At 40.1% G+C, this 288,358-nt stretch overlaps 3 protein-coding genes, 2 non-coding genes and 2 pseudogenes across 6 annotated transcripts; 4 read left to right on the forward strand and 3 right to left on the reverse strand.

The window, feature by feature from the left end:
* Positions 1 to 28,581: 28,581 nt before the first annotated feature.
* Positions 28,582 to 189,933, forward strand: LOC102526173 (substance-P receptor). Its single transcript, XM_072937553.1, has 5 exons — positions 28,582 to 28,970; positions 123,711 to 123,905; positions 179,127 to 179,277; positions 187,632 to 187,828; positions 189,396 to 189,933. Exons 1-5 carry the CDS (start codon positions 28,582 to 28,584, stop codon positions 189,685 to 189,687), a joined length of 1,224 nt encoding a protein of 407 aa, XP_072793654.1. The 3' UTR covers positions 189,688 to 189,933.
* LOC140686002 (U6 spliceosomal RNA) lies at positions 91,325 to 91,427 on the forward strand. Its single transcript, XR_012059435.1, has one exon. It is a non-coding gene; the product is annotated as a U6 spliceosomal RNA (small nuclear RNA).
* LOC140685647 (histone-binding protein RBBP4-like) lies at positions 161,635 to 164,328 on the forward strand (annotated as a pseudogene).
* Positions 165,135 to 165,207, reverse strand: TRNAV-AAC (transfer RNA valine (anticodon AAC)). The gene has a single exon. It is a non-coding gene; the product is annotated as a tRNA-Val (tRNA).
* Positions 189,934 to 210,467: 20,534 nt separating the features above from the next.
* LOC140685846 (importin subunit alpha-1 pseudogene) lies at positions 210,468 to 212,161 on the forward strand (annotated as a pseudogene).
* Positions 212,162 to 247,927: 35,766 nt separating this feature from the next.
* Positions 247,928 to 249,552, reverse strand: LOC140685642 (myc-associated zinc finger protein-like). The gene is given in 2 exon segments (XM_072937528.1): positions 247,928 to 248,121; positions 248,124 to 249,552. Coding segments are annotated over 2 exon segments (1,476 nt in total). The 3' UTR covers positions 247,928 to 248,074.
* An 18,529-nt stretch (positions 249,553 to 268,081) lies between these two features.
* LOC140685648 (DNA polymerase epsilon subunit 4) lies at positions 268,082 to 283,993 on the reverse strand. Of its 2 annotated transcripts, XM_072937554.1 has the most exons (4): positions 283,723 to 283,988; positions 282,976 to 283,060; positions 282,256 to 282,297; positions 268,082 to 271,905 (listed from the first exon to the last, which is right to left on the reverse strand). In XM_072937554.1, exons 1-4 carry the CDS (start codon positions 283,927 to 283,929, stop codon positions 271,892 to 271,894), a joined length of 348 nt encoding a protein of 115 aa, XP_072793655.1. In that variant the 5' UTR covers positions 283,930 to 283,988; the 3' UTR covers positions 268,082 to 271,891. The 2 variants fall into 2 exon arrangements, with proteins under 2 accessions (XP_072793655.1, XP_072793656.1); XM_072937555.1 differs by lacking the exon at positions 282,256 to 282,297 and having other exon boundaries at positions 283,723 to 283,993.
* Positions 283,994 to 288,358: the final 4,365 nt, after the last annotated feature.

The following is a 288,358-nucleotide window of genomic DNA, read 5'->3' on the forward strand; positions in this document are numbered from 1 at the left end:
TCTTCTTGGATTGATCCCTTGATTATTATGTAGTGTCCTTCTTTGTCTCTTGTAACAGTCCTTATTTTAAAGTATACTTTACCTGATTTCAGTATCACTGTCCCTGCTTTCTTTTGGTTTCCATTCATATGGAATATCTTTTTTCCACCTCCTCACTTTCAATCTGTATACATCTTTAGATCTGAAGTGAATCTCTTGTAGGGATATATAAGCATATATATGAGTCTTGATTTTATATTCACTCAGCTAGTCTGTGTCTTTTGACTGGAGCACAGTCCATTTACATTTAAGGTAATTACTGATATGTATGTGCATATTGCCATTTGTTCATTGTTTTCAGTTATTTTGGTAGGTGTTTTTTCCCCTTTTTTTCTTCTTTTGTTCTCTTCTTTTGTGATTTTTATGACTAACCAATATAGGAGCACTTAAATATATAAAACAAATACTGACAGACATAAAGGGAGAAAATGATGGGAATACAACAACAGAAGGAGACTTTAACACCCCACTAACATCATTGAACAAGTCTTCCAGATAGAAAATCAATAAAGCAATGGAAATACTACATGACAAAATAGAACAGTTGGACTTGGTTGATATTTTTAGGTCATTACATCCCCCCAAACAGAATACAGATTCTTTTCAAATGCTTATGGAACATTGTCTAGGATAGACTACATACTCAAGCCCAAAAAAGCCTCAGTAGATTTAAGAGGATAGAAATTATTTCAAGCATCTTCTCTTGACCACAGTGACATGAAACTAGAAATCAACCACAGAAAAAAAAGGAGAAAGAAAACAACACATGGACACTTAACAAACATGTTACTAAAAAACCAATGGCTTGATGATGAAAACAAAGAAGAAATTAAAAATTACCTTAGGACAAACAACAGTGAAAATACAACCACTTAAAATCTATGGCTGCAGCAAAAGCAGTCCTAAGAGGGAACTTCATAGTTCTTCCTCAAAAAATGAGAACAATCTCAAATAAACAACCTGAAATTCCACCTAAAAGAATTAGAAAAAGAAGAAAAAAATAAAACCTAAAGTCAGCAGATGGAAGGCAATAATAAAAATGAGGAAGGAAATATATGGAATGGATCAAAAAAAATTAGAAAAAGTCAATCAAACCAAGAGCGATTTAAAAAAAAAAAAAAGAGTAAACAAAATTGACAAACCTCTGGCCAGGCTCACCAAGAAGAAAAGAGAAAGGACACAAGTAAACAAAATAAGTAATGATAATGGAGAAATTATAACCAACACCACAGAAATACAAAAATTTGTAAGAGAATACTATAAACAATAATATGGCAATAAATTGGACAACTTAGAAGAAATGGACAAGTTTCCAGAAACACACAGTCCACCAAAACTGAATCAAGAAGAAATAGATCACTTGAACAGACATCTCTAGAAGGGAAAAAAAATCAGCAATAAAAAAACCTCCCTGCAAACAAAAGTCCAGGACCAGATGGCTTCACTAGGGAATTCTATCAAACATACAAAGAAGAGCTCATACTGATCCTTCTCAAACTCTTCCAAAAGTCTGATGAGAATGAAATACTCCTAAACAATGAAGCTGCCATCACCGCGATACCAAAGCCGGACAAAGACACTACCAAAAAAGAAAACTATAGGCCAATATTATTGATGAGCATACATGCAAAAATTCTCAACAAAATATTAGCAAACAGAATCCAACAACACATAAAAAAGATTATATACCATGGTCAATTTTGGTTCATCCCAGGGACACAAGGATGGTTCAACATATGCAAATCAATCAATGTGATACACCATATCAACAAAAGAAAGAGAAAAATCACAAGATCATCTCAATAGATTTAGAAAAAGTATTTGATAAAATTTCACATATATTTATGATAAAAATTCTAACCAAAGTGAGTATAGAGGGATTATGACAAATCCACAGCCATCATAATATTCAACAGTGAAAAGTTGAAAGCCTTCTCACTCAAATCTGGAATAAGACAAGGACTTCCATCCTCAACACTTCTATTCAGTATAATATTGGAAGTCCTAGCCATAGCAATCAGACAAGAAAAAGAAATAAAAGGGATCCAAGATGGAAGAGAAAACGTAAAATTGTCACTGTATGCAGATGACATAATACTATATATAGAAAACCCTAAGGGCTCCACACAAAAACTACTAGAGCTGATAAAAGAATTTGGCAAGGTAGCAGAATACAGGATTAACATACAGAAATCAGTTGTATTTCTCTACACTAACAATGAAATATCAGAGAAGGAAAGTAAAGAAACAATCCCTTTCAAAATTGCATCCAGAAAAATAAAATACTTCATAATAAATCTGATGAAGGAAATGAAATACTTATATGTGGAGAACTACAAAACATTGACTAAGGAAATTAAAAATTACTGAAGGAAATGGAAAGATATCCCATGTTCTTGGATTGGAAGAATTAATATTGTTAAAATGAACATACTACCCCAAGCAATATACAAATTTAATGTGATCCCTATCAAATTACCTAGGAAACTTTTTCACAGAACTAGAAAAAATAATCCTAAAATGTATATGGAATCACGAAAGACCCAGAATTGCCAAAGCAATTCTGAAGAAAAAGAATGAAGTTGGAGGAATAACTCTCCCAGACTTCAGACCATATTACAGAGCTACAGTAATCAAACCAGCATGGTATTGGTACAAAAACAGACATATGGACCATTTGAGCAGAATAGAGAGCTCAGAAGTGAACCTAGAAACTTTTGGTCAATTAATCTTTGACAAAGGAGGCAAGAACATACAATGGAATAAAGACAATGTCTTCAGAAAATGATGTTGGAAAAACTGGACAGTTGCATGTAAATCAATGAACTTAGAACACTCCCTCACACCATATACAAAACTAAACTCAGAATGACTTAAAGACTTAAACATAAGACAAGACACAATAACCCTCTTAGAAGAAAAAAATAGGAAAACATTATCTGACATAAATCTCAGCAATATTCTCCTAGGGCAGTCTACCCAGACAATAGAAATGAAAGCAAGAATAAGCAAATGGGACCTAATGAAACTTATAAGCTTTTACACAGCAAAGGAAACCATAAGCAAACAAAAAGACAACCTACAGAATGAGAGAAAACATTTGCAAAAATGAGACTGACAAGGGCTTAATTTCTAGAATATATAAACAGCTCATAGAACTTGATAAGAAAAAAAAAATCCTAAAATGGGCAGAAGACCTAAACAAGCAATTCTCCAATGAAAACATACAAATGGCCAATAGGCACATGAAAAGATGCTCAATATTGCTAATTATCAGAGAAATGCAAAGCAAAGCTACAATGTGGTATCACCTCACACCAGTCAAAATGGCCATCATTAAAATGTCCACAAATGATAAAAGCTGGAGAGGGTGTGGAGAAAAGGGGACCCTCCTACACTGCTGGTAGGAATGTAGTTCAGTGCAGCCATTTTGGAAAATGGTATGGAGATTCCTCAAAAGACTAAAAATAGATTTACCCTATGACCCAGTAATCCCACTCCTGGGCACATATCCAGAGGGAACCTTAATTCAAAAAGATACATGCTCCCAATGTTCAAAGAAGAATTATTCACAATAGCCAAGACTTGGAAACAACATAAGTGTCCATAGAGAGAAGATTGGATAAAGAAGTGGTGGTATATTTACACAATGGAATACTACTCAGCCATAAAAAAGAATAAAATAATGCTATTTGCAGCAACATGGATGGCCCTGGAGAATGTCGTTTCTAAGTGAAGTAAGGCAGAAAGAGAAAGAAAAATAGCATATGATATCACTCATGTAGAATCCAAAAAAAAAAAAAGACTAATGAACTTATTTACAGAATAGAAACAGACTCACAGACATAGAAAACAAACTTATGGTTCCCAGGGAGGGAAGGGGATGGGAAGGAATAAATTGAGAGTTTGAGATTTGCAGACATTAACTAATATATATATAATATATATTATATATAATATAAAATAAACAAGTTTATACTATATAGCACAGGGAGCTATATGTGATTTCTTATAGTAGCTTACAGTGAAAAAGAATATAAAAATGAATATATGTATATTCATGTATGACTGAAGCATTATGCTGTTCAACAGACATTGACACAACATTGTAAACTGACGATATGTCAATAAATATATATATATATATATATACAAAAGAACCCAGCTAATTAGAAACCACTTAGATTTCAATAGGTTAAGGGTTACTGACAAACCAAATGCATGAGCAAATAAAAAACACCTAATAAATGTCTGAAAACAAATTCAATCTCTCTTAATGATCCAATAAACGTAAATTTAAAAACAGCAGGTTAAATTCTTGCCAATCAATTTATAAAAGAATTTAAATAAAATAATAATGTTAAACACTGATTTTTGTGTAGTGAGGCAAACACTCACATAGTGATATTGAATTGGGGGAAGTGTACTATGGTACTACTTTTTTGTGATCTGTTGTATAACTGTGTATCAAGCACCTGAAAAATATTCATATTCTTTGACTCAGTAAAAATCACTTTTGGGGTATTACCTTGGAAATATATTTTAAGGGAAAAATCCCAAATACAGAGAAATCTTTATAGTACAAAAATCATTTCAAATAAAAAGTGATACTTAAGAAGTTCCCCACCAATATTAGAAAATGCCAATGTAATAATAAGATTTAGAAAAAAGAATAAAAGTTTGTGTATATAGCATGCTTTCAACTGTGTGAAAGAAATACTTTAGGTGAAACTTTAAATTGATTTCACCAATATTAACGAGAATGGCTATTATCAAAAAGTGCTGAGGTAATGGGTGATTTGGAGTTTATTCTTCATACTACTAAACTTTATACATCATTTTATTTACCACCTGGAAGAACTTTAAGTGTTATTTGAAGAATATAAGGTGCTTGCAACAGACACAAGGCAGGAATTGTCAAGTTGGGGACGTTGACTTTGATTCTACTTTTGCTCTGATGCATCTGTCCCCTTCCTGTTCCCTTCCTAGCAGTCTGTCTCCAGCCTCTTAAGTTGGACAGTGAGAAATTGCTACTTTGTAGGTCAAAAAAAGACAGCTAGTGGCAATTTCATGTAGTTATAAATGCTATGCAAACAGGAGGCCTCAGATATCATATACTTCCCAGTGGCATTTTTCCAACAGGAAGTTTCTCATAATGGAATTTCAAGCACTGAAATAGTTGCTAGGTGACGTGAAATGATAAGATGCTAGTGAGAAGAGCCTCTTACTCTCCTGGGTTGTTTTGTGAGAGATAAACCACTGAGTTAAGTTGCAGGAAATTATGGTAAGCTTTCTTAGAGCCAGAGATATGGGTTGGATGAATCATTCACAGAGAGTTGGTAATGAAAACCATGAGAGTGGGTGTGCTTGGAAAGGGAGATGCCAAGAAAAAGAAGTACATGTGCCATGTAGTAGGTGGAGAGGGCTGAGCAGAGGAAGGGCAGGAAAAGAGACAGAACAGCACAACCCTTGCAGAATCAAAGGAGGAAAGAGCTTCAAGGATGCAGAATGCAACAGTGTTACAGAATGGATGCAGGTGCTGACAATTAGTGAAGGCTACTGGGTATGTCCATAGACAGCATTAATTAACCAGAGAAGAGCATGTTTCCTAGGGTGATCAGAGCAGAAACCAGACTGCAAAGTGTCAAAGTAGGAGTGAAGCAGGATGCACAGTGATTAACAGCCATGGCCCTGGAGTCAGACAGCCTGATTTATTTCCTGGGTCTACTGCTAACTAGACAGGTGGCATGTTACTTCTCATCTCTGTGTTTCCTGTCCTCATTTACAAAGCTAATAAAGTAACAATAGTCCCTGCAGTGATAGGTGACTGATGAGCTCAATTCTTCACCCCTCCCATAAGCACACCCTTTGTCCTGTAACCTGACAGTACCCACCCTCTCTGATTCCAGGCTCAGCCTTTTGACTTTCTTTGGCCAAAGAATGAAAGCGACAGCGCACCAGTTCTGACCCCAAGAGGACTTGTATGTTTCTCTCCGCTTGCTTTCTGCCCTTCTGCCATCACCTGGCAAATATACTCAGTCCAGTCTTGCTGGAAGAAGAGAGACATTGGAGCAAAGCTGAGTTACTCTTGGAATTCCAGCTGGGGCCAGCCTTGATCAGCTGACCCCTAAACATGTGAGCAAGCCAGTCACCATCAGCAGAGTCATCTAGCCAGCACATGTACCCCCCTCAATCCAACTAACCTCGGATATGCAGGCAATGTATTCTTGTTATTGAATATACTGAATTGGATGCTTACCATTGAATGCACTCAGGCAGCATCACTGTGAAAACAAATAACTGATATACCTGCTCTATAGGGTTGTTGCAGGATTAAATAAAATAATGGGTGTCGACCACTGTCAACAGTACCTAACACACAGCAGCTACTTAAACAAGTGTTAGTGATCATCATTACCAGAGACAGTGATTATTTCCCCTGGGGTCGCACAGGGACAAACTGAGACGATGGTATGATGGGCTGGCTAATAATTTGGTGCCTCTCCAACTTCATATTCTTTCCTATCTTTCTAAATGTAATTTAGTGAGGGAAGAAGAACACAATTTCTTTTAATAATTATTGTACACAAAACTGATTCACTTACTTTGCCATTTCTACTGGCCAAAAGAGAACTGATGTTCTGGGGGTGCAAAGGACGAAATATCTCCCACTTCTCAGTAAATCCACTCCCTGTCTAGAGTTCTTTGTGGTTTTCAAACAAGAAAACTTTTGAAGAAATACATTGAAGTGTATAAAACTCAGAAAATAAAACAAACCTCTCATTTCTAGTAAATGACACCATGCCATGCATTTTGCAGTTTGAGAATTCCAGCCGCACCAGACTTCTGACTCTTAGCTGACTGACTACATGCTGAGTCATAAAAATACTTGACAAAAATAAGATGCACTCAGTAAGTTTTTTTTTTTTTAATTTCCACACGAAATCAAGTCCTGGTTCTGCAGAAGCAATGCATTTTTTTCCCCTATTGCAGTGGAGATTTAATAGCTCTTAAATGGGACAAGCCTGAACACCTTTACAATGAACCCATCTCTTGCTTGCTTTGCGGTCATCTTACTGTGGGGAAACTGGATAATCAAATACCCCTTTGCAACAACATATGGCATACGTGCTGGCTAGGATTCAGGTGGAGCTCACACTAGCATCTCATTTTAAGGTTCTATTAGATTACCTGGCCTGGAATGGGAGGTATAAAAAACAAGCCCCATCAAGCCAAAGGGTAAGAGCTCTGTAAAATCCAGTTGCCACTTCCGCCTTTCCTCTCATTATTAACCGAAATGAAGCACAATGAGACTATTAACCATTCCTCGATCAATGGATGTTAAATGCAAACAGCAAATCACAGTTCAGAAGTTTATACCGCAACAGATTCAAGCTAATTATCCACAAACTTTCCTCACTTTCAAGCATCCTTCAACCAAGGTCTCTAGAAGTTGAAGTCCTTTGTCATTGTTGCAGTTTAGGGAGAAAAGTAGCTCTCTTCAGTAAGTCTCTCACCCTGTTTCAGTGGGTTCAAATCCCAGATCTGCTGCATATTAGCTGTGAAACCTTGGGCAAGTTGCTGACCTCACTATGCTTCTGTTTTCTCATTAACAAAATGAAGATGATAATAACACTTCCTCCATGATGGTTTTGTGAAGATTTAATTCAATAATCTATGTACAATGGTTGATAGTTCATGGGACAGTACTAGCCACATAGTCAGTGCTCAATGTTTTATTCAACAAATATTTATTGAACCTACTATGTACTAGGCAATGTTCTGGGCATTCAATAGGACAGACCAAGAAAGATGAATCTTACATTGTAGAGAGGGAGACAGACAATTAACTATGAGTAGACTAAATGGGTAAACATTTAAGTGTGTTAGACAATGATAAATGATACGTAACAAAAGGAAAAGCAATGCAGGGTGAGGGGATTGGGAGGGCTGAGATGGAAGGAGGGAAAGTTGCATTGTTGAATAAAAATAGATAAGCCTTATCAAGATAACCACATATATATAAATAGATTAAAAAAAATTTCTTCTGTATAGCACAGGGAACTGTATTCAATATCTTGTAATAACCTTTAATGAAAAATAATATGAAAACAAATATATGTGTATATATATGTATATATATGCATGACTGGGACATTATGCTGTATACCAGAAATTGACACATTGTAACTGACTATACTTCAATTAAAAAAAGATATAATTGGAGAAAAGTCTCAATGGAAGGGACGGAGTGAGCTGAATGTGTGCCCTAGAGAAGAATCTACCAAGCTCAAACCAAGGCTCAAAGGCAAGGGGCCAGCGTGATCTGAAGGAGCCAGGGGACAGTGGGAGGAAATGAAGTCAAAGCAACAAGGGGTGTCTGATCCCTTGGGGACTTGAAGGCCACTCTCAGGGCTTCAGTTTTCATTCTCAGTAATGTGCAGAATTGCTACAGGATTTTGAGTGAAGGAGGAGCATGATCTCACTCACATCTTAAAGGAATCACTCAGTTCTCTGTTGAGACTAGACTGCAGGGGAGAAAAGTAAGTCAGGGAGACTTGCTACTGCTGTACCTCAGGTGAGAGATGATGGAGTCTCCAGCTGGGGCTTGGGTTTTAGGGTAAAAATAAGAGAGGGCTAGCCATGGAGGTGGTAAGAAGTGGTTGGATCTGGGGTGTCCTTTAATGACGAAGTTAACCACATTCCCTGAGAAATTAGATATGGAATGTGAAAGAGTCAAGTCACCCAGCCTGAGCAACTGGAAAGATGCAGTTGCCACCTACTAGAATGGAGATGGTTGTGGGCAGAAAGAAGCAACAGTTTAGTCTTGTTACTGAAGGAAACTTAGCTGCTTTTGTTAGTATCACAGGCTGCCTTGTACTGTTGTAAATACATGCACCTGCCTTATCTCTTTCTCCAGATGGAAAACTACCTGAGACTAGAGATCATATCATGTTCTTTTTAAAAAATGACCCAGCTTAGCTGATATAGCTGGGCTCTAAATTTGCAAAATACACCAGCTACATTCCTAGCACTTGCTAAATAATCTAAACAACTCCTGTCTGTCCTTTAAAATCTTATCAGAAAAGAAACAAAAATCATTGGAGGATGGCCTGACTGTACAGATAACATTCTGTCACAGATACTTAAGCACCGTCCCTAGGTTGCCCTAGGGCATCTGGAAGCGAGATCCCTGAGTTGCCTGCACACTTCGGCTGCTAAAATATTTCTATTAATATTATTTTGAAGTGTTGCCTTTGGCCAATATGCAGGAATGCTGTAATGAGCAATTCTCCTTTCTGTCAAGCCCCATCTCATTTAGAGTAAATGCCAAAGTCTGCACAGTGCCCAACAAAGATCTGGGTTATTCTACGCCCCCCCGATCTTATACCTTACTTGTCTTATTCTTCTCACCAGGCTTCTCCCAACTGAGGAAGCTTGTCCATGCTGCTCCCTCTACTGAAAACACTCATCTCCCAGACGGTCACAGGATCCTCTCTCTCACTCGTCAAGACTTTCCTTAAACGTACCTTCTCATTGAGAAGTTACCTTCGCCATCCTATTTAATATTACAGCCCCCTCACTCCCCAGAATCTCTCTTCCTCCTTATCCTGCTGTCTTTTTTCTGTATCTGTGTGCTAATCAATATCTCCCTGGCATGTCAGGTCCACACGGTCAGAGATTCTGTTTTATCCACTGCTGTATTCCCAGCACCTGGAAACATGTCTTTCCATAGAAGGCACATGGTAAACATTTATTGAGTGCATCGTCTTCGGACTAAGACTCACTGTGCTTCTGAAAATGGTTTATTTTTTGCACAATTTGAATTTCATAACTGATCGTGTTTTCCTCTTCACATTTAAGACTAGGAAACTTAGAACCAAGTCTATAGCACTTATATAGGACCTCACCTACATTTTTATGATTTGTGGTTAAAAAAAAAAAAAACCCACCTCAATTCTGGGGCTGAGGGTCCTGGCTTCGAATCCTAGCCTCACCACTTGATGTGTGACTTTGTTGACTTTTTGGTTCTCCCATTTTCTCTTGTAGAACGGGCACCAGAATAGTGACTTACCTCAAATAATTATTGTGAGGATAAAATAAGATAGTGGAGCCAGGCTTCATATATTGAAAGAACTAAATGATGCTTTGCTGGTATTATTAAGATGACCAATCATCTCGGTTGGTCCGGGACCAAGGGATTTCCACGGATGTGAGATTTTTAATGCTGCAACCAGGGTAGTCCCAAGTACACAACTTACTTTTTTACACTGACATTTCCTTTTATCTCTTTTTATTTCTCATTTTTATTTATTTTATTTTGCTGTGTGTTTTTGAGACATGCTTTACATTCTTTATGAAACAAAATGAATATGAATAGATCATACATGCACTCACATATGATTTTGGGCATATTATATGCTCCTAAAATATTAATATGCCATATGCTTTATAAAGAAAAATTATTGACTAAACAAAAGTATAGTTATTTCTTCTCCAACAGGGTTTAAATTTACTCTTCTCAATACTGTGTGCAAAGCAGAGGCAAAGATGAGGCAGAGATGATAAAGCCTGAAAGGCTCTATCATGAGTAAGTTTACTATCATACAGCAAACAGGATTATGTAAATGAAAAGATTAACACTGTTGAGTGTCACACAAATGTTGGGTGATATTATTGTAACAATCTAGTCTTATGACACCCTGAGGCTTCTGGAATAACAGAGAACTGCTGATGTAATGAGAGCACATGTTTTAGAAATATGATATAAAGTGTATGTCTAGAATCCTCCTCAAATTTGTCATGTAATTAGCTTCTCCTATGATTGCCTTTGTGGGCATTTTCCCCCTCCTATAACTTTGTGAATACCTGAAATTTTCAACAAGCATCAATATTTTTCTTAACACAAGGATATTAGGGTTCCTGGATGGCACCATGCAGAGCTCTACAGACACTCTCCTTGGCAAAACAACTATAACTGTTAAAGCTACTTGAAATATATTTTAAGGCTCTGGAAATTGTCCTAAGGGCATATGGCAAATGGAGAATCATCCTGTCAAGAAAACCTAGTATCTTAATAATAAGAATGGGCGACGGTGGCATTTGAGCCATGACTTGCTCCTTCCTCTGTCTCCCAGCTTGGCATGATGGAAGCTGTACTATGGGTAGGCGAAGCCAGGAGCAGGTGACCACCTCTACCCCAGCTCCCATTCTACTGCTCAGTACCAGCCCTGGAGGAGCAAACGCCCAGCATTTCTCATCCCTACTCACAAGCCTGGGCTTTCTGTTGTAGAAGATTTCTTCCAGGCAAAAGCAGCTGAGACATCTGAGGTTCCTTTCTTCCACTTGGTCCCCACTCATAGGAAACTCCACTGTGTGGCAAGAAGAGAATATTGGACTCAGGTACCTCCACCACAGCTAGCTGAGAAGATGAATGTTTCACACCAAAAGAGGCAAGCCAAGAAGACTATAGAGTCTCATGCCCCCAGCCAGTGCCCCATTCATAAAAGCAGGGTGTCACTACGGAAGACGTGGGCCACTGTCCCCACCTCCAGCTCTGGTGAAGTTTGTCCAGGGGAAGATGTAGCCTTTAAGAGCAGAGATCTTCAAAGGTCCCCTCAAGGAGCTAAATGCATTTGGAATAATAAATTCCACAATGTGGAAGTTCAAGCCCATGTGTGCTGTCAAAACACTGAGAGCAACAAGCTCAACGGTAGAGCAGCCATGAATTTCAGAGAAGCATGAGAGAGACAGCTAAGGGGAGGCCCTCTGGAGTTGAAACAAACTTCAGAGATGTCTTTAAGACTACCCTTTCAAAAAGGCTGGAATTTACATCACAGAGTGAAGCAGTTTACAGCCCATGACATTACTGGAAACACAGCAATCAGCTGGTGATTGGTAGAGGGAATGGTAACAACAGAGGCACACAGCCTAACAGAGAGACCTGGGAAATAAACTGTCAAAGAGGATGATGCTAAGATCACTGTTGCACTGGGGTGACTCTGTGCAAGTCCAAGACTATACCCTCTGAAGAGGCGGCACACAGAGAAAGTAAATAGATTGAAATAGTCCAGGTATGTCATTAAACAAATAAACAAGCAAACAACAAAGAAACCATCAAGCCTCTACCTGGGGGGAGGGAAGGGTGAATCAGTGTCCAGAATTGCTATAGTGTATTATCTAAACAACCAGGATGCAACAAAAATTATGAGAAATAAAAAGAAACAAGGAAACTTGACCCATACAAGGAAAAACTAGGCAGTAAAAACCAACCTTTGAGATGCCCCAGATGTTGGACAAAGACTTCAGAGCAAGTATTATATGTTCACAGAAACCATGCTTAAAGGATCAAGATGAAAACATCTTACAAAACAGATATCAAGAAAGAGAGAAATTATAAGATAAAAATAATGGAACTGTTAGAACTGAAAACTACAAAAACCAAAATGAAAAATTCATCAGGGGGCTGAACAGTAGATTTAAGCTGACAGAAGAAAGAATAAGCAAAGGTGAAGACAGATCAGTAGAGCTATGCAGTTAGAACAGAAAGAAAGAATAAAGAAAAAAAAAGTGAATAGAGTCTTAGAGAAATGTGAGGCCCCATTAAGCTCCAATACTCATATGAGAGTACCTGAGAAAAAGGAGCCGAAAGAGTATTTTTAAAAAATGGCTGAAAACATCCCAAACTGAAAATAATATCAACCACAAAAAAATCTACACATGCAGAAAGCTCAACAAACTCCAGTAGGATAAAGACAAGAGATCTAAAATCAGACACATCAGAGTGAAAAAGCCAAAGAGAAAATCTTGAAAACAGCCAAAAAAAAAAAAAAAAGTCCAAAAACACAAACAAAAAAAACTTGTCACACACAAAGGAACTACGCAAAAAGACTAACAGTTGACTACTCATCAGAAACAATGGAGGCCAGTTCGATGATACATTCAGAGTTCCAGAAGACAAAAAAACCCCATCATCAAAGACTCTTACATCCAGCAAAAATATCTGTGCAAAGTGAAGGTGGAACAAAGGCATTCACAGATAAACAACAACTGAGAGAATTCGTTGATGACGGACTCATCTTATTGGGAATATTAGAAAAAGCTCTTCAGGCTGAAAGCATGTGAACACAGACAGTAATTGTACCCTGCAAGAAAAAACACAGAGTGCCAGTAAAGGGCCTTCTATAGGTATTTATAAAAGAAAATATAATCATATGTTTCTTTGCCTAACTGCTTTAAAAGGCAATTATATACAACAAGAAGTATGTGATTGCATTGTTGGCCCATTTACACATAGAAATATAATATATTTGACAATAAGCACAAAGGAGACGGGTGAGAGCAAAGCTATATTGGAGCAAGGAAATGAAACCAAAAGGTAACTTGAATTCACAGGAATAAATGTTGAGAATCAAAAATGGTAAGTAAGAAGTTTAATATAACAATCCCTATGGCTATATATTTATTCTCTTTTTTCTCTCAGCTTCTTAAAAGGACATAAAATTACACAGAGCAATACTTATCACAACGTATGTTGGGGTTTGTAATATAAGTAGATGTAATGCACACAATAATAAAAGCATAAAAGAGGGGAAGAGAGAATAAAAGTATATAGGAATAACATGTCTATGTATCACTCAGATTAAATTAGTATAAATTTGAAGCAGAGTCTGATAAGTTAATGTATATTGCAAGCCCTAGAATATTTACCAAGAATATAACTAAAAATAGTTTAAGTCATTTGAGGAATTAAAGTGTTACAATGAAGTAAATTCATTTAATGCAAAATAAAGCAGTAAAGAAGGAACAGAGACACAAAAACACATAGAAAACATAAAAGAATAATAGCAGATGCAAATCCAACTTTACCAATAGTAATATTAAAGGTGAATGGATGAAACAATCTAATCAAAAGGTGGATATTTAATCAGACTGGATGTTTAAAAGGATTCAATTATATTGTGTATACAGGTTACACACTTGAGATTCAAAGATACAAACAGCCTGAAAGGAGAAGATATAATATCTAAGCAGCAAACATAAGAAAGCTAAAATGACTGTGTTAATATCAAACAAAATAGACTTTAAGACAAAAAAATGGTACAAGCAATTAAGATGGACATTTTATAATGAAGTAAAGAGTCCATCTATCTGGAGAATAAAACAATTATAAATATGTATACTTCTAACAACAGACTTCCAAAACGCATGGAGCAAAAACTTATAGAATTGAAGGGATAAGTAGACAAATCTACAAAAATATCTGGAGATTTCAATATCCTACTTTCAGTAGTGGATAGAACAGCTAGGCAGGAGATTAATAATGAAGTAGTGAGTTAAAAAAATAGTATAAATCAGCTGGACCCAACAGATATCTATATAATACTCTACCCAACAAAAAAGAATGCACAATATTCTCAATTGTATATGGAACACTCTCGAGGTTAGACCATTTTCGAGGTCATAAAAGAAGCCTCAATAAATTAAAAGTTCTGAAATCATGTAAAGTATGTGCACTAACCACAATGGAGTAAAACTGGAAATTAACAATAGAAATATGTGAGATTCAAAAATATGTGGAAATTCAAAAACATACTCCTAAATAACTAATAGGTCAAAGAAAACGACAAAGGGAATTGCTAAAATATGGAATGAAAGAAGGTCCATTAGTACCATTACTGAGAGAGTAACATTATGAACATAAAAAAGATTAAAAGAGTGTACTATGAAGAACTGTATGCCAATAGTTGGATAGTTTAGATAAAAAGTACACATTTCTAGAAAGACACAAACTTAATAAAACTAACTCAAGAGGTAGAACGTCTAAATATAATTACAGCAAGTAAAGAGATTGAATTACTAATTAAAAACATTCCCACAACGAAAATTCCAGGTGACTTCACTTGTGAAGTCCACCAAATTTTTTTTAAAGAATTAATTCAAATTCTTCACAAAATCTTCTCCAAAATAGAAGAGGAAGGCACACTTCCTAACTGATTCTATGAGACTGGGGAGACTGATATCAGAACTAAATAAAGATATCATAAGAAAAGAAAATAATATATAAATATATATTATAAATATATAAATATATATTATATATATATATATATATATACAATACGCCAAATCTATGTACCAAAAACTATAAGAAACTGATGAAAGAAATTAAAGAACACGTTCTATGGAAATGGAAACACAACACTCCAAAATCTGTGGGATGCAGCAAAATCAATTCTAAAAGGGAGGTTTATAGCAATGTAGGCCTTCCCCAAGAGACCAAAACAAAACAAAACAAAAAAACCAAAAAACAAAACAAAAAACACCTCAAGTGAACTACCTAACCCACCACCTGAAAGAATTAGAAGAGAAGCAAAAGAAGCACAAAGGCCACAGGAGGAAGGAAATAATGAAGATCAGGGAAAAAATAAATAAAATAGGGATAAAAAATAGAAAAATCAATGAAACCAGGGCTGGTTTTTTGAAAGGAAAAAGAAAATTGAGAAACCTTTAGCCAGCTCACCAAGAATGAAGAGAGAGGGCACAAATAAACAAAATAAGAAATGCAGTAGGAGAAATAACAGCCAATACCAAAGAGACATGAAAACTCATAACAGAATGCTCTGAACAGTTATAGTCCAACAAACTGGACAACCTAGAAAAAATGGACAAGTTTCTAGACACACACAACCTGCCAAGATTGAATCAAGAAGAAACGGACAATTTGAACAGACTGATCACTAGAAGGAAAATCCAATCTGTAATTTAAAAAACTCCCAGTAAACAAAAGTGCAGCAATGGACAGCATCACAGGGGAATTCTAACAAACACATAAAGAAGAACTAACACCTGTTTTTCTGTAACTATTCAGCACATTGAAGAGGACACTCCCAAATTCATTCAGTGAGGCCCACCATCACCCTGATACCAAAAACAAAGACACTACAAAAAAAGAAAATTACAGGCCAACATCTCTGAGGAATAGAGATGCAAAAATCCTCAACAAAATATTAGCAAACCAAATCCAACAATATGCAAAAGGGACTGTACCCCATGATCAAGTTGGACTTATTCCAGATTCACAAAGATGACTCTACATCTGCAAATCAATCAGTGTAATACACCACATCAGCAAAAGAAAAGACCAAAACCACATGATGGTCTTAACAGATGCAGAAAAAGTATTGGGTAAATTCAACAGCCATTCATGATGTTGAAAAAACCCCTCTCATCAGTGTTGATATAAAGGGAACAGCTCAATGTAATAAAGACCATTTATGACAAACCCACAGCCAATATCATATGAGTAATGAAAAGCTGAAAACTTCCTCTCTAAATTCATGAACAAAACAAGAATTCCCACTCTCGCCACTTCTATTTATTGGAAGCTGTAGCCACAGCAATCAGATTAAAAAAAAAAAAAGAAAGGAATGGCATTCAAATTGGAAGGGAAGCGGTAAAACTGTAACTATTTGTAGATGACATGATACTTTATGTAGACAACCCTAAAGTCTCCACCCAAAAAGTATTACAACAAATAAACACACTCAGTGAGGTTGGAGGATGCAAGATTAATACACAGAACTCTACTGGGTTTCTGCACATTAAAAATTAAACAGCAGAAAGAAATTGAAAAAAAAAACTCATTTAAAATCACTTGAGAAAGCCTAAAATACTTAAGAATTAACTTAACCAAGGAGATGAAAGACCTATACTCTGAAAATTATAAAACATTGATGAAGGAAATTGAAAATAATGCAAAGAAATGGAAAAATGTCCCCTCCTCTTGAATCACAGAATTAACATTGTTGATGTGGCCATACTACGCAAAGCAATCTACAGATTTAATGTAGTTTCTATAAAAATACCCATGGCATTTTTCACAGAATTAGAACAAGTAATCCTAAAATTCATATGGAACCACAGAAGACCCCAAATAGCCAAAGCAATCTTGAGAAAAAAGAATAAAGCTGCAAGTACAACACTCTCCGACTTCACACTATACTGCAAAGCCACAGTAATCAAAATAATGTGCTACTGACACAAAGAAGACGTACAATTCAATGGAACAGGATAGGGAGCCCAGAAATAAGCCCATGTACCTACAGTCAATTAATCTACCATAAAGGATGCGAGAATATATGCTGGGGAAAAGGCAGGCTCTTCAACAATTTGTGCCGGGAAAACTGGAGAGTTACATGTGTAACAATGAGATTAGAACATTCCCTCACACCATATATAAAAATAATCTCAAAGTGGATTAAAGACCTAAATGGGAGACAAGAAACCATAAAACTCCTAGAAGAGACTATAGGCAGAACACTCTTTGACATAAATCATAGCAATGGTTTTCTGGAACTGTTTCCTAAGGCAAAGGAAATAAAAGCAAAAAAAAAGTAATCTAATTAAACACAAATGCTTTTGCGCAGCAAAGGAAACCATCTATAAAATAAGACAACCTACTAAATGGGAGAAAATATTTGCAAATGATATGCCTGACAAGAGGTTAATATCAAAATATATACACAGTTCATGTAACTGAATATAAAAAAACTCAATCAAAAAATGTAAAGATTATCTAATAGACATTTTCCCAATGAAAACATACAGACATACAGATAGCCAACAGGCCCATTATATGATGTTTAACATCGCTAATCATCAGCGAAATGCAAATCAAAATCACCCCACACTTGTCAAGAATGGTTGTCGTCAAAAAGTCTACAAATAACAAATGTTAGAGAACATTTGGAGAAAAGTGATCCTTTGTACACTGTTAATGGGACTGCAAATTGGTGCAACCACTCTGGAAAACAGTATGGAATTTCCTCAAAAACAAACAAACAAACTGAAAATAGAACTATCATATCATTCAGCATTTCCACTTCTAGGAAATATCCAAAAATAAAGAAAACATCAATTCAAAACAATACATGAATCCAATTATTTATAGCAGTATTACCTACAAGAGCCAAGATACGGAAGCAACCCAAGTGTCCATCCACAAATGAATGAATAATGGAGGTTTTATTTTTTCTTCCTGTTTTACTGTTTTTATTCTATGACCCCGGACAAATTTTCGAACCTCTGGTCAAGGTTCATTAACACAAAAGCCGTAAATGCGAAATCCTGGGGAACGAGGGACAGTGGACTCTATACTGGACTTCAAGCCGAGATGCTAAAACGCTGGCAGTGCCCCGACGTCCTGCACCGGGGGGACGGCACCGGGCTGCACGCTGCTGACGGCTGTGAAGGAACAATCCCACCCCCTCAGCTCCGGGTGCAGCCCCCGGGCCTGGGGGCCCGCGCCCGCGGAGGGGGGGACCTGCTGACGCCGCAGAGCAGTGCTGAGACTCGTACTGCGGAGTATGATCGCGGCTGCCGCGGGGACATGTGAGCACGGGGGGGGGGGGGGGGGGCGGGGGCGGGACGGACGCGTGGCTGCGAAGCCACAGGCGGGGCTACGCTGACTCTCATTCATAACTGGACCTGCCTTCGGGACCAGCCTAACCCAGGGCTGGCCCCAGACGCGCAGACTGAGCCCCGGCAGGGACGGCGGTGGGCCTCGGGACGTGCCGGCCTCCCCGGGTGGCAGCAGGCACTGCCATCGGTGGGCAAAGCCTTGGAGGGACGGGCTGCCCTGAGCAGTGGGCCACCGACGCCGCGGCCCGGCTCCCGGGAGAGCTCTGTGAGTGAGGCCGCCTCAGTCCTTACGCGCCGCGGACGAGCCGGGCAAAGGGGGCGAGCCCGGGGGCCGCGGGCCCCAGCGCGCTCCTGGGGGGCCTCAAGCTTGACCGCGGCCCTGAGGGCCCCGCGCCGCCGCGACAGCTGCCGCTGCGTGAAGAACACGGAGCGCGGCGCGCGCAGCTGCCCCGCCTCCTGCGCCGGGAAGCAGGGCTGCCCCTCCGCGAAGCGGCCCACGGCGTCGAAGGACGCGGCCGCCTGCTCCCAGGCCGCCGCCGCCGCCGCCGCCGCCGCCGCCGCCGCCGCCGCCGCCGCCGCCGCCGCCGCCGCCGCCTCCTCCTCCTCCTCCGACCCCAGACCCGCGGTGGCCGCGCCTGGCCCCTCTTCGGCGGCCGTGCTCCCCAGCAGGCCTCGGCTGGGCTGGGAAGGAGCATCTCCCCCGAGCCCGGGGATGTGTGCGAACGTCTGTTCGTGAGGTTTAATCCTGAGACGCTCGGGCTCCTCTTCCGAATATGCAGTGGAATATTACTCAGCCATAAAAATGAAATTCTACCTTTCGCAGCAACATGGATGAACCTAGAGTTTATTATGTTTAGGGAAATAAATCAAACAAAAGATAACTCTATGTCATCATTTATTTATAGAATCCAAAAAAAAAAAGAAATATAACAAAACAGAAAGAGATTCACAGATATAGAAAACAATCTAGTGATTACCAGTGGGGAAAGAAAAGAGGGGTGGGGCAAATTAATGGTGAGGATTAAGCGGTACCAACAACTAGATAGAGAATAAATAAGCTACAAGGATATGTTTTACAGCAGAGGGAATATAGTCAATATCTTATAATAATCTTTAAAATACTGAATTACTATGTTGTATGTCTGAAACTAATATAATACTGCAAATAAACTATGCTTCAATTGAAAAAAAAGACAGTATGTGCCATGGGTGGTGTACATACTAAAAGTTAGATGTGTAGGTAAGCAGTGTTACCTCGCTATTATCATCCTTTATGTAATCAATACAGTGTTAAAGACACACACACGTTATCTCCTTTAGTTCTCGAACTGCCCTTGAGGAATACTAATATCATCCTACGGTTGGACATCTTTATGATTATTACCTTAAACTCTTTATTGGGTAAATTGCTCATTTCTACCTTATTTAGTTCTTTTTCTGAGTTTATGTGCTGTTAATTTATTTGAAGCATATTCCGCTGCTTCCTCATGTTGCCCAGTTCTCTGGGTTTATTTCTATATGTTATTTAGGTTGCTTACATTTTCCACCTTTAGAGAAGTGGCCTTACATGGGAGATGTCCTAAGGAGCCAGCAGCTTCCTCCCCTCTGGTCACCAGAGCTCTATGCTCTAGGGGTGCCCCTGTTCTGCCCATGTGCACCCTTCTACTGTGTATACAGTGGTAGGTGGTGTTGACCCCTGTCCTGGTTGTCTGAGGCTCTGTCTCATGCAGTGGCTGTGGGCACACTGGAGAGTGGAGTTGTCTTCACATGCAGTTGGCCATGTGGTCCAGGGGCTCAGAGTTGATGCTGGCCCACTGGCAGGCAGGTCCCTGATGCTAACACACCAGAGGGAGGATTCCAATGTGGGGCTCACCAGAGCTGGTGGTATTGCACATGAGGAGCCCCCAGGTGGCTGCCACCCAGGTCTCTGTCCCCAGCACGAGTCCTAGCTGCCTCCTTCCTCTCGAGGAGGCTCTCTAAGATCAGGAAGTGGGTCTGGCCCAGGCTGTTCCTACAGTCTGTCCTGCTCTGGCTGAGCAGACGACACTGCCCATTCTCACCATCTTCAGTTCAGCTCAGAGGCAGCTCACAGCTCAGAGCACCAGGAGGAACAAAGGTCTGTGTGGAAAGTAGTACTTTTGAGATAAATGTTTTGTGTGCCTGGAGCAGTAGGAAGGGGGTAACATTCACATACAGTTATAATCATAGTCCTCATGTTATGTTAGAACTGCTGACAGAAGATCAAATAAAGTGATTACCTGTAAAGCACACAGAACAGTGCCTGGCACACAGTGAGCACTGTTTAAATGCCAGTGAGCCTCCCCTTCCTCTCTCTGCTTCCTGTTATTGTCATTGTTTACTACTGTTTTGTGACGGGAAGATGTGCAGTTTAATGACTTCTGATCTGTTGCAGCCTCCCTGCCTCACACCACTTTTCTAAATTTAACCCTTTTGTGCAATTCAATCCAATACAATACATTTTGATCATCCACTCTGGGCAGAACATTGTATGGAAGGGAGTGTTAGCAAATAAATAGCTAAATAACGTTTTCCCTGCCTTCAGAGAACAATCTGATTTGAAAGAGGTGTAACGCACACCAGGCAGTCTGCTTTGTGAAAGGACGGCTGGGGAAGGGAGCCAGTGACTAACAGCAACTCATCAACACTTGAAAGGGGAAAAGGGATGCTTCCACAGCAGTGGCTTCAGGGGACCAGGGTTTATAGGGGCCAGAATGCAGCTGCTCTCCAGCCAGCTCCAGTGTCTTCTTTCATCATCCAAATGGCTTCAAACCTTAAAGACAGCTGGGCTTAAAGCGCATCCTGGGGCTCTGTTGAGGGCTGAGCTAAGAGAACAGTGGAATTGGGCAGAGCTTCTTCTGGCTGACTGGGCTTTGTTGGGAGATCAGCATGGAAACTTGGAGGGAGAATGAAAACAAAGGAACCTGGGTGCTTAGAGCTGAAAATGGGGGCAGATATCTGCCCTGGGTTGGTGGGCCAGGGAGTCTCCCTGATGCTCAAAAGGTCTAGAGGAGACAGAAAGGATGGGGTAGGTCTTCCTGCTCGAGACAGGAAATGGACAGGAAGAATGGGAGGCAGGGAGGCTCCCTGGAGGTATCGCAGTGGAATTTTGACAATTTGGGTGTGGCTAATCCTAACCTTAATCCCACAACTTCTGTCATGACCTGGGTAATCACTAAATGCTCACTGTTTAGAACGCTTCAACCTGGGCCCTGGAAACCCACTCAAGGAAAGAACAATCTATGCAAGGGAGCCTCGCTGCCAGAAACACTGAGGCTGGATAATCAGAAAACACACTCAGGTAAGAAAGCTTCTGAAAGAGCTACTTGAACATCTGAATAAAACATTAGAGTAACAGTAAGTATCCTTAAGGAGATTCAAGAGCTGAAGCTAAACAGACATCTTTTGGCTAAAACATTCAGCATCAGCATTAAAAGACCCAAAGAAATGGCTTAGAAAATCAAGTGCAAGAAATATATTTGAACACAAAGCAGAAATGAAAAAAAAAAGATGTAAAACCATGAGGAAATTTTAAAGAAATTTACAGAATTGCTTTCAAACTTTTTTTTTTACTGCAATCCATGCAGGGCTTTAATGGAAATAAAAACTTCACAAAACAATACTTACCCTTACTCCATGTGCTGTGCACTCTGACATTTTCTATTCTGTTATTCCATTTTTTAAAAAATTCTAGTCACCACTAAAGGGTGAGGTATAGTTTTCAAAACATTCATAGAATGGATATGAGAGACCTAGCATGCCACCAATAAGAGTCCCAGAAGGAGAAAAAGGAACTGATGGAGAAGAGGTAATAACTTCAAAAAATACTAGAAGACAATTGTTTTGAGATGAAGAAAGCACTCCTCTAGTTTCATGCTGGATTTTAAGTAAAAGACCCATTTATTTCCAAACTTGCTTGAAGAGAAGACTGACCCAGAATACTTGATAAAAACACAGATCACTATCAGACCTACCAAATCAGAATTTTCATGGGAAAATAATACATTTATTTAACAAGCAATTCAAGTGATTCTTACCATCTCAGAAATTTGGAAAACACTTACCTATTTTAAGCTCCCCAAACTTTAATGTGCGTGCAAATCACCTACAGTCTTATTAAAAGGCAGATCTTAGTTTGGTAGTTCTGCATCTGAGAAATTACATTCCCAAGTGGCTTCTGGGTGATGCCAATGCTGCTGGTTCAGGGACCAAGACTAATATTTCTGGCCATAGTTAAAGATAAGATGTTTCACAGCTCATTTTTTGATGCATAACACTGATACCAAAATCTGATCAAGACAGGAAAGGAAAAGAGGAAAACATCTATACATCAAGCTTACTTAGGCAAATAGATGCAAGAGTGTTAAACAAAACATCAACAAGTTGGTTCCAGCAATATATCAAAGGCATGATACAGCCTCTGGCCAAACAGAATTCATGCCAGGAATGTTAGGGTGGGTCAGTGTTGGGAAGTCTATTATGCCAATAATTCCACCTAATCCATGTTGCCAATAAATTAGTGAAAAAAATTACACATTCATGTTAGCAAATCCTGAAAAATGCATTAAAAAGAAAGAAATTACAAGACATGTCAATAAAAACTTCAGGGCAAAATAAAGTAGAAGGAAGACATTTAAACATAAAAGACTATTTAGCCAATTTAACAACAAATATTATCCTAAATGGTAAAAAAACAAAGCCATCCTTATTAACTTCAGAAACTATGTAGAAATATTTGCTATCACTACTTTGAATTTGACTTTGTCATGGAAGGTAAAGGAAATTCAATGAGACAAGAAAATGCTAATGATGTGATTGAAAACTAAGGAAACTCAAGTGAAAAACAGTAGAATGAATAAGAAATTTGGTAAAATGTCTAGGATACACACACATATACACACACTTGCACAAACTCATACAAACAAATACATATGCACAGAAGTCAATAGGTTTTCTTTGATCTAGGGTAAAAAAAATATTTCATTTGCAATGGAAACAAAACACATGGAAATACATTTAATCAAAAGACTGTATCTATTTAAACCAAAATTATAAAATATTTTTGAAAGGTATAAAACAAGACTTGAAGAAATGGAAAGGGATACCATGCTCTTGGATGAAACAACTTAGTATCAAAAACATCAATTTTGTCAAAATTAAATAAATTCCAGGCAGTTCCAATTAGAGTATTAATGCAGGTTGTTTTATTTGGAATTCTAAAAATTTGAAATTAAAATATCAAAGTTTAAATATGACACTGCAAAATAGGCAAGAAAAGCATGAAATGAGCACTCATATGAACTTGTCTTATCAGTATCAGAGTATTTCCTGTATTAGTCAGGATGCGCTAGTACATCATGGTGAGTAACAAATTGATCCCAAATCCTAGTGCTTTAGCACAAGAACTCATTTCTTGCTTATGCTACATGTCAGTGATGATCTGCCAGGGGCCTGTGTTATACAGTCGCTCAGGAATTCATGGTGATCAGGACCTGTCCCATTGTTTGGGACTTGGCAGGAGACAACACATGGAGAAGTCTCTTTTCCTTTCTCTCTCTCTCTCTCTCTCTCTCTCACACACACACACATTTCTATGCTTTAGCCTGAAGGTGATGCATATCATTTCCACTAACAGTCTATTGGCTGAATTAGTCACAAGGCTCTGCCTAATTCAAGAAGGCTAGGGAAAGTAGGAGATTATATGAATTATACGTATAGTGTTGCTATAGGAATAGATAAATAGATTAGTGGAAAAGACCAGAAAATATAAATATTAAATCATATATATTTGAAGATTTATTCTATTATAAGGATAATGGTTTAATTCATTAGAAAAATGGAAAGAGCTGTGAAAACATGCAAACTATATGAAAAAAGAATTTTACATAATATAAAATAACAAACCCCAGGTAAATTAAATACTTAAATGTAAGAAAAATGAAACAATAAAAAGCTGCCAAGAAAATCTAGGAGAGTATGTGGCAAAAGCCAGGATTTGCAGAGGTTCTTTTAAACCAAAACTTAAAAACCCAAAAGCTATTAAAGCAAATACAGACTACATAAAAATTATTTATGTTTTTATGGAAAATACACAAAATTCAAGAGATAGATAATAATATTAGAAAAAATATTTGAAATATTCATGACAAGCAAAGTGCTTATACCTATAACATACAAAAAGCACTTGGAAAAAAATGACCAGAAAACCATCCAACAGAAAAAAGGGCAAGGGATGTGAACAGACAATTTAAAGAAGAGAAAGTTCACACAGTAAAGAAGTCTTAAAAGAAATTCAAATTCTCTAGTAGTCTGGAAAATAAACATTATGTATGAGCAATGTTATCATATTTTACACATTTTAGACTGACAAAACTAAAAAGACCCTTAATATCTATTGCTGTAGACGATGTAGGGTAAAGGGTAATTTAATTGTTAGTGAAATGTTAGCATTGCACCTTTTTAGAAGGCAATCTGGCAACATAAAAGAGAAATATACAACATGTATACATATATGCATTTTAATATAAGTATAATCCACTACCTAGCAAGTCCACTTGGAATCTATCCCATTGAAATAAAGCATTGTACTGTGGAGACATAATGTAAAAATATTTATAGTAGCGTTGTCTTTAGTAGTAAAAACTGGAGGCAATGTGAATTTTCATATAAATAGGAAAGAGAGGGTATGAATTATGATGCATTCATACCACAAGAATAATATTTAACCATTGAAAAGAATAAGCTAAATCTGTCTGTTGACTCTGAAGCATCCAAACTATGTTTTGAGTCAGGAAAACAAAATTCAGACAATAGTGAAAATTCTGTATTTGTATATGCATGTGTGTGTGTTTGTGTTTCTGTCTATATAGGATTAAAGGGCCTGGACAAATAAGGAAGAATTTATACTGGGTTGTCAAGAGAATTTACTTTGAGCCCGGTGGGTTTGTGTTGTGTGTCAAGGAGGAAGCTCGGCAGAAAGGGGAGCCAAGACAAAAAGGATAAAGAAAAAAAAATCAACTCTTGGAGGGAAAAAAAGCATATATAGGATCTTAATAGAGTTTGCAAAGTTATTCCCCATGTGGGGAAGGAGCGATGCCAGAGAAGGTAACTGCTTAGAGGTGTGAGTGTGCGTGCATGTGCACGTGCACGTGTGTTTGTGTGAATTAAGGACACCTTTGGCCATGGTAAGGCTGAGGCATTTTTTAAAATGTGAAACTATCATGAATATGCTTTGTTTTTGTGGGGAAAAAATTAACAAGCCATACATGCTTAGGACACAGCTACCTGCCGTGAGGAACCAGGGACAGGAAGGAGCCACCCAGGCCAGCCTCACCTACACTGCAGGGCAGGGGATGCAGACCCTGGAAGGCCAGAGTAAGAAATGTAGGTGTTCTGAGTGAGCTGAACCTTATGGGACTTTAAACGGAGTGTCATGATTTAACATATGAAACACATACATGGAAAGCGCTTCTCCCTTATTAGACAGGAGATCAGATGCCTCCCTCCCCTCCTAGCAGGCCTCGTGCCTTTGCTCACCATACTACTGCCTGTTTTGCGTAGGTAATTGTCTCTTTCCCTGTCAATAGACTGTGCTTGCCTGACTATATCCGCAGCTCAGCAGTATCTGGCTCAAGGTGTCAACTTGCCCTACTAGTGGAAGATAAATAGATCAATCCTTGCTTTTTAGCTTTTATTTAATGTATTTACATTTAGCTTTTGCTATACACTTAGAATTCATTATCTTTCTCCCCTCTCACACCCCCACCACACCCCAAGCATTGAGTAAATTTCCTCTAAAAAAAGTCAGCCTGCCTCCTGGGCAGGGAGAAAGAGGGAAAGATCGCTTTAAGACAGCTTGGGAGGAAAAATTATGGTGGGACACAGACATGCACTCACACTCTGTCAGCTCTGTGAGAGGTGGAGGCAGCAATGAGAGATCCAGAGTGAAAAAGAAGGTGTTCCCTTCCACCTAAAATCTCTCCTTTGCTGCCCTTCTAAAGAAGACACTGTTCTCTTCAAGGCATCACTGGAGTTTTCTTTTCCGGGTTTAAGGGTGCCTGGAGGACCAGGCAGCGCAAGATGCGGTTCATGCAAACGCTGAAGTTCCAGGCGTCAACAAAACCAGAGTGAACTAGCAGATTCCCTGAAAGCATCTGGTTTTAGCCCGGCATAAATCCATACATTTCTTAACTTTAAAGCGGTTCCCGCGGGATATTTTGAGCGCTTACCGCAGAGGCACGCAACCAGGCAGGACTAGGGCGTAAACGCGACTCCCAGGAGAGCTCCGGTTTGCGCAAACCCGAGCTTCCGTGCAGGTCGGTGCTGCCCATCCCAGCCCCCGTCCCACAGCTCCGAGTCCCCGCAGTGAAAGGTGGGGGAACCGGCGGACGGCCCCCAAAAAGACTCGGAAGATTCGAGTGTCCATGGAGCCTCATCTCCCAGGCAGTATGGTTGGAACGCACTCCGAACCTCTCAGTCCATCTCGGTTTCTGCGAAAGGATTGGCATCTACTGGCGAGCCGTTCCCACCCCTTCCAGTGCCCTGCACCAGGCTGGCCGTTTGCAATAGCTTCGGACTGGGAGACGTGGCCTCGAAGCCCGCCAGGGGCGGGTCTCGGGTGGGGAGAGAAGGCGAACAGCCCTGCCCTCCAGTGCTTATGCAAACCTGACAGAGGATGAGGGGGAGAGGGTCCGGCCCCCGACGCCACCCCAAGACCGGCTCTGGCCGCCAAGCCCGGGAGGCGCAGAGGCAGAGGCTGCCAGGTCGCCGGGCGGCGAGCGCGAGGCTGCAGCGGATGCTGGCAGAGCGCCCAGAGCCGCTCGTCTGGGAGACGCACTGCTTAGTGGGGAGCTCCGGCTGGTATCCCGTTGCCTCTGCCGGGGCGGGGATTCTCATCTGGGGAGCTCAGCTGGAGCTCTTCATGGAGCGAGGGCTCAAGCCACCGGGGTGGCTGGAGATGGCCCCAAATCTTAGAACCCATCACTGTTTCCCAGGGGAATCGGCCTGTCAGAGAAAGGAACTAGGCGTGAGTGTTTAGGACTGGAGAAAGGCTGGGAGCGCAGCGCTGGCGCTTTGCCCGGACACTTGCCAAACTCCCGCCACCAGAGGCAGGGGGCTCTGCAGGGCCATGGCAGCATGCCTGCCTTCCCCGGAGGGTCCATCACTTCAAGTCTTTCGCAAATCCTTTCTTTCCCCCTGGGTCGTCTGCGGTTCCAGCTGCGGACCCCATCTGGCGCATTCCTTCTGAGGCGAGCTAGCTAGCGCCCCCTTGAGGAGTGCGTGGGGAGTCGGGCTTGCAGACTTCCACAGCAGGTAGCAGCAAAACAGCTCGGTGGTTGCGACGGTGCAGTGAGACAGTTGTCGACAGATGGTGAAGCCGCCTGTCTGCGCAAGGGGACTGGCGAGTACGCAGCCCAGGTACTACCCATTCCCAGTGACGTCTCTGCAGCGGGTTATAAAAGTCTCACGCGTAGCCCTGCCAAGGTTCTCCTAACTCCGGAGCTGAGCAGGACGCGAGCCAAGAGGCGCCTGCAAAGCTGCAGAAGGTGGCGGCGGCGGCGGCAGCGAAAGCAAAGAAAAAAAAATCTCCAGCTGGACGCGGGGCCCCAGAATCCTGGCCACAGACTCAGAACTTTTACAGGTCGTGCTGTGGCTGATACCCCCACCCCACTTCGCCCCCAAGTCCTCAGCGCAGCACAGGGCTTTATCTTTGCCATTGCAGGCAGGAGGAATAGCAGTTGGCAAGTGGCAGCAGGTGCAGAAAGGCGGGGGTTCTCCTGCTTCCTGGAACTGTGACCCGTGGAATTTCTTTCTCTTTTCCAGCCCAACGCAGGAGAGACGCTGTCTCCAGATTTAAGAACTCAAATGCTTCCTGAAGCTTGAAAGTGGGGGAATTCAAAGCCACCGAGGGCATGCCGCACATTTAGAAGCTTTTATTTCAGTGCCAATTTCTTACTTGCAAGGAAAGAGTTCTGTCCAGAAACAGCCTACAGCCTCCTGTCTTGGTTAAACAGGACTCTGACCCCAGGCGCCGTCTCAGGACCCTGCTGCAAAGGATCTGTGTGTATACAGAGAGGAGGTCTTAACCACTTAGTGAAAAAAATGGATAACGTCCTGCCGGTGGACTCAGACCTCTTCCCAAACATCTCCACCAACATATCGGAGCCCAACCAGTTTGTGCAGCCAGCCTGGCGGATTGTCCTTTGGGCTGCTGCCTACACAGTCATCGTGGTGACTTCCGTGGTGGGCAACGTGGTGGTGATGTGGATCATCTTGGCCCACAAGAGAATGAGGACAGTTACAAACTATTTCCTAGTGAACCTGGCCTTCGCGGAGGCCTCCATGGCCGCCTTCAACACCGTGGTGAACTTCACCTATGCTGTCCACAACGAGTGGTACTACGGCCTGTTCTACTGCAAATTCCACAACTTCTTCCCCATTGCTGCTGTCTTTGCCAGCATTTACTCCATGACGGCTGTGGCCTTGGATAGGTGAGCTCGCCCTTTATGGAAAAGGGAGAAAGTGTCCTTAAAGGAGGATGGCATTACTGTGGAGCTTCAGGGCTGGCTAGTGCCTGGTTCAAGGTGACGGTCGGCCTCCTGTGCCCCCTGGATTTGTACTGACCGCCCGCTGAGTCCATTGTCACTGAGGGACTTTATCCTATCTCTCCATTTCCTTTCCTATTCCCCTTTCCTTTTCTTCTCCTTTTCACCCATTTCCAGTCTCCTTTCCTTTATATATACATCCCCCCTTTTCTTCATTTAACTCTCTTTTTCATCCCCTCTCCCCTCCTCTCCCTGACATTTTCCTTTCAACCCCTTCCTTGCTTCTTTCCATATATACCTTCTCCCCTTTATCCTCAAAGCCTGAAGGGGATACCCAGGGCGTGGCCAGGGGGCCAGCCCCTGGTTTGGGCTTTGTGACCCTTGCAAGCTGTTCTTCAGCTGTGCAGTCTCCTGATGCCTTCCAGTTTTGAGTACACCTAGGCAAAATTTGTCACTTTTAAGGGACTTTCTGCTCCTCCTGCAACTCTCCAATATTATTTGGATGTGAAGAGCGTTTCATGAGAATCATAAAATACTAAGGATTCTAATTCAGCTCTAAGCTGCTAGAGGTTCTCATTCAAGAATGAGAGGCAGCTATGCTCTTCTTAAGGAGCTCCACAGATAGAGATCCTGATTACCTAGTGGTTTTTCTAAATTTCTTTTGCCATATAAGGTCCATGTTTTTAGCGTGTTTGTGTCCACAGAGAACCATGCTTGGCAAAGGCAATTAAAGGCAGTTAAAGAGTTCATTCTTTCCTGAAACCAATAGGACAGGATTTCAGAAGCTGAGTAAAAGTGAAAATGTTGGCATTTTCAAACACTGGGGCTAGCGTTCTGGAATGAATGTGTCCTCAGGTGGCACTGATGGGAAATTGATGAGTGGAGCACAGCTTTATTTGTATGACTGTTTTGTGGGTGTCCTAGGTCACTAATTTGTATATCTATCTGTGCACAAATGTTTAAATGTTTACCTGGGATGTGGAGGGATGTTTAAAGCTCCTGCCACTGTGATTTTGAAATGAGTCCTTTTGGTAGCCTTGCTGAGATAAATGAATATGAGAAGCCCAAAGAAGGAGCTAAGAGAAAAACTTCAAAACAAACATTCCCCAGTTAGTGAACTCTTTTACATAAAGATTAATTATGATTTGTGATTGATTTGAGGTCTTTTGAAACTTCTGTAGTCAATGAACACTTTTAAAATCAGAGAAAACTATGCTTCCTTTGCAATGGTGTCCAAATGCTGTCTTTTCTGTTCCCTCTGTGCAACCCTGATGTACTTAATATGTTGTGTGTAAAACAAGTTGCAGTGAATCAATTTGTATTTTAAATGTAGAAGGGAAATCAATTACTCAAAGGGGTAGTGAAACTTATCTTTTATGTTACTCTGGTTTTTAAATGTTTGGTTTACTGAAAATGAGTTACACCTGTAAGTCTTCCTGTGTTGACTTGCTCCTTTCACTTCACTGCAGCCCCCTGAAACTTAGAAAATGCATAGCGTGATGTGTAACGGAATGTATGAGCCGTGAGACCCGGGGCCGTTTCAGCCGTACATATGCCGTCTTGGAGATCCCTAAATCAAAGGGAAAGCTGGTACTTTTTACTGCACTGGGCACTCGTGTAAGCTCAAGGGAGGCCTGACAGTCAGTGCGAGCCCAGACATAGAGGATGGAGCAGACAGCTCTGTAGCTTTGCCTTCCACAGAAATGACATGTTCCACAGCCCTTCTCTTTCCCTTTGTACTTAGAAGGTTAGGAGGATTAGGGTCAGGATTCAGGGTCAAAGTCTTCACAGTGAATTTGGCAGATTTCAGCTGCCTTGGGGCATCTCGGGCTCCACTGTTTCTAGGCAAACCATAGACAGGACCCTGACCTTTCATGACACCTGCTTTGTGAGGTCAGTAAGAAATGTCACCATGTACCTAGTGTAGTATGCTCAGGGTTAGAGTTCAAGGGGGACTTAGAGATGAGGCCTCAAGGCTGAGTCTCCAAGTCTTAGATGCTCTTTCTGCTCTTTTCCTTGTTCAGCCTCATGAGCACAGTGAATCAACCCCTTCAGGCCCTCTGATGAATCTAGCTCCACTGCATGCATGGTCATCCATTCTCTCTGAAGAATGTTCTAGAAAGGAAGAGGACCTTTAGCCTTCTCTCCGTGAATGATCTCTCCTTTCTCCACTGTGGCTATGCAGACTTTGAGGAAATGTTAAATATCTTTTTGTATTTTCCTTGAATTTTTAACAGATAATTTTTCTAAATTGCTGTGTAGTCAGTTGACAATGTTGAGTCAATTTCTAGTGTACAGTACAGTGCTTCAGTCATACATGAATATACATATATTCATTCTCATATTCTTTTTCACCATAAGCCATTACAAGAAATTGAATATAGTTCCCTGTGCTATATACAGTATACACTTGTTTGTTTATTTTATGTATCTATCGGTCAGTATCTGCAAATCTCAGACTTCCAATTTACTCCTTCCCACCCCCTTCCACAGTGGTAACCATAAGTTTGTTTTCTATGTCTGTGAATCTGTTTCTGTCTTATATATAAGTTCATTTGTCTTTTTTTGTTTGTTTGTTTTAGTTTCTGCATATAAGTGATGTCATATGGTATTTTTCTTTCTCTTTCTGGCTTACTTCACTTAGAATGACATTCTCCAGGGACATCCATGTTGCTGCAAATGGCATTGTTTTATTATTTTTATGGCTGAATAGTATTTTATTGTATAAATATACCATGACTTCTTTATCCAGTTATCTGTCAATGGACATTTAGGTTGTTTCCATGTCTTAGGATATTGTAAATAGTGCTGCTGTGAACATTGGGGTGCAGGTGTCTTTTTGAATTAAGGTTCCCTCTGGATATATGCCTAGGAGTGGGATTGCTGGATCATATGGTAAGTCTATTTTTAGTTTTTTGAGGAATCTCCATACTGTTTTCCATAATGGCTGCACCAAACTGCCTTCCCACCAGCAGTGTAGGAGGGCTCCCTTTTCTCCACAGCCTCTCCAGCATTTATTGTTTGTGGACTTTTGAAAGAGGCCATTCTGACTGGTGTGAAGTGATACCTCATTGTAGTTTGGATTTGCATTTCTCGATAATTAATGATATTGAGCATTTTTTCACTGGCCATTTTTATGTCTTCCTTGGAGAATTGCTTGTTTAGGTCTTCTGCCCATTTTTGGATTGGGTTTTTCTTTTTTTCATATTTGTCATAGGAGTTGTTTATATATTCTGGAAATTAAGCCCTTGAAGTCTCATCTTTTGCAAATATTTTCTCCCATTCTGTAGGTTGCCTTTTTGTTTTACTTATGGTTTCCTTTGCTGTGAAAAGCTTGTGAGTTTAATTAGGTCCCGTTTGTTTATTCTTGCTTTTATTTCTATTGCTTGGGTAGACTGCCCTAGGAGGACATTACTGAGACGTATGTGGGATACTGTTTTGCCTATGTTTTCTTCTAGGAGACTTATTGTGTCTTGTCTTATGTTTAAGTATTTAAACCATTTTGAGTTTATATTGTGTATGGTGTGAGGGAGTCATCTAACTTCATTGATTTCCATGCAGCTGTCCAGTTTTTCCCAACACCATTTGCTGAAGACATTGTCTTTATTCCATTGTATGTTCTTGCCTCCTTTGTCAAAGATTAATTGACCAAAAGTTTGTGGGTTCATTTCTGGGCTCTCTATTCTGTTCCATTGATCCATATGTCTGTTTTTGTATCAATATCATGCTGTTTTGATTACTGTAGCTCTGTAGTATAGTCTGAAATCTGGGAGGGTTATTCTTCCAGTTTCATTCTTTTTCTTCAGTAATGTTTTGGCAATTCTGTGTCTTTTGTGATTCCATATAAGTTTTATTATGATTTGTTCTAGTTCTGTGAAATATGTCCTGGGTAATTTGATAGGGATTGCACTGAATCTGCAGATTGCCTCTGGCAGTGTGGCCATTTTAACAGTATTGATTTTTCCAATCCAAAAGCATGAGATATCTTTCAATTTCTTTAAAGTCTTCTTTAATTCCTTAATCAATGTTTTGTAGTTCTCCATGTAAGTCTTTCCCCTCCTTTGAATAAATCTTTATTCCTAGGTATTTTATTACTTTGAGTGCAATTTTAAAAGGGATTATTTCTTTACTTTCATTTCCTATTGATTCATCATTAGTGTAAAGAAATGCAACTGATTTTTGTATGTTAAGTTTGCATCCTGCTACCTTACCAAATTCTTTTATTGACTCTAGTAGTTTTTGCGTGGAGCTTTTAGGGTTTTAACAGATAATCTTTGAACCATCTCAAAACATAAAAGCAACATGATTTTCCTGATTATAAAATTCAATCTCGTTCATGAAGAAACTAAACACAGAAATAGAAATCAACCATTACTTCACCATGCAAAAATAACACCTGTTAACATTTGAATTTCTCTTTTATGACTATTAAACTACATAACTGAGGTCAGGGTCTATAGAATTCTGTAGCTTACTTTTTTCTATTGATATTATTGGAAAACCTTAATAATAATTGTAATTAATAATTTTATTTAATAATAATTTTATTATTAAAAAGTCTTTAATAATGTAATTGCAGTGGCTTCCTGTTATTCCATTATATGAATGTGCCATTATTACTTTAACCATCCCCCTACTGCTGGGAATTTAGATGCTTTTTTAGATTTTTTTGCCATTATGATTAATGTGCTAATAAACATTTCTGTATAATAATTTTGTTTTCCTTTGTTGATTATTTCCTTAGGGTAGATTCCCAGAAGTAAAATTACTGGGTCAAATGAAATGAAATTTTAAAAGACTTTTCCTCCTAATTTTAAAGTATTATAAACTCTGGGCAGAGCAAGGAACACGTCTGTTCTGCTTTGTTTACTTTATCTCCTCAGAACAAAGCAGAGTGCTGGGCATTTAACTGTCACTGCATGTTTACTGATTAAATGAATGAGTGAATAAATCTTCTTCTTCTAGAAGAACATTTAGAAAATGTTAAAATTGTAAAAAAAAAAAAAAAAGTAAAAGTCTAAAATTCCACTACTGACAGGTAGCCAGTTAAAAGTCTAGAATGCTAGCTTGTATTTTTTCTTTGTTATTTATGCCACATACAGTCATTCACACCTTTTAGGATAAATTTTGGATCATAATAAAAGCAGTTTCATTACCTTTTTTGTTTTGTTCTTAGCATCATATCATGGCCATTTTCCGTATTTCCTTATTTTGAAATAGTTTCAAAAACAGTATTTTTAATGGATGCATTATATTGCATGGTTATAATAATTTATTTAATCATTTCTTTATTTTTAGATGTGCATTATTTCCATTTTTAATGATTACAAGTAACTTTGCAATTAATTTCCTTGACATAAATCTTTGAGAGCATCCCTTCTTCTTTTCTTAGGTTAAAACTCTTAAAGTTGAATCCCTGAATTAAATTGTCTCGCTAAACTTTACCAAATTTCATTGTGGAACCAAAATGTAAGCAGAGAAAACTTCAGCTGCAGATTGGAGAACTAATTTCAATCCTTCCTGTAAACTTTCCATAGAATTAGGAGACAGACAGACAGACAGACAGAGACCCCATTCAGAAGGAATATTTATTTACTGAAGGCACTGATTACCTAGGAAAAAAAAAACTTGATAAGTATACTAAGTATATTAAATAATATCAGATTTTTCTCTAATTAAACTCCAACAAACATCAGGGATTTTACTTTTTCAATCTCTGTAATTTCTCCCACTTAAAGTAAAAATTTAAAATTTCTTCCAACGGTGAAAACTAAAAGATGTGTATGATGGTTCATGAAATTAGCAGCTGGAGGACACTGAGAATTGACACCTTTATTTTTCAGGAGCCAGTAATGATAACTAGTTCTAGTTTTGTGGAGCAGCATCTAAGACAGGAGGCGCAGGGACCAATCCCTTAGCCCCACAGGAAGGGTTATTCAGGGAAAAGGTAGTCTGACTTGGAACCAAGCACACAGCAACAGGGGGCTCAGAAAAAAGACTGATCTGGTAATACTGCTTCTCTGGCTGTGAGGGGCAGTAATAAATTCGATGAGATGAAAGGTGAAAGTTGCTCACCACTCAGATTAGTTTTGCATATGTTATTGCTTTTTTGGTTTGTTTTGAATTTAAAAACATTTTTTAAATTGAAGTATAGTTGATTTACAACTTTGTGCTAGTTTCAAATGTACAGAAAAGTGATGCAATTCTATATATGTATATGTATACATATAATTCCTTTTCAGATTCTTTTCTACAGTCGGTTATTACAAGGTATCGAATAGAGTTTCCTATGCTGTACAGTAGATCCTTGTTATTTATCTGTATGATATATAGTAGTGTGTATATGTTAATCCCAAACCCCTAATTTATCCCCCACTTCCCCTTTGGTAATCGTATATTGTATTCTATGTCTGTAATTCTATTTCTGGCTTGTAAATTAGTTCATTTGTATCACTTAAAAATTTTTCTGTTTTTTTTTATTCCACATGTGAGTGATATCATGATATTTGTCTTTCCTTATCTGACTTACATCACTTAGTATGATAATCTTTAGATCCATCCATGTTCCTGCAAATGGCATTGTTTTTACTTTTTCTTTGTTATAGCTGAGTAATTTCTAATTTACATATATCCAGTCATCTGTCAATGGACATTTAGGTTGCTTCTGTGTCTTGGCTATTGTAAATAGCGCTGCTATGAATATTGGGGTGCATGTATCTTAGAATTTTCTCTGGATATATGCCCAGAAGTGAGATTGCTTGATCATATGGTAGCTCTATTTTTAGTTTTTTAAAGAACCTTCATACTGTTCTCCATAGTGGCTGCATCAATTTACATTCCCACCAACAGTGTAGGAAGGTTCCCTTTTCTCCACAACCTTTCCAGAATTTATTACTGGTAGACTGTATAATGATGGCCATTCTGATTGACATGAGGTGATACCTCACTGTGGTTTTCATTTGCATTTCCCTAATAATTAGTAACGTTGAGCACCTTTTCACATGCTTATTGATCATCTGTATATCTTCTTTAGAGAAATGTCTATATAGATCTTCTGCTCATTTTTTAATTGGGTTGCTGCTTGATATTAAGCTATATGAGTTGTTTGTGTATTTTGGAAATTAATCCCTTGTCGGTCACATGATTTGCAAATATTTTCTTTCATTTCATTTTTAGGTTTTCTTTTCATTTTGTTTATGGTTTTCTTCACTGTGCAAAAGCTTATAAGTTTTATTAAGTCCTATTTGTTTAGTTTTGCTTTTATTTTGATTATTCTAAGAGACAGATGCAGAAAAATATTGCTGTGAGTTATGTCTCTAGGAGTTTTAGAGCATCCAGCCTTACCTTTAGGTCCTTAGTCCCTTTTGAGTTCATTTTTGTATATGGTGTTAGAGAATGTTCTAATTTCATTCTTTTACGTGTATCTGTCCAGTTTTCTCAGCCAAGCTCATTTAAGAGACTGTTTTTTCTCTATTGTATATTCTTGCTCTTTTGCTGTAGATTAATTGACCATAAGTGTGTGGGTTTATTTCTGGTCTTTCAAACCTGTTCCATTGAGCTATGTGTCTGTTTTTGTGCCAGTACCATACTGTTTTGATTACTGTAGCTTTGTAGTATAGTCAAGTCAGGGCATATGATTCCTCCAGTTCTGTTCCTCTTTCTCAAGATTGTTTCAGCTATTCAGGGCCTTCTGTGTTTCCATATAAATTTTACAACTTTTTTTTACAGTTCTGTGAAAAAGGGTCATTGGTAATTTCATAGAGATTGCATTGAATCTGTATATTGCCTTGGGTAGTATGGCCATTTTAACAATGTTAGTTCTTCCAATGCAGGAACACAGTTTATCTTTCCATCTGTTTGTGTCATCTTCAATTTCTCTCATGAGCATCTTATAATTCATGGAGTACAGATCTTTTGCCTCCTTAGATAGATTTATTCCTAGGTATTTTATTATTTTCAGTGCAATGGTAAATAGGACTGTTTTCTTCATTTCTTTTTTTCTGATATTTTGTTGTTAGTGTATAGAAATGCAACTGATTTCTGTATATTAATTTTTTATCCTGCAACTTTACTAAATTCATTGATGAGCTTTAGTAGTTTTCTCGTAGTATCTTTAGGATTTTCTATGTATAGTATCATGTCATCTACAAAAAGTGACTTCTTAACTTCTTTTCCAATTTGGATTCCATTTACTTCTTTTTCTTCTCTGATTGCTGTGGCTAGGACTTCCAAAATTATGTCAAATAAGAGTGGTGAGGGTGGGCATCTTTGTCTTTTTCCTGATCTTAGAGAAAATACTTCTAGCTTTTTAGAACTGAGTATGATGTTAGCTGTGGGTGTGTCATATATAGCCTTTATTATGTTCAGGTATGTTCCCTTTTTGCCCACTTTCTGAAGAGTTTTTATCATAAATGGATCTTGAATTTTATCAAAATCTTTTTCTGTATCAATTGAGATGATCATATGGTTTTTACTTTTCAATTTGTTAATGTGGTGTATATCACATTGATTGATTTGTGGATACTGAAAAATACTTGCATCTCTGGAATAAATTCCACTTGATCATGGTGTATGATCTTTTTAATATATTGTTGGAGTTGATGTGCTAGTATTTTGTTGAGGATTTTTGCATCTGTAGTTATACGTGTTACTGGCCTTTAATTTTCTTTTTGGTGATAGCTTTGTCTGGTTTTGGTATGAGGGTGATGGTGGCCTCATAGAAAGAGTTCAGAAGTATTCCTTCCTCTGCAATTTTTTGAAATATTTTCAGAAAGATAGATTTTCACTCTTCTCTAAATGTTCAGTAGAATTCACCTGTGAAGCCACCTGGTCCTGGACTTTTGTTTGTTGGGAGTTTTAAAATTATTGATTCAATTTCAGTGCTGGTAATGGCCTATTCATATTTTCTATTTCTTCCTGATTCAGTCTTGGCAAATTGTACATTTCTAAGAGATTTTCCATCTCTTCTAGGTTGTCCTTTTTGTTGGCATATAGTTGCTCATAGTAACCTCTTATGATCCCTTGAATTTCTGTGATGCAAGTTATGGTTTCTCCTTTTTCATTTCTGATTTTATTAATTTGGGCTCTCTTCCTTTTTTCCAGTTGAGTCTGACTAAAGGTTTATCAGCTTTGTTTATCTTTGCAAAGAACTAGATTTTGGTTTCATTGATCTTTTCTATTTTTTTTTTTAGTCTCTCATTTATTTCTGCTCAGATCTTTATTATTTCTTTTCTTCTACTAACTTTGGGTTTTGTTTGCTCTTCTTTGTTTATCTGCTTTGGGTGTAAGGTTACGTTGTTTATTTGAGATTTTTCTTGTTTCCTGAGGTAGGCTGGTATCACTGTATGCTTCCCTCTTAGAACTGCCTCTGCTGCATCCCAAAGGTTTTGGATCATTGTGTTTTCATTTTCATTTGTCTCAAAGTATTTTTTGATTTCCTTTTTAATTTCTCAAGTGATCCGTTTGTTGTTTAGTAGCTTATTGTTTAGCCTCCATGTTTGCAGTATTTGCCTTTTCCTTCTTGTAGTTAATTTCTAACCTCATAGCATTGTTGTTGGAAAGATGCTTTGTACAATGTCAATTTTCTTAAATTTATTGAAGCTTGCTTTGTGGATTAGCATGTGAGATTCTGGAGAATCTTCCATGCACCTTTGAGAATAATGTGCCTTCTTTTGCTTTCGGATGGAATGCTCTATAGATATTAATTAAGTCCATCGGGTCTAATGTGTCATTTAGGGCTTGTATTTCTTCACTGATGTTCTGCCTAGATGATCTGTCCATTGATGTAACTGGGGTGTTAAGGTCCCCCAGTATTATTGTGTTATTGTCAATTTCCCCTTTTATGTCTGTTAACAATTGCCTTAAATGTTGAGGTGTTCCTATGTTAGGTGCACATATATTTACAGTTGTTATGTCTTCTTGGGTTGATCCCTTGAGCATTATACAGTGTTTCTTGTAAAGGTCTTTATTTTAAGATCAATTTTGTCTGATACAAGTATTGCTATTCCAGCTTTCTTTTGGTTTCCATTTACATGGAATACTTTTTCCACCCTCTCACTTACAGCCTGCATGTGTTGCTAACTCTGAAGTGGGCCTCTTTTAAACAGCATATATATGGGTCTTGTTTTTGTACTCATTCTATGTTTTTTGGTTGGAGCATTTAATCTATTTGCATTTAAGGTAATTATTGATATGTATGTTCTTACTGTCATTTTGTTCATTGTTTGGGGTTTGTTTTTGTAGGCCTTTCTTCTATTTGTTGTCTTTTCTTGTGGTTTACTGACTAGATTAGTTCCTTTAACATTTATTTTAAGGCTGGTTCGATGGTGCTAAATTCTTTAACTTTTGTTTACCTGTGAAGCTTTCGATTTCTCCATCAAATAGAATGAGAGCCTTTCTGGATAAAGTATTCTTGGTTGTAGGTTTTTCCCTTTCATCACTTCAAATATATCATGCTACTCCCTTCCAGCCTGTAGAGTTTCTGCTGAAACATTAGCTGATAATCTTATGTGGGTTCCCTTGTATGTTATTTGTTGCTTTTCTCTTGCACATCCCAACTGTTAGTGGAGCCTCAGTAGCAGAAGTTCACTACAGACTGTGGGGTAAATAAGATAGACTGAAAATTATTAGAAATTTTCACTGTGAGTTTCCTCTTTATTTCTTACTTAGGAAAACAAGTGGGTGAGTGGCATGATCATAGGTATTATGTTGAATCCACTTTTATTTATTTTTAATAATCTTAATGTTTAATATATGAGGAATAATAAATTATTTAGACAGTTAAGAACCAACAGGTTGAAGAATTTTGCTTTTTATTATTATTATTTTCCCCTTATTGTACTTGCTTAGGTTGTATTTCTATATTTTTATTAAAAAATTATTTCCTAGGTGTTTTAAAAGGAATTTAGGAAAGAAGTATTTCAAAATGACCCCAATCTTTTATCTAACTATAAATTTATATTTGTTTTGTTTTGTTTAATTGAACTATGATTTATAATATTGCTTTCGTATCAGATGTACAACATTGTGATTCTATGTTTTTATAGATTATACTCCATTTAAATTTGTTATAAACTGGCTGTATTCCCTGTGCTGTACTATATATACTTGCAGCTTATTCATTTTATACATAGTAGTTTTACCTCTTAGGTCCCTACTCCTTTTCCCCCTTCCGTCTCCCCATTGGTAACCACTAGCTTGTTCCTTATATCAGTAAGTCTGTTTCTGTTTTGTCGTACTCATTCATTTGTTTCATTTCTTAAATTCCACATATAAGAAATCATGTACGTTATTGATCTTTCTCTGTCTGACTGTAATACCCTCAAGGTCCATCTATGTTGTTGCAAATGGCAAAATATTATTCTTTTTATATTCTGTTCTGTATATATACCACATCTTCTTTATTCATTCACTTGTTGATGGATACTTAGGTTGCTTTCATATTTGGCTATTATTTTAAAAAGCTGCTATGAACATTGGGATGCATGTAGTTTTTCAAATTAGTGTTTTCATTTTCTTTATATATATACCCAGAAGTGAATTAAAGCAGGTTATTTTTTCTCCACAACCTTGTCAATATTTGTTATTTGTGTTCTTTTTGATAATAGCCATTCTGATGGGTGTGAGGTGATATTATGGTATTGATTTGTATTTCTCTGATGGTTAGTGACATTGAGCATCATATCATGGTCCTGTTGGCTACCTGTATGTCTTCTTTGGAAAAAAATGTCTGTTCAGGTCATCTGCCCATTTTTTGATTGGATTGTATGTTGTTTTGATATTGAGTTGTATGAAGTGTTTATATATTTTGGATATTAACTTCTTGTCAGTCATATCATTTGCAAATATTTCTCTCATTCAGTAGGTTGTAGAAGCAGACTTTTTAAAATAGGGAGGCCTGAGAAGGCCTTTCTGAGGAGGTAACATTTGAACAAAGACCAGAATATTGTGATGAAGTCTGCATGTGTTGTTCTTGTGCAGGGACTTTCTAGGTAGAAGGGACAGCTAAAATAAAAGGCCCCGAGGCAGGAATTGTTTGGAAATAAAACTTGGGTGTGGCTGGACTGCAGAGAATCAGAGGGAGAATGAGGTTAGGGAAGAAGGCCATGCATACCACATGTATTAGTCAGGGTAGGGTATGCTATCCTACAGTAACAAGCACATACTCAAATCTCAATGGCTTAATGCACAGAAGTTTATTCATCAGTCACTGTAAGTCTAACTTCTCTTCTGGGGAGCTCCCTGAAAACATTATTCATTGCAGGCTTTTTCCATTTGTGGCTCAGCCATTTCAACCTGAGCTCCTTGGTTGCTATATTAAGGGAAGAAAGAAGTGACAGTCACACAGGAGCTTTAAATTCCCCAGGCAAGAGGCAATACACATCACTTCTCTTCATAGTTCAGTAGCAAGAACTAGTCATATGGTCCTAGGGTCCCTAACCCTAACCCAACTGCCAGGACTCTGGAAAATGTAGGAGAGCAAGTGAATGTTTAGTGACCATTAAGAGTTTTTTGCCACAGCAAGATAAATTTGTTTTTCAGTCCATGTGTGATTATAAACAATTAGAATATAATGAGCAGAGTGGGGACATGATCTTATCTACACTTTTAAGAGATCATCTGTCTGTTATGTGGAGAATAAACACTAGGTGACCTGTGGTGACCCCAGAGAGAGACCATGGTGGTTTAAACAAGGGTATAATGGTAGAGATGGAAAATGTTCAGATTTTGGATATGTTTTCAAAGTAAAGCAAATGATTTGCTGATGGAATAGATATATGATAGAAGATTTAAAAAGCAATTAAGAATCACTCCTATACTTGAGGTTAAGCAACTGGGAGAATGGTAATTTCATTTACTAAGATGTGGCAGAATGGAGAATAAATAGGTTCAGGAGAATAAATCAGGAGTGATTTTGACCCTGATAAGTTTCATATAGGTAGCAGATGGACATGTGGAGGTATTGAATGAACTAACAGTTGATTATTATTACTTTATTTAATTTATTTTTATTGAGGTATAGTTGATATATAACATTATATTCATTTCAAGTGTACAACATAATGATTCAATATTCATAGATATTGTGAAATGATCATGACAATAAGTCTAGTCAACATCTGTCACCATACATAGTCCCCAAAAATTTTTTCTTGAGATGAGGACTTTTAAGAGTTCCTCTCTTAATAACTTTCAAATACACAATACAGTATTATTAACAATAGTCACCATGCTATATATTACATCACATCCCATGACTTATAACTGAAAGTTTGCACCTTTTGATCCCTTTTATCCATTTCACCCACCTACTCCCATGCCCACCTCTGGCAACCACAAAACTGTTCTCTGTATCTATGAGCTTGTTGTTTTGTTTTTCTTTTAAAATCCATATGTAAGTGACATCATATGATATTTATCTTCCTCTGTCTGATTTGTTTCACTTAGCATAATGCCTCCAAGGCCCATCCATGTTGTTGCAAATGGAAAAGACTTCATGCTTTTTTATGGCCAAATAGTATTCCACTATGTATACATGCTACCTCTTTATTCATTCATTCATTGATGGACACAGATTATTTTCATATCTTGGCTATTGTAAATGATGTTGCAGTGAGCACGATGGTGTATATATCTTTTCAAATCAGTGTTTTTGTTTTCTTTGGATAAATACCCGGAAGTGGAATCACTGGATCATATTGCAGTTCTATTCTTAATTTTTTAAGGAGTCTCGATAGTGATTTCAGTCGAGATTGCATCAGTTTACATTCTCACCAACAGTTCACAAGGGTTTCCTTTTCTCTACATCCTTTCCAACACTTGTTATTTCTTGTCTTTTTGTGGTTTTGATTTGCATTTCTCTGATGATTAGTGACATTGAGCATCTTTTCATGTACCTGTTGTCTATCTGTATGTCTTCTTTGGACTGACTTTTAAAAATAACCTGCATTTCAGGAAGGAGTGGTAAAGGCCAGAATACAAATGTGAGAGTCATTAGCATATACCTACAGCCATAAAGCTGTATGTTTCTAATACATAATTATTTCATAGGGGAAAGAGTGAAATAGAGAAGATTGCCACTGACTGAGCACCAAGGAACATCAAACTTAGAAGATCAAGAAGAGGAGTAAGAACTAGCAAATACAATCAAGAAGGAATAGTCAGTAAGTTAAGGTTTTCTGGAAGTTAAGGAAAACCTTTCAGGGAGGAGGAAGTATCTACTGTGTCATAAGTTGCTGAGAGGTTAAGTCAGATGAGAACAAAGTCCTTTGCATTTGACAAGGTGAAATAATTACTACCCTTGATAAAAGTGTCTTTAGTACTTTGGAGAATAATATATGGGGAGTAGTGGAGTTACAAATGGGAGAAGAGGGAAAAGCATAGTAGGCAGAGGGATGTGAGGAGAAGGAAGGATTTTTCTTTAAGTTACAGCTTATTTGTATGGTGATAAGAATGGGGCAACTGAGAGAGAGATTCATGATGCTGATGAGAGGAGAATTTAAGAGCAAAGCGTTTGAATGTGTAAATGGGGATGGGTCCAGGATTGGCTTTCAAAATGAAGTGAGACAATAAATCCAGTCTAGCTGGAGGAACAATGGAAAATGGGTAGAGATGACAGTAGACTGGTAGGTTTGTTGATAAAATTATATAGTTCATTTTTACTGGTTCCATGTTTTTGGTGAAATAAAAGTTAAGGTCACTGACTGAAACTGAGGAAAGATGAGATGTTAGAGGTTGAGAAGAGAGGAAAAGTTGAAAAAGAGTTGTGTTGTGGAGGTGGAGAGTACCATGACTAGATAATACTTTAAGATTGTTAAGCAATATGGAAGGCTCACTTGAAGTTTGTGAACTGACAAGAAAACTTATAAGTCCAACATAATATGTGTTTTTCTACAATGTAAGCTTAGGAAGGCAGAGAACTATGTATTAGCATTGGGGTTTTGTCAGATGAATGAAGTGGAGAGGGAGAGGAAAGTGGAGCTAATGTATCTACAAGGAATGATTACAGGGGTGCATCATGGAATCTAAGCTGGATGAATAGAGGAGCAAGGATGGGTGATAGATAATGAAAAGTGGTAACATTGATGGACTGGAGATCCTGGTGAGTATTAAGAATTGCTGGATCTGGGGAACCAGAGGGTATGAGCTGAAAAGATGAGCTGACAGCCACAGAATAAGAGGCTTGAAGTAGGAATTTGAGAAATGATGTAGTTATTGGTGATGAAAATGTCCAGGTAATGATTCAAGTATGAGTGTGGAAGGCTAGAGGCAAGTGGAAGGAAGCATTGCTGGAAGGGAGGAAGTTAAGGAAATGAGTCATGTATGTGGGTATTACACACACAGGGATTTGCTGGGAAGGAAGACAGTGAGCCAGGGGCTAAAATCTCCTAAGGACAAAAGGAATGAGTAGTAGATGACTCAGGAAATGGCTGCAACAAGTGGTATAACCTTATATCATGTGCTTCAAAGAAGCAGCAGATTGAAAAAGAAAGAATAAGGGTCTGGAAGTGGAGGTGAGGAGCCATAAGTACATGTGCCCCTGGTCCAGGCTTTATGGTTGGTGGGCTGTGGAGGAAAAATAGCTAATCACCTGAGATAATTGCAGTTGTGGAATTAACATCCTGAAACAGTCACGTTTCAGGCAGTAGAAAGGTGAAGGGAGCCTCTGAAGAAAGGGATAAGGATTTTGTTGATGGTAGACTAATTGTTCCATGGAAGAGTCCATCAGATGAGTGAAATGCTTACAGCCATATTGGAGATAAAAGCCAAGGTGGTGGTGTTGACTGGAGATGCTCAGACCTCTGGTGGTGGTCAAATATACAGAGAAATAAGAAGCAATAGGGTTGTTCCTGGTGGTCATTATAAGGAAGGCCCATAAAATGTTCTTAATTAGAGCTTCCCCCTTGACACTGGACACCGAGACATCTCATTGTGTGGTAAGGTAGGAACAGGGTGGAGGTCTTATTCAGGATCCATGGGATTTCCTGAAATCCTGCTCTAGCAAGAACACTTTTCCCAAAGGCTCTTGGATGTCTAGAGGCTTTCTCCAGAGATTTTCCTGGAAAGTTCATGATCATGGGAGTAGAGCATTTATCAGAACTATGTCATGGGGGCATTGCTCAATGTCCTTAAGAAAATAGGTTCAGTAGGGTTTTGAAGGAAATGGAAGGAAATGAAATCCAGGGCACAGATGATAGTGCTGGAGAAAAGAGATTTCACCAGTTGAGTGGGGCAGCAGGAAGCTGAGAGGCATACATCTGACCCGATGCCCTACTTCTTATGTCAAATGTTTTAAACTGTCCCTTTTATTAATTTGAAATACAATTCATAGATATTATAATCTAACTGTACACACATTTTCAAGGAAGAAAACAATATAATATTCTGACTGTATTATACAAAAGAAATATGGAAAAAAAGCAATCCATAATAAAATCCTGTGGGTTTAGTATGGAGATGCTCAGACTAGGCTTTTTCCTTTATTTAGAATAAAGAGAATGTGACAGCAACAGATTCAGGAAGGTGCAATAATGGGGTTTCTTTTTTTTATGGGGGGCTGCTACTCAAATACTATGAGTCATGCTGATTCAGTGACATGATGTGCTGAAATAAGGATCAATTCTTGGTCATGAATAAAACAAACTACAACATTCCCTTATTTATAGAGTAGGTAGTTTCCTTAAAAATGCATGATATTAAAAAAAAGTTCAAAAATACTTTTTCTGTTGTAGGCAGAATAATGGTCTCCCAAAGGTGTCCTCGTCCCTAAACCCCAGAACCTGCAAACATGTTACCTTGCATGGCACAAGGCAGATATGACTCAGTTAAGGATCATGAGATAGAGAGGCTGTCCTGGTGTATCTGGGTGAGCCCAGCGCAATCACAAAGGTCCTCATAAATGAAAGTGGGAGGCAGAAGGGTCAAAGAGAGAAATCTCAAGACGCTATGTTTTCAGCTTTGAAAATGGGGGAAAAGGCCATGAGCCAAGTAATACAGGCCTCTAGAAGCTGGCAAAGGCAAGGGAGTAGATTCTTCCCTAGAGTCTGTGGAAAGAATAGGGCCCTGCTAGCACCTTGATTTTAACATAGAAAAACCCATTTCAGACGTTTGACCTCTAAAGCTCTAAAAATAAACTTGTATTGTTTTGAGTAATAGTAAATTAATTCAGTTAATTTATATAAAAGTGGAAGCTAGATTCTAGATTTGGGGTAGTTATAAGCAGATTTTTCACCTGCACAAGTTTCTGGAGGGACATTCGAAATCATTTGGAGTATGGGGCAGTATTTCTATGGGCATTACTGTGCCACTTACTGAAGAACATCCATCATTCCTGGTCCCCACATCTAAATGCCAGAGTCATTGTGACAACCAAAGCACACCTCTATGAGTAATCAATTTGCAAAAGAAAGTACCCATCATCCAGAAGCTATGAGAGTGAGGACATTTACATCTGAGGACTTCCTTGAACTAGAAACCCAATTTCAAAGATACTTTCGTGAACCTGTATTTAATTGGCACTCAGTAGCCGCAAAGCAGACACTGTTTCAGAGTAAATAAATAGATAAATAAATAAATAAAAACGATCAGAATTTCTTATCAATCAGTGAAGACTCCTGATTGATTCCCTAAAAGCCCGTGTTCAGCACTGTCTCATTCTCTGCCCCTGAACTGAGACTGAGAAGACTGAGAACAGGATCTCCATTTGACAGCAGAAGCCATACAATCGATCACCTTCTAATTTCCCGGGGAGGCATCTTTAATGAAATCCTTAACCCTTGTACAAATTCACAAATGGAGAGAATTAATGCAATTAAAATGGGAAGAAGTCATTCTCCGTTCAGTCTCTATTGCTCTGGATTATGAAAAAAAATCTTTTATATAATAACTTCCTCCTCCCTCAGCTGTCATTTGTTATTATCTGGGGAGATGGTGCATAGTTATCAACTGCTTTCAGAAGAGAAATGTTAGAAAACAATACATGATAGATTTCGGTGTTACAGAGGATGCAATAATATCGATGTCATTTGGGTCCAGTGGAGGATTTTTGGCATAATACCATGGAGAGAAAGGACCACAAAATTCAGAAAGGGTAATATACAGACTGTCAGCCAAGACATGGAAGTCCTCCAGTTGGGAGTACAGCACAGGAGTGGGTGAGGAGTGAAGGCAAAAGAATGACTGCTTCATCCCTGAGTTCCTGAGTGCAGTGCTGTAATTAGCCCTCACCAGGGAGACCAGGGCACCAGCATATTCTTTAACGGATCAGGCTTCTGTCCTCTGGAACATCCACATGGCTCAGAAGAATGGAGACAGCTTATTACAGAACTGTTCTCTGCATAAGAACAGGAAGGTCTAATTTCTGCCTTTCTACTTAAGAATGTAGCTTGATCATTACCAAGTCAGAGGGTGACTTCTTTTGGGTGAGGGAAAGAAGTATGATGAATATTCTTTCTAGTTAAAAGAGTAGATAACTATTGTATAATTAGAACATCAGCTTGCAGTTTGCTCCTGTTCACCCCCTCATGAAGACCAGAAAAGGAATTTTGTTCTTCCTCCTCTGTCTGGTTCATTATGGAGAAGTCAGGTGCTGAGTTCCTCCAGTCATTCCCATCCCACCTTCATTTTTCACACTCCTTCTTTAGTTGAACCAGATTTGCTTGTCAGGTTGATCAGAAGCCAACTTCCTCAGTGGAAAACAACCCCTAATTATTCATGGTTCAAGAGGGCATTAAAACAATTTACAGCAGTAAGATGTGATAAAAGTACAACAGGACACACTCCAGAATCACTCATTTATCAACACATATTTGATGACTAGAATGCCACAGTTAATCTGGCAGTCAGTTAACCCCCAACAAAGCCTTTTCAAGGATTTTTGCCTGCAACACAAAACTCAGCAAAGTAGACAAAATTCTGGAAACCTGCAATAGCATTGGGTACTAATGTTAACAACTGAACGTATGCCAATGTATAGGGGACAGTTTTCACTGAATTGCAATTTTACCAAGAACTAAGATTCTATGGTTTAAGCCATCCCAGTTTGTGATCCTTTGAGATGGCAGCCCCAGCAAATGCATACAAGCACCTTTTGTTGTCAACGTGAGGAAACAGGTGTTGCAACCTCCAGGGCAAGTCATTATTTTCTGAGGTCACCAGAACACCTTCACTGCATCCTCTTTCCCACTTGAGAGCTTCTGGTTCTGAGAGGCTACAACTCCCAGGATGCAGAAAAAAGTTAGGAAGCAGGGGAGATATATATACGCACCTGAGATACATGTGTTTAAGCCCTTAGGGAAAACATGCGAGAGAGAGAGAGAGAGAGAGCCCTGAAAAAAGTGTTCAAGGGAATATTGTTTCTTATATTCTTTCTCAGATCAAAGGATTATGTGCTCATAGAGAAATGGGCATTTGGGACAAGTTCAGCAAAACTACAGAAGGTCAGTACTTGATAGGTTCACAGCTTAGGCAGGGGCTGTTCAACCTGCCTTTTAGATTTAGAATCTAGAAGGAATTTCTGCCAGCTCCCAAATGCTCAATGGACCCTGTTTGTGTCAAATCCATATTTGACTGGATCTCTATTCGAGAAACCAAAATGGAGATTATAAAAAAGATTCTAAATCACAGAGACCGTTCTTCTGAGAAATTAAAGAAAAATGATGTATTAATTTAGCAGAAGAGAAAAATCAGAAAATATCCACATTGGTTTCTTAATATAGAAAAAAAAAGAGCCTCTCAAATGGAGAAGTAAAAATAAGAAGAAAATCAGAAGCATAAAAAGGATCTGGCTGAGAGAAGAGAGAATCACATGGAGACTAAAAATGCAATTTCAGAATTAAAATTATGCTGAAGATAATAAAAAGTTGAACAGACACAGAAGAGCCAAATCAGCCATACAGAAGAAAAACACAAGTTGTTCTAGAACAAAGAAGAAATAGAAGAAAAAATAAAATTTGAGAGAAATCATTAGTTACAAAAAAATAAGAAATACAGGCCAGAAATCCAACTTCACAGACCAAGTATTCTTGCAAAAGAAGCCAGTTTAGTATAAAACTTTCCAAGAAGAATCTACCTCCATAATATACACAGAATGAGCTCACATATTTAAAGTAACGTGAGTGGGGAAAAAAAAATAAAACTATACTCAGTAATATTTCTTCCACTTTTTGGTAAATTTTAAAATTCTAAGTTAAAATTCTAAGTCCCTTTATATATCCCAGCAGGAAAAATAAAAGACACATAAACTGAAACAAAAATTACTCTGACTTCAGTCTTCTGGTAGATGGCAATTAATATCAGACAGCATTTGAGCAAAGTCTATATTAAATTCTTAGGATAAAATATTACAACATAATTATTATACACTTACACTGTTACTCATGTGTGAAGGATATTTTCAGATATACAAGGACTTTGAAAGTAGAATAGTCAGATCCTTTTCCTGAGTAAAAATTAAATCAATGCAAAGACACATTATAATAAATGAAGGAATGGATCAAAATTAAAGTCTCAAAGAGGAAAAACTGGTATAAAAGAAGTGATAATGAGAATTTTTATTGGTCAAATACAATTTCCACCCACATGCTCTATAGTAATGAAACTGGAAGAAAAATTAAAATTCCAAAAGATAAATCTTGGAAGAGATTTATATTTTATTAAAAATAATACAATAATAATTTTCAGAGGCATTAAAGAAGGATTTAGGTAGGACTGGGAAGATATAAGTAGGTGTTTGCCATAAAAAGTAAAGCCATCATAAGTTAGATTATTAAGGTTTATTTAAAAACTGGAGAAATATAAGTTAAAGTGTATTTTACCTAACACTTACTTGTTTTTTTTTCTTCTGATTAAATGAAAGAGGTAATTTGGAAGATAGTAAATAGAAAATAGTAAAAGTTAATTTTAATAGTAAAATTAAATCAAGTAGGGGGGAGGATGTAGCTTACGTGGTAGAGCACATGCTTAGCATGCATGAGGTCCTGGGTTCAATCCCCAGTACCTCCTCCAAAAAATAAATAAATAAACCTAATTACCCCCCAAATAAACAAAAAATAAATAAAAATTAAAAAAAGGAAATCAAGTGAGAAAAAAAGTCTCTTGTCATTACAGCACCCAGAAATAATCATTGCCAATCTATTCGCATTTCATCACTGGAACTAGGCTACTATACTTACAATTTTGTAATCTGCTTTTTACTTTAACTAAATAAATTGTTAACCAATATAAATTTTAATTACTGACAGCAAAATATGTCATTTGTATTGGTTTTCTATTGTAGCTATAACAGATTACCACAAACTTAATTTAGGCTTTAAACAACACAAATTTATTATCTTGTTGTCCTGTAGATTAGAAGTCTGACATGGGCTAAAATCAAGATGTTGGCAGGGCTGTGTTGTTTCCTTGCCTTTTCCTGCTCATTAACCCCCTCCTTCATCTTCAAAGCCAGTAACATCAAATCTCTCTGACCATTCTTCTGTTGTCACACCTCCCATGGAATATGACTAAGAAAGATTCTTCTTTGCATTTAAGGACCTATGTGATTATTCTGCCTGCCACACTATTTACGGCCATAAATCACTTAACCAATTCCTCTTTGTTGGACATCTGTTTCAAAAATTCTAAAGTACTAAATATCAAATATTCTTCTACATAAGTCTCTGCAAACTACTTCCATAGGGCAAATTTCTAAAATTGGAATTCCAAGGCAAAGTTTTTTTGTTTTGTTTTGTTTTTTAATGCCAAAGGTCTTGACATATTGTTGAATTTACCTCCTGAAAGGTCTAAACTTATCTCTTTTCAGTGGTGGAAATGCTTGATTTTTCACCTTGGCAACTGGGGATTATATATCTACTTTTTGATTATTTGACAAATTGATGAGTGGGAAATGGCATGACATTATTATACTAACTGCACTTCTTTGCTTACTAATGAATTGAATATTTTTTTCATCTTTCTCTTTGCCACTTCTATTTCTTTACAAGTGGTTTAACCCCTTTGCCCATTTTTATATTGAAGTTTATTTGATTATTTCTTACATTTCTTTGTAAGAGTGCTATGATAACAGTATGACCTCTTTAATATAAGGTACCAATATATTTTATTTGCTTCTTAAAGTTTTCTAAGATATTTTTTACATTCTGATGTTTTATATAGTTTGTCTATTAAGTATTTTTGCTACTAATTTTAAGTTTAGAAAGTTCTCTGTCACCCCAAGATTAAATATTTACATATATAACCTTTAAGTTTTTGTATGAAGTTTTTTTTCCAGATAGGTTACTAATTATGCCAGAAGGATTTCCTGACAATTTTTCTTTTTCCCATAAATATATAATGTCACATATATTTTATACAAAATTCTTATATATGGTAGAGTCTGTTTCTAGGCACTTTATTATAGTTAGTTTGTCTATCTTCCTATCCTTATGTTGTTACTGTTAGAGCAGGCAGATAGCTAAATATGAGCAGAGAAAGGGAGTCACAGGCCAAATGGCAGGAATTAGGCAAAAAAGGAGGATTACAGGCCAAATGCAGGAAACCACACATTGTGCATACAACAAGGGTCCTTGGGCAGACAAAGAAAAGCAGGAACCTCTGGGCTGACAAGAAATCACACATTTTGAGGTGACCAGCTTCCTGGAGGCCGACAAAGAAACATGAGAAAAGGCAGGAATTTTCAGTGTCTCAATGTAACCATTTACTCATCATGCTCTCATTTCAATAAAATTAGCCTTGTAGGTTAGAAGTACCCATAATGCATTGATGCAGCGATACTTCCATCCAGACTAAATAAGAGCAAAAATCCTTCCTTCCCCTCAGAAAGGTGGAGCTGGGATGAAAATTAGGGACTATGACCCCAAATCCTTCCCTCCACAGTGAATATTCTGCTCATTAATTTTTACACCCTATGTAACCAACTTGCCAAAGAAACTCAGGGCAGCTGCTCACCTGAGTCTGCCCGCTCTCCCCTTGAGAGTGTACTATCTATCCCTTAATAAATCCTCACTTTACTTTCTTAACTTCTGTGTCTCATCTTTAAATTCTTTCTGTGATGAGGCAAGGACCTAATCAATGGCAACAATATGACTTCACTTTACTATCTGATTGGGCAGGAAGATGCCTCCCACTGCCAACCATCCTATGCACATGCCATTTTTCTATCTGTTTCTGTGTTTCTGACTTGCTGGACTCTTTTGCCAGTTTATTCTCCCAGATGACCTTCAGACTCACTGAGTCATGGTCCAAGAAAAATCTCACAAAATTTTTTCTTGGAATTGCATTAAAATGTAAAACAACTGGGAAATAATTATTTCACCATTATAAGGCCACTCTTTTAAAGTTTTTAATTTCACCTCAGATAAGCATTAAATGCATTCATCATACAAATGCCCTACACTTTTTAATTAGGTTGTTCTGTGCTTTATCTTTCTGTTGCTATTGTGGAAAAATATACTTTTATTATGCATATTCTTATTTATTATTACTGAAAGTATATTTTAAAATCTATTATTGCATATTTATTTTATAACTAGTATTGACTGAAAAAAATACACAACCTAAAAGCTGAGAATTTTATTTTATCCAGTGACCTTCCTGAAGACTACAGCCCAGGATACAGCCTCTCAGGTAGCTCTGAGGAACTGTTCCAAAGCAATAAGGGAGGAGCCAGGGTATATAGCCTTTTTGCTGCAAAACAAAAACAAGACCAAAAACCATGTAACCAACATAAAAAAATTACACTAGTCACACAAAAAAAGACAGCTCCAGTTATTGATTTTAGTGCATTTTTCTACGTGTGAGAATATTCCAGAGTCTGGGCTCATTGAAATTATCCCTTTGATATGCATCTTAACTGTCTAGGGCCTGTATTCTGATCTCCTTCATCCTGAATTCTCCTGAGTGCACCATCAGGGCTGCTGCAATGGCTCATGGCTTGATTGTGGGCAACATTCTTTGTTTACTGAAATAGCAGGCAATATATATACATATTTTTTTGGTCCAAAGCACCTCCTCTTGGTCATAAACTTGACCAAAGTTTGAGAGGCATTTCATGACCAATTTGTCCCACAGCCCTAGGAAGTTTCATCCCGAGGTCAGATGAAGATTTCGTTGATACACCACTCAAAGTGCTATGTCTTGGATTAGGCCCTATTGATAATCTAATATTCTCTGGGTCACTTGTTTTGCTAGTCTATTGTGATTGAGGAAATGTTTCCCCCTTTGTTTCTTCCTGTATCTAGAGTTGCACTATTAAAAGTATTCTATATAGAGTTATGTACATGATACATAAATATATATGATATATGCTCAACTACCTCAAGGTGTTTAGCCACCATTAATTTTATTGGAGGACTGGTTACATATTGGGTAATGCAACAGATAAGAATCTTATAAAATAGACAAAATAGACAGAATATAAGTAATACAGTTAATAAAATTAATAAAGTCATAGTGCAGCTGTGAGAGGCATAAGGCATAATTCGAAAATAACAAGAGAGAACAAATTAAAGCAATGATTAGCATAACTAGTTATAATTTGGTTGCAGTAAGCCATCAAATCCACAGGGGAGCCAGTTGGAGAAGCCAAATTATGGAAGGATTAAGGAGAGAGAAAAAGATAAATGTCTCATCTTTAGTTACAAAGATATACTTAATCAACTTGTTGTAGAGTAAGAGGAAAGGTTTTCTGAAAAATGAAGATTAAAAGCCAGTGGATTTCAGGAAAAAAATAATGAAGTTATAGGTCATATTTATCAGTTCATTCAGTCCCATGTAATTAATTCCTGTTGATCTGGATAAAGTCAGACTTTCCATTAGAGTTTTGTAATGTCTTATCCAGTTCAATGGTATGATCTAAACGTCATTAGACATATATTTGTCAAAAAGTCCTTTTTATGAATTTTCTTGGAGATGTTTATTTTATAAAAGCATCAAAGTAAAACAATAATTGTCTATAAATGACAAAAGACTTAAAATGCCATGGTTAAAGATCTGATTACAATGTAATTGACAAGAAAGTTGGTAATTTCTGTGACATTCAACATTTTAATATAATAACTATAATTATGACTAATAACATTACACCAGGACATATCAGATTTTTAGGAATTGTATATAAATTTTGGAATATCAATATTATGACATTTACCCATACATGATAACCTAAGAAGGCTTTATCACCACTTATTTGACAATATTTCCCACGTAATTTAACATACCATAATTAGTTTAATATTGTGAACAAAAAAATACTGCAAACTATATCAGTAAACAAAGAATGCTGATGCCATCAAGTCATCAGCTGATGCTACCATCCTTCAGTGAAGACAAGCATGGAGCCCAGCCTCTGCAGCCACTCACAATGGTGCACTCTGAGGGGACTTGAATAAGAAAGAACAGGATACTAGCCCTGCATAGCTAGATGCTTGTCAAAGGAATGAGTTCATCGAGCCCAAATGCTTACTTCCTCCCTTACATAGAAAAGTGCTAATTTTTTTAACTAAATATGTCTGATTTTCTTCAGTTAACAAGCAATCTTTTGATGTTCCAACTACCTGCTCTTTGTTGTGAAACTCCTATATATCCTGGCTCCTCCCCTACCTCTTCAGAGAAGTCTCTCAGAGCGATCTGAGAGGATGTCAGCCCAGCTTGAGTTTTCCCACCAAATAGAACATAACTCTCAACTTTTAGGCTGTGTCTTTATTTCAGTCAACAATGTCTCTTTTGGGGATGTTTCAGGAACCCATTGAAGCATCCCAAAGTTAACTGGAGATCAGAAGAACCTTAATTAGAATTTGACATTTGGGAAGTTTATCAAAAATAAATCAAAAAGTTTTAAACATCTTGTCAAATAGGATAATAGGTTACTGTGAGACAATACTTATTTACTTAACCAAAGTGACAGTAAGATTTTAAAGGTTCTAATTGACCATTTAAAGGCAAAGAAACTCACACAATCTATTGTCAAAAGCAGCTCAATATTTTAAGAGAATTTTTTTTTCTCTTAAGAAAGAGATAAAACCAAACTCCAGTTCTGCACCAGGCTACTCTCAATAATAAAATTCAGTTCCCCAATTAAAATCATTCCAATCCAAGCTGGACCATGCACAGAACTCTTTTCTCAGGGCTCCCTTTCTATGAGCCTTCCACAACTTTTTTTGCATCAATATTAGCTTACCCCTCATTTTTTCCCATTTAAAAATAACCAGCTTTGGGACAAAACCACTTTCTTTTCCCGTAACAAACTCCATTTCCATTCCTCACAACTTCTTTTGCTGAAAACACACACCTTAATTTCCTTGCATACTGAAATGTTTCTCTTATTTCTAGTAGCTTTAATTTTATATTTTTATTAGAATTCTTAACTCTTAAAACCTTAATTTCTAGTGAAAACCAAAAACAAGTAATTGTGAACTATTTGTCATACCAGCATTTCCTGATTGGAAAACTTAGGAACAATTCATAAACGTATCTTCTCATAGCATAGTTTCCTTCCTCCATGTGGTACAAGACATGTATGTGTCTAAGAAACCCAAACATTTTTAGTTCCCCTCTCATAAAAAGACAAAAGTAGGTGAACTTAGACCTGTTTAGCAGACAATGCTCCAGAGTTTTACCTTATTTGAAATGATCTAGATATTTAATGAATTCCATAATTTATCTTAGCAAAGCTCTAAAGTTTCAAGTTACCAAAAATCTGGAGAAGCCATTTTAGATAGACATACCCAAAACATAATTATTCTAAAGAGTTCACCTGAGAACTCTTATCTTATTTGTGTTTATTTTATAACTTATATATAAGATATCATCATATCAAGTTAATTTTTCTTGCTGACAAACACTGCAATGGAAATAACATGAACTTCTTGACCTTCAGTAAACCAAGGTACAATAAAAGTAAGACATGTCTGTATTGATTAAGCCAACAAGCTTAAGCTAGCTTTAATGCCAGATATTAATTTAACATTGAATATTTCCTAGATAACATGAAGATGAAATTCATTCTGAACAGTTTTCTTTATGCTTAGAAATACCTCATTTGTAATTGCTTGCATTGAAGTCACTTAAATAGAGCTCTTTTATAATTTAATTTTGATAATATTATCCAGAGGTAGAGATAGATCATATGCTTAATGTAGACACAGACATATAAATAGAAAAAACTAGAATTCCCTTAACTTCACCTTAATAGTTAGTTATGAATCAGGTATTACAGTATAGAAGTGCTATATATAAATAACACCTGCAAAGTTAAGTTTATTTGCTCGGATGATTAATGCTTTATCAACTGTGGAAAAGACTTTTAAGATCTATATTTGTCCTTGATAAATCCTTAAGGAAGCTGTGAATTAGATTTTGGCTAAGGGAGCCTTTCCGGAGTTGTGAGTGTTAAAAGGCCTTTCCCCACCTTTTATTTCCTTTGGTTTCCGGTTTTACCAGTCTCAGGACTTTGTGAGCTGTCTTTACATTTCTGATTTGTAGAGATTTGCAAGACAAAGACAATTGCTTTTAATTCCCCAAAGTACTGGTTTGCCACCTTAATGATATTAAAAGATTGATTTACCCAACTATATTTTCTCTACTTTTTTATATTAGTGATTTCCAACTAAACTAAGAATCAAGAGTTCTGTGTTCTAGAATGTTAGGGTTCAGTTTATCATGCTTTCAAAAATTTATGCAAGGCATTCAACAGAGGCTCTTTTCAGTGTGCACAGGTTAATCTCAGAGCAAAAATCTCTATTATTATCTTTATTGTCTCCTGAATATTGGCTCCCAGTTTCAATTTCACATTGTGTGGGCTCAGGTAACACTGTTGGTTTCTTTTAGTATGTTTAATTAATATTGTTCAAGGGGTCAATTTATATGCCTGGTCTTATAATACCAGGTAGGGGAAGAAGCATTTTCCAGGGAGACAAAATACCTATCCCACAATATAATGAGGCAAAAGACATGTAACCACCTTATATAAAGCCTGTGTAAATATACTAATTTATATGAACTTTATCTTAATTCTGTCAACTTTTATATTTTTTGTTTCCACTAGGATCTCATGAACAAGCCTGATTTTACAAGGAATCCCGATATATTTCTTTTTATCTCTCGATCATTTTATCTATTTTTGTATAAAAGGCTCCAGGGTCCCTCGTGAGGGCTTGAGCCAAGGGACATGAGACCCTTTGTCAATATTTTAACCTGATTAATTGGCCTAACTGTTGCTCCAAGCAATTGCTATCAGGTATTTCAGGGTAATTTATTTCCAGCCTTGAATATATATTTTATATATACATATAATATTATTAATATATAATAAATATACTATATATATACATATAACATAAAATATGTATATATGTATATAAATATGTATATGTGTGTGTATGTGTGTGTATATATATATATATTTTTAAACTGGGGTAGACTTGTTTGGGACTCTTTAATGTTGGGGACCAATATGGGGTAGTGTATCAAAATATTTGTTTTAATTTCATTAAAATCCATTTTATTTATAATTATCTAAATTGTTAATAATTCTTAATCATCTAAATATTTTTATCTTTTTTGGACCACTCCTGTTACATTTTTCACCTTTTTAGGAAGAAATCTCTAGAGTTTCCTCCCACCCCACTTTTTTCTTATTTCTCTGTTAATCAATCTAATTAATATAATCAATCTAAGTTGTATGACCATCTGTAGGATCCATTGAAGTGAAGTAAATACCATAAATCAGGCTTCTTAAACCTTTTTTGTTGTTGAAGTATAGTCAGTTTATAATGTTCTGTCAATTTCTAGTGTACAACATACTGTTTCAATCATACATATACATACATATATTCCTTTATGTATTCTTTTTCATTAATGTTATTAAAAGATATTGAATATAGTTCCCTGTGCTATACAGTATAAACTTGCTGTTTATCTGTTTTATATATAGTAGTTAGTATCTGCAAATCTCAAACTCCCAATTTATCCCTTCCAACCCCATTTCCCCATGGTAACCATGTTTGTTTTCTTTGTGAGTCTGTTTCTGTTTTGTAAGTAAATTTGTGTCTTTATGTTTCTATATTCCAGAGATAAGTGATATCGTATGGCATTTTTCATTTTCTTTCTGGTTTACTTCACTTAGAATGACAATCTCCAGGTCTATCCATGTTGCTATAAATGACATTATTTTATTCTTTTTTATGGCTGAATAATATTCCATTGTATAAAGACACCACAATTTCTTTATCCAGTCATCTGTCAATGGACATTTAGGTTGTTTCAATGTCTTGGCAATTGTAAATACTATTGCTATGAACACTGGGGTGAATGGGTCAAGTTTTCAAGTTAGAGTTCCCTCTATACATATGCCCAGGCATGGGTTGCTGGATCATATGGTAAGTCTACTTTTAGTTTTGTAAGGAAGGTATCCATACTGTTTTCCATACTGGCTGTATCAAACTACATTCCTATCAATAGTGTAGAAGCTTTCCCTTTTCTCCACACCCTCTCCAGTATTTTTTATTTGTGGACTTTTCAATGATGGCCATTCTGACTGGTATGAGGTAATACATCATTGTAGTTTTGATTTGCATTTCTCTGATAATTAGCAATATCAAACATTTTTTCATGTACCTATCGGTCATTTGTATGCCTTCATTGGAGAATTGCTTATTTAGGTCCTCTGCCCATTTTTTGGATAGGGTTTTTTTGTTTTTTCATTATTAAGTTGTATTAGCTGTTTATATATTCTGGAAATTAAGCCCTTGTCAGTCTCATCTTTTGCAAATATTTTCTCCCATTCCATAGGATATCTTTTTGTTTCGCTTATGGCTTCCTTTGCTGTGTAAAAGCTAATAAGTTTAATTAGGTCCCATTTGTTTATTTTTGCTTTTATTTCTGTTGCCTGGGCAGACTGCCCTAAGAGAACATTGCTAAGATTTATGTCAGAAAATATTTTGCCTGTGTTTTCTTCTAGGTGGTTTGTAGTCTCTTGTATTTTGCTGAAGTCTAAGCCATTTTGAGTTTATTTTTGTGTATGGTGTGAGGGAGTGTTCTAACTTCACTGATTTACATGTGGCTGTCTAGATTCCACAACACCACTTGCTGAAGAGACTGTCTTTTCTCCATTGTATATTCTTGCCCTGTTTGTTGAAGATTAATTGATGATAAGTGTGTGGGTTTATTTCTGGGCTCTCTATTCTGTTCCATTGATCCATATGTCTGTTTTTGTACCAGTACCATGCTGTTTTGTCTACTGTAGCTCTGTAGTATTATCTAAAGTCTGGGAGGATTATTTCTTCTGCTTAATTCTCTTTCTTCAGTATTGCTTTATCAATTCTGGGTCTTTTGTGATTCCATATAAATTTCAGGATTATTTGTTCTACTTCTGTGAAAAAAAGTCCTGGGTTATTTGATAAGGATTGCATTAAATCTGTAGATTGCTTTGGGTACTATGGCCATTTTAACAGTATTAATTCTTCCAATCCAAGAGCATGGGATATCTTTCCATTTCTTTAAGTCATCCTTAATTTCCTTAATCAGTATTTTGTAGTTCTCTGCATATAAATCTTTCACCTCCTGGGGCAAGTTTATTCCCAAGTATTTTATTTTTTGGATGTAATTTTAAACAGGATTGTTTCTTTACCTTTCTTATATTTCATTGTTAATGTAAAGAAATGCCACTGATTTCTATATGTTACTCTTGTATCCTGCCACTTTGCTGAATTCTTTTATTAGCTTTAATAATTTTTGTGTGGGGAGTTTATGGTTTTCTCTATATAGTATCATGTCATCCACATATAGTGACAGTTTTACCACTTCTTTTCCAATTTTGATTCCTTTTATTTCTTTTTCTTGTCTGACTGCTATGGCTAGGACTTTCAATACTATGTTGAATACATGTGGTGAGAGTGGGCATACTTGTTCCAGATTTTACTGGGAGGCTTTCAACTTTTCACCATTGATTATGTTGGCTGTGGGTTTATCATAAATAGCTTTTATTATGTTGAGATATGTTCCCTCTATACTCACTTTGGTAAGAGTTTTTATCATAAATAAGTTGAATTTTATCAAATGCTTTTTCTGCATCTATTGAGATGATCATGTGGGTTTTGTCCTTTCTCTTGTGGATGTGATTTATCATGTTGATTTATTTGCATATGCTGAACCATCCTTGTGTCCCTAGGGTGAATCCAACTTGATCATAGTGTATGATCTTCTGTATGTGCTGTTGGATTCTGTTTGCTAATATTTTGTTGATAATTTTTGCATCTATGTACATCAATGATATTGGCCTGTAATTATTATTATTATTTTTTGGTAGTGTCTTTTTCTGGTTTTGGCATCAGGGTGATGGTGGCTTTATAGAATGAGTTTGGAAGTGTTACCTCCTCTTTAATCTTTTGGAAGAGTTTGAGAAGGATTGGAATGAGTTCTTTGTATGTTTGATAGGATTCCCCAGTGAAGCCATCTGCTCCTGGACTTTTGTTTTCAGGGAGATGTTTTATTCCTGATTTTCTTTCACTTCTAGTGATTGGTCTGTTCAAATTATTAATTTCTTCTTGATTCAGTTTTGGTGGACTATATGTTTCTAGAAATTGGTCTATTTCTTCTAGGTTGTCCACTTTGTTGCCATATATAGTTGTTCATTGTATTCTTTCTTTCTTTCTTTCTTTCTTTCTTTCTTTCTTTCTTTCTTTCTTTCATTTATTTATTTAGCATTTCTTTCTTTCTTTCTTTCTTTCTTTCTTTCTTTCTTTCTTTCTTTCTTTCTTTCTTTCTTTCTTTCTTTCATTTATTTATTTAGCATTTCTGTGGTATTGGTTGTAATTTCTCCTTGTTCGTTTCTTATTTTGTTTATTCAAGTACTCTCTCACTTCTTCTTGGTGATCTGGCCAGAGGCTTGTCAATTTTGTTTATTCTTTCAGAAAACCAGCTCTTTGTTTGATTGAATTTTTCTATTTTTTAAAATCTCTGTTTTATTTATTTCCTCCCTGATCTTTATTATTTCTTTCTTTCTGCTGAATTTAGGTTTTGTTTGTTCTTTTTTTTTTTCTAATTTTTTAAAGTGATAAAATAGGTTGTTTACTTGAGAATGTTTTTGTTTTTTGAAGAGGCCTGTATCACTATAAGCTTCCCTTTTAGGACTGCTTTTGTTGAATCCCATAGATTTTGGGTGGTTGTGTTTTTATTGTCATTTGTCTCAAAGTATTTTGTAATTTCTTCTTTGATTTCTTCATTGAAATGTTATTTAGCTTAGTCTCCATCAGTCATTTTTTTTCCCATTTTCTTTTCTGTGGTTGATTTCTAGTTTTATGCCATTGTGATCAGAAAAGACGCTTGAAATAATTTTTATCCTTAGATTTGTTGAGGCTTCTTTTATGCCTGAGTATGTGGTTTATCCTAGAGAATGTTTCATGTGCACTTGAAAAGAATGTATACTCTGTTTTGGGGGGATGTAATGTCCTGAAAATATTGACTGAATCTAACTGTTCTATTTTGTCATTTAGTATCTCCGTTGCCTTATTGATTTTCTTTCTGGAAGATCAGTCCAGTATTGTTAGTGGGGTGTTAAACTTTCCTACTATTATTGTGTTGCCACCAATTTCATTCTTTATATCTTTTGGTATTTGTTTTATATATTTATATTGGTTGCATATATGTTAATGAGTGTAATATCCTCATCATTTATTGCTCCTTGTATCATTATATAGTGTTCTTCTTTATCTTTCTTTATGGCCTTTGTTTTAAAATCTGTTTTGTCTGATATGGGTATTGCTGTCTCCAGTTTCCTGTCATTTCCATTTGCATGTAATATCTTTTTTCATTCTCTCACTTTCAATCTATGTGTGTCTTTCACCCTAAAATATGTCTCTTGTAGGCAGCATATTTTAGGCTCTTGTTTAATTATCTAATCTGCCACTCTGTGTCTTTTGATTGGGCAATTATTTCATTGATGTTTATGGTAACTATTGATAGATGTGTGTGTATTTTTTTTTTTTACCATTTTAAACTTCATTTTCCAGCTGATTTTGTATTTCTTCTTTGTTCATTTCTCTTTTTGTTTTTCCCTTTGTAGTTTGATAATTTTCTTTTGTATTAGCTTGATTGTTTTGTTTTTTGTGTTTTGTGACTCTATTGTATGCTTTTAATTTGTGGTTACCCTGTTTTTCAAGAATGTTAACCCATTACTATATTGATACGCTTTAGACTGCCAATCACATAGACTCAAACACGTTCTAAAAAGAATGAAACAAATCTACATTTTCTTGCTCCCTCTCCCATATTTAATGAGTTTGATATCCTCTTTTACATCTTTGTGTTTATTCTCTTGCTATTCATTGTAGCCATCACATCCCCAGTTGTGGTTTTCTCTTTTCTATTGATTCCTGCTTCTTTTATCTTTAGAGATCTTTCAATGTTTCTTTTAGGATAGGTTTAGTATTGCTGTACTCTTTTAGTTTTTGCTTGTCTGTGAAATTTATTATCTCTCCCTCTATTTTAAAGAATAATCTTGCTGGGTGGACTACCCCGGGCTGCAGGTGTTTCTCTCTCAGGACTTTGAAAATATCTTGCCACTCCCTTCTGGCCAGCAATGTTTCTGTGGAGCAATCAGTGATAGACTTATTAGGGGGGCGGTTCCTTTATAACTAATTCTTTGTTTTTCTCTTGCTGCCCTTAGAATCTTTTCTTTATCTTTAACTTTGGACATATTAATTATAATATATCTTGATGTAGGCCTGTGTGGGTTCTTCCTGCTTCTGACCCTCTATATTGCCTGTACTTGGATATCTGTTTCCTTCTTTAAGCTTGGGAAGTTTTCTGTCATGATTTCTTCAAATACATTGTTGATCCCCTTTCCCGTTTCTTCTCCTTCTGGGACCCCTCTTATGTATAGATTGGTGTGCTTTATATTATCCCACAAGTCCCTTATATTGATTTCATTGGTTTTCATTTGCTTTCCTGTCTGCTGCTCTGATTGGGTGACTTCCATTACCTTGTCTTCTAAATCACTTACTCATTCTTCTGCATTACACTGTATTGATTGTCTAGCTTGGCTTTCATCTTAGCAATTGAGTTTTCTGATTTTAATTGGCTCCTCTTTATAGTTTCTTTTCCCTTTTGTACAGTATTCTGCATTTCTAGTATAGTTTCTCTGATCTCTGTCAATGCTTTTGTCACCTCCTTTTTGAACTTATGATCTAGTAGACTGTTGATGTGTGTTTCATTGTTCATTCTTTCAGGAGGCTTCTCTTGTTCTTTTAAGTGGGAGTGGCTCCTCTGCTTCTTCACTTTACTTATATTTCTCTGACTCGATTCATTTAGGAGTAACAGTTACCTACTGCGATCTGAAATGGCTTTTTAAAATTTATTTTTTTAATGTGGAAGTGTCCCTGTGTGGTGTGCACACCTAATATTTTTGTCACGGTGGCTGTTTTTAGTATTGATGGTTGCCCCATGCTTCCTCCATGTATGCTGGCCATTATCCTTTTGACTGTGGGCGTGGTTTGTGTTTTGGTGACTGGAGCCTTCACTGGTTATTGAGTAAGGCCCCTTCTTTGCTCTGTGGTTGTCACAGCCCTGGCAGAGGCCAGGCATGCCCCCGTGTTGTTGGAATTGAGGCTTCCACACTCATTTCTGAGCTGTGGTGTGTGGTAGATGGGACTGGAGTGCTCCTGTTGGAAGAGGAGCTGCTGAGTATTTCTCCACAGGAGATGTCCACCAGAAAATGTCTTTATTGTGCAGGCTTACAAACTACGCTTTGTGGATGCTGCCCTTGCCCCCTCCTCAGCTGCAGGAATGTCAGCAACCTCCCCTGGTGTCCCCCAGAGTCTTCACCCACAGAGCCACCAGCACAGATTCACTGACATCAAGCACCAGGACCCCCCATAGTGCACATACAGCCATGCACTAGGTCCACAGTACACAACAGGGTCAGCCCAGACCCCAGCCCTGCATCTGCATACACAGGCCCACTGTGAATGCCCTTCCTGTCCCCACTGTGCTCGATACCTTCATTCAGTTTTCTCAGAGGTGCAGGTCCACAAAGACACCAGTGGAGCAAATTCTCCATCACCTCTTGGGGCTCAAATCAAGTCTTGGTCCTGCCTGTGAAGGGCTAGTTATTTCTAGATCCCTAGGAACGGATTCAAGTTTCAGCTCCACCTCTGCCTGGGAGCTGTGCACCAGCGATTGTGCCCTTCCTTCAGCTTGAGCAGGCTGAGAAGATTGCTGGATCTGAGCCTCACCCCTCCAGTGATGGTGCTGAGCAATGCCCTCTAGTGGGCTGGTGGAGATGGCTGCCACGTCGGCACTGCATCACATCCCCTACCTGCTATGTGCACCAGCAGTGGTATTTTCTATGGGGGGGACCCAGGCTGTTTTGTTCTGCACACACTCCCAGCCACAGCCCACACCACACACCAGACTGCTGAGGCTGCCTCTGTGCAGTCAGCTCCCATCCCCTCCCCAAATTCATCCATGGAAGCCTGAGCTCCAGCAGCCTGGCCCAGCCTGCCCCTGCTGGCTTGTGTCTCATGCTAGGGATCACAGGGACCCTCTGTGCTGGTTTCTCTCAGTTCTGTCTGACGGGAAGCTGCTGCTTTCTCCTCAGAGTCTCCAAAACTCCTTTTCTGTCCCTGCTGACCACCCCACTGAAAATGGGGCTTCCCAGGGTGAGGGTACTCTCTCTCCTTTGTTGTTCCCTCCCTGCAGGACAGATCTTGCACTAATTTCCTTTTCTTTTCTTTTTTTAAATCCTACCTGGTTTTGTGTGGATTTCCTTGTGTTTCCAATTGTAAGAGATATTCTCCCAAAGTTCAGTATGTATTCTGTGAGAATTGTTCCGTATGTAGATGTAGTTTTTGTTGTATCCATGGGAGAAGGTGAGCTATGTGCCCTACACCATCATCTTGGCAATCTCTCTTCTCTCTATATTTTTTTATCTACTTTCTAATTTGGCTGTTTCATAGGTTCCAGTAAAACAGCTGCTTATAATTATCTGTCTAAAAATTTACCAATCTAGAACTTTCTCCAGTTTAAGGATTCATCGTCTGGCCATTGATGAGACATATCTTAATAATGACTCAAACCAATAAAGCCTAAAAGGAGTCCCCACCAGAGAGTGCAAAGGATACAGCATTCACAATATCTAGAAAGTTTGTTCCCCCAAACAGTCTAAGAAATTAAAGAGCCTTCATTGTGCAAGCAATGACAGTTCAGATGGCAAAGGCCCCTAAGAGTTGTCACAACCAGACTAAAAGACTGCTTGACTGGTTGGAATCCCAGTCTATTTGACTAGCTGCCAAATGTCCACCATATGTGTACCTTCTGGATGGGAGAGTCTAAGCTCTGAAAATACATGGAAAAAAAAAAAAAGCCTAAGAAGATCAGGTAGAATATTTACATCTCAAAGACACATGGAAAGAAATGTAAGTTCCCCCTAAAAGGTCAGAATTCTGAAAGTTTATCAAGCCAGCATTTTTATAGCTGCACATGCAAAAAAAATTAATTTTGGTATGTCAGACTTCAATTTGGCTATTTTTAGGGCAAGATTCTCTTTAATTCCCAATTAAGAAAGTACTTGTAAATATGAATTCTGTGCACACATAATAAAATCTTCCCAGTATCTTTCAACTGAGAATATAAACCAGGTACCTCTTCTTGAAGGAAAGTCTACCCAGAGAGGAGTTTAACATCATTGACTAAAACAGGGTCATCTGCCAGTAACAGAAGATCCAAGGCCCAAGAGAGACTCTCACAAATCTGCCTGGGCTCTCTGATGTAGCAGATGGACAAGAGAGGCCTCTACTGGTACCAAGGCTCTGGTTCCACACAGAGTTCAGACAAAGGAGAGACATTTGCTCTGGTCCCTTTATTGGTTGCCAAAGCTGTTGACTGAAAAAAAAATACACAACCTAAAATTTGAGAAGTATGTTTTACTCACTGACCTTACTGAAGTTTGTAGTCCAGTATACAGCCTCTCGGATGCTCTGGGGACCTATTCCAAAGAGATAAGGGAGAATCCAGGATATATAGGAGTTTTTACCAAAAAAAAAAAAAAAGCATGTAGTCAAACATCAAAAGATTTACTGCTAATCACAATAAATAGACATTTCAAAGTTAACAATATTAGTGCCTTTCTATCTTGGGGAAATGCAAACCTGGGTGCATTGAAATGATTTCTTTGGTATGCATCTTAACTATTTAGAGGCAGTATGCTATTTTTCTCCATCTTGAATTCCCCTCAGGACATCACTGCTGTGGACGAAGGCTTGATAGTGGGCAACATTCACCGCTTACTAAAATGGCAGGCAACATTTCTTTTTTTTTTTTTCTTTTGTCCCCACTAATTATCTTCCTGCATTAGCTCAACTCAAACTACCACAAGCAAAAGGCACATTTTGTATAAGAATGCTAAGGCACCTCATATACACCAAAGGCAGGACCACAGCTGTGTCTTAGAATGAAAGGACAGGGCTTTCCTATTTCTTGACTCTGTTCTACCCTTTATTTTCTCTCTCCACAAATAGCCTACTTCAGATAATTTGAACCAAATCAAAGAGGATGTAACCTTGATAGCATTCCAATTTTATATTTTGCAGCGCCAGCCACCCACAACCTCTGGCCCACTCACCCCATTCACTCTTGCTGTCTTTCTTCCAAAATGCCTTGGGAAGACGCTTGGCAGATTGATTAGTTTCCACCTCTGGAAAAACCACTGATGGCCCAGAAGTCAAAGGCCGATAACAGTGTATGTAGGAGTGAGCGTGGTGATTGCTTGACCAGTAACCAAGTAAGTGTCTGTTATAATCCTCTTGACTTTTCAAGTTAGATAATCTTGTTACTGTATTGAATTTCTTAAAGCATCTATAATATTAAATCATGGTACTAAAAATAGATATCTCTACTGTAACAGCTTGACAGTAGGCTTTCAATTTTGTATTGCCAGTGCCTGACTTAAGCCTCTATTCCCAAGATATCCACTTCAAAGAGGCATCTACTTCAATGGAGGTGATCTAGGATAAGAGCATTGCCAGTCATAAAGCTGGATAAAGAGCCAGGATGTGTCCCTGCCCCCCACCATGAAGCTCCTTTGTTCTAGAGATCCTAGCTAATTTAGATAACTAGCCATTTGGGCTGCTTTTTGTTTGTTTGTTTGTTTTTGTTTTCATTTCTGTTTCTCTCTTCTTGCATTTTAAATCCCCACTCTTATGTTTTAAATTCACCAATAAAGAGTGAGCCCTTGAAACCCTAGTCCCCCACCTTGACTCCAATAAAAGCAGAACCACAGGCACTCCCTCTCTCTCTGTGTTTCTCTCTCGCTCTCTCCGGCCTTGCTATATGCTCTCTGACATACCTTGTACGCTCTAGGGCCTGTGAGTCATCATTTTTTTCTTTCAAGTTTCCTAATGGTTATTGCTGCAGGGCAGCTTTCAATCTAGTAAGAACCACAAGAGTCAGTACAGTCATGATACTGGTTTGGAAAGCAGAGATGTCTATGGGAAGGCCACCAGGGCCCAGGTGAGTGCCCGCAGGCATTTATAGGTGATAGGAATACTATCAATAGGCTGATACCAGCACAAGACAACATCCTAACATAATGGAAATGCTTTTATAATTTCATCATTCTATACATGGTGTGTTGATTTGTGATGCTTTTTATCATTGTAAAGGAAGGATCTGCCTTAGTTTCTAAGCTCATATCAAGAATGGATGTTGAATTTTATTGAATCCATTTCTGGTCTTTATCCAAATGGCTACATGTTTGTTTGTTTTTTCCTATAACCTAATGACATGATATTCTATTATTAATAATTTCCTAGTATTAAATCATTCTTATTTTAATATAACAGTGTGCCTATATGATAAAGTGTTTTGGATTGTCTCAGAGTCTCATTCTTTTCTAGTTTCAGTGATGGAAAAAGTATCCCTTAAGAGAAAGTTTCCTTGTGTGACTTTTTAATGAAGTGATAAGGATGAAAGGGATATGTGTGTACTCCTTAATAGATGGTAATTATTTGAATTGACTCACTACAGTATGGAGTTTTTCTTCCTGTTAAAAAGTCATTCTGAAAGGTATAAGCGTGACAGGAGATTTTACTGTTTAATGGAGGGACAGGGTAGCATGAGCTGGGGAGAAGGCCCTGGCAGAAAGTGGGCTGTCTTTTCTGCCTCCACTGCTGGTCATTTGTGGTATCGGAAGTAGAGGACAGAGACCTGGAGCTGAAGGAGTTTCCATGGTGAGCAGCAGAGTTAGTCTAGCCACTGAGTCATGAGAACTCACTCCCTAGGGGCAGAGACATCAAAAGCTCCTCACGGACAATTCAAGGACCTAATGTTCTGACCTGGAGAATGAAATGAAAGGTGGGACACCAGCTTCAAGAAAGAACCATCCCTTGACTATCCATAAAGCATGTGTAGTGAGCAGATCAATCCTCCTTCCTCTTTCATGATACTCGGAATAGGGCCAGTAGTTGGAGTTGTGACCAATTTATGCTGAGACATTTAATCTCAGTGGTTTTCCTTATGAGAGTCTAGTAAGAACCCTAATCTAGTTTCTGAGAAGTCCCTCTGGGAGGGTGGTAAGACTACCATTGCTGCTCATCCAACACGTCCAATGTCCCTGCTAGTGCAGGGTCCAGTGCATCCTCTCTCCAACTCAACACACCTACCCCAACAGGAAAAGTTATGAAATCCCTCAGTAGAATAGTACTAGGTCAGTGTCAGGTTGTCACGCATCGAACTTCAGGCTTTGGCTTGACCCACAGCATCCTGTGACTAATTAGTTTCACAAAGTGTTGGTGGAGCATGAGCATTATCAAGAGCCTCTGTAAAAGCCAGGGCAAGGCTTGAGCTGGACCAGTAGGAATGGGTATGGTGGGCCAGGAGCCAAACAGAAAGGGCCCCCTTGCATCCTATGAGCAGATTAACTATAATCATGGATAATTCTGCTTAGACTATGAGGTGTTTTTTGTGACTGAACTCATGAATTGTATTGCAAATATTTTACTTTGCTTTTTTTGAGTTGAGAAAAGACTGATGAGGGCAGACTGATGACACATCAAGATTGTGCTTCATAAAATGAATTTGAAGGCTGTAGCTCTTTTTCTTTGTGCTGGATTAGTTTACATATCATAGGAATCATGTGATCTTTTTTTTTTTTTTTTGTAAAGTTTACCTATTCAACTGCCTGGGCCCAAAGCCTTTCAACACACAATTTTTAAACTGTTTTTTCCCCCAAAATCACTGTTCCTTTTAGATTGTGTTTATGCTTCAATTGGTTTTGACAATTTGTATTTTCCTGGAAAATCATCTGTTTCATTTGCTGCATTCAATTTTCATGATTGTTAAATCTTTTCAGATAATGTCTTTAATTCTTACAAAATAATTCATTTTGTCATAATTGCTTTTCCATTATTTTTACTTCATACAATGTATATTTGGTCACTCTTGCTTTTTTAGTTTGTATTTGCCCAGTTTGTCTTTGAACATCCATTTGCTTATTTTTTAGGGCATGAGTGTTTATTTCAAGATGAGGGTGACAGTGTGTACACCACTTCAAGAAACACTCCAAGGAAATAGAAAAACAGTAATTTTGTACAAAATACAAACCAGCTAACCTACATGGAGAAACTTAAATGGATCATTTTAAATTTCATTGCACAGAATATAAAGTCATGGAGAATAATAAGGCAATATTAGAATAAGAATCTCTCTCTGTCTCCCCTCCCTTAATATTGAGTAGACTATCTTCTTCAAAATGTATCACAAAATGCTTCTAATGAAAACAAAATTGAATGTCATATTTTTAACATACCTTTGCACTAACTTCCTGAGTGATCGGGGAGTTGAGTGTTCCAATCTCAACTTTTTTCCCGCCTTTTTTAAAAATCTACTAAAGATTAAAAACAAACAAACAAACGAACAAAAACCCTGGCAATGCTTGTCTTTGCCTTACCAAGCTACCAGTGTAAAATTGCATTTAATAGAACGTATGTATCTGAAACACTCAATGGATTACTAAGCTTATATATTTGCCTTTACTTTAGATTTTGTACACTTCAACTGCTAAGAGCTGATTCACATTTTCATTCAAGGCAAGTATTTATAGTTCCTAAGAACTTGAGCCTAAGGGAAACATAAAAAAGCCTATGTGAGGAACCAGTCGCAGCTCTAACAGATAAACTTTGAATTCTCAGTAATTCAGCACAATGGTTTATTGCTGGCTCGGCCACACTCTGATGTGGGTCAGCTGGGGCTCTCCTCATCTGATGATCCGGGAATCGAATCTCCCTCCATCTTGTGACACTTTCATGTCAACAGTGACTTCCAAGATTGCCATGAGTAAGAGGGAGTGTGGAGCTGGCATGTCAGCTCTGAACTGTCTTAACCCGAAAGTTATACCCATCACTCCCACTCACCGTTTGTTGGTTAGACAGCAGCACCCCCTTGCCCCACACCCTTGCCTAGCTGGAATGGGGCTGGGAATGATCACCTCTCACGGGGCCAGGACAGAGGAAATACCTGGACATTGGAGAGCACCAGTAGTCCCTCCCACAAGTGATAAAGCCATAATGCTTCATACTCAGTATAGCAGATTGTACAAGGAATTCCAGCATGGATTTTAACAACCTTGAAACAACCACCTGTCTCCGAGTCATACATCTGTTGGGGAGGGGAAATTTCCCCCACAGCCCTTCTTGAGATCTATTAGCTGGACTACGAATAAAATTGACATAAGACAGATTAACAGGAGAAAAAGAAACACATCTAATTCCTGCATATAAAGGTCTCACAGAAATGGGACCTAAGAAGGTGAAAGCAGGCAGCTTTTATATATTTTAGATGAAACCATAAATTTGCGAGAAAATGACAGGACCAAAAAAACAAAACAAAGCAAAACAAAAAAACGGTTTTGAGTGCCCAATTAGTGACCCTAAACCTAAACAGAGTTTGGGCTTGGGGTAGTAAATTAAAGAAGTAACAAGGTTTGTTTGTATATGCTTCTCAGCTCAGATTCCAATCTTTGGCAATAAAGGTGATCCACCTCCTGATACAGCAAGTGCACTTTTCACATGAGAGGTTTATTTCCTGCTTTGAGGGAGACAGAACGGAGGGTCAGAGTATCCCTCTTGCACTGGCCATTTCTTAAGTAATTTTAATTCAAAATAATCAATATGCCAACTGAGGCACATTTCGGGACTGTCTACCCTAGACCCCAATAGATCTTTTTAAAAGAAATAATAATAATATAAAATTAATGCACAAAAAGATCTTAAATAAAACGGTCAGTTTCTTGAGTGTCACCCAGACATAAATAGTTCACAAAAAAAATGCTAAACATATAATTTTATTGACCTGAAATTACAGGAAACTGTATCCCCCATCAAGAAAGTCATGAAATATGATCAAATATGTCTTAGGTAAAACAGAACTCAAATAAACCTGTTTCCTTTGATATATTTCTTTACTTCTAGCTGAAGATTCTCAGTTTCCACTGGCATATTTTATTGTTCTGGCCCCAAGATTTTCTTTTCTAAAATAACTTAACTGAATATTGTAGACCTTCTTAGCAGGCACTGGCTTTCACCTGGTGTTATTTGGAGATCCAGAACTGTTGGCCACCAACTTGAATTAAAGTATGTTACACTGTGTGCTTCTACCACATTTTTTTTTTATCTGGCATTTTTCTTAGAGAAATATTTAGGTTGGGTCTTGAAAACATGTAATACTTTGGGATGCCTTGGCCTTCATAAATCTGATTTTGTAAACTTTTTATTGCATGGCTGTCTTCTGAATTTATATGTGGCACAAGGGAGTAACATTTTATTCTAAAAGGCACTTTCAGAACCCTCTTTGGTTTGTAATACAAAAGATTTCTAGTAACTTTCGAGTAATAGAATGGGAAGATTTCCAAAATCTTCCTTTAAAAAAAAATAATCTATACATTTGGGGGTCTTGGTCAGGCTACTCTAATTCAGTCTTGACAAATTCATCCAATAATCACTCTGGATTAGTGATTTCCTGATTCACCCTTGAGCCAATACTGCCCAGGTTTTCCATTGCAGCTGATGAGAAGATATGGCTCAATTCCACAGCTGATTTGTACACAGAATATCCATATTTTTATTTGCAACTTTTCCTAGGAAATAGTTTTTTTAGGAAGTCTAAGTAGCTGTTTATATGTGGCTGATATTTCAGGGTCATTTTCTTTTAGTGTTTTTATCCATTAACATTCTTTTCATAATGAATATGCCTGATCTGCTTCTGCTTCTGCTTTAGGTTACTTATTGGTGTTAGTGTTGTCTCTTTGCTGTTTTCTTTTTAATACCCCTTTCACTATATGGACTACGTTTCCTTTGACTTTGTTTCCTCTAGTGATCTGAAAGTCCTGTACTCTGTTGTTGATTTTCTAGTGGCTACTTCTATGTTTTCAAAAATTTGAAACTATTCTTCTTATCACTGTCAATGCCAAGAATAAAACTGTGTTTGCTGGCTACCTCTATGAAAGATTAACATTTTAGCATGCATTTTTAATTTTGCTTTCCTTTCTCTCACTCTCCCAGTTTTAAAAAGTATATATATTTTTTTCTGAGGTAAAACCATTGTTTGAGAGGCTTGGTAGAGGGATCAAAGAGCTGGGAGGACAGTGAGATCTAAAATCCTCAGCCTGGCTGGGATGTCCCCAAGCCTCACAGTCACAGAAAGCTACGTATGGGGCTTTAACTCATGTTTTCATGCTGTGTCTCTTCTCCTTTAGGAGCTATTTTTAACATTTGTGTTAAAGGTTATAGTAGCAGTGTTAAGCCTTAATTTTTATTCAACATTTATATTGAGCTTTATAATAATATTAAACAATTATTAAGTCTTAATTTTTATTTAAATTATTGCAGTGTTAGCCATCATCTTTTTAGTCAGCAACTGTCCTTTTCTGGGGCTACTCTGAGCTGTTTCTCTCCAGCTGGACAATGTCTTTGGTGTTGCTGATGCTGGGGTTATTTTCAAGGAACTTATGGTTGATATATTTTCTGAGCTCTTATATTCCTGAGATAGTCTTTCTGTTGCCTTAACACATTACTAATAACTTAGGCAGACAATTCCAGACAATAAGGTTTCTCCTTCCATAGTTTTATAAATATGGCTCCTTTATTTTCTGGAATTATAATAGGAAAAGACTTATGAGACTAGCCTAATTGTTTTTCTGTAGGCCAAATGTGTATCTTCTTGTATGGCTGGTAGAATTCTTTCTTAACTCTTGAAATAAGAAAAAATATATATATATATAATAATATCTCTAAGCACATAGTCCTCTCTCACATACATTGATTTTTGCTTATTATAAGCAGCCCTAGATGTTTACTCAATTCAGGAACATTTTTCTTCTATGCCTAAAGTCATACCTTCTGTTCAAATTATTTAATTCTCCTGTTCAAGAACTCTAATTTCCTCATTATTTTTATTTTGTTTGTCCTTTTCCTTTTCATTCCGGAACAAATTCTAAAGCTGGTTCATTCATTTCTAATTTGCTTTTCTGCAATTTATTGACTCTAATGCTGGATTTACTTCTGTTACCACACTTTTAACTCTTCAAAACTGTTTCTCATCTCAATCAACTCAGTCAGCAATAGCATTCATGCCCCCTCCTTTTTTAGGGGGCTAATTTTTTTTTTAATTTCAGCTTGTATTCCTTTGATCTCATCTTTTTTCTGTTTCACAGAGTTGATGTTATACTGAAGAGTTTTTAAACTGTTCCAAAGCAACTGTGCTATAAAATTTATTTCTGGAGACTACAGTAAGTCTTTTTTCTTTCAAAACTATCTTCTGCTGCTCTTTGAGCATTTCCTCCACCTTTTATAATATACAGTCATAATTCATTGGCTCTAAGTTAATATTTTTTTCTATTTACTCATCCTTTAATGTGGAAAGATTTTCTCAGGCTAAGTTTTACTGTAAATGCCATATTTTTAAAACTCGGTTTCCCTCACTGTCCACATAATTGCTGATAAGATTCTCATTTCTTTTATTTATTTATTTATGTTTTTTCTGGGGGGAGTGGGGAGGTAATTCAGTTTACTTATTTTTAGAGGGGGTACTGGGGATTGAACCCAGGACTTTGTACATGCTAAGCATGTGCTCTACCACTTGAGCTATACCTTCCCCTCACTAAGATTCACATTTCTGATCTTCAGATCAAGTCTTATTAGATATTAATTCTTTCTAGCCTTTTTTTTAATTTATTTTTTTTTAGTGTTTTGAAGTCTTTCATTTGGTGTGAATATATTGCCAGGAGGAGACACCTAGTCCTACTGCCTATTTATCTTTTTTTATCACGAAAATGGTTTCTATGTAGTCAGACATTCTTTCTAGTTCTTTGCTTACCTGACCCAGTGAATGATAGGATTGTTTGCTACACAGTAACTTCTCAGTAGACCGTTCCTCCAGTGTTCAACAGAACTCCCAGGATGTCCCACAACTCTATCAGGCTCAACTCCTTCCAGCTGCCAACCTGACCCTCTTAGATGTAGGCACTCCTAGTCACATAGCATTGTGGGTAATAATAGTCCCAGAATTGGTGCAAGAAAACAGGAAAGATGTAGCACAATGGCTCCAGTTATTCTAGAATTTAGATCTATGCTGGCTTCTCTTTCTCCCATAGGAATGCTCCATGTTTTCAAGGGAAGGGTTTGTGCTAGACATAGCTTTATAGAACGTCCTATCACCTTTTTCCTTTTTCCTGTTTCCAAGGGTCTTCAGAACTTCGGCTAATAGAAATTTTTTTTCTTTCCTGGCATGTCACTGAGGGAAGACTTTCTTAGAGTTGAATTTTTAAATAAAAATTTTTAAATAAAAAGATAATGCAACAAACAATTATTTAGATTTAACTGGGTTCAATACTTACCAGTGGATCTTTTATAACACACCTTCCCCATCTGAATTCTTTACTTTGATTTGTGCTTCAGCTGGCCTAAGTATTTAATATTTTAAATGATGTAACTACGGAAGGCATATTGTTTGGGGTCTGCTTTCTGAATCCTTACAGGTCTAGAATTAGTTAGTATCTAAGCTGGACTGGAAATCAGGTCTCCTGTTCCTTGGCTTTTCCAACCAAATTAGCTGCTTGATATAGCCAAAAAATAAAAAATTACTAATAAAAAATTGTTTTATCAGCTGATGGTTATTTTAAGAGCAGAAAGAGATATGTCTGAAGCACTTAGTATAACACCCTTAGAGGTGCAGTTACTATCTCTATTTTACAAATGAAGAAACTGATGCTCTGAGATTGACATAACTTGCCAGAATTGACAAAGCTGGTCAGATGCAGAACCAGGACTGGGACATGGGACCATCTGAATTCAGAGCAGAGGCTCAACTCTCACTAAATTGCCACATATTGAGCATCTCACAGACCACAAGTTCTTCTTTTCAGTTCTGCTATCCTCTGCTACCCTCTGGCATGCTAATTTGAGGAATACTCAGCTTCAGGACTCAGCTGCCAAATTAAATTATGTTGCAGTCAGCTGTCTTCCTGTGTTGCTCAACAGGCATTTCAACAAAAATTAATAGATGAAAATATGTGACACTCACCCAAAGCTGACACAAACAACTTTTACCCCTGCTGTTAAAAACTAAGAGATTCTAAGTTTAGAGCTTTGCTTGATGCCTGGGTTAGAGACTCCCTCTTAGAACTATTTCCTTTTTTTTTTCCTATTGATCTAATTAAGTACTTATTTTATCTTTAAAAATAGCTGTCCTTTTGCTACTTCTTATAGTAATCCCTTTTGTTAAGTCAGACCCTGGGAATACACAGTATGCATACTCTACCCAGGAAAAGGGCAGAGAGTAAAAGAGAGTTAGGAAAACTTGGAAATCTCTCCATGTCTACTTTGTCTAATCAAAATTATACTGATTCAGTAGTTATCTGGAATAATGCTTTCCCCATAAATGCCTAGGCCTTTACCCACCTGAGGATCTCAAAGACATTAACCTAAAGTGAATTAGTAATACTGAAGAAAAAAGAATGAAGCTGGAGGAATAACCCTCCCAGGCTTCAGACAATACTACAGAGCTACAGTAATCAAAACAGCATGGTACTAGCACAAAAACAGACAATGAAACAGAAGAGAGAGCCCAGAAATAAACCCACAGACCTACTGTCAATTAATCTTCAACAAAAGGAGCAAGAATGTAGAATGGAGAAAAGTCTCTTCAGCAAGTGGTGTTGGGAAAACTGGACAGCCGCATGTAAATCAATGAAATTAGAACACTCCTTCACACCATATACAAACTCAAAAAGGCTTGAAGTCTTAAATATAAGACAAGACATGATAAAACTCTTCTCTGACATAAATCTTAGCAATGTTCTCCTAGAGTAGTCTATCCAGGCAATAGAAATAAAAGCAAAAATTAACAAATTGGACCTAATTAAACTTACAAGCTTTTACCTAGCAAAAGAAACTATAAGCAAAAAAGAAAAAAAAATGACAATCTATGGAATGGGAGAAAATATTCGCAAATGATGCGACTGACAAAGGTTTAATTTCCAGGATATATAAACAGCTCATAAAGATTAATAACAAAAAAAAGAAACAACCCAATACAAAAATTGACAGAGGACCTAAACAAGCAATTCTCCAGTGAAGGCATGCAAATGGCCAATAGGCAAATGAAAAAATGCTCAATATCGCTAATTATCAGAGAAATGCAAATCAAAACTATAGTTAGGTATCACCTCACACCAGTCAGAATCGCCATCATTCAAAAGTCCACAAATGACAAATGCTGGAGAGAGTGTGGAGAAAAAGGAACCCTCCTACACTGTTGGTAGGAAAGCAGTTTGGTGCAGCTACTGTGGAAAACAGTATGGAGATTCCTCAAAAAACTGAAAATAGATTTACCATATGACCCAGCAGTCCCACTCCTGGGTATATATCCAGAGAGAACTCTAATTTAAAAAGATACATGCACCCCAATGTTCTTAGCAGCACTATTTACAATAGCCAAGATATGAAACATCTTTAATGTCCAACAATAGATGACTGGATTAAAAAGTTGTGGTATATTTTTACAATGGAAAATTACTCAGCCATTAAAAAAAAGGAATATAATAATGCCATTTGCAGCAACATGGATGGGCCTGGAGATTGTCATTCTAAGTGAAGTAAGACAGAGAAAGTGTATCATGTCACTCATATGTGGAATCAAAAAAAGAAAAAAGAAAAAAGACACTAATGAACTAATCTATAAAACAAAAACAGACTTGCAGACATAATAAACAATCTTATAGTTACCAGGGGGAAAGCGGGTAGGAAGGGATAAATTTGGGAGTACAAGATTTGCAAATATTTACTAAATAGAAAAATAGATAAAATACAAATTTCTTCTGTATAGCACAAGGAACTATATTCAATATCTTATAATAACCGTTAATTAAAAAGAATATGAAAACAAATATATGCATGTTATATGTATGACTGGAACATTATGTTATACACCAGAGGTTGACACACTGTAACTGACTATACTTCAATAGAAAATTTAAAAAGAAGACTCAACAACATGAAAAAAAAAGTGAATTAGATCCCAAAGTAGTGAGAAGTGTTGGAGAACCAACCTGAGTCCTAGTTAGAACCTGCTATTTTCTGTCTTCAACTATCTCTATGATCTTAGATAAATGCTCAACATAGCTAGGTCTCCATTTTAGATTTAGACATAACTCATAAGGTTATAATGAGAATTGTATAAATCGATATGTACTTATGCTCATGGTTGAGAAACCAGCTCTGAACTAAAAGCTCATTTCCATGGGAACTTGGACTCAGAATGCTCTTACTTCCTGTCTCTAGGTAGAAACACCAGAAATTGCTTCCCTGTTGTGAATTCGCTCTCAATAACTCTCTCTCAATAATTCCCACATCTTCCTGATGACAGTCAGTAACCAGAACTGAGAGAACAAAATGAAATATTTAAATTTTTCACCTCTTAAATTATCAACCTTTTCCTGTATAAAATTAATATATTCATAAATTTTTTTTTTTGGAGGGACAGTTTCGCTTCAGTGTGAGGGCAGTGCATCCCTGTGCCTGTGCCCTAGGGTGGGGTGGGGCTTCCCATTGATGCCACTTGGCATGGTCCTGGCCCAGGGCAGTTTGGGAGCTGCCTGGGCTACTTATCTGCCCTTTTAAGGCAGTGCTGGACATGAACAGGTGGGGAACCAGGTGAGTGTAGCCCTCCTTTGCTGGCTCTCGCCAGTTCCTTCTCTGATCCCACTAAAGTCAGACTCTTGTCTTAGTAGGTCCTTTCCTCACCTGAGTCCTTTCAGTTGGGAGAGTGAGGAGGAGAAATGTGGGTACCTAATTAAGTAGCCATGTGACCCTTGCTTCCATGGATGGATGAGGGAAGTACAGTGAGCAGGTGGTACAAAGGGAAAGGAAGGAAAGGTGACTTGTTCAGACTTGGTGGAGTGGGGTCTAGACTTCCTCTGTGTCTCAGTTACCAGTTCCAAGTTAGCATCCTTTCCTCCTTTGCTTTCTTTCCCAATACTTCCCCAACCACCATTCTACCACCACCACAAACTTGAATAACAGCTGAGGTGCCAATCCCTTCCAGCTTCTTTTTCTAGTCGCCATTGATCCAGGGCAGTGGCTGGGATGCACTGGAGAGATGAGTCCCTTGAGAGATGGATGGAGCAACCAGCCCCCCCACCCCCACCCCCACCACGAGAGAGAGAGGTGTCAACTTCACCCTGTGGACTCACAAAGGCTTTCTCATTTTCTTATTCAACTTAATAGAAATGCAATGTATGCTTACAAGTGCATTATCTCTTTACGTCCTCAAACTAAACATGAATGAACATAACAAAATACAATATAAAAATACAAATTAGAACAGAGGTTGGCAAACTTTCTGGAAAAGGTCAATGTATAGGTTTCCTAGTTTTTAACAATTTACCACCAACTGGGTGGCTTAAGACAACAGAATATTATTTTCTCACAGTTCTGGGAATCAGAAGGGCAAAATCAAAACATTAGCAGATCTGTATTTCCTCCAAAGATTCTAGGAGAAAATCCTTACTTGCCTCTTCCAGCTTCTGGCGGTTCCAAGAATTTCTTGGTTTATAACTATGTAATTTTAATTTCTGCTTCCACTGTTACATGGCTTTCTCCTCTGTGTCTGTGTGTGTCATCCCCTCTTCTGTCTCTTACAAGAACACTTGTCATTGGATTTGAGGACAACCCTGATAAATCTAGAATGATCTCATCTCAAGACCCTTAATTATTTTTTTCAAGCTAATTGATTTTTTTTCTAGTATTTTTTTATTGAGGTATAGTCAGTTTACAATGTTTTGTCAATTTCTGGTGTACAGCAGAATGAATACATATATTCATCTTCATATTCTTTTTCACCATAAGCTACTACAAGATATTGGATATAATTCCCTGTGCTATATAGTATAAACTTGTTTATCTATTTTATATATATTAGTCAGTATCTGCAGATCTCGAATTGCCAGTTCATCCCTTCCACCCCTTTCCCCTCTGGTAACCATAAGTTTGTTTTCTATGTCTGTGAGTCTGTTTCTTTTTTGTAAATAAGTTCATTTGTCTTTTTTTTTTTTTTTTAGATTCCATATGTAAGTGATATCATAAGGTATTTGTCTTTCCCTTTCTGGCTTACTTCACTTAGAATGGCATTCTCCAGGACCATCCATGTTGCTGCAAATGGCATTATTTTATCATTTTTATTGCTGAGTAGTATTCCATTGTATAAATATACCACAATTTCTTATCCAGTCATCTGTTGATGGACATTTAGGTTGTTTCCATGTCTTGGCTACTGTTAATTTTATCTGCAAAGACTCCTTTTTCAAATCAGGTAACATTCATAGGGCTGGATATCTTTTTTGGGGGACCACCATTTAACCCATTACAGTCAGATAGTGAGTATTTTAGGCTTTATGGGCCATAAATGTTGCAACTACCTTATGTCTCAACTACTCAACTCTTCCATTGCAGCATGAATACAGTCATACACAATCTATAAATAAGTATGGTTGTATTCCAGGAGAATTTAATTTATGGACACAGATTTGAATGCCATAGAAATTTCACATTACAAAATATTCTCCTTTTTATTTTCTATCAGGCATTTAAAAATGTAAAACCCGTTCTTTGCCCATAGGCCATTTAAAAAGAACAGACAGCATGCCAGATTTAGCTTATAGGCTATAATTTGATGATCTTGAGTTAGAATTATAGAATATATTTTAAATCACCTTGACTTGTTTTTGGAGGTCTCCAGTAATCATATTATCTCTTCTCTGTCTTTATTATTCTAAAGGTTTCTGTGTCTTTTGACACAATTTGTGACTGCTCTTCTTTTCAAAGCTCTTTCTCCAGCCATGTGACTATGATAACATTTAAATGTGGCTTCACACGAGATATGATAAGGGAGGGTAACGTGATTTTCTAAGGCAGGAAGGTGATGGTCTTGACCTTATCTATGTGTATTGGAGCTATGTGACCCAAAAGAACAGGATATGGTGACCTCTAAGAAAGGAGTAGAACCTTCCACAAATGAGCTGGGCTAGATATTTTTTGTTGTTGGGGGGGTTAAAAAGATGTTTATTCAGGCTTGATCCCTTGATACAGCCATACATGTAAATATATATAATTAAAATTCAGAAAAATAATAATCAGGTTGGTGTGACCTCCCTTCTTCCCCTTAAGCACAGCCTTCCCAACTGGCACCATTCCTGGGTGCTACTTTCAAAATCCTGGAGTGGGGAATACAGGGGTCACTTCTTGGCAGCTTTTGCCTGGGCTGCCAAGTCTGTGTTGTGTTGATGGGGATGGGAGATATATGGAGCTAATAACACTAGACAGAGACAGAGAGAGGAGAGAAAAGGGAAAGAAGGGTGTGTAAGCAAAAAGAAGGGGAGATGGGGGGAGGGAAGGGAAAAGAAGGGAAAGACAGAAAGATGAAATGAAGGTAGAAGAGGAAGTTAAAGCCAAATGAGGTTTGTCAGGCCATACCAGGAGAGAGGGCAATGAAAGACATCTTAGCACTGAGGAGAATTAAGATTTGTTAGGAACTGAAATCTGTTTCTTCTGTACAGCACAAGGAACTATATTCAATATCTTGTAATAATTTTATTTTATCTTGTAATTCAATTTTATCTTTGATGAAAAAGAACATGAAAACCAATATACGCATCTATATGCATCACTGGGACATTATGCTGTACAGCAGGAATTCACACATTGTAACTGACTATACTTCAATATTGAAAAAAAAAAAATGGAGAGAGCATCCCTGAGAGCCAAGGGCAGGATGGACAACAGTAGGTCTTAAGGAGAGTTCCTGACGATTTGGTTATGTTTTAAATGGAAGACAAGATGTTTTCCAACATAAACAAGGTAAGTTGTGTTTAGTGGGCCTTTCCTTTGGTATGGAGGCCAGGAGGACCATGCTTGGTATGAATTTCTGGGAGCAAAGGAAGGGGGAAAGCATATGACTTCTGGAGTAGAGGGGAGTTTCCTCAGGCCACTGTGACTGAGCTGGGAAGTGGACTGGATGTGGCCTCTGAAGCCAGCAGCACAGAGTGGGCCAGAAGTGGTGATGGGGTCACCAGAGGAGCCGAGCCGTGCTTTGGAGAGTGGCCAGGGGGACTCCTCTGTCAGTAAGGGATGCAGGGTGGATGGACAGGGAGAAACTGGAGCAAGAAGACCAGAGAACAGAAGACAATTTAGAGTACTCGGGAGGAAGAAACTTTCTGCTACTCTTCAAGGCTGTTCTGTCTGGTCTAAGAACTAAATTGACAGAAGTTTAATAACATATGTATATGGGAGAGACCCAGGAGAATTGAGGAACTTGCAACATGGCCAAAACCCTCACCTTCATACCATCTTCAGCTAGAAACAAAAGAGAACGTTGAGAGAGGGAAGGTGGTCTGGGGCATCAAAGGGGTGGAAGGCCATGGAGATGGAAAAGCAAGTGTTTGATAAACAGATGTTTGCTGGGCCATGCAGAGGTAATGGGACACAGAGAGGAATTTTAACAGGCTTTGCTAGGTTCCTCCCTGTCCATACACTTAGTTCATAGCATAGTGATCTATGGTGAGAGCCCCTTTCCTGGAACAGGTCCTCTGTCTACATGATTTTAGGCAGCTAGGGGGACAGGCAGAGTTTCTTACTTACTCTTTTGGGGCTTGAATATTTTCAGGTCAAAATAATCTGCATGCCAGAGATATTTTGGAGTCGCAAGTTTTGCTTCCCTGCAGTGGCCTCTGGCCACAGTTGATGAAAAGGAAAGAAAAGGTGGGAAACCCTGTTTTGGAGAAGGACCAAGGCTGGGTGGCTAACAGGCTGGACTTTTTTTCACTCAGCTGGTGCTGGCTTTGATCCTGAATTACCCCAGTGTTTTTGGTTAGGCTGATTCTCCCCCTGGGGCCAATCTTTCAGTCTGAAATCTCCCAGAGCAGGCAGCTTCAGCAACACAGTCCTCCCTCATGTCATGCTCAGCCTGGAGGGTCTAACTCCTCCCCAGTGGGCTCTTCGGCAGTGTTGTCGGAGGGTTTCAGGAACAGGATGTTCATACCTCATCAGCAATAGTGTGACACTGATTGTTGGAATCCAAGGGGAAGCCAGGAGCCCAGAAGGAAGGCAAGGCCAGGCTTAGACTTCCTATGGGTCAACCACCATTTTGGGCACTAGGAGGGGCACCCAAGGGAGCTCGTGTTCTGCACAGCCAGTCTCCACCTTCAATTAACTGCTGTCCTTTAGTTAACCAGCAAGCTTAGCCTTTTCTGAAATCCTGCAGCCAGGATAGTCCTTTACCAAGGCTGACAATGTCCTTATGTAGCAGGGACCACCCCAGGCATTTTCTGTGTACAACACCCTGAATAAAACTGTTTACAGTCAGCCAATTCAGTAAAAAGTTGAATGAGTCTGATTAGAGTATTCATATGATGCCCATGACCTATAATTAGCATAAGTAGGAGAGAGAACGTTGAGTGCAAGGAGACAGATTCTTGCCCATAGAAGTTAAAACTGTCTCCTCTGTTTTGCTCCCTGCCCAGATCTTCTGCCCTGATAAATTCAAAGGGTTAACAACCACATGGAAGGGAATGGGGACGGTGTTGTGTGAACTTCAGGATTCTTGCCGTTGCTTCTCCCCCAGTGGCACACACTTACTCTTAAGAATTAAGAGTTTTGTTTTAATAGTTTTTGTTCTGATTCTAAAAATGAATCCTAGGTCTTTAGATCTGGAAGAGACTTCAGAGCGCAGCCAGCCAACCCTGGTATTTGACAGATAGGGTCTGTGACCCTCAGAAGGGAGAAACTTGCCTGGTTGTGTTACCACATTTCAGTGTCAGGACAAGCTTTCCTATCGGCAATCTTTCATAATGCCCCACTGAGGTATGTATGACATCAGAAGATTCCTGTCAACTTCTGTTTCCATGCTATGCCAGGGTGTCTCACTAGATTCAATCAAGGTGATTGCGACAATTGTGTCATTCCCAGTCTTCTCTGCTGCTCAACTTTTGCCTAAAACAACCCTTTCAAGAGGTCTTAGTCGCATCTTTCTTTAGGATTTAATAGCCATTGGTCCATCAGCTGAGTGATGGAGTGTGTAGTCTGCTGTCCCAGGGAGCATGTCACTATCCCCTTAGAAGTGACTTACACCAGTGGGAATAGAATTTGATTGATTAGGAGCGCTACGATCTAAAGTCATGTTTAGTGGTATTCATCAATTGTGTATCAAGCATTAATTGAACACCTAGTGTGTACCAACTGCTAAGCTTGATGTTTTCAGAGTTAAGAGTGAGACTTCTGACATTTCAACCCATGGCCTTTTGGCTGAAATGACAGCCTGGATGCTCATTTTTCAGGGTTCCCATAGCCCTTCGAGCACACATTTATTAAAGTTCTCACTGTATTGTAATTCAATGCTATCATGTTTCTTTCTTTTTTTTTTTTTTTCACTAAACCCCAAGCTCTTAAAAGCAACTCAGTGTCATCCATCTCTGTGAACCTTACCCCTGGCAGTGCCTGATATTTCATAGATGCTTAACAAATATACTTTGTAGGGATAGAAGAAAGAAGGAATGAATGTGGGGCTAAGCCCATTATGTTATTACCACTGGACCCTTGTCACTGAAATGTTCCCACCAAAGATTTAAAGAAATGTCAGTACTGTGACCATTTGAAATCTCAACAATAGAGGCCAAGGACAATTGAAATGTCAGCTGTTTTGGGTCATGTGCCAAGCATCCCACAGTTATGTTTGCTGAGGTGGGGGGGCTTCCAGCTAAGTTCTGGGAAGGAACACAATATTTATTTAAGAGCTAGTGTCTACTTACACACAGGAAAACACTCTGCCACCTCACTTTGCTTGAAACTGGAATTCTGGTCTCCAGTTGATGGCTGAGACAATGCAGGGCATTGCAAAACGTTTCAGATTGGTTGGTTTCCCTGGCAGCTTAGTTTGCTTGCGTCAAAAACACAAACACAGAGCAGATCATGTCTCTGTATTAACAAGCCTGCAGAACCTGCCTGGGGATGAAAAACTGGTACTACAGAGGAAGTGATGGGGAAATATTTTAGGGACATTATCTCAGGGCCATCATTTTAACAAATTGTTTGTTAACATATTGCCTGGAAGTGGGCCAGAACTAAAAACAACACCATCTGTTTATATAGTGGCTTATGGTTTATAAAACATTTCACAGTCATTATCACACTTTTTTGGCAACTGCTACCCTACTTTGTAGATGAGGAAATCACGAGTCACTGGGGTTTGTTGATTTCACATAGTAACTGGTGGGTCGCATGTGTACTGTCTCCTCCATGGTTATTAGCATCACAAGAAATTCGAAGATCCTCACCCCAAACTTGGCACTCTCCAGTTCCACTAAAATTACCCTTGCCATGGTGATCAGCAATCTCCTAGAAGCCAAATATCATGGACTCTTCTATTTTTATCTTGCCAGTGCTTCTGTAACAAATGAGCACGTGGAATACTCCCTACTTCTTAAAGGCAGTCTTCTTTGGTCTCTGTGATGCTGTTCCCTCCTGGTTTTCCTCCTCTATCTTAAAACACACCGTCTCAACCTCATTTACTGGCACCTCTGTCCCCAGACACATTATGAATGTTGGTCCTCTTTGGCCCTTTCCTCTTTGTGCTCCACACTCTCCTAGGGAATCTGCAACCATTAACTTCAAAGTGGTAACTCCCAAATCTCTGCTACCAATCTCTTACATGAATTTAAGTTTCCTTTTTTTTTCTAGTAAAGGAATATTTAGTAGTTTCCTTCATATAGATTTCACATAATTCAATAAGTGTTATTTCTGAATATTACATAGTTTCATGACTACTGTGATATGATTTGGTTTCCATTATGTTTTATAAATGGCTATGCTAGTATGTAAGAAAGCTATTGTCTTTACACATTTGTTTTGAAGCCAGCTTCTGAAATCTCAGATTAGTTTTATCTGTTTTTCAGTTGATTCTTTTTGGTTTTGCAGATAGACTACTATCTGCACATAATGATAGTTTTCTCTTATTTTATGTTCTTTATGCCTCTTACTCCTTTTCTCATCTTAATTGCATTGGCTAGCTCCCCTAAAGCAATATTACCACTGGCAATAGTGGTCATTAGGCTACTTCAGTATTTCATCGTAAAGCTTAGTATCATTTCACCACTAAATTAAATACATGTATATACTTTATTTTATTGGTGGCATATCATTCTATTTCTATTTTACGTTAGTAAATGATGTTAATTTTTATTAAATGTCTTGTAATTATATCTTTATATATAAAATGATAGTTTTCTCCTTTGTTCTAATCATCTGATAGATGATGTTAATAGAGTTTCTAATACTGAATTGCCTTTGCAGTAATTTTTTTTTTGGAAAGAGCCTATTTAAGAACTTAAATTTTTATTTAGCTCAACTTAAATTTTTATTTAGCTCAGGGGACTACATGTTAAATTTATTAATTATTGCTTCTCCCTCTAGAGTTCCTATTAACACTGTATTTTATCTCCTAAACCTATCCCTTCATATCTCTTACTATTTTTTATGTATTATATTTGTTTTGTCTTGCTTCTGGATTTTGGGGAAATTTCTTAAACTGAACTTTTGAGTCATTGATATGATTTTCTACACTATCTGATCTATTATTCATTACTACTACTTGCAAATTTGAAATTTACAACTTGAATTTACAAATTTATGAGATAAATGTATAATTTTAAAAGTTAAATTAATTTAGAAATTGAAATGTTTAAGAGCAATATTTCCTGACATCAGATTGTTGCTTTTAGATGGGTGGGTGCTGAAATCCCAAGTTTTTTTGAGAATATGAATCAATTTTATTTTGTTTCTTTTCATATCTTACTTTTTGGAATAAACTTGCTTCAGAGAATATTTGCTCTGATCTTTCATATGTATTTCCTTCTTTCAAATCACTGAATCATTTCATATATCTGGTGATTTTTCTGTTTGTTCAACTTTCCTGAGAAAGTCCTATTCATGGTTGTGAATTACAGTGGCTTCCATCAGAGACCATGAGGATGTGTATTCTATTCTTAAGTTTAAGAAAAAGAGAAAAGGTGGATCTGCAGCTTTAGTTTGTAGGAGTATCATTGGCTGGGAAGACTGGGAAAAGACTACAGCTAGAAACATCTGCACATGTGCTAAATGATTTCTTCCAGGCCATGGTGAAGTCCACGGTTATCTTGGAACCCCATAAGATGTGCCCACATTTTAATTATCACACCTCTCAAGGCTGGAAGGGTTCCATCCATAAGCTCCCTCTGTATTTCCTGAACCTTTATGAAAACCATGCCTTCTGTCCCAGTGACAGCCCTTGGAGTCCTGGGCCTGCTGCTCAAAGTTAGGAATATTTGTGCCAAGTTAGAATTCCCCTCAACTATGGAATCTAGGAAAGTAATTACAACCAAAGGCAATCTCACCGCAGGGAGTTCCACTGCTGGGCAGATGGGGAGCCACTCCCCCTCTCTTGCCATGATTACTGGCAATAGAGCACTCCCTCTGTGCTCTGCCCATGGCCTCCCTGTTTGAAGACCTTCTGAGCTGGGAAGTCAGAGTGATCTCCTTATATACCCCATCTACTCACTGCTGGGATCAACTCCTTCATTTGCACAGAACTCAGGGCATTGGTCCATCAGTTAGTGAAGACCACCAGCACCACATTTTTTACAACATATTAGGCAGTGTAATGCCATAAGTGCTCAGTGTCTAGAGCCAGACTCCTTGGGTCCAAACATTAGCTCTTCTTCTAGCTGTGGGCCGGATGGACCTCGTAGCCTTCCCTGTGCTGTGGCCTCTTCATCTGTAATAGAGAAATAATAACAACCCATCAGTGTGGATAATGGTAGCACTTCCCTATCAAGAAGTACCATGATGCTGAGCATTTCCTTCCAGACAGTGACTACACACAGTCATGCTCAGTCGTGTGAATGCAAAAAGTGTCAACACTTCCAGTTCAAGGAAGGTGTCCTTTCCCGATGGTTCTATTTTTTTATATTTCTTTGGCTATTTCCATGGAAACTTGAAAAAGAGAAGAGTTAAATGTATAGACTTAAATGTCCATCTTGTCCCAGAAGTTTTAAAGTAATCTTTCTGAAATGAAAGCTGATCACTTTACTCCCTGATTTAAATCTTTAAATGATGGTCCATATCAAAGAGGGTAAAATTCAAACTCTTCGGTGATATCAACAAGGCCACTTGGAATCTTGCTCACCTTCTGGTCTGGACTCTAACCTATTTCTCTCTCACACCCCAGGCTTCAGCCCAACTGACCTCTGCAGGGTCTCTGCTCACGTGGAGCCTTCCACCTGGAAGCCCTCCTCCCACCATCTTCTCAGCACCCTTGCGCCTTATTGGCTCTGCTGCAATTCTGAAGGCTCACTTCCAGGTATCCCCTCCTCTGTGAAGCCCAGAATTGCACCAGCAGGCCCTTCCTTGGTATCCACACTGCATCCAGTGCAGGTCTCTCCATAATATGCCTATGAAGCTTTGTTCTCAACTGCCATGATTGTTGGGACCAACTAGGGAGCTTATTAACAAGTACAAATAATGGCTCCGGAAGATTCCAGTTCATTAGGGTAGAAATGGGGTCCAGGAATCCATATAATTGATAAAACAACTGAGGTGATTCTGAAGACCTGTCAAGTCTGGATTAATGGTACCTGTTCTCTACTTAACATTCTCTGTTTAACAAGGCTCCTTTCTGGGTGGGCCCTCCTTTCTGGTTGACCTGCCCTCCCTTTTGGTTAGTGTAGCCTCCTCTCCGGTTAACTTGCCCTCTTCTCTGGTTCATGTGCTCTGCTGTCTCTAATAAGCCATGGATTCCTTTTAAGCAAGCACCATGTCTTATCTGTCTTATGTCCCCAGCACCTAACACAGTTCCAGGCACTTAGAAACATGCTACATGAACAAATGATTAAGTGATTTGCCTGTCTCTTAAATGTTCCAGCCTCCAGTCTCCCAGGTGTTTCTGTCTTTTCATTCATTCATGTTCATTTCATTTCAGTCACGTTCATTGCTTTTGCCCACTTCCACTTGAATGTCAAAGACTTAATTGAGGAACTTATAAGTGAGGCAGGAACCATTGTTTCTACTTTGGCAACATATGCCAGACTTCCTTGCCAGACTTACCGTGAACCTTCTGTCCTCTTGAGAAAGGAAGCCTGGGGGATCCGAGGGGCTGTTGTATAGCAGCCTTCTCCCGAGACTTAAATGTTTGGCAACTTCAGGCTTGGCACAAGGATTGCCATGAGGAATTGGAAAAAAAAAAAAACAACTGAATACCCAGAAAGCATGAGCCAGCACCTTAAATGGACTTAGTGGTGAGCCAGACAGGAGATAGGAGCAAGGGTGGGGACTCTAGGGCTGAGCCAGTCTCTCGTCCTCTAGCCTCCCCTGACTGTGTTACTTAGGCAAGTCATTACTCTGAACCTCAGTGTTCTCATCCATAAAAGAGGGATGAAAATGGGTTATCATGGGGTTGTTATTAGAATAAAATGAAATAGTTTATGTGAAAGCATCAAGTATAGTGTAAGAAATGTTTCCTCTCTCCTTCCTGTCATATCTTGGACCTTGGCCTGGAAAATACCAGCGGAACAGTAGAGAGCAGCTAGACACTTGGGCTTGGGCTCTCGTAGTGGGATGGGGAGAGAGAGTGGGGTGTGGAGCTGCAGGAAACCGGAGAGTTTGATCTAGCAAGTAGACCACAGTCCCAGATGTATGCAAAACAGACCATTGAGATAGACCAGGCAAGCCACCTTCTCAGGATATCCAAGAATCTTCAAGAATTGAGTCACTTTAACAAGAGATGGTGTTACACATTTCTGGCACAGATCAATGTTCTTTGGGGGAAGGGCCCATACACCATTCATCTGTGGAGTTCTACTGTCTGATTGAGTGCTTGATAGAGGACCAATGAATATCTGTATATTGAAGACAAAGGTATAACATGACACCATCCCTCCCTTGTTCTTTCCTAGCTCCCTTCAGTCCTCCAGATCATGAGTGATGTGAACAAGTTGATGTTTACTGAGGGTCATACAGACCTTTTGATCCATGCCCTTGTCCACACACCTGGATGTGCTTAAGTTGTTTCAGACAGACCTCTGTGTCCCATGCTATCCTTCACAGTACCCTGGATCCACAGCAGCTTCTGCCCATGTGGCAACTTGGAGCTTTCTTCTCTCAGATAAACTTATAAGTGGTGCAAAGACCCTTTATTAAGTAGGGTTTCTTGTTGGAGGGGCATCAAGCCCTGTTTAATGTAGCAGGAGAAAGTTGTCATTTGAAGCTCCAACTGTTTTCTAAGGAGGGTGGGTTCCATCTTGAGTTGGCTTTGTTTTTGCTGAGACCTTGTGGATTTGGATTTGCAAACTGGAAGAACTGCAGTGTCTCACATTCTGAAGGGAGAGGGACATGGGACTTCTGAGGCAATCCAAGAGGAGAAGAGAATCAACAAGATGATGTGTTACTCAGTGAGACTCTCCTGTGATCTCAAAATCCCTAGTTCTTACTAGACTCACCAACTTGTATGGGAATCAGTCAGAAATGAGTTTTGCAGGGGAAATGTATATCTCAGTGGTAGAGCACATACTTAGCATGCACAAGGTCCTGGGTTCAATCCCTAGTACCTCCAATAAAGTAAATAAATAAACCTAATTACCCCCTGAAATAAAAATAAAATAAAGGACAAAACTTTTAATAGACTTTATTTTTTAGAGCAGTTTCAGGTTTACAGCAGAACTGAGCAGAAAATACAGAGTTCTCACATAGCCTTCCCCACCCACACATATACACTCCCCTACCCTCAACACCCCTCATCAGTGTGGCATATTTGGTTCAACTGATGAACAAACATGGACACATTATTATCAACCAAAGTCCATAGTTGACATTAGGGTTCAGACTTGTATATTCTATGGGTTTTGACAAATACATAACGACATGTAGCCACCACTATAGTATCCTGCAGAATAATTTCATTGCCCTAAAAATCCTTTGTGCTCCAACTATTCAACATTTTTAAGTGAGTTTTGCATCCAGGGAAGTGAGGGGGGAAATAGTCTATGCAAGTAGGAAGTAGTCATAATGGGAACCATGAAAAGAAAGACCACGAGAATCCCCGCATATCATGAATAGGGCCTTGGACTTGACCAAGATTACAAAACTAAGAGTTTGAGCCAAATTAACCTGGACCACTGAAGGGCAAGGCAGGGACATCTCAGGTGATACCTGCATCCTCTGAACCTGGCATTATTCTCGACACCACAAGGAATGCGTAATCAGCATGTGTGCTGGTCCTCATCCTTAAGGAGCTTAACAGTCTCTCTGCACATAAAAAGATACAAAGCGATTAGACAACATACTTTCAAGCTGTGTTTTAGTTTCAGTGGAGATGATCAGAGAAAAGTCTTGAGCAGGGTTTCTTGAGGGAACAACCTGAGTTGAATCTTAAAAGGGAGATGACAGGATTGGATTTGGCAGAATATGGGAACAGCTTTTCCAAGAGCTCTCTGTCAGAATCTAAAACACACCAGCCAGGAAGTGCCCAAGAAAGAAAGAAAGAAAGAAAAAAAAAAAGCAGCTCTGTCTGCTGCTCATTTTAAGCACGTGCTTCTGTACACAGACATAATCTGCCACCGTAAACTTTGCAGGCAAATTGGGCTTCCTTCTTCTTATAATGACTTTTTAAAGTCATTTCTCCAGATGGACATTTACCTGACTTGGTTCTTTTTCTGAAATAAAGCAAAACAAAAACAAGCAAGAGTGCTCACTTTGCCAGCACATATACTGAAATTGGAATGATAGAAGATTAGCATGGGCCCTGCACAAGGATGACATGCAAATTGGTGATGCATCCCATAATTTTGGCAAAAATAAAAATAAAAAATATTTTCTATGACTTCTAGCATCCTACCCTCATTTCCATTTGCCCTTGGTCTTTCTGAACTGAGTGGAAGAATGCATGTACATACCACCCACTCAGCTCTCTCCTCCTAGTAAAGTGTGTAGCGTGTCTACACACAATAGAGTGGGCTACTTGGAGAAATTCCAAGTTATAACTTCCAAAGGCTGGTGGGTAAAATTGAGTATTTCCATTTCCACTGTGGCCCAGAAAGGTAGAGTTAATCTTACAGTATCCAAAAAGTGACTGCTCACTATGATGGGACTTCAAGTCCCATTTTAACAGAAACATGTTGATTTAAAAGGAACAAAAGCAGGTTTCTGAATTATATGTCTTCTCTCCCCATTAACAAACTAGACACGTATGGGCTACATTTTTATTTCCGTTCTGCTGAGGGTCATTGACCAGGGCTGTTGTGTTACCTGATGTCTGATCTTTCTAATGCTAGCCTCTCTGCCTCACTCTGCCTCTCTGCCTCTGTTTTCCTCTCCTGAATGAGATGTTAGTGTCTTGGCTTTGTCTCAACTAAACTTATGATTCATGTTTTTAATTCTTCACCAGTGGAGCCCCTCAAATCCTTTATCTTCAGCTCAACAGGAAAGTAACCTTGTTACTAGAATATTGAATGCTGATCATTTATTTGTTTATATGTGGGGGAAAGAAAGATCTGAAATACTCAGTTATGAATGCATTAGTCCCTGGTTCTCTATGTTGGCAGGGTGGGGAGCCCATTGTGGCTGAAATTCATAGAATGATGCTGGTTTACAAAGCTTCACCAAGCAGGGAGGAAAGAACACCTTGGCCCATGGGTCAGACAGAGCTAACCAGAACCATTGTTATATCTTTGTGGCCACAGCATGGAAGCCAGAGCATAGATTTTCCTCTAACACTCTCATCTTAGCAGAAAAATTACACATGCTGATGTCAGACAGCTCAGACTCAGATCTTGCCTGATCCCTAACTCCAGCCTAAAAGACCTGTTCAGACACCTGGCTCTGCCCCAACTCCTCACTAGCAATGGGACCTTAGGCAAATGATGTAATTGCTTTGTACCTCAGTTTCCTGATGGGCAAACTATAAGCAATAATACTTGGGTAACAGAGCACTTTACAGGAAATAATAGCCATGAAGATTCCAAAATGATGCTGGACAGCTCCATTTGTTAAGCATTTCATGTTGAATGCTTAACCATGCTCATTTCATTACCTTTTCCTTTCAAAGGCTGAATTCATACTTTGACTGTTCAATGCAGAGGTAGGCATTCTATGGCCAATGGGCCAAATGCATTCCAGCTCTGTTTTTATAAATGAAGTTTCACTGGGACACCACATGTGTGCACTTATATGTTGCCTGTGGCTTCGGGCACTCTACAGCATTTGAGTGAAAGATGGCACAATTGAGTAGCTGCAATAAAGATCATATGAGGGGTCAGATCAAGATGGCAGAGTAAAGGGGAGAATATAGTTCAGTGGTCAAACTCTTGCTTAACATGCACAAGGCCCTAGGTTCAATCCCCAGTACCTCTGTTAAACAAATAAGTAAAAATTCAATTACCCCCATCCATCTCCTCCAAAAAGAAACAAAATTAAAAAAAAAAATAGATAGCAGAGCAGGAAGACATGGAACTCACTTTCCCCCACAAACACATCAAAAATACATTTACATGTGGAAAAATAATTGGAAACAAACTGGAAACTGGCAGAACCTGTACAACCAAGGCTGTGAGAAAAATTCACACATAATTGAGTAGGAAAGGAAGAAAAGCAATGAGGTTCAGACCTGTGCCCCTGGGAGGGGACTCAGAGAGGATACACGGCCAGAGACCCACCAAGGGGAATGAGTTACGAGAGCCATAGATGGATCCTCTAGTCCTGGGGTCCCATGCAGGGGAGACAAGCCCCCTTGGCTGGTTGGAGGACCAGTGAGACAGTGGGGAGGCTGAACTCCACTCATAAGGAGGGCATGCTCGCTGGCTTGCCCCCAAGGCAGAGTGGACAGGATGGGTAGAAGACTGCTCCAATGGCTGCCGGGTTCCCTGCAGCTGCATCAGTTTTGCTCCAACCAAGCCAAGTGAAGGCTCCAACCTCACTCACTCCACATCACACCTTGACACAGGATCTAAGGTTGCCACAACCAGGGAGAAAATCCAGCCATGGGATCCAGAAGTGACCCAGTCTCAGGATGGATCCTGGGTGGGGTGGCAGTGACTACTGTTGGTGCTTACTCAAACAGCACATGAGACATATCCCAGAACTCTGATGGTGACTGCCCTACCACAGGTCACACCCTGATATAGTTGAGTCCACTTAGGTCCACCTGCCCCGCAGAGCAGCTCTACAATGGGTGGGGTGGCAGAGGCCGGGGAGTGATCACAGTGAGAGATAGAGGGGGACTTGGAATCAAGGCTGTGTCTGAGCAGAATGAGAGAAATAATTGTTGACACCTGCACAAGCAGTGCTATGGAGAGAGCTTGGACCTCTGTGGCCAACAGGAGCCGACAGCTCACGGGGGCCACTCCAGGGCAAAAGTCCTGGTGCTGGGAGAGGGAAAGCACTCAGTTAAAGGGAAAAGAGCCAGCTCAGACCTGATCCTTGGGGCTTCTGCTCCAGCAACTTGGGATCAGACCCTGACCCTGATAGGGCGGTGATGGCCACTAAGGAGAGGGGAAGCCTTAGTTCACTCTCAGCTCCAGCTTTAGCCCCTCCATCTCCAGATCCACCTCCTTTCACCTCCAATCACATCTTGAGGAAAGTTGTGACTTGTATCCATGTCAAATCCAGCTCTCCCACCAAAGGCATTGGGCACACACAGTCTGTATACTGATGCCCCCAAATAAGGACACTCTATCAAGACCACAATAGGTAAATATGTTACTTAAATTCATAGAGGTAGAGAAAGTTAGGCAAAATGAAAACACAGAGGAACTAGCTTTAATTGAAAGTGCAAGAGAAAACTCCTAAAAAATAAGCAATGAAACAGAAGTAAATGACTTATCAGATCTTCAAATGCAAAACTTTCATAATAAGAATGTTAACTAAATTAAGACCAAAACCAAAGACACTACAAAGTAATAAAATTATCAACCAAATCTTTGATGAATATAGATGTGAAAATCCCCCAAAAATATTAGCTAACCAAATCTAACAATATATAAAAAGTATACACCATAATCAAGTGGGATTTATTCCAGGGATGCAAGGATGTTTCAGAATTCACAAATCAAGCAAAATGATGCAGCACATTAACAAAAGGAAGGCTAAAAATCATATGATCATCTTTTAAAATGAGCAGAAGAACTGAATAGATTGTCAGAATGGCCATCATTAAAAAGAACACAAATAGCAAATGTTGGCGAGGATGTGGAGAAAAGGGAACCCTCCAACAGCATTTGTGGGAAAGTACATTGGTGCAGTCACTGTGGAAAACAGTATGGAGATTTCTCAAAAAACTAAAAATAAAACTACCATGAGACTCAACAATTCCACTTCTGGGTGTATATATATATTAAAAAAAAAACAGAAACACTACTTTGGAAAGATATGTGCACCCCAATGTTCATAGCAGTGTTATTTACAATTGCCAAGATATGGGAGAAACATAAGTGTCCATCAACAGATGAATGGATAAAGAAGATGTGGTATGTACACACACACACACGCGCACGCACAGAGAGAGAGAGAGAGAGAGAGAGAGACATGAATACTACTCAGCCATAAAAAAGAATGAAATTTTGCCATTTGAAGCAATCTGGATGGACTTGGAGGACATTATGCTAAGTGAAAGAAGTCAGAGAAAGGCAAATACTGTGTGATATCACTTGTATGTGGAATCTAAAAAATACAATAAATTAGTGAATAAAACAAAAGAGAAGCACATTCACAGATGTAGAGTACACCATGAGGAAAGGGAAGAGGGGAGGGGCAATATAAGAATAGGAGATAAAAAAAGGATTATTATGGAATTTATTTGAAATAATGTGTGTGAAACTTTTGAAAACTGTAAAGCACTACAGAATTTAAAGACTTTCATTCAATAAAATAAGTAAATTTTTAAAATCACATGATCATCTTAATAGACACAGAAAGAACACTTGACAAGATTCAATATCCATTCATGAGAAAAACTCTCATTAAAGTTGGTATAGAGGAAATATACCTCAACATAATAAAGGCTATAAATGATAAACCCACAGTTAACATTATATTCAATGGCTTTTCCTCTATATTTAGGAACAAGACAAAGATGCCCACTCTTGCCACTTTTGTTTAACAAAGTATTTGAAGTCCTAGTCATAGCAATCAGACAAAGAAAAGAAATAAAAGGAATCCAAATTGGAAGGGAAGAAGTAAAACCATCACTATTTGCAGATGACATGATACTTTATACAGAAAGCCCTTAAGTCTCCACTGAAAAACTAATAGAATAATTCAGTAAAGTTGCAATACAAGATTAATATACATAAATCTGTTGTGTTTCTATACACTAATAATAAAATAGCAGAAGGAGAATTTTTTTAATCTCATTTAAAATTGCATCAAAAAGAATAAAACACCTAGGAATATACTTAACCAAGGAGGTAAAAGATCCATAGTCTGAAAACTCTAGAACATTGATGAAGGAAATTGATGATGATACAAAGAAATGGAAAGATACCTCATGCTCTCTGACTGAAAGAATTAAGATTGTTAACATGGCCATACTACATAAAGCAATCTACAGATTTAATGCAATCCCTATCAAAATACCCATGACATTTTTCACAGAACTAGAACAAATAATCCTAAAATTTATGTGGAATCAAAAAAGACCTGGAATTGCAAAAGCAATCTTGAGAAAGAAGAACAAAGCTAGAGGTGCCGTGCTCCCTGGCTTCAGACTGTACTACAAAGCCACATGATATTGGCACAGAAAAAGACACATAGATCAGTGGAACAGAATAGAGAGCCCAGAAATAAACCCATGCACCTATGATCAATTAATTTATGACAAAGGAGGCAAGAATATTCAGTGGAGAAAAAACAGTTTCTTCAATAAATGGTACTGGGAAAACTGAACAGCTACATGTAAAACAATGAGATTAGAACATTTTCTCACACTATATAAAAAAATAAACTCAAAATGGATTGAAGGTCTATATATAAAGCCTAAAATTATAAAAGTCCTAGGCATAACACTTTTTGACATAGATCATAACAATTTTTTTTGATCTGTCTCCTGTGGTGAAAGAAATAAAAGGAAAAATAAATAAATAGAACCTAATTAAACTTAAAATCTTTCACACAGCAAAGGAAACCATTGACAAAATGAAAAGACAGCTTATTGAATGGGAGAAAATATTTGCAAATGATCAGCAATCAGTTAATATCCAATATATAAATAAAGCTCATAACAACTCCATATCAAACAACAAACAAAAATGATTAAAATATGGACAGAAGACTTAAATAGACATTTTCCCAAAGAAGACATGTAGATGGCCAACAAACATATGAAAAGGTGCTCAACATGGCTAATTATCAGAGAAGTGGAAATCAAAACCACAATGAGATACCACCTGACACCTGTCAGAATGACCACCATCAAAAAGTTTACAAGTAATAAATGATGGCGAGGATGTGGAGAAAAGGGAATCCTAGTACTCTGTTGATGAGAATGTAAATTGGAGAAACTATTATGGAAAATAGTATGGTGGTTCCTCAAAAAACTGAACATAGAACTACCATGTGATCCAGCAATTCTACTCCTGTGTGTGTGTGTGTGTGTGTGTGTATCCAGGAAAAAACAAAAACACTAACTCAAAATGATACATGCACAGTGTTCACAGTAGCACTATTTACAATAGCCAAGAAGTAGAAAACCCAAGTGTGCCCATCAACAGATGAATGGATAAAGAAGATGTGGTAGATATATATGTACAATGGAATATTACTTAGCCATGAAAAGAATGAAATTCTGCCACTTACAGCAACTTGGAAGGACCTAGACAGTATTAGGATCAATGAAATAAGTCAAACAGAGAAAGACAAATACTGTATAATATCACTTATACTTGCAATCTAAAAAACAAAGTGAATGTATATAGCAAAACAGAAACAGACTCACAGATATAGAAAACAAACTTGCAGTTACCAAAGTATAGAGGGAATGGAAGAGGGGCAAGATAGGGGTATGGGATTAAGAGATACAAACTACTATGTAAAAAATAGATAAGCAGCAAGGAGGTATTGTACAGCACAGGGAATTATAGCTATCATTTTATAATAACTTTAATGGAGTATAATCCATAAAAATACCGAATCACTGTATTGTTCACTTGGAACTAATGTAACATTGTAAATCATCTATACCTCAATAGAAAGACTATGTGGCCCACAGAAGTCAAAAATGTTTACTTTAAGCCCTTAAAGAAAAAAAATTGCCCACATCTGGGTTAGCTGAAGGATATTTGTTGAGAGAAACAGATTCAAATTCTCACTCCAGTATTAAGTGTGAGATACTGAACTTACCGAGCCAACATTTCCTCGTCTGTCAAGTAAGAATAACGTTACCAGCCAAAGGGTAATAGGTTAAGCACTAAGCAATAGAAAATATATAAAGTGTCTCATCACTATGTCTGGTTCTTCTTACTCCTCTTTTAATTGGTAAATGTAAAGAAAGACAAAAACCGTCATTTTGGAGCAATACCTTAGAATTAATATGCTTCAGTTGGGAATTCTTCAAAAACATGGATTTCTGGGTCTCCTCCTAGAAACTCTGAGTTGATAGGTCTGAAAAGGGAGAATGGCATCTAACTTTAGTTCACAGTTCCTTCGATAACTGTTGACCAGCCTGACCACTTTACAGGTGGGGGAGCCAGTCAGCAAATATGAAGTCATTGCAGCCACCAAGAACCAGGTCAGAAGCAGTCATAGTTGTGTGGAGAATGCAGACAGCCTGCCTTCTGACCATCCCTCTCCTTGGAGTGAAGAGACATGGTGGATGGACTTTTTAATGCCTGCAGAGGCTTCATCCAGACCCTTAGTTACCTGTCCCTTCTGCAGTTAATTCTTGAAGCCCTGAGCTCTAGAACATTAAGGGCATAGGATTCAGGGGACTGCAGTTTTACAGCTGAGCATAATTTTTACCATATGTGTACCTGTCCCAGCATGTCATGAAGACTAGAGGCAGAGGGCCTAAGATGACCCCAAAGCTATCACACACCAAGCAGATTTCAGTGAGCCAGATAGGACTCTACAGTGTGCAAACTTGGCCACACCACTTCTTGCCTCAGAAGAACGTGAAATAATTTCCCATTCCCATCTGGGTAGGCACCGCCCCATCTGCTTACTGCTTTAGATCTAGGCTATCTGAAGATTCAAATCACTTAGTAGCCATATGACACTGGGTACATTACTTAATCTCTCTGTGGCTCAGTTTCCTCATATAAGAAATATAGATAATAATAGCATTTATCATAAGAAATGAGACACATTAAACTATGTGTTAATTTAAAGGTACATCATGAATTCAGAAATATGTAAATGGGAAAAGTGTGTACCTTATAATAAATGATACTGTGTATCTTTATAAAGATTAAATGAGTTCATAAATGTAAAGCCTTGGAATAGCACCTGGCACAGAGTAAGCTCCCAATCGTATTAGCTATACTAATTATCCTGCATCATTATCTTCTCTCACTCCCTGTGCTCCAGTGCCTTGAATGTGCCAGTCTGTCTCCTACCACAGGGACTTTGAACATGCTGTCCCCTCTCCCTCTCTGGATCAGATCCAACTCATCTTATAGGTCAAATGTCACTTCCTTAGAGACTCATTCTCTGATGCCTCTGGCTGTCCAGATCCCCTTGTTACATGATCTTTTGACTTTTCTTCTTCATAGCACTTTTCACAGCTGCAACTGGACATTTATTTATAGGTTTATTTATTATAGGTTTAGTCAATTACCACCCATCGCTCTCATATGACTAGAGCTCCCTGAGATCAGGGGTGGTATTTATGGTCTCCACCTCTGCATCCCCAGTCCCCTCTAATTCCCTGGCTCTAATAGGCACTCAGTAAGTATTTGAATAAAAGCCTGAGTGGGTGAGTATCCAGGCTGCCAATTAGTGATGGGTCAGGACTACAAAGTGGCCAATGGACAGCAGCAAATATTTCACACTTTGACATGGCTGTAGTCCAGCAGAAGTTTGTTAGGCACAGTATGCAGTCATGTAGTGAAGTCCAAGGCTACATGTCAACTGGCTGACACGCCTCATCTGCCTGAGATGGACCTGTGCAATCACTCCCCGCAGCTCTGAGTCAATGAAATGCAGCAGCCCTTCATGGACACGGGGCCGTTTCAGCCCCATAGCCTATTCCTACCTGAGTAGCATTCACCTTCCTTGGGAAGAAGGCAAAAGTTCCAGGTAGGGAGCTTCAGCCATGGGTGAAAAGCAAATATTTCAGTGAGCTTGTTCACTTGTTTGTGCTCTGCCCAAAGTAGATCTGTCTCAGGGTACATAGCACCTGTCACATGGCTTAAATAAATAAATGCTTAAATAAATAAATGCTGAAATCTGTAACTATGTCACGCCCAGCCCTGTCTGTCTACAGGACCTTCAAACTGGGGAGGACTCTGCACTCCCCTTCCAAAGCATGGGCTGTGAAATCAGTCAGAACTGACGGGTAGGGGTCCCATCTTTACTATTTAACTGCTGCATGCCATGTCTGTGAACCCCAGTTTTCTCACATTCTATCAAAAACTAATGTAATGGTAAATATGTTCATCTTTCCCAGCACAACTCTCTGCTGGTGTTTGGAGTCAGTGCCATTTTATTCAAAGCTATTGAGATGTCTTAGATGCACATATGTCCTGGGCAGCACCAGTGAAACCTGGCATTAAAAACTCAATATTCTACAATGTCTTATGTCTAAGATCCCATCATGAACAAACACACTAAAGACCTAGGGATGTGGGGCAAGTGGGTCCATATAGGAAGGACAAAGACACCCTCGCATCTCAAGCACTGGAAGAGACTTTGAGCCAAAGTTCTTCATAGGCAGCTGGATCTCTAAGAAGTATTTTCCCCTTAGACCTAGAGGAGGGAGGGAATTAGAGGTAGCACCAGGGCTGATTGCTTATATAGTTAGGATTCTGTTCATAGAAAACCAATTGCACAAATACTAATTTTAAATAATGTGTAAGAGTGAAATAAATAAGCAATTCTTTCTATTGGAAAAAATGATCTTGCTATTAAGCTCTGTAAAGCCTTGGAAGATGTTGCTTGACATCCTAAGGATGTCAGAAGTATTCAGATGCTCACTTGTGTCCTCCCCAAACACCAAGTTTGTCCATGGGAATTGGTATCTGGGATAAGACTTGGGCTCACTGCCTAAGGAGGGCATGACATCAATCTTACCGCCTTCCAAGGGTGCAGTTGGAATAAGCCACCACTTATTCTTACTTCACTTGAATTCAAGAGCTGTTGGTGATTTTCAACCCAGCATTGCTCCAAATTGCAAACCTCTCACAGCAAAGGTGGGTTGCCTCCCATTTCTGTATGTAGCTTCTCCAGCTCTAGCCAGAGTTTGTCGCTGTCACAGGACTTTACAAAAACAGCAAGAAAGAAACTCATAAATGCCATTGGCCCTAATACTTGAGGCTCTAGCAATGGGCCATGTATTGGCCAAATATGTTGCCACTGCATAATGAGGGTCACCAAATCTCCAAACTGCAATGGCTGAGTCCTTAGTATCCAATAATCAAATGCCATATTTTAGGTTCTGTTAATTACAGTATCCACTTATAAGTGCTGTAGTCTGTTGTCAGTTAGGATTCAGATCACCTGAGAGTAACTGACACATGACTGCTGTGTCTTTACCACATAAGGATTTAAAACAAGCCCAGAAGGAAGCAGGTCAGCGTTCTAAGGATGCCAGAGATATGCAAATGCTAGACTTACTTAAAGCCAGTGGCCACAGAAGGACAGGTATGATGGCTCTATGAAGCCATCAGACACCTGGGCTCTTTCTATCTTCTGCTCCCGGACATGTGGCTTCCATTCTTACATCACCTCTTGGTCCAAAGTGAATGCTGAGGTTCCAGACATTGCATCCACATTCTAAGCATCAAAAAGGATAAAGTGAGAAGGTAGAAATGATGCTCCCTCATGGAATTCTTATAGAAAGTTTCATTTACATGTATTTAGTTGGAACTTGCCTGACTCAAATTAGGGTTTTATAACCGAGGAAGAAGTGGGGAACAGAGGTTTTTGTGGGCCACCAGCTGGCAGTGCTCTAGACAATGGTTAATTGTTATATCCCAGAAGATGGTGAATTGGATATCTGATAGCAAATGCATCATGCTCAGAAAATTTGAGGGGGGTACTGTTTTCCCAGGGGAGGAGTGGATGGCTTCTGACCCACTGGATATCCAGGAGTAAACAGTTATAAATGGATGAGACTTGACAGCAAAGACATGTTGCTGCTACTACAAGTCAAACCATTACTATTCCAGGTGCTTTAGTAGGCTTCTTTAATGCCACCCTGGACTCATCCCCACAGCATCACCAACCTACCCTTAAAGACAGAGCCTGAAAGAGGTAGGGGTAATGGAGGGGAACAGGCTTGAAGACAGAGAAGTAATTTTCTGCACATTACTTGATTTCAGAAAAACATTTCTACCTGTTGACCCCACCATGTTAAAAAAAAGAAAGTCATATCAAATCTGTTGAAACAAACTGTCCTGCTTCATTTTAGGTGGAATACTCAGCTCAGTTGCAGGGCTGCAGTGAGATTCCAGAAGCTACTTGGAATACAAACCATACAGGTCATTATAAGACAATAGCTCTTGGAGTCACCCATGGCCATCTTTGTTAGCTGACCAGTCACACAGAGGACTTTCAACCACTCAGAGTGAAAAGTCAAAAAAAAAAAAAAACCAGAAAAAGAAAGAAAGGAAAAGTTGGAGGAGAGGCCTGAAAGCCAGCTGGGTAGCCATGAAACAAACAAAGCCATTGAAATCATTCAGGCATGTCATCACTTTAATCTGTTTGTGACACCTGTCACCTATGCCCTGGAAGGTGAAAACACAGTAGGAGAGAAAGTCCTTTCACCATTCCTTCACACAAGGGCATTGTAAAGCTGGGAATAAATTCTGAATTCTGTCAGCCCTCCAAATTGGTTTTTGGTAATAGAGGTTGTAACTAATGAGTTTACTGCTAGAAACTGCTTTCCAATCTCCTAAATGAGCATTAGATAGAGTTACCTGCATCTCTCTATAGGGAACACCCATTGCCAAGGCTGGACATAACCCTGCTCCTCACCACTGCTTCCTCATGACCCTGGCAGTCCAGAGAGTGGGCTCATTGCCGTGTGGACCTGCCCTCTTCCCTCTTCATCTAAAAATGTTCCTATGGCCATATCAGGTGAAAAAGAGCATCAGAGCAGAGCTCTTGCTGTGTTGGTACCAGAGTGACTTTTGTTCTCTCTCGTCAGCATGAGCTCTTCTCTTTCATTTTTTTGCTACAAACTTTGATACTTTTTCAATCTTCTGTAAAGTCTTACACAAAAGCAGCTTCAAGACAGCCCTCTCCCTTTCCCTCAGCCCAATTTATTCTTCTAACCCTTCCAATACAGAAATCCCAGAGTCAACATTGGCTTTAAACACAAGTCGGTCTCAAACTGGACCTTGATTGTTTATGCCACCTCCCTGGGCCTCAGTGTCCTCATGTGGCTAATGAAGGGACTGGACTAAACAACCTGTAATCCTTCTCCTCTCCTATCAACCTACTTAGTCAGTGAGGTCCTGTGTGCCATCAGCATGGACACATTCACCCTGATTCCTGGTTCAAGCTGTTTCAGGGACAGTGAGTTAACACTGACCTAACAATTTCTCCTTGAAGCCCAGGTGAAGATGTCATTATAAGTTGACAGAGCACACTTATCTGTTGAGATCTACTCTGCCATCGTCCATCCTGAGATGTCTGTGACCTTTCTAAAGCTCCAAGTGTGGCATAACACACCTTGATGAGTTGCTTTTCTTCTTGTCTTTCTTGGGTTTGAATATCTGTTTGGTGAGCATTCCTAACAGTGCTTCAGATGACAATCACAAGTCCTTAATTTGTGTCTTATTTGGTCTTGACAGTAATTACATGGGATGGGAAAGTTAAAGTGCCTGTTAGGAATTTGGACATTTCTGACTGGAGAAAAGAGATCTTTGGAAGATGCTGGCTGAAAGGTCCTATAAAATGTGACAGGGATGAGTGAAGGGACAGATCTCACAGCAAAATTGACACATGGAGTTTTACAGAACATCACTGGAAATTGTTCACCAATAAAGAAACCAAGACTTGAGAAGAGATGATTTGCCAAAAGCTCTCACTACTCAGTGGCAGAAAAAGAAAAGATAGAATCCAGTTCTTTCTGACTTGTTGTCAGAGGAGATTTTGTGGGGTTTTTGTTATTGTTGTTGCAGTACACCGGTAAGTGCAAATTCCACATGTCTTTTGCTGTGGGCAGTATCAGAATGAAGAAGTGAGTGCCAAGCCCCTTGGAGCTTAGACCTGCATCTCCTGAGGGAGCAACCACTGCACAGGGTGGGAATGATGGCCAGAGAGATGGCTTTACAGAGGACTCTGGAAGCAAGAGGAGGCTGGGCTGTGCCCTGTCAGATGACACGCTGTGTCCTGCCAACCCCCGCCCTCCCCCATGCCCTTCTTTGTTGCTTGGGGGGGTGTGTTTCTCCTCCTGTGCAGCCCCTACATTCACAAGCTGTGTGCTTTATCCTCTGACAACCCCCCCCCCCATGCATTCCTAGTGTCACAGTAGCTCTCTGGCAAAGCTTCTGAAAAACATTCTCAGAAATGAGATTTACAAAATGCAGTGAAACAGGACGCTGAATAAAGGGAAAGGATTGGATAGCCAGGGGAGGCAGAGAAAGGTGAATCAGTTTCCTCTTCCACAGGGTGGCCTGATCTTAGCATCTCCCTGCTGGGGGAGGGGGGCATTCATCCCAGTGAACCCTAGAGAAGGTCTGATGTGTAGCTGCCCCTTCACCAGCCTGTGACACCAGGTTTCAGCAGTTGTCACGCTTAAATATCCCAGTGAGATTCATTCATGGGGACTGTGGGGATGAATAATACTGCTCCAATTTTTTTTTAACTGTGAAATATTAAAGTTGTAAACTGAGTACTTCCATCCTTGACAGCAGCTATTAAGCTGACACCATGGCCTCATTGCTCTTTTGCTGTCTGAGCATCTCTCGGTGCCTAGCCCTGGATTCAGCCAGTCACACTTGATTTAAACAGTTTAAATGTCTGTCACCCTGTACTCGGGTTGAAGGTAGATGCTGGGCATCTGAGAAGATATTTTGCTGCCTCTGGTCATGTGCCTTACAAAGATGCTAAGCAAGAGTGAGTTTGTGTCGTGTGCCGATGGTGCACCAGGCACTCTCCTTTTCCTTCTCACGTATTATCTCAGTCAAACATCACTACCTGGTAAATAATGTATGGCCTGAGAAACCACTTCAAGAGAGATTAAGTAGCTGAAAAAGCAATAAGTAAGAGCAAGGGGAAGAGGGAAAGAGGTATGTTCTGTGCCGGGAGCCCCATAGGAGGAGGAAAGTCATACCTCAGACAGCAGGGGCTCCAGTGCCCAGGAGCGCGGACCAAGGAAGCCCTAGATCACCCGCAGGACGGGCCACAGGGTGGGCTGTAAACACCAGCCTGGGGAGTGTTTACGTTCTGGAAAGTGTGTTTTCCTCTCTTGGGCTCTTGCTCTGTATTTGGCAGCCCGGATTCCAGCATCCTTCATAGGGTCCCTTGGAGGCTAGCGTTCTCTCTGGGCACTTACACCAGCAGAGGACCACAAGGCCATGTCTTTCCTCACTCAGCCTTCTATCCTTGTTTCCTATCAGCATCTGGAAGGAGCAAACTCAGAGGTCAACTTCTGCATGCTTACCGGAGGGAGCTGTTAAACCAATTAGATGGTACCTATGCATTCACCTGGCCAGGTACCATGGGGATACAAAAGAAACAGTACCTTCTTATTCCTGATAAGCAATAAAATGTTAGAAGTGCTTATAAACAAGTCATTTCTTTTCAGGTCCCCACACCTTTGTATATGCTGTTGCTTCCTCCTAGAAAGTATGTGGCGTACAGCTCTCCAGAGATGTACACACCAACTCATCCTTCAAGGTCAAATTCAAATACCGCCTCCAGTGAGAAACCTCCCTGACTTCCGTGCCCAGGCTGAAGTGGCTTTCTGTCTGCTCTGTGCTTCCTAGGCATTGTTACTCTCAGGCAGCCCACACAGCACCATTGTATCTTCATTATCATGTAAATGTGTGCCTCTCCCATAAGACAGACTTCTTCCTCAAAATATGAATATACTTGTCTTATGTTTAAGTCTTTGATCCATTTTGAGTTTATTTTTGTGTATGGTGTAAGGGAGTGTTCTAGCTTCACTGCTTTACATGCTGCTGTCCAGTTTTCCCAACACCATTTGCTGAAGAGACTGTCTTTATGCCATTGTATATTCATGCCTCCTTTGTCGAAGATGAGTTGACCAAAAGTTTGTGGGTTCATTTCTGGGCTCTCTATTCTGTTCCATTGGCCTATATGTCTGTTTTTGTACCAATATCATGCTGTCTTGATGACTGTAGCTCTATAGTACTGTCTGAAATCTGGGAGAGTTATTCCTCCAGCCTCTTTCTTTCTCTTCAGTAATGCTTTGGCAATTCAAGGTCTTTGATGGTTCTAGTCAAGACATGGAAACAGCCTAAATATCCATCAACAGATGACTGGATAAAGAAGATGTGGTATATTTATACAATGGAATACTACTCAGCCATAAAAACCAACAACATAACACCATTTGCAGCAACATGGATGCTCCTGGAGAATGTCATTCTAAGTGAAGTAAGCCAGAAAGAGAAAGAAAAATACTATATAAGATTGCTCATATGTGGAATCTTAACAAACAAACAAACAAACAAACAAACAAAGAAAGCATAAATACAAAACAGAAACAGACTCAAAGACATAGAATACAAACTTGTGGTTGCCAAGGGGACAGAGGGTGGAAAGGGATAGATAGGATTTCAAAATTGTAGAATAGATAAACAAGATTATACCGTAGAGCACAGGGTAATATACACAAGATCTTATGGCAGCTCACAGAGAAAAAGATGTGACAATGAATATATATATGTTCATATATAACTGAAAAATTGTGCTCTACACTGGAATTTGACACAACACTGTAAAATGATTATAAATCAATAAAAAATGTTAAAAAAAAATGAATACACTGAGCTCTGACCTGACACACAGAAGTGGATAAAATAATGTTTATTGAATAAAAGAGTCAAAAAGAAATTAGGAAAAGTATGAATATATAGGTTTGTATGTGCAAAGAAAGGACAGTTTCACCCATGTTGACAGTGGATGTAAGAGTCCTGGATAGTGCTATGATTAACAGCAAGGTGAAAGGGGGGAGAAAGGAATGCAGATGCTCTGAAGTCAGACCGCCAAGTTCAAACCCAGCCCCATCACTTGATGGATTAGTCATTTAAATTCTCTGAGCCTCCATTCCTCATCTGGGAAATGGGAGTCATAACAGTAGCCTGCTCAAAGAGATGATAAAAGACAAAATGAGTTAATGCACAGGAAGCACACAGAATAAAACTTGGCACATCCCAAGTGCTAGTATGTTAGCTAGGTGTTTCTGTTAGAGAATGGAGGTGGGAGAGAGGCTTTACCTTTATGTCCTCCTGTATTATTTAAATTTTCACTCCAGATATTTAGACAAGGAAAAAAATAAGACAGTGTAACTTCTGCTGACTAGATATGACAGACTAGATATTCTGATTTATGCTCTTGAAATTAACCAAAAAATTCTGAATGAGATACCATGACCATAAAAGAAAAAAGCCCTTCTTAAATGCATTAATTATCTGGCAAGAAAGTGAGGAATATTCAGGTTAAAATTTAAATGAAGACAAGATTTCTAAGTATTGGACAGAGCAGAGAAGCTCACATTTGTCTTCAGGACTTTTGGCCTTAATTTTTACTCACAGGGCATGGGAACAAAATACAAAGTCTAGGACCTGCCCATGGTGGCTTATCTACTAAAATACCTTCTCTTAAAGTTGAGAAGCAAAGGAGTACACCTTCAGTGTTAAAAAGAGCTAGAAATGCCTACCCTGCCAGGGACTGCAAGGAAAATTACCCATCACCAACCTTGATGCTCAATCAACAGAAAAAATATATATATTTCCTGAAAGTTTACAGCAGAAAAGAAATCCTCACATGGTTCTGCAGGGCAAATCCATATCAGTTCATTGGCCTAAAAATCCTTACCCTGAAATCTAGTTTTTCAGTGATCCCAGCCTGGAAGTGCTCCCAGAAACTATATCCACTTTGAACCCATCAACCCAGGCATCAGTGAATTCTCACAGGTAAAGTCCCAAGAAAAATAAGCAGGATGCAGTCAAAATAAAACTGATAATGAAACAAGTCATTGTGAGCCTCAGGGGACAGACCCACAAAGACTTCAGCCATGGGAGTTAATAGAGGCACAGAATAAAAACTACACTTACTGTGTATAAAAGAATTTTAAGACAAGCTTGGAAAATATGAAGAGCAAATGAAAAATATAAAGAATGATGAAGCATGCTGAAAAATAAGCAAATCAATATTATTAAAATTAAAAATAATAAATGAAATATAAATCACTGGACAAGTCTAGTAGTAGGTTAGAAATGCTAAAGAAAGAATCAGTATACTGGAAGGTTGATCCAAAAAAAAAAAAATCAACCAGAATGAGGCACAGAGACACAAAAGGACAGATTTAAAAGACAAAACTAAGTTGTCTAAGTTGATAAATAAATTGTCTCTGTTTCTTCTTAATGTTTTACCCAATTTAGACACTGCATAATTATATTCACTCCCAGTTTCATACCAGTCCATTCAGATATGGAATATAAACTATTTACTGAAAAATAGGAGATCCATCAAGAGAGTCTTCCCACAAGTCAAAATATTCCTAAGAGCAATTTAAAAATTTCAAAATCAAATTTTGCACCCCATGGGGCTTTCATTTCTTGCTTTGTGTAGTCTGTCTCCTGCTTTTACAGAGGAAAACTGCAATGTCTTTTGGTTTGACAGATTTGTATTCAAAAATTGAACTTTTCTAAAAGCTTCAAAAGCTAAAATTTGGGGATACGCCATTAAAAACATTTTTATGAAGATTTTCAGTGAATTGCAAACAAAGTGTAGCCAAAACTTAGGATACTCAATTATAAAAAGTTTAATACTATTACTTATTAATTCACAAAACAGTTTGGCAAATGCTTCAATATTTCTAAAATTCTATTGAAGTATACTTTTGTATTCATCATTGTCACCAAAAGAAAACACATGAGTTTAGTTACTCTGTACCTACAAAAATTATTTGTAAATTTCAACAACTTCAGCCTCTATGTTTATTGGTAAAATATCACAGCTTGTCTGGACACAGTGGTACATGATATGTATCACAATCTATTCCAAGTACATTTCTGTTCCATGGGTTTCTTAATTTAGTTAGAACATTATTTTAACACATTGTATTCATATTAGTACTCAAACAAGACAAAACAAAACAATTTATCTTTGCTGTCAAAGTCTGAAATGAATTTGTGGTTACATTGGTAACAATCTCAATTCTTTCACCTTCCAAAAACTTTGCATCCGTGAGTTGAATTTAAAAAGAATTGAGCCATTATTGGGATTAACTGATTTCCTATTTGAAAAATCTGATGACAGATACAAAATTACAGTTGTTTAGCAGTTTGCCAAGTTCTTCTGCTAACCAAGCCATTATATTGATAGTTATCACTTGAACTTTTGTACATGCACAAGAATAATTGGAACTGAAAAAGGGAAATTAATTTAGAGCAGTCATTTAATCTAAATGAAAAGTCATGCTTCACAGAATGATGAGCAAACACACCATTTTCACCACATTATGTTACATCAGCATCTTTGGGCACAGTTGTCTCAAAGTGACTACTAACTTTTTGGTGTAGATGGTGCTGTTTCTTCAATGGCTTTGTGTCTTCTGGTTTTCATGTGTTCAGTGATAACACTTTGGCCCCATAAAAAGTAAATGTCTAAAATCTCTTTGTGTAGGTCACACATTCATTCATCACCAACTTCTTTCATGAAAAGCAAAAATTCAGTCTTTAATTTTTCATTCAACATACGCTTTAGTTTATTTATAACTTATTGCTGTCAAAAGATTTTTTTAACAAAGCGCTATCAATCAATTAATTAGTTATAAATTTGGACTATCCAATAAAAGGCAAAATCACTGTAAAAATGGTGACCAAATTACTCTGAACTGTCTTCAGCAGGATTGCTTAGCCTCCTTCCTGCTCACATTAGTGATAAATTTCCAGGTTTCCCATGAACCCTGCCATCCATGCTCTGGTGACCTGGGGCAATAAAAGTCCGCAGGCAGAAGACACAGAAGTCAGGTCATTGGGAGGGCCAGCAGCATCAAACAATTGTCTCACAGCTACTGAGTTGCAGTATGCTTCATTTTATCAGTGATCCTCCTGCCTGATGTACCTGAGTGAGAGAGATGATCAAAACCGGGATTAGGGTAAAGCAAGGGAGGCACACTGGGGATGCAAAATTTAAGGAGGCACAAAATTTCTTTTCAGCAATCAAGACATATAATATCTTAAGACAATATTTTAAAATATCAAAATTGTGAAAATTCTATGGGGAGTAAAATGTCAAAATTTTCAATAAAGACAAGATCCAACACTGTACTTTTACAATCCCTTTTTTACTTTAATCCCAGCACACAGATTCTGCTTCTTTGGAGATGAATAAAAGAGAACTGCAGGAGAAAAAGGGGTTGCTTTGAGTGAGGAAGACGTAAGAAGATGCCATGCTCCAAAACCCCTCTCATCACATCCCGATGTCTCAGATGCCCCTGCTTTAAGTTTTCTGCTATATAGATTAAAAGCCAGGCTATGTTTGTCCAAAAACATGCCTGTCCCGTTGGGAAAAAAGATGGCAGAGAATCAGGGAAACCCTAAACATACCTTTGTGTTAATTGTGGCAAACGCTATACAGCCTACCAGGCCTGATGAAATAGGCATTTCAGCCTCAGAAGAAAAATATATTTGATATTGCTCACACAAACTTCAGAATTGGTCAGAATAAAACATTAATTAATTTACTATCAAGGCCACACTGCATGATAAGATAAAAATTCAACCCCGTCTCAGATTATGGCCAACTACATTTTCCTACTAAGCTTACCAGAGAGGGTTATTCCATATCTTTTCTTTGGACAAGTATCCAAAATTGGAATTGATGAATATGATAGTTCTATTCTTAATTTTTGAGGCACTTACATACTGCTTTCCATAGTGGCTGTACCAATTTACATGTCCACCAGCAATGAACAAGGGTTCCCTCTTGTCTACATCCTTGCCAACACTTGTTATTTGTCGTCTTTGTGATAATAGATGTTCTGACAGGTATGCGGTGATATCTCATTGTGATTTTGATTTGCATTTCTCTGATGATTAGTGATGTCGGGCATCTGTCCATGTGCCTGTTGGCCATCTGTGTATTTTCTTTGGAAAAATGTTTATTCAGGTCCTCTGCCCATTCTTTAAATCAGGTTCCTTGGGGTTTGTTTGTTTGTATGTTTGTTTGTTTGTTTTTGATGGTGAGTTATATGAGCTATTTGTGTATTCTGGATATTAACCCCTTATCAGATATATCATTAGCAAATATCTTCTCCCATTCAGTTGGCTGCCTTTTTGTTTTGTTGACAGTTTATTTTACTGCACAGAAGATTTTTAGTTTGGTGTAGTCCAATTTGTGTACTTTTGCTTTTGTTCCTCTTGCCTGAGGAGACATATCCAAAAAAATATTGCTTAGACCAATGTCAGAGATCATATCCATGCCTTCTTCTAGGAGTTTTATGGTTTCAGGTCTTACATTTGGGTCTTTAATCCATTTTGAGTTTATTTTTGTATATATTATGAGAAAGAAATCCAGTGTGAGTCTTTTGCATGTAGCTGCCCTGTTTTCCCATTTTTTTTATTGAACAGGCTGTCTTTTACCCACTGTAGATGCTTGCTTCATTGTCAAAGATTAATTGACCATATAACTGTGCATTCATTTCTGGCCTCTCTATTCTGTTCTATTGAGCTATGTGTTTTTATGCTAGTACCATACTGTTTTGATTACTGTAGCTTTGTAGTATAGTTTGAAATCAGGGAATGTGATACCTTCAGCTTTGTTCTTCTTTCTCAGATTACTTGGATTATTTGGGATCGTTTGTGTTTCCACACAAATTTGAAAATTGCTTGTTCTAGTTCTGTGAAAAATTCCATTTTTTTTAATAAAGACTGCATTGAATCTGTAGGTTTTCTTGGGTGATATGATCATTTTAACAATATTAATTTTTCCAATTTATGAAAAGATCTATCTTTCCATCTGTTTGTGTCATCTTCAATTTACTTCATCAGTGTTTTATAGTGTTTTAGAGTACAGGTCTTTTACCTCATTGGCTAGGTTCATTTCTTGGGTATTTTATTTTTGATAAGATTTTGAATGGGATTGTTTTCTTAATTTCTCTTCCTGATACTTCATTATTAGTGTATAGAGAGGCAACAGATTTCTGTACATTAATTTTTCAGTTTGAATGGTTATCAGTGGTGTGTTTAAGATTTTCTATATACAACATCACATCATCAGCAAACAGTGACACTTTGACTTGTTCCTTTCCAATTTTGATTCCTTTTATTTATTTTTCTTGTTTGATTGCTGGATCTAGGACTTCCAGTACAATGCTGAATAAAAGTTGGAAGAGTGCACATCCTTGTCTTGTTCCTGATCTTAGAGGAAATGCTTTCAGCATTTCACCATTGAGTATGATGGTAGCTGTGAGCTTGTCATATCCGGCCTTTATTATGTTGAGGTATGTTCCCTCTATACCCACTTGTTGAATGTTTAGCATAAATGGATATTGAATTTTGCCAAAAGATTTTTCTGCATCTATTGAAATGACCATTTAATTTTTATTCTTCAGTTTGTTTATGTGGGTGTCACATTGACTGATTTGCTGATATTCAACCACCCTTGAATCCCTATGATAGGTCCCTCTGAATCATAGTGAATGATCCTATTAATACACCATCTAATTCAATTTGCTAATATTTTGTTGATGACTTTTACATCTATGTCCATTAGTCTTATTGCCCTGTAATTTCCTTTTTTGTGCCTGATTTTGGTATCAGGTTGATGCTGGTCACATAGGATGATTTTAGACGTGTTCCTTCCTCTTCAATTTTTTGGAATAATTTCAGAAGGATAGGCATTAACTCTTCTTTAAATGTTTTGTAGAGTTCACCTGTGAAACTGTTTCTGCACTTTTGTTTGTTGAGAAATTTTTAAATTACTGATTTAAGTACATTACTGTTAATTAGTCCATTCATATTTTGTATTTCTTCCTGATTCAGTCTTGGGAGATTGTACGTTGCTAAGAATTTATTCATTTCTTCTTGGTTGTCCATTTTATTGATGTATAATTTTTCATAGTAATCTCTTAAGATCTTTTGTATTTCTGTGATATTGGTTTGTAACTTCCCCTTTTTCATTTCTGATTTTATTTATTTAGGTCCTCTTTTTCTCTTGATGAGTCTGGGTAAAGGTTTATCAATTTTGTTATCTTTTCAAAGAATCAGCTCTTAATTTCATTGATCTTTTCTGTTGTTTTCTACAGTCTCTATTTCATTTATTTCTGCTCTGATATTTTTTAAATTCTTTTTTTCCACTAACTTTTGGTTTTGTTTGTTTTTCTTTTTCTATTTCCTTTAGGTGTAAGGTTAGGTTGTTTATTTGAGATTCTTCTTGTTTCCTGTGGTAAGCTGGTATAAATTTCCCTCTTAAAACTTCTTTTGCTGCATCTCATAGATTTTGGATCATTGTATTTCCATTTTCAATTTGTCTCCAGGTCTTTTTTATTGCTTCTTTGATTTCTTCAGTGACCCATTGGTGGTTTTGTAGCATACTGTTTAGCCTCCAAGTGTTTGTGCAGTTTTTTTCTTGTAGTTGGTTTCTAGTCTCATACCACTGTGCTCAGAATAGATGCTTGATACAATTTCAATCTTTTTAGATTTATTGAGACTTGTTTTGTGGCCAGAATTTATAATTGTTATGTCTTCTTTTGGGGCTGATCCCTTTATCATTATGCAATGTCCTTTTCTTTGTCTCTTGTTACAGTCTTGGTTTAAAGCATATACTGTCTAATATAACTATGTCTTCTCCAGCTTTCTCTCTGTTTCCATCTGCATGGACCATCTTTCTCTATCCCCTGTCATTTAATCTGTATGTGTCTTTAGACCTGAAGTGAGTCTCTTACAGACAGCATGTGTAGGTCTTGTTTTTGTATCCATTCGGTACTCTGTATTTGATTGGAGCATTTAGCCCATTTTTATTTAAAGTGATTATTGATAGGTATGTACTTATTGCCATTTTGTTCCTTGTTTTGGGGTTGTTTTTATAGTTCTTTTTTGTTCCTTTCTTCTTTTGCTTTCTTATCTTGTGATTTTATGACTGTCTTTACTGTTGTTTAGATTCCTTTCTCTTTCTTGTATGTGTATCCATTATAGATTTTTGGTTTGTGGTTACTGTGAGGTTTATATACAGATATACATAAATGATTATTTTAAGTTGGTGATCTCTGATCTCTTAAGTCCAAATGCATTCAAATTACCCTTCATTTTTACTCCCTACACACTATGTTTAATATTTTTACATCATATTTTACATATTTTTGTTTTGTGTATTCATTAGCTACTTATTGTGGATGTAAATTATTTTAAATCTTTTCTCGTTTAGTCTTCCTGCTAACTTTATAAGTGGTTGATCCACTACCTTTGCTGTGTATTTGCCTCCACTTGGAGAAGTATCTTTAACATTTCTTGTAAAGCCACTTTAGTGGTGCTGAACTCTTAGCTTTTCCTTGTCTGTAAAACTCTTTACCTCTTCTTTGAATCTGAATGATAGCCTTGCCATGTAGCGCATTCTTGTTTGTAAGTTATTTCTTTTTAATACTTTGCAGGCATCATGCCACTTCTTTCTGGACAGCAATGTTTCTGCTGAAAAATCAGCAGACAGTCCTAAGAAAGTATTCTTTTGTGTAACTATCTGCTTTTTTCTTCCTGCTTTTAATATACTCTCTTAATTTTTGACATTTCATTATGTTACTTGCCTGGACTTCCTTGAGTTAATCTTATTTGTTCTTCCAGGATCTGGATGCCTGTTTCACTTCCTAGGTTAGAGGATTTCTCAGCTATTATAGTTTCAAATAAGTTCTCTGCCCCTTTCCCTCTCTCTTCTTTTTCTGGGTCCTCTGTAATGCAAATGTTAGTACATTTGATGTTTTTTTCCTTTTTCTGTTTAGCTTGAGTCTTCTGTCTTCCAAATCAGTGATCCATTCCTCTGTGTCAGCTAACTTACTTTTGATTCCTTCTAGTGTATTTTTTATTTCCATTATTGTATTCTTCAGCACTGTTTTGTTCTTCTTTACATTTTCTAACTCTTTGTTAAAATTTTTACTGTGCTCATTCTATTCTTCTCCTGCATTCATTGAGCATCTTTATGATCATTACCTCATATTCTGTATTCAGTGCATTGCTCTTCTCCACTTCACTTAGACTTTCTTCCAGGATTTTATTTTATCATTCATTTGGAATACATTTCTTTGTTGTCTTTTGCCTAAGTCTCTATGTTTATTTGTATATATTAGGTTGTTTACATTTCCCATTCTTGGAGAAGTGACCTCATGTAGTAGATGTCTAATGGGGCCCAGCAGCACACTGTCCTCTGGACACAAAAGCTATGTTATCTTGATGTGCACTGTATGTGGGATGAAAGTGCTCACCTGGTGTGGTAGAATCAGCTACTGTGAGTGTGCTATTAGGTAGGAGTCTTCCCCAGCCCAGCTGGCTGCCAGTCCTGCCTCGTGTGTATGCTATCAGACACTGGTGGGCAAGCACTGGTCCTGGGGTGACTGACTGCAGGTGCAGTGGGTTCCAGTCCTGACACTGGCCCACTAGTGGGCAGGGCCAGGGTCTTGAGTGTCCCTTGGGCTAGTGCAGTCCTGCTGGTGGGTGGTGCTGGATCCCAGGATGGCTGTGTGGCCAAGGAGGCCATGGAACTTTTCCTGGTCCACTGCTTAGTGGTTAGCATCCACTCATGGTTGGTTGCAGCCCAGGGGGTCCCTGGGCTGATCCCATCCTACTGATGGGCATTGTTGAGTCCTGGCATAGTTAGCTGCATGGCACAGAGGGTCCCAGGACTGGTCCTGGACTACTAGTACATGGGGCCTGATTCCTGTGTTAATAGGCTAGAGGGAAGATGCCAAGATGGTGACTGTCAGCTGCAGGGTCCTCATGGTAGCATGAGCTCTCAAAAATAGCTGCCTCTATTGTTTATGTCTCCAATGGGAGTCCCGGTTGCCTCCTGCCTCTCTTTGGGGACTCTTCACGATCAGCAAGTGGATCTGACCCAGATTCCTTTCAAATTGCTGCTTCTGCACAGGGTCTCAAAGAGTGTGAAATTTCGCATATACTTTTAAGAGTAGACCCCATTTCTTAAAGCCCTCCAGCTCTACTATATGCAAGCTTTGTTGGTGTCATAATATCATGTACACATACACACTGTATGTGGAGATAGCTGATGGCTGCTCTAAAGCTTTATTAAGTTACATAGTCTTATATAGCAAAGAAGAATAATAAGGGAAATGGTTAACAGGCAGTGTGTGGCTCAAGGTCAGAAGACCCTTTACATTTTGGTAAATCACGTTTGTGTTGGCACCAGCGAGCCTTACAGCTTATCAGGGCAGAACGTATGAGAAACAGCTGTTTAACAACATTCTTCTTGGACTCAGGAGGCTGTGCCTGTCTTAGGTTGCCCCCCCCCCCGGGATCTTACCCGTCATTGGCTAACCAGCCTTCTCACCTCTGAGTCTGCAACTTTTTATAACTTGTTTACCATTCCAGCCCAAGGCTCGTTCCTTTGTTCCCACAGTCGGGGGCTACAAGCTTGGCTGGCCTTCAAAGCCATATGTTCTGAGGACTCACCTTCTCAAAAGACCTCTGGGCTGGGGACCCCTACATGGGGCTTGGACCTCTCAGTCCTTGGGAAGAACCTGTGCAATTGTGATTATCCTCCTGTTTGTGGTCACCTCCCCAGAGTTGTGGGCCTTGACTATACCATGTCTTTGCCCCTCCCGCTGTCTCCTTGTGGTTCCTCCTTTGTATATTTAGTTGTGGAAAATCTTTTCAGCTCATCTTCAAGTCATTCTCACAGATAGTTGCTCTGTAAGTAGTTCCAATTTTTGTGTGCCCATGGAAGTTGTTGAGCTCAGGGTCTTCCTACTTTGTCATCCTGGCTGCTCCTCAAAACACTCAGGATATTATATTTAGTTTAGATCTTTATTCCATTTTCCCCATAATTAATTTCAGGCCTTAGTTATGTGTACTTTTATGGTAGCCCTGGCTGAAGTCTTTATATCTGAATCATCTTTGAAACGCATAAGTCCTTCTTTGATCACACTTAAATAGGACAGCTTGGACAACAGTCAGCCACATCCCCTCCTTCAATTCACTCTAAATTGTCACAAGCTCTTGGTTCCATCTGTCTTTGTATCCATTTCTTTTTGTTTGTTTGGTTTTGGTTTTTGTTTTTGTTACTACAAGATATCAAATATAGTTTCCTGTGATGTACAGCGCGAACTTGCTGTTTATCTATTGTATATCTATTGTATATACCAGTTAGTATCTGCAAATCTCTAATGCCCAATTTATCCCCTCCCACTCCCTCTCCCTCCTGGTAACCACAAGTTTGTTCTCTATGTCTGAGGGTCTGTTTCTGTTTTTCTTTTTTTTTTTTTTAATATGTATATTTTTATTGAAGTATAGTCAGTTTAAAATGTGTCAATTTGGGGTGTACAACACAATGATTCAGTCATACATGAACATACATATATTCATTTTCATATTCTTTTTTCACCATAAGTAACTACGAGATATTGAATATAGTTCCATGTGATATTGTTTATCTATTTTATATATAGTAGTTAGTGTCTGCAAATCTCAAACTCCCAATTTATCCCTTCCCACTGCCTTCCACCCTGGTAACTATAAGTTTGTTTTCTATGTCTGTGAGTCTGTTTCTGTTTTTCAAAAAGTTCATTTGCTTTTTTTTTTCTTTTTAGATTCCACATATAAGTGATATCATATGATATTTTTCTTTCTCTTTCTGGGTCATTTCACTTAGAATGACAATCTCTAGGTCCATCCATGTTGCTGCAAATGGCATTATTTTATTCTTTTTTATGGCTGAGTAGTATTCCATTGTATAAATATACCACACCTTGTCTTTGCATCCATTTTTTATGGTCTTGTTGACTGAACTCTTGCTGTCAGTTGGCACTTTTGGAAGTGTGTCCACCGACAGTGTTATGAATCAACATTGAACTGGGAGGCAAAAAAACACATGCTTTTTAGAATTGTGCATAACCCAGCAATGAGAATGTGTGGGGCCCTGCCCTTACCAAAATGCTTTAGCAGTATGTAAATGCTGGGCCTTTTCTATTGGCTGCTCAAAGACCTCTTTGATTATAGTTTGTGAACTTAGTCTTAGTTGAATAGACAAAGTTTCTGGTCAAGTGATTTGGCTAAATGAGGTCACTGGATTTTGATGAATAAAGAAATGTCCTGGAAGAAAACCTCAACTAATGAAATGTTAGTGCCTTCAGGGAGAAAGACTGTGTGCCTTTTGTAATGGAAGGGAGGGGAGTATGAGAAAGACTGAAGTGACCTCTTGTTCAGAGGAAGAGCCAGAGTGTGACACCATGTAGAAAGATTGAGTTTTGTACATTTCCCAACATACTGGTCAATGCAGAAGTTAGTTGAAAAATATTATGAGAATTTATTTAAGGGTTTAATGTCAAGAACTAGGACATTCTGAAGACCCAGATCCAGTGAAGTCCCTCATGAGTAATGACCCCAGGTGTCTGTGTGACAGAAAACACTGAGCAATAATTATTCTCACCTATATTCAGACTGTGAGAAACAAATGTGTAATATGCATGTATTTCCCCTGCTGCATGTATTTTCTTTTTAAGTTTTTTAAGCTTTATTATTGAAAATTTTTTAAAATTAATTTATTTATTGTATTATGTCATTAGGTTTTATTATTTATTTTCAGATGAGGTACTGGGGTTTGAACCCAGGGCCTCACACATGCTAAGCATGCCCTCTACCACTTGAGCTATGCCCTACCTCCTGCGTGTATTTGCATTCAATAACCGTTTATGGAGTCCCTGCTTTGTGCCAAGAAATCTGCATATTCACTTATTCAATTAAGATTTCATTGAGTAGTTACGATAGCTTAGGCACTGAGGAAGCCAAGTAAACCAACGTGAGTAAGTCACAGCAACAGCCATCCTCAAAGAATCTGTGGAGGATAAAGAGAGAAGAGACAGATGCACAAATAGATAAATAAAGTGAAGTGTGGTTGGCACATACTTAGAGATCCTCACAGCAGTGAAGGCGGGGCACCTAATCCAGCCACAAGGACACAATGACTGGGCCAAGCCTTGAACATAAGTAGGAGTCAGCCAAAAGGAGGCTGAGAAGGAAAAATATCCCGGGCTGAGTGACCACTCTTGTGAGATTCTGGGTCATGGCTTGTGACAGACCACCCTGCTGACTGCTCGTGAGCTGTAAGATTTATCTGTGCAGTGAGCCTCAGTCTTAGAGTCCTCAGTCTGGCAGAAGTAAAGAATGTTTCTGAAGAAAACACTTTGTTCTCCTATGTTCTAATCCCTTCTGCTCCACAATTCTCATGAACTAGGCCAAAGATCAGCAAACTGTGGCCCAGGGGCCAAGTCAGTCACCAGCACTTTTGTAAATGAAAGTGCGTAGTCACACAGTCATGGCCAGCAGTTGCCTTGTCTGTGACGGCTTTCACGCTGCAGAGGCAGGCTTGAGTAGTGACAACAGAAATGGTATAGGGCATAGAGCTTAAAATATTTACTGTTTGGCCTTTTACAGGAAAAAAATGTGCTGACCCTTGAACTAGACTACAGCAGCCCTGCTCCCAGCTGTCACCCGTCCTGGTCTTTGGAACCCAGGAAGATGGTGTCTCTTAAAAGAAACTTGTGCCATCCCAGGGAGAAGTGAGCTAAGGGATAAGGGAGAGCAGGGAATGGAACTGGAGGGAAAGCGTGGCAGGAAGGCCTGGCGAGACAGGTCTCCCAGCAGAGCAAAGGCACTCTCTTTGCCCAAAGACTTAGGGCTGGCATAGAAGTACGTTATGAGGAGACTGCGGCGTGTCAGAAGATTGGAGTTCTTTCTCGCTATCAGATTGTTTCACTGTATGTTTAAAAAACTGTGCAGCCTTCTATTTTGCTAGACTTAAAGGACTACAAGGAGAGTTCTTTTTATAAAGCACAATCATGCGAGAGGAAAACAGTAGCTCAAGTTTTCATCTGGGAGGCCACATACAATTCAAATCAGAGCTGGCGGCCCTCCGTGGGACTGAAACAACCTGCGATGGAGAACGTGATCCACTTCTCACACAGCCTCCGGACCCCTGTCTCTGGCAGCCTGATGATTTATATATAAACTAGAAAGACATCTCATTGACTGCCTTCTAGCCCCATGAGCACAATGCGGTCGATAAATATTTATTGAATATAATTTCCTGAGGCTTGCAGCCCTTGCTCTGTGATAGCTTACAACCGAATAAGCCAGAATTGTTCAGGATGGTTGCAAATAAATATAAAAATGTATGTTAATGGAATCAAGCTAAGAATGAATGGTAAGAAAGAAAATATGTGTCCATCTGCAGACAAGACATCCAAGTGGTATTAGATTTTGAACAAATAGAAAGAAGCATGTCCCACAAGCCGCAGAAGTGAGAGTTGCAAGAGAGAAAAAGAAGAAAACAAAAAGGGGAGAAATGAGAGGAGGGAGATTTATAAATGGTTCTATTTTGTACCAATAAAAATATATATGTTTTTTAAAGCCAGTATTTTTTATTCTCTCTGGCTTTATGTGCACAGTACCTTCATCTGTCACTAAAATAGTTCATACACTCAAGAAGTGGCAGTGTGAACTGAAATGGGCTCCCAAATTACATTTTTGCAATAAAAATAAAATGTGGTTTCTGCCACCCATTTGGACCTGCAGCACCAATAGCTGATGCAATCCCCCTTAAGCCCCAGTCACAGTAGATTCTGAGTGGTGTATCACTAATTCAGGCATGAGGATGGGTGTTCGGTTACATTTATTAAATATATTGGACATTAATCCTGAGTTAAAAGTAAATTAAAATTTTGCATTTGAGATAATATCCAAAGGGGACAATGTAATTACCACATTCTCCCCTGCGCATCCTCCCCAAATCCCTGTGAAGCCTGAGAATGCACAGCCACGGTGAAAGCAGGAGCTCATGAGTGGCTGACACCAGCATTTTCATGGCTGCATGTTCAACTTTGTAAAGGCAAGTACTTGCCTCTAGGAAGTGATCAAAGAGATTTTAGCCATGACCTTCCATGTATAGACCTTTGGCAAATTAGAAGGAAGACAACAGTGGTTGCACAAGTCCAACTCCACTAGCTCCGATTCTGGGGTTCCCTTGTCCACCACCCCATGACTAGAAGGAAAGCCAAGACTTCATTGCTCTCAGGCAGTAATAAAGGGGCTGAACCAGGAGGGAAATCAAGGATTCTCAGAGTTCTTTTCAGGATATCACCCCAAGGATGGGCGGTCATCAGGTCTGTGGTGTACTGGACTTCTTGGAAGTAGCCAGACAGTGCTTGATTTACCACATTTTGAGGGTTGCCTTTGCCCTTTTGATGCTCTGTAGATGGCAGTTCAGTGACAGACTTTATAGCCACCAACTAACCAATGAAACACCCAGAAATTGATAGAATACTACTCACCTCCACCATAGTATCTTTTGCAAGTCTCTTCCTGATTCCACTCTCTCCTACTTCAAGACTACATACCCACTTTCCAAAAGAGACAGAAGGAAAACATCCTGGGGGAGTTCCTTTGGGGTGGGAGGGGCTTTGATCACACAGGTAAAGCCTGACCTGAGGCATCCTAACATTTAGTCTTCATACACTGAACACCTTCAGTGGCATCGCTGTTAGAGACCAAAGAAGGAAAACCTAGGTCCCCAGCAAGAAAGTGTATTCTGAAGTTGAGGATGAGAAGCAGACTATCAGGGAAGCCTTCGTGAAAATGGAGCCATCAAGCTCCTCAGACCGGGAAGATTTATTTGTTTGATCACAACGTGGAGAAGGGAAGGAGTCTCGAATACTTCCTGCCCTTCCAGCCGGATGCTCAGCACGCTCACCGAATCCAGCATCCGCCTTATAAACACTTCAATAGCCCACCTGCCATTCCAAGTCTTGATTACCTCTGCCTCCTCTCTAAGGGTCCAAGGCATTTATCAGATTAACGCTAGAGGCCACATATCCTACTGTCATGTTTTATGGCTGCTTATATTTATGTGCCTTTTCTCCTTGGAGAAATTAGAAGCTCAGAGTCCAGAAGGGAACACGGTGCTCTGGGTATGGCAGGTGTCCAGAGTGAATTTGAGGTGCATTTACTGAATGCAATTGCTTTGCTTGTAACCCTGGCCCCAGTTCCTGCCTTAGAGATCCTAGGTGTCCAAAGACTGTAAAAGAGAATTATGTGGAATTATGTGGAGCCAGCTGACAGCTGTGCTATTTGTCTGCTCATTTCTGAAGTCTCCTTTGACAGTTCAGTCCCATGGATGCCAGAAATACCTGCATGTCAGAGAATCAAATGCATGAGTCTGAGGATTTGTCAGAAAATAAACACCAAAGGCAGTATCAGACATAATTCTTACTCTGAAGAAAATGCATATTTTAGGGGATAGATACATAAACTTGGCAAGAAAAAAAATTTTTCAGTGTGAGCAATCTTTATTGGCAGATCTTAAGAGTGCAAGACAGTAACAAATCCAGAAGGGGTGGGAAAGGAGGTGGAGCTCCCCTCCTTTGAGGACCCTGTAACCAGGCCAGTGGGGTGGGGGTACTTGACCATGGCAACTTTGAGCCCAGCACCCTCCAGAGAACAAGATCCCAGGCAGGAGAGCCCCTCACATTGTTGGGGAAGGGAGCCGCACCCCAGAAGGGTGTCCGATCCCAGGCGGCTTGGTTCCTGCCCAACACACACCTTGACAGCTTGGGGCAGGGGTGTTAGGGGACGGGGCTAACCTTAGCCTTTTAAAAGGCAGAGGGCTTTTTAAACGCAGAAGGCAGACTTCATGTGATTATAACTGATATGAAATGATGATTGGTATATTTATTCTAAAATCTCTGCTGAATCTCAGAGGCTGCACACAAATTTGAACATGGACACTTACTCAGATGCCACCATTCAGTGCTCGATCCCAAGTAAGAAGTGGAGAAATGGCTCTGGGCCTGAAGTCATCATTCACTTTGCTTCCCCCTTTCCCGCAGTGGGGTTTCATCCACCCTGGCCCTTGATGCGCTCAGCTGTGTCTGTCTGAGGAAGTAGAGAGTCTCTTTCTCTACATGAAGCACATGTTGTTAGCCACACATTAACTTTGCTATATTCAAAGAATTGGTGAAGATTTCTCCAGGAGCCATTGTTTTTCACTGGCTTAGGCCACTCCTTTCTCATTCATACGCATTGACTTACCTTTGAATTGTATGGACCCATACAGGATTGCTGGCCTTTGAAATTGCCCCAGCAGGACTTTAAAAATGACTATTTCTCTCCCCATTATTCCTTAGTCCAAAAGGATAAAGATATGCTTTATATTGAATACATTTACAGCATTGGTCTTAGTTTTCTGACTTCATGGTAAGCCACCGACCTACACTCGGGCATCAAGTCCCTAGCAGGAGTGTTCTAATGATGAAAATTTCTCTCCTGGATTGTTGCTAAATGGGTTCTAAAATACTGAAAAAATCTGACTAAATTTTCTAATGGATTTTAGTGTTTATGCCATGGAAGTCATAAAGCTTAAGGACAGAATATGACAAAGAAGACAGCTGTAAAACTCACCGGGTCTCAAAGGGCTTCTGGGGAACTTCTCATTGGGCAGCAGCAACGCATGGTCACCAGTGAAGATTTTGGGACCAAACTGGAATTTTGTCTCTTCTTCTCTGTTCCAGGTACATGGCCATCATTCACCCCCTCCAGCCCCGACTGTCAGCCACGGCCACCAAGGTGGTCATCTGTGTCATCTGGGTCCTGGCTCTCCTGCTGGCCTTCCCCCAGGGCTACTACTCAACCACAGAGACCATGCCCAGCAGAGTGGTGTGCATGATCGAATGGCCGGAGCACTCCGACAAGGTTTATGAGAAAGTGTGAGTAGAGACAACCCTCCAGGGCCTTTGCTGTCCTTTCTTGTTCCTTCTCTCTTTCCATGTTCTTTTGTTGCTTAGGATTTAATGTGTATCTGTAAACATTTCTCACAACCCCTCTAATATCAGGTTAATGTGCCCATACTTATCAGGGGACCATTATGTCCCAAACACTATTTTGGACTTTGAATGAAAATTTTTAACATGTAAAACCTGGGTCCTGTTATAGCATACCATTTGGGTGCACTTCCATATTCTTCATATGTTTTGCCAGAAACTTTGCCTGCTAGTGTCTGCATTCCTTTGCTGGGAACTTTTTCTTAACCTATGGAATGGCCCCTTGCCCTCTTGCACAGCATGGCAGACGGTGAGGGAATGACCCCCACTCCCAGCAGTTCTCGACAAGGACTGCTGGGAGTTGGCGTGTAGATACCCCAGCCCCCTCGCCCTTCAGGTGGGGTGTCTCTGGCGTGTGTGTTTTCCTGTGTTCAGGGTTTACTCTTGGGATTAATCGCCAGTCACCCTGGTGGCGGCTGCCTCAATGACACACCCTTTGTTGGCCCCACTCCCTACTGGTGTTTCTTTCTTCTCCCAAATACGTCATTTGCACTTGAATCTTGGTCTCTGGATCTGTCTCTGGGGAAAACAAAACCAAAACAGTCAATTTCCAGGATTGCACAGTTGGAAAAATAATATATATACATGTGAACTGCATGGGAAGGCCAGGCCAGGACACTGAGACCTTAGGAGTCACAGGCCCCCCCACAGGGCAGGCCTGCTTCACTTCCAGGGGCCTGACTGATCACACTGAGGGTTTTTCAAAGGTATCCTGGCAATTTCTTCCAAGACTCCTTATCCTAGAGGCAGTATTAAAGTGGCTTATTCTTTGTTTTGTTCTGTTCAAGTGAGCAGCAATGCGACATTTATATTACCAACCATTTTCTGGACTCAGAGCACGTTGATAATGTGGGTCCTTTTGAAAGTCCTCTATAATTGTCCAATCTTGGGTTCATTAAGTGAATCATAAAAGAACACTGGTGTTAGAGTTAGGAGATCTGGGTTTTAACTATGAGATTGCCAAGTTACCAGCTGTGTGACCGAGGGCAAGGTCACAGTCTCCCCTCACTGTTAGAATGGAAGATGACCAAGCACTGCCTTCCATAAACAGCTGTTCTGGGGAGTGGACAAGAGAATGTGTTCTCACCTTGTAAGCTAGTAGATGCCGCCCAGAAGGTGTGATGCTATTATCGCACCAAATCCATCAGGTAGCAGTATAGTCATTATAGGCCTTTGAGCTTATTAAATGGTAAAACGAGACACTGTACCTGTGGTCCCCAAGATTTGAGGGTCCAAAAGCCTGCTGCACATAGAGGTATACAGAAAGCAATCCATAAGGCTCAGACTTTGCCTTCCAGATGCAGACAATGGGATTAATTGTTCAAGCAGTGGGAGGATTAATGCTCCGCCTAGGAGACATTGAACATTTTTCTTTCAAATGAAACTATAAGCCTGAGCAGGGTTGCACTGGAAGAAAGAACACAGCTTTACAAGCTGTACAGGACCCATGAACATGTTCAAGCCAGAATTTTCCCTCCAAAGGTGGAGAAAAAAATCACCCCATGAATTAAAGCTCATTATATAAACTGCTTCAGAAACTGCCATCAGCTTCATGGACTATATAGCTCAGTTCTTAGTTCTCATGATCTTTCAAAGTCTGATCACCTTTCTGCAACTTTTTGTTTCAAATCAGCACAGTTCTTTTGTCTTCCAACAAATTCAAAATGTAACTTGGAAATATAGACTTATTTCCCCATTGATCTTTGGGATCTTCTCCAAGAAACAGTAGTGTTTAGTGTTTTACTTTTAAGCATGTTGCTGTTTTATGCTTATTAATAATTGGAAAGTCCTTTGAGATGCAATGTTTTTGACTGCCTTATCTCCTTTCAAGTGTTTAAGGTAACTGCTGTTGGATGCATGGGGAGGTTTGCCATCATTGTTTATTTCATGATTTTAACCTAAAAAAAAAAGAGTCTGGATTAAGAGCATCTGATTATATATAGTCAAGATGTAAAAGTGTTTATAGATGCAGTAGTAAGTTGAAAGAGTCTACATTCACCATTTACATATTGTCTGTGATACAAACCCAAGTGGAAGCTTTACGCAAACCTATTTTATTTCTGCCAGTATCTGTCATAATGCGTTATAATTTTTTTAGGGAATTTAAGTTTTACCAGTTCTAAACTAAGCACTTAATTATATTCTCTTCTGTTAGAACTAACGATTCCCATTTCCACAGTGTACAGTAATTCCAAATTTGAAACCAAAAGGAAACTTTGCTTTGAGGCAGTGTAATAATTAGGATAAGATGGGCTATAGAATTAAATGAGAGATCAAGAATGAAGTGAGGACCTGGCTACATCACTCTCCAGTTGAGTCATAATGGTCCAGTTATTTAAGCCTTTAAGCCTTTAATCCTAATGGTACCTTCCACATAAAGGTATTGAGAGGACTAAATAAGATATGTGCTTAGTTCAGTGTCATGCACATTGAAAGGAGCCTAGAGAGTGTTAACTACAGTTATTAGTTGTCATTCATTGATCTGGGTACATGGGCAGATGACTGGCAGCAGACAGTGTGGTGGGCGGATGCTTGGGCCCAATTTGCCTGATGAATAATTTGTGTCAGATAATTGCGTAAAAAGGTTTCATAGGTGGAGGGTATAGCTCAGTGGTAGAGTGCATGCTTAGCATGCATGGGGTCCTGGGTTCAATCCCCAGTCCCTCCATTTAAAAAATAAATAAATAAATCTAATTACCTCCCCCTCCAAAAAAAAAATGATTTTATAAAAAATCTTGGATTGCTGCATTTGCCTTCTGGCTGCATGGTTAACCTCTAATCCTGATCATTGATCACTGACTCTTTATTAATTCATGCATTAAATTAAGCACTTTTAAAAGAAAGGCAATCCAATAAAAGAATGAGCAAAAGTTTTGAACGTGCCTCACCAAAAGAGCTACCCAAACAACCAATTAATATATAAAGAGGCACACAACTTTATTCGTCACCAGTGAAATGCAAATTAAAACCATAATGAGATCTTACTATCCATCCATTAGACTAGCAAATGTTAAGTAGTCGGATTAAAGTAAGCATTTAGTATTCTTGGTGAAGACATAGAACAATGAGAACCTTTATAGACTGCTAGAAATATACATTGATAAAATAAAAATCCCCAAAATGGAATAGCTAAGTCAAATTTTTATAGTTGTCCTCCATATTGGATTGTACTCATTTACATTCCCTCCAGCAACGTGTGAAAGTTTCTGTTTTTCCACAGCCTCACCAACAGACTATATTGTCAGGATTTTTAACTTTTGCTCACTAAAGTTAAAAATGCACTTCTCTTATTAGGATTGGGGTTGAATTTTTTCATAATTTGAGTCATTTGCATGTATCTTATAATCTGCTGAATTCATTTACTATATCATAAACAAATTCTTTCATGTCATTAAACATGTTTCTACAATTTGATATGAATATATATGTGTATATGTAAATAATAGGTTTGTTAACTAATCCTCTTCTTTGAAAATTGAATACTCCAATGATTTCTTTTAGCTGACCAAGAAGCTAAAACAGCAAACTTCAAAGTGGGCTGCTTCTAGCTACATCCCTAGCTCCCTGCTGGTTCAGTGTCCTCTGCCCATCCCCTGTCTACGTCTACCATCCGCAGTTACAGAATGTTGTTCTAAAGTCATAACACTCATGAAAGTGGAGACGAGCTCATTATTAATGCAATATTGTCATAATTTGTAATTGAGTCCTGCTGTAATTTCAGCAACTCAGTAGCTTAGCTTTGACAGCCCTAAACTCACACTACCTAGGAAGTCTTATAATGGTGAAGCATTGACTTATGAGGAAGAAAAGTTTCATGGGTAACCAAAAGTGACGCTTCCTAGTGGAGAAAAAAAAGCACTGTGAAAGAAAGATGTAAGAATAAAGAAGAAATATTTGGCACTGCAAAATGCAAATAAATAGCTTTCAAAGTTATTTGGATCCAAGCCCACTCTTGAGGATGCTAAAGAGGCTGCCAAGAGGCAGTGGTCCTGGAAGGTTGTAGGGCAATGCCCTGAGGACAAGGAAGACGAATGAGCCAACATTTCTTTATCAGAGGCCTCACCAACAAGGCCATGAAAAAGTCTGTAGCAAGGATGAAAGTGAGAAATACATCCCAAAGAATGAGATTTAGACAAGCCTGGGGGATTTCAGCTTCCCCGAATAATTTATTAATATTGGTCACATGTCATTTTATGTTAAACTTCTTTGCACATAACTTTGTGTTAAAGTTTAAGCACAAAGTAAGAGGTGCCTGTTTGGAATCCCAAATATTACCAATCGTCTTGGGAAAACAAGCTATGTCAGAAAACAGCATCACTCATGACTCTACTTATCTGGAGATTTTGTGGAAGTGTATATGAACATGGATATATTAACTCTAATGTAATTCTCTATGAATACCAATGGTAACAGAAGATTATAAATACATGCCTTTGTCTTTATTTAGCCTTTGTATGTCATGATCCACCATCTTAGCTGAAATTTTTATATTTATAAATATTCTTTATTTTCATTAATAATAATGAAAATTTAAAATCAACAGAGAGTAAGAAAGAAAAAAGAATATTAGAAAAAGTATCTGCAGTGTTACTTCCCCAGTTTTCCACATTCTTGATTATTTCACAAATGGGAAAGAAAAGAAGTGTGTCTCCTTTGCCAAGCTACACCAGGCCTTGGCCAAAAGGGTGCCAGCATGTTTGTGTTTCCAGGATTGTTTATGCTAGCTGCTGTGATTAATCTCCTCCCCGACACCCACTACATTTATACAGTCCAGCACTCCTGGTATTGTCACCGCTGTTGATGGAAAGCAGTTAAACCAATAATGAAAAGTGCATTGACATGTCAGGGGGAAATGGTTGCATAAAAACAAGCCTAAAAGCAAGCATCAAACAGGCATAAAAACAAGTCAGGGTTAACCCTGACTCCCAGAAGAAAAGGAAAATTAGAATGAACAAAGTAAAGAAGAAGGAGGAGAAGAGGAAGAAGGGGGGAGGGGGAAGGAGGAAGGGGAAGCATAAGGGGAAGGGGAAGCAAGAGGAGAGAGGAGGAGGAGGAGAGGGAGAAGCAGCAGCAGCTTACATTAATGCAGAAACTAGGAAGGTTGCCCTACAAATGCCAGAAATTTCACTACACTATGCGGATAGAGACAAAGAGGAGGCCGTAGCCACCAAGGGCTGTCATGGGCAGTACGTCCTGCACACCTAATTAGGAGGTGGAAGTGTAAGCCTGAGAAAGATGGGACCACTCAGTTTGGGATTCTTTTGTGCTATCACAATCAACTTCCAGAGGTAGCTGACCTTACTGAGAAAGAAAGGGAAAGCACATCCAGGCTTGAACAGGTAATGGGATGTAAGATCAAACGGGTGATTTTCTGTGAAACTGTAAATAATCACATTGGTACAGCTTGAGAGGGGAGGAATGAGAGTGCTGTTCAGGAATTACATTTATAAAAGACTCTGGGGATCAAAATATGTGCAGAGAATTTCTTTCAAATATCCTATAAGCACTTAAAGAGTTCAGAACTCTATGGAGAACTTGCTAATTTATTATACACATTTGATAGGACTTAAATGTAAAAAGTTGACAAAGAAAGCTCTGAAAGTAAACTTTCAGGCCAATTCCATTTACAAATATAGATACAAGACTCACCAAAAAAATTCAAAATTTTATTAAGATAGCAATGTTTTGTTTCTGAGCATGACTTTTTCCAGCAAACAAGATTAGTAAGTTACTAGGAAACTGTTACTATATTTTGTCAAATTCATTGGCCAATGGCAAGTATCATATTTTTGTCTCAGTAAATGTCAAAAATAAATTTGTTAAAATGTAGCATCTATTAACAAAAAAATAGCTTGTATCAGTGATAGTCCTTGGGAAAAGAAAGTGACTAACAGATTTCCTTTAAACAGAAACCAAAAAAACACAGAATAATTAAGAAATGGGAATTATATGGAGAGAATGAAAAACATCATGCTATTTTAGACTTTACTGAATGGCATAAGGGAATATTTGAGAAATATTATTTCACATGATCCAAAACCTGTAAAACACGTAAGGGAAGGGAAACAATCCTCCTTCTCTGTATGCATGGTTTTCATCTGTACACCAGTGTTCATAGCAGCAGTATTCACCATAGCCAAAAACGGTGAAAGCACCCTTCTATCTTTATATAATTCCAGAAAGCTATCAATTCTTCTCAAATTATTCCAACAAGTATGTTTAGGTAGCTGTTAAAGCAAATCATTTGAAAGAGTAAATGGATGAAAAATAGCTCAAGAAAGTTTGAGCAAAAAGAGTTAATTTTGATATCAGCAAAATAACAAAAAAAATGATAAGAAGTAACTTACTCTTCCAAATATTAAAACAATCAGTCCTGGGAATAGAATTGGTCAATAAAAAACAGAACAGAAATCACACACACACACATACACACACACACACACAGAGAAACCCAAGGATTTAACATTTTGTATAGGGTATATGCTACAGATCGTATGTCAGTTCTGTAAGGATTATCCCATAACTTTCTTTGGAAACCTGACAACCACCAAATCTGTAGGATTCTGTAACTCAAATGAATTAATGGATGACCACATAACCCACCGCTATCCCCAGCTTAGCGAGTCACTATATACATTTACATACTGAAGCTTCTAAGAGCCTTTCCATTTAAAATTGTTTTAATTTATTTTTTGAGGTAATATATTCATGTGGTTTAAAAACCAGGAAGTGTAAAAAGGTAATCAGAAAGTGATTTCTTCCTCTAACCACTGTTTTTAGTTCCTTGTAAGCCTTCCAAAGTTCCTTTATGCTTATCTAAAAAAGTTTAAGTATATATTCTACTTGTTTCCTTTCTTAACACAAAGTATCATATACCCTATTCTTATTTTCCTAACAATTTATTTTAGATATATCCCATCAGTATAGAGCAAACATTCTCATTTTTGTTTATAGCTGCATAATATTCCTTTGTATAGAAAAAACATTGTTTATCTGGCATGATATTGATGTATATTTGGATTGCTTCCAGTGTTTAGCTATTTCAAATTAAATTGTAATGAATAGGCTCTACTCTGATAATTTTGCAGCAAAGAAATCTGATGGTTTTTCTTAAACCTTGTGTTTCCCAAATTTAGTTGATCAAAGAATTCTCCTTTCGACTAACCCCTGTTAACATCCCACAGAAATATTGTCCATAAAACATATTCTGGAAAAATTCTGGGCTAATCATAAAAATGTTTTTCTTTCTCACAACTTAAAACCAATATAAATTCCAAACAAATTGAGATAGAGTAGAAGCTTTTGAAGCATAACACTCAAGGCAAACCAAAATAAAAGAAATTGTTGGTTTGAGTACTGACATTACATAGTGATACAGATATAGACATATTTGTTAAATACTGTAGATGTCAGGAAACTTTGTGAGGAAGTTCTGCACATGACAAACTGAGAGAAAAACATCTGAGACAAACCACTGATATAACTAACACAGAGGAGCTCCAACTAATCCATAAGAATAAGGCAAGGATCAAAAATCTAACAGTTCATCCATGAAAGAATATGAAAACCTGTATTCCAATAATGGATACAACTTTCTCCTTAATTTACCAGCTCAGGTTAAACTTAATAAATATGTTAAGTATTAAAAAGTTTATGGGAAAGATAAGCTCTGTTTTCAGGAGGATGCTTTGCTCCTATCTATCAAGACTTTAAAATATACACTTGATCTGGGTTAACAAATATATTCTCCAGAAGTCATACAGCAGGAATGTATATGCAATCTGTTCATATCAGCATGATTTATAAGGTTATAAACTTAGAAGCAAATGCCCAATTGTAGAGGATGATTAAATCAGTAGTGGATCATCCACACAATGAAAAACTGTGCAGTCGTTAAAAATAGCATTGCACAAGCATGTTCATTAATATGAAAATATATTCATGATATTCTAATTAGTAAATAAAGCAGGCTTTAAAGTAATGTGTAGAGTATAGTACCATACTGTGTTTTAAGAGTGTTTACTTGTACTTACAGATTATAGGGGGACAGTCTGAAACTATACACAATAAAATCTTCTGCTCAGTTTTTATCTTGGAAGTGGGATTACAAGTCATTTAAATTTTTTATTTTTGCCTATCTGAAATTTAAGTTGCTTCCAACTGAAAATAAATTCTTACTTGCAATGCATTTTAAAATTCAGTAATGTGAAAATTTTAAGGCATCCACTTCTAGAAGAAAAATATTATTGCTTAAAAAAATCACTAGGGCATAAAAAGATGAAATAAAAATGAATATTTTAGCACCTGAAAAATAGTTAGGCTAATTATATAGTTATTAAACCAGAGTTATTTTCTCACAATTCTTTAGACATGTTCTTCTGGCATTTAGTTTTGTGAAGAAATTGGACACCATCTGATTTTTGCATTTTAGATAATTTGTGATATCTGCCTGTATGCATTTAAGATTCTTCTCTATTCTTTATATTAAAAAAACAGAATGCATGTATATTTGGAAGTTTATATTACATTTTTCTATCATTTCTGAGACCTTCCAACTTTAAGTCAGATCTCTAGTTCAGGGAAATTTTCTTTAAATTAGAATTAAATTAAAATTGTCCTCTCCTCAGAGTTAATGCCATGTATAAATTGTTTCCCTCAAGTCTGTTCTCCATGTCCCTTACTAATCTTGGTCATTTCCTTCTCTAGACATTAGGGTTTATGCCCCCAGCTGTTCAAGCTCTGGAGCTGACAGTTTCTTACCCTGATGCCTTCTGCACATTCCAAAAGTAGGAGCAAGTTCAAGGTCAAGCCTCATCTATTCCCGTAAGCCCTTCCTCAGCATCACCCCTGCAACCTTCTGCACTGGGGCAGCTTCCTCACATCTGTTTTCCTTAGTGGGTTGCTCTTTCTCCAGCAGCCCGGACTCTTTTGCTCAGGTCTCAGCTGTTCAGCAACCTGAAGATACTTGCTCTGGGCCACAGTAGACACCCTGTACTAGCTTCCAGCACTGAAATGGATTTCTACATTTTTTTTAACAATTTCAGGGACTATTCCAGAAGGAGAGGGAATTAACTACATTGGGCTTAAACTGGAGTATCACATCCCAAATTTTAAAATGATCCCTTTTATATTTTTCAACTAGTAACATAGCAAAGAAATTTTTAAAAATTTTTATTGAAGTGTGGTTGATTTACAACGTTAGTTTCAGGTGTACAGCCGAGTGATTCAGTTATACATACACATACATTTTATTTTTTATTCTTTTCAATTATTTTCCTTTATATGTTAGTACAAGAAATTAGATATAGCTTCCTGTGCTCTACAGTAGGTCCTTGTTGTTTACCTATTTTATCTATAGTAGCATATGTCTGTTAATCAATCCCCAATCCCTAATTTATCCCTCTGTGCCCCTTCTCCTTTGGTAACCATAGTTTGTTTTCTATGTCTGTGAGTCTGTTTTTGGTTTGTAAATAGAATTTGTATCATTTTTTCAAATTTCAGATATAAGTGATATCATATGATATTTGTCTTTCTCTGTCTGACTTACTTCACTTAGTATGATAATTTCTAGGTCCACCCATGTTGTTACAAATGGCATTAATTCATTCTTTTTAATGACTGAGTAATATTCCATTTTGTATATATACTATATCTTATTTATCCAGTCATCTATTGATGGACATTTAGGTTGTTTCCATGTCTTGGCTATATTGTACATAGTGCTGCTATGAACACTGAGGTTCATGTGTCTTTTTAAATTATGTTTGTCTTTGAATATTATGTCCAGGAATAGGATTGCTGTATCACATGGTAAGTCTATTTTTAATTTTTTAAGGAACCTCCATACTTTCCTCCATAGTGGCTGCACCAATTTACATTCCCACCAACAGTGTAGGAGGGTTCATTTTTGTCCACACCCTCTTTAGCATTTATTATTTGTAGACTTTTAAATGATATCCACTCTGATTGGTGTGAGGTGATAACTCCTTGTAGTTTTGATTTCTATTTCTCTAATAATTAGAGATATTGAGCATCTTTTTATGTTCCTGTTGGCCATCTGGATGTCTTCTTTGGAGAAATGTCTATTTAGGTCTTCTCCCCATTTTTTGATTGGGTTTTTTTTTTTTTACTATTAAACTCTATGAGCTGTTTGTATATTTTGGAAATTAGTTCCTTTTTGCTTGTGTCATTTGCAAATATTTTCTCCCAGTCTATAGGTTGTCTTTTCATTTTGTTGATGGCTTCCTTTGCTGTGCAGAAGCTTTTAAGTTTAATTAGGTCCCATTTGTTTATTTTTGCTTTTATTTCTGTTACTCGAGGAGCTGGTTTGAAAAAAAATATTGCTGAAATTTATATCCAAGAGTGTTCTGCCTATGCTTTCCTCTATGAGTTTTATAGTATCTAGTCTTACATTTGGGTCTTTAATCCATTTTGAGTTTATTTTTGTATATGGTGTTAGAGAATGTTCTAATTTCATTCTTTTACATGTATCTGTCCAGTTTTCCCAGCACCACTTATTGAAGAGACTGTCTTTTCTCCATTGTGTGGTCTTGCCTCCTTGTTGTAGATTAATTGACCTTAAGTACATGGGTTTAGCAAAGTAATTTGTTTTTACGAGCTTATCTTTTATCTAATCATTTTATTTATTCTAATAGTATTTAAGCTGACTTTTTTTCTATGAACACAATCATATCATCTGCAAATAATAATTATTGACTTCATCTTTCTAGTGGTTACACCTCTTATTTGTGCTTCATGTTGTTTATAATGACCAAAACTTTTAGCATTGAATAATAATGATTTTATTAACTTTCTTACAGTTCTGGGAATGCCTCCAGAACTGTACTATTAAGTAGGTTTTTGGCTGTTGAATTTAAGACAGGAGAGAAGGGGGCAGGGCACAGCCATGAAGGCAATGACACAGCAGTTATCACCAAGATGGCAGGAGATTCAACTCTCAATAGACCTGGAGGCCAAAGATGGCAGGAGGTTTGACTTCCAGTAGATCCTGAGCTTCATTATGCACTTATTGTAATATATTAGCATGGTAATTGGCACTCCCACAGACTCTGTAACAGTTCCAAGGCTAACTAAAAAGTCAAAAAGTGGGTAATGGCCCAATTCCCAGCAATCCAAGCCCCTTCCCCAAAGTAGTTGGAATAATGCTCACACTTGTCAGCATATGAAGTTACCAAGCCCATAAAAACTAATAGCCCTTGCATCTCCTGGACCATCTCATTTTTCTAGCTGATCCCATGCTTGGATGCTACCACTCTTCCTTGAGAAAAATGGTCCACATTCTGCCTATGAAATGTGTATTTCCTAGGACCCTCTGTCACTTTTTCTTGCCTTCTGAGATGGCTCACACTCTGTCAACGGAGTATGTATCTACTTTTTCTTTAAACTAAACACCCACACCCACGCCTTGTGGTCTCTCTGACCTTATGAGATGGCCTACACTTGGTTTATGGAGTGTGCATCTCTCTAAATAAATCTACTTTTACTCAACTATGGCTCACTTTTGAATTCTTTTCTTATTCAAAAAAAATTTTATTGAGCTATAGTCATTTTACAATGTTGTGTCAAATTCCAGTGTAGAGCACAATTTTTCAGTTATACATGAACATACATATATTCATTGTCACTTTTTTTTTCTCTGTGAGCTACCACAAAATCTTGTATATATTTCCCTGTGCTATACAGTATAATCTTGTCTTATCTATTCTGCATATACCTGTCATTATCTACAAATTTTGAAATCCCAGTCTTTCCCTTCACATGCCTCGCCCCCTTGGCAACCACAAGTTTGTATTCTATGTCTATGAGTCTGTTTCTGTTTTGTATTTATGTTCTTCTTTTTATTTTTTTTAGATTCTACATATAAGCAATCTTATATGGTATTTTTCTTTCTCTCTCTTTCTGGTTTACTTCATTTAGAGTGACATTCTCCAGGGACATCCATGTTGCTGCAAATGGCACTGTGTTGTCATTTTTATGGCTAAATAGTATTTCATTATATAAATATACCAAATCTTCTTTATCCAGTCATCTGTTGATGGACATTTAGGCTGTTTCCATGTCTTGGCTATTGCAAATAGTGCTGTTATGAACATTGGGGTGCAGGTGTCATTTTGAAGTAGGGCTCCTTCTGGATATATGCCCAGGAGTGGGATTCCTGGGTCATACGGTAAGTCTATTCCTAGTCTTTTGAGGAATCTCCATTCTGTTTTCCACAGTGGCTGCACCAAACTGCATTCCCACCAGCAGTGTAGGAGGGTTCCCTTTTCTCCACGGCCTCTCCAGCATTTGTCATTTGTGGACTTTTGAATGATGGCCATTCTGACTGGTGTGAGGTGATATCTCATTGTAGTTTTGATTTGCATTTCTCTGATAATTAGTGATATCGAGCATTTTTTCACGTGCATATTGATCATTTGTATGTCTTCCTTGGAGAATTGCTTGTTTAGGTCTTCTGCCCATTTTTGGATTGGGTTGTTCATTTTTTTCTTATTGCATCATATTAGCTGCTTATATATTCTGGAGACCAAGCCTTTGTCGGTTTCATCGTTTGCAAAAATTTTTTCCCACCCTGTAGGTTGTCATTTTGTTTTACTTATGGTTTCCTTTGCTGTGCAGAAGCTTGTAAGTTTAATTAAGTCCCATTTGTTTATTCTTGCTTTTATTTCTATTGCTTGGTTAGACTGCCCTAGGAGAACATTTTTGAGATATATGTCAGATAATGTTTTGCCTATGTTTTCTTTTAGGAGGTTTATTGTATCTTGTCTTATGTTTAAGTCTTTGATCCATTTTGAGTTTATTTTTATGTATGGTATAAGGGAGTATTCTAGCTTCACTGATTTAGATGCTGCTGTCCAGTTTTCCCAACACCATTTGCTGAAAAGACTGAATTCTTTTCTGCATTAAACCCAAAGAACCTCACTTGGAGGGGCACATCCCAGGGACTCAGCCAAGACTTGGGACAAGGCCATCCTCTTGTGCCCCATTTTTCCTGTATCAGTTTCACAGTTGAATTTAATTTATTGAAAACTAATCTTGTTTTCTGAAACAGCAATGGAATTAGCAAGGGAACTCACCCATAAAACCAGCTAGCCCTAGAGTCTTATGGGAAGACTCTATAACACATTGTTTAATTCTATTACTGCTACAGTATTTTTTTTCAATTTGTTAATGTACATTTTTAAGACAAAATATTTTATAGTGACTTTTAGTTTAATAATATACAATTATATACCATCTTTAATTTTTTAAATTTCTTTTTTATTTTTATTCCAAAATACTTGCCAAAGAGATTATTTATCTATTTTCATTCATTAACTTTTGCTCATATTTTTATTTTTCCTTCTGGTTTTATAAAAGTTTAAATGTACATTTTTTGAATTTCTGAGTTGAATACTTCATCCACTTATTTTTATTTTTCAAATAGTGAAACCATCTAACACTTAGATCCACTTTGTCTCCATTCCAGTAGCTCTGATATATATAGTGCTTTCATATCCTCAACTTTTAAAATAATTTACCACAGTATTTTTCCAAATACTCAGTAGGTATTCAGAAAAGTTTTTTTTTTAAGTCAAAGATAGATGGAGGTGTTCTTTCTTTTTTTCTTTCTTTCTTTTCTCTCTCTCTCTCACACACACTGTTCTCATTTTCATTTGCACTGTGCTTTGAGCATTTTCATACTTTGTGGTATACAAGATGCTCTAGGCTCACCCTGTGTATTTTCTGCCCCAGACCTATAATCAGCCGTTTCCCTAAGGGGTCCTGGTTTCTTTTATTGGAGAATGGCATTTGAAACCTAGATCTGAGCTCTAGATGTATTATTGTCATTAAAAAAAATTACTTATTTAATTTATTTTTTTGAAGGGGGAGGTAATTATATTTATTTATTTTTTTAATGGAGGTACTGGGGATTGAACCCAGGACCTCATGCATGTTGAGCATGTGCTCTGCCGCTGAGCTATCCCCTTGCCCTTACGTTATTGTCATTTTTAAATGACTTAACAATCACTAAAATTTTCTCAGTTTTTTATTTCTAAATGTTGTTAACTATTGATAGATAGAACCTACATGAACAAAAGCTCTCTAGGGTTCTCAGTAATTTTTATGAGTGTAAAAATCTTCTAATTACAAGTGGTTGGAAACAATGTATATAGATCTGCCCTTTTAAAAGTGTTTTTTATTCAATTTCATAAATACAGTTCATAAACAGTGATTTACTGTCATTTCTATGTACTTTTGTTTTGCTAATTATCACCAGTTTATTAGTTCTATGGCTTCCTGATTTTGAATCCCCATTTTGACTCATCTCTCATTGTCCTGGAGCATGTCTTTTGGTAGTTTCTTTGGTACTTTCTTGCATATTTGAGAGTTCCTTTTCATAGAAATGGCAGCTTGATTGGGTATAGATTGTCAGAATATTGTGTATCCTTTTAAGCTCTGCAAAGTTTGCTCTTTTGTTGTTTGAAGTCAAAAATGGTCTCTTCTTTTATGGATAACCTGAAATGTACTCCAAGATACCTATAGAGTTAAATGTTGACTAGGAAATTCAAACAGGATCAAAATATTACATCTACCCATAATCAAATCATCACTGTCAATTTTTATGCCAACATATATTTTAGATATGAATCCTTTTTTTTTTTTTAGTCTATTTTAGTTTGTACTCTTTGGCTACACTTAAAAGAGAGTGACTTTGGATAGTGTATCAGTTAGCTCCTGCTGAGCCACAAACCACTCCAAAGTGCAGTGGTTTAAAGTAACAACTATTCATGCAGGTCATGATTTTGTTAGTTGGTTGGTTGGTCTGGTTTGTTGGACTCTCTCATGCGTCTTCAGGTTATGTGACTCCAGCAGTCACATAGGAATCCTTATTCACATATCTGGCACTTGGAAGATTGTCAGCCAGGATGAGAAGAGTGACTGAACCTTTGTGAATGAGACGGTGTTTCTCATCATCCAGCAGGAGGGCTCAGGCTTCTTCTCCTGGATTTCAGAAGCAGCAAGAGAGGACAAGTCCCAGTGCGCTAGTGTTTTTCAAGTCTCTGCTTGTCCCACATATGCTGATATGCCATTGGCCAAACAAACCATGTGGCAGAAAATACGTACATGCCTTTACTTTTAATTGCTGAGGAGAGCCTGGCATTTATTTCTCAGGCACAATTCCAGAATTAAGGATGATGATTGATGGCCAAGAGCTTACTCCCAAAGTAATCCACAGCAGGGCCATCATTCATCAGCTTTGTGATTTTGGGAAAGTCACTCCACTAATTTTCCAGGCTTCAGTTTTCTCATCTGAAAATTGGAAATAGTAATAGTACCTACTTCATGAGTTATTGTGAAGGTTAGATGAAACAGTGCATGTGAGCACTTAGCACAGTGTCTGGTACTTAATAACCATCCAATGAATGCTGACAGCCACTAATTCTTAAGTTGTTTTATTTAATTATTATTACAAATAGGGTAGATCTTGCAGCACCATTGATGGGAAGATCACCAAGGATGTTTAGTGAATGGGAGTAGCATTCCTTTGACTCATGAAATTACTTTCTAGTTCCCATGAACTTTCTTTTTTGTCTTATTCTTCTTTAAAGGGGAGAGCTATGGTTACAGTATGATTTATCATTTCATTCACTCACTTAGCAAGTATTTGTGAACGCTCGCTTTGTGGCAGGTGTTATGCTGAAGATATATCAATGGCCAAGACATCGTGCATGGCCTCAATGCCCTTAAAGTCTATGAGTCAACCAGAGAGGTGAAGGACATGTAAGTACTGTGGTGGGAGCTACAAAGATAGGAAGTCCACAGTGCCAGGAAAAAGCAAAGAAGGCTGTCATTAAACCAGGATGATGAAATTTTCAACAGACCATGGTGAGCCAAATAACACAGAGACAGGGTCTTAGAAGGAAAGAGGCAGCTTTATGGCTTTGCTGGGCAAAGGGGGCTCACAGCAGGCTGGTGCCTTCAAAACTGTGAACCCACCTTGAGACTGGGGCTTAGTGATTATATATACAAGCATGTGGGAACATAAAGGTGGTAATGATCAGCAAGAGTCTCTGGCAAAAACTCTTTCTAAATCTTGATGAGTCCGTTTTGGTGTCATGGGATTACCTGGTGGTCTGGAAGGTATTCAGCCCGGACCTTCTTTATCTGGTTAGACCCATCTGGTGGCACGGAGGAACTCCGAAGGGGCTGGCAATTCTCCTGAGTTTACCATTCTGTGACTCTCTTCCTGAGAAACAATTCAGAAAACATGACTATAAATTTTAATTGTCAGACCAAAGTAGAAAAAAAAAAAAAGCAAAGTTAGCAACCTTAGCTTTACCAATGGGCCTGGGGCTGGGAGCAGTGTCCAGTCAGTCAGGTTTGCTGACCATTCTAAAAGCAAGCAGTAAGCATAAAGCCAAGAATTTGTTAGCCGAAGTGTGGCCATTTTATTATTTCTCCTTCAGTATCAGAAATGCTTCTGTTCCTCCATGTGAATAGTCTACTTGGTTTAAAAGATCAGGTCTCAGCAGGGGAGAAGTGATTAGGAAAGGCAAGGAGGTGCTCAGACATCCAATTATTTGTTTAAAACGGCAAGGGATGGGGAAGTCAGTGACAGCCTGGAGATAAAGCTGGGAGAGGGCTGACTAGAACAAAAGGGACTTTAATCACAGATCTCTGCTTGAACTCGTTTGGGACTGATGGGGCTTCATTACCCAAGGGTTTTAGTTAGTTTTCACTTGAATTTATACTTCTACAGCTTTTCTCAACATTCAACCTTGTCAAACGTGTGTTGTGAATGATAACTGTTCTTTGCAGCCATCTAGTAACAGTGAGAGAACTACAAGTTCCCCGTAGAAGGACTCTTGTTTCTTTAAGGCCAGAATTCTGAAAAGATGTTTTATCAAGTGACTTTCTCTACTGACTGCATATGCAATAAAGGAGCATCTGCCATTTTCAGGGCGAGACTTCCTTTAATTCACAATTAAGTACTTGTAGGTGTCAGTTTTGTACATACCTAAATCTGTCTGGTATGTTAGTTGGAGGCTGGCTTTCTGACACCCCTCATTTATTCAGACTCTCAGCTAATCACCCAGTCCAGACCATTCAGTGTCTCTCAGCTGAGTGACTCCTATGTCTTTCCACTGGGCTCCCCCAGTATTTTTCAGCTGGAAGGTATTTTCCAGTATTTTTCAGCTGGGGAACCAGGTAACTACAATAAACTGCCAAATAAAATTGAGGATCATTAACCAACAATGGGAGATCCAAGAACCCAGAGAGACACTCAGATTTGTCTGGACTCTTCTGGGCAGCAGATGGGCAAGACTCTGGCTCCTCATACAGTTCGTGCGAAGGAGACAATTCTGCTCTAAGTCCCTTCGTTGGTTGCCAAAAACATCAGTCAAAAAGAATTGCACAACCTGAAAGTTGGGAATTATGTTTTATTTGGGGCATTACTGAGGATGTAAGCCTGGGACAACAGCCTCTCAGATGGCTCTGAGGGACTGGTCCAAACAGGTAAAGAAGAAGTCAGGATATATAGGAGTTTTTGAAAACAAAAACAAAACAAAAGAGAGCAGGTAATCAAACATCAAAAGATTACTGCTAAATAAAGAAAAATCAGCCATCTCAAGTTAATGAACGTAGTGCTTTTCTCTTTATGACAAGATGGAAGGGTGTGCTTTTAATGAAACTGTTCCTTTGATATGCACCGTAACTGTCTCGGGCCAGTATCCTGTTTTTCTCCATCCTGAATGCCCTCAGGGTGCACTGAATTGGATGGCTACAAGGACTGAACACTTGATGGGCAGAACATCCTTTGTTTACTAACTTGGCGGGCAACATTCTTGTTCACACTTGACAAGTGAATCATTGAAATAGTGACCTAATCCCCACCTACTCAGACTCAGTCATGCTTTCTCCTGGGAATATAATGCAATCGACTTGTTGGGGTCCAGAGGTTCTTGTCTTGTCACAGAAAGACTTCAGAGACTAGATGCGGAGGTTAAGAAAACAAAGCAAGGATTTATTAAGGGGCAGGTTAGACCCAAAAACTCAAAGAAAAAGTGGGCAGATCCAAGTGGGTGGCTGCTCCGAGTTTTCTCGGCAAGCTCGTTATATGAGTGTAAAAATGAATGAGCAGAATATTCATTGGTGGGGAGGGGTTTGGGGTCATATTTCCTGATCTTCATCCCACCTCCACCTTCCCAGGTAGGGAGGAGGGATTTTTCATCCTTATTCAGTCTTGATCGAGAAGTTGGATGAGATCATGATGAACAAAAGGTTGCATTAGGATGGTGGGGATTCCTGTCCTGTCCCACCCTTCTGCTTCCAGGACACGTATCAACCCAGAATGTACGGTTTTTTTAATCAGTCCAGAGGATCCTTTTTTTCTTGGTCTGTCCAAGAACCCCCCCTCGTTGTTCACAAGATGTATGGTTTTCTGTCACTTGCTCATGTCCCCCCTTCTTTGCTCATATCTAGCTACCTGCCTGCTCTGACAGACTGAGCATATGAGACCCCTCAGCATGGCTCATTCATTCATTCATTCAACAGTTTTTAAATGTTTACTATGTGCCAAGTTCTGTGCTTGGCCCTGAGAATCATTTAGCCTTTATAACTGGCATGATAAATATTCCAGGAGCATTGGCTTTACTCCATGATAAATAATTTAAAACTTTACTTTAGCAGATGGAAAAATGTATCGTGGCATAGAATAGACAATCTGGTTGAAGTTTTTAAGATAAAACAAGAGGCTTCACATAAATGTCTGAGCTGGACATGCACAGCTTAGGGCTATGCCCTCAGATTTCCCAGAGGATACATGTCCTCTGCTTGCAAGAAGCAATTTTGATCAAAAAGTGTGAGAATACCAATAATTGCTCTGCTTTCTCTCTCCTCAACCCAGACAACATAGAACTGTCAGAATGACCTTGCCACAGACTGGTTTTATAGTCACTCTGTGTTTAAATGAAGGGCTTTTCATCCCCAGGAGTTCTAGTTTTAGGGGGCCAAAAATAACACTCCCAAAAGCATTGGCTCTCAATTAAAAACTGGGTAGTGCCAACTAGCAATGTCTATGTACAGTAGGTTTTCTAAAAAATTCTTGTGCATGCTGATGATTTAGATAAAGTATTCCAACTAAAGCAGAAAAGAGAGGTGATTTGATGAAATGAAGAAATCCAGGAAGGCTCCATGGAGGAAGAGGGGCTTCAGTAAAATGTGAAGAAAAAGTTGGGAATTTAGCCATATGAGGGAATACATAGAGCGGCTGGGGCTGGAAGAAATCAATAATGATTTGACTCTAGCCAGGTTTTGTTACCTCCAGGGCTTTGCTTATTCATGTGCCTTGGAATTCTTTCCCAGTGTGGACAAATACTTCAAGGCAAAATTCAAATCTCCTCTCCAGGGGAAGTCCTTCTGGGTGCTTGCTGTTAATTGCAGTATGAATTACTTTCCTCACATTCTTAGTATCCTGCATTATAAGTAATAAACATGCAACAAATATTTGCAAAATTAGAGAGTAACTACTTCCTTTGGTGCTGTGATCTGTAGACGTAATTAATTTCAAAACCAGCTTCTAACAAACTTCTCTGCATCTTGTGATACATCAACCTGCCTGGGGTGATGAGGCTGCTAGGAAATGTCGGTCTCTCCCTCCTCCAAACTACTGTAGCACTCAGACCTACCAAAAACAAGAGTGTGTCTTGGCATCGTGTCTAAATATAGTCAAGACATGGAAGCAACCTAAATGTCCATCCACAGATGACTGGATAAAGAAGCTGTGGTATATTTATGGAATGGAATACTACTCAGCCATAAAAATAATAAAATAATGCCATTTGCAGCAACATGGATGGACCTGGAGATCATCATTCTAAGTGAAATAAGCCAGAAAGAGAAAGAAAAATACCATATGATGTCACTCATATGTGAAATCTTAAAAAGGAAAAAGAAGACACTAATGAACTCATCCACAAAACAGAAACTGACTTGCAGACATAATAAACAATCTCATGGTTACCAGGGGAAAGAGGGTGGGAGAGGATAAATTTGGGAATCTGAGATTTGCAAATGTTAAGTACTGCAAATGAAAATAGATAAAGAACAAATTTCTTCTGTATAGCACAGGGACTACGTTCATTACCTTATAATAACCTTTAATGAAAAGGAATATGAAAATGAATATATATATATGTATGACAGTGACTTATGCTGTACACCAGAGACTGGCACATTGTAACTGACTATACTTTAATTTTTTTAAAGTTTAAATGAAGCTAATAAGCCATTCATTAAGATCTTTATCCTCTTATCTTTAAAACATACACCTTAATGTTGACCTGAAGGCCCAGTTTGAACACTTTACTCCTTGGAGTTCTTTGTAGGAGCATGGTCTTGCAGGGCATGGTCTTGCAGCCTGGCCCACTTTCCTTCCCGCCACTGCCTCTGCCCCTACCCAGAGACAGAGTCTCACACATGTGGCACTCTGATCTCTGCATCTGCGTTCTTTCCACATCCAGTCCCCATAAGCAGCTGCCCCTTGGCCACCCACAGGCACCACAAGCAGCATTGTCCACTCCTGGGGAGACTGACCCAAAGGAGGAGGCCCACACAGGCCCAGGAAGTAGGGAATTCCAGGGTGACAAGGGTAGAGGGGTCACTGTGGACATGTCTTCCTGACCCCAAGAAGGGCATAGACTCCTTGCTTTATGGGGGTGGCCTGGTCATAGAAGGGCCTAACTGGGGCCCCTATAGCACAGGACACAAGAGAGTCACCCTCTTACCCACATGTAAGTTGGAGCTGGGAGCACTTAACTACTTTCTCTTCATTCAACTTTGCGTCATTTATTATATAGTATTATTCTGTTTCCTGAGTTTAGATCATGTTTCTCTACTCAACTGTAATTTCCCCCAGGGTAGGCCTGGCTCTTTTGTATTTGTACCTGGACCTGCAGTGTGACAGACAGAGTGATTGATGCACTGATTGACTTGTCATTGTCAGGCAGTTTGCCATGTGGCTTGGAATTATGGAAGTTTCCCAGGTGGCTTTGTGAAGATAATCCTTCCCTGACTCCTCCCGTTGGATTCATTTATTCTCGTGCCCTTTTCCTTATTTTCTCATCTGGTCCCTGACTATGGCCTCCGTCCTCCCAGCTTTCCCTGTCTGGGTGTTTGTGCTAATCTGTCAGCTAACAGAGTTAAGTAATCATTACAACAACAACAGTGCTTGTGTGTCATTCTTTTCAGCATTCTTAAAGGTCATACTTTCACATTAGTTATTTCTGTATGTGTTTACAATTGTCCTGAGAGGTAGAGAATGCTACTGTGTGTGTGAGCCCTGCCTAGGAGTCTGAAACAACAAAACTCTTACACAAGCTCACAGGAATAGTGGATAGGAGAGGCAGAATTGAAGCTCTGGTCTTCTGCCTTCGAGAGTTTTCCTGCCTAAACCAAGTGATGACTCGAGAGAGCACATCAGCTTCCTGAATTTGAAATACTACCAAATGTAGCCATCACTGGCCCAATGGACCAGTGATGGTGCAAATATTAAAAGTCCAAGTGAACAGCTGTTTGAGCCTACCAATGATGATACATGATGAAGGGAAGAGATAATGGGTGTATGTGTATGTGTATGTGTGTGGCACTGGGCTTTTATGCATGTGCTCTGTGTCCTTGCGAGATTAAACCTTCTTCCACATGGAGTGACTGTACACTGCATTTTTCTTCCTCAGCACATTAAAAAAAAAAGACATTCAGTGTTCCAGCCATTTGAAATGTGCTTTATCCTCCTATAAATATTTATACCAACTTAATTCAAAAGTTCAAATCACATTTTGATTTTGAATTTCAGTAAGAATTAGTTTTGTCCAAATCTTAATATCTTGAAATATAAGTAACAGACATGCAACTTTTTTTTTTTGCAAGATGAAGAGTAACTGCTTCCTCTGGTGCTGTGATCTGTGGGCAGATCAGCTTAATTACTTCAAAACCAAACTTTGTCAAAAATATAGAAAAGAAACTGGTGATTACCAAATGGGAGAAGGAAGGAGGGGAGGAACAAATTAAGGGTATGGGATTAACAGATACATACTACGATGTATAAAATAGATAAGCAACAAGGATATACTATACAACACAAGGAATTCTAGCTATTATCTTATAATAACTTATAATAGAGTATAAAATACTCCAAAAATATTCAATCACTATGCTGTACACCTGAAGCTAATATAATGTTGTAAATCAACAATGCTTCAATAAGTAAGTAAACCATATATGTCAATTAAGTAAGTAAGTAAGTCAGTCAGTAAGTCAGTAAAAATAAATAAATAAATAAATAAAAGAATAAATAAATAAAAGAATAAATAAATAAACCAACTTCTGATAAACTGCTCTGCACCTTGTGATGCAATAACCTGTCTGAGGTGACAAAACTGCATTAAAAATGTAGTAGTTTTCATATTCTTTGGATGTACACCCAGGAATGGGATTGCTGGATCATACAGTAATTCTATTTTTATTTTTTTGAGGAATCTTCATACTGTTTTCCATAGTGGCTGCACCAATTTACATTCCCACCAACAGTGCACAAGGGTTTTTCTCCACATCTTCTTCAACAGTTGGAATTTCTTGCCTTTTGGCGATATCCATTCTAATGATTTGCATTTCGCTGATGATTAGTGATATTGAGCATCTTTCCATGTGCCTGTTGGCCATCTGTACATCTTATTTGGGAAAATGTCTATTCAAGTCCTCTGCCCATTTTTGAATCACTTTTTTTTAAAAAAATATTGATTTGTATGAGTTCTTTATATATTTTGGATATTAACCCCTTACTGGATATATGATTTTCAACTATTGTCTCTCATTTGGTAGCTTTTCATTTCATTTTGTTGGTGGTTTGCTGTGCAGAAGTTTTTTAGTTTGATGTAGTCACTCTTGTTTATTTTTGCTTTTGCTTCTCTTGTCTAAGGAAATATAGACAAAAAATAATATTGCTAACATTGATGTCAAAGAGTAGCCTGCCTATGTTTTCTGCTGAGTTTTAAGGTTTCATTCTTACATGTAAGTCTTCTATTAATTTTGAGTTGATTTTTGTGTGTAGTGCAAGATAGTGGTCTAGTTTCTTTGAAAAGATACATACACACCCCACTATATTCATCACAGCATTGTTTACAATAGCCAAGATATGGAAACAACCTAAGTGTCCATTGCCAGATAAGTGAATAAAGAAGACGTGGTATATACATATACAAAGGAATACTACTCAGTCATAAAAAAGATGAAACCCTGCGATTTGAGACAACATGGATAAACCCTGAAGGTATTATGCTAAGTGAAATAAGTCAGACAGAGAAATACAGATGCCATATGATTTCACTCATATACAGAAAATAAATAAATAAATATATAAATAAACCAAATCAAACAAAAGCAAACCCATAGACAGAGAATAGAGTAGTGTTTTTACCAGAAGGGAATGGGGAGGGATAGAGCAAAATGGGTAAAAGGATTCAATTATATGGTGATGAATGGAAACTTTTGGTGGTAAGCATGCTGTAGTTTATACAGAAGTCAAAATAGAATACTGTACACATGAAACTTATATAATGTTGTAAACCAATAAAAATTAATTAATTAAAATTTTAAAAAGGAAATGTGGTTTCTCCATTTTCAAAGATAACCCCAAAGGTCACCATGGGATCAGTCTTCCAAAAGATTGCTGTGATTGGGTTATCACCCTGAAGAATAATCTCTCAGAGGATGGATAGAAGTGATTTCCTCCATAGTGACACAAAAATGTACGAGGTCTAGAAACAGCCTGGCCTTCTGAAATGTAAATACATCTCATTTGAACACAGAGGGGGAGATGAGGGAAGCTTCCAGAGACAAAAATAAGTGTGGAACAAGTGAAAACAAGTAGGCAGAAAATCATAAAGTATTCTGGGCAGCAAGTTGTCCATGGTAACTAGAGATACTACTAATAACACTGTGTAAAGGTACAGTGAGAAATGAGGCAGGACAGACAGGGGACAACTCAGGACCGGCAGTGGAGGGCAGGAAGGACAGGGCAGATGGCAGCCCTGGCTCTAGTGCCAAATTGAACATTTGACTTTAACCAGTAGAAAATAACCCAATTTAGGGAAAAGAACTCTTGCAAGAGTCGGGGAGGTAAATTGGAAGAGAAACTAGATACAGAAAGATATGCTAATGAGACATTAAAATACCCCCCTTCAACTGTGTTGGACAACACTACAGCAGTGGCCATGTGTTGAGACAGAAAAGGACATATGTAAGAAAGGGAGTAAAAAGCTGTCATGTAGAAGAGGTGTGGAACTCACTTTGGGTTGCTCCAGAGAGCAAAATCAGGACCAGTGAATAGAAATGACAGGAAAGCATGTCATGGGGCATCCGTGTAAAGACAATTTGGGGAATAATTACTGCTGAGAAGCAATGGTGTAGGCTGCTTTGTGAAGTGTGAGCTCTCTGACATCGGTGGGACCTCAGGCACTGACAAGATTTTGATGCTTTAATACATTTGTCGGAGAGCTTGTGGGTGCATGATTCAATATCTATGTTTACTTTACATGAACTTTAGAATTATTTTGTCACATTTCCCCCTTTATAATTCTGACAGTCTTCAGGATTAGTTACAAGTAAAAAAGAAGGAGGGTAGTGGAAGAAATACCAAAAAAGACAAAAAGAACTCTCATTTACTAAGAATGTATAGGGGATAAGTCATGGCACTAAACATTTTGCACACATCGTGATTATCCGAAAAGGAACAAATGAAGCCAAGAATATTCATAGTTTGAAAACCACTTTGAGTTACTATTTGCTTTTCTGATACCCAAAAAAGATCCTTAGTCCCCCTGAATACATCCCAGCCAGGGCTCTGGTTGCATCTCTGTGCTACCTTCATGATGTTGGAAGTCGACATAGATGGTAGATTGGGGCATATTGGAGTGGAACATCGAAAAGCAAGCCAAAATGCCCTTGGACATTTTGCCTAGAAGAAGAGGGTCTCCATAGGAAAGAGAAATAATAACACGGAGGCAAAGGGAAGGTAATAGAATTGAAATTCTTATTATTTTGAATGATATTAAACTTTTGTCAAGCTCTTATAAGAGCCATGTACTATGTTAAGCACTTTAAATGAATAATCTCATTTGTTTCTCATGATCTCCTGTGAGGAGGGCTATAACATAATCCTCATTTTACAGATATATAAACTGAGGTTCCGAGAGCTTAGAAAACCTCTCAAGGTCATGCAACTTGCAAATGCATGCAAAATCCATTACTCCCAATTCAAATGAGATAACAACTGAAAAGTCAAATGGAATGTGGACAGGGACACTGCATTCCTAATTCACTTATCAAGTATTGCATTCATGATCATCACAACTGACATCTCTGAGCCAGTGTTGTTCCCTCTGTGCTGTGGGTATAGAGGCCTTACGTGGGTGATCTAGGGGAACACTTCTCACCCCCAATCTGGAATGATGTCCTGCTCTAATAACAGCAGTCACACCAGTAGAGAAGTGGTTCATTTGATATCAAGAGTCCCAGGTTAAAATGCAGGTTCTCCAGAAGGTGTAGTGCAATAAATGTGGATGAGCATTCCAATCTGAGTTAATTGATTTGAGTTTGACTGTCAGAGGAAAGAGAGATGACCACAGATCTGAGACTGAGAAAAAATGGGGAGATTGAAGGAGAAGGAGAAGAGGACAAAACCATCAATGGGTTACATTCCTGGAAGGCTCTCCTGAACCCTCGTGCCTGGGGGGAGGCACCAGCCCCATGCTCCCATGATGACATGTGGTCCCCCATCACAGCACGTCCACGCCAGATTGTGATGCATTATCCACTGACTGAATTCTCAGCAGACTTGAGCTACTGAGAGTTTAACATGACTAAGGAGAGCAAGGACTGGGTCTGTGTTGCTCATTGCTGCGCCCTCAGCATCCCAGAACCAACCCACAGTAAATACTCAGAAGGAATTTGACAGATGGATGCAGGAATGAATGAGTGCACGTGCTGACCGGTTGACTATAAGGTTCCATCTCAGTAACAGCTCTTAAGCAGTCCTTACCCAGGATGTTTGTGTATATGTGTTGTTCCCACTTCAATGATTAGATATTTGTGGATTTTTGTAGTCTTGTGTCAGCCATTTACCAAAACCCCTTCTCCCTTTTACCCCCTTCTGGAAGAGTTCCACCTTGTAGGAACTAAAATTCACAGCAGAACCATCTGACCTCTTTACGGACATGTACTAGCCACTGTAGGTTGGTTGCAGTAGAAAAAGTAGTCGCTGGTGTCAAAAGACCTGAATCCTGTAAATACTAGTAAATACGAGTGTCTTAAGTATTTCTTCCCTGAGCCTCATTTATCGGCAGTAAAACTAAAATAGTAATAGGTGTGTGGTGAGAATGACATGAAATTACTTCTGTAAAGCATCTGGAACCTTGTAGGTACTTGGTGAATGCTAGTATGCTCCTCCCCTGTTCCCGCTGAGTGAAAAAAAAAATCAATTTAAAAAAAAAGTTATCTTGTCCAGACTTAGATTTCTGTCTTTACCAGAGCTGGGAGGCCCTTAGAGGTTAGAACCCAGTCCCATCACTTTAGAGATGAGAAAGACATGCAGAGACAAGCAGCTGCTGGCTCAGTGTTGCACCAGTGATGGCCAAGGCCAGCAAAACCAGCCCCTTTTCTCACCAGCACTGTCTGGTTAGTCCCTTTATGCTACGCTTGGAATTGCCACGGAGGGAAGCTGCATTTACAGACGGCCCCTTCCAGGTTTCCAGGGCATTTGTCCTGTATTAATGCTAGCCGCCCAGTGGAACTGGCTTGACCTTCCTTCCTCACTCAAATTGACTTCAAGAGGTAAACCCGATGAGCACCTTCCAGAAGCTGGATTCACCAGGCAGTTTTCTCTCTTAGCCCTTCAGCTGACAAAGATGTTTATAAACTTCTGTATTTATAAAGCTGCCTGAGATGGAGGGGTGAGGGGTGGTGGGGTGGTGGGGTGTTGGAAGGTGGTGTTGTCAGGGGAAACAGCAGGTAATAGACTCTCCTGGGACATGCTGAGCAGGGAGCACCAGCTGCCACTGGGCTCAGAATCATCCATAATATGACAAGGTCTTTTCCCAAACATGGCCTAGCATAGGATTGTGGGTATTTCATGGAATTTCTACACATATGGTCCAGTCGCTTTTTTTTTTCCAGAAATGAGAGACTGAGATCTAACAAGAGGAAGAGACTTGCTCAAAGCCACATAAAAAATTAAGAGGGACAGAATATCAGAGGCAGACTGGCACATAAACCTGTAGCTGCCACTCACATGTGTTAAAATCTCCCACCCATTGTGGTTGTGAATGTATCCATTTCTCCTAGTACTTATGCTAGGTTTTGCTTTATACCTAGTAAAGCTGTGTTATGCAGTTCAAATAAGTTATAACTTTGTGTGATTTTATAGAGGCTCTTGATTCCTAATACTGGACACTAGGATATTAGATGTTCCTAATTTTTGCCTTAATGTCTATTTGTCTGATGTTAACATAGTTACCTCTTGTTTGTAATATCTTCTTCTGTCCCTTTACTTTCAATTTTTCTGTGTCATTATGTTTTGTGTCTTTTTCATAAAGAGCATTTAGCTGGATATTTCATCATTGTTGTTGTTTAAAATATAATCTTATCATCCCTGCCTTCTAGTGAGTGAATTAATCTCTTTACGTTTATTGTGATTATAAACATGTTTTGATTTATTTCCACCTTCTTATTTTCCTAAAACATACGTTATATTTTTTATTTCTACAAATGAATGTATTAACATATATGTAAATAACTAGACACATTAATAATTTATAATACATGACTCTAACACCCATCTTGTGAACTAGAATATTATTAAGCTATAGAAACCATCTTTGCTTCTCTCTCATAGGTAGTCTGTATGAATTCCTAAACAGTAGATTATTTAGTTTTGCTTGATTTTCACCTTTATAGAAATGGCTGCATTTTGTTTTCATAATTAGTTTAACATTTTTGCTCAACATTTTATTTCCAAGATTTATCTATGTTCCTATATGTAGCTGTGTTTTATTAGTTTAACTGCTGCATATTATCTCATGTGTAAGTACTTCATGATTCATTCATCCATTCTCTTACTTGTCATCACTTAGGTGATTTCCAGTTTTTTCCTGCTATGAAATTCTTGTGTATGATTCCTGAGGCCCAAGTGGTAGAGGGCATATATCGAGGGAATACATATTAAAGTGAGATTAACTTGGGTTTGCACATGTTCAACCTTATAAAAGAATATCTATGTGATAACTGTTTTCTAAAGGAGGGGTAACAACTTACATACCCACCAGCAGTACATAAGTGTTCCTGTTGTCCCACGTCCCGCCAACACTTGGTGTTGTCAGACTTCTTTAGTTCTTGCCTAGATAGTAAATGAAAAATACTATCTTGCTGTGGTCTTAATTTGCACTTCCCTGAGGGAGAAGACAGTTGTTTCAAGAGAAGGGAGTGATCAGCGGTGCTGAATGCTGCTTCCAACTATAATGGTCTAATGGGCCACCCCTCTAAAAAATGCCTGCATTTTAATATGGGACAATGCTTTGACTCAAAGGAATGAATCTTAAATAGTATATAATCAGCCGTATCTTAGGCCAGTGAAACAAGGGGCAGCTGGGAAAAGGAGCAGGCTCACAGCAACCCCACATCTGGGTGAACAACCACACTGCTTTGCCAGGAACTCAGGGGTTTTCCCTGAATGCAGGACTTTTTGTTTTAAATCCCAGGCATACCAAGTCAAGTTGGTCACCTACTCATACTGCACAGGGAGATTCTTCCCGGCTCTATCAGTGCTAAAACATTTTATTCTCATGCAAGAAGGCTAACCCTCATGCACACACACCCCAAACTGGCCTGGCCTCTGTATGGCAGAGGGCAGCCTAACCTAGGCTACAGTCTGAAGCCGCCTTCTTGCCTGAAAATATTGCTTGTTATGAGTGAATAAAGTGAATGAAATCATTTTATTTCTCATTCTAAAAGAGAAATCTGGAAAAAAATTAATAAATAAAAAAGAGAAACCTGAATCACATGGCATTTTTTTGTCAGTGCATTACTCAGCAGCTGTTTTAAAAAAAAAAAAAATCCCTATTTCCCCAGGCTGGGGAATTGTGATGATTCAAAAAGACATCTCAAAACTGACACAGGCTGCAGGGCCAGTCCACCCAGGAGAATCAGTCACATTATGCAGAGCGTGTCACTGGGACATGAAGTTTGAGCTCTGCCTCCCCCACAAGGCTGAGTACACCCACGCGCACCCTGATGGATGCCTGTGTCTAAAAGCAAGCTCAACGGGGCTCTTGCTAGAGGCTGGAGCTTCAGGGAACCCAAAAGACAAAAACCCCCATTGTCCATTTTTCTCCTTTGCAACAAGTTGTAACAGCACCAGCCAGCACTTGTGTTGCTCACTTCTCACCTCGCAGACAAGCTTGGTTCTCCTGACGAGCTGGGCTGGCGTTCAACAGAAACACGCAAGCACAGCCACACCAGGTGTGAAAATATTTCGACGTTTCTTTCCTGTTGATAGATGATAGGACAACACAATTAAGTGTTTTGTTTTTTTTTTTAAAAGACACTAATTAATAGTATAAATTCTAATATATGTGGTTTATCTCAGACGCTATGCGTGCTATATAATTCCAAGGCATGTTTTTGGTTTGGACAAAACCCAGAATTGGAGGGATGGTGCAGGTGTCCCTTATTTCAAAGCCCTTGGGTAGGAAAGGGCCTCGAAGATGAGCTGAGGAGTATGTGTTCTGTTCGCACTGCACCCTGCACAGCAGAAATGGTCCTGCAGGTGGGTCTGGGGAGCCTTCTTTATTTGGCCATATGTCTCTTGGTGAGAGGCCGCCATTCCTATGTGAGGCTGTGGGAAAGGAATCTGCCCAGAATTCCATTAAAAGGAAGTGGCAGAGAAGTCCCTTCTCCATCCCCCTAGCGTCCTCAGTGACTGGTCTCCAGACAGCGGAGCCTCGTGTCAGCCTGCCATCTGCACAGGTTGACTGCTCCCTCCTCCCAGACCAGCCCCAGTGGGCGCCCACCTGACTCCACGGAGGGAAGACTCCAAGGTGCACCCTCACCCGTGAGCAACAACCATGCCCTTTATTCTCTCTTGTTTCTTTATCTTTTCTGCCTTGGTCCAATTTAGTAACCGGGCTCAAACCAATTACTGCCTTATAAGCCAACACCAACATCACTTGTGGCCCCCTTGTCACACCCCCTCCGTCAGAAGGGAAGATGCAGGCTCCAAGCCCTGGTGACCAGTATCAGCCAGTCATCAACCTGCTCCTCAGTTTCCTCCTCTTGGAAATAAAGTCACCTTCTGAGACTTTCACTGGGGGCTTCCCACACAGAGAATGTCAAAGCTGCCTTTGTATCAGGAGCTTGTCTGTGAAAGTGACACTGCCCAGCTTGGGAACACCTAAAACTCCAATCAGGGTGATCTCAGAGGTGGGGCTGGACTGTGATTGTAAGTGGAAAAGAAATCAATGTGATTATAGATCATCTGGAGGGTGGCTACAGGCAAAGTAAAAAAAAAAAAAAAAAGATTACCCAGATGCTCAGGTGTTTCCAAACACCCAGTCTGTGTTCTTGTGCTTAGTGAGTTTTTTTTCAATTAAAGGTCTGCTTTTTATGCTGAAATTAAGTCCACCCTTCTTTTCTGTTATTAAAATGTAGTTTCCCAAATGCAGTGATGGTGACAATTGTCAGTAGTTTAATTTAGCTCCAGTTCATTTTTAATGTCCTTTCTTGGCACAGTAAGAGACTACAGCAGTCCCCAAATTTTGTTTAATTTTTTCTATGAAATGCAGAAATCTGAGAACCATAGATCTTGAGGATTTGAACAAAAGAGTCCTGAAGCTGGCCTCACCCTGCTAAGCCATCTTCAGGACACTAACTGTGTGCCAGGCACTGTGTGAGGACAAGTGTCCCCTCAGAAGGAGAGGTGTCCATCCCCCTGGCAAGCAGATCCTCACTGTGGACGGGGGTGCCCCTGCCGTTTAGTCTCTCGGAGTCCGGGAGGCCCCGTAGTCAGCCAGCCAGCCCCCCTGGTGCTGAATCTGGTTACATGATCTGCAGTCTCTTGGTCTGGCCGGCACCAACATCCAGTTTACTCAGCGGTCATATTTCTCCATTAAAATGGTTCACAAATCAGATTCCTGACAGTGTGATCAGCGCGGCTGTGACTGTGAGGCTGTGCGTGCTGACAGATGGGGGTTCTGGGGCTCAAAGACTGAGGCCAGCCCCTGAGCTGGAGAAAACTCTCTAAGGAAAATGCCCTGAGAGGGTCTCTCGTTGCCTGGCCCAGCCAGCCACCCCCTGAGGCACCTGTGAACACCACAGACACCCGCTTTCTTTCAAACCACAGCAAAGTTCACTAGTGAATCTGTCTCTAGGAAGGGACTTGGGTGCGTGCCCTAAATGCCATTAAGGACTGCAATGGTTTAAAGCTGGCGAATTTCGATTCCCTCTCAGAGCACTGTTTTTTTTTTCTTTTTTAAACATATAGGAGGATCCACCTGCCTCAGAATCACTGAGGCACTGGTTAAAATTCATGTTTCCAGACCTAACCTCAGAATCTCTACAGAGTAGGATTCAGGCATCAGTATTTTAAAAATAGGCCCCTGGTGATTTTTTTTCTTTAACATTCTGTTTGCGAATAGCTTCCGTGAAGAAGGAAGACAACAAATGGGTTTCAATATGATGGGAAAACCTTTGGTCTTTCTGCTTCTAGACCCAGGAAACTGTATTCTTAGCTTCAAAAATACTTGTTGCTATCATCGAGTTGGCACCAAAACAGGTTTTCACTAGAGGACTGTACTGAGAGAGCCCAGCATACACTAGGGTTGCCTTACTTTGGGCAGCTATAACAAAGTGCCATAGGCTGGCTGGCTAACACAACGGACATTTGTTTCTCACAGTTCTGAAGGCTGGCAAGTCCAAGATGCTGGTCCATCCTATTCCTGGTGAGAACCCTCTTCCTGGTTTGCAGAAGGACGTCTTCTTGCTGTATCCTCAGTGGTGGAGACAGAGATATCATTTCTCTAGTCTTTATTGTGTGTGGAGGGGTAGTTAGGTTTATTTATTTATTTTTAGAGGAGGTACTGGGGATTGAACCCTTGACCTTGTGTATGCTAAGCATGCGCTCTGCCACTTGAGCTACACCCTTCCCCCATTTCTCTGCTCTTATAAGAGCATTACTGTCATCATGAAGGCTCCGTTCTCATGACCTAATTACCTCCCAAAGGCCCCCACCTCCTGATACCATCCCATTTAGGGGGTTAGAATTTCAGCAGGTCAATTTGGGGAACGCAAACATTCAGTCCCTAACAGAGGTCTTTCTTGGAGAGTCACGGTGAAGAACAAAGGAGTCTTGAGGTCAGTCCTTTGCCGGTCCCCTTCCCACTCCTGATTTTCTTGTACTGGAGAGAAGGGAAATGCAGGAGTGGCCTGTGCCGTCCATCAGCCCATGTTCCCCCCATGTGGACGCTGGTATCCTCAGGACTCTGCTTGCCACGGATTCAGCAGAGAACCAGCACCACTCATGTGACTGGGTGGACCAAGAGGGGTTACACGAATACCACGTAAGGATCACAATGAGGAAGGATATGTGATTTGATAGAAATGAGGGCACTAAAAAATCTACTTAACCCTTCAATTCTACATTTATCCTCTTCTCTGTGGTACCCTGGGGCCACTTGGGACATCAAATGGGACACCATTTCTATAGTATGAAGGCACAATGATAGAGTGGTATAAGAAATAAAGATCAGGATTAAAATCCTAACTCAAACCACATCACTCAGTGAACATCTTTGAACCTCAAATTACATTGCAAAGTTGAGGTGATGGAACCCAATTTTACCAGAGTTGGTTAAACAGGATAACACGTGGTAATCTTCTGGACTACAGTTGGTGTTAAATCAAGGGTATCTCAATGCGTGTGTTTACCCAGGGCTTGTTCCCAGGGTTTTCTATGGTTTCCATCACCCATCCCCAACCTCAGCTGTCTCACCTTATATCTTCTCTTTATGTTTTCTCCCCTCTTACACCCAGATCTCTCAGGAATGCTAGCAAAAGCCAGGAAGCCAGGCTAATCGTGGCCACATTAATTCACGCTACTAGGCAATCTTTCAGCATTTTTTTACTGATGTTATCAGCTACCTTCCTGTGGCCTCAGATCTCTAATCCTGCCCTGCATCCTTGACTCAATTTTGTCCCCATCCTGACACTGAAATTGCTTATGATTAACCTCATCATTGTCAAATCCAGAACTGTTGCCAGTTGTTTTCCAATGTCGTAAGAGTATAAGAGAAAGCAAAGTAAGGGAGGGCAGAAAAGTCCATTTCCTGAGCAGCTACTATGTTCTAAGCACTAATCTGGGCACCAGTTAACTAGTAAGAATGGGGGTTGAAGATGATAGTACAAGAGCTTTACGTGTCATGTTAAAGAGTTTATGCTTAATCTGATAGTCAGTTGGAAGCCTAAACAGGGAGGTCATTTAGTATCAATTAGAGCTGAGTTAGTAGAAAACTTAATCTGTGGTTGATAACATAAGGAAAAGAAAAATACCCATGGTCCTTGCTTTCGAAGAACTTGCAGCTAACTTGGAATACAACACTAATGTGTGTGAAATGCAGAACCGTACAAGGCATCAAGTAATCAAAATCTAAGTAGATGTTAAGAGGTCTGGGAGATCAGAGGAACAGGAGGGATTATGGAGACCAGACAGGTCCAGAGAAGCTCCCAGCAGCCAGAGCTGGGACTTGAAGAAGGGTAGCAGTTGGGTTGGTGCCAGAAGGGAGAGCATCACCATGGCATTAATAAGACCAGTGTAGGTGTGGTGTTGGTCTGCACTACTTTCCTCTGTAGGAGTTGTAACTCAGCCTCTTCTCTTTGCAGTACAATGGAACAGAAGTGGGCACATTTTAACAGGCCAAGTAGTAAATATTTTCAGTTTTGCAGGCCCTATGGTCTCTGTCACAACTATTGTCCCCAGCCACTGAAGCATGGAAAGCAGCTACTGACAATACTTAAATGAATGGGTATGGCTGTGTTCCAAGAAAATGTTATTTATGGACAATGACATTTGAATTTCATATAATCTTAAAAAAAAAAAGTCCTATGCTGCATACAACTGACATACTTTTTAAATTTTTTTAAAATTTCTTAAATAAACAAATTTTTTTAGAGCAGTTTCAGGTTCACAGCAGAACTGAGCAGAAAATACAGGGAGTTCACACATAGCCCTCCCCACCCACACATACATACTCCCCTACCCTCACCGTCCCTCATCAGTGGGGCGTCTTTGGTACAATCAATGAACCAACATGGGCACATTGTTATCAACCAAAGTCCATAGTTTACATTAGGGTTCACTCTTGATGTTGTACATTCTGTGGGATTTGACAAATGCAGAATGAAACGTAGCCACCACTGTAGTATCATACAGAATAATTTCATTGTCCTAAAAATCCCTTGTGCTCCATCTTGACTTTCATATAATCTTTACATGCCATGAAATAATGTTCTTCTTTTGATTTCTTCAACCACTTAGAAATGGAAAAATCAATCTTAAGTCACAAGCCATTTGAAAACAGGCGGTGAGCGATTTTACCTGGGAGTAGTAGTTTGCTGGTGCCTGTAGTGGAATGAAAAATTGTGATCCCTATGGAATCAAGAGACCTGGGACCTCACCTGGACCTCCACTCCACTCAGCAAGTGCACAGCCATGCCTAAGTATTTAGCTTTCTGTGTCTCAGCTTTCTCACCTGCAAACTGGAGATAAAGTGGAAGCAGCCTCTGTCTTCTCTGGTGGTTGTGAGGATTAAGTCGTGGTTTCTAATACCATTCTCCAACAGCAGGAACCAGAGCTGCCTGGGGAAATGGCTGATTTGAGGACCGGGGCCAATGAGTATACAAAGATGAGCTTGGAGCATCTTGTATTTCCGGAAAGGAAGAAAGTGCTCAGAACACACATACAAACACACACACACATACACAATGTTGGAGGTATGTCAAGAGAGACAGGAGGCAATTGTAAGAGCTCCCAATAGCCAAAGCTGGAGCAATTAAGGCAAAAAAAAATAGTATTGGACTATAACCCAAAATATATACTAAATATATGTGAATCCATATTGACACAGAGGACTGAATAAAAAAGTAAGTGAAAGAGATTAGACAAATACACTAATGTGTCTCATATCATTCCATGCAGAAGAATCCTAAATAATTTATGCAGATACTCCATTTTCAAGGAAGGGAGCATAATCCTCTACTTGTTAAGCATGGTCTGGGCATAGTGACTTTCTTCCAAAAAATACAGTATATAGAGGGCTGGGATGGGGGAAGAGTAGCTTCATAGTAGATAAACCTGACCAACTCCACCCTAGTCAAGTGATCTAAGTCAACACCAACAGTGCTAAGTCATATTGATGGCAGGTACCCTTGATAGAGTGTGATGAGAATGACACTTTACTTCTGCGGTTTTCCTCCCCAAAACCCATCTTCCCCGACTAATCATAAGAAAAAAACATCAGACAAAGCCCAGCTAAGGGACACTCTACACAATACCTGACCAGGACACACTCAAAGCTCTTGAGGGCATCATAAACAAGCAAAGTCTTGTACTTTGGTTAATAATAATGTATTAACATTGGTTCATTAATTGGGACAAATGTACCATACTAATAAGATATTAATAGTAGAGGAAATTGTCCATGAAGTATACAGGCACTCTCTGTATTATCTTTGCAACTTTTCACTTTAAATCTAAAAAGATTGTAAAATAAAACGCTTATTTTTAAAAACTCTCTATAACAAATATATAATAATTTTATATATGTGTATATATATAAATATTTTTATATATTTATTTTAAATATATATATATATATATGTAAAACATGTGGCCTTCCTTCTATATAGTTTTCTTTATTGATGTATAGTTGGTTTACAGTGCTGTGTTAGTTTCTGGTGTACAGCATGATGATTCAGTTTATATATATATATATATATATATATATATATATATATATATATATATATATATATGGTATATTCTTTTTCATAGATACTGAATGTAGTCCCCTGTGCTATACATTAGGACCTGGCTGTTCATGTATTTTATATATAGTAGTTAATATCTGCTAATCTCAAACTCCAAATTTATCCCTCCCCAACTTTCCCCTTTGGTAACCGTAAGTTTGTTTTCTATGTCTGAGTCCCCTTTCTGTTTTGTAAATAAGTTGTTTGTATCATTTTGGGGGGATTCCACATATAAATGATATCATATGATACTTGTCTTTCTCCGTCTGACTTATTTCACTTAGTATGATCATCTCTAGGTCTATCCGTGTTGCTGCAAAAGGCTAGTTCTGTCATTCTTCACCCAAGGCAATGCTAATCTCCACAACACGGAAGTCTTGGATCAGTTTCTTAAGCTCTGTTGTGAACTTCATCGCCCAACTCCAAGGGGTGCTATTTACACAATCGTCTCCGTGAATGAAGCCCCAGAGTTGTGCCGAGTGCCGTGGTACTTAAGTACTTTGCAGTCTTGGTGCCTGAGTTTATCACCCGTAACCCAGAGATGACTGTTGGTGGACATGAAGGAAGCAATATATGTCAAGCGGTGAGGACAGTGCCCAGCATATACCAAACGCTGCATCAGTGTTAGCTAGTGTTGTGGTGGTGGCGGCTGTTGTCACTACTATTTATTTGTTTTCTTGAGACCAGTGAGTAGTATGTGTCTCTCTAGCCTCAGTAATACTATAACAGTGGCTGTTTAGTCACTAAACAAAAGGCACTCCTGACACCGTATTCAACCTGGGTCCACTTTTAACCAGGATTATCACCATGTTGGAATACCATTTTAACCACGATGCCCTATCCCCTAAGCCCCAGTTCCTTTCTAAATACAATGAATGTGGGGGCCTGAGAGCCCTTGTCAAGGGAAGGAGACAGCAGGACTGAGTCAGAGGCTTGCCTGGGGGTATCCGTCACCCTCTACACCCACCCCCATCTACGGGTCCTGCCCATTCTGTCTTAGAGTCATATCCCAACTTGCCCATCTCTCCCCAATCAAACTGTGCCTGTGATGGTTCACTAGTAAACCACTAGTTTAGATGTTGCTACAAGGTATTTTGTAGAACTAAAGCAGATTATCCCCACCCTACCCCATAATATGAATGAGCTTTATTCTATCACTTGAAGTTTTCCTGGAGAGGAAGGAACCCTGCCTCAAGAGTGTAACATCAGCTTTTACTTGCGTTTCCAGTCTGCCCGCTTGCTCTAAAGATTTCAGACTCACCATTCCCATGACCATGAGAGTCAATTCCTTAAAATAGATCCCTCTCTTTAGACATACACACGTAATCACATGTATCCCATTGGTGCTGTTTCTCTGGCAAACACTGTGGGCCCTGATTGGATGTCTAATACCACCCTCACCTCAAAATTAAAGCTGGATCATTTCACCCACAGCCTCCCTACCCCTCCTGCAATGCTCACCCTGGACACCCCCAGTCTGCCCTTTATGGAAGAGAAAGAAGCAGCCCCTGATGTTACAGTAGAAGAATGAAAGTACGAAATATGGGAAAAGCCCACCCTTTCTCTTTGCAAATTGGTGGCAATCCATGCTTTGGAGTGGCCCAGCCTAACAGCAGTGGCTTCCAGATGTAACTAGACCAGAAGGGAAAAAGTTCAGTCTTCATTGACTTGTCATTGACGGTGTGCAGCTCCCTAATGATGCTCAGTTTGATGATTTACACTGCAACACTGAAAAAGGAGAATTTAGAAAAAGAATCAAGATCAACCATGAAGAAGTAAACAGAGTGCATCATATGCCCAGAAACCTTGCATCATTGCAGTGAAGACTCTAATGTTCTTGGTTTTGATTATACAAAACATTCTTCTAAACCAGACCCTTCTGGGGAGTTCAACCCAGACTTGTGTCTCTGTGGGCATCAGGAGGAGGCTATGGGTTTTCTTAGAACCCAAGTCTCAGTGGGCATTTGATTAGTGCTTCAAATGACTATGCCATCTGCCTCTTGCTCCCTTGTCTTTGGAGATGGCTGGCACTCTGTCTATGGAGTGTGTATCTACTTTTACTTTAACCTGAGCACTCAACCCCTACACCTTGTGGCCTTTCTCTCACCTTCTGAAACAGCCTACACTCCGTGTAGTATGTATCTCTCTAAATAAATCTACCTTTACTCAACTGTGACTTGCTCCTGAATTCTTTCCTGCATGAAGCCAAGTACCCACACTTGGTGGGGGCATGTCCCAGGGGCTCAACCAAGACCTGGGACATGGCTCACCTCTCACCCCACATTTGTTTTTTTTTTTTTGCTGTGTCAATTACAAAGGAGGAGGGCATGAGAGTGCTGGCTACCCAATAAATTTGTGATTGACAAATTAGAAATGCCTGCTACTTATAAATTCATTGGAACTAATATTAAAAATGTAAATATTGCTTGTTGTAAACTTAGACCTATAGATTCAGTATTATAATTGAAGACACGCACACAAATAGTAGAAACTGTGACAACTTGTACACCTTATGAAAGTAGATAACATTCTTTGAGATAATATTAGTTGTTTATATTGTCCTAGGGTTGTTTAAGAACATTGGCAGAACTCAGGAATGACTCCTTCCTTGGGCTAGACTTTAACTGATCTTTTTTTAAATGACATGAAAGTTTCAAGAAATCAAGAAAAAAAAATGACTACACCATCTGCCTATGGGATATCACTGCCGTTCCAAAGGAAGAAAAACTTGTGCACATGAAGACCATCTTTACAGGGCATTACAGCAGTAGTAGGAGAAATATCCTGGCATCTGCTCCATGTCTCTTTTTGGGTCAGGTGCTTGATGATCAGAAGCTTATGAGCCTGGGTACGCATTCAAATGATACTTCCAAACCAGGCCATTCAGTTGATGCTCACACTTCTGAAGTGAGCCACATTTCTTTCAATCCTATAGTGAGTTCATTCTTGCCACAAGATCAGCTGACCAGCCTTGTGGGATCTGAGACTCTGACACTTCAGTGCATTCCTTTTTAAATGCTGGAGGGGGTGTGGAGAAAACGGCACCCTCCTACACTGTTGGTGGAAATGCAGTTTGGTGCAGCCACTGTGGAAAACAGAATGGAGATTCGTCAAAAGACTAAAAATAGACTTACCATATGACTCAGGAATCCCACTCCTGGGCATGTATCCAGAACAAACCCTACTTCAAAAAGACACCAGAACTGCAATGTTATTTGTAGCACTATTTACAATAGCCAAGACATGGAACCAACTGAAATGTCAATTGACAGATGACTGGATAAAGACGTTGTGGTATATTTATACAATGGAATACTATTCGGCCATTAAAAATGACAACATAATGCCATTTGCAGCAACATGGATGTCCCTGGAGAATGTCATCCTAAGTGAAGTTATCCAGAAAGAGAAAGAAAAATACCATATGATATCACTCATATGTGGAATCTGGAAGATGGAAGAAAGAAGAAGGAAGAAGAAGGAGAAGGAGAAGAAGAAGGGGGAGGGGGAAGGGGGAGGAGAGGGAGAGAAAATGTAAAACAGAAACAGACTCACAGACATAGAATACAAATTTGTGGTTGCCGGGGGGAGGGGGGTGGGAAGGGACAGACTGGGAGTTTGAGATTTGTAGATACTGACAGGTATATATAGAATAGATAAACAAGTTTATACTGTAGAGCACAAGGAAATATATTCAAGATCTTGTAGTAGCTCATGGTGAAAAAGACTGTGACAATGAATACATGTATATTCGTGTGTGACTAAAAAATTGTGCTGTGCACCAGAAATGGACACAACACTAAACTGACTATAACTCAGTAAAATATTTTTTAAGTTGCATTCCTTTGAATCACATATGGATGAAATAGTCCAGGTTCAACAATTGCCTCACAATGAGACTAGTTTGGCTTCCAGGGGTACCGATCACAGACTGAACACCTGGAAAGTAAGTAAAACTGGAGAGGAACAATCCCCAGAAGATGCAGAAGATGGGCCACCAGAGTTGTTTAATCATGGTGGTAACACTTTCCAAGATATCTGATTTCTTCTAGAATCCCAATGCATCTTGGGTGATTGGTTCTCTATCAGAAGCCAGTATCATGCAACTGTGGGAAATGAGAACATTTAAAATGATGGAGACCCTGAAGGACGTGTGGACCCGGAAGGATAAGGGTCCTAGACAATGTCTGAACTTCTAGTGATTTTAGACGCCCCTTTTCTTCCTCTCAACCCTGAGAATAATTTCACACTGGTTTTGAGACACAGACTTTGTTTGGCTCTACTTCTATAATAAGTGCCATCAACAATGCTATTAGCCCAAACAGAAGGTGTTTTCTAAATAAGCCACTGGGAGACTTGAATCAGCAAAGCCAGACTCAAATTTAAATTTTCTTCAGGAATTTCCTAGTAACAAAGATTTAAGTAGACACAGAAAAGAGAATGTGTGTGGTTATTTTTCTTTCAATGTTGTGTCCCCTAGTTTTTTTTGGCTCATTTAACTAAAGGCTACAGTGTTTAAGAAATAGAGCCAAGTGAAGTAGCCGTGAAGTCTGAATATTGCAAAAGGTCATTTTTATTCAGGAAATGATTCAGGTCATATAAATTCCTACTCTAAAATTTGCACATCTAACTTCCCCGGATGCACATTTTCTTAAAAAATTCCCCTCTCAGTTTCTTTAGTTAAGTCAAAAACTATGTGTTCCTCTTTCCCCATGTACTTTTGCCCATTAGTGCATTTCTTGAACTGTTTTCACATTATTTCTTTCCTGTCTGAATTTTTTAAAAATAAAACTTGGGACAACCAAGTCATAAAGGTGTATGTTTTTACCTGACAGTGACACCACAGACTGACTGTCCAATCAGGCAAAGAAGAGTGAGGCTATAGCCTGTATTTGTTTTTATTTATTTTATTTATTTTTTAACATTTTTTGGTGGGGGGAGTTAATTAGGTTATTTATTTGTTGTTTGTTTGTCTGTTTGTTTTAATGGAGATACTGGGGATTGAACCCAGAACCTTGTGCATGTTAAGCACATGCTCTACCACCAAGCTATATCCTCCCCCCGTATTTGTTTTTAAAATTAAATTAATCCTGTAACTTTGGGAGTCTGAGATTTGCAAATGATAACCACTATAAATATAAATCAATAAAAAACAAATTTCTTCTGTGTAGCTCTGGGAACTGTATTCAATAACTTTTAATAACCTTTAATGAAAAAGAATGTGAAAATAAATGTATGTGTGTGTGCATATATATATATACACACATGACTGGGACATTATGCTGTATACCTGAAATTGACACACTGTAATGGACTATACTTCAATTAAAAAAAATAACAAAATAAATTTTTAAAAATTTAAATTAATCCTGGATAAGGAAAAAAAAAAAGTGAATCATCTTATCTTGCTTAACCCATTCGGTGGCTCCCAAGAGCATGGCCCACAGTGCCCTACAGACTGTGGCCCCTGCCCGTATTTCATGGCCTTCAGTCCTTCCACTCTGGCTACAAAAGCCTTATCTTGACTCATCCAGGGTACCCAGATCATTTGGACCTCAAGGTCTTCTGCCTCCTCTTGTCTCTGTATGGACCATCCATCCTGCACCAAATATGACCACTTTGCCCTTTAGGTCATCTCATCAGAGGGTCCTTTGAGTGTGAGCCCCTGATATTCTCTACACCACCTCCGTTTGGTGGCTTTATGCACATAACACACTGATGATTTTATATTTATTTCTTGTTATATTTGTTTATAACCTATCTTGCCCACTATGTTTTAAGCTTCTTAAAGGGCAGAGACCAGGTCTTTTTATTCATCACTATGTCCTCAGATTCTAGCACAAAGCAGGGGGGTCATTAACAATTAAGGTGTCTGAATGAAATGGGGCCAGCAGCAACTATATAGCTCCTTTTGTATGCTCCTCCCCAATAACTGAAGGTGCTGCCTCAACACAGGGCTGGCCTCCAACCTGAAGAGGTGACTCTGCATGTAACATACATGCAACTTTAAGAAAGCCAAAATCTACAGAATTCAGCACCTAAGTAGAGTCGAGTTCAGGAAGCCTAGTTTAATGGGCAAAGTGATAAAACAGCAGCTCCATTTTGAAAAAGTACCCAAAACAATTGTGCACAACAGTAACCACCAAAAAGTCATCCGCCTTTGCTTACCTCCTAGTTATATCTCTTCACTGCTCCCCTCATAACCTTCCCCAGCCAACACCTTTCTACATCCAGTCCACATGGACTTTCTGTCTTTGTTGTAGAGACAGCTTAGCTTTCCTCTAGCAAAAAAGACTCTTTTTTTTTTTTTGTAAGAGGAGTAGATTGCCTAAAAGATGGTCCAGGAATTACTAAGTTCTCTTTGGCTAACTTGGGGAGGTATGAAAATCTGCCAACACTCCCTCATTAAAAATATTTGTCCTCTCGTATATGACTCGCAGCAGACTTCACATTGATTAATGTAGTCTCCTTGATAATTTCTTATGAGACACACAAATTGCATTGCTCAGTTTGTTCATGGAAACTTTAGACTGGCAGCCCGTGTGGCTCACAGCATAATGGTCTATTGTCTATGCTGAGAAACTTTGGCTGAGGAACTGAATGTAAGGCATTTGTCTTTCCCACAGTTCAGCCAACCATTAGTTTCTATGGGTTCAGGGTTCAAGACAGGAAAAGGTTTTGGAAATATGAAAATGAATCCAGATATAAACTGGAATCCAAGATTTGGCCACATTCCAAGTCATCCACACAGACAGAACTGAATTCTGTGCCTGATGTTTTAAGCTATGCTATTTTTCAATCAATTACCTGCATTATGAAATGCTGTGAATAATGTTTATGCTCAATGTATGTGCTCATTCTTGAAAACTGCGTGTTCCCTGCTCTCAGTGACATTTATCCATTCTTCTTTCAAGCTCATCTAAGCAGAAAGAATAGAAATGCAAAGGGCTGAAAAAAGAAAGGGGCAGATCTGTTTTCTATTCCCATGTCAACCCTGAGTGACTTGAACAAAGTAATTACCTTCCCTGTACCTTAATTTTTCAATTTAAAATGGGATTAGTGATATTTGTCTCTTACCCCAAGCCCCAGAAGTAGTGAGACGAAGTCAGATCCACTTTCCAGAAACACCTTTACAATGAAACTATTGTACATAGAAAATGTGAGATTTCTACATCTTCTACAAGCCTTCAACAGTGGCTGTTTATGTGGTACCTAATTTGATAAAGTAAATTTCATCAGGAGACTTTATCAAAAGAAAAGAAAAATGGCCACTACCTGGCCATTTGTTAGTTATTGTGCCAAGATTTGCCTCGTGGAGAAGAAGTACTTTCAGGCCATAGCAAGGCAAGTGGGCACTCAGCCTGAGAGCTGTGAGTCGGGGGCACTTAGACCAGACCTGGGGACACGAATGATTGTTGGCCACAGGCCACCATGACTAGGATTATTTTTCAGATGCCAGGGACCAGAGTAGAAAAACAACCAACACCCACATTTATGGGCAATTGAATTATATCAGGAAATGTTTACTGACTTATGCCAATTTGCACCAATCAAAACAGTTCCAAACAAACCCCACCAGAAATAACAGTATTTTAAATGCTTCACAGAATGCTAGCATACAAGCTCCAGGTCTGCTGCACATATCCAAGTCCTCGTTGGCTCCGTGATAATCACAGGCTGCCGCAGCCAAGGCGGAAGCGCATCCCTGATCTGTCCCTGGTTGCTCATACAGCAAGGATTATTTCACTACAGTTACGCCAACCTCAAGGCGAGCATCACACTTAGTTAAGAACTATCTAGAGAGGTTGAAGGTGGGTGAGTTATATTAGCAAAACATTTATCAGTGTCCACTGACACTCAGAGAAAACAAATCACAGATAAAATGCAGTCTTATTCTCAATGGGGTTGTAAGTATCCGAGGAGGTTTGCAAAGCCCATGCCACATTGGCAAAGTGACATAGTGGAAAATGACATCATGGCATAGTAAGGGATTGGGAGGTGGGGTGTGCACTGTACAATTAATTCAAGCATTTGAAATGCATGCTGTTTTATTGACGGGTTACTGAAACACCAGTCACCTAAATGAAATACTGAAAGGTCTACGTGCCAGCTGCAGTTTGGCGCCACCTGTTGGCAATGTCTGTTCAGATGTCAGTTTTCTGTGCCCTGTGGCTGGCTGGCATTTCCAGAACTACCATGGGGATTCCAGGAATATCTACATGATTTGATGTCACCTGCCAGACTGGGAAGATTGACCAGGGGGCATAGTACAGATTCAGGGACTCTGTCTCCACCTCCCTGTTTCCTGAGACAGGGACTTCCTCTCCACCACATCTCCTACCCAATGCAAGGTAATGGAAACTTTGTGGCCACCACTGTCTCTGGCCAGCCCACTTGACTCCACTCTTACTCAGTCCTCCTCATTCACATCCTCAGAGCCCCACTGACACAGACTTGTTGAGTGTGGCATCCTTTTTTACTTTTACAGATTTGGGGAGTGGTTAGAGAAATCAGAGAATTTCAGCATAGGACAGGATGGTAGTTTCTTAACTTTACCCTCAGGTACAACCACACCTTGCAATACACCGAGCAGTCCTCACCACGGGAAATTTCCTGCTGGCTGTGTCCTTTCATGAGTCTGTGCTACCAACAAGTGGTCCCAGTCTCTCTCTGTCTCTGTCTCTGCCCCTCTTGCTTAATCTCTTATTTTTCTCACTCCTTCTTGTTACCAGTATTTTTCTTCCTCACAGATACCAATTTAACATTTTTCACCCCAACCTAAATTCAGCTTCTGGCCTAACATTTCTTGTCCCAAAACACAATAAGGTCCTTAGCCAAACCAACCACCACCTCCTTTGCCCTCCTCTCGCAGAATCACGGAGCCTGCACAAGCTTTGTCACTGTGGCTTGTTTTTTCTTTAACATATCAACCAAATAAAAATGTTAGGCAGGATTATTAGCCACCTGCTCCTCCCACATCCCTGCCCCTAAGCAGACTGGAAGGAGGAGAGGTGTGGGCGAGGGGGTTTAGCTTCTTTCTGCTAGAGTCCAGCGTTGACATATAAGTTCTTGTTAGAGCTTTTCCAAACTCTGGGACCATTTCTGGCAGCACATCCTCTATAGGATCTTTCTCTTTGCCTGAGAGAGCTGATCAAGAAACAATCTGAAATGGGGGCATAAGGCCCTGGGCATGTAAGCAACATCTACCACTAAACTTTATCATGAGAATCAATGCTGGGAGGGGCCAGTGAATTAATCACCTGACGTCTTCTGGGAAGCTGCAATTCTGGCTAGAAATAACTGAAACCTTCCCCTGACTTCCTTCTTAAGAAATTATGCAGGTGGGGGAGGGTATTGATCAAGTGGTAGAGCTCATGCTTAGCAAGCACAAGATCCTGGGTTCAATCCCCAGTACCTCCTCTAAAAATAAATGAACCTAATTACCTTCTCCCCTCCTCACCAAAATGAAATATTTTTTTTTAATGTGCAGGAAGAGAGATACCTTATTTTGAGGAACCAAGTAAAATAATAAGAGATTTTTACTGCCATATATATTTTTTTAAAAGCCACAAAAATTAATATGGTGTGGAATGGACACCAGAAAGGAGGGATTGGTAGAGGAAACAGAACAAAAGCCCAGAGGCACATGAGTGTATGAGATAGAAGAGCAGTTTCAAATCAGCAAGGAAAGGGTGGAGCAGCCGATAGGGGTACTGGGGAAACTAAACAATGGTTGGAGAAAGAAAATTTGGAGCCTTTTCTCATAATACCCAGCAAAGTAGATCTTTGATAGACTGAACAATTAAATGCAAACAAATGAACTAGGAGAGAGTGTAAGTGAATGCTTTAATGATTTTGATATGGAAAAAACATTTTAAGTATTAACATAATAGAAGCCATGAAGAGTTCTTACAAATTAGTAAGGACAATATGAGCACCCCAATTGAGAAAATATACAAGTAGGCAATTCACAAAAGAGGAAATGACAATGGTTAAATAGCATAATTATAGAATTTCGGTTTACAACAAATCAGGAATATTAAATGTAGACTAGAGGACCGTCTATATATAAACGATCATGTTGTCAAAGATTAAAAGACTTACTAAATGCCCAGTACAGCCACGCAGAGGAAAAAGAGATCTTATCAACCCCTGCTGGTGGTATAAATTGGCATGTATTTTCTGCAAAATGACAATACATAGCAAACCCTTAAAAACGCTTTTATTTAATTCTGACTAATTAATCCTTGGGCAATAAGAAATAGAGAAAAGACATACGTTTGAAGGTGTTAATTATTGTAACAATTAAATGTCAAAACATTATTAAAAAACTCACATGTTCAAATTAGAAGGCTAAGTAAGCACTTACCTCCATAGAATGGAATTTTATTACAGCCATTAGAAATTTCATTATAGAAATATATTTACTGACTTAAAAAATGATGGGACATAGTGTTGTTTGTAAAGTAATCTAAAATGCACTTATGTGATACAAATTTGTGTGTGTGCATAAAGATATAAGATATGAATCAATTTTATTAGAACTTATTTCTACATAATAGAAAGTTTTGAAGGTTTTTTTTTCTTTTTTTCAGAGATAAAAATAAAAGTGTATTCTTCAGGTTAATTTTATATCATATGTACTTTACCATGGTTTTTTAAGTGTATTTTTCAAATGACAATTAGTGTGCATAGTGCCAGTCAAGCAACTGCCTCTCCAAACAACATTAAGGACAGCATGCTGGGCTGGAAATATTATAATAAAGAAGAAAAACACTTCAGCTGCAAATGAATGAGAGCTAAATACCCTCTAAGAACTGGAAATTCCTGATTTGCCGTTAGCTTCAATACACACTGCCTGTCAGCAGCAGTGCTCAGCATTAACGAGGCTGACGTGCAACTCATATCCAGCCTGCACTTCACCTTTAAAGATTTTCTTTTAATGTGTGTCTATATTTTCAAAACCACAATGAATAAATAGTACTTCTAGTGAGAAAACTGTTGATTAAAAAACTAAAGAAGTAAGAAATGCTCAGACCGTCTGCCTCAGGACCTGCATTCAAGCAGATGCTGAGCACCCTCCTCTGGGGGCTGCCGTCAGGAGGGGTCCTTGCTGTGGGGGGTGGACCAGCTGACAATTCTAATGTCTTTAGAAGCCTGAGATTATGTCTTTCTATGATGTATTTCCTTGGTGCCTGTGTTGTGAAAAGAATTAAAGAGGAACACTGCTGGGCTCTTATCTGAGGACCACGTCATCCAATCAAGGAGATCAGGGGGAAGGGGATCAAGATGACAGATTCGGAGGACACAGAGCTTAGTTCCCCCTACAAGCAGATCAAAAATACATCCACGTGTGGAGCAGTTCTCACTGGAAACTGGCAGAAAGACTCCTGTATGAAAGGTACACACGGAATGGGATAGGAAGGAAAGAGAAGCGATCAGATCAGGAACCGAGAGGAAAAGGGCAATTATGCAGGCAGAGATCCTCCCTGGGGACTGAGCAGTTAGAGCCACATATCGGGTGCCCAGCCCTGGGGTCCAACAACTGGAAGACGAGCCCCCTTGGCTGGGTGGGGGGCTGGTGGAGCTAATGAGGGGAGCAGGGGAAGCCTCGACTCTTCTCAGAGGGAATGCATGAACACTTTCTTGCTCCTGAAGCAGAGCAGAGAGGGCAGATTGAAACCACACTGGCGGCTAACTGGTTTCCTGCAACCTCCCTGGCATGCACCCCAGCCTGAGCTGAGTGAGCGCTCCATCACCATTTGCCCTGCGTCACAGCCCCACAATGGAGCAAGGACTGCCACAACCAAGGAAAAAGCTAAGCTATGAAATGCTGAAGTAGCTCAGACTCTAAGTGATGCCTGAGCAATCATTATTGGCAGTTGGACAGGTGGCACATCAGAGGCAGCCTGGATCTCTGATGGCAGCTAGACCACTGCAACCCATGCCCTGAACCCTGCTGAACACCCACACCAGCCCCTCTTGCACCAGCACTGCTGCTCTCTGGGGCAAGAGTGCAGGAGCTGGGAGGGAAAGAGCACACACTTAAAGGGAACAGAGCCAGCTTAGACTTAACCTTCAGGACTTGTGCTCCAGTAACATGAGAACTGACCCTAATCACTGATAAGACTGTGATGGCCACTGAACATAGGGGAAGCCCTGCCTCACACCTGGCTCTGGCCTTAGCCTCTCTCCACCTCCAGCTCCACCTCATACCATGGTGATAGCTGCCAGCACACCCTGAGGAAGACATGACTTGTGTTCATGTCAAATCCAGCTCTCCAACCAAAGCCACTGGGCGGAGACAGACTGCATCGGGACACTCTCTCACACAAGAACATTGCGATAGGTAACTGTTTCACTTAGTTACATACAAAGATAAGCAAAATGAGACATCAAAGAAATGTGTCTCAATTGAAAGAGCAGGGGATCTTTAGAATACTGTCAAAGATACCAACATTCACGATAGAGATGTCCCAGAAGGAAAAGAGAGAGAGAAGAGGGTTAAAAATGTATTTAATGAAATTGTGTCTGAAAACGTCCCAAGCTTGAAGAAGGAAACAGATATCCAGGTATAGGAAGCACAGAGGGTTCCAAACAAGATGAATCTAAATAGACTCATACCAAGATAAATCATAATTAAAGTAGCAAAAGTAAAAGATAAAGAGAGAATTCTAAAGGCAGCAACAGGAAAGCAAAGAATCATATACAGAGGAACCATTTGAGGAGCTCATTCAACCGTGTGGACACTGGTGCTGGCAGGTGCCCCTGTGGATTCTCCCTACAGCTTATTAGCCTCAGGACACAGCCCCACACCCACCCAGTAGCCTACAGGCACCAGTACTGGGACACCTCAGGCCAAGCAGCTAACTAGGCAGGGAAATGGCCCCACCCACAAGCAGACAGGCTGCCTTAAGGCCCCTGAGCCCACGGTCACCCTGGGCACAGCCCTGCTCACCAGAAGCCCAGGACCTGGCCCCACACACCAATGTGCAAGCTCTAGACCTGGGATCCCAGCACCCTCCACTCAGAGGTCCCAGGACTCAGCTAGACCCACCAGTGGGCAGGCCCCTACACCAGGATCCCTGGCCCCCCTCCACCCAGATCTAGACTTGAAACCAGCCTCACCCACCAGCAGGTGGGCATGAGCCACAGAACACCCACAGCCCTACAACCTGAGAACCCAGCCCACCTACCAGCAGGCCAGATCCTGCCCTGGGACCGGCTGGGCCCCAGTCTTGCCCACCAGTGAGCCTCCTCTCCTCAGGACCAGTCTCACCCACCAGTGGGCAGACACCAGTCACAAGACAACTACAACCCCACAGCCTGCAGACCTAGCCCACCCACTAGCAGGCCAGCACCTGCCCTGGGTCTGGCTGGGCCCTGGCCCTGCCCACTAGCAGACCAACACAAGCTTTTAGACACCCTCAACTGTGTAGCCAACTGTGTCAGGAACTGGCTTCACCCACCAGGAGTCTAACACCAGCTCTGGGACCCCTGAGTTCTGCACTCAGATCCCAGGACCCAACTTGGCCTGCCAGTGTGCTGGCTCTAGCCCCAGGTCCTGGCTTCACCCACCAATGGGCAAGCAACTGCTCCAGGGACTCATGGACCCCAACTTCACCCACTAGTGAGTCAGCACTAGCCCTGGGTACCCCTGGGATTCTGAAGTGAGCTGCCTGTGACCCAGCCTTGCCAGCTAGTGGCCAGCAGCCTTCTCACAAGGCAGAGCATGGCAAACAACCAGATCAGGGCCCAAACAAACCTACCAGACCACCCACAGTAGTCAACTCACCACAACAGAAGAATCCACGCAGCCCACACAGGGCACATCCCTAGAGCAGACAGCTGTGGTTATGAGAGGGGTGTGGCTGCCGGGATGCACAGGAATCTCCTATAAGTAGCCCCTGTCCAAGGCTGGGAAATGCAATCAACCTACCAGACACATAGAAATAAAAACAACAAGTTAAGCAAAATGAGGGAACAGAGGAACAAGTTTCAAACAAAAGAACAAAATGCCGGAAGAGGGTCTAAGTGAAGTGGAGACAGGCAATCAATCTACTGGAGAAAGAGCTCAGGGTGATAACCATAAAGATGATCAAAGAACTCAAGAAAAGAATGGATGCACAGAGTGAGAAGATAGAAGCTTTTAACAGAGTTATAAAATACAAGGACAAGAAAACAGATGAAGAACATAATAACAAATAAAAAACTGACCAGAATAATTCAACAGTAGACTAAATGACACAGAGGAAGGGCTCAGCGAGCTGGAAGACAGAGTAGTGGAAATCACTGATGCTGAACAGAAAAGAAATGAGGACAGCTGAAAGAGACCTCCATGAAAACAACATTAATGACACTAACATTTACATTATAGGGGTCCCAGAAACAGAAGAGGGAGAGAAAGGGGCTTAGAATATATTTGAAGACATAATAGCTGGAAATTTCCCTAACCTGGGAAACAACATCCAAGTCCAGGTGAGTCCAAACAGAATTAACCCAAAAAGGAACACACCAAGACACACAGTAATTCAAATGACAAAAATTAAAGGTACAGAATATGAAAAACAGCAAGAGAAAAGCAACAAATAACACACGAGGGAACTCCCATAAGTCCATAAGTAGACCCCTTAGAAGAAAGTCTGTAGGTCAGAAGGGAGTGGCATGATATATTTAAAGTGATAAAAGGGGAAAACCTAGAACCAAGAATATTCTATCCAGCAAGGCTCTCTTTAGATTTGATGGAGAGAAAAACAAAAGCTAAAAGATTTTAGCACCATCAAACCAGGTTTACTAGAAATGTTAAAGAGAATTTCTCAAAACAAAACAAAAAAGAAACAACTACAAACATGAACATTATAAAAGAAAAAAAAAATCTCTTTAGTAAAGGCAAATATACCGTAAGGGTAAGAAACAATCCACACACAAAGCTAGTAGGAAGGTTAAAAGACAAAAGTAGTAAAATCCCCTATATCGACAACAAGCAGTTGAGAGATGCATAACACAATTAGATGTAAACTATGATGTCAAAACAGTATCTGAGAGGGAGGAGAGTACAAATGCAGGATTGTTAAAATGTGTTGGAAATTGAGAGATCAGCAACATAATCATATATAGAGATGCAAACGTATAGACCTATAGATACAGATATATATAGGTAGAGATAGAGATAAATATATTGATATATGTAAACCTTATGTCAATCACAACAAAAAAAGTCTATAACAAATACACACTCACAAAAGAGAAAGGAATCCAAACATAACACTAAAGACAGTCATGAAGCCACAGTAGAAGAGAACAAAGAAGAAGGAACAAAAAAAGAGGTACAAAAAAACCCCAAAACAATAACAAAGTAGCAGTAAGAATGTACATATCAATGATTACTTTAAATATCAGTGGACTCAATGCTCCTATCAAAAGACATGGAGTGGCTGAATGGATGTAAGAACAAGGCCCATATGTAATGCTGCCTACAAGAGATTCAGTTCAAATTTAAAGACACACAGACCAGAAGGTGAGAGGAGGAAAAAGGTATTCCATGCAAAAGGAAATCAAAAGAAAGCCAGGGTAATTTTTCACAGAACTAGAACAAATAATTTTAAAAATCTGTGTAGAATCACAAAAGACCCCAAATAGCTAAAACAATCTTGAGAAAGAAGAACAGAGGTCGAGGAATCATGCGCCCTGACTTCAGACTATACTACAAAGCTACAGTCATCAAAACAGTATGGTACCAGCACAAAAACAGACACATAGATCAATGGAACAGGACAGAAAGTCCAAAAACAAACCCACACACTTATGTTCAATTAATCTATGACAGAGGAGGCAAGAATATACAATTGGGAAAAGAAAGTCTCTTCAATAAGTGGTGCTGGAAAAACTGGACAACTACATGTTAGAAAGTGAAATTAGAGTTAAAGACCTAAATATAAGACTGGAAGCCATAAAACTCCTAGAAGAAAACATGGGCAAAACACTCTTTGACATAAACCATAGCAATATTTTTGGCATCTGTCTCCTACAGCAAAAGAAATAAAAGCAAAAATAAACAAATGGGACCTAATTAAACTTAAAAGCTTTTGCACAGTAAAGGAAACCATGCACAAAATGAAAAGATAACTTACTGAATAGAAGAAAATATTTTCAAATGATATAAACAATAAAGGTTTAACATTTTAAAAAAGTACAAATAGCTCATACAACTCAATATCAAAAAAACAAACAACCTGTAAAAAATGGACAGACCTTAATAGACATATTTCCAAAGAAGACATAAAGATGGACAAGCAGGCACATGAAAAAATGCTCAACATAGCCAATCATCAGTGAAGTGCAAATCAATACCATAATGGGATGTCACCTCACACCTGTCAGAATGACTATCCTCAGAAAGAACACAAATAACAGGAGTTGGCAAGAATGTGGATGAAAGGGAACCGGCGTGCACTCTTGCTGGGAATGTCCAGCCGCTATGAAAAACCTTGGGTTGCTTAGTTTGCAAACGAAGGCACACTTGGTCTTAGCTAGCCCTGGGCGGGCAGTCCCCCCTAGATTATCAACAAGACCTGAGATGTCAAAGCATCATTTACAGAAACTGGAAAACGTGGTTAATTCACACTTTAGTCAAGTCATTAAATCTCAAACAACAGTGAAGTTCCAACAGGTTTATGAGCCTTGGATCTGAAACAGTTTTTCTCCATGCTAGCTGTATTCTGTAACTTGGGGAATTTTTTAAACTGTGGTTTCCTGCTCTCATATTCTTGGCCAATTACATGAGTATCTCTGGACCCTGATCATTTTTGAAGCTTCCCCAATGAGTCTCATGTGATTCAAAGAGAACCACTGGTCTAAGACTGTTTCTCAAAGTCTGAACCAGAATGACCGGCAGCAGCATCATTTGGGAACTTGTTATAAATGCAGAGTTTCAGGCTTAACCATAGACCTGCTAAGTTAAAACTGGGTTGGGCCCAGCCCTGTGTTTGTACAAGCCCTCCAGGTGATTCTGCAGCTGGTTTAAGCTTGAGAACCACTGGTCCAAGGTGAGGATCATCTGTGACTTGAGTGCCGTATCCTCCCATCACATCCCTGCCTCCAACACAGACACTCAGCCTTCTGAGCAAAGGTCCCACAAAGTTCAGCTAATGTGTTTTTATCACCAAGTATTAGTCTGCTGTTCTTACAGACAGAAGAAGTAGGTGCGGCCTGGGGGTTCCCAGGGTCCCCCTGCCACCACAGCCTCCAAATGCTTTGATTTCAACCAGTGTCTTCACAGCAGTCAGAAGACGGCCTGAGCTCAGGCAGGAAACCAGCACGCAGTCACTGCTGTGCTGATGGGGAGCACAGAGGCTCCCAGAGAATGCGGCATCCAGATGCTCCTTGGAAGCCCGGTAGCCTGTCTGCACAGGACAGATGCGCTCAGCACCTGGCTTTGCTGAACCCATGGCTAGCACTTAGGAACTCCAAGTTTCTTCAAGTTGCAAATTTTAATATTCAGAGGGGGCTGAATAAGTGGTAAAACTGTGGGGCTTTGCAAAGAAGTGATTGAAAACAAACTATCAATATAGGAGAAGTTAAGTGAATATGTGGTTTTTTTTTCCTTTTTGGGAAAAATTTATTGCAGAAAATAAGCATAAACAGTGGAAGAAAACACCACTGGGTGACTTTTCTCCAGTGACAAGAGTCTGGCTCTGGGACCATAGTCCTGCATTGTAATCTCAGCTCCTCATTCTACCAGCTGTGAATTTAGGAAAGTTAATTAAATTCTAAACTTCTCTTTTCTCATCTACAAAATGGGATTATGACAGTATCTATCTAATCATTTGTTTTCAGGATTAAAGAAGTTGATGCCAGTAAAGTGCTTGGCATTTTGACCTTCGCTCAATAAAATCCAACTTCCAGTTCTGCTACTAACACGTCATTAATGTTATTAGTAACACAGGGCCCCAGAGTAAACCCCCAAAATATTAGCTGTTCTCATCATCATTATTATTAGGGATGCCGAGCCTCTGCATTAAACTCCCATTGGGGGAAAAGGGCTGTATTGCAAAGCCAGACATGCCAAGGACCCCCTGAGAAAAATATTCTTTCTCAAAATTCAAACAACTTATTTGAATGTCCAACTTACACTGAGCCTCAACTTAGACAGAATAGGATAAGTTACACTGTTGTGAGAAACCTCAAAATCTCAGTGGTTTGACACTGCAGTGGTTTATTTCTTGCTCATGTTTCAGTCAGACTCAAATCACTTGGTATCTGTCCTTCAAATGGTAACTCAGAGACCTGGACAGTTTTCATCTCGAGATATATATTAAAGGACAAGGTTTAGAAGTAACTTAAACATGGTTCTCACCCACTGATCCTAATTCTAGGATAAGTCTTATCTCTCTTTTCAAGATAATTAATTATTCTTTATGTCCGTGACTCCATTTGTCATATAGAATGGATAACATTTCATCAGCCATCATGGTGGTTCTCATCTGAATGTCCTAGTTGGTTTATGTCCCTGCACCAAAACTGAGCCTAAGTGTAAATCTGACATGTATGAATTGAGTGGTACAATCACCTCCTTTATTCTAGATAGTATACTTCCATTAATGCAGCCTAAGGGTTATTTTCTTTTTGTTTGTGTGTGGTTTTTTTTTTTTTTTGGAGGGAAAGGTAAGCAATACTGAACTAATCAACATCAACTAATACTGCCATAGATATATAAGAATTCAGTTCCTTCTTGTCAATGTTTATTCTCCTTTTGTTCTGAACAGGAATCTGCATTATGGAAAAAGTTCACAAGAAGAACATCAGTTGAAGAGATTTCCTTTCTCTCCTTTATCCATCAATATATCGCCTACCCATCCAATGCAGGTGGCTAGCCCTATCATCCAAGTTTTTAAAGGCAAATACTGAGAAAGGTAGATGTCAAGGCTTGACCAGCCCTGTTATTTCTTGGACTGAACCCTCGCATCCACCTTGTTGCAGGTACCACATCTGTGTGACCGTGCTGATCTACTTCCTCCCCCTGCTGGTGATAGGTTATGCATACACCGTAGTGGGAATCACGCTGTGGGCCAGCGAGATCCCTGGGGACTCCTCGGACCGTTACCAGGAGCAAGTCTCTGCCAAGTGCAAGGTGAGCAAAGGGCAGGCAGCACTCGACTCATTCTGGCACAGGTGACAAGCGGGCAAGCATATGAGCCCCAGAGCCTCAAGAGGCCCAGAGGCAGCAGGTACAAAACATCCCTGAATCCTCAGAACAGGAGAAGGGAGGAGAGATCAAGGGGAGGGGATGGGAGGGAACAGCTCTTTCTTGAGGGTCTTTGTAACCTAAGCCTGCCTGTACAGTCATGAGCCATCTTGCTCTCGCCTTAAGTCTAATTGAAAACTGTCAAGTAGTAAAAACAGACACATATTTAACGACAAAAGCATTGAAGAGTTATTTAGTTCTCTTTTATTATTACAGTTTGACAAAATAATACATTCACTTTGTTCAAACATAAGAAAATACTAAAGGAAAGCAAATTATGGAGATGAAGAACAGACCAGGAGTCGCCAGAGTTAGGACTGTGGGGGAAGAACCTGCCTATAAAGGGATAGCATGAGTGAGTTTCTTTGTGATGATGGAGCAGTTCTGTATCCTGATTGTGGTACTTCCCCCCCCCCCGCCACTTATCTCTGCATATGATAAAATTTCATAGAACTATTCACCAAAAAGTTGCATGTAAAAACTGGCAAAATCCAAATAGTCTGCGGCTTAGTTAATAACACCGGACTATAACCAGTTTCCTGATTTTGATCACGTGGCATCATTCTGTAAGATGCTGCGATTGGGAGAAGCTGTGTGATGGGTCCTGGGAACTCCCTGTACTATTTTTGCAACTTCTTGGGAGTCTTAAATTATTTGAAAATTTAAAGTCAAAAAATATGTTGAGTCCATCTTTCCATGAAAAGTTGCCCTCCTTTCTAGTTCCTCCAAATACCCAGTTCCCAAATGTGCATGCACATTCACACACACACACACACACACACACACTGGTAACCATTACTGTTTGTTATTCATCCTTCCAGATATGTAATGAATTTATAAGCCAAATAGATTTTTTTCTTTTTTACACAAATAGTAAATACACACTGTTCTTCCCCTCATTTTTAAATTTAACAATATCACAACCTCTTCAAAAATCAACATAGAAAGAGCTTTGTCATTTTTTTTCTCTTTTGGTATTTATTTGCATACTATTTCATTGTGTAGTTGCTAGATAGTTTTCATTTTTTATTGAAATACAGTTGACTTACAATATTATGTTAGTTTCAGGTATATTACATAATAATTTGACATTTACATACACTGTGAAATGATCACCATAAGAAGTCTAGTAGCCATCTATCCCCGTACAAAGTGATCAAAGTATTACTGACCATATTCCTTATACTGCTTAATACATCCCCATGACTTATTTATTGTATAACTGGCAGTTTGTACCTCTTAATCTCCTTCACCTATTTCATTCACTCACCCATCCCCCTCCTTTCTGGCTACCACCCTTTTGTTCTCTGTATTCCTAAGTCTGCTTGTGCTTTGTTTGTTTCCTTGTTTGTTTCGCCTTTCAGATTCCACATATAAGTGAGATCATGTGGTATTTGACTTTCTCTTAGGATAATACCCTCCAGGTACATCCATGTTGTTCCAAATGACAAGATATCATATTTTATGGCTGGATAATATTCCATTTTATATGTATAACACATCTACTTTATCCATTCCTCTATCAGTGGACACTTAGGTTGTGTCCATATCTTGGCTATTGTAAATAATGCTGCTATAAACAATTGGGTGCATGTATCTTTTCAAATTAGGTTTTCATTTTCTTTGGATAAATACTGAGGAGTGAAATTGCTGGATCATATGGTAGCTCTATTTTCAATTTGTTGAGGAATCTCCATACTGTTTTCCAGAGTGACTGCACCAATTTACGTTCCCAGCAACAGTTTACAAGGGTTCACTTTTTCCACATCCTCACCAACTCTTGTTATTTGTTGTCTTGGTGATATTGCCATTCTGACAGGTGTGAGGTGATATCTTATTTTAGTTTTGATTTGTAGTTCCTTGTTAGTGATGCTGAGCATCTTTACCTGTGCCTTTTGGCCATCTGTATGTCTTCTTTGGAAAAACATCTATGCAGATGGCTGTCCATTTTTTAATGCATTTTTTTTTGATGTTGAGTTTTATGAATTCTTTGTATATTTTGGATATTAATCCCCTATTAAATATATTGTTTGCAAATATCTTCTCCCATTTAGTAGGCTGTCTTTTTGTTTTGTTTATGGTTTCCTTCACTGTGCAAAAGCTTTTCACTTTGATATAGTTCCATTTGTTTATTTCTACTTTTGTTTCCCTTGCCTGAAGAGACATATCCAAAAAAATTACTAACACCGAAGTCAAAAAGAGTGCTTCCTATGTTTTCTTCTAGAAGTTTTATGGTTTCAGGTCTCCCATTTAAGTTTTTAATCCAGTTTGAGTTTATTTTTATATATGATGTGAGAATGTAATCCAGTTAGATTGTTTTGCATGTATCAGTCAACTTTTCTCAACATCATTTGTTGAAGAGGCTGTCTTTTCCCTGTTGTATATTCTTGATTCCTTTGTGAAAGATTAATTGTCCATATGTGTGTGGATTTGTTTGTGGGATCTCTATTCTGTTTTATTGAGCTCTATGTCTCTTTTGTGCCAGTACCATGCTGTTTTGATTACTATAGTTTTTACTATGGTTTTTGAAATCAGGAAATCAGATAGCTTAATACCTCCAGCTTTGTTCTTCTTTCTCAAGGTTGTTATGGCTATTTATTGTCTTTTGTATTTCCATACAAATTTTAGGATTATTTTTTCTAGTTCTGTGCAATTGCCTTTGGTATTTTGATAGACTGCGTTGAATCTATAGATTGCCTTGGGCAGTGTAGTCATTTTAACAATGTCAGTGCTTCCAATCCATGAGCTTGCTGTATCTTGTTTGTGTTTGTGTCCTCTCCAATTTATTTTATCAATGTCTTATAGTTTCCCTTATAGTTACAAGTCTTTTACCTTCTTGGTTAGGTTCATTTCTAGGTATTTTATCCTTTTGGATCCAACTGTAAATGGGATTGTTTTCTTAATTTCTCCTTCTGATAGTTCATTGTTAGTACATAGAAATGTAACTGATTTCTGTATATTAATTTTATATCTTGCCACTTTACTGAACTCATTTATTGGTTCTAATTTTTTTGGTGGTGTCTTCAGGATATTCTATATATAGTATCATGTCATTTGCAAACAGGACAGTTTTACTTCTTCCTTTCTAATTCATATGCCTTTTATTCCTTTTTCTTGTCTGATTGCTTTGGCTAGGCCTTCCAATAATATGTTGAATAAAAGGGAGAGAATGGCAACCTTGTCTTGTTCCTGATCTTAGAAGAAATGTTTTCAGCTTTTCACCATTGAGTTATGATGTTAGCTGTGGGCTTGTCATATATGGCCTTTATATGTTGAAGTATGTTCCCTCTATACCCACTTTGGTGAATATTCTTATCATAAAATGGGTATTGAATTTTGTCAAAAGTTTTTTTTTTCTGCATCTGTGAAGTTGATCATATGATTTTTTATTCTTCAATTTGTTAACATGATATTGACTGATTTACTGATATTGAGCCACCCCTGCATCCCAGGCATAAATTCCACTCAGACATGGTGTCTGATCCTTTTAATATATTGTTGAATTTGGTTTGCTAATGTTTCATTGAGGATTTTTTGCATCTATGTTCATCAGTTATATTGGCCTCTAATTTTATTTTTTGTGGTGTCTTTAATTTGGGTATCAGAGTGATACTGGCTTCATTGAATGAGTTCAGAAGTGTTCCTTCCTCTTCGAATTTTTTGGAATAGTTTGAGAAGGGTAGGTGTTAACTACTCTTCTTTAAATGTTTTGTAGAATTTACCTATGAAGATGTCTGGTCCAGGACTTTTGTTTGTTGGGAGTTTTTGTTTTGTTTTGTTTTGTTTTTATAACTGACTCAATTTTATTACTGATAATTAGTCTGTTTGCATTTTGCACTTCTTCACAATTCAGTCATGGGAGATTGTACTTTTCCAGGTATTGACCTATTTCTTCTAGGTTGTCCATTTTCTTGGCATTTAATTGTATTTAGTAATCTCTTATGATCCTTTGTATTTCTGTTGACATTGAATGTAAATTTTCTTTCATTTCTGATTTTACTTATTAGAGCTCGCTCTTTTTTTGTCTTAATGAGTCTGGCTAGAGATTTATTAATTTTGGTTATCTTTTTTAAAAAACAGATCTTAATTTCTTTCATCTTTTAAATTTTTTTAGCCTCTACTTCATTTATTTCTGCTCTGATCTTTATGATTACTTTCCTTCTACTAACTTTGAGTTTTGTTTGTTCTTCTTTCTCTAGTTCCTTCAGGTATAAGGTTAGGTTGTTTGAGATTTTTCTAGTTTCCTGAGGCAGGTTTGTATAAATCTAAACATCCCTGTTAGAACTGCCTTTGCAGCATCCCATAAATTTTGGATCATTGTGTTTTTATTCTAATTTGTTTCCAGGGTTTTTTAAAATCTTCTCTTTAATTTCTTCAGTGATCCATTCGTTGTTTAGTAGCATATTGTTTAACCTTCATGTGTTTGTGTTTTTTGCAGTTTTTTTTCTCCTTGTAATTGATTTCTAGTCTCATAGCATAGTGGTTGGCAAAGACGCTTAATATGATTTCAGTCTTTTTAACTTTACTGAGGCTTGTTTTGTGGCCTAGCATGTGATCTATCCTGGAGAGTGTTCCATGTGTACTTGAAAAGAATGCGTATTCTGCCTCTTTTAAATAGAATGTTCTCCCTCTCTCTCTCTCTCTCTCTGTCTGTCTCTCCCTCTCTCAATTTATAAATATGTCTAATGTGTCACTTAAGGTCAATTTTACTTACTAAGTTTCTGCCTAGATGATTTTCCCATTGATTTAATTTAGGTTGTTTAAGTTTCCTATTATTGTGTTACTGTCGATTTCTCCTTTATGTTTGTTAATATTTGCTATAGATATTTAGGTGCTCCTATATTGGGTACCTATAAATTTACAAATGTTATCACTTCTTCTTTGATTGAGTCCTTGATCTTTATGTAATGTCCTTCTTTGTCTCTTGTCATAGTCTTGTTTAAAGTCTATCTTGTCTGGTATAAGTATTGCTACCCCAGCTTTATCTTCATTTCCATTTGCATGGAATAAGTTTTTCCTTTACTTTGCTTTCAGTCTGTGTATCTTTAAATCTGAAGTAAGTCTCTTGTAGCCACCATATAAATGGGTCTTATTTTTGTATCCGTTCTTCCATTCTATGTCTATTTATTGAAGCACTTAGTCTATTAAAATTCGAAGTTATTATTGATAGGTATGTACTTACTGCCATTTTTAATGTTTTCTAGTTGTTTTTATAGTTTTGTTGTTGTTGTTCCTTTCTTCTGTTTTTGCTCTCTTCCCTTGTGAGTTAATGTTTGCCTTTAAAGTTATATTTGGATTCCTTTCTCTTTTTTCATGTATATCGATTATAGATTTTTGGTTCATAGTTACCATGAGACTTATATATAGCAACCTATATATACATACATATGTGATTATTTTAAGTTGGTGACCATTTAAGTCTGAACGTATTCTAACTGTCCTTCACTTTTATTCTCCCTTCATTTTTAATGTTTTTGACATCATATTTTATATCTTTTCATTTTGTATATCCCTTAACTATTATTGTGGATATAGATGATTTTTTTATTTTTGTCTTTTAAGCTCCCTACTAGCTTTATAAGTGGTTGACCTGCTACTTTTGTTGCATGTTTGCCTTAACCGATGAGATTTTTTTCTCTCATGTTTTCCATATTTCTGGTTGTGGTCTTTTCTTTTCCACTTAGAGAAGTTCCTTTAACATTCTGTTAGGCCATTTTAGTGGTGTTGAATTCTTTTAGCTGTTACTTGTCTTAAAATTTTTATCTCACCTTCAAATCCGAATGATAGCCTTACCAAATAGAGTATTCTTGGCTGTCTGTTTTATTCTTTCATCACTTTGAATATACGGTGTCACTCCTTTCTGGCCTGCAAAGTTACTGCTGAAAAGTCAGCTGACAGTCTTATGGGAGTTCCTGTGTATGTAACTATTTGCTTTTCTCCTGCTGCTCTTAATATTCTCTCTGATTTTTAATATATGCCATTTTAGTATAATGTGTCTTGATATAAACTACATTGGGTTCATCTTGATTGGGACTCTTTGTACTTCTTGGATCTGGATGTCTCTTTCCTTTCTCAGGTTAGAGAACATTTCTGCTGTCATCCCTGCAGATAAATTATTTGCCCTTTCCCCTCTCTTCTCTCTCTGGGACTCCTATAAGGCAAATATTAATACATTTTTGATTGGTTGTCCCAGAGGTCTCTTAAGCTATGCTCATTTTTTATTTTTTTTCTTTTTTCTTTAGCTTTGATGTCTTCCAGTTTGCTCATCCATTCCTCTGTATCATCTAATCTATTGTTGTTTCCTTCTAGTGTATTTTTTATTTCAGTTATTGTATTCTTCAGCTCTGTTTGGTCCTTCTTTATATTTTCGAACTCTTTGTTTAAATTCTCATTATGTTCATCCATTCTTCTCTTGAGTTCATTGACCACCTTTAAGCTCTTGAACTCTTTTTCGACTAGACTGTTTACCTCCACCTCATTTAGCTCTTTTTCTGAGGTTTTTGTCTTGTTCCCTGTTTAGAACACATTACTCTGTCTCCTCACATTGTGTATGCTTATTTCTCTCTACTTATTTATATGCATTAGGTAAGTTGTTTACATGTGCTGATCTTGGAGAAGTGGCCTATGTTGGAGCTGCCCTATAGGGCCCAGTAGCACATTCCCCTCTAACCAGCAGAGCTATATACTCTAGGGGTGCCTCCTATGTGTGCTGTGTGGGTCCTTCTGTTGTGGTGGGGCTGACTACTGCGGTAGATGAGGTTAGCTCCAGCCCAGTTCACTCCCAAGCCCTGCCTTGTTTGGTGGCTGCTGGCCCACTGATTGGTGGAGTTGAGCCCCTGCCTATATAGTTGCAAGGTACAAGGGCCCTGAGGCTGGTGCCAACCCACTGATGCACAGGTCCAGGTCCTGGGGCAGCTGACTATGGGTCCATGGGGGGGTCTCAAGCTGGTGCCAGCCAGCTGCTGGGTGGGTAAACTCCCAGAGCTAATAGGCTAGAAGAAGGACTCTAAACTGGCATTTGCCAAAACCAGTGTCCTCGTGGTAGAATGAGCTCCCCAAAAATGGCTGCCACCAGCATCTATGTCCCCAGGGGTGGTCCCAGTTCCCTCCTGCCTCTCTGGGAGGTTCTTCAAGGTCAGCAGTGGGTCTGATCCAGGCTTCTTTAAATCATTGCCTCTGTGCTGGGACTTAGAGCATGTGATACTTTTTTATGCACTCTTTTAAGAGCAGAATCTCCATTTCCTACAGCCCTCTGGCTTTCCAGTATGCAAACCCTGCTGGACTTCAAAGCTAGAAAGTCTTAAGTTTTATCTTCCTAGTGCAGGACCTCCTAGCTGAGGAACCCAATGTGGGGCTCAGACCTCTTGCTCCTTGGAAAGGACCTCTGTAATTGTGATTATCCTTCCATTTGTGGGTCACCTCTCCAGGGCTGTGGGTCTTCAATATTACTGCATCTCTGCCCCTCCCACCCATCTCATTATGGTTCCTTCTTTATATCTTTAGTTGTGGAAAGTCTTTCTGCTAATCTTTAGGTCATTCTCATAGATAGTCGTTCTGTGAATAGTTGTAATTTTGGTGTGCTCTCGGGAGGAGGTGAGCTCAGAGTCTTCCTACTCCGCTATCTTGGCCAGACCTCTTCTAGGCAGTTTTTCTCTGAAGATTTCTTGGGGATAAAAAGGAATGGGTTACATCACCTATTACTCATAAAAACTTTTAATGATTATTCCCTTCAAACATTTGACCCCCTTGCTGCTGCTGTCCAAATCCCATCCCTTCTCTTCCCTCCCCTTGAATCTTCAAGCTTAGCAGCCTGCTCTGGCTCATTGCTCCTTTCCTTCTGCTATGTTCTCCCCCTTCCTGGGCCTCTTCCTCCTGAACACCCATTCCTCTTCATTCATCAGTCTGGTCTCCCTTGGCTTCTCCAGTTATTGCCCAGAAGGATGATATAATATGGTGGTTCTCAAACATGAAGTCTGGGATGGGGTCCAAGAATTTGCCTTTCTGACAAGTTCTCAAGTGATGGTTATGTTGCTGGTCCTGGGGCCACCCTTTGAGAACCACTGACATAACCAAATTCCTTTGGTATGGCATATAAATGGCCCTTCCTCCATGTTGAAAGATGTTATTATAGTTTCCACTCTATATGACATGTGCACAGTAAGGAGGCAGAGAAAGAGAGAAAATAACCATGAGAAAAGGAGGGTGTGCTAGTGGTCTCACCTGTCTCACTCTCTTGCCAGGTGGTTAAGATGATGATTGTCGTTGTATGCACTTTTGCCATCTGCTGGCTGCCCTTCCACGTCTTCTTCCTCCTGCCCTACATCAAACCTGATCTCTACCTGGAGAAGTTTATTCAGCAAGTCTACCTGGCCATCATGTGGCTGGCCATGAGCTCTACCATGTACAACCCCATCATCTACTGCTGCCTCAATGACAGGTAAGAATCCCATCCCCAGTTCTCTCTCCAAGGAAGAGAAGACCATTTGTCTATATCACCCCCACCCCAAGCAGGTAAACTAAATGAGCAAAGCTGGCTGTGAGACAAGAGGGAATGGTAGAGGCTGCAGAAAACTAAACTAATCATCACCTGTTCAGTCCCTGCTGATTATCACCATGCAGGAGCATGAGCCCCAAGGAGACTTTTTTTTTCTTTTCCAAAGGAAGCAAAATCTGTATTTTTGTGTGAAATCCTCTGGCTTTTAAACACTGGTTACTAAGTCAATGGTGGAAGGTAGGGGGCAGAGGCAAATAAAAAAAACCTCTGTGATTGATGCATAAAAAGCAGGTTGCAGGCTGGGTCAAGTTCATGAATTTCCTCAGCCTGCTCTATGGATTCCATGCACAGAAGGCTGCGCAAACAGACAGGGAGAGACAGAAAGTCAGAGAGAGATAGAGTCAGAGAGAGACAGAAAGAAAGAATACAAGAGAGAAAGAGAGAGAGCAAGTTTGATGTCATTAGAATATTATCCACCACAGGGCATCTTTTCCTTTCTCTGGTCTCTCACTGTCCTCTTCCCATCCCATCATGTAATCTGGGCACCTTTGTCCAGTTTATTCCATCATGTCCTGCAGGACAAGATAAGCAAAAGGAAGTCAGGGCCTCAAAGGTTTGATTCTGCCTTTACTTGGCCACAGGGGTCAGGAAAGCCTTCCCCAAAGTGGAAGCCAACCTCAGACAAGTAAGAAAAGGGAGAAGCCATGAGGAATAGTGGTCAGCAATAATTCACCACAGTGTGCAGAGTCCCCAAGAGGGAGCTGAGATTCCGTGGTGGCAGCTCTGTCCTACATAGCACCACTCCAGCCTCTGTGTGAAAAGGAGGCAGAAGGCAGGGAGAGGGATAAAATGCTTGTCACATTTACAGCCAGCAGTCTTCAGCCTATAAAGTGCCTTCTGTGAATGAGGCACTCAGGTGCTGTAAATCTGGGGACTGATATTCTCTGGGACTTGTCCAAATGGTCTTTGTTAGTCTCGCTCACAGATTCGTCTTTCTTCTAAGAACCTCACAACCTACCTAAACATTTCTGGGTTAAATCTCACAGCATGCCTTTAAGCAAAGGCTAAATCTCTGTTTAAAAAAACAAGGGAAGTGAGGCACACTGAAGGGACGTGATTGGCAGAAAGTCAGTGGGCCACTTGAAGAAAAGGACTGTCTTGACACAGCGTTGTGTGCACACTAAACACTTGGTGAATGTTTTTACTGATGTTGAATTGACCCAAAATCAGCTGACCCCAAACCAGTGAAGGCAGCATATTTCAACCACTGCCCTCAGTATGGACATGCATTTCATGTGATCCTGGGTTCTAGTCCTGGAGTTGACCTTGATGACTGACCTTTAAATCTTGTTGCCCTTGGCACCTCCAGCTGTCAATTAATTTAAAAAATAATCACACAGAGTCATGTTTGGCTATGACCATGTGTTACAGAGTTACTGCAGTGATGAGAAAGCCCTCCAAAAGTGGGCCATCCCCAAGGGTTACCTCTCCATCCTCTCTCTCTCCCCAGGTTCCGTCAGGGCTTCAAGCACGCCTTCCGATGCTGCCCTTTTATCAGTGCTGGTGACTATGAGGGGCTTGAAATGAAATCCACTCGGTACCTCCAGACCCAGGGCAGCGTGTACAAAGTCAGCCGCCTGGAGACCACTGTCTCCACCGTGGTGGGGGCCCATGAGGAAGAGCTGGAGGAAGGCCCCAAGGCCATGCCCTCATCCCTGGACCAGACCTCCAATGGCTCCTCTCGCAGCGACTCCAAGACCATGACAGAGAGCTTCAGCTTCTACTCCAACACGCTCTCCTAGATCACAGGGCCATCAGTAGCTTGACCACCACTTCTTTGTCATGCATGAATAAATCCTCAATATAGAAACCATAGGAAACATCCTTGGGGCCTGTGAAAGGGTCAGAATAGTTTAGGGAAAACATTCCATCCTGGAGTCAAAAGCCTGGATTCTTCCATGTCTTTGTCACCCAGAAGCCGTGTGACCTGAAACAAATCATCAAACTTCTCTGAGCCTGTAACATGGGAAGGTTAGACTTGATTTTCTCTACAGTCCATTTCATGATCCTAGAATTAACTTGAATTGCATGTGGGTGCTCATTTCAAGGTGCATCTTGCAGTGAAGCAACAGATCCAAGGGATCTGTTTGCCTGGAGCCCTGTCCTGCATCAATAAATTTGTTCTCAGTCTTGCTTAGATTATCTTCCTTTAGCTGATGGCTCACACTGGCTCAGTCTCTGCTTGATAAAGTGAACAAAAGGAGGAACCACATAAGATATGAATGAAAGATTGAACCCTGTCTTCTAAGCACCCATGAAAAGAAGGCATACTTCTGCCCCTTCCTGGCATCTCAAAATCTCAGTGCGTCATGGGACTGAGAGCCTCAAGGTCATCTGCACTATGTCCCCAGCGAGTGTCTTGGGCAATCAGTGCAGCTAGAATATGTCTACTGATACTAGCTAATGTCTGTTGTGGACCCAGAGTGAGAGCTGTGCCGTACTTACCTATCTGAGCCTCTTTCCTTATTTGTAAAACTATGAGGCTGAATTCTACTATCAAGGTGTTCCTTGGAATTTCAGCATTCAGTGGTTCAATGATTTTATGAGTTTTTTGTGTATTTCACCAAAAATTGGTAGTCACAGAAAGAATAGGAGCAAGTTTACCAATTTAACATCCAGCAACTAGAGATGTGGCGACTGCCAAGACCATGTGTCAATATCCATACATGACATTCTCTGATTTATCCTAAAACCATGAGTACTTTCCTTCTCCTGGAAGATTTTGGTCTATGACAGAGCAGAGGACTTCACGTCAAAGCCTGCATCTCCTCATCAGGCTTTAGCAGGCTGAGACTCAGAGATGGAGAATGGCATCAGGGAAGACAGATGTGGGCTCTCTGCTCTGACCTTTGGGGTGTCTTAGGGCAGGGGCACTAATCAAGTTTTGGCTTTATACTAACACAAGGCATACAATACACTCAGATGCCGAATGACTGAGGAGGCTGCACCCTGCAACAACAATTGTGGGAAGAGGCCACCTTGCATCTTCCCTTTAGACTCTCTGAATCTCCCCTTCCTGCCCCCTGGCTTTGCTGGTTCCCTGTCTATAAGAGGTGGGATGATTGATCAACCCTATGGAACAGTCAGTTGACCAAGAGTCCTGAACTTAAAGCTTCATGTCCTAACACAGTTTTGGGTTTTCCAGCAGGTAGGCATGCAGTTTCTTTTTGTCTTCCAGATCTGCACTTTGTCCATTCGTGGCTAAAAGCAGAAACTTCATGTAACTACCATGAATGCCTTCCTCATTATTTGAAGAATGTAGGCATATGTTCTGCATCCATCATTTTGAGGGAACAATGCTGGGAATAGACTTTACAGCCTTTACCAGCCATGCTGGCTCTAACCCTACAGGCATTGGCAAACCAGGAGGAATTTGTATAGCAACAGTCTAAGCCAGAAAGACTTGACAGCCATATTCTCCAAAGCAGCATGAGAAGGATTAAATGAAGTAAAGCCATCTCAATGTAAATATGTGATTAGAACACATAAATTTGGGGCAACAAAAGTCAGTGCCCAAAGTGTTAGTCATACTTCTGATAAAGAATCATGCCATATATGGATTATTCACTTCAGAGGGATTTAAGAACCAGCGTGATTATGAGAGGTACCCAAGAAGAAAGTGTTAAGGGATAGGGGACATCCTCTCCGTGGAAGAGGTTAGAGTTGAATTCAACAGGGATTATTAAGCACTTGCTCTAGACCTGACCTTGAGCTGGGGACACATGGCTTCTTCTGCTCTTGAGAAGCCTACCAGATAAGCCATTGCTAACCCCCCAGTCTTAGTGGGTCTAGGCTACCCAGCAGGCATGGAGGCAGCTGGGAAGCAGATTCTCCATAGGATTCTAAAGACTCACATTGAACAGAGGTAATCAAGCCAAAGGCAACGACCTTAAGATAGGCTTTTGCAACAAGAGCTCGCTGAGATAATTCCAAAGGGAACCACCGGTCAGTCCAGGGGACCTGAAGGGATGTGGTTAGACAGCATCATCACTGACATAATAAGACCGAGTGGGTCGGTTTCAAATCTGGTGGAACGTTTCCTCTGAGAGAGCCCAGCAAGCCTTCCTCTGACCCACTCTCCAACCACCACTTAACTTAAAAAATCGTTGTTACCTCCCATGGGTGAGAAACACCAAGATGTGCACTGTACATGGGTCTCATTCTTATAGAAATGCGTCACTCAGTGTTTATCCTTGATGTACTAATCAGTAGTAGTCAAATGTAAGGCATCATGGGGCCATCTTTGTTATGTTATTTATAAAATGTGGGATTTAGTTGCTGACAATGTGCTATTTATATTGTGCCAATCCCTCCTCATTCTTTCTCAGAGGGAAGCGGAGGTACGTCATGGACTCCCAGTAGGGCTGTAGTAACTGAGGGGTGGGGAGGGAGACCTATGTGGGAGGAACTACGGGACAGGGGTCCTTGTCCTCCTCACCTCCCACTGGAATGCTAAGACAGTCCGGAATGCCCTTTCTCTTGGAAGGACTGAATGGAACGCTGGGAAAAGAGGGTTTGGGAGCTGACCTTATTGACCTGGATTTCAAGAAGAATCATTTAAATAGAGAGGAGTAGTCCCTAAAGTTTTTGTGTTTTCCATCCTGGGATCCTGGAAAGAATCTTCATACAGAAATAAAGTATGTTTTTGACCACTTGATGCCTCTGTCTCATCTCCAGGGAATCTAAGCACCCTACAAGAGGCTGAATGAGGGTGGTACTATGAACCCTAAAAAACTGCATGGACAGAAGAATGGAACCCAACACCCAGCAAACTCCTAACCCTGTGACAAAATGGGTTGGCAAGATGTGGAGGCTGTTTTCAGCTGGGGATCTGTGAAAGTAAAATGGGATTGTGTGAAGTGGCCAACAATGTTACCTATGAGCAGAGCTGTCTCCGTTCAGAATCCTCTCAGAAGCAGACAGCAGGAGACCTATTGGGGGAACACTTGGGAAAGATAAAGGGTAAAGAAGGTAGGCAGAGGAGGCCTTGAGCCCCCTGTGCAGATCTGACACCCGGGCAGAAAGGGGGAGGGGAAGATTGAGCAAGAGGAGCCTCTGTCTGCAGTGCAGGAAGTCTCAGTTGACCCACCAGTGTGCAAAGGGTCCCAGAGAAAAACCCTGCACTGGCAGAAACAGCCAGGGCTGGTACCCCCAGCATGCTGGGTCACTGCCTGGGAGCTCTCTGGGGAAACAGTGGTCTGCACTTGAACTGTGATGGGTCCTAAATGCTCTGCAGCTGGAGGCAGGCAGCTGGTTGCTCACCCATCACCAGATCTCTCTTGAAGGGAAATCTGTGCCATGACTTCCACAACTGCCACCAGAGCTTTGGTCCTGTCCCCTGTGTTTGAAAGCACATTTCAGGAAACCCTTGGCAGTATTAGAAACTTCAGTGGTTAATCTCTGTGAGCCCTGGAAACCTGTAAGAAAGCCCAGGAAGTAGAGGCCAACATGTACCACCTCACCCCTCATGCATGTGCCCTCAAAAGAGTGATGAGCAGCTGTTAACAGACTTGCAATGACACATATTGTAAAAGCTTTGAAAGAGGGAATTTTGAGAAGAATCTAGACAGCTACCCAACACAGTTTCAGAAACAAACAGTAAAGATTTTTTTGTTTAAAGCATCTTAAACTGAGGTGCCTGGATAAGCGTCAAGGAATACACAAATTCCCTTTAAGTTCCCCACAAACATACGTAGAACAGTGTATGTGTGTGTGTGTGTGTGCGTGTGTGTGTAATAAAGGGTATAAAGCCTGAATCTTCTCAGAAGAAACATTCATCCTCTGCTCTCCAGAGAAGGAGAGAAAATAAATTGTTTATAGAAAAGGGCCTCTTCATGCACATCTTTCATGGAAGAGTAATCACACTCCTTAATCAAGAATTTGGTGTGTTTACTGCCACGAACATCTTTAAGGACATTCTACAGCTTTAACTCATCTGGGTGTCTGAGGTGAATTATGATTTTGTTCCAAAGCTGTTTCAAGTTTCCCAGCAGCCACTCTGCTCCTCCTGGGGCTCATCTACCTCTCACTGAGCTCTGAAGGCCTAATGTTTTCTTCAGTGGCAGTGCACAGGCAATCACTCACAGAAAATGTTTTCCCATCCCAATCACTTATTTCCAAAACCTCCCAAGTTTTCTCATATCTGATGGGCATCCTTGCTTTTTTAGGTTGTGAAGTTCCAAATTCTTTAGCCCTCTTTCAATGTTTGATTTTTTTTTTCAATTGAGTTTATTGTTGATTTTAAATCCTCCCAAATCAAAAGCCGGTCCCTCAGTAACCCCAGTGGAATCTGGCCACCACCACCTTTACCCCCGCCTCCCTCAGGGTTCTGTCTCAGGGCCACAGGACTGCTCTCTGCTGCCCTCTGGAGGATCCTCTTTATAAAAATGCACACACAGGTCAAGGATTCAAATGAATAATGTACCCAACACTACAGCCAAATGCACTCTGCCAGCATCTGGGGATGTCACTTTGAAGTTTCCCAGAGCCAATGCCATGAGCATGACTTTCCTATGCCTGGGTGTTGTCTGGGTTATGGATTTGAAGAAGGAAAGACACACACATTAGAATATGTAGGACAGGAAGTGGGGACTTATACATACAATCACTTTTGTTTCTGTTCCCACCAGGAGAACTTCCAATCTGATTTTGAGAGCTGATCATGGGGCTCCACCACGGACTCCTCATGTCATTATCCTTTCAGATCGCACATTTCTAACCATTCTGCCAACTCCCAGATGCCTCTGGGTTGACCCTAATGTTCCAGTGGGCTTTGTCATAATGGTGGAGTGGAGACCAGTGGAGACCTATGCCTTCTATTGGGGGAAAAGCAGAGTAGGGGACATGGCATCCCAGAAGCCCACTCAGAGATGCCATGCAAGAACCTCTCTTTAAAAAAATAACAAGCTTCTCTGCTTTTTGTGCTGCTGCTGATGCCAAATTGTGGCAGGGAAGGCTCAGTTTTGTCCATCATAACACCTGTGAGGCAGGAGGCATTTGTTTTGTGTTGCATACATTAGATTTAGCAGGGTCACATCCGGCTCTAATCTACATTGGCTTTGGATTTGGAACTGGATGCTATGTCTCAGAACCATCAAACCTCACCAGCTTCTTAAACTTACTAGATGATTGTCATGGATTTTTTGTAGATTTCCAGTGCAGAATTCAGTCCCTATGTCCCATAAGAGACAGAGTATAAATGCTCAAAAGGGTGAGTAGAGTAGGTGAAAGAGGGAAAACTTGGGTCTGTGTTCTGGGAGACCTCTCTTACTGTACTGGACTCAGGGTCCCATGGCCTAAATGAGATATAATTATGTTGCCTAATTTTTCAGAGAGAAGACAACATTGAGGTTATACATCAGCAAGCAGTGAACTCAGAATCCATTCCCCAGCTATTATCAAGACAAGATGATTTCCCATTTGGTCCCCAAGAAGTTGAGACCTCTTTGGTCCTAGGTGTTCATGTTGTCTGGATTGCATCTATACACAAAATGCGGTGAAAAAAGGCACACAAATATATCCCCAAGGTCTTTGTGTTCCAGAAAAGTCTGAAGCCCTAAAAAGAGGAACAAGAGAAGAATTGCTTAGAAGGAAACTATAATGTCAATAATGTTATTAAAATATTAATTATAATAACAACTTACATTCTAAATATCTTGTACTAAGCACTTTATGTACATTTATCATGTTTAACCTTCACATGTTGTGAAATCAATGTTATTATTGCCATTAATTTAATATGAGAACAACGGGACATAGACAGTAATTTGTTTGAGATCCCACTGTGAGAACTGAATCTCAGAGCTGCCTGATCCCAAAGCCCAATGTCTTAAGCAAGACCCTCTGCTGTTTCCTTTATTCATTATATTCCTAGGTCTCTACTCTATTCTTAAAAGGGGTTAGAGCCTAGCCTGGAATGCCCATCCCAAACATGTTGCCAAAATGCTAATTTAATAGGTGGTCTTTCCAGGAGCAGCAAATTTCCATAACCCCATTACACCATCAGAAAAATGTTTCAAAGGCTAAATTATACTCATAGTCTCTGTAGTTGTCGCTATAATTAGGTGAGATATACGAGCAAGTTGTAACTATGATTAGAAGAGGCTTATCAAGGATTTCCAGTGGTAAAGGTGAGGATATAGCCCAAGTGGTAGAGTGCATGCTTAGCATGCACAGGGTCCTGGGTTCAATCCCCAGTATCTCCTCCAAAAGTAAATAAATAAATAGACTTATTACTTCCCTCTCCCTGACAAAATTAAATTAATTAAATAAAAATAAATAAGTAAAAAAAATTTTTAAGGATCTCCCATTGTAATTAATCTTGGCACATTAAGCTTTGAGTGCACAGAATTCCCTAGATATACATCTCTCTGGGGGATAAAGTCTTCTTTTAGAAAGAGAAATAGCTTATGTCACTGAGAAGGATAATATCTTACATTTACAACTAGCAACTTAAGCATCCATGTCCTGTCCACAAGGCCAGACTCATCTAGATATTGGAGGCAGGGGTGGGATTACTGGATTGCTCATGAAATTGGTGCACAAGGTGAGGGAGTCCTGGGGCCAGGTTGACCTGAACATTGTCCACACAACTGCTAAGTCATGAAAGAAAGGTGAGTTTAGTACCCAAGAGAAGGAACTAAGAAGCTGAAAACTGGTAAGACAAACTCAATGGCTTCAAATCCTAATGGGCATAAAAATCACATAGGGGGTTTATCAATGCCTGGATTCTTAGCCCCATCACCAGAGATCCTGACTTAGTAGATCTGAATTTTAACAAGCATGCTAGTCATTATGATGTGAATGGCCCATGGAACCACTGGAATAGACAACTAAATAGAAAACAGTGTGGAAGAAAAATGTCGCCTGTCATATCAGTTAACAAAGGATGTTGCAACCATCCATCAGCCACTGCAGCCATTTGGTGATTTAGGTGAGAGGCTGGCCTAACATCTTTGCCTCCAACCAACATTCCAGCCATGTTTATATATGTACAAAATATATACTTACACATACTTACTTAATTGGGAATTAAAAAATAAATCTCACCCTGAAAATGGCCAATATGGAGCTTTTTTATTGCACACATAGTCAACTAAGAGAAAGCCAACTTGATAAAACATCTTTTCAGAATTCTGACCTTAAAGAAACAAAAGCTCTTCTTGGGGGAACTGGCATTTCTCTTCTTGTGTCTTGGAGATGTAACTGTTCCACCTGGTCTTCTTTGGTGGGGTGTGTATGTGTGTTTGTGTTGAGAAATTGGCCTCTGTTATCCAGAAGGTAAACATGTGGTGTACATTTGGAAGCCATTTGGCAACCAGTAAAATAGACTGAGATCCTGAAAAGCCTTTTTGTCTCACTGGGTCAACTCTCAGGGGCTTTTTGCCATCTTGACCTTCATTGAATCAGCCTATACAATGAAGATCTTTACTTTCTTAGACTATTTTTGGGTGTAAAGTTTCTAGATCATGTTTAAACAGCATTTTTCACACTCCCCTGTGGGGATGCCTCTTGCATCTTTTTGGTCTGAGTCACTACTAAGATATATCTCACAATGGCCAGATGATGGATCCTTCAAGTTGGAGAAACATCTAAATTGGTAAATTTTTAGAGAACTCTCATAAACAGCTATTTTATTGGTACCTATGGAAAAATAAAATAAACTAGAAGGTGGGAAAAGATATATATATAAAATGATTAACCTAAGAACTCCTTTAATTTAAGAAAAACAAAAAAACAAAAAAAAATCGATTTGGAAAACCTTATTTGTGGTTTCTGCTTCCCTTCAGTGGGTCTTATAAATTTACAAATGCTAATAAAAACATTAGGATAATTAATGTTAATTAAGTTGATTAATGGGGAATTAAGAGAAAAACTAAAAAGAGAATCTAGAGACTTCTTCACAAGGTAGAAATTTTAAAGGGACTTATCTCAAATGGACAAAAAATCTTTAGATGCTTGTTTAAAAATGGGGTCCAAAAAAATGGATGTTAATGGGATTTAAACAAACATTTTGATACAACACTAACTAAGGTTGAATTGGCCAAAGGGAACCCCCTATTGGTCCACAACATTAAATGGCCTAAAAAGAAGTCCATTCTATTTATCCTAATTAATATATATATGGAGAGAGAGAGAGATTTAAAAGGCAGAAAAAATTGCACTGAGATATCTGACCAACAATTGCTTGGGCCAATTAATTAATTAAAAAATATTTTAAAAAAGGGTCTGAGTCCCTTGACTCAACCCATCACTGGGGAACCCAAAGTCTTTTATACAAAAACAGATAAAATTGGTCTGGATAAAAAGAAAGGTTTCTGGGAGGAGATCAAGATGGAAGAACAGAAGGACACAGAGCTCACCTCTCATAAATACATCAAAAAATACATCTACATGTGGACCAGTTCTCACAGCATACTTACTGAATGCTGGTAGAAGATCTCATGCAACCAATGTTGCAAGAAAGATAATCACATAATCAGATAGGATGAAAGAAAAAAAAAGGAGTTGTGTTGGGACCTGCACCCTGGGAGGAAACTGTGAAAGAGGAAAGGTTCCTGTATCCTGAGAACCCCCTTCACTGTCTGGGAAATCAGCCAGGACAGACAGAAAGCTTTAGAGGCTCAGAGAAAAGCGCAGCAGCCAGATTGCAGCCGTCAGAATGAAGAGAGACCAGCACAGCCATTCCTGGCCACCTCCCTGCACTCCTCAAACCAAGATGGTCATATGCTGGTGCACATAGGACTGGGAGCTAAAACTTGAGCTTCAGAAGACAGACCTGAGTTAGAGGACTAGAGTTGGCTGCACAGAAACAGCCAAAAGGGGCTGGAGTGTGGGTCAAACCATAACTGGGGGCATGCACAAGACTGAGCCTGGGTTCACCATAGAAGCCCCATTGTTAGCCCCATTATTAACTCATGTGAGAAGGAAGAGGGTGGGACCCCTCAATAGTGGCCTCACTCTAGGCTTGCTCACAGCAGGCACAGCTCCTTCTCTATGAGATCTGGGAACATGCAAGCACTTGCAGTTTGCCCACATGCAGAGGCAGTGGAATCTGATCCAATCCTCAAGTTTCTCCAAACTTCAGAAGCAGCATCTGTAAGATCCATGGATTTATGCAGGCTTGTAAACTCTGCGCCCATGGGACACCTAGTGGATTATTTGTGCTCTCCTGGTTGGGGAAGGTTTGGCATTAATGGCTGCAAGCTTTGGGGGTATCCACACACAGAGGCAGGGCCAGAGTCTGGGCTGATTCTGTAGCTCCTGCAGTGGGTCCAGGTGCGCTATTATGGCAGTCCCAGTGCCTGACTCCAGCAGATCTGTGCCACAAATATGCACTGGATGTCTTTAGGACCACAGCACATGAGGGATTCCCAGGCTGGCTGCCTGCATTCCTATGGCTGAGGCTGGGCCAAAGGCAGTGCCAACACTGTTCTTTGTGAGTCTGCCTAATGAGTGGCAGGTGACACCACAGAGCACATCTTCTGGTGGATAGATCCTACAGAAGGATACTCAGTGGCTCCTCTCCCAGCAGAAGCTCTCCAGTCCTTCCTACCTCACACTGAAGTTCAGAAACAGATCTGGGGGCATCTACTCCAATAACTTGGGGGCAAACTCTGCCCCTGACATGACTGTGACAACCACAGAGAAAAAAAATGAGGCCCCACTCAACATCCAGTACAGGCTCTGGTCACCACAATACCAATCACATTTCCTATTGAGGGAATAATGGCTAGCACACACTGAGGAAAGACATGGCAAGCACATACACTAAAAAGAGCCCTACACAAAAAATATTAGACTCACACAGGCTACAGAGGGACAGTCCCACATAAAAACAGCCCTTCAAGACCAGAGTAGATAACCTTTTCTCCTCCTAAAATCATGAGTCAGAGAAATATAAATAAAATGAAGAAGCAAAAGAACCACTCCCTATTAAAATATCAAGAGACTGCCTCTGAAAGAACACTGAAACATATGTTTCCAGTCTACCAGATCCTAAGTTCAAAAGGAGGTAATAAAAGTACTGAAGGAATTAAGAAAGGCTGCTGATACAAATGTAAAAAGGAACTACAAACTATAAGGAGGAGCCACTTAAAATTAGAAAACTTACTTGCTGAGTTGAAAGCTGAACTAAAGACAATAAATAACAAACTGGATGATGCATAAGAAAGATTAAGTGACCTGGAGGATGGAGTCATGGAAATCACCCAATTAGCACAACAGAAAGAAAGACACATTTTTTTTAAATGAAAGCAAGAAAGAGGTCTGCGGGATACTATAAAGCTTGCCAATCTACACATTACCTAGGGATTCCAGAAGGAGAAAGAAGAGAAAAGGGAATTGAAAATGTTTTTGAAGACATTATGGGTAAAATCTTTCCAAACCTAAAGAAGGAAACAGATATCCAGGAATAGGAAGCACAGAAGGTCTCAAACAAGATGAACTCGAAATGACTCACGCCAAGACATTTTATAATCAAAATGACAAAAGTTAAAATAAAGAGAGGAGCAAGAGGCAGTAAGAGAAAAACAAAGAGTTAGTTACAAGGAAGCCTCAATAATGCCATCACTTGATTTCTCTACAGAAACTTTGCAGGCAAGAAGGGAGTAGCAAAATATATTCAAAGGACTGAAAGGGAGAAACCTGCAACCTACAAGAGTCAACCCAGCAAGATTATCATTTAGAATAGGAGAGAGAAAGAATTTCTCAGACAAGCAAAAACTAAAAGGATACAGCAATACTAAATCAATCTTAGAAGAAATTTTAAAAGGTCTTCTCTAAATAGAAAAGAAGCAGGAATCCATAGGAAAGAGAAGATCACAATTGGAAGATAAATCACTTATTTCTGTACACTGTAAATCAGTATATTGATTTTTAAAAATAAAAAAAAATTGTGAAAGCAATGACTACAATGAATAGCAAAAGAATAAACATGAAGATGTAAAAGAGGACACCAGAATTATAAAATATGATGGAGGGGAGTAAAAATGTAGTTTTATTTGTTTGTTTGTTTGTTTAAGAATGTGTTTGACCCTATATGACTACTACTCTAAGGCAAGTAGGTATAGTAATGGGTCAATATTCTTGAAAAACAGGATAACCACAAATCAAAAACATACAACATAGTCACAAAAACCAAAAAGAAGAAAACTCAAGGATAACACAAAAGAAAATTATTAAACCAAGAAAGGAAAAACAAAAAGAAAATAAAAGAAACAAAGAAGAAATACAAAGTTAACTGGAAAACAAGGTTTAAAAACACAATAAATACATATCTATCAATAATTACTTTAAATATCAATGGATTAAATGCTCCAGTCAAAAGACATAGAGTAGCAGATTGGATAATATAACAAGGGCCTACAATATGCTACCTACAAGAGACCCACTTTAAGGCAAAGGACACACATAGATTGAAAGTGAGGGGACAAAAAAGATATTTCATACAAATGGAAATGACAAGAAAGCAAGGATAGCAATGCTAACATCAGACAAATGACTTTAAAATAAAGGGCATGCATACTACCCAAGGCCTTATACAGATTCAGTGCAATACCTATCAAATTAACAATGGAAGTTTTCACATAACTGAAATAAAAATTTTTTAATGTGCATGGAAACACAAAAGAGCCTGAATAGCCAAAATAATCTTGAGAAAAGAGAATGGAGCTGGAGGAACCATGCTCCCTGACTTCAGACTATACTACAAAGCTACAGTAATCAAAACAGTATGGTACTGGCACAAAAACAGACACATAGATCAGTGGAACAGAATAGAAAGTCCATAAATAAACCCATGCACTTATGGTCAATTAATCTATGACAAAGAAGATAAGAATATACAATGGAGAAAAGACAGCCCTTCAATAAGTGTTGCTGGGAAATGGGACAGCTAAATGTAAAAGAATAAAATTAGAACATTTTCTAGCACCATATACAAAAATAAACTCAGAATGGATTAAAGACCTAAGTGTAAGAGAAGCTACTCTAAAATTCCTAGAGGAAAACATAAGCAGAATACTCTTTGGCATAAATCGCAGCAATATCTTTTTCCATCCATTCACTAAAGTAATAGAAATAAAAGCAAAAATAAACAAATAGGACCCAATTAAACTGAAAAGCTTTTGCACAGAAAAGGAAACCATAAATAAAATGACAACATACAGGATGAGAGAAAATATTTGCAAATGATGCAACTGACAAGGACTTAATTTTCCAGAATATACAAACAGCTCATACAGTGCAATAACAAAAACAACAACAACAAAAACTCCAAAAATGAACAGAAGACCTAAGTAAATATTTCTCCAGTGAAGACAAAATTTCCCAAAAGATACCTGAAAAAAAATTCTTAATATGATTAATTGTCAGAGAAATGCAAATCAAAACTACAATGATGGGGGAAGTGTATAGTTCAAGTGGTAGAGCTCATGCTTAGCATGGATGAGGTCTTGGGTTCAGTCCCCAGTACCTCCTCTAAGAAATAAATAAATAAACCTAATTACCTCCCCCCACCAAAAACATAAGTATACATTAAAAAAAAGAAAAACTACAATGAGGTATCACCTCCCAGTGGATAGAATGGCCATCATTAAAAAGTCTGCAAATGATAAATGCCAGAGAATCCTCCTACAATGTTGGTTGGAATGTAGTTTGGTGCAGCCATTATGTTTTCCCTGAAACAGTTCAGAGATTCCTGAAAAAAAAAACTGAATATAGACTTACCCTATGATCCAGCAAGCCCACTCCTGGGCATATAGCCAGAGGAAACTAATTCAAAAAGATCCATGCCCCTCATCCATCAACAAATGACAGAAGTAAGAAGATGTGGTGTATATATATATATACAATGGAACACTACTCAGTCATAAAAAAATAATAAAATAATGCCACTTGCAGCAACATGGATGGATCTGGAGATTGTGGTACTAAGTGAAGTAAGCCAGAAAGAGGAAGAAAAATGCCATATGATGTCACTTATATGTGGAATCTTTAAAAAAAAAAAAAAGACAAATGAACTTATTTGAAAAACAGAAATAGACTCAGACATAGAAAACAAACTTATGGTTACCAGAGGGGAAATAGGGTAGGGAGGGATAAATTGGGAGTTCAGGATTTGCAGATACTAATATATATAAAATAGATAAACATTTCTACTGTATAGCACAGGGAACTATATTCAATATCTTGTAATGGCCTATAGTGAAAAAGAATATGAAAAGGAATATATATATATATACACACACATATACATATATGTATACATTTATAAGTGAATCACTATGCTGTACACCAGAAATTAACACATTATAAACTGATTATACTGTAATTTTAAAAAGACTAAGGCTTTTTAATGGAGCCCTAATAGAAACTAAAATTTAAGGCAAAGGAGTTGGTAGAACTGAGATAAAAGTTTAAAAAATTGTGTATTTAAATGGGCTTTATATAAGATGGTTACATCTCTTTTGCTTAATTATATTTCAGGATAGACATGTTTCACTGAGGACTGCTTCCCCTGCCTGGTACTGTAAGACAGGTTATATAAATCTGCCTATCCAACAATATTAACTAAACATACTAAAGGAAATCAATAGGTTTAGCTGAGCCCACACAACATGAAGTAAAACCAGGAGCTAATATGTAGGGGCTAATAAAAATAATAATGATCTTGCTCTGAATCTAACCTGTACGCTCAGAAAGAGGGCCTCTGCTGAATGCCTTATGCAAGTATTTGAAGACAGGATGTTGCAGCCATCAAGCCATCAGCCAGTGCAGCTGCCTAGCAACTATGTAGCCTGAGGAGATTCAGGGTGGACAAAAACAGGATATTGGTCCTACATAGTTAAGGTGCATATCAAAGAAATGATTTAAATGAGCCCAGACTCTTGCATTTTCCCATATGTAAAAAACAAAAGTGCTAAACGTATTAACTTAAGATGTCTGTTTTTCTTTAATTAATGACAATCTTTTGATGTTCCAACTACCTGGGGTTGGGTGTGGGTTTGTTGTTTGGTTGGTTGTTGCTGCTGCTGTTGTTGTTGTTGTTTTGCAAAAACTCTTACGTATCCTGGTTCCTCGCTTACTTCTTTGGAACAGTCCCTCAGAGCTATCTGAGAGGCTGTGTCCTGGGCTTAAGTCCTCAGGATTGCCCCAAATAAAATATAACCCTCAACTTTCCGGTTGTGTTTTTCTGTTCAGCAGACAACAGGTTGGAAAGTTGATGAGGAAGGGGATGAATTATAAGCAGGTGAATGGAGGGACTTCCTAACACACAGGCTGGCCTTACTTAGTCTCGGTAGACTCTCAAAGAACAGTGCTTAAGAAGCTGATGAGGGGCAAGGCCCAGGGTCAGAGCCAGGAAGGAAATGTAAAAGGAGGTGATGATTCAATCTATTTCTCAACTTTGCCCACCCTGAGTCCCCATTCCTACTGTCTCCTTCCAACATTCCAACATTCTCCCTTAAACATAAAGAAGCTTACTAACTTCCACTCACCCCTTTCCTCTGCCTGAACCTTCCTTCATGCAAGTTTTCAAAACCAGAATTGAAGTACAAAATTTTCACTCCTCAAATTTCTAAACATGTGCCAAAGCTGCCAACTCCTGGGAGACACCAGTGTTGAACTCTGTCCAGCTCGGGATGGAATTGTTTGTTTTCCCTGAATTTTATGTGAACAAACTTTATTTTTTATAGAATCCGAACATTCAATTCAACTTGATGATTTTTTCGATCATTTACAACTTTCCCTTTATGTTCAACTCATATGAACTCGGATTCATATTCAAGTAAAGGAGGAAATCTATTTGCCAGAGCAATGTTGCTCATGTGCACAGTGAAGGAAAGAGGAAAGAAGGGTGAAATAAAAAAGACAGAAGCAGCATAAGTTGGATATATTTTCTTTTTACCAGAAGTAAAGAGACTTACCTCAAATTTTTTTCCTCTTTAGGTAACAAACATTGTATGTTCCATTAGACGCTGTGATGCCAAAGGCAGCACCAGGAGTGTGATAGACAGCTGGGGTGTAGACTCTCTAGATGACCTTTCTTGTCTGCATAATCAGAACAGGGCTAATTGTGAGATTCCTTGAAACTCACTCTTTCAACAAACACTTACAAACATTACCCCTGGAAATGTTCCCTCACAGAGCATTAGTAACTTCCATAGAAGCCCCATTGGTACTGTGGTATTCTAGAAGTAACCTCCAGTGGTCTTTGTGACAAGAAATTTGAAGCATCTTTCAGGACTGAGAGTGCCTTGTTCACCCATTCACTCTTTGATCTCCTGCAATACAAAATCTCCTACCACACAAAATCAGCCCAGTGCTGATCATCAAGGATGCAATGGCAGTAAAATCAGACACGGTTCCCAGTTGCAAGCAGCTCTCAGCTTAACGAGAAGACGTGTTATTTTTTGTTTTAAATATCCCACAAAAGAGGGATTAAACTAAAAACTGGGATAAGGACTATTAAAGGGAAAAAAGCTTTTATATGAGAGCTTGTTATAAAAGAACTGGACCTAGAATTTGATGCCAGGGAAGTTTTCTCTGAGGAAGTAAGGCCCTGGGGAGGGATGACAGTTAACCCAATAAAATGAACAAAACAGGGTGTCAAGCATGGAGAACGACACAGAGAAAAGCCTGTGATAAGCGGGAGTGTGGCATATTCAAGGCACTGAAAACACAAGGCTAATGTGCCTGGATGCTTGAAGAGGGAGGAAAGAGTAATGGAAGACAAAGCTGGAAAAAAGGGAGGCAGAGAATCTTAGACACCTTTATGGGCCTTGATAAGCATTATGATCTTCAGTCTTAGAGCAAAGTAAATCGCCAAATAAGACTTGCAGTTGCCAGGGGGGAGGGAGGTGGGAAGGGATAAACTGGGAGTTTGAGATTTGCAGATACTGACAGGTATATATAAAATAGATAAACAGATTTGTACTGTATAGCGTAGGGAAATATATTCAGTAGCTTGTAGTAGCTCATTTAAATCCATTTCTTTCCCACCTTGCCTGCCCTAAACCTGGCCGCACAGGGGATTATAACCAATCAGACCAGGTACAAGAAGAGAACAGAAGACTATTAGAGCAGGCAGGAAGCGTCAGAAAATGGGATGAAGTGACTGGGACATTGTGCTGTACACCAGAGACTGACACATCTTAATTGACTGTACTTCAATAAAAAATAAATTAAAAATTAAATTTTTTCCTAAATTTTAAAAAAGAAAATGGAATGAAGAACTCAGCTGGCAAATGCCTAGTGTCCTGCCTTGGGTATTGCCCTTCTGAGGCCCTGCCATAATTATCCTGTTAGCCCTGCTTACCATTTTAATTCAAGTAGTTTCCAGCTTCATTTCAAATCATCCCTAGCAGTTTCAAAATAAGATTCTGCTGCTACACAGATGGAAGCCTATCCCAAGGTCAGATTACCTAGATTTAGAAAAGATAGAGAGACTTCTATTCTGGTAGGTAGGCATTCGCCCCTGTACAGAAAGAAAAAGCTGCAGAACATAGAGACCTCCATCCATTTTCTCAAGAAGATTCTCGAGTATGAAGTCTCTCAGGGGGATTTGAGAGAGGGGCTTAGGCAGGCTCACTGACACTGGTTGATTATAGGAATATAGCTTGGTAACTTACTTATGAGGTTCCCAGCAACCTTACCAGGTAAATAAGAAATGTTACCTCTTGACAGGTGTAGGAACCTCAAGATATTTGGGGGATTTCAGTGAGAGAGGAATTCACTCAAATCCATAGGCATTATAGGATAATCTGAAAAGTCTTTGGTGCAACTTTTCCTGGCCGTGAAAGACCTTTTACAGTTCTGTGATTCCTTATGAAAAATTCCAGCAAAGCAAATTTAAAAGCACCTATATGATCAATTGCTATTTTTGATAAACTTATATAAACAATCAGGCCAAGTTTATAGAAACCAGACTTATTTTGTAAATAAGTTAGTCTCACCTTGGGTACATTTGGTGGAAGGGAGGATGATTTTAGAGAAGAAAAGTATGTTTCAGTAATATACCTTCATGTATATTAAATTCTAGTGCTATTAATTATCTGTAAGGTTTGGTATTTCCTGCCTAAGACTCACTATTAACTGGCTCCTTGTTGCTGTGTTACATTATTACAAAGGTTAATTAAATTATTGAAAGACATTTTAAGCTTGCCTTCATAGTTTACCACAGTAATCTATCTTTCAATGAAGATCAAATACCCCATGATCTACAACCAGGAGCACATACTGGAAAAGACATCATTTAAAGGACCCTCTCCAGCCTAGATGGAAAGGCCCTTATCAGGTATTTTTAACTAGCTAATGCACCACAAACTAAAGGAAATTGACTCTTAGGTTCATATTTCCCACTTGTAAAGGGCCCCTGCACTGGACTGGTCTATAGAGAGGATCACTAACCTCAAACTCACCTTATAGCAACTCTCCAACAGAGAAGACACTAGGACAAGAAGATGACATCAGAAGTAGACAGCTATACCAAGACACCAGACTTGACCTGTATGATTATTTATAGTGTTTTCTTGACTTCTTGGACTTTCATATATGATTATGACCTTATTATTGCCACTAGCTATATTACTTGTATTCTGTTTATTTTACAAGATTGTTGTTTCTTGTATTTCACTATGTGCAACTGGGTTTCTGACAAAACAATGATGACTAAGTGACTAGAAACAATTGGCCAGCTATACAATTCTGTATAAGATTAAGATTGATTACAGTAGTGTAAACTCTAGAGAGAATCATTTCCTGGACCATAACAGACTAGTGAAACAGGTGATCCGGGGACATTTATGCTTCCATTAGACCAGCCCAGTTCAGTCACAGGACATCAAGCGGTCTATCAATGAAATCATGTCTTCACCTGGGAATTAGCCTTCCTAGGGCCATGGGACAAATTGATCATAAAATGCCTCCCAAACTTTGTTTGAATTTGTAACCAAAAGGGGCAAACAAAAGAAAAGCAAAGAGCATTTCACTCAGCATCCAAGTCTGCAAAGATTAACATGCTGCTGTCACTGACTGACAGCACATTCAGCACTTTAGACAAAGGGATTAAGGCAGTAACAGGATGAAGCAAGCACTCTGTGATTCAGGCAGAAGAAATTAAAGATTGTAACAAGATGCTCTGTGCCTTGGACAAACACTCCCTTAGATAGATGCCTTTCAAGAAGAATTTTAATGAACCTCACTTCTTGCATTTTGCCATACATAGAAAAGCACTGCAATCATTAACTTGAGATTACTGTTCTTTTTGACTAGCAGTAATCATTCACCAAGATGTATGCTCAAGTGGGTGTATTCACTAATAAAAATTACATATAAACTAGCCTTCCCCCCTATCTCTTTGGAAGAGTTCCTCAGAGCTAGCTGAGAGGCTGGCTCCCGGGTTATAGTCCTCAGTAAGATATTGAATAGACCTTAACTCAACACTCACATTGTGCATTATCCTTCCAGCTGATACTATTTCCATTTTATTTGCTTTGTTGCTACTAACAGCCTCAGAACTTTTTGGAAAGAGGAGAAATAGAAATGAGTTTAATCAGACAAACCAAAAAATACATATTTTGAGTTTATCCTAAGAGCACCATGTCTGAGGAATGGGTGAATGGAGATTGAGAACAAGAACGCTACAACATGGGATAAGTTTGAAACAATTATGGAAGCCAAATACCTTTTCCTGGGCCTTCCAGGATGTGATGGCTCTTCATATATTTTAAGAATGGAGTTATTGGATCCCCACCCAGGGAGAGCTCTGAGATCATTTTTTTTATGTGCCTATTGGCCATTTGTATGTCTTCATTGGAGATTTGCTTATTTATGTCTTGAGGCAGTACATGAAATTAATCGTCATTTTTTCACAGTCTTTTTATATATTATATTCACATCAGGTAAGTCCTTCCCATATAACTTCTTTTCTAATTTTTTTTTCTGTATTTGCTCATTGCATTTTCATAGCTGTATTTTTTTCTCCTTGCAAAAGTAATATATATGCATTTTTATTTCAAAAAATACAATGTGAAAATAGAATGTTTCTTAGGTAACTTTTTAATTATTTTGTTAAATTCCTTTTAAATTCCTGTCATTATTTTAATTATGTACGTACTATACCCATAATTAAGAAGTTAACCTCTTCATAACCTTGAAAATGATCCTCATATGTTCTTTTATGTTCCTTGGGAGTACTTTTTGGATCCAGTACATATGGATCCAGTACATATGGATCCAGTATATTTATTATTAATTTTGTTCCTAGGTACTTCATATTTTATAGTATTTAAATATGATGCTATTCTTATTTTTAACTGGTTTTGCTGATATATTGTAAAGCTAATTATGTTATAGCTGGCCTTACAGTTTTTCAATTGCTTTTCTTAAATTTTCTAGAGAAACAATTGTATCATCTAAAAATAATGATTTATTTTGTAAATAAATGCATAGCTCTTCTTTTTGGTTCCTTTTTTTTTTTTCTGCCTCACTGCATCCCCTACAACAGTGTTATAGAATCCGTGATCCACAGAACCCTGTTGTACCATGAATTTGGAAAATCCTGGGTATTTCATTTTCCTCTCATAGGTTTACAACTTACACTTCTTGTCTAGGGCTATGTGAATTCATATGGTAACGAAACCCAGTTAAACCTATTTAACTTTGTATCACTAGTGTACCTAGTATCTAAAAAATATACATTGGCAATCCCAGTCTCAAATATCCTCATCCTGCAAGCTTATGTCCTCTTAGCCTTTCCCACCTAGAAATTCTACAGTCACTACTGCTTGGGGGAAGGGTATAGCTCAAGTGGTAGAGTGCACGTTCAGCATCCAAGAGGTCCCAGGTTCAGTCCCCAGTACCTCCTTCAAGCTGAGATCAATGAAGGAAACTAGTCACCTTCCCCTCAGAAAAAACAAACAATACAAACCACTGCTTGTAAAACCTGTGTTCACAGGTTGAAGTTAAGATAACTCTGGACAACAATTTCTGAACAATATTGAAAAACAGTTGTGATAAAAAAGCATCTTTGAGTTATGATGTGTCATCATAGTTAAATCTGTCAGTTTATGTTTATCTTTCTTGAATGGACTTGCCAGGGGTTTATATAACTGATCTTTTAAAAGAATCTTCTCTTTAATTGACCAATTCTGTACTTTCTGTGTGCTTTAATTTGATTCCTGCTTTTATGTTTACTATGTTTTCCTTAAATGTACTTTGCCATCATCCTTCCTAATTTGGGGGTTTAGATCCTTCGTTCATTATTTTCATATTTTCAACTACACATAAAAATGTATGGGTTTTAGCCAAATGCTAAAATACCCCTCTTATTAAAGAAAAGAAAGTGGAGGAGACTGGTTAAATTTCAGGCTCGTTGCTTCTCTCATAGACTGCAATACATTAATTAAACCTCATATCAGAAAAGCTAATGTAGATAAGAATAAAGAATGTAAGGGCCACACCATCTTCTGGCTGACCGTGGTGGACGTTTTGAGGGCAGCTCATTCACAGCCTGTGTGCACCGCACTGCCTCCTGTGGAAGCCTGAGCCAGCGGTGGAGCTTTCTCCCTTTGTCTCATAACCATGTCCACCAATGAGAATGCTAATTCACCAGCTGCCCACCTTAACAGATTCAAGAACAAGGGGAAAGACAGTACAGAAATGAGGCGGCACCAAACAGAAGTTAATGTGGAGCTGAGGAGAGCCAAGGAGGACAACCAGACGCTGAAAAGGAGAAATGTCAGCTCTTTTCCCGTTGACGCTACTTCTCCACTGCAGGAAAACTGCAACAACCAGGGCACTGCGAACTGGTCTGTTGACGCCATTGTCAAAGGCACAAATAGCAACAATTTGGAAAGCCAGCTCCAAGCTACTCAAGCGGCTAGGAAACTGCTTTCTAGGGAAAAGCAGCCCCTCATAGACAACATAATCCAGGCTGCTTTGATTCCAGAATTTGTGTCCTTCTTGGGCAGAACTGACTGTAGTCCCATTCAGTTTGAATTGCTTGGGCCCTCACTAACATTGCTTCCAGGACATCAGAACAGACCAAGGCGGTGGTAGATGGTGGTGTTATCCCAGCATTCATTTCTCTGTTGGCATCGCCCCACGCTTACATCAGTGAACAAGCTGTGTGGGCTCTAGGGAACACTGCAGGTGATGGCTCAGTGTTTTGAGACTTGGTTAGCAAGTCTGGTGCAGTTGACCCACTGTTAGCTCTTCTTGCAGTTCCTGATATGTCATCTTTAGCACGTGGTTACTTATGTAATCTTATCTGGACACTCTCAAATCTTCATCACAATAGGAATCCCTCACCCACCTTGGATGCTGTTGAGCAGACTCTTCCTACTTTTGTTCATCTCCTGCATCACGATGATCCAGAAGTATTAGCAGATACCTGCTGGGCCATTTCCTACCTCACTGGTGGTCCAAATGAATGAACTGAAATGGTTAAGAAGACAGGGGTTGTACACTGACTTGTGAAGCTTTTAGGAGCTAGAGAACTGCCAATTGTGACCCGTGCGCTAAGAGCCACAGGAAATATTGTCATTGGGACAGACAAGTAGACTCAGGTTGTAATAGATGTAGGAGCACTTGCCGTCTTTCCCAGTCTGCTAATAAACTCCAAAACTAATATTCAGAAGGAAGCTACATGGACAATGTCAAACACCACGGCTGGCCACCAGGACCAGATACAGCAAGTTGTAGATGATGGGTTAGTCCCGTCCCTTGTTGGCGTTCTCTCTAAGGCAGACTTTAAGACAAAAACGGAAGCTGTATGGGCTGTGACCAACTATACAAGTGGTGGAACAGTTGAACAGATCATATATCTGGTTCATTGTGACATAATAGAACTGCTGATGAGCCTCTTAACTGCAAAAGATACCAAGATTATTCTGGTTACTCTGGATGCCACTTCAAATATCTTTCAGGCTGCTGAGAAATTAGGTGAAACTGAGAAACATAGTATAATGATTGAAGATTGTAGAGGTTTGGACAAAATTGAAGCTCTACAAAACCATGAAAATGAGTCTGTGTACAAAGCTTCATTAAATCTGATTGAGAAGTATTTCTCTGCAGAGGAAGAGGAAGATCAAATGTTGTGCCAGAAACTACCTCTGGAGGCTGTACATTCCAAGTACAGCCCTGCTGGGACCTTTAACTTTTAGATTGTACAGCTGAGGCGTAAAGTTGTTTGTTGTGTGCTATGTTTGGAATAAGTTTGTCTTACTGTTTCTCTACTAAGAACTCCTTTTACGTGTGGTTTGTTACCATAGCACTTTTTACAACAAAACTATACTTGAGCAGTTCCAAACTATACATACAGTATGAAGCTTCTCCTGTCAACGGGTTTCTAATTTCTACGTGGAATTTCATATCTTACAGTGTCCTGTAAATAAAGATTAAATTCCACCCTTTTCTTTAAAAAAAAAAAAAAGGAATGCAAGGCTTTTGGAAACAAGTTTGAAAAATAATGAGATATGAAGGACCCAAACACCCAGTTTCCTTTCAGCTGTGGGCAAATCCAAGTCACGTAACTGGCATAGGAGAGCTCCACTGAAATGAAAACACATCATCTTCAGGGAATCTTCTGGAAATAAAAATAGGCCTTATATTCAACCCAAATTTGTTATGTGATTTGAGAGGCTATCTTCATTTGGGTCCCTCCAGAAGCCAACCCTGCAGCAAGAATTCTCAAGTAAGTGGTTCATTTGGAAAGTAATCCCAGGAAACAGCAGTAGGGGAGTGTGGAAGTGAGGGGAGGAAGGAAGGAAGACAATAAAAAGAACATTGTCAAGCAAGTTCCCACTATGGACCCCTGGAGCTTGATTCTGCTATGGAACCCTGAGGCCAGTGTAGAGCATGTGCCTCAGAATTGCCCAGCCCAAGGGTGAGGAAGCTGGGGTAGTTATATATCCAACAACTCCCATCAGCTGGTAGAAGACTGCTAAATGTAGGGGCCACTACTGGCCAGCAGTTTGCACATGCGAAGTCCACAGTGGGGAATCAGATTGACCAGCATTAAGCGATAAATGTGAGGAGATATGATGGGGGTGGAGAGTGAGGGGATGGGAAGTGTCCTGACAGCCGTGTATGGGCATTGGATTTCCTTCCAATGACCAGCCATAAATGTCTCACCCAGGCTTGATACCAGTGCCTGCAGTTACTGATGGGCTAATTTGCTTTCTGGGAGACATAAAACTTTAAAAGGGATTTGTTTCTGGTCTAAATGTGACTATGACCTACTTTCATCTCATCATCAGAGAAGCATCCTCTGGAAATGCAACCAAGAAAGAGCAAAGGTTGAGCCCACGGATGTTGTCCAGGAGTGGAAAAGCTGCACGGAGCCAGGGATGCAGAAAGTCTCTCTCCAAAGTTAAGACACATCAGAAATCTCTCTGCGGTTGTTGCTAAAGGGATTCAAACTTCAGGGTGTCGAGGTGAACAGAGGAGTAAAAAAGGCAAAGGAGACAAATTGCACCTTCATGACAATTTTACTGTCTTAACAGTTGCTTTACTCTCTAGAGACTCCTGCTGTTTCAGGCCCTAAACTGTCATTAAGGGAAAGCATCATGTCTCCTAGCTCTAGTTCAGTCTAGATGATCTGAGGTCAATTTCTTCTGAACAGAAAGGGAAATAAAAACTGCTACACCCAGGGAGTAGTTGTAACAACTGATTAAATGTAGGGAAAGCCTTTTGATCACTAAGTGTTTGCTAATAAAAGCAAGTAGTTCTCACAAGAATCTGTTCAGCTTGATTAGTGAGGCAATTTGTTCTCCAAAGCACAATACAAATGCAATATAAATAAAAGGGATTTGACCCTGTTTTTCATTGCCAATTTCCCAAGAATGGAGAATAATAAAATCTAGGTTCCAGTGCCTCATTTACAAAGATGAATTTACTCTCCAAAGTTATATTTTGAAAATTAAAATGTGTTCCTACCAGAGATTTCTGGTCAAGATGGTGAAGTGGTAGGACCACGAGCTCACCTTTCTTTGCTACTACAAGAAAAAACACAATTCACTGCTAGGCAACCATCAAAAAAGAAGAAAGACTGGAACCTAGCCAAGAAGATCACCTTCAACTGGAAACAAGGTTTCCACAGCAGGATGGTAAGAGGGGTGTGCTCATGATATAATTGGGTCCCATACTCCCCAGGGTGGGTGGTGCACAAGCTGAAGATTTGTCAAGTCGCAGAGGCCCTCCCACAGGAGTGAGAGCTCTAAGCCCCATGTCAGGCTCCCCAGCCTGGGGTTCTGGCACTGGGAAGAGGAGAAGACCCCAGGACATCTGGTTTTGAAGGCCAGCAGGGCTTAACATCCAGGAACCCCACAGGACTAGGGGAGATAGAGGCTTCATTCTCTTGGGAAGAATACATAGAATCTCAAGTGTACCAGGTCCAAAAGCAGAGGCAGTGATCTCATAGGAACCTGGGCCAGGCCTGCCTGCTGGATTTGGATGGTCTCCTGGGGACGTAGGGGATGGCTGTGGTTCACTCAGGGGACATAAAAGCTGGTGGCAGATATACTGGGAGTGTTCATCTACATGAACTTTCTTGGAGGCTGACATCTTGATTGGATCATTAGCACCAAGGCCTAGCCCTACCCAACAGCCTGTAGGGAAGCCTCAGACTAAACAACATACAGGGTGGGAACACAGTCCCACCCATCAGCAGATCTGCTGAGCCACAAAGGCCTCTAGACATGGCCCTACCCACCACAGGTCCAGGACCAAGCTTCACCGAGCAGTGGGCAGGCACCAGCTCCTCCCGCCAGGAAACCTGCATAAGCCTCTAGTCCAGCCTCATCCACCAGGAAGCACATATAAAAAGTAAGAAAACAACAATCCCAAAGCCTGTGGAAGGAATGCACAAACACAGACCAGACACTTCATTAGGTCTGACTGGACCCTGGCCCTTGGGTGACAAGAGGGGAGTGTGCTGCTGGGACGCATAGGACATCTCCCACAGAGAACCACCTCTCCAAGGTTCAGAAACATAACTAACCTACCTAAAAATACAAATAGAAAGATAAACAATATGAAGCAGCAGAGGAACATCTCCCAGGCAAAGGCATAAGATAAAATCCCAGAAGAAGAAGTAAATGATGAGAAGATAGGCAATTTATCTGAGAAAGTGTTTAAAGTAATGATGGCAAAGATGTTCAGAGAACTCAAGAGGAGTGTAGATGCACAGGGTGAAGTTTTTAGCAAAGAATTGGAAAATATAAAAAATACCCAAACAAAGTTGTAGAATAAAATCACTGAAATAAATAACACACTAGAAGGAATCAAGAATAGACTAAATGAGGCAGAAGAATGAATCAGCGGGCTAGAAGACAGATTAGTGGAAATCACTACTGCAAAACAGAAAAAAGAAAAAAAAAGAATATAGGAAAGATTAAGAGAACTCTGGAACAACATAAAGCACCCTAATATTCACATTATAGGGGTCCCAGAAAGAGAAGAGAGAAAGAAAGGACCTAAGAAAATGTTTAAGAGATAACAACTGGAAACTTCCCCAACTTGGAAAAGGAAACAGACACCCAAGTCCAGGAAGCTCAGAGAGTCCCACACAGAATCAACCTAAAGAGGAACACACCAAGGCACACAGTAATCAAATTGACAAAAATGAAGGATAAGGAGAAAATGTTAAAAAAAATTAGCAAGAGAAAAGCAACAAATAACATACAGGGAGCTCCCATAGGGTTATCAGCTGATTTTTCAGCAGAAACTCTACGGGCCAGAAGGGAGTGGCACAACATATTTAAAGTGATGAAAGGAAAAACCTGCAACCAAGAATACTCTATCCAGCAAGGCTCTCATTCAGATTTGGTGGAGAAATCAAAAGCTTCACAGATAAACAAAAGCTAAAAGAATTCAGCACCACCAAACCAGCTTTACAACAAATGTTAAAGGAACTTCTCTAGTCATCAAACTATAAGAAAAGAGAACAAAAAGAAGAAGGAAGGAAGGAAGGAAGGAAGGAAAGAAAGAAAGAAAGAAAGAAAGAAAGAAAGAAAGAAAGAAAGAAAGAAAGAAAGAAAGAAAGAAAGAAAGAAAGACCTACAAAAGATTGCTTTGGCAGTTAGGGGTCTTTTGTGGTACCATATAAATTTTGGATTGTTTGTCCTAGATCTCTGAAAAATGCTGTGTGTAGTTTGACAGGGGTTGCACTGGATCTGTAGATTGCTTTGGGTTGTACAGCCATTTTGATAATGTTGATTCTTCCAATCCAAAAGCACAAGATATCTTTCCATTTCATTGTATCATCATCATTTTCCTTTATCAATGTTTTACAGTTTTCAGAGTATAGGTAACCTCCTTGGTTAAGCTTATTTCTAGGTATTTTGTTCTTTTTGATGCAATGAAAATGTTTATGCCAGTTATAAAATTCCAGTTTTTGTAGTGGAAAAAAAAAGTGAATGAAGGGCTACAAATGGCAAAATAGCCTTCTTTCTTATGGGGAAATTGTATCCCATTATGTATATATGCCACATCTTCTTTATCCATTCATCTATTGATGTGCACTTAGGATGATTTCATATCTTGGCAATTATAATGTTGCTGTTAATAGCAGGGTGTATGAATATTTTTGAATTAATTCTTATTTTGTGCTTGGCTTTATTCCTTTGATAATTGTGTGGGTTTGAAAAGCTAAAGCTCTAAACATTCTTAAAGACAGTGGACATTACATATTTATAAATTTTAAAAATGTGTGCAGTATGTTGTTTATATGTGTTTACATGTGATATGTTGTATATGTGCAGTCAAATTGTAAAAATTCTACTTAATAAAACTGAAAAATGAAAAAAAATTTGCTCCCACTAATACCATGCCGTTTTAATGCCATTCATTAGTTGGGGGGGATTTTAATTGAAATATAGTTAATTTGCACATTATTTGAGTTTTATAAGCTACTTACTACAGCCACAGTAGAATAGTCACCAATAGTGCTGGTCTTTAAGTATTTTGCTGTATGGAACTATGAGTAGGTACCATCAAGATACTTTTCCTCTGCAGAAAATATTTCATTTTACCTAGGTCTTCATCACCTGTCTGCATTTTTGATGAATGGCTTTCTCAACTAAAGCTCTCACACAGCAATTTGCAGTTCTATTTTTTCCTCCTCATTTCTGGTGATAAACAAGTGTGTCCCTATATAACTCCTTCTTGATTTCAGCTTCAATTTAGAGGGCACAGGAATATTGTACTGGATCAGTTTCTGTGCCATTCAGATCTGCCCACATGCCTTGCTTTCTGGCCCTGGAGATAACTTGTAATTGTGGAGTCAGGTCACTGATGCTGGCTGCAAACCAGCCAGCTCCTCAGAGAGGCCAAGTGACAGAAGCTAAAGGTACAGTGGAGTTACACCCATGGGGTGGCTGACCAGTGGGAGGCAGAGTTGTGGGGGTTAGAGCTGGGAGGGGTCTCCTTTTGTCTTTTTCTCCCAGATAGGCTATTTGGAAATTCTGAAGATGTCGTATGAAATCAAGCAATTAGCCCTGCTTGTTAGACTCTGAGATCAGATGAGTAACCTTTCTTCTCTGTTTTTAAAATTGTGGTTAAAAAGTATGTAACATAAAATTGATCACGTCCGCTATATTTAAGTGTACAGTAGACCAGTGTTAACTATATGCACACTGTTGTGCAACAGAGCTCTAGAGTTTTTTCATCTTGCAAAACTGACACCATGTACCCTTTTCTCCCTCTCCTCAGCCCCTGGCCACCTCTATTTACTTTTTCTAAGAGTGACTACTTTAGGTACCCCATATAGGTGGCATCATGCAATATTTGTCTTTTTGTGATGTTGAACAATAATCAGTATCGAGACTGCACAGAACAAAGAGTTTTATTTTGTGTTCTGAAGCATAGCAATTTGGGAGACACAGATTTGGGTAAAACTGAGTGTTCCAGGGAAAAAAGAGTCAGGGGCTTATAAGGACAAAAGCCACAAGGTTGTTAATAGTTATCTGAAGAGGACTGTGATCAACTCTGAGGCAAGTCAGGAAATATTTGTCCTTAAGAAATCATGAGTTATTTTAGGGTAAGTGTCTGACAGGTATCTTGAGTTTCTGGCAGGTGTTCTGGGTGCCTACATTAAGAAAATAAGTGGTCAAAAGATGAGATTCCATCCAGGCTGAGATGTGCATAAGTCACACTTCCACAGTGGTCCCCTAAGTTCATTCCAGAGAGCTCTCTTAGCAATACTGAATCAATTTTTATTTTATTTTCACAGTGGCAGGCTTATTTCACTTAGCATAATGTCCTTAAGGTTCATGCATGTTGTAACATAAGACAGGATTTCCTTCTTTTTAAGGCTGAATAATACTCCATTGCATGTATATATCATAGTTTCTTTATTCATTCACCTGTGAATGGACTTCAGTTGCTTCCACCTCTTGAATACTGTGAATAATGTTGCAGTAAATTTGAATGTGCAAATAGCTGTTCAAGGCCCAGTTTCAGTTCTTTGGGGTATATAACCACACCTCCGAGTATTTGAGCTGCCTACTTTCCTGCCTCATTTGCCTTTTTCTCTCACTCCTGATCCCCTGGGTTTGCCCAGTGATGTGCTGGTGGATATGAAACAGCTGGCTCCCCTAGGATGGTCCCAACATAAACACTGGCTGATATTTTCATTTATAATGAAGAAGAAGAAAGTGAAATTACAAAGACATATCAATGAGACAAGTCAAGCTCTGATTTGTATCATTTGCCTATTTCTGTGCTGTAAATACTCTCACCACAGCTGTTTTCAAGCTGGTAACATAATGTTATTGGAAGTAGAGTTGGAAGGAGGTATGGAGTAACATATCATTACTGGATATTCTTCTATCAAATTTGAAACTTAGATAACCTCAAGAGCTTAGATAATAGGTAAATATAATCAAATAATCAAGAAGTAATGAGACAGGTTGGGATCTGGGACTTGGGACCCTTTGCTGCAGTGCTTTCACCTTGACTAAAGTCTCCTCTGGGCAACAGAATACAAAGAAACTACAAGGGGCTAAACATAACTGCATCCATGTGCTGTTGTGGCAAATTATTAACAAGATACAAAAAGACCAAAAATCCAACTGCCACTTCTGAGGTGTCCAGAGCAAAAGCAGGGTACTGCACATGACCCCAGCACACAGCACCACCCATGGGGTGAGCTGACCACCTAAGCCCCCCCTCTGGCCCAACCCATGGATCTGCCCCTAACCCCACCCCATTTCAGGGACCAGCTTGCCCCCTACCCAGGGAGCAAGCAAGGGAAACTATTACTTGTTTCCCCTCCCTCGTGCTGCAGCCTGAGTCCAAATATAGCCTTACCTGAATTTCTCACTTGGTCTCATCCACTTCTATTGATTATAGAGTCACCGAACCCTGGCTGACTAACAGGAATGTTTGGGGAATTTATTACTTGTGTTTTTCATATAATTTCTTTAATTTAAGTTATAATGATGTCAGTGTTTTACCAAAATCCCTGAAAAGTAAACAATTAACTCTTGTGAGTCAGTACAAGCCAGCTCCAGGACACCACTGGTTTGCACTCTGGAACAAAGTACTAAGTCGTAAGCTTTCCCCTTGGGCTCTGCCTTCTAGGAAATGTAGACTATGAGAAAAATCTTCGAAACAATTGTGATGTGTTTTATTGTTTCTTATTATTTTTACCTTTTCTTACCCGTTTATCTCCCTCATAAGAAGGAGAAGAGAGAAAGAAGGAAGGAGGGATGGAGGGAAGGATGGAGGAAGGCAGCACTCAGTAGTAGCCAAAGACCCGGCGTCCTCCTGAAATATTTTTCGCAAAGCCCCTGGGACCTTTGTATCATTCCAGGGCAAAGAGAGAATAAAGGAAGAACTCCCAATATTGATCAGGTTCAACTGCCTTCTCATCCAGCAGTACGGGGACTCAGAGCTTTGTTTACCTAGATTTAAATGTACATGCTTGTGCCTTTGTTCACAGAGCACAGCCCCTCCAAGTCTATTGGTTTCCGTCACTCAACAACTGCATGACAAATGAAAGGACACTGTCAGAAGAGCATAAAGGGTGGATGCCAATAATACGGTTTTTATGTCCCCTCCCACGATCGAAGTGTTGACCCTAGGAATCCCCTCTCAGGCTCAAATCTTCCCCACTGGGGGTCTTGCTGACCCACTGTGACATGTACCTCATTCGTGAACAGTGCCCAGTTCCCCATTCTTAGCCTTTTATCATAAAATATCACAAATGAGGAACAAATTCCATAATGCCCAATACTTCATAGGGAAAAATTCTGTTCTTACAAACATTCTAAGTTTCACAGGCCATATTTCCTCCATACGTAAGAAATGCAAGGAGCTAAGAGCTGCTAAATTACTGTCTAGGAGAAGTGGAAGAATCTTGACCGAGGGAAATTGCCTGTAAATCTCTGTTTCTCATTCTGAGTGATTATGTCATCCCAATCACATCTAAGCGCTTCCTTTCTAAGTCCTCCCCTAACATATCCTTCACCCACTTTTCTATTGGGGATAATTATCTTTTTGCTTCTGAAGAAACTAAAATATTATGAAAACTAACCTGTTTTCTAACCCGCATGTTGCAAATGCTTTCTTAATGTGTCATTTGGCTTGCAAGTCATTCATAAACATGTATGTAGACACATCTATCGATATTTTGTGACCATTTTCTTAAGGCACCACTTTTCCCCTATTATTTCCTTCAACCATGCCCCTTCCCATTCCTTAAATTTAAAATTTTAAAAATTCCCTAAATCTTGGCAATGGTTGGATTCCTCTGTTGGCTGTCATCATTCCTCTGGCTATCTATGGACATAGCAGACTTCTGGGTAGAAGATGTTTAAATGCTGGCACCAATATGGGGTGAGTGCAGGTTCTCCTGAGAGCCCTGAAGGACAATCACCACTCGGTACTCTGATAAGGGAGGTCCAGCTCCACTTGATCTCTTCCCTCCTGCTTCATGTCTCCCCACCAGTGGTGTATTGTGGCATCTTGCTAGTGAAACACCTGTTGTTAAGTAGTATCTTGGGTACAGTACTTGCTAGATAATGCAAGACCAGATATCCATGAGGTTGTCTTGACCAGTGGAAAATTCACAAATCTTTGCGATGGTGATTACAAAATACTTTCACAAACTCTTTGGTATGACCCTGATAAGACAGGATCTAATTCTACTCCCCTTGAATATGGAATTGATTTAGTAACTCACTTCTAACTAATAGAATAAACAGACATTGTGGCTTCCATCTTTGTCAATCTCTTGGGTTGCTCCTTCTGGGGGAAGGTAGCTGCCATGTTGTGAGGACACTCAAGCAGCCTATGGAGAGGTTCATATGGCAAGGAGCTGAATCCTCCTACCAACAGCCAGTGAGGGACTGAGGCCTCTTGCCTACAGCCATGTGAGTGAGCCATCTTGAAGGCTAATCCTCCAGCTCCAATCAAGCCTTCAGGTGACCACAACCCCTGCCAACATCCTGACAGCAACAGCATGAGAGATTCCGAGCCAAAATCATCTAGCTAAGCTGCTTCTGAATTTCTGAATAAGTTAAATTTGTTGATATTGTAATTAGGACTTCTGCATCTATAACCACACAGAGCGGCTGCTCCTTCCTCAAACACCCATGTAGCCCCATATGCTCTGAAGACTTCTACCCTTGTCAGTTTCCAGAATCTCACTGCTTGGCCTGCCCACCGCTTGCCGATTACCTTCTCCCACACTTGCATTCAGGAGGGTAGCCTATTGCTCACCCAGCAACTCCAGACCAGCTTCTGACTGAGCAAACCAGCAAACTTTTATACTATCCATTGGGCCAAATCACACCTTCTTCAGTGAGGTCTGAAGTCCTTCCAAGTTAATACTTTCTTGTACTCTACTTCAGTCTTAAGGTACCTTATAATTTATATATGACTCTTTTATCATATATTATATATCATTATCTTATATTAAACTTCTTCTACTTAGCCTACTGTGTGGTTTATATTACCTGATCGGAACCAGACTGCTACAACCAAGAAGAATTTCACTAACATCTCTTCCTTGGAAGTGGAGACAACTAGAAACTCAGGTCATCCCTGAAAGGTAGGTCAGGAGGAAAATGCAGTCTTGGCTGCAGCAGTGGGTATTCAAGTCCCCCTTCCCAGTCTGATCCTACTGTTGACATGAAGCTTCTGCCATATTACAACCCTCTCAGATAGATGCAGCTTGCAAGGTGGATGAAAATTAGCCCACTGTCCCATTCTTGATTCCAGACCCTTTCTCTGTCATCCTCATACAAAAACCCTGCATCCATTTATGCTTTTTAATCTCCCTCTGGATGAGAGGCAATGGGGCCATCTTCTCACAGCTGTCATCCCTTGGTCACCCAGATTTGCCCAGCTGATCTGGCTGATTAGTCTGGTGAATTTGTCTTCCTTCTTATCCCTGTATACAACCCTCCTTTGGCCCCTGGCTATAACATTCCCCACACCCCAGTACAGAACAGTGCTTAGGGGTTTGGGCTCTAAAGCCCCAGGTTGTGGCTCAAGCACCACCTCTGAATCTAGCTCTGTGATGAGATATGGTACTTCACCACTCTGTGCCTCAATAACTTCACACATAATGAGGATGAAATAGTAATACCCATGTCATGAAATTGGTAGAGGACTAAATGAGCTAATGCATGTAAAATGCTTAGATTTCCTGGCCCATAAGTATCTAGTAAGTTTAGCTAATGTTATTATTCATTTTATAATCATCTTCATGGAAAACTTCTTCCATATAGATAAACCATCATACACATTAGCCTTAAAATAGTTTGACTACCATGTGTAGTCTGGTCCTGACCTTAACTTTGGGACAGAGGGCAAGGCAAACAATTTCCTAAGTGTGTCAGAGGAAAAGCACCACATGCAGTGGCCTGAAGGGGTGACTCTTTCATTGGGACCCATGTTACCAAAGATAATTATAGATATTAATCTTGCTGGTCAGCACTTTAAGCCTTCCACTCCTGCCTCAGTCAAGCATTCTGCCCCTTTTGGAGCCCCCTTGGTGGCCCAGAAACTCCTTGGTTGTTTCTGTGTTGCATAGATGTCCTCCAAAGTCCTATATTCTGTAGTTATAGGGGAAAGGTTTGGGGTTCAGAAATTTCCCAGACAAGTTGCCTCACTCTCTTTCTAGGATGCAGCACCTGTCTGTTGGTTAAGTCTGCCTGAAACTCAGCAGATGGCACACAGTTCCCAGCTGGTGAACACTCCAGTGGGACTCAGCAGAGAAAGTTAATTAATTGGGAAGAAGTAACTGGCATTTAAATAGGATAATTTGCTTTGAAGGACCCAAGTCACCATAATGGAGTCATTTCCCTCCTTGTGGTGAAAGGCAAAACAACAGACCCTTTTCTCAGTTACTTTCAGCCCTCAGGGTCTTCTTTCTGGAATGCAGAGGCTTATTACGGCTGTGTGTAATGTAAATCCTCCTTGGGGGGAATTCTGGGGTTGTGGTGAGGGCATGTATGTCAACTGAAGAAGTTACTCATTAGATATCCCTCAGCCCCAGACACTGTGCTAGTATATCAGTGCAAACACATTAGGCTGCAAGTAACAAAATCCCTGGCTGAAGGGGACTTAAATGAAAAAGATGTGTTATTATCTCACAGAACCAGAAGTCTGGACACAGACAGCGCCAAGATTGGTGCCATTGTTCCACCACATCAGCAGGAATGCGGGATCTTCCCGTCTCTCTCCTCTGCTGCCCTTGGTGGGTCAGCTGTCCCCCCTCATGGTTTCAAGATGGCTTCCACACTTCCAAGTATCACAAACTTATATGATGCTATTGACTTGGAGGTTGGGAAGTAATTAGGTCTTGCGCGTGGAGGCCTCCTGAATGGGATCAGTGCCCTAATAAGAAGAGACCTGAGAGAGATGATCTTTCTTCTCCCCACCATCCCCACAACCATGTCAGGGCACAGCAAGAAGGCAGCCATCTGCAAACCAGGAAAAGGGTTCTCACCAAGAATTGAATTGGCTAGCACCTTGACCTTGGACCTTGCAGGCTTCAGAGATGTGAGAAAGAAATATTTGCTGTCTAAGTCGCCCAGTTGTGGTACATTTGTTATGGTAGCCTAAGCAGACTAAGACATATGACAATATCCCAAGGAGGAAGGAAAAGATCAGAGGCAAGGGGACTTTTGCTTCATGTGGATTGTTTTCACTAAGGGGGCAGATCTTTCAGAAGATGAGAACTCAGTCACATGGTCATCTGCAGAGCAATCACTGGCAAAGGAGAATAGGATTATCTCACTGGCTTAGACGGCCATGATTTGTCCCTTGGGAATGGCACAGTACCCTGGGAACAAAACTGAAATTCAATCACTATGGAAGAGGTAGAGCAGCTGGCGGGAGACTACCCACACTGCGTGCCAAAGCCAGGCATGAGCAACACAGTGATAAACACAACGGACATAATCTGCCCTGAAAGTTCAGTGATGGAGACAAGGGAGACAGGCAAGAAATAGCCATTACATATATGACCTCAAATTGTATTAATTGCAATGAGTGAAAAGCTGGGTTTTATGAGACAAACCTCAGTGACATTAGAAGATAAAGTCACTTCACTCGTCCATTATATTTTTCACTGTGTATCAGTAAGGTGGATTCCCAAGCCACCTATTTCAGAACAGTCCTCTGGTTTGCATCCAGTGTGGTAGGCGGAGTAATGCCCGCCACCAAAGATGTCCCAGATATCTGGCCCCTAGAACCTGTGAAATGTTATCTTACATTACCAAAGGGACTTTGCAGATGTGATGAAGTTAAGGATCTTGAGATGGGGAGATTATCTTGGATTATCCAGATGGATCTGTCAACTAAAATAAAATGCACAACTTAGAAGTTGAGAGATATGTTTTATTCAGCTGACATTTCTGAGGACTTAAGCCTGGGATGACAGCCTCTCAGATCGCTCTGAGGGACTGCTCCAAAGTGGCAAGGTAGAAGCCAGGATATATGAGTTTTTGCAATAAAGACTACATCAAAGGATTCCTGTTAGTTAAAGAAAACCAGATATCTCAAGTTAAGGAATTTAGCATTTTTCTATGTATGGGAAGGTGCAAAGGTCTGGGCTCATTGAAATCATTCCTTTGATATGCACCTGGCTTATCTTGGGCCAGTATCCTGTTCTTCCACATCCTGAATTCCCTCAGGGTTCATGGTTGGGGATGGTTCTAGAGGCTGGGCTGCCTGCTCGTCTGCATCCTGAGTTCCCTCCACTCACTGTTGGGGGAGAGGGGGTCACAGTAGTGGCTGATGACTTGAAGGCACAGTATTCTTTGTTTACTGATACAGCTTGTAAAATTTTTTGTTCACAAACCCAACTGAATTATAAAGGTCCTTTGAAGAGGAAGGCAGGAGGGTCAAAAGCAGAGAAAGAGATGTGATGATAGAAGTGGAGGTCAGAATGAAGCAGCTAGGAGCCAAAGAAAGTGGGCAAACTCTAGAAGCTAGAAGAGGCCAGGGACAGATTCTCCCATAGAGCCTCCAGAATGAACACGGTCCTGCTGACACTCTGATTTTAGCCCCGTAAGACCTCATTTCAGACTTCCGACCTACCTCCAAAACTATAAAGTAATAAGTTGGTGTTATCTTTTTTTATTGAAGCCCATCAGTTTACAATGTTCTGTCAATTTCTGGAGTACAGCATAATCGTTCAGTCATACATGTACACATATATATTAATTTTCATATTTTTCACTATACGTTACTATAGGATATTGACTATAGTTCCTTGTGCTATACAGTATAAACTTACTGTTAAGTTGGTGTTATTTTAAGTTTAATAATTTTGTGGAAATTTGTTATAGCAGCAATAGGAAACTAATTGACAAATTAGTCCCAGTTCAAACTCTTCACATTTGAAATTACTTATAAATACCTGCAGATGAGAGCCAGAAAGAGCGTATCACCTGGGTACTTGGAGGAAGGGGGTCACTGTTAATCATTTTGAACAGCTTTAATCTAAGAGGAGATGACATAAAAGACATTTCTATAATATTTTTATGAATCCTTCCTCTTCCTCTCTCTACAGAGACAAAAAAGTGGGGCTTAGCAACTTCCAAGTATTCTCTGGAACACAACTTCAGGAGTCTGTTATGTTTTTCACTCCAAGCTGAACTTCCTAAGAACTCATCATCAGGTATACATAACAGAGAACATGATTTCAGATCATAGCTTTCCTCTTAGAGAAATAAACAAAGAAAAAAATTTCGGCTAACTATTTTTCTAGCAATTCGCCAGAGCTAATGCTGGTGCTGAACACAATCTGTCTCTGGAAGAGAGTTCTGACACTGCAGCTCCCCTGTGAATCGTGAGTGTGAATTGATCCTGAGCCCTCCCTTGTGAACTGACATGAAGACCAAGAGGTGAGTGCTGAGAAGGTCTTTGTTGGACTCAGGAAGAAAATCAGATGAGAAAAAGGCAGCCAGCACTGTCATTTGGGGGAGAGAAACAATTATTGGAACACAAGCCTAGAAGATGGTAAAATAAGCAAAAAGGGAACATTTAAATAAACATTTTTAAACTGTTAATATGAAGGACTAAAAAATTCCAATCAGCAAACACTCCCCTAAAGGGCCCAAAATGTCATTTTATGGAATTTAAATAGCAAGCAAAAGCATTTATCTCTTCTCCATCCTTTCTTGCCCAGCCCTGCGCCACTGCCCTGGCTCAAAATCTCTAGCCTTGATGATGAAAGAACTTTATAGCTCATTTTTCGTGCCTCATCACTTTCCAGTCTATTTTCCACACTGCTGCCAGGGTGGATTTTTAAAACATAGATCTTATCAAATCACTTCTCTACTAAAAACAATTTGCTGACTCCTAGCACCAGGCACCTGGTAGGAATTTTTTTTTTTATGGCACATATATCCTTGTATGAGCTGGCCCATCTCTCATTTATACCGTTCCTTCCCCTCAGCCTGCAAGTAGACCACATCAAGCTGCCTAAGCATGCCATGCTATTTCAAGATTCCATACATTCATGCGTCCTTTTCCCCCCAACTGGAATGCTCTTGCTCCCACCCTACCCTAAATCTACCTAGCAAACTCCAACTCATTTTTTAAGGCCAAACACAAACATCTCTCAATGGTCTTCTCAGTCCATTCAGAGTTGACCATCATGACCACTGGTGCTTACCACTAGCGTTACTATTGTTTTTCATATGTCTGCATTCTCAACCTGACCATAAACTTCCTGAAGAAGAGACTCTGGCTTGTTCACCATTTTATCCCCAGCAGCCAGCACACAGTCAGGCCCTCAGTGAATGTTTATTGAAAGCAAATCAACAAGAGGTTGTGTTTAGCTGCATGTAATGGAGACACAAGCATAAATTTGTAAGAGTTTTTTTTAACATTTTTTATTGATTTATAATCATTTTACAATGTCGCATCAAATTCCAGTGTCGAGCACAATTTTTCAGTTATACGTGAACATACATATATTCATTGTCACATTTTTTTTCACTGTGAACTACCACAAGATCTTGTATATATTTCCCTGTGCTACACAGTACAATCTTGTTTCTCTATTCTACATACGTCTGTCAGTATTGACAAATTTTGAACTCCCAGTCTGTCCCTTGAGGGTTGGTTTTTTTTCTTACATACTTGAGAAGTTTTGAGGTTGGAAGTCCAAAGCTGCCTTAGCAGTGCCATGGTGGTACCAATGACCCAGGTCTCTTCTTTCTATCTTTTGACTCTTCTTGCCTGAACTTGGTCACCTCAAGTTGTATAAAGTCTATTTTCCATGCCAGGAAAGAAGAAAAAGAAGGATGTGGCAAAGATAAAAGGAACTTTGCCGATACCATGAAAGCAAAATTTCACAAAATACCTCCAGCAGACTTCTACTCAAGTCTCATCATCTGGAACTGTGTCATCCTTAGCTGCAAGGACAACTGGGAAATGTCATTTGCTCATTGGGTGCATTGTCACTTTGAACAAAATCAGCATTTTCTTAGAAAAAAATAGTAAACATTAGATACATAATGCATGAGAAATTCAGCTTTAACAAAGCACTGAGACAGTTGATGCCTTTGTAAAAGTTATACTCAAATCTTCTTAAGGTTAAGGTACCCAGTCAAGGATCAAGCACAGAGAACGCTCACTCTAGTGGTTCTCCACGTGTTACAAACCTTTTTAAAAATGCAGAAATAAAGATTCCCAGGCTCAACCCTTGTGCCACAGAATCAGAATCTCAGAGGCTGGGAATCTAGAATGTTGGTCCACCAGGTAGAGCTGTGTACAGCTGATGGTAACTATATGGCATGGCCCTGCAGACATACGGCTTTTATAAACTCTATATGCACTTCCACTGCACAACCAGGGTTCAGTCTCTACCTTAGATACTTGGCCTTTGCTTGAAGCCAAAAAGTCAAACCTCAGATGGGAAGATGGGAGTATAATGTGGTGGATAAGTGCATGGGTCGTGGAGTTAGGGGATCTTAGCTCCCCATCCCTTACCCGCTGAGCAATCTTAAGTTAGTTGATGTCTCTGCATTGTTTTCTCATTCACAAAATGGAATAATGATAACATTATATTATAGTATAAGTTTAGTAAAAGAATCAAAGGAGATGATACCTGTATGGAATGTGGATTGAGGGCTGACACATGGTAAGCATTCAGTGGGTATTAGGTACTGATATTATTACTCTAGATCTATAAGCAAAGAGTGAAGAGACTTCACTAAATTATTTCTTAAAGATGCCTTTTCTCAAGCTGAAGAAGTTCCCATCTATTTCTAATTCCCTGAGACTCTTTAATCACAAATGGGTATTGAATTTTGTCAAATGCTTTTTCTGCAGCTACTGAAATGGTCATTTGAGTTTTCTCTTTTATTCTGTTAATGTGATTATTGCATTGATTTTTTTTTGAATGTTAAGACAAAATTGCATTCCTAGAATTAAATCGCATTTGGCCATGATGTGTGTGTGTGTTTTAATATTATTGGATTTGAGTTGCCAGTTGTCCAGAATTTTTGTGGCTATGTTTGGAGGGATATTGATCTGCGGTTTGTTGTTGTTTTTGTTGTTGTCTTTTCCTTGCACTGTCTGTCTTGTTTTGTTACAGAGTACTGCTGCCCTCATGAAATGAATTGAAAAATATTCTCTCCTCTTCAACTTCTGAGAGTTTATACACAATTGGTATTAGTTCTTCCTTAAATATTTGCTAGAAATCACCCATGAAACTATTTGGGCATGGAGTTTTCTTCATAGAAATGTTTCCAATTATGTATTCAATTTATTGAGACATGCAGGGCTAGTAAGTTTATTCCACTAGAAATAAAAAGTTCAGCATCTGTGAAAATACACCACAGTCCCACCTTGACTCTTGTTGGAAACAGAGTGACACAGAACCTCTGGGCTAAGTCTTGCCCCACGGAAGCATGCTGTCTCCTGCAACACTGCTTGCTGGAACCAGCTCCTCTACTTAGACTCCAGCTGAGCTAAGGAGATACCACCATCAGGTGTGAGCTAGAAGGCAGCTTTCCTACCAGTTTGGCTTACATCAGGGAGAAATGAGCCAGGAGACTCCACATGGGTCCCGGCTGGGGCCACAGGTGCAACTAAGCACAGAGGATATTGCACAACTCTAGGGGGACCCATTTGCATTACAGATATCATAATTTGCATATCTGTTGCAACAGTTTTCCAGCAGATGTCAGGGAAAGATCTCAAGGAAAGTGTGCTGGCCTCACCTGACCAGTGAGGTCTATGGCAGCCTAGACAGAGGCTGAGACAGCAGACAGGATCAACCAGCTCACTGATTCAGTGGTTCATCAAATACATATTGTAAGCCTCCTGTGTGTCAGATCCAGGACTTGGTGTTTCCCTGGTGCATGTTGTTAGGAAAATCATTTCACCTCAGAGCAAACAGATATATTACTGAGTCAACAGCAAAATTCACAAACAACTTTTAAGATAAAACAGAAATCTTCAAGAATGATTATGCTGCCCCCTCCCCAATCTTGGGCCTTCAGACCCGCCCAGGGCTACATGATGCGTCTCTGTTTAAGAGGTCCACAGAGGAACCCTTTACTGGATTACTCCTTTAAGGAATAATTATCCACAACCACAACATCCAAAGTTAATGGAAGCCAGCCACCAACTGTAATACAGACATTTTTTTCAAGTACATATGGAACATTTGCCAAAATCGAAAATATACTAAGGCCATAATAAGTCCCAATTTTAAATGTTTGAAATTGTATAGAAAATACCCTCTAACCACAATGGAATTATTTCAGGAAGAAAATAACAAAAAGATCATTAGAAAAATCCCAAAATAAGCAATATACTTTGGGGGTAGGGGGTTGGTTAGGCTTATTCATTTTTAATGGAGGGACTGGGGATTGAACCCAGGACTTCATGCATGCTAGGCACATACTTCACCACTGAGCTATACCCTCTCCCCAAGCAACACACTTCTAAAATAAACCTCCTGGTTCAAAAAAAAAAGTTACAATGAAAATTATAAATTATACTAAATGGAAAAAATTTATTCTAAATGAAATGATAGTTAAAATATAGTATCAAAAATTTAAGACATAGCTAAAGCAGCTCTTAGAAAAAATGTAGAGCTTTGAATACTTGCATTAGAAAAAAGGCTGAAAATTGACTACCCAAATACGTATTTCGAAAGTTAGAAAAAAAATAGCAAATTAAAACATATTCAAAGCATGATTTGCGTGGTACATAGTAAGTACCATACAACTATTAATTTTATTATTATTACCTAGCTTGGGTAGGGGAGGAAATGGTGCTATATATGCAACGTGGTTTACTGAAAGAAACTTACCAAGTTCTCTGCATTAGAATGTGGGTTTAAAGCCCCACCTATTAATAAAATAGCAATTCTAATTTTTCTAATGAAACAAAGAGAAATGGTTAAGATGGACAGCTCTAAAGCTAAAGTTATATGGGTTGGACTCCAGGATCTATGGCTGACAAACTGTATGACTGTTTCAATTACCTATTGTTCTCTAACAAACTATCCCAAAACTCAGTGGCTTAAAACACCACCATTTTATTGCACACGTTTTGCATGTTGGGAATTTGGACAGGGTTCAGCAAGCAAGCTTCTGCTCCGTGTGGTGTTAGCAAGGTGGTTACATTCAGCTAGTGACTAGGCTGAGCTAACAGGTCCAGGGCTGTGGTTCTCCTCCACATGGGCCCTATTATCATATGGCCTCTGTCTCTACCAGGATAGGCTGGACTTGATGTTGCTGGTGGAAGTAACTGGTGTTCTAGGTTCTTGTCCCACCCCAGAATGAATTCAGAGACAAGAAATAGTGGTTAAAAAAAGTAAAGTGAGAATTTGTTAAAGGATGGATAGTACATTCTCAAGGGGAGAACGGGAAGGCGCAGGTGAGCAGCTGCCCTATGTTTCTTTGGCAAGTTAGCTACATAGGGTGTGAAAATGAATGGGTGGAATATTCACTGGGGAGGGAAGGGTTTAGGGTCATATTCCCTGATTATCATCCCAACTCCACCTTCCTGGAGGGAGGAGGGATTTTTGTCCTTATTTAGTCTGGATCAGAAGGGTCATGGCATCAGTGCATGATGGGTACTTCTAACCTACAAGACTAATCTTATTGAAATGAGGGCATAATGAGCAAAAGGTCACATTCAGACACTGGAAATTCCTGCCTTTTCTCACCTTTCTTTGTCAGTCTCCAAGCCACTCATCACCCCAAAAGATGTGACCACTTATCAGCCCAAGTTTCCTTCCTGCTTTTCTTTCTCTGCCCAGGGATCCCTGCTCCTCACATGATGTGTGGTTTCCTGCATTTGGCCTGTACTCCTTCTTTCTGCCCAATTCCTGCCATTTGGTCTGTGTCCCCCTTTTTCTGCTCATATCTAGCTATCTGCCTGCTCTAACATTTATATTGGGGTCAATAGGTAATAGGAGAATGAAAACAGACCCTGAAAGGCCCCTTAAGGCCTCCATCAGAAGTTGTACCGTATCACTTTAATTGCATTCTGTTGATCACAGCAAATCACAGACCAGTCCAGTTTAAGGAAAAGAGAAACCGACTCCTCCTCCTGACGGAAGTGATGAAGTCATGTTCAAAAAGTAGAAGGGATTGTTGCCACCATATCTGGAAACAATACACTACAGGGACCTTGAGCAATTTACTCGTACTTTCTGTGTCTCAGTTCCCTCACCTGTGTAGGGAAATGATACAAATTCCTAGGATGTGAAAATCAAGGGAGAAAAAATATAATGTGCTTAGATGTGTCTAGTAGAGTAATTCTCAAACTTGGTGTACATAAGAATCACCTGGGGTGGGGGGGTGATTATTAAAGAGAGATTCCTGGACCCCACTCTCTGTTACCAAAGGCAAGTTTGTGTGCTCGACATACCATGAAGCCAAGCAAATGGAAACATCAGAGTTTGGAGCAGAGAAAGTTTTATTGTAGGGCTGAGCAATGAGGACAGGGCGGCTCATGCCCAAGAAAACCCCAAACTCCCTGAATGGTTTCAGCAAAGCATATTTAAAGGCTAAGCAAGGGAGGGGTTGCAGGGTATGTGATCAGCTAGTGCACAATCCTCTGACTGGCCGAATCTGAGGCAACAGGGAGGTCAACACCATCAACTCCTGGGTGCCAGAAGGTCTGGAGGCTATGTTCTCATCAGATAATTTCTTCCCTTTGGTGGTGGTTTTTAGCATCTGAAAAACTCAAGAAATATACATGAGATACAATTATCTGGCCACTTCAGAGAGGAGCTACAGCAGAGGATGTGGGGAGGGGTCTGACCCTGGGAGGCCCCCCATGGGCCTGCTTGGTTACACCTCTAGAGTTTCTGATTGAGCAGGTCTAGGGGAGGGCCCTCAAATTTCCACTTTTAAAAGTTCCCAGGTGAAGCTAATGTTGCTGGCCTTCAACCACAATTTAAATAGTGCTGGGGGAGGGAATAAAATGAAATAAAAATAAATAAATAAATAGCACTGAGGGAGTATTACAATCAATGCTCAATAACTGCCAACTATTTTCATTGTAAAAGAAAGAGGGGAAAAAATGATTATGGACAGCTTTGCTCCTTTTAGACCCCAGAGGCACAAGGAAGTAACACTTACTGTCTTTCTCTCCCTTGAAGGAGATAGTTTGTATGTGTTTAAAAAAAAAAATTGCAAAACAGGACTAAATGCATGGCAGAGGGTTTCAATGCTGTGGTTCACCGAGGGCCAGTCAAGGAAAAGTCCACCCTGAGGAAGTGTGTTTGGAGCTATGCAGCAAAGGATGAATTGAAATAAGACAAAGGGGAGAAGTACCTCCCAGGGAAGCACATGAATAGATGTTCATCAGTCACCGTCACTATATATGCTGTTTAATTTAATGAGCTATTTTTGAAAATCAGGCAGTGTGGCAGAACTGTAAGAGAAGAAAAGAATATTCATTGTGCATAATCTGCAGACATCTGCAGCCCCATTTTTCTCGTCTCGAATCAGGATGCCAAGCTTTGTCAGCTCCATTGTATCATTAGCCAGCCTGGGCCTCTCCAGGTTGTCATGGTAACAGAATAACTTCCTCTCTCTTGTTTTTTTCCTCACAAACTATTCAAAAGAATGAAATGCCATGACACCAGCATCTCTGCCATTTTTTCACCTGAATTTCTTTGGAAACTGTGTCTTCCTAAGGGCAGATTCATGAGTTCCCAAGGTTGGGCCTTCTCTTTTGTGGGAAACCTTTATCAGAAACCTATCCTTTCATGTTCTAGAGCAATGTGTGGCCTTGTACGTCAGTTCTGGCAGACTTGGCTTTTACAGACTGAGTTCCATGTTCCCGGTGGCTTTGAATGTATCTCTGTTTCCCCAATGAGAAATAAGTAAATGTAGTTTTAATACCAAATGTTTTCCAGCCCTTTGCCACAGTACTCTAAAAATCTTCAGAAGGAACAGAACACAGTCTTCTTAAATTTGTAGATTCTGTAAGGATTAATTGGTTTGTTTTTCCCTAGAGTCAGTTCTCATGGTTTCATATCACCTGTTTTAATTTAAAAGCATCCTCAAAGTTGTAGTGTTTAGGCCATCTATGTATGATAGTGGTTCTCACACTTAAACCTATATCACAATCACCTGGCAGTCTTGTTAAAACACATTGCTGGCATTTCTGGTTCAGCAGGTAAGGTACAAGGTCTGAGGCTTTGTAGTTCTAAAGTGCTATACTCGGAGTACTATCAGTGGTTACTGAGGCTAGTCAGTAAGGCTATGAATGGCCAACAGTTGGTAAACTCCTGGACCGCACCTCTAGTTAGCCTGTTAAAAGCAGGGGTGGGCGGGGGAACTGCTCTCACAGTACTTGTAGATAGAAGATAATGGTTCCACATCTACCCTTCTCCAATCCTGACTAAATAATGAGTCCTCTTAGGCAAGTTATGGAAGTTCTCTAAACCAAAACTTGACCTTAAAAAAAAAATTATATCCCCTTACTGAACTTTGCAAAGTCGTTGTTCAGATGAAATACAACAAAAGGTGTGAGGCTAAGTCAGTGGGGAACTGCCATATAAATATGTTGTTAAGAGTGCTTTCTGCAAGAGGGTGGGTATAGCTCAGTGGCAGTGTGCATGCTTAGCATCCCTAAGGTCCTGGGTTCAATACCCTGCTTCCATTAAAATAAATGAATGTGTTTTTTTAATAAACCTAATTGCCTCCCCCTATTTAAAAAAAAAAAGTGCTGCTGCCAAGACTAACTCTTTTCATAACTGTTGAAGTGAAATTTCATTCATACTCTCAAGGCCACCTCAAAGGTTACCTCCTCGGGGCACGGCCCCTAATCCCCACAGACAAAATTGATCCATAAATAAATGAATAAAAACATTAAGTTAGTTACATATCCTTCACTTCAGATAAGATAACATATACATATTGTCTACCTATATTCTCCCACTCCTCTGGCACAACCTCACCTTCTAAAAATATATATGCTATATAATATAAAATATATAGAAATATATATGATATAAAATATATATGTGTATATATATATATACACACAAACACATACACACACATCACACAAATAATAGATTTAACTCAGTAAACTAAACCTTGTGACCTATATAACATTCCTAAGCTGGGCTTCCAGAGCCAGCATGCCTCTCCCAGTTTATGTGGTTCAGGTGCCCTCAAGGTAGATTCCTTGGAAGATGGAAGCAAGCTGGATAGTGAGCAACTCTCATCCCCAAACCAGATGGTTAACCTCTACCTGGACCAGCTCCCAGGAAAGGAATTGACAGGGCAGGGGCTGCCAGACCTGGGACTTTCCTTGTTATGGTGGCTCCCAGTGCTGTGCTGGGGCATTGACCTTGACAATGCAAGCCCAGTGGGATCAGATAAACTGGAATTAGTGAACATCAATATGTTTTCAGCTGCCTTGGGCACTAGAATTGTACAGCTGCAGAATGCCACCCCACCCCCTTTTTCTTTCTTGAGGATCTTGGTTGCAAGAGAAGACAGAGTGGAAAGTTAGGAACCAAACACCATGATTTTCATGAAGCCCATCCAGGAATCACTAGATGCCTTTGACTAATCAGGAAGCTCCCACACCTTGTCAGCATCTTAGTAGTAGAAAAAGAAAGCTTGATGAGCCCTTCCCATGATCAAGTGCAGATGACTTGCCAATAACCTTGGCCTCATGCTCAGAAGGGAGCACCAGACTGTACAGTCTTACACATAACAGGGGTTCCTCCTTTCTCTCCATATCTGGAAACATCTTCCGCTAGGCAGCATGTTTATCTGGAATCCTTGGCACGAGGCAGAGACGGTAGATTCTGATGGGAAACAGGCAACACTGGCTACAGAAGTTTGAGATGAAGTAGACGAGATAGGTCCTTCAAATGACCCAGCCAGGGATTTTAGCCAGAAGAAGTCCCTGGTAGACCATGGACAGGTAGGCCAAGGGTCACTGCTGTGGCAACAGATTGCACCTGCCACTTAAACTTGTCCACAGCCCTCTGCAGGGACAATCTTCAAAGTCCTCATTCTTACCGGCTCATGGAGTGTCTGCATGCATAAATCTCCTTTGGATCTGGTTTTTCTGAGACTGTCTCTGAATTTCTGGAACAAAAAGCAAAGACCCCACCCGGAGTATGATGGCCTGGCCCCTCTGGGATCCTGATATCAGCACCTAGATGGCCTTTCTCCCTCTCGCCTTCACTTCTGTCCTCTTTTATGTCAATAATGAACAGAAAATATTTAAACAAAACTTACAAATCCAATTTACATTTTTAAAACATTTTAATCAACCCTGGTTTTTGCCATTTGCAGTTGAACACTGCTTTATTATTATTGTATAAATATTCCCCAAAATACATTTTCTCATTTAAATACCACAGAAAATTGAATACCTAGGAGGGCTGTCATTTGTAACTGTCACACAGCTCCTCCAAGTCCAGGAAGATAAATGGGTTATGGAAAATTTTCCTTCTTTATGCTCTTTACCTCAGTGTCTGCTCACCCAAAATAATTCTTGCTCTGTGCTGTAAAATATTTTAAAAGAAAATGTTCTGTTTATCTTTTAGAGTGCATTTCTGGTGACATTTTGTATAAAAACCCCTATAAAATGTTCTCCTCTAAAATGTGTTTACTGGAGCCCAGAGTAAATTTTAAAATCATCCCCAGTATCCTGGGTCCTCTGTCACTTGTCCAGATTTGGTGGACATGTTCACTGCAGCATGAGGGAAGGTATAACTCTGATGGCATCAGCTGCAGTGCAGGTGGCTTTGTTCTTAGAGACTCTTCTGTTTGATGCTTCTGTTTTACACATTATGAAGCACAATTTTCCCAGGGTCCCTCCCAGTGAGTTCAAGATGGAACATGGTTAGAAAGTGAGGAAGATGAGGGACTGGGCAAGAAGAGGAGTACAAGGAGGGCAAAATAAGTGGCTCCACATGTGGGCTATAAACAGAAGTGCCAGGATCATGCTGGCAGCCATTGTGTGGAGACAGGGCAGCCCACTGACCTCACAGCCAGCTGGACAGGGGATGGTTGGGTTGTAAAGCTCTAACCAGAAGATTCTAACAAACATGGGGTTTATTGGAAAATAAATGAAGCTACACTGGGGTAACTACCCATTTGTGGTTCCCAATCCAGATTAGGGCATATCAGGGAAAACTGTTTTGGTGGCAGACAAATTTTTCATCATTGTAGAAAGTTCTACTGGACAGTGCTGGTCTAGTTAGGTTTGAAGTTATCTAGGCAATAGATGACAGGGTCCTCTCATCACCTGGGCCCTAAAGGCAGTGGTGTGACTTAGCCAGGTCCTCACTTGGCAGAACTAACCGATCTGCTTGCAGGACTGCCCAGGAAGAGCGTGAACTGGCCCATAGGACCACACTTGCTCATGGGAGGGGACATGGCTAAAGAGGAAGCCACCTAGGAAGCTACCCTTGAGGGACACCATCCCCTTTTACAGACAATGCAATTCGAATCCAGAAATCCTTTTAGAATCTCTACATTATTGCCCCCCGACCCAACTTCACCCATTCGTTAAAGGTCTTAGAAGGCCAATTGGCAATACTGAGTGGAGTAGAGGAGAGAAAAGGTTCTCCTGAAGAAAGAGCCTGCTCTTGCACCTGTCTTAGGACATGAATCTCTCTTCCCAGAGACTTGGGTTTTCTTCTCTCGGAATTAGGAAGGATGGAACCAAAGCTCCCTTGCCCACTTACTGAGAATGTGGGCCGGGGACCACAAATGGGTACTGGCTTGTGTGGCATCAGCCATTTTTTATTAAACCACACATTTATCAGAATCTTTTTGCTGGATCTTCACAATGCAACCATCCTGTGGAATATATACCTCTCTTCATACACCAGTTGACTGTCCCATGTGATTTTATCCCAGCCTAGGAGTGTCTTGGGCCCACCAGATCAAAACAAGAGCCAAGACATCAGAGCCAAAAGTGTTTGCAAGTCCAAACTCATTCTACTCACTGCACAACAGGCCAATAAATCTTGAGACAAGGTGTTGGGGCAAGGAATAACGACTTTATTTGGAAAGTCAACAGACCAAGAAGATGGGGGACTAATGTCCTAGAGAATCATCTTATCCAAGACGGAATTCAGGCTCCTTTTATACTAAAAAGGGGAGCAGGTTTGCAAACTTCTTGGTGTCAGAATCTTTTGTTCTTACAGCTGTCCACGTGGGTCAAGTTGTGGTGTTCCTATATATCTTCAACCAGGTGAATGTTATTCTCTGTTCTGCAACTTTTTATCTCTACGTGAATGGAAAAATGTTATACCCTTAAAGGTCAGAGCTATCATGTATATTTCAGGCTACAGGCAACCTTCTTTTGCAAAAGGTGCAGCACCGGCACGACTCAGCACAGGACACAGAGCACAGGGCTGGCGCTAAAGGAACAGATCTAACATGGGGTCAGATTTGTTCTTCCCTGTTACAAAAAAAGTGAATGGTTTGTGACATTACTATGAAGGCTAAAGTCAGAATGAACCAGGAAGGTGTTGAGATACAGACACAGAGATATAAATGTACGTACATGTATGACTCGGGAATAGGAGATTCAGGTGAGGAATCAAGGACCGGGACAAAAGCTGAAGCATGTTTAAAAAAAGAGAACGAGAGATGGGTGGCCTGGGTAACTAAAGTTTCAGAAATAGAGATCTGACTGAAATAGATATAATTATGTAGGGTTTGTTAGTATTGAAGTCTGGGAGACACAGATCCAAGAAGCATTTAAATTGTGTTCTGCTGAACTACAAAATAGGGGAGGCTTATAAATGCAACCCCCCCACAAGTTTGCATAAGTTGTTTGCCAAGAATTAGAATTGAGGCTGGCAAGAAGTAAGGGTTCTTATTAAGCAAGGGTTGATTGGGCTCTGAAACGATTACATAGCTGCAAAGGGCAGAGTGGGGTGACTGAAACTACAAGGTTGCAAGTAGCAGCTGCTAACAGACGCTGCTTTGAACATGGTAGTGTCCTTGAGTTTGAGATAATTCAGAAAAAATTCAAGTTCTCGGTGATGCAGAAACAAGTCTGAAGCCATATCCACAATGGCCACCTGGCTCCCTTTTGGATTCCTGAACCACAGGCATTTTGATTTTTAAGCGATCTTAAATATGTCAGCTGTACCAAGGAGCACACCAAGACAAGCAGCCCAGGAACCCTGCAGAACCGTGCCTGGTGTCCAACCTGTCAGGGCTATCCTTAGCCCACAGAGCCTCTTCTGAGCCTGGTGGCCACTGCCCTGTGGCCGTAGCAGTGGATCACATCCTGGACCTGAAATACACAGTCAGTGAGGCCAGGAGCTACATTCAGGCTTTTCTTTGTGCTTCCTCCAGTCCACCACGGCCACGTCCCTTCTGGAGTGTACAAGACAAACCCCGCACCTAGCAGATTAGCGGGTGACCTCACCTCCTCGGCATAGAGCAGAAAATCAAGTCTGAGAAGACTGTATGCATAAAGGCCTTCAAACAACCAAAATAATGGTGTTGAAGTTAACGCCGTCTTTTGACACAACATTGTAAACAGACTATAACTCAATAAAAAAAAGAAAGAAGTCAACGCACTCTATTTATGGGATTAGGCTCCTTATGGGAGGGGCTCAATCCCTCATTCAGAGTTTATCAATCTTACTTTACACCACACAGTAACAAGCTTAACTGTCTGCTTTATCAGTCCAAAGCAGACGTGAAGCACAGAATTAGGAAAGGAGACCAAACATTATAAAAGAGACATAAGGTCAATTCACAAAGCACAAGCTGAGGCCATTTGGTATAGCATTAAACTTCCACTTCATAACAGTAACTTCCAGCAATTAGCACCAAAATGATTATATCATGTCCAGTTTTCTCTGCCTAAGTCACAGATTTGCCACAGTAATTCTGTAATTCAGGGATTAAAGATACTGGTTTATGGGCTAAACTGTATCTCCCTTTTGTTCTATTTTTTTTTATGTTATCCTTGAACAAAGGAGGAAGAAACTACTTTCTTCTCTCAAGACTCATAGGAGGTGAATCCTGCAAAATGATGAACCAGTTACAGAAAGCAGACTAAAGGTCACCAGAGGCTGCAAAGTGGGAGAAATGAGAAGTCACTGTTTAATGCACATAGAATTTCTGTTCAGGATGATGCAAAAGCTCTGCAATGGGTAGTGGTGATGGATGTACAACACAGCAGATATAATCAATGCCAACTGAACTGTACACTTAAAATGACCAAAATGGTACATTTGACTTCATGTACATTTTACCACAATAAAAATAAACTAATTAATTAAAGGTACAAAGATGGCCCCGCTAAGGGGCTAAAGGCAGATGTGGGGAAAGGAAAAACCCTCCAGTAAGAAACTGCGAGGCATGTGGTTTGAATTTTCCTTCTCTACATGGTAATTGCCACCTGATCTTACCAAGTCTTTAGGTAAAGCCTGCTCTAGGCTGTAATTTTGGGGAGAAAAAGTAGGTCACTCTTGGACCCTGATGAGAGCACAGTGGTCACCTGGAGAAACAGCAATGAGAAGGGCTGAGCAGCAGAGCAGCTACTGGCTGAGGCCGCAGGTGGGAATGAAAGCACACGGAGGACATGTGCGCACCCCTGGTGTTGCTCAGGAACAGCAATGGAGGGAGTTCTCTCACAGGCTGGACCCCTACAGGCTATGAGCCTCTCACTAAAGGCTGGACCACTGCCTACAGCCCTAACCTCTTCCCTGACCCCGGCATCTTCTCAGATTCCTACCCAGACTGGCCCGCCTACCCGCACTATGGCACAGGCAGCCTCCTGGGGACATGCTAGACTTGAATCCAATGTTACCCGGAGTCCTCCTGCAACTGAAGCGTTCTGGTCACCTTCCCTCCCCTGACCCATCCCATCCTCCTCATGCCCTGCCTCTCCCAGAGTTCTCACCGCTCTCACTCCTGAGATCCCCACTGAAGCCGGCTTCACCCACGCCCCGGGAGGAATCACAGAGCTCTGCTGTGGCTGTCACCTCTTCCTCAAGCACAGAGCCGCCCCTGTTGCCTCAGAAGTCCATCCAGCACAGCCTTCTCAGTTCCGTTGGTCACCAGGGGCTGAAGTATGTCCGGGAGCATCTCACTGCCCTGGCGCAGTCCCCTTCCTCCCCCTGGTCCGGGTGCCATCATTATCAAAACACAGCCCTTGAAGTCTCTACAATGTAGGACAGTGTGGGGCTGACTGGCCCCTGGCACCACTCTGTGTGCCCCTCTTGAGAGTGGTTGAAGGCTCCAACACCAGCCATGGGTGTGGCTTAATTTTCTTCCTATTTAGGACTCACTGGATACAGCTGGTCCGGGTCCCAGCGTACTGAGCTGAGATGTCACATGTGACTTTGGGTACTTTGGGGGCAGTTTACTAAGGGACTATTTACGAAAGTGTAGACAAAGAGTAGGGAATTCACAAGAATAGTGTGGTATCCCAACGTCAGAAGCAGCCTTCACTCACCCCTAGGCCTGAAGCGTGAAGGAGGATGCAGTTAAGAAAACTCAAAGATGGTGCGGCTAAGTTGAAAGAAGCCTGCCACAGGCTGAGACCTTTGGTCAAGGGACACAGCTACCTGTGGTGATCCCACAAGAAGAAGGGAAACGGACATTGGCTTGACTCTCCCTCCTGATCCTTTGCATCTCCTGTGGGGTTTCCCCATTGGCTGAACCCAACCAGCAGCTGCGTGGGAAGCCCACTGCGGTAGGACATGCTGGCCAGCCTCCCAGGGCACAGGGCAGCACGGAGGAGGGTGCAGTGTGGATGATTACCAGCAGGAGCCCCTGCCCTTGGTACGTGCTCACAGTGCTGGTGACAGGGTGGAGGGGGAGAGCAGCCTAAGGTCATCTACGCTCTACAGAGCTTCAAACCCAAACACTGAGACACAAACCCAAAGAAGAGAAGGAACAAGAGAAGGCAGATTAAAGATCTGAGCAAGCCAGGTTTTCCTGGCCACATGCTGGTGCCCCCGGCCCTGGGAGCAGCTCCCCCTCTCATTCCTTTCCCCTCACTCAGTGGCTGACTTCCCACTCAAAAACACAGCTAAAAATGCAGTTTTTAAAATCAATCCATAAAGACACAAATGGGCAATTTATCGACAAAGCAATACAAATGACTTACAAAGACATGAAAAGATACTCAATCTGATAATTTATAAATTGCCAAGGTGCTGTTTTTTTTAAACCTCTCATGCTGGCAAAGATGAAAGCATTTGATGATACACAATAGCTACATGATTATGAAGAAACTGCTGGTAGCAATTTAAATTGATGACATTTCTTCGCAGGATCATAAATTTAAAGATTTGCATATTGGTTCATTTAGCAATCTTACTACCAGAAATGCATTCTATAAATATCCCCCCACATGCAAGCAAAAAACCAAAGAAGAATATTCATTGCCACATTGTTTGTAAAAGCAAGGATTTGGGATTATTAATTGGGAAAATCTTAATTGTTTACAAATAGAGCAATGGTTTAAGTAAATACAGTTTGTAAATACAATTTAATACTACATAACAGACTTAAAAATAGACACACATATGTGCTGGTAGGTAAACATCTCTAAGATACGTTATTAAGTAATAAGCAAGGCACAGAGCTACTTAAGTATGGTATGGCCCTATTTGCAGAGGCTTTTGGATTTTGTGGCTGGGGGGAGTGGTTTCTCATTGTGTTTTCTTGTTTGTTTTTGTTTGGTTTGTGTGTGCTGGAATAGAGTACATAAAAAAGTAGGTTCATTCTTTCCCACCACTTCTGCTTAAATTCACCATGTGGGTTTGTTCTTTTCCCCACTCCAGATGCAATTGCTGGCACTTTTCCAGCTACTCCTAGATAATTAAAAAAACAAAACAAAACAGAAAATAACAGTCACATTCAGTTATAAGAAAAACCTCACTTTGGTGACTCAACACTCCATCCAACGTAGGAGCTAAATCTCCAGTTTCATCTGATGTCAACCCTCTCCCTTCCCTGTCAGTCTAGGCCTGTCATCTGCAGGTCGGTGCTGTTGGGGGACATGAGGTTGGCAGCTCTCCCTTCTCCACTCACCTCCCCCAGTCTCTTACCGGCCAGAGCTCCCGGCCCACCCGCCCCACCTTAGAGTGCAGGGGAGGAGGGGCTGTAGAGAGAGGTGGTCTTCTGTGGCTGCTGCAGAGGTAACGGAGCCTGATTCTCTGGGTGTGACAGACGCAGAGCTTCCAGATGTTTTACAGACAGCTGTCAGAAGGTTTGATGTTTCTTTGTTTCCCTCCCTTTTTGGAGCTCTTCCACTGGGGGCCCATAGCTGTGTCTCCCTTGCACCAGGAGCTGCCTCTCGTCTGGCTGTGGACAACCTCTCCCTCAGGCCCACTCATTCACTCCGTTCGGATCACATGGTGCCATCAGGAAATCCTCCTGGGTGGAACCCAAAACAATGCGAGGCTCCTCTGCGGTCCAAACAGAACCCACCTCTTGTCCCCTCAAAACATGCATCTTTGCTCCACAGCTACTGAAAATGCAGCACAGTTCTAAGGGAGCCATCTCTCTTCACTCAACCCCCAGGTAGGCAGTTCTAAAATAGCCTTTTCACCATCTCCAGGTAGAAATGGATGCATCTTCATTTCTAACAAATGCCAGGCAACAGGCTCCAGCTCTCTGGGAGATGGCCGTGAAGTCCGCTCACTTGGCAAAGCACACTGACAACATTCTCCGAAGAAATCCCTCAGCCTCGCTACACCCACTGCTCTTACTGGCCAGGAGAGGGTTGGTAATACAGCCAATCCTCTCTTGCAATCTCTCAGCACAGCCTACAAAGGCAACTGAGTGTAAATACAAGGCATTTTGCAGGACTTTGAACCTCACTCAAAAGGAAGGAAGAGAACCACTTTAACATGTTATTGCATATCCATATATCCAGGGATGAGCGGGAAATTTACCTCTCTTTGTATACCCTTTTAGGTTTTCAATCATTTAAAAAATGCCATGTATTACTTTTAAAATTAAACAAAAATATAGTTAATACATTTTAAAATATGAGGGAGCTTTGTAGACCTCAAGATCAAAGAAGACTTCATTGATACCATGGTAAGTGAAACACTTAACAGTTACAAAATATGTTAGAAGAAATTATCTCATTTATATAGCAACCAAAGAGAGAAAACTCAAGACATGGGCAAAATCTGTCAAAGTTAAACTTTACAGTTCTACTGAGGAACATAAGAGAATAATTGAATGAATGGAAAAAGATACTCTTCTTGAAAGACTTAATAATTTAAAGATCTCTAAATTAAACAATAAAATTATATGACCTCAATAAAATGTCAATAGGACTTGGGAGGATGTAAGCGGGGAGACTAGGCAAGCTGATTACAAAATTCATATGAGAAAAGAAAGTGAAAGATGGGCCAGGAAAATTCTTTGAGGCCAACCAGATAGCAGAACATTTTGTAGTGTTCTGGGTAATTAAAACCATTTGGGAGACTTTTTTTTCATTGACGTATAGTTGATTTACAATGTTGTGTTAGTTTCTGGTGCACAGCAGAGTGATTTAATTATATATTCTTTTTTATATGCTTTTTTATTATAGATTATTATAAGCCATTGAATATAGTTCCCTGTGCTATACAGTAGGACCTTATTGTTTATCTGTTCTGCATATAGTAGTTTCTACATGCTAATCCCGAACTCCTAATTTATCCCTCCCCTCTCCCTTTCCCCTTTAGAAATCATAAGTTTGTTTTCTATGTCTATGAGCCTATTTCTGCTTTGTAAATAAGTTCATTTGTGTCATTTTTTTAGTTTCCACATACAAGTGATATCATATAATATTTTTCTTCCTCTTTCTAGCCTACTTCACTTAGAATGACAATTTCTGGATCCATCCATATTGTTGTAAATGGCATTATTTTATTCTTTTTTATGGCTGAATAGTATTCCACTGTATAAATATAACACAACTTCTTGACCTAGTCATCTGTTGATGGACATGTAGGCTGCTTTCATGTCTTAGCTATTATAAATAGTGCTGCTATGAACACTGGGGTGCATTTATCTTTTTGAATTGGCATTTTCTCTGGATATATGCCCATGAGTGGGATTGCTGGATCATATAATAAGTCTATTTAGTTTTTTAAGGAATCTCAATACTGTCGTCCACAGCAGCTGTACCAAATTACATTCCTATTTGAGAGACTTCTGAGCAAACACAACCATTGGAATACCACCAAAAGAACAGTGAAGTAATAAAACTGTAAACCAAAAATCTGAAGAGAATGGGAGGAACAAAGGAAGCTATAAATTGGATGTTTTATGGAGTAGAGAAAGATAAGAATGAGGTATGGTTTTCCCCTACAGACCCTAGAAAAGAACACAGAGGAATAATGTTTTGAGGAAGGTAAGAATGAAGCAAGGGGCTGAAAACATAGAGATTGCTTGAAAATCTATTTACAGGGAGATTTGAATCTCCCGTACCCCTACCCCAAGCCTGCCAGGGTAAATAATGTCCCTACTCTCCCACCAGATACCATTGATTTCTGCAAAAACAGAAATTAAAAGCTAAAATGACTTTCAATCGAGCATCTAGCCTATGCCCAGCCAAACTATCAAGTCAACACGATGTTAGAGTAAAGACATTTTCAGACATGCAATAACTCAGAGAACTTCCTGTCCTGAGGATGTAAGTGCCTGTGATACTGTCATTTATGATAAGAAATAGATATTTGGTCTTTGTCCCTGTTCCTGGCACGGAGCTCCTAAAACCCTTAGAATTTCCTAAGTGTTGAGCCCACGAGGAGCAGCATTTGGTCTCATATTTGGTCTTTGACCCCAGTTCCTGAAACAGGGTTCCTAAATCCCCTGGAATTTCCTAGATGATAGAAAATCTGTACTAATAAGGCACCTCTTGCTGGGCTCCTGGATGGGGTCTGGTCACTAGAAAGTCCGAGCCTTAAGGGTGCTTGGAATTTTCAGTCTCACCCCCACCGCATTCTCAGGAGAGAGAAGAGGGGCTGCAAATGGAGTTAATGATCCATACCTCTGTGAGGACGCCTCCACAGCATCCCAAGAGTAGGAGGTTCAGAGAGCTCCCAGGTCGGTAGGCGCACTTCCAGCCCCACAAGGACAGAAGCTCCTGTGCTGAGGGCCCTCCTGGACCTCAGCCCACATGTCTCTTCATCTGCTGTCTCTCTGTGCGCTTTATCATGTCCATTAATAAACTGGTAAACCTAAGTGTTTCCCCTGAGTTCTGAGTGATGCTAGCAAATTAATTGAATCTGGGGAAGAGGGGGTCATGGAAACCTCAGATTTATAGCTGATAGATCATAAACACAGTTAAAACCTGGACCTGCGATTGGCATAATAGGTGAGGGCAGTCCTGTGGAGCTGAGCCCTTAACCTTTGGGGTCTGACACTGTCTTCAGATAGATTGTGTCAGAATGGAGCTAAGTTGTAGGTCACTCAGTCAGTGTCACAGAAAGTTGTTTGGTGGGAGAAAAACCCCACATACCTTGTGTCAAGAGTGTTGTGAGTGTGTTAAAAGTAAAGAAGAAACACAAGGGGAAAGACAGGTTTTTCCCTAAACACCGTCTCAAACTTTCCTGAGCAAAAGAACCACATAGGGATCTTATCACACTGAACATCCTGATTCAGATCCTAGTGTTACTAGTACTGTTCGTCCCTGGACAATTCACTGGGTGGCAAGATGCCACAGTAGCAGTTTTCCAAGTGTGGCCAAGGGACCTTTGGAACCTTTTCAGGGATCACTGAGGTCTTTGCTTTTCCAGCTACATACCTGCGTTGTGAACAGATTTTCTCCATACACTACAGCTAAAGTATTTCATTGCAACAGGTCTGAGCAGCCAGCCGGCTTCTATTCAGCCAGACATGAAAGAGATTTGCAGAAATGTAAAACAATACCTCTCTTCTCAGTATTTTTTATTTTAAAAACCTAAATGTTTCAGAAAGAATTTATTTATAATAATATATAATGCATTTTATTGCTATTTTGAAACAAACTGATGAATATTTTTTAAATCTCTTAGCTTTAATTTCTAACATGGTGAATTTTTTTTTGTTGTTTTTTTTGTTTTTTATTTAAAATTTATTGTAATGGGGTCCGCGCAAAATGGGAGGTGAAGGGTGGGGAACATGCAGGGGACACAGGAACACGATGACATGGCCAGGGCCACAGCTTCTGTCGTGGGGGAGAGGGATGAAAAGAAAAGGCCAGGGCTGGAGCTGGGGTGGAAGAGGGAAGGGGGAGACACTGCAGCTGCATTCCCCCCGCCCCCAGGAAGCACCTCTAGTCCCTGGATCCCCCCATTTACCCTGGCCCCCTAAGATTCCATCTCTTGTCCTGCCTCTGGCCCTAGTGGCTCCTTCTTTTGCTCCCCTTGACTTGTTTTCCCCTGACAGATTCTCAAGTAGGATGATGTTTAGGGCCTGACCCCAAACAACCCCACCTTATGAAGGTACAATCTTTGCCTTCCCTGCTTCTGCCCCTTCTCAAATCTCACCTTTTCCCCTCTCTGGGACAGAATCTTTGCTTCCCCTCCTTCCTCTCCTCCCTCCCCCTGGAAAAAAAAAAAAGCACCAACTCCCCAGGGAGGGGCAGCAGACAATGGGGGGGGGGGGGAGACTGGAGGAGAGCAAGAAGGACCATCAAGGGAGAAGGCTCACAAATCCCTGGAAGGGCCGGGCAGGGGGTTACAGAGAGGAGAGGGAGTGAGGGCAGTGGCTGCTCCTGTCCTCTGCCACCCCTGCCCACTCACTGTCCAGGGGGCTTCAACACAACCGAGGGGACAGGTGTGTGGGGGGTCAGGTCTGATAGGGAGAAGAGAGGAGCAGGAGAAACAAATCGTTAAAACCTAGTGAATTCCCCTAAGAAAACATTTCTTCCTCCTTCCCTTCTGGAGGCTCCTTGGTTGGTGTGGGAAGTAGTGAGGAGTTGGTGAGGAGAGAGGGGAAGAGGAGATGGTGTCAAGGAACTTTCCTCCATTCTCCCCTCTCCTCCCCACCAACTTGGAGCTCACCAGGGCTGGGAGGGAAGTGGCTGAGAGCTCACGGGCACCCCCTCGGCACCCGAGAGGGAGCCCACAGCTGTGGGAGGGGCTGCCACTGCTGCCGCCGCTGCTGCTGCTGCTGCCGCCGCTGCTGCCATTGGACACACTTCACCTGTACCTGGTGGGTGCGGGGGTCCCCCTCAGCAGGTGGGCTGTGGCTGGGGGGCGTCTCCTGGGACAGGGGGGCGGCCCCCCCCAGATGGGTCTGCATGTGGCCGGCCAGCTGGGCAGGGGTCTTGCAGTGCACGCTGCACAGCTTGCACAAGATGCGGTCAGCCCGCGGGGCCTGGAGCCCATGGTCCTTCACCGCGTGGATGCGCAGGTATGCTGCCGTGGTGAAGCCTTTGTTGCAGAGCTCACAGACATGGTGAGGGCCCTGGCTGTGCACCTTCATGTGGTCCGAAATATAAGCCGAGCTCAACATCTTGCCACACACATGACATGGCACCTTCTCCTCGTGTCGTACTGTGTGGGCCCGCAGTCGATCCTTCGTAGCAAAAGCTGCCTCACATTTCTCACATTTGAAGGGCCGTTCTGTTGAGTGCACTTGTCTGACGTGACTGTTGAGGTGACCCGGCCTGGAGAAGCTCTTGCCACAGTGGGAGCAGTTGTAGGGCTTGTGCACAGCGCCGTCATGTGAGCGCACGTGGTAGCTCATGCGGTCCTTGCGCTTGAAGCGCTGCTGGCACACCGGGCACTGGTAGGGCTTCACGTCCGAATGCGACAGCTTATGTCGGTTCAGGTGGTAGACGTCGCGGAAGGCCTTGCCGCACATCTCGCAGGCGTGGTTCTTCCGGATGCACTTTCCCGAGGCGGTCGTGGTCACCACGCCACCGGCGGCCACTGCGGCCGCTCCGCCGCCGGCACCCGCTTCTCCCCCTCCCCCGCCGGCTCCACTCAGCTGGGGCACGCTCAGGAGGCTCAGGGGCACCATTGTGGGCATCTTCATAGCACCCGAGGGGACCCGGCCGGCTTTGGCTCCTGTGTGGATGGCCTCGTGCCTCCGGAGATTGTAGCCGTTCTTGAACTCCTTGGCGCACAGGGCGCAAATGTAGGGCCCCTTGCTCTTTGTCTTCTTCTCCAAGGCAGATGCAACCGGGGCCACGGCGACCGTCGAAGTTGGGGCTACGACGGCGGTGGCCGCGGCTGCGGCGATGGTGGAGGCAGAAACTGGGGGCGCGGCCTCCGCGGCGGGCGCCGACACCGGCGGGGGCGGCGGAGGGGGCGCCGGGGGCTGCTTCAGAGCCGCTGTGTCCACAGTGGAGGCGGCGGCCGGGGGCGCAGCAGCAACGGCGGCGGCGGCGGCAGCAGCGGCGGCCGCAGCCGCGGCCGCGGCGGACACCTGGGCGGCGGCGAGAACCGGGAGCAAGTCCACCTGGAGGGGCTTGGCCGCCGGGGCCTGGGGCGTGGGTGGGGGCGCCGGCGCGGCCTGGAATGGACTCTGGGCGCAGCCCAGGGAGGCAAAGAAGCGGGACTGGAGCTCAGCCCCGACCTGCAGGGGGTTCTGGGAGTGACCCTGAGGTGGCGGGAAGTTCATGAGGCCGCCCACTCCCCGGGAGTCCAGGCCCAGCACGGGGAAGTGGGGGGCCAGCAGCGTGCAAGGGAACACGGGGAACATGGCCTCGGCCACGGCGGGGCCCCCGGGACTCAGCGGGGGCCGGGGACGCGGGCCCGGGCGGCGGCGGCTGCGGCGGCCTGGTGAATGTTAATAGGTATAATCACAACAAACATTCTTTGGGGTCGTAAATAATTTTTAAGAGCGTGAAAGGCTCCTGAGACCAACCTGTTTGAAAACAGCTGTACTGGAGAATATGCTCCAGGAGAAAATCAAAGGGCCTGGAAAGCGGGACTCCAGCACAAGGAAGACGAGAGTGAAGCCCATGGCGACAGCTTCACTAGTTTTCTCTTGTGATGTAACAAATTACCACAAATGCAGCAGCTTAAAACAACACAAGTTTATTACCTCACAGCTCAGGCACAGCACAGTTTACCTGGTTCTTTGCTGAGAGTCTCACAAAGTCAAAATCAAGACGTGAGAGGGCGCACTCCTTTCTGGAGGCCCTAGGGATGATTCTGCTTCCAACCTGATTGAGGTTGTTGGCAGAATTCTGTTCCTCTGGTTGTGGGACTGAGGTCCCTGACTCCTTGGGCTTGGTGTCAGCGTCTAGGCTACCCCCAGAAGTTCAAGTCCTTCTCATTCTTCAAATCTCCCTGTCCTCCCCTTCGGCCTCATCTTTCCTGTCATATCTCTCTGACCAACTTTCTGCCTCCCTCTTCTGCTTTAAGGGCACATATGGTTACACTGGGCCCACAAGGTGATCTCCCTATTTTGAGGTCAGCTCATTAGTGACCGTAATAGCATCTGCAAAGTCCCCCACGGTAGTACCATGACTGAGTATTTGCTTGAATAAATAGTAGATTGGCATCTTGGGGAACATCTTTACAATTCTGTCTACCACAACAGAAAAAGAAAATTTCCAGATGACAGCAGTAGCTGGACTAGGGCCCAAGCAGTCCAGATTGCAGCCAGCAGACAGAGGAAAATTAAATTAAATTAAATTAAATTAAATTCAAAAGTTAAAATAACAAAATAAACAGATAGGTTTGAGCATATGACAAATTTTCCCTAAAGACATGGTACAAAAATGTTAGATTATTTAGATAAACTTAGCAAGAAGCTCGTAGAAACCAAGACAAATGATAAATCAATGTGCTTCTCACTACAGAACAAAATGAGAAATTTTTTTAAAGGCGGCTCTGCAATCCCTGGCCTGAAATGTGAGCCAGTGGGTGTGGGCCAGGACTGGCTGCTGGATCTCAGTCTTTCACAAACAAACCCAGGGACAGGACTGGGGCTGACTGCCCAGAGGCAGCCTCAGAAGACTGGAGTGTGGTGCAGGCTGTGGGTTGGAATGTGTGCAGAACAGAACAGCCCAGAACCCCCATTAAAACACACACACACACACACACACACACACACACACACACACAACTGCTGGTACACAACAATGCAGCCAGGCCACAGCCGCTAACCCAGAGAACATTGCTTGGCACCACTGTTGGCTCACATTCTCACGAGAAGAGGGGGGGTTCAGAAATAGCCATCTTTTCCACACAATCACTGGTTTGCAGCTCCCTGGAGGAGGTGGAGCTGAAACCTGAATCCATACCCAGAGATGCCTCAACTTCATGGGCAGGACTGAGGTTTGATTCCAGCCCCAAGCAGCAGTGGTGGATTTGCTCCATTGGAGCCTTTGTGGATGTGCACTTCTAAGATGAACGAATGTATTTCTGGTACGTGATGGGGATGAGTTTGGCATTAACAGTGGGACTGTGTACCATATGCTAATGCAGAGCTGGGGTCTGCGCTAAATCTGTGTCCCACCATGGATCCAGGTGTGAGGCTGCATGCATGCTATGCTGGGTCCTAGTGCTTAACATTGGCAGATCTTCGCTGGTGGCTCTGTGGGTGCAGAACCTAGGGGGCTACCAGAGTGGGTTGCCAATGTTCCCATGGCTGAGGCAGGGACAAGGGCAGTGTCAACAAAGAGTACTTGTAATAAACCTTAGCAATGTTTTCCCAGACAATAGAAATAAAAGCAAAAATTAACAAATTGGACCTAATTAAACTTATAAGCTTTTGCACAGCAAAGGATACCATAAGCAAAGCAAAAAGACAACCTATGGAATTGGAGAAAATATTTGCAAATGATGTAACTGATAAGGGCTTAATTTCAGAATATGTAAACAGCTCATACAGCTTAATAACAACAACAAAAAAAAACAACCTAATCCAAAAATGTGCAGAAGACCTAAACAAGCAATTCTCCAATGAAGATATAAAAATGGCCAATAGGCACATGAAAAAACGCTCAGTGTCACTAACTATCAGAGAAATGCAAATTAAGACTACAATGAGATATCACCTCACAACAGTCAGAAAGGCCATCATCCAAATGGTCATGCACAATAAATGCTGGGAGGGTGTGGAGAAAAGGGAACCCTCCTACACTGCTGGTGGGAAGGCAGTTTGGTGCAGCCATTATGGAAAACAGTATGGAGATTCCTCAAAAAACTAAAAACAGACTCAGCCTATGATCCAGCAATCCCACTCTTGGGCGTATATCCGGAGGGAACTCTAATTCAAAAAGATACATGCATCCCAGTGTTCATAGCAGCACTATTTACAATAGCCAAGGCAAAGAAACAACCTAAATGTCCATCAACAGATGACTGGATAAAGCAGTTGTGGTATATTTATATAATGGAATACTACTCAGCCATAAGAAAGAATAAAATAATGCCATTTGTAACAACATGAATAGACCAAGAGATTGTCATTCTAAGTGAAGTAAGCTGGAAAGAAAATGAAAAATACCATATGATATCACTCATATGTGGAATCTAAAAAAAAAAAAGAAAACACTAATGAACTTATCTACAAAACAGAAATAGACTCACAGACATAGTAAAAGGAAAAAAAACATGGTTACCGGGGGAAAGAGGGTGGGAAGGAATAAACTGGGAGCTTGAGATTTACAGGTGCTAACCACGATATATAAAACAGATAAACAACAGGCTTCTTTTGTATAGCACAGGGAACTATATCCAGTATCTTGTAGTAACCTATAATGAAAAAGAATATAAAAATGAATGTATGTATATACATGTATGATTGATATATTATGATGTACACCAGAAATTGACACGTTGTCATTGACTGCACTTCAATTAAAAAAAAAGAAGGCCCAATCATCCTGAACCTCTTGGCCATGGAATAATTTCTGCACACTCCTAATAATGTAAACACTGACTTAACAACAAGCAAAATATCTAAAGATGGTGAGGGTGAAAGAAGGGTAAGAGGTATTTAAGGTGTTGAAATAACAACTCGAGAAATATCTAACTATGATGTGAGTGAAAGATGGGCGGTGGTTAAGGAAGGCGATGGATAAATTTAAAATGGCAGTATAAATCTATTGCTTAGAAATATGGAATTAAATAATAAAGAGGAAACTAGAAGAGCTGAAGGTGGCTGTCTCTGAGGAGCATGACTGGGAAGGGAGTGGGTAAGGCATGGCTGTTTCTCATTATAAACCTTCAGCAGAGTGCCCGGCGTTCTCTCCCTGCTCTGCATGTACGCTGTCCGTTTCCCATCTTCTCATCACTCTTCTCTGCCCTGCTCCGAGCCTCATAAGGCTGACCGTGTTGCTCCTTTGCCCCTGGGTGCTGGTTGAATTCAGCCACTGAGAGGCACTGCAGAGATAAAAGTTTGGAAAGAGGAAGGGATTTCCTGCAATGTGGCAACCTCCCTGCCCTGGGGGGATGTGTCCGGGCAGGGGATGCATTTCTCCTCCAAGCTCCAGCTCTCACCAGCTCTTGTGCAATATTCCCTCCTCTTACGCCTTGAGATCCAGGAATGAGAACAGCTGCTCAATGTCCCTTTTTGTGAATCTTAAACCCACTCAAACCTCTGAAAAGTGTCCCCTTACTAAAGTCTCCTGAATTTCTTGAGTGTTTTAGTTTTCTGCCAGGACCCTGACAGATAAAAGTATTACACTGCATGACTTTTTAAAATTTTGTACATGCCCAAATTATATTCTAAAAAAACCCTGATGGCCCATTTTCTTTAAAAATGTCAAAATCATGAATAACAATGTCTGAATATCTGATACAGATTTAAAAAGATTTAAAAAAAGGCATTATTATTTTTTATCTAGAAAACTAGATAAAAGGAGGTATCCTGGATTGCATCTGGATAAGAAAAAATTATGAGAATTACTTTAAAAGCCATTATTGAGATGGACAATTGACAGAATTTTTTAAAATCCAGACATTTGATAATAGCACTGTAACAAAGTTAAATTTCCTGATTTTTATCTTTGTCTCATGGTTAATTAAGTGAGTGAATGCCCTTGTTCTTAGAAAATAGTTTCTGTAGTATTTAGGAGTTCAGGGGCATCATGTCTGTAATTTGCCCTTAAATAGTTTTTTTTTAATTTTTTTTTTTACATTTTTTATTGATTCATAATCATTTTACAGTGTTGTGTCAAATTCCAGTGTTCAGCACAATTTTTCAGTCATTCATGGACATATACACACTCATTGTCACATTTTTTTCTCTGTGATTTATCATAACATTTTGTGTATATTTCCCTGTGCTATACAGTGTAATCTTGTTTATCTTTTCTACAATTTTGAAATCCCAGTCTATCCCTTCCCACCCTCTACCCCTCCCCCGTAACCACAAGTCTGTATTCTCTGTCCATGAGTCTATTTCTATCCTGTATTTATGCTTTGTTTTTGTTTGTTTGTTTTTGTTTTTTAGATTCCACATATGAGCGATCTCATATGGTATTTTTCTTTCTCTTTCTGGCTTACTTCACTTAGAATGACATTCTCTAGGAGCATCCATGTTGCTGCAAATGGCATTATGTTGTCGGTTTTTATGGCTGAGTAGTATTCCATTGTATAAATATACCACCTCTTCTTTATCCAGTCACCTGTTGATGGACATTTAGGCTGTTTCCATGTTTTGGCTATTGTAAATAGTGCTGCTATGAACATTGGGGTGCAGGTGTCATCCTGAAGTAGATTTCCTTCTGGGTACAAGCCCAGGAGTGGGATTCCTGGGTCATATGGTAAGTCTATTCCTAGTCTTTTGAGGAATCTCCACACTGTTTTCCATAGTGGGTGCACTGCCCTTAAATAGTTGAGAGTAAAAATTATATAATAATAATATATATATTAAAGAGTGATAAAGAAAATAAGAATCTAGATGAAAGCAGTATGAGGGTTCTTGGTACTAGACTTACAACTTAAGTTTGAAATTATTTCAAAATGTAAAGTTTTTAAAAAGTTATATGAGTTATTTTGACAAAAGAGAAATAATTTGATACTCGTACATGAACAGATCAATGAAACAGAACAGAGAATCCATAAATACATATGTCTGTGAATGGAAAATATTGCTGGCCACATCAGTAAACAAAGAATTCTGCGACCATCAAGTCATCGGCTGCTACCGCTACCCCCATGACAGTGAGTGGAGGGAACTCAGGATGCAGACAAGTAGGTAGCCTACCTCTGCAGCCACCCCAGCAGTGCCCCCTGAGGGAACTCAGAATGTGGAAGAGCAGGACACTGGCCCTAGATAGCCAGGTGCATATCAAAGGAATGATTTCAATGAGCCCAGACCTTTGCACCTTCCCAGTACATAGAAAAGCACTAAGTTCCTTAACTCGAGATGTCTGGTTTTCTTTAATTAACAGTAATCCTTAGAGGTTCCAATTACCTGGTCATTCTTGTAAATCCTCGTGCATCCTGGCTTCTACTTTGCCACACTGGAACTGCCTCTTAAAGACATCTGAGATGCTGTGTCCTGGGCTCGAGTCCTCAGAAAATCTACCGAATGAAACGTAACACTCAGCTTTTAGGTTGTGCATTTTATTTCAGTCAACATATCCCCGCATGTATAGAATTTAATACATTAAAAGGGTGGCATCTCAAAGCATCATGTGCTGAGGGTAGGAGTGGGGAAGGTTTATTTTTTCAAATGATATATGAAAAACTAAATAGCCATCCAGAAAAGAAGTAACATTGGCTCCCTATGTCACTCTATAGGCCAAATTAAATTCCAGATGGATAAAAAGCTTAAGCACTGAAAGAAAACTTTAAAATACTAGAAAAAGAAAAACCACGAGCGAGTAGGAGATTAGCGGGACCACCTCTGTAGGAGTCAAAGTCCCCACACACGTGCGCATCTGGTCCTTCTGCAGGGGCTGCCGTCTCCTGACTAGCCCTGGCCCATCCTGTGACTGGACCTTTATGTAGAGAATTAATGGTGCAAAGATGGGAGGGGGCAGGGGTGGCGGCAGCTGGACAGAATTTGTTGATAAGGGGTAGTGGTGACAGCAGCAAGCAGCCCTGACTGAGGCTGAGGGAAGGGCACAGCTGAGGAGTCCCTGCTCCGAGGACAGCTGAGGTGTCCTCACCAGACCTGCCCTGTGGGGGCATCTGGCTGTGCTGCTGGGTGCCCAGCTTCCCGTTCCTCCTGCCCACTTGCCAAGCCTGATTCTCCTGCTTACAGCCTACTGCCCGCTCCCTCCTGCTACTGATTCTAAGAGCTACTTGACATTGAATTCCTTCCCTGTTGAAAATCAACCATGGCTCATTTCTATTGCTTACCACTTAGAAGGCTAACCATACACACACACTCACACACACACACTCACGTATATTCGTTTTTACATAAATGGTATGTGTATGTCTAGATATCTATATTGATATCTAATTGATAAATGACATATATGCCATTATATGGCTTGTTTTTTTTTCCTCTTTTGCCTTAAAATTATACATGTATAAATATGAAAACCCTTACAGAAGGCTGGCAGGCTAACAGCACACTGCTAAGTTACCTATGGGGACAGGGAGCTTAGTGGTGGAGCTTAACTCAAGGGAACTTCCACTTTTTAATCTATCTTCTGTGTTAAATTTTTTATAGTTATTATAGATTCACAGGGTACTTTTCAAAATAAGAAATATTTTACCACAATTTATTTTCAAACAAATCTTTTACTTGTTTTACTCGAGAGCCCAAGTGGGGAGGGTGGGCATGAAGCAGGCAGACCTGGTCCCCAGCCTCGTGAAGCTGGCTGTCTCCTGGGAAACCGGGACTGGGAAATAAGCACTGATTCAAGAGAGGGGGCCCTGTGATGAGGAGAGACGGGGCGTGTGGGAGCACAGGGCAAGGGCACCGAGCCTCACCTACAGGGTGGCCTGGAAAAGTTTCTCAGCCTTAGACTTAAAAAACGAGTAGGACTCAGGAGGCAAATGAGGGAGTGGAGAATGAGTGGGAAAGTATAGCTGGTGGAGGAAACAGCCCCTGCCAAGCCAGAGCCCACGGCTCCCACGGGAAACCCGGAGTGGCTGGAGCACGAGGAGGCGGGGAGGAGAAATGAGCACAGAGAGACAGGCCAGGTCCCATCAGAGACCTTGCAAAGTCTTATTAAGCGTCTGGACTTTATCCTAGAGGGAAACACGGATCCGTAGAGGACAGAGGCAGAAAGGCTGAGGGACTCGCCTTTAACATGATCAGCTAATCAGCATTTCCTGCTCCAGACTGTATCACTGTATCAGCTGGGAAGTATGACTTTTTTTTTTCATATAGACTTAATTTTTTTTAGAGCCATTTCAGGTTTACAGCAGACTTGAGCAGAAAATATAGAATTTGCACATAGCCCTCCCCACCCTCACATATATACTCCCCTGCCCTCAACATCCATCCCTCATCAGTTGGTACAATCGATGAGCCAACGTGGGCACATTATTATGGGAAGTATGACATTCTTATTCTCATTGTCTCATAACTGCAACATTTTTTCTCACCTTTTAGAAAACTGGGTGGTGTTTTCCTAGTGGCAAGAAGGAAGACCATGCACCCATCTGTCCCCGCTTGTGGCTCTTGGCTCTCATCGCCAACTTTAATAGACACTTCCCTCCAGGGCTGACATACCATCATTCCTAAACCACTAGCTATACAGAATGATGAGAACCAAACCCAGAAACAGCCCAGCCCTTTCCGGAAGTTTAGTGTGGAGGGATCCCCTTGTGAAGCCCTCCCTGGGCAAGTCCGTTCAGCCACACTAGGCCCTGCAGGGCCGGGGCTGCATCTGAGAACATTAGCACATACCCCCATTGACACCTTCACTGGCCCTTGCTAATAACACACGCTGACCTACTGGCACCGGCTGGCACATTCACCCTCCCCTCCCTGCCTCCCAGTGCCACCGTCATTGCAGGTCTGCTCTTGTCTTTTGCCCAAACATCTGCTTTCAGGCCACAGTCTCTCTTATGCCCTGAGCTCGAGGGTTTTCCATGACAGTGAGCTCTGCTGGGAATTCTATCTCTGTTTCTGTCACGGCTGATGCTTTCTCTACTAGGACACAAGTTCTGACTTACAGCAGTTTTGTAAACTGCTTTGTGAAATCACTGATTCATGTCACTTGCAATTAGGAATGATAGTTAGAAGAAAACCAACTTAGCTTCTTGCTTTTGGCATGCACCTAGTGCCAGTGGCACGAGAAGGATCCAGAAATTGTCCCTAAGATTCCATCCAGCACTCATCTGGCATAAGACCAAAGCTCCGAAGGCACGTAAGAAATACAATCACCCACTGTTTTGAAATAGAGTCTTACAGTTGTTTATTCTGAAATCACACATTTCCTTTTTTTTTTTTTTTTTGCATCAACAGTCACTTTATTTTGGGGGGAGAATCTCATTATTTTTTAAAAAACATCTTTATTGTGATATAATTCCTGTAATAAACTACACATATTTCAGACGTACAATGTGATGAGTTTTGATAGATGTATGGATACACCAATGAAACCACCACCACAATGAAGATAGCTAACATTTCCATCACTCCCCAAGAGGTGTAAATTTTTAATTCCCAATTTATCGCTCCCCACCTCCTTTACCTCCCGTAAGTTTTTTCTTTATGTCTATGAGCCTGTGAAATCACGCATTTCTTTAAAATGAATTGAGAGTCCTTAGTGAACTTTTTATCTTTTTGTAATTTAAAAACCCAAACATTGATCTCTGCTTCACGACACTCTGGTGTGACATTCCTGACATGAGAACAGATGGTTTCTACAACTCTCACTGCCCTGCTGCTCCCAGGTCAGTCTCTATTTTTTTTTTAATTGAAGCACAATTGATTTACAATATTATATTAGCTTCAGTGTACAGTATAATGATTCAGTATTTTTACAGATTATACTCCAGTAAAAGTTAATACAAAATAACAGCCATAATTCCCTGTGCTGTACAATAGACCCTTGTTGCTCACCTACTTTATACATAGTGGTTTGTATATGTTAATGCCATAGCCCTGATTTGCCCCTCCACCCTTCCATGTCCCCTCTGGTAACCACTGGCTTGTTTTCTATGTCTGTGATTCTGTTTCTGTTTTGCATATACATTCATTTGTATTACTTTTTTAGATTCCACATGCAATACAGTATTTGTCTTTGTCTGACTTTTTTCACTAAGCATAATATTCTGCAAAAGGCAGAATTTCCTTCTTCTTCGCGGCTGAGTGTATTGTGTTGGGAACGTTAATTGGTGCAGCCACAGTGGAAAACAGTATGGAGGTTCCTCACAAAACTACAAAATAGAACTAGCATATGAGCAGCAACCCCACATCTGGTATATATCTGGAAAAAACAAAAACAATAATTAGAAAAGATACATGTACCGCAACGTTCATAGCAGCACCATTTACAACAGCCAAGGTAGGGAAGTAACCCAAGTGCCCATCAACAGATGAATGGTCAGTTTCTACTTATCTTCTTCCATAAGGTAGGGATGTGCCCATTATCGGCTCACCAAGAAAACACTGTGAGCTTACAGGCATAGACATATTTTTCTAAAGCATGTCTTTCTCTGTTCACTGTACTAGACTCTATTAGGCGGTGGGGAGTGAAAGGGACACGTTGTCTGTCTTGGGTGAAAGCTCTCCAGCATCCCCCAAGAGGTCCTTCACCGTGGCATTGTAAACTCAGTAAGTGTGCCTCAAACTAAGAAACTTGGGATTGTCAGCGCATCCAAAGGAACCTTTTTCTCAGAAGCAAACTCTCATTAACCAGACTTAATGTCTGATGGGCAGATAAGTCTCCATTTATGTTGTTTCCTTTATGTGTGTCTGGCAGAGTCCTCTTTTCTTATTTAGAGCTTGTATTATCACAGTCCAGCCACGCTCAGAATAGAAAGGACTTCAGCGCTCAGTAAGCATCACTGAAGGCACACGCTGGAGGTGACAGAAGCTCTAACAGCAAAGCTCAATGCAGGCTCAGTGCTGTGTGCCCAGCATGGTCCTGAGGGCTGTGCTAGCATCATCGCATTATGACCCTCACAATAACCTTACGGAGGAGTGATCCTTATTAGCATCAAGGCTTAGAAATGTTAATGTGCCCACAGTCCCATAGTTAAAAGTTACAAAGATGAGACGCTGTGGCTGAGATTTCAAGATGGCCACCAAAATCTGTCCATCACTTGACCATAACAATAGAGTTGGAGCTAGGCACATGGCCCCTAGCCAGAAGCAGTAATTCCCACTGTCCTTGCAACTAGATATGGCCAGTTGACTAAATATGGGTAAATGAGATTTGAACCAAAGTAATGTACACAACTTCTGGGTCCTCTCCAACCTAAAAGATGAGCCCCTTGTTCTACTAACACTCTCTTTCCCTTCCTGTGAGCTGGAACTCAACTTGGAGACCACCTAGCTCTGATCTACAGTTGTTCTGTCAAATAACCACTAGACACCTGTGGTTTATTTAAATTTAAATTAAGTAAAATTAAAAATTTAGTTCCTCAGCCACACTTCAACTGCTAGCCACATGTGGCTGATGACTATCATATTGTAACACTACAGATGTAGAAACTTTCCATCATCACGGGAAGTTCTACTGGGCAGTACTATGCAATAGGTAAGGAACAACAGAGCAATAAGATGGCAGGAGCCCGGATTCCAGCATGACCCCACAGAACACAGCTGCCCTGCTCGTCTATACCAGTTGAATTGTTACACGGAGGAGAAATAAACTTCTACTTGATTTAAGTCAATGTATTTTGGAGCATATATGTTACAGCAAATTAGCTTGAACCCTAATACAGAAAACGAGGAATATCACTGCCAGGCAACTCAGCGCAACAGCCAGAGAGCAGTAGGTCTCTCCCACCTGCCCCAGGGCTTCCACTGTCTTGAGACTGGACATTTGTGTTTTGGTTTTTTAGACCTGGTCCAGGATGTCTCGCACCCTTGACCTGTGCAGATCACCTTCTCCTCATTCTACACCTCCCTCTCTCTGCCCCACGTTGGAGATTGTAGCTATCTGACACATTGAAAAATTTATAGAATTCTATAAATATGGGCATAATGTAGCCTGCAGATTCTCCCAAATGTGACCAAATCACCTTGTTTCTCTCCTGCATCATTTCCTATAGAAAGTTTACTTTTTTTAATTGAAGTATAATCGGTTACAATGTGTCCGTTTCTGGTGTACAGCATAATGTCCCAGTCATACATATATATACATGTATTTGTTTTCCTATTCTTTTTCATTAAGGTTATTACAAGATATTGAACATAGTTCTCTGTGCTATACAAAAGATATTTGTTTTTTTATGTATTTTTACATATAGTGGTTAACATTTGCAAATCTCAAACTCTCAAATTCATCCTTTCCCATTCCCTTTCCCCTGGTACCCATAAGACTGTTTACTATGTCTGTGAGTCTGTTTCTGTTTTGTAGTTGAGTTCATTAGTGTCCTCTTTTTTCTTTTTTTCTGTTTTTTTTAGATCCCACATATGAGTGATATCATATGGAATTTTTCTTTCCCTTTCTGGCTTACTTCACTTAGAATGACAATCTCCAGGTCCATTCATGTTGCTGCAAATGGCATTATTTTATTCTTTTGTATTGCTGAGTGGTATTCCATTGTGTGTTTGTATGTATATGTATATGTGTGTGTGTGTGTGTGTACACCACAACTTCTTTATCCAGTCATCTGTGGATGGACATTTAGGTTGCTTCCATGTCTTGGCTATTGGATACAGTGCTGCTATGAACATTGGGGTGCAGGTGTCAGAAGTTTACTTTTAATCTGTGTGTGTTCTGGCTATACGTAATTTTCCAAGAACACATGCCTTGCTCATGTCCTTTTCTCAGCCCTTGCTTGGCGAGTGAGTAATCTACAATGCAGAGCAACTCTTACAAGGAGTGAAATACTCCCTATGCACATGGCCACCACATCCTCCTGTTTCCCTGTAATGATGCAGCATGGACAGACAACTCATGGCCAGAAGTGGCCCTATTCATTCATAAAGAGAAATCACTGTCACAGTGAGTGGAAATAGTCCAAATTCCCATGATCTGCACCTTCTTTCTCTGGGGCAGAGCTCCCTGGGAAGTCAAGTCAGCATCAAATCATTGTTTGGGGATTGTTGGCTCAGAACAAAGGGAGCCAGATATATGATTCCAGGGTTTGAAGACACCTGAATAGGACAGTCTGTCATGTCTGGTCAATGGGACCACAGTATTCAGAGGCACTGGCTCAAGTTACCCTACCTTGGAGGGTGGGCCCTAACAACATGTCTCTGGGACACTTTCTACACTTTCAGAGACAAGAGGAAAGGAGGCAGGGCAGAACCACTAAAGGAATGACGCAACAGTTGAGGACAGGACACACCGGTTAGAACCAAGGTGGAGGAAGATTAGACTTCCAGTAGACCTTGAGCTCGTGGCACAGCCACGGGTGCCATGACAGCTCCTAGGCTGACCATAAAAGGTCTGAAAGTGGGCAGGGGGCCTGATTCCTGGAAATCCCTGCCCCTTCCCCAACATAGTTGGAGTAATCCTTCTACTCATTAGCATATGAAATTCCAGAGCCCATAACACCTAACAACTCTGCACCTTGTGGTCGCTCTCTCTCCTGCCCTCTGAAATGGCCTGCACTTTGTCTGTGGAGTGTGTGTCTACCTTTACTTTAAACTAAACACCCTCACACCTCTTGGCTTTTCTCCCTCTTGCTTTCTGAGATGACCCACATTCTGCCTATGGAGTGTGTATCTCCTAAGCTGTTTTCCCTTCTGAGTGAGAGGACCACTCTGTCTGTGGAGTGTGCATCTCTCTAAATAAACTTGCTTTCACTTTATCAGGCCTTGCTCTTGAATTCTTTCCTGCATGAGGCAAGAGCCTCCGACAACATCACGACTGACCAGTGCCCCCTACTGACTGGCACGTTCTTCCAGATGTTTAATCAGCTCTAGTTGAATCTGGGAGCAACTCAGCCTCTGAATTCAGCTTGACTTTGAGGTTCCATTTTCAGAGGGCAATCTTCCTACCCCTTATTTCCAAATTCCTGGGGAAAACACGGCATAGTTAACATACTGGATCATATTATTATGAGCAAAGGGCTTTGATTCTGGGATACTGAGCAGAGCTTCACACTTGTTTCCTCTGCGTTGCACAAAATTTGCCCAGCAGGGACAACACATTTCTGAAGTTCAGGGAGCCTGCAGTGAAAGGGAAGTAAGACTTTTGAATATAACACTCAATCTAACTCTTGGAGAGAGCCTGGGACGCTCCTAGGCCAGAATCCATAGAAAAAGTCTGTCATTTCTCAGAAAACTCAGAGGAAATTCCTAAAATTGTTACAGCCTTAACCTGATTTGGCAGAACAGAGCATTTCCACCAAGTGGTGGTCTAAGGGGGGGAGGGGGGCACCTCCATCAAGGGCTTGGGGAGCCAGTCTCCCTCTGCTGGTTATGGCCCAGAAATGCAGGAGCCTCTAAATTCCGAGGCTACCTGCAGGCTTTATGCCAGCAGGTCAGGACCACTTCTTACCAGGACAATGGCTACTTTATTAATGATGAATCAGTTCCACAGACACGATGAAGGGCCCCTGAGCCAGGCACTATGTATCGTGAGGATTGGATAGACAAGGAGGGTTGATAAACTGCATATGGGACCAAATGATGTCTTTCAAAGTCCAATGACCCCCATTCCTGGGCTCTCAGATGTCTGCCTGTGATCCTTCAACAGATAAAGTACATTCTTTTCTGGCCATATTTGCCCTAACAAACTACTAGCCCTAGGGAATGCCTAATCCCACAGTAACTCCAGCTGGCTTGTTTCAGCCCACCTTATCAGTCATAAATCCCAATGCCCTTCACGGATCCTAAACTTCTTACCTCACCTACAGCCAATCAGACCCTTGTGCACAAGCCGATCAGGCACCTCGAGACCCTACCTTGTAAAAGACCCAACAATCGACCCTCCGGGCTCACACAGGCACCCCTCATCTGTGTGGCCCGCTGTTGTCTATGGCAGCTTAACCCGCAACACCAGCCCACCTCTGTGTTGTTTCCCCACGACACTCGGGAACACAAGCACATTGAACGGATGAAACAAACAGCCTTGCAGATGCTCTTACTGGGCCCAGCCTTCGGCTTGAATATTTCTCTGCATCTTTCTGTGTCCAGTCCTTTCCTTGACCCAGGAACCGCACCAGAAGACCTATGAAATTCGATTTTTTACTTCTTAAAAAGAGTGGTCATGATTGTTTTCTTTCACTTTCTATTTCAGACATTCTGCGTTCATACTTTATCTCCCCCTGATCTTAGAGGATTTACATTTTCCTGTAGATCAGAAGTCTGCAGATCAGTGCTGGGAAAAAAAATTACCTGGGGAATTTGTTTTTTTTTTAAAAAGAGAGAGTGAGGGATTCTTGGAGCTCCAACCTTGACGTTCTGATTCACTGGGTCTGGGGGTTGGGGGTGGTAGAGTTCAGAAACAGGCATTTTTAACAAATGCCACAGATGAATCTGGTACATGGTCAAGTTTTGGAACTACAGTGTTCAGAGCAGTAATTTCCAAACTGAATTCACTCTAGTGACACTCTGAAGGATACAGCCTTGGTTAAGGGCAAGTCTCTCCACGCCAGCACTAAGCTACCCGTAAGCTCCCACTGAGAGAATATATTACAGCGAACATGAGAATGGTTTTACCTAGGAAGAGCCTTAAACTGACTCTAATAAATTCATTTTAAAGTCAATTATAGCTATCATTAGTAACAGATCAGCTGTGAATGATCTACCAACACATCTATGTCATAACCAAGAGCAGCTACTCCATAATGGGGTTTGAAGCCACCTCTTCTGGAGGCAATGGGAGTTTCAGGATAGGGATCCTCAAGGTGGGGGAGACAGCTGTCCTTCCCTTGGGGTGGGGCCGTGGTTTATCTCAATTTCCTCCAACTGGGATGTATCTTTCCTTTCTCACACTCATCACTTTGAGTCTCTATTAACGCATCACTAAAATACTCATTTGGATTAGAGAAATTTACTCCCGAGTGGTTCTCCTTCCACATTCCCATTTCCTGCAGGACCAGGATGGATCTTATGCATCTCAGCACCTCTGCTGCCCAAAAAAACTGTCTGGTGGACTGGACTTTTGGTTCTCTTTCGTATCTTCCATTTTCACTCAGCCTCTCATGAGATTGCAGTGGTCTTTACTTCCCAGTATTTTATTATGAAAAATTTTAAAAAGAAAAGTTGACTCGCCACCCAGATCCTATAATTGTTCATGTGTTTTCCCACATATTTCTTCATTTATCAATTCATGTTATCTTCTATGTATTTCAAAGTAAGTTGTAAATATTACACATTGCCTCTAAACACTTCAGTATTCACATCATTAACTAGAACACAAAATTTGTTTATGGGCTTTTTAAGGTAAAATTTACATACACTGAACTGCAATAATCTTAAGCGTACCATCTGCTGAATTTTGACGGACACAAACCGCCATATGACCCCCACCGGTACCCAGATAAGAGAACACAGAAAATTCCTTCATGTCTCTTCCCAGTTCTCACCTCCATCCATCAGAGACAATCGCTTGTTCTAATTTTCTTCCACCACAGTTAATTTTACCTGTTCTAAAGCTTCATAGGAGTGGAATTATATAGTATTATTCTTTTGTGTAACACAGATAGGCGAAATGTAATCTGACTTCCAGAAAACTGGGAGATTTTATCACTCTTGGGAAACCAGTAGGCAATACTGAGGCAAGCAACCTCAAGCCCAGCTCAGAGACCTTAGTGGTTAGTCCCAACCCTGTATCAAAAAAGCTTTTCCAGTCTCCTCCTAGTTCTGGTCCCTCCTTGCATCATAACAACTTGCATCACATAATAAGCAATGCAGAAAAGAACAGAGTTGAGAACTTCAAAAAAACTTTCCTACCACCTGGAAATAACTATCATTAACATTAGGTAGAAAATCACCCTAGACACATTTCCATGAGAGAAAAATGGGTGGGTAAATATAAATATACATAATACATAATAATACTACAACTGCTATTTTAATCAGAAAATACCAAAATGGCTTTTATTAAAATTTAACATAAGGAAAAACAAAACTGAAAATAACTTTAATTAGGCTGAACATCAAATATTTATTCAGCATAAGAAGATGATTTCCTAAAACACTCCTCTATGGTTAGAGACTACAAAAAAAAAAAGAAGCAAGAAATTAGAGTCATTTTTTAAAAAACTGTATTTCCATTTTAGGTAGTATAAACTGATTTCTAGCAAATAAGGTCTGCAACCTCCCTTTCATTTCTTTAATGTATTACTTAGCCTTTGAACTCTTATTTTATTGAATTCATGTTGTTACATTACAGTGTAATCCAAAGCATTTGTGAGGAATTTTCTTCGTCCTTTGTACTATGTTCTCTTCTAGACTGGCTCCTTGTCTTTGAACACTGTGTTTCTGGTTTTCATTTGTTTTGCTGTTGCTCATTCATAGAGGTGAGCTATGCACTCTGCTCATGCTCAGGCAGTCTTTCCTGACCTTTTATATGCTCTGATAAAATAATCACAGCAGTATTAATGAACACTTAGCCAAATGGCACTTACCATGTTCCAGTTACTGTTGCAAGGGCTTTCCATATTCACTCATTTAATTCTCACAAGAACACTGAGGTTTTATTACTAATCCATTTTACAGATGAGAAACTTTAGACATAAAGAGGTTAAGTAACTTGTTCAGGTAACTTGGAAGTAGCAGAGGCAGGTTAGAAACTCGGCATTCTGCTTCCAGCATCCATTTTTCTTAACCACCTTACTTCCTGCCCTTTGTTCTCTACTGAGCTAGAGTTTGAGGGCTGGGTATTTCCTGCTCTGCATACTTTTCCCGTAGCCTGAAGGTATGGTGGGTAGAGAGGGAGAGCACATCTTAAAGGTGGGGTTTGGAGATGTAACCTACAGTACTAGGCATCGCTCCACCTCGCTGGAGGCTTATTCCAATCTCCTTAGAATGAGCATCCGTAGCACTTGGACTCCATCCTCTAGTTCATCCTGTGGACCTCACAGCCACTGAAGAGGGTTCACTTACATCTGCTTCACCCATTTCTCTCCAGCAACCATATCTTCTTCTCCACAGTCAGAGGTATCTCCTTGGTTTCCTTCTCTCTTGATTGAGGGTTGATTAAGAATTCTCAGAATTTTGAGTGACTCACAGTTATATGACTCCTGGAAAAGGAGGTTAGGAACCTTTCTATGCAAAGCACTTCTTCTAAATGTCAGAATCTTCAATATTATTCCTTATTCGCCACTTTCTGAAGTTAATGGCACTGCAGTGCACCCTATTCCTTTGTTCGACTGTTGCAGTAAAATATTTTGCTAATTTACATAACTGTGGGGGCAGGGGGGTTGTTCATTCATTTAATTAGGTAGGTATTAGAGAAAGGAGACTCTGTGAGGCATATTCATGCCACCATCCTGAACCAAATATATATGCCCGTAGGTAAGCATTCATTGTTTCTTGAAGATCCCAAGTTAGCTAAATTTTATAAATCTGACAGAGGAAATAGGCTCCTAGGGGAAAAGATGAAGGAAGAAACATAAAACCCTAAAGAGTTAAAATTTTAAAAATCTAAGATGAAGTGGAATTAATCTGGAAAGTAAAGAAAAATGCTTTAACCACTGGGACGACCAGAGCTACTTAGCCTTTGAGTGAAAAATGTCAGATGCAGAGAAAAAAGGAGCAGGGACAAATTTTCTATTTTTCTGCTTCTCAACATGGTTTGTACTTACCCTTTGTGAGTATTAGGTCTTCACAGTGTTAACAGCAGGTTTCAGTAGCTTCACCCAACGAAATATCCAGCAACAGCCTCAGCTGCCTTTCTCCACCCCCGGATGTGATGTAAGACACCAAGAAACTCCACCCCGAGCCAGCTGGGAGCACATAAGCTTTCTGACCTGTTAGCCCATGACTGCTAGACAACAAAGGACGGGAAGGAGGGTGCAGGAGTTAGTGTGCCGCGAAGGGAGCCCCACTCCTCTGCAAGCCTTGCACAGAAAGGTTAAAGAAAAAAGCAAGGAGTCGCCTGGAAGTTACAGCTGCCTCATTTAAGTCGTTTCACCAACAGAACTGAGTGCTGTTAAGACTTATTTATAGGATTAAAAATACCTTAATGTCACAGAGAACTGAAAGAAGATATTTGCATAACACATGGCTGATAAAGGATTTATCTCCAGAATATATAAAGAACTTGCAAAACTCATGACTCTTAAAAATAAACCCAGTTTTAAAGAAAAAGATGAGAGCAAACATGTCACCAAAGAAGTGCTACAAACAAGCACATGAAAAGACGTCCAACATACTAGTCATTAGCGAAATGCAAATTAAAACCACAATGAGACACCACTGTATACCTATTAGAACATCTAAAACGTTTTTTAGGTTAATACCAAGTGCTAGCAAGGATGCAGAAGAACTGAAATTCCCAAACACTGCTGGTCTAAACACAAAATAGTACAGCCCCTTTGGAAAACGGTCAGGCAGTTTCTTTAAAAATCAAACATACATTTACAATAAGGTCCAGCATTCCCAGTCCTATGTATTTACCCAAAAGAAATAAAAACTTGTCTTCACACAAATACCTGTATTCAAATATTTATAGCACCTCTATTCATAATCACCAAAAACCAGCCGATATCCAACTGAGGAATGGATAAACAAAACACGGTGTATACATCCCACAGAATGGGATACCATGTAGAAATACAAAGAAATAAACCAGATACACAGGACTACAGAAATGAATCTCAAATGCATTGTGCTAAATTAAGGAGGCCAGACTCAAGTCCACACTGTGATTCCATTTATGAAAGCAAAACTATAGGGGCAATAAATAGATCAGTGGTTGCCAGGAGCTGGGGCACCAGTTGGGTGGGAGAGGATTATGAAGATGCAGTATGAGGTGATGATGTAAGTCTTCTTTGTGGTGATGTAACTTTTCTAAACCTTGATTGAGATGGTCATTATACGCATTTATCCAAGCTCCTAACACTACACACTACCGGGGTGACAATCTAGCACAGTGTGACTGGGTTCTCTGCTCAGGGCCCCACCAGGCCGAAGTGAAGGTGTCAGCTGGCCTGGGCTTTCCTGGAGGCCCTGAGGGAAGATCCGTTTCTAAGACCATACAAGTTACTGGCAGAATTCAGTTCAATGCAGTTGTGGGGCCGAGGTCATTTCCTTGCTGGCTGTCGGCCAGAGGTTGTCCTCAGCTTCTAAAGGCTGCCACATTCCTTGGCTCATGCCCTCCCCATCTTCAAAGCCAGCAACAATAGATCAAGTCCTCTCCATGCTTTGAATCTGACATCCTCTTCTGCACCATCTCTGTAATTTATTCTACCCTCAGCCAGGGGAAAGCTCTTCTTCTAAGAGTTCATGTGATTACTTTGGGCCTGCCCAGATAATCCAGGATGATCTATTTTAAAGTCAACTGCTTGGTAACCTTTTTTTTTTGTTTTGTTATAGTCATTTTACAATGTTGTGTCAAATTCCAGCATAGAGCACAATTTTTCAGTTGTACATGAACATACATATATCCATTGTCACTTTTTTTCTCTGTGAGCTACCACAGATTTTGTATATATTCCCCTGTGCTATACAGTATAATCTTGTTTATCTATTCTACATTTTGAAATTCCAGTCTGTCCCTTCCCAACCCCCGCCCCCTTGGCAACCACAAGTTTGTATTCTGTCTATTAGTCTGTTTCTGTTTTGTATTTTTTTTTAGATCCACATATAAGTGATCTCATATGGTATTTTTCTCTTTCTAGCTTACTTCACTTAGAATAGCATTCTCTAGGAACATCCATGTTGCTGCAAATGGCATTATGTTGTCAGTTTTTATGGCTGAGTAGTATTCCATCATATAAATATACCACCTCTTCTTTATCCAGTCATCTGTTGATGGACATTTAGGCTGTTTCCATGTCTTGGCTATTGTAAATAGTGCTGCTATGAACATTGGGGTGCAGGTGTCATTTTGAAGTAGGGCTCCTTCTGGATATATGCCCAGGAGCAGGATTCCTGGGTCATATGGTAAGTCTATTCCTAGTCTTTTGAGGAATCTCCATACTGTTTTCCACAGTGGCTGCACCAAACTGCATTCCCACCAACTGCTTGGTAACCTTAATTACATCCATTTTGCCACATAACATATTCACAGGCATGACCCCAGGGGCAAAGGTCATGGGGGCCAAAACTCTGCCCACCACATAGATTTTAAACAATGACCTAATATACACACATATAAATGAAACAAAAGGTAAAATATTTACCTTTCACTCAGTTCAACACTTTGACACTTTTAATATATTAAAAGGCCAGTGTCAACATCCTATACTGATTACATGTCCCATTAATGAGATGCAACCTCTAAGTTTATCTTGAGAAAAAGGCCTGCATGCCCTTTTAAATTCTAATCTGAAACAACGGGAGACCCATGGAAGGGCATCAGGGGCCTGTGTAACCCCTGAAATTATTTATCTGGGACTAACCAAGCAGAAGGAAAACAAACTCACCTCGGGGACAGTTTGCAGGTATCTCCCCAGTGCTACTACAGGCTGTCAAGGTCATGAAAAGTGAGAAAAGACTGAGAAACTGTCACATAACAGAGAAGACTGGGGAGACATGACAAGTAAATGCAATGTAACAGATTGGATCTAAGAACAGAAAAAGAATAATGAGAAAATTGGAGAAATCCAAAAAGTCTGGAGTTTAATTAACAGGGATATAAGTTTTAGTTTCTTAGTTTTGACAAATGCACCTGGAGACGTAAGATGTTAACAGTGGGGAACTGGGTGAAGGGTATACGAGACCTCTGTATTCTGTCTGCAGCTTTTCCGTAAATCAGTATTATTCTTAAAGAAAATTTACTTATAAAACATTACAAGACTGAGTACCTGTACATTTTTCTAGGAAGATTTATAGATTTTACACCCTCCATCCATGATCCAAAAATACTTAAGACCCACTGTTCAAAGCTTCCGCTGCTTTCCTTAACCACTCCTAAGTATCGTCTCCTTTCTGCTATGTCACCTACACCTTCCCTCAGAAAACAAAATTTAGCCAGGGCCTAGGGAAGGGGAGGAGAGGGGAGATGTTTAATGGGTTCAGTTTCAGTGCAGGAAGATGAAAAATGTTCTGGAGATGGGTAATGGTGATAACAATAATACTTAATGCCACAAAACTGTACACTTAAAAATGGTTACAACGGTAAATTTTATGTTATATATATTTTACTGCAAGTTAAAAAATAAAGGAATGGGTACTGATATATGCTACAACATAAACCTTAAAAACATTATCTGAGTGAGAGAAGCCAGACACAAAATACCACCCATAATTCCATTAACAATGTTATAAAATTGACTGCGCCAGGAGTTGTACACATCTGTGAATATACTAAGAACTACTGAAGTGTAGACTTAAAATGGGTAAATTGTGTGGTCGGTGAATTACATCTCAATAAAGCTGCTAAAATTTTTTCACTGATTTTAGATACAGGATCACATTTACTTGACCTCTGGAGACCGTAAGTGGCACCTCGTAAATTCTGGAACCACATTCTGCTGATGTGCTAAATAACAAGGAACAAATGAATGGAAGACCGAGGCTTACGACGGCTGGCAGGGAAGATGAGAAGCATCTGAGACTAGGTGTGGCGTCGCTCCAACCATGGGGGCAAGAACAAGGCGAGACTTTAAAACACACTAGGCTGAAGCTGTCAGATGCCTTTGTTCGGTCCTGATGATTCATGAAGCCACCTACACAAACCGCGCTCTGTACCTCTACCGCAAGGAGCGGCAGCTGTGATCCAGGCCAAAAACGGAAGACACGGCAGGGGAAGGCCTTGCAGAGAAAAGGTAACCGGTGAATCTCCGCGTATCCAGGCTCAGGTGAAGGTAGGACAGGAAAAGGGTGCACGTACAGGATTCCAAAGACTGTTCTTCAAAGCGGAGGCCTGCGGAGGTCCTGGCTGAAGGATGCAGGTGCAGGCTCACAAAACTGCCCAGCCCAGCAGTCAATCCAAAGTCCCTAGAAACACAAAGAGCAATGTTTAAAGCAACACGCATCAAGAGCTGGACAGTGTAAGCCAAGTGGGCAAAGTGAAGGGGAAGCTACTTTGGTATTGGTGGTTCTTCTAAGACCAAAATACTCATTTTGAGGAACAGCCATCCAAAAGATCCTTGGGGGAAAACGTCATTGCAGAGGGTGGGCAGCTGGGTCTGGGAGAGTTCGAATTAGAGGTGGGGAAAGGGCTAAGAAGCTGTTGTGTCAAACAGTGGGCATCTGTGGAGACCACACAAGGGGTGAGTGATACCAAATAAATGAGGGAAGTTCTCTAAGCAGAGTTTATAAACTTTGGAAAAAGTTTCAGTTCAAGATGGGAGGCTGAACCCACAAGTCTGTATGACCTCCCATGAAAGGAAAAAAAATCTTTTAAAAGGTATATAAATCTACAATAAAGAATGGGGGCCCATCAGCAGTTAACAGAGTTCAACAAAAAGCTGAATGATAGAAATCAGACTGAAGTACGTTTATAAATAAAGCGGAGGAAAATGAGCCTCAAATAAACACAGAGGGGACTGCAGCAGAGATGGGGGCCCATGTACCCAGGAAATTCACGAGGAGGCTCAAGACTCAAGACACCAAAAATGACAGAGACGCAAGGCCAAAATGAATAATGACTCAAGTGTCTGTATGAGAAACAGTTGACCCCATCTCACCATAACCCTCCCCGCATGCAGCCCTACCAGAAAACAAGCCTTTAAACTAAACCTAACTTTGGGGGGAAGGTGTAGCTCAATGGCAGAGTGAGTGCTTAGTATGTACAAGGTCCTGGGTTCAATCCCCAGTACCTCCATTTAAAATAAAATAATGTAAACAAACAAACAAACTAAACCTAACTTGAAAACCAAATCAGAGGGCTCTCTTCTAAAGAACTAAATGAATTATCCGGAGAACCAGAACAGCTTCTGAAAACTGCAGCACCCCGCAGTCAAGTTTTCCACATTCTAGCATTTGGAGGCTCCCAATGTAACATCTGGCCCCATCCCAGCCACACTAAGGTAAAATCACAAGACAAAATTCACTCTCCATACATACACAGCTTCCAAACAAACAGCGTTCTTATTCCCTCATTCTAAAATAGAATAAAAATTATAAGGCATTTGAAGAAAGTCTATTGAGGACAAGGAGAGACTAAAACTTACTTAAAACTAAAAAAAAAACAAACAAAAACCCTAGAATAATTCAGGGGGAAAAAAAAAAAAAACAGAACTAAATTAAACAACAAACCAAAACAGAAATACCTCAACAAACGTTTTAATAGTCCCTGCTTCTGATAATGGCAAATTCCTGCTGAGACCAACTGATACAGCTGATTAAAATATTTTTAAAAAGAAAAATCCTTCAGGCATTAAAGAGGCCTCAAGGAAAGGCAAACGCAAAATCTGGAGAAGGTAACGCAACACAAAGAAAACCCAACCTTGGAAACTGCTTTTAACCCGAGGGAATCTGCCAATCCAAAAGAAAGCTCAAGAAATTGTGCTGTGATTTTGGCAGGCTGAGCAAATCAAGAGTCAAATCAGAGAATGTGCTCAAGTAAGAAGTTCTGATTAACTGCCCCCTTTTTAAAAGCTCGATTCCCAAAAGGCTACACCCTCAGAGTAAGGTAGAGCTAGAATTAAATGACCCCCTCACAGACCTGCCATCGGGGTTTTTTTAATCATCACAATGATAAAGGAATCCTCAAGTCCTGGATTTGCAAAGGAGGTCCTGCACTGATACATGCCCCGAGATGCCTTGCAGAAGCAAATGAGCACCTTGTTTGGAGAAAGGTCTCATTATTCAGGCCTCAAATTATCCAACAAATTATTTTTTCAAATACAGTGAAAAATATACAAAGATAACTAGGCATACAGGGAAAGAAAGACCATGAGACAATACCAACAGAAACAACAGAGAGAAAAATAAATCAATCAACCAACCTTAAAAGGCTTTGGACATTAGCTTGGACACAGACTATAAACAATTGTACCTGTTATGTTTAAGAAAATACAAGCCTTAGAACATGTGCAGCAAATACAAATAATAAAAAAATGACAAAATAGATTTGAAAACTAAATGAAATTCACAAAAACTGAAAAATACAAAAACAAGGACTGAAACTAATAAATCAACAGGAAAAGATTAAAGGAGACAAGACCACAGAAGAGAGATAATAAACTGGAAGGTCAGAAAAATTACACAGAATGTGTCATGGAAAGGCAAAATTATGGTTGACTTTTAGCATATTTTAATAGGAATCCAAGAGAGAAGGAACAAAACAGAGTCAACATCTGAAAAGATACTGGCTGAGACCTCTCCAGGACAGACGAAAGCCATCAATCCATAGATTTAAGAAACCTAAGCAGACTACGGAAAAGCGAATCAACACCTAAATACATCAGAGTGAAGCTACAGAAAAAAATCAAAGACAGAAAAATCTTAAAAGCAGACAGAAAAAAGGGGAACAAATTAGCTTCAACAGAAACAACAGAAGCCAAAAAAAGAGAAGAATGATCACTTCGATGTGCTAAAAGAAATAAAGTTTCACCTAGAATTCTATGTTCAGCAAAAATATCTTTAAATAAAGAAAATAAAAGGTTTTCACACACACACAAAAAAAAGTAGAGTTTGCTACCAGCAGATCCTGTAAAACCAAGGATTTACATCACAAAGAAAGAAAGTGATCAAAAATGGAGAAGAAACATAAAAAAGGAAAGAGGAGCAAAGACAGCATAAACATGTGGTTAAGTTCACACAACATCGCCAGTATACTACAGCGGTAATAATGCCTTACGTGGGTTGAGAAAGACAACATAAAACGGGTAACAGTAACAGCATGAGTCGGGGATGAGGGACTTGTAAATTGAGCTCATTGAATTCTAAGATCCTATTTTGCTGAGGATGAAGGGAAAGGTACCAACACTAGGCTCTCACACATTAAGGATGCATGTAGTACCAATTTTTTAAAAACTAGAATGTAGAAAGTTCAAATTGATAAGAGTTAAAAACGGAATGAATTATCCTCAAAAAAAAGGCAAAAAAAAAAACCCATAAAACAAGGACAAATAGAAAGCACAAAATAAGAGGATGCATTTATACATCATTAATTACACTAAATGTAAATGAATTAAGTGCTTAGAGATAATCAGTCCAAAATTTTAAAAATAATCTAATTATGAGAGAGGGAATCAAGACAGTTGAATAGGAGGACAAAGAGCTCACCTCCCCTCAACAACACATCAAAAATACATCTACATGTAGAGAAATCCTCACTGAGCACTAACTGGAGACTCGCAGAAAGATGCCTGTAACACCAAGGCTGTAGAAAGGCTCCACAGACAGCTGGGTAGGAAGGGATGAGAAGCAGTCAGGTCAGGACCCGCACCTAGCAGGGGGCACAGAGCAGGAGGGGGGTTATGCTGGCTTAGAGCCCCACCCTGGGTAGTGAGCAGTCTGCATCACACCACGGGCACCCCAGCTCTGGGGTCCAACCACGGAGGATGAGGCCCCTCAGCTGGTTTGAAATTCACTGGGACAGACAGCATGACTGTTAAGAAATGTAGACTCCACGAGTGAAGGGCACTTACACGCTTGCTAATTCCTGGAACAAGGCAGAGGAAGCCGCCTGCAACTGCCCAGCATTCTAGCTGATTTCCCGTGACCACGCAGTGCATGCCCCGGCCCACCGTGCTCCAGAGCCGCTCCACCCTAGGGCAACGGATGCTGCAGCTGAGGAGAGCGCCTGCCGGTGAGGGACAGAGCTGGCGGTCACAGGGCTGCAATCAGGAGTGATCTGGAGCTCCAGCTGCTGTCAGGACCACGCCAGAGAGCACCCCAGCCGACACCAAGTGCCCACTCCAGCCCCTCTTGCTCTGCAGCACTGTTCGCCACTAGGGCAAAGGCTAATGTTGCCGAGAAAAGTACAGAGTTGTGGAGGACAGAGCTGACTGAAGCCTGGCAGAGCATCCAAATGGGGAAAGAGCACCCATTACTATTGATCATGGGCAGCAGATCAAGAGAAGTCTGTAGCTGACTGGTGCTGGGACCACCCAAGCATGGGCCCCAGCCTCCACGGGGAGCCCAATCCAGTCCTCGGGTTCCAGCACGTCTCCCTTCTGGGGCAAAGGTGCCAACGCTGGGAGGGGCAAGAGCACACACTCAAAGAGAACAGAATCAGCTCACACCCTACTCTCAGGGCTTTTGCTCCAACAATTTAAGATGTGACACAACCCCTAACAGGGTGGTGCTGGCAACTGAGCAACAGAGAAGACCTGGCTCACACCTGCCTCTGGCTCTCGCCGCTCCACGTCCAGCCTGCCCTCCTACGAAGATGACAGCTGCCAGCACCCCCTGCAGGAAGAGGTGACTCTTGTTCATTTCAGATCCAGCTCTCCCACCAAAGCCACAGGCCACACGCGGACTGTATAAAGATGCTCCGGGGGAGGGTATAGCTCAAATGGTAGAGCGCATGCTCAGCAAGCCTGAGGTCCTGGGTTCAATTCCCAGTACTGCCTCTAAAAAATAAATATATAAGTAAGTAAACCTAATTACCACCCCCCCAAAATGTAAAGATGCTCCCACACGAGCACACCCCTTTAAGACCGGGACAGGTAACTGTTTCATCTAATTTCACAGAGATAAAGTTAAGCAAAATGAGAAGACAGAGGTATTTCTTTAAAATGAAAGAACAAGGTAAAAAACCCTGAAAAAAACAAGTAATGAAACAGAATATTTACCAGACAAAAAAAGAGTTCAAAGCTTTAGTACCAAGAATGCTACCTAAACTAGGGAACAGAAAAGATGAACACAGTGAAAATTTTAACAATAGGAAATATAAAAAAGAACCAGTCAGAACTGAAAAATAAAATACACGACATGAAAAACACACTAAAAGGAATTAACCAACTAGGTGACAAAGAACACGTAAGTGATCTGGAAGACAGAACAACGGAAATCACCCAATTAGAACAGCAAAAAGAAAACAAATTTTAAAAAAATGGTAACAGTAAAAGGGACTCTGCGACAGCAAGCGTATCAACATTCACATTATAGAGAGTCCCAGGAAGAGAAGAGAGAAAGGGGGATAAAAATGTATTTGATGAAATTATTGCTGAAACTTCCCAAACTTGAAGAAGGAAATATATTCAAGAAGAGGAGGCACAGAGGGTTCCAAAAGCAACGAACCCAAAGAGCCCCACAACAAGACATATTATAACAGCAAAAGTTAAAGAGAGAATTCAAAAGGCAGCAAGAGAAAAATAAAGAGTCATATACAAAGGAACCCCCATAAGGCTAACAGCTGATTTTACTGGAGATCGTCATTCTAAGTGAAATAAGCCAGAAAGAGAAAGAAAAATACCACATGATATCACTCATACGTGGGGTCTAAAAAAAACAAAAAAAGAAGATACTAATGAACTTATCTACAAAACAGAAACAGACTCCTAAGTAAATAAACCTATGGTTACCAGGGGAAAAGGGGTAGGAAGGGATAAATTGGGAGTTTGAGAATTTCTAATACTAACTACTATATATAAAATAGATTAAAGAAAATTCTTCTGTATTACAGCACAGGAAACTATATTCAATATCTTATAGTAATTTGTTATGAAAATGAATATATATTTATGTATGACTGAAACATTATGTTGTACACCAGAAATTGACAAATTGTAACGTACTATACTTCAATAGAAAAAATTTTAAGTAAAAATTAGCTTATATATATAAAAAAAGAATACTGTGAAGAACTTCACATCAATAAATTTGAAAATTACATGAAATGTACAAATTCCTAGAAAACCTACAACACTTCAGGGGTTAAAAAATTGTGTCAAGAAATAAAACAGGAATGGTCCTAAAACCATTCAAAAAATTGAATCAGTAATCAAAAATCTTCCCACAAAAATTCCAGGCCCAGATGGCTTCACTGGTGAATTCCATCAAATATTCAGGAAGAAATAATTCCAATCTTACAGTTTTCTAGAGATCAGACAATATAAAAAGGGCACCCTCTCCAACTAATTTATATAAGGCTTACATTCAATACCAAAAAAATGCCAATCTCTTTAAACAAGTGACGCAGCATTTGCAATCAGTTAAAATTAATCTACAAAAAGCCTATAGTAGGTACGATTAATGGGGAAACGCTGAAAGCTTTCCCTTTGAAATCAAGATGCCTGCTATCAGCACTTCTATCCAACACAGTGTTGGCAATTCTAGCCAAGGAAAAAGAAAAAGATAAGGATTGGGAAGAACTTCATGAAAGTGTCATTATTGGCGGGTATTACTGCTTAATTAAAGAAATCTAAAACAATTAATGGATAAATCATTAGAATTAATTAGAATTCAGCAAGATGCTAGATACAAAATTAAAATATAAAATCAAGTATATTTCTATATACTAACAACATTTAAATGATTTTAAGAAAAATACCAATAACAGCATATTAAGCACTTAAAGGAAAGCATCTAAAAAATGTCAAGATTTCTTGAAAGATCTCTAAAAAAAGATTTATTTTAAAATTTATTTAAAATTTTATTTTAAAAACAAAAGATCTAAATAAATGGAGAAATGTACCATGTTTATGAACTAGAAGATTCACTATTGTAAAGATATGATTTCACCCACTAAGTAATCTACACATTCAATGCAATCTCAATCAATAACCCTTCTTGTGGAATTTGACAAGCTGATTCTAAAATGTACAGGAAAATGCAAAGAATCAAAAATCACCAAGACACTTAAAAGAACAAGGTGGGGAGATCTGCTCTCTCAGACAAAATAATTCAGACAGTGTGGTACTGACATGGGAATAGACAAAACAAATCAATAGGAGAGAAACAGCCCAGAAATAGCCTTGATTTTTTTGTTTGTTTGTTTAGCTGAAGTACAGTTGATTTTCAATCTTGTGTTAGTTTCTGGTGTACAGCACAGTGATTCATTCACACATATATTATACATATTCTTTTTCATGTTCCTTTTCATTATAGGGCTATTACAAGGTATTGAATATAGTTCCCTGCGCTCTACCATAGGGCCTTGTTGTTTATCTATTTTATATATAGTAGTTATATATCGTAAACAGCCTTGATTTATAACAAAGGTAGCACCAAAATGAAAATGACATGGAAAAGTGGCTATCCAAATAACAAGAAAAAAATTAAACTGGACCCCCACCTCAATCCTATAAACAAAAAATCAACTACAGTTTTATGAAAAACAAAAAACTGTAAAGATTTTAGCATATAGGCGAATGTCTGATGAACTTGGGGTAGGGAAAAAAGTCTTAAACAGGACAAAAACAGCACTAGCTATAAAGGAAAACATATTTGACTATCTTTAATTAAAAACTCACACTTATCAATTATCTTAAGAGTGAAAAGGCCAGTCACCAACCAGGAAGATATCTGCTTCTGGTATACTGAGAAAGATTCCTATTCAGAATAGATACATAGACATATACATAGTAGTGTAAGTCAGTAAGAAAAAGGACAAAATATCCAAGAGAAAAACAGGACTCCTCCCTCCCTAAAATGCACATGCACATGAAGAAGTGCTCAGTCACCAGCAATCAGGACCAAGCAAATTAAAAGCACAATGCAGTCATCACTTCACATTCCTACCAGACTGGCAAAAATCAAACTCTGATAATACCCAGTGTTGCTAAGAATGGGGAGCAATGGAAATTGTCATACTCTGGCGGCAGAAATGTGAATCAGATGTACAGGCTGTTTGGCAGTACCCACAAAAGATGGAGGTAGATACATTCTATGTCCCGGAAATTTTACACACACACACATATCCCTAGAGAAACATGTACAAGAATGTCCATAGCAAACTGCTCATTAAAAAAAAGGCTATCCAAATACCCACATTAAAATGGTTCAGTTGTGGTACTGTCACACAATGGCATGCCATTCAGCAGAGAAAATGAACAGACTAAAAACATGTGCAACAATGTTAACTGAATCTCATACACGTGTTAACCTAAAGAAAACAACTGTGGGCCCGATGCTGACCATCCAGATGCTGGACTACAATTTGGTTCCATTTTTTGGAAGCTAAAAAAAAGATATAAAACTAAATCTTAGTATTCAGGGATGCATGCTTCTGTGGTGAAACCATTAAGTAAATCAAAGTAATTACCACCAAAAAGGACACAGCCACGTCAGGAGAGGAGGTAAAAAGACATACGATGAGGTAAGAATGGATAAGGAGATTTTGGAGGCTGCCTACTCTATCTCTTGGCCTAGTTGGTGGTTACAACAGTGTTCACTTTATTATTTATTTATTTTACATTTGTTTTCTGTGTGTTAAATGTCATAAGGAAAGGCTTGGAAAATAATACATATATACACACACATACATACATGCATATATACACACACACATATATAAATACAACTGCATAAAATAGCCAGATTACTAATGACAGCTGCCTACAGGGAGGGGACCTATATGAGGGATTAAAGGACACTGCAGAGGAAGACTGTTCACAGTACTGTTTTTCAACTTCTACATTCAACCTACAAAGCATGGAAGATTTAATTATGGTAAGAAAATGTGTTCTCAGCCTTGACAATGTCAAAGTAACACATGCAGATAACACAAAGTGAGAGATGGGAGTGGGCTAAAAATGGGAAAGGAAGCCATACTTATAAAGTGAGGAGTCAACAAAAAAATACATATTTTAGTATATTATATAATTTGTAAAGGTAACAGAGGAGCAAAAAATAATGACAAAATTACCAAAAATCAAAAATATGGGAAAGGGTTAATGGGGCACTATAGGTTAGCCAAATCTTCACTTATCATAGCAGGAAGTCAACAGATAACATTTATAGTTCATAAATCAATGATGAAATATAAGTAACCATTTGAAAAGCTAAAAACAATAAAAAGATGAGGGGCAGCAGCTGCATTGTATTATAAGTGATTAGGTAACTATTTGAGTTTTAAATATGAATATATATACTGACTTGATTAAAAAAGAAAAAATAATTTCACTTAGAACATATACATCTAAGGACATAAGGACATTTATTTTATCAGGTATAAAATAATATAATATTGACTCAAGGTATACGGGCTAAAGAGACCAAAATTCAGATCTGCTAATACACGACAGAGCAGAGGGATTCAATTGCTGAGATTATTAACTCTGAAGATGAGAATAAACATATCCATCACTTGGTAAATGGCCATTGATTAAAAATCCAAGCCAAGGACTATGCATGGTCGGTAGGTAGTATTATGTCTTTAAAATGGAGATTTGATCATCTGGCTCACCTCTTCGAAAAGCTGGTAATTAAAAACAAACAGGGTAGGCTCCAAACATTTTTGATTGGTCACTGACGGCGTGTCAGTCACAAGAAGCTGCCCGCCTTAGTTAGGCAACTAACAAGTTATTTTTAAGAAAAATGAGTAAGCAGTAAAGAGGCTGAAAAAAGATGCACAACTTACGAGAATACTCAATAATCTAGGCTAAGAGCTAGCCATGGTAATGTATCTTAAAAGACATTTAAATGAGTATCAAAAGAGCCAGGGGCCTAAGCTGATACACAGTGGCAGAATAAAAAAATACAAATAGTGAAATAAATAATTCAAAAAAAATTTTCTGAAGGTAATGAGGCTTCAAGAAGGTAATGAAAACATTGGTGTGGTAAAGGTGAGAAAGATCTGAACATGCCTGGCTTTCAAAAAACTATTCAATCAGAATATGCAAGGATGAGTATGCTGATCAGATTCAGGAATTACGTAAAACAGAGAGCGCTAAGAGCAGGCAGTTAAAATGAGGTATTTCAAATATTTTCTACTTCAATAATAAGCTTTAGTTAGCACACAAGTTAATCCAACAATCCTAAGAATAAATAGCTTACAGGGCAGTACAGCATCCCACTGTGGCAAAATAATCACTTTACGCTAATTGTTAAAAGAAGAAAAAAGAACAAGAAGTAATCCTTTAATTGTTAGCAACTGTTTCTGATCTAGCATTATGATGAAGGGGGAGATTTATATCTAGGGGTATAAACAGATACCTATTATCTATGGAGATCAAAGTAAGAATCAAATTTCTGAATCCACCTAATTCCACTGGTGTCTTTAGAGTGCCTCCCATTTTTTAGGGTTAGCAGTTTTCAGGAAGAAGTTCTAATTACCCAAAGGAATATGAATTAGAATTTGTTTTTCCTACCTTAATAGGAAATAGGGAGAAAGAATTATTCCCTACATGAACAAGGAAGAACCAGGCATCAGGTTTATAAAGTTGTGAACTCAGATCGTTAATGTGGGGAAGACAGGTGGAAATGATTACCCAGGGCCAGAGAACTCACCTTCCAGAAAAGCAAATTCATCCACAGCTTCTATTGCATTATCTGAAACACAAGATAAAGGCCTACTGACTAACTCTGGTCACTTGGGCATCAACCTCTTATAAAAGCACAACCCACACAGTGACGGCATGAGGCTTTACACAAGGGAGGGCATTTATAAAATTTATCCCTTGCTATCTTGAGATCCACATCTACTCCACCACCAAATCTTACTTATCAGCTGTCTCTCCACAAGAGTTAAAAAAAAAGTCTCGGTAAATACTGTTCACTGCGGGGAATCTCTTTGCTTTAAGAGTCATCAGAAGTTTGTGAAGATTATATATATAACATATACAAGTAAGGTAAGATTATGGTATATGAAAGCTTATACATATGCAAGGGTTACCAGCTAGAAAGTAGTCAGAAAGCAAAACTACTTTCTAGGTGGGGGCAAAAAAAGTCAAGCCTGGTACAAGGCAGAAGGTATAAAGGGGTCTAGTTAACTTTGGCAACACCTAGAACTCCTCTCGTTCACTGTCCCAGCACTTCTCCAGCCACCCAAAGCACAGATTCAAAAGGCAGGATTTTTCTGGCACTGAGGCAGTCCAACAGAAAGCATCGTAGAAAGAGACCTGGGGCACCTCTCCCCTTCCAGTGCTGCCTTCTCAACCAGTGTAAGAGAAAGCCTCACCCAGCCCTCCCTTGTCTGCGCCCAGATGCAAGATACCAGTGACACGCTACCCAGATCTCTCCTCTGAAGGGTCTTCCTTTTCCCTTGCTGAGCACAACAGTAGGCATCTTTTGCAATGGTCTCCACAAACAGTTCCTGTGAAGAAAACAAGCAGGGGCACAAAAAGTAAAAATTCTAATAAACAAACTAAAATTGAAAACTTAAAAAAAAAAAAAGAAAAAGAAACAAAGAGCAGAGTTGTACCGATGAGTTTCAGCACAATTCTTGTGCGTGCTTCGGTCTGTGAGTGCGGCGCCAGAGGTGAAAGGGGGCTCGGATGAAGGGGGCCGCTCTCCGGGAAGGCTGCACTTGACTTCACGAAGGTCTAGTCCCCTTCACCCTCCCGCAGTGGCCCATGACACATCCGTCCCTCCCTCCCTTTTAAATCCACCCCGCTCACGAACCTGCGACTCCTACAAGTTCTGTTAGTCTAGAGATGCAAATTAAAGTCGTGCCCCCGCCCTCATGAAGAGGCAGGTGTGTTAACAAACCAATGCTACAGTTCCACGTGATCCTTTTTCTGTCTTCCCTTCCTATACTCACATCTCAGAATCCGGCCCCAACACCTCTCGTACCTACGTCACCCCCGCCACCCACCCCACCCCCGCCTGGGTCCTCGGCATACCCCGCCCCAGACCCAACTCTTCCTCCGGCGCTCCCCAAACCTGGCCCCGGACACCGCTAGGCCCCGCCCCACCAAGGGCCCGAGGCCCCGCCCCCGCCCCGCCCCCCGCGGGCCCCGGCGCTCCCCGCCGTACCGCGGCTCGTGCCAGAATGAAGATGGCTTCCTGTCCCGCGAGCGTCACGTCGGGGTCCGCCTTCACCAAGGCCTTCACTCGCGCCAGAGGTAGCCTGGAGAGACGAGCCCCGGGCACACTCGTCGGCGCTTGAGGCTGCGGGGCCGCCGCGTCCCCACCTGGCCCCTCCTCCTCCCGGGGAGCCCCGCTTCCAGCCGCCGCCGCCATCCGGGCCCCGAGCGTGCTGCGCGCGGCCGCCGACTGTGCGCGCGCAGGCGGCGCCGCCCCTTTCCCGCGCCGCTGGAGGCCACGCCCCCAGCGGGCGCCTGGCTCCGCCCCTCACGCGGCGGGGAGCTTCCTGGGAGGGCGGAAGGGCGCGGGGGTGGTGGGCGGTGGGTCTGTCTTTTCTGCCTCTCGCCGCCTCTGGCGTGTGGTGTCTGTCTTGCTGTTCCCGATGACTATCACGCGCAATTCTGTCTAGCTGAGCCCCCCTTTGAGAAACTTGATTGTAAAAGTAAACACAGTAGTAACAGAAACATATAAAGGAGAAACTTGAACAATTTTATATGCTACTGGAGGAGACGGTAAGTTGGAGCAGTAATAATGTGGGCGGGAAGAGGACGTCACTTCTGCAATTCTTCCCTCTTTCTCATGACAAAACCTCATCTATACCAGTTAGAGTCCAATTAGGAGAAAGATACCACACAGGATTTTAATAGGGAAAGTAATTTGAAAAGGAAAGTTTAATATAAAATCAGTAACTATACTGGGAGTAAAGAGGACTATTAAGGGGTAAAGCGAAGTCTGAAGAATAGAGGACTCTCATGTGTACGCCCAGTGTTACTGAGTCCAAACTTGTTCTGCTCACCACAGGACAGGCCAGTAAATTGGGAGACGAGGTGTTGGGGCAAGGAACAGCGACTTCATTTGGAAAGCCTGCAGACCAAGAAGGTGGCCAACTAATGTCCTGGAGAACCATCTTCCCCAAGTCAGATTTCAGGCTCCTTTCAAACTAAAAAGGGGAAGGGGTGTGGTTGGTTGTTGCAAACATCTTGCTGTAGGAATTCTTTGTTCTTGCAGCCGTCCACGTGGGTCGGTCATGGTGACCCTGTAAAACCTCCAACAAAACAAATGTTATTTTCTATGTTGCAATTTGTTGTCTTTATATAAGTGCAAAAGTGTTAATAGCCTTAAAGGTCAGAGCCTTGAGAATAGGCTCTTCTGTGATATTTCAGGCTGTATGCAACATTATTTTACAAAAGGTGCAGAGCTAGCAAGACTTAAGCCTAGAAAACAGGGCACAGGGTTAAAGCCAAAGGAACAGATCTAACATGGAGCAAGATTTGTTATTTTCTATTACACCAGGGCTGGGGTGGAAAACTCACAGATGTAATGAACATGGGAGAGCACGCCCTCCGGCCAGAACTGAGATTAAGACCTTGGAGAGGGTGCAGCCATGACTCCCTGAGCAGTGACGTCATCGAAGTGTGTGCTGGCAAGACTCACTGGCAGTTCACCTTCTGGGATGCTTTGGGACGATGCCTATGAAGAGATGCTTCACACTGCTGGCCGATGTGCACTGCACAAGCTTGTTAAGAAAAAGCATGCTGGAACCAGGAAATGCCCCCTTTATCCTCCAGTGCCCTCTATTGATAAAGCATAACGTCATAATCATCTGGCCAAGGAGAAGTATTCTGGTACCACCAGCAAGCAATGAAGGTGGATCTGTAGCTGAGAGGCAATAGGTTGATAATGGCACACCCATCCGGGTTAAATTGAATCTTATGCCTATTCCACACTGACATCCATGCAGCTCTATGTGGACAGAGAAAACAAAAACAAAGTCAACAACAAAAGCCAAAGTGACTAGTCTTTCCAGGCTTGTCATCAGTCTCGTGGGGAAATCAGGGCAGCTGGCAATCCCACCGCGTTCTACTCACTTGCGTATTCACCCAGAGGATTGACACCTTCTGCTTCCTCCTCAAATGTACACCTTCTCCTCAACCCACTGGCTCTCTCTGCTGATGACTTTCTATTTCACAGAGAAAATAGAAGCCCTGAGAGTAAGAGCTTCTGCCAACACTCCTCACCGCACCTACACACCTAGCATCACCTGCACCCACAGACTCTGCCTTCCCACCAGTGATAGCACTCAAATGTCCGTGCTCCCCTACAAGGCCATCCCTCCACCTCTCTCCATCAGATTCCCAACGCTTCTTGCCTTCAGTTCCTGTCAGGATATGGCCTTATTTAGGTGGGAAAAAGTAATGAGCTTTATATATTTTTAGCGGAGGTACTGGGGATTGAACTCAGGATGTTGTGCATGCTAAGCGTGTGCTCTACCACGTGAGCTACAGCCTACCCCACTACACAGCTTTTCAAAAAATATTTGCTCTTGACCCCACACTTCCGTTCAACTTCTGCCTCATTTCTTTGCTCTTCTTTATAACAAAAGTCTTTGCCAAACTTATGTATATTCAATGTCTCCATTTTTTTTTTCTTTTCACTCCCTCTTGCGTTTACTCCAATGAGATATTTATCACTGCCAGTCAGCATTTTCAAGATCACCAATGACCAGAGCCACCCCTGGTGTGCAGGGACTGGAAAGATACTTTTTTCAGGGCTGTTTTTCATCTAAATTATTTGATTCTAAAATATATGGGCCTGTGTAAGGTGTTGAGATTTATCAATGAAGATTTAGGATCATCAGTATCAAAGAGATATTTACATGTTAGTTCATTGCATCATTGCTGCACTTGAAGATTCTTTATGGAGTCTGAGCATCAACTGTTCCTGGTTCAGGCGCAGGAAACATCTTTCCATGATCTTTTGGCTAACATTGTATCTCTCACCGTTAGAAAATGGTAGCAACGAACCAGCCGTAACAATTGCTCACAATGACATAGATCTTTGAAACCTGTTTATATTGAAACAGTATGGTTTGGGGTTTGGGTTTTTTGTTTGTTTTGCGTGCGTGCGTGCCTCTTCATTTCTCTAATAGCATGTATGTAATGCTGGCCACGTCATTATTCACATGCTGCATCATTAATCATGGCACCTGTGCATACTGGCTTCCAATCACTCTCCTAAAGCGTGTCTCTGTGCTTCGTTGATGACCAAAGATGCAAAGCTTACCGAGCCTTATATACAGGAAAATATGAATGGTAATCCATTTTCTGATTATGGTAAATTTTCTGTTTGGAATTTTATAGTGTTAACATAGAACAACACATCTTCAAACCACATATTCTCTTAAATTCTTTAGGCTGTAATTGTTGCATTTTTAGAATGTGATCACTTTTAATGTTGCCTGTAGTCCTGCTTCTAAACACCACCATCAGTAGGGAGAAGAAGCTAGGAGATATGAATGGAGAAAGAAAAACAGTCCCAGTAACATGAGGAATGACCATCCCTTATTAGGCATAGCTTAAGATTGACCTACGAAAACACTATAACCATATCACCTGGAGCAAGAGTGGACATTGGTTGGAAGAGCCTGTTGGCATTGCAAAGCAACAGTCTTAAAAGCCCTCAGAGGAGACATGCACAGCCACCCCTGGAGAACTTTCTGATGTGTGGTGTGAAGGAGGGTGTGAGGTGACAACCCCCAGTGGCAAGGGGATATGCGAGGTAAGAGATGCTGGTCACCATCCCACACCTTTGAGTGCTGTAAATCAGAGATGGCACTGTGCTTGGAACACAGATGGGTGAGAGCGAGATATGGGTCCACACATGCAGCTCAAGACAAATGTCAGCAGTACATCATTAGTAGCTCAGTGTCCTCTGTCCGATGTGAGACTCACCCTAAATTGGTGTGTCAGTGCCATCCTAGTGACCCAGTGTCACACAATCCCACATCAGCCAGCAGGAACAGCCCAGTTGCCAGGCTGCCCTCCAAGAGCCTTCCAATGACCCCATTGGCACAAATCTTGGCATTCCTCAAGGCAACGGGTCAACCTTATACGCAGAGTGGAGGAGGTTCAGAGAGTGCCCCAAAAGAGGAGAAAATGAGGATTGGGGTTTACACATGTCCCTGTCTAAAGATGGGGACTGCCATTTGTCCCTAGCACTGGGGTCTACCGTGATGAAACGAGCCCTACTAGAAGAGGGGGTTGGATAACCCCACCTATGTTTTTCCATGTACATTGTTGCCATGCTTCTCTCCAGGGACCCTCTTTTTTGTTCTAGACTTGACCTTATCCACGAGCACTTTAAGGCCCAGATAGAAAATTCCTTATTGCCAAGAATTAATTTTTATAGTATTTGGAGAGACCCCATGATTCATTGGGAAGTTTGTTTTTTCCAAAGATGCAATAGAGTCCCAGAATTTCCCAGCTTGAAAGGATTTGAGGTATTCATAAAATCATAGACATTCAGATCTGGAGGAGTTCTAGGGTCATTCAGACCAATTCTTTATTTCTGCATTTCCTCTTTCTAAGCCTCCTATATTGGTTTCTGTAACATCCAATGCCCTAGTTTCCCTCCTGTCTTTCTGGCCACTCTTTCTCTGTCTCCTTTGCAGGATCTACTTTTTCCAGGGCTAAATCTTCATACTCTTTTGCTTACTCTAGATCCCTGGGTGAGCTCATCCCGGCCCATGGCTTTAAATATCATTTATAGGCTAATGATTCCCAAATGTATATTCCCAGCCCCACAC

This window comes from Vicugna pacos, chromosome 15 (assembly GCF_048564905.1).
Source record: "Vicugna pacos chromosome 15, VicPac4, whole genome shotgun sequence".
NCBI classification, from domain to species: domain Eukaryota; kingdom Metazoa; phylum Chordata; class Mammalia; order Artiodactyla; family Camelidae; genus Vicugna; species Vicugna pacos.

Coding starts and splice junctions, on each gene's coding strand:
- LOC102526173 (XM_072937553.1), top strand. CDS start 28,582: ATGGATAACGTCCTGCCGGTGGACTCAGACCTCTTCCCAAACATCTCC. Junction 28,971..123,710: donor ACGGCTGTGGCCTTGGATAG/GTGAGCTCGCCC, acceptor TCTCTGTTCCAG/GTACATGGCCATCATTCACC. Junction 179,278..187,631: donor AAGTCTCTGCCAAGTGCAAG/GTGAGCAAAGGG, acceptor CTCTCTTGCCAG/GTGGTTAAGATGATGATTGT.
- LOC140685648 (XM_072937554.1), bottom strand. CDS start 283,929: ATGGCGGCGGCGGCTGGAAGCGGGGCTCCCCGGGAGGAGGAGGGGCCA. Junction 283,061..283,722: donor TCATTCTGGCACGAGCCGCG/GTACGGCGGGGA, acceptor TTTTCTTCACAG/GAACTGTTTGTGGAGACCAT. Junction 282,298..282,975: donor CCTTCAGAGGAGAGATCTGG/GTAGCGTGTCAC, acceptor CTTGTGTTTCAG/ATAATGCAATAGAAGCTGTG.